At 44.4% G+C, this 241,872-nt stretch overlaps 14 protein-coding genes, 2 long non-coding RNA genes and 1 other non-coding gene across 29 annotated transcripts; 8 read left to right on the top strand and 9 right to left on the bottom strand.

The window, feature by feature from the left end:
• Positions 1–525: 525 nt before the first annotated feature.
• med4 (mediator complex subunit 4) lies at positions 526–3,826 on the bottom strand. The gene is made up of 7 exons (XM_023831758.2): positions 3,588–3,826; positions 3,184–3,250; positions 2,931–3,101; positions 2,491–2,548; positions 2,310–2,396; positions 2,018–2,149; positions 526–1,613 (listed from the first exon to the last, which is right to left on the bottom strand). Exons 1-7 carry the CDS (start codon positions 3,656–3,658, stop codon positions 1,441–1,443), a joined length of 759 nt encoding a protein of 252 aa, XP_023687526.1. The 5' UTR covers positions 3,659–3,826; the 3' UTR covers positions 526–1,440.
• Positions 3,827–15,870: 12,044 nt separating this feature from the next.
• Positions 15,871–25,588, bottom strand: itm2ba (integral membrane protein 2Ba). 2 transcript variants are annotated; one of them, XM_023831740.2, is made up of 6 exons: positions 25,346–25,588; positions 18,134–18,289; positions 17,837–18,034; positions 17,561–17,671; positions 17,121–17,271; positions 15,871–16,855 (listed from the first exon to the last, which is right to left on the bottom strand). In XM_023831740.2, exons 1-6 carry the CDS (start codon positions 25,433–25,435, stop codon positions 16,767–16,769), a joined length of 795 nt encoding a protein of 264 aa, XP_023687508.1. In that variant the 5' UTR covers positions 25,436–25,588; the 3' UTR covers positions 15,871–16,766. The 2 variants fall into 2 exon arrangements, with proteins under 2 accessions (XP_023687508.1, XP_023687509.1); XM_023831741.2 differs by having other exon boundaries at positions 18,158–18,289; positions 25,346–25,587.
• Positions 25,589–34,560: 8,972 nt separating this feature from the next.
• Positions 34,561–59,213, top strand: LOC111854114 (serine/threonine-protein kinase Nek5). 5 transcript variants are annotated; one of them, XM_072700133.1, is made up of 22 exons: positions 34,561–34,731; positions 36,021–36,093; positions 38,888–39,022; positions 39,738–39,834; positions 40,097–40,194; positions 41,023–41,106; positions 46,645–46,715; positions 47,386–47,472; positions 48,028–48,082; positions 48,301–48,501; positions 51,637–51,730; positions 52,163–52,290; positions 52,626–52,894; positions 53,157–53,235; positions 54,831–54,920; positions 56,059–56,106; positions 56,918–56,995; positions 57,078–57,197; positions 57,585–57,798; positions 58,061–58,177; positions 58,390–58,474; positions 58,569–59,213. In XM_072700133.1, the coding sequence occupies exons 2-22, from the start codon at positions 36,040–36,042 to the stop codon at positions 58,882–58,884; spliced, it is 2,520 nt and encodes an 839-aa protein (XP_072556234.1). In that variant the 5' UTR covers positions 34,561–34,731; positions 36,021–36,039; the 3' UTR covers positions 58,885–59,213. The 5 variants fall into 5 exon arrangements, with proteins under 5 accessions (XP_072556234.1, XP_072556233.1, XP_072556235.1 ...); XM_072700132.1 differs by lacking the exon at positions 34,561–34,731 and having other exon boundaries at positions 35,686–36,093; positions 56,059–56,139; XM_072700134.1 differs by lacking the exons at positions 34,561–34,731; positions 36,021–36,093 and adding an exon at positions 38,199–38,305 and having other exon boundaries at positions 38,834–39,022; positions 56,059–56,139.
• A 226-nt stretch (positions 59,214–59,439) lies between these two features.
• Positions 59,440–62,669, bottom strand: alg11 (ALG11 alpha-1,2-mannosyltransferase). Its single transcript, XM_023831734.2, has 4 exons — positions 62,598–62,669; positions 61,743–61,964; positions 60,423–61,372; positions 59,440–60,207 (listed from the first exon to the last, which is right to left on the bottom strand). Exons 1-4 carry the CDS (start codon positions 62,642–62,644, stop codon positions 59,924–59,926), a joined length of 1,503 nt encoding a protein of 500 aa, XP_023687502.2. The 5' UTR covers positions 62,645–62,669; the 3' UTR covers positions 59,440–59,923.
• Positions 62,670–64,420: 1,751 nt separating this feature from the next.
• On the top strand, positions 64,421–76,158 carry lcp1 (lymphocyte cytosolic protein 1 (L-plastin)). Its single transcript, XM_023831733.2, has 16 exons — positions 64,421–64,564; positions 67,492–67,575; positions 68,190–68,350; positions 68,737–68,860; positions 69,440–69,572; positions 70,862–70,943; positions 72,015–72,180; positions 72,291–72,433; positions 72,794–72,889; positions 73,334–73,529; positions 73,738–73,816; positions 74,029–74,143; positions 74,544–74,677; positions 74,868–74,988; positions 75,144–75,268; positions 75,606–76,158. The coding sequence occupies exons 2-16, from the start codon at positions 67,518–67,520 to the stop codon at positions 75,736–75,738; spliced, it is 1,866 nt and encodes a 621-aa protein (XP_023687501.2). The 5' UTR covers positions 64,421–64,564; positions 67,492–67,517; the 3' UTR covers positions 75,739–76,158.
• LOC111854117 (uncharacterized) lies at positions 64,472–66,644 on the bottom strand. 2 transcript variants are annotated; one of them, XR_002840613.2, is made up of 3 exons: positions 66,479–66,644; positions 65,329–65,395; positions 64,472–64,603 (listed from the first exon to the last, which is right to left on the bottom strand). It is a non-coding gene; the product is annotated as an uncharacterized lncRNA (long non-coding RNA). The 2 variants fall into 2 exon arrangements; XR_002840612.2 differs by lacking the exon at positions 66,479–66,644 and adding an exon at positions 65,829–66,012.
• A 22,437-nt stretch (positions 76,159–98,595) lies between the features above and the next one.
• trnar-ucg (transfer RNA arginine (anticodon UCG)) lies at positions 98,596–98,668 on the bottom strand. The gene has a single exon. It is a non-coding gene; the product is annotated as a tRNA-Arg (tRNA).
• A 1,080-nt stretch (positions 98,669–99,748) lies between these two features.
• On the top strand, positions 99,749–115,436 carry zc3h13 (zinc finger CCCH-type containing 13). Of its 4 annotated transcripts, none has more exons than XM_023831774.2 (21): positions 99,749–99,974; positions 100,666–100,809; positions 101,157–101,266; positions 101,558–101,675; positions 103,302–103,413; positions 103,782–103,915; positions 104,342–104,380; positions 104,498–104,646; positions 104,756–104,959; positions 105,468–105,626; positions 105,776–106,056; positions 106,500–106,892; positions 107,283–107,519; positions 108,718–109,192; positions 109,514–109,620; positions 109,853–111,067; positions 112,237–112,791; positions 113,242–113,394; positions 113,970–114,170; positions 114,449–114,612; positions 114,940–115,436. In XM_023831774.2, the coding sequence occupies exons 2-21, from the start codon at positions 100,675–100,677 to the stop codon at positions 115,126–115,128; spliced, it is 5,130 nt and encodes a 1,709-aa protein (XP_023687542.2). In that variant the 5' UTR covers positions 99,749–99,974; positions 100,666–100,674; the 3' UTR covers positions 115,129–115,436. The 4 variants fall into 4 exon arrangements, with proteins under 4 accessions (XP_023687542.2, XP_023687541.2, XP_023687544.2 ...); XM_023831773.2 differs by having other exon boundaries at positions 99,749–99,944; XM_023831776.2 differs by having other exon boundaries at positions 99,749–99,944; positions 101,561–101,675.
• Positions 115,437–116,192: 756 nt separating this feature from the next.
• Positions 116,193–120,648, bottom strand: cnot11 (CCR4-NOT transcription complex, subunit 11). Its single transcript, XM_023831783.2, has 7 exons — positions 119,913–120,648; positions 119,411–119,575; positions 118,825–118,977; positions 118,288–118,490; positions 117,370–117,572; positions 116,943–117,039; positions 116,193–116,547 (listed from the first exon to the last, which is right to left on the bottom strand). Exons 1-7 carry the CDS (start codon positions 120,229–120,231, stop codon positions 116,350–116,352), a joined length of 1,338 nt encoding a protein of 445 aa, XP_023687551.1. The 5' UTR covers positions 120,232–120,648; the 3' UTR covers positions 116,193–116,349.
• A 69-nt stretch (positions 120,649–120,717) lies between these two features.
• Positions 120,718–123,971, top strand: rpl31 (ribosomal protein L31). The gene is made up of 5 exons (XM_023831787.2): positions 120,718–120,855; positions 121,381–121,487; positions 122,482–122,607; positions 123,467–123,579; positions 123,898–123,971. The coding sequence occupies exons 2-5, from the start codon at positions 121,381–121,383 to the stop codon at positions 123,927–123,929; spliced, it is 378 nt and encodes a 125-aa protein (XP_023687555.1). The 5' UTR covers positions 120,718–120,855; the 3' UTR covers positions 123,930–123,971.
• A 1,201-nt stretch (positions 123,972–125,172) lies between these two features.
• LOC111854135 (TBC1 domain family member 8) lies at positions 125,173–154,670 on the bottom strand. Its single transcript, XM_023831779.2, has 20 exons — positions 154,273–154,670; positions 149,073–149,183; positions 148,283–148,401; positions 147,762–147,990; positions 146,740–146,980; positions 144,282–144,489; positions 143,419–143,589; positions 142,941–143,069; positions 142,177–142,327; positions 141,268–141,482; positions 139,565–139,682; positions 139,090–139,375; positions 138,184–138,298; positions 134,581–134,679; positions 134,099–134,167; positions 132,574–132,820; positions 132,265–132,330; positions 132,038–132,124; positions 131,452–131,546; positions 125,173–126,671 (listed from the first exon to the last, which is right to left on the bottom strand). Exons 1-20 carry the CDS (start codon positions 154,397–154,399, stop codon positions 126,351–126,353), a joined length of 3,204 nt encoding a protein of 1,067 aa, XP_023687547.2. The 5' UTR covers positions 154,400–154,670; the 3' UTR covers positions 125,173–126,350.
• LOC140578592 (E3 SUMO-protein ligase ZBED1-like) lies at positions 135,629–137,912 on the top strand. The gene is made up of 2 exons (XM_072700180.1): positions 135,629–136,728; positions 137,003–137,912. The coding sequence occupies exons 1-2, from the start codon at positions 135,629–135,631 to the stop codon at positions 137,646–137,648; spliced, it is 1,746 nt and encodes a 581-aa protein (XP_072556281.1). The 3' UTR covers positions 137,649–137,912.
• Positions 154,671–156,133: 1,463 nt separating the features above from the next.
• LOC111854139 (phosducin-like 3) lies at positions 156,134–159,569 on the top strand. Of its 2 annotated transcripts, XM_072700773.1 has the most exons (7): positions 156,134–156,153; positions 156,323–156,422; positions 156,584–156,701; positions 156,814–156,904; positions 157,331–157,474; positions 157,707–157,915; positions 158,606–159,569. In XM_072700773.1, the coding sequence occupies exons 2-7, from the start codon at positions 156,417–156,419 to the stop codon at positions 158,749–158,751; spliced, it is 714 nt and encodes a 237-aa protein (XP_072556874.1). In that variant the 5' UTR covers positions 156,134–156,153; positions 156,323–156,416; the 3' UTR covers positions 158,752–159,569. The 2 variants fall into 2 exon arrangements, with proteins under 2 accessions (XP_072556874.1, XP_023687554.1); XM_023831786.2 differs by lacking the exon at positions 156,134–156,153 and having other exon boundaries at positions 156,308–156,422.
• Positions 159,359–222,635, bottom strand: LOC140578809 (neuromedin-S-like). The gene is made up of 9 exons (XM_072700774.1): positions 222,588–222,635; positions 168,170–168,263; positions 167,218–167,267; positions 162,985–163,038; positions 162,865–162,891; positions 162,725–162,778; positions 161,155–161,229; positions 161,011–161,033; positions 159,359–159,522 (listed from the first exon to the last, which is right to left on the bottom strand). Exons 2-8 carry the CDS (start codon positions 168,243–168,245, stop codon positions 161,025–161,027), a joined length of 345 nt encoding a protein of 114 aa, XP_072556875.1. The 5' UTR covers positions 168,246–168,263; positions 222,588–222,635; the 3' UTR covers positions 159,359–159,522; positions 161,011–161,024.
• LOC140578807 (carbohydrate sulfotransferase 10-like) lies at positions 174,494–185,456 on the top strand. 3 transcript variants are annotated; one of them, XM_072700772.1, is made up of 6 exons: positions 174,494–174,633; positions 175,357–175,504; positions 181,641–181,747; positions 183,308–183,542; positions 183,657–183,762; positions 184,111–185,456. In XM_072700772.1, the coding sequence occupies exons 2-6, from the start codon at positions 175,405–175,407 to the stop codon at positions 184,655–184,657; spliced, it is 1,095 nt and encodes a 364-aa protein (XP_072556873.1). In that variant the 5' UTR covers positions 174,494–174,633; positions 175,357–175,404; the 3' UTR covers positions 184,658–185,456. The 3 variants fall into 3 exon arrangements, with proteins under 3 accessions (XP_072556873.1, XP_072556871.1, XP_072556872.1); XM_072700770.1 differs by lacking the exon at positions 174,494–174,633 and adding an exon at positions 174,852–174,969; XM_072700771.1 differs by lacking the exon at positions 174,494–174,633 and adding an exon at positions 174,860–174,964.
• Positions 195,666–197,617, bottom strand: LOC140578810 (uncharacterized). The gene is made up of 3 exons (XR_011983077.1): positions 197,402–197,617; positions 196,972–197,069; positions 195,666–196,848 (listed from the first exon to the last, which is right to left on the bottom strand). It is a non-coding gene; the product is annotated as an uncharacterized lncRNA (long non-coding RNA).
• An 82-nt stretch (positions 222,636–222,717) lies between the features above and the next one.
• lonrf2 (LON peptidase N-terminal domain and ring finger 2) lies at positions 222,718–236,534 on the top strand. Its single transcript, XM_072700769.1, has 12 exons — positions 222,718–224,541; positions 226,353–226,471; positions 228,763–228,885; positions 228,977–229,135; positions 229,861–230,017; positions 230,228–230,330; positions 230,442–230,556; positions 231,499–231,620; positions 232,936–233,094; positions 233,869–234,031; positions 234,162–234,311; positions 234,482–236,534. Exons 1-12 carry the CDS (start codon positions 223,746–223,748, stop codon positions 234,638–234,640), a joined length of 2,325 nt encoding a protein of 774 aa, XP_072556870.1. The 5' UTR covers positions 222,718–223,745; the 3' UTR covers positions 234,641–236,534.
• The last annotated feature ends 5,338 nt before the right edge of the window (positions 236,535–241,872 follow it).

Below are 241,872 nucleotides of genomic sequence, written 5' to 3' on the forward strand. Positions count from 1 at the left end.
CCTGGGCTTGTTCACAATGGTAAGGATTGAGGTGTCCACACTGGTCTAAGCACAGTCTTTTACTTTAAGTGTTTATGGAATAGAATAGAATAGAATAGACTTTATTCTATTTATTGTGGAAATTGTCTATATATCTATACTCTCCATGAGACACAGACAGGTGACACCAAGTTTTGTGTCACAGCACAAGGTTGGCCAGTGTCTGGCACATCTGGAATAGTTGCTGTTAGGGACCTTGTTCAAGGGCTTCTGATCAAAGACGCTGAGCCGTAACCCATTGAGTCACACACTCCCCCCATTTTTAAAGCATTTCACAGCAGCTGTCACATATATGTTGGTAAAATATTGCTAAAACAATGCAATGTCATGTAAAGTTTGACTATAAATGCAATCAAAGTTATGTAGTGTAATACATTTTAAAATGTGTAAACTTTCTATTTGCCTGCACAAGTTAGTGGTTTCTCAATTTAATTACACTTAATCAAAACATAAAAATCCTTAAAAACAAAGTCCAAAATTAACAAGTTTACTAAAGATTGTTCTTTATTTACAACATAGGAAGACTTATGTACAGTATTATTTACAGTTTAAGCAAAACATGACAGTCTGCCACTTCAATCACACCTTCTCTCCAGTTTACATGAACCCAGCTACAACATCCATAAATGACTCCTTTTTTATATTTTTATACATTTCCAATTACAAGCCAACCCAGCTGCAAGTGTAGTGAGCAGGAGGCCACCCGTTTAACCAAGAGGTTGAATGTCTAAAGTCCTGCTGTTATGAATATTCAGACAAATAATCCAATATAAAAGGAGCACAATTTAAAAATCTGCAAGGCCACTAAATACATAATCAATTTAATGTATTTCAAAATTCCACAGAATGCACCTGGTATGAGGACCACGCTCAGCAAAGATACTTCAAGGAGCCTGAGAAATGTACAAATGCCTGTTGAGTTTAGGCTACAGCACAACACTGCACCCATATTCCAGTCACATGGAACAGGACCAAACAGAGATGGACTGTATGGCGTAGTAAGTGGCTCTCTTCCTCAGCACTGACTATGAATGCAGGACCTCGGACCCTCAGGCAGTATCTGACGGATCTTTATTCTTTAAAATTCTTTGTAAGTTTAGAAGGTGCCGAGTGTACAGATCACCTGAAAAAATTGTGGCGGATGACAGTTTCCCCTGCTGGTAATATAATGAATATCTGTACTGCGAAGTACAGAACGATTTACAGCAGAGATTATTATGAAATTACCAGATGGCTATTTTATGGGGGATCATTTGTTTACCAATAGCAACACCCATACTTGTGATTACAATAATTAATATTCTAGGCTTTAATACTTTTTCCATGAATCGTGGAGTTGGGTTTGGCAGTCACAGACAGATTGGGTCATATTCTACTCAGGTAGCGCGCTGTGTGTCCCTCTCAGTCCGAGTCGCTGCTGCTGCTGGATGAATCTGTAGACATGGCCTCCACATCATCTTCGTTCTCCTTGTTGTGGCCTGGGGGCTCCAGAGCGAAGTCGTTGCCATGGTGCGGTGGTAGAATGCCCATGGACACGTCACTGGACTGCCAGGGGTACTGTGGCGTGAGCACATCTGGGAAAAGGGGTCAGAAGAGAAGCAGTCAGGGGGGAACGCAGCTGTGACGCATAGGACAGAGTAGGCCTGACAGACACTGCACTACTGCATGACGTAACTGTGCTGCAGTGAAGTCTCAATGACATCATGCAAGTTCTCACAAATATAAGGAAAAATTTAATGGACCTTATTCCCAGAGGAGACTTGAAAGCTTAGCTTGTAGAAGCAGTGTTTGTTTTGTTCTGTGGTCCGTGTTACTGGTTGAAAGTTAATTATACAAATGGTAATTTCCGAAGGCGAGAATAATGAGTCATCAACAAATATTACGAATCGCCTTGGAAAACAACTAACTGTTTTGAAAATCTGCTTCAATTCAAATTCAAAGCAATCTGCAAACAAACCAAAGCAGACAGGTGGCATACCTGGCAGTCTGCCCGCAGCCAGAGCGTCACCAGGAAGGTGCCCGTTCACACCATTGGAGGCCAGGTTGCTCATGTGACCCAGCATCCCACTGCGCATCTCGAGATCGGTGGGGTACGGCCTGCGTGGGTCACCTGTGGCCATCAACCAGAGAGCTTTAATCAGCAAATTAATACATGCTTGCTTGGAAGGGGAAAAAGCATCTAATTTTCTCATAATTTTTTATTTTTTACATAAAAAGTCCCAGGCCAACGCCCTTAACCACAGGGCCATCTTTTCTCCCTTCATACACACCTGGTACCCAGTTGAGAGGAGCACACACTGCATTGCTGGCACTGATTCTGTGGGCATACTTGATGATCTCCTCTGAAGAGATGCTTCCTTAAAAAAAAAAAATAAATAAATTTACAAACAAGAAGTCCCTTTCAAACACATATCAACAATTCCATTCTGTTGTCAGTCACAACTAACCAACCTTTTCTGGCCTTTTCGATGGATTTTAATTTTTCCTTTGCTTGGTATACAGCCGTTGCCTTGGAGAGAAAATATCATAATTAGAACCAGATCCAGACCAACTGACTGGAGCCGCACAGGGTACAAACCCCAGGTATATCTATGACAGGATGCCAGTTCACTGCAGGGCAGATACAAACAAATCCTAGAGGCAATTTACAGACACCAACTAAATAGACTGTGTGTATTTGGATTGCAGGAGGAATCTGGAGTATGCAGGGACTTAAGTTAAATGACTGCATCTTGAAACAGGCGGCAAGAAATTGTCTTTGTTTTGGTCAGAGAATGTAGCTTCCCTTTACTGCAGTTGTTTAGTATTAACATAACAAGAGAACATGCAGCAGAACATCTAAACTCCAATGGACTAAAATTGTTCAAAAAGCTCAGTGCATCCCAGCTCACCAGTGTGTGCTCTGCTTCCTTCAGCTGCTTCTGCAGTTGCTGGATGTCGCTGTCCCGTTTCTCCACCTCTTTCTCCAGGAGCTGCATTTCCTGGTGAACTTTTCCCTGCTTCTGTGCTACCTTCATTAGCTCCTGGAACTCCCCGTCCCTCTGCACAAGTAGCTCAAGGATCTGCGGAGGGATCAGGAGAAATCACACGGCGGCAGGGCGACAGGGGCTCGGACGTGACACATCAAACGACACATCCCCTTACCTGGGTGTCCTCGCCAGGCTGGGGCAGTTTCTGGCTCCTCGACAAGGCAAGGATTTCAATCAGCTCTCTGTGATGATCAGAGTTTGCTAATTACCAGTAATACAGCAACAGTAATAAAATAAACACAGGAAAACATATTTTGTGGAAAATGCATATTTGCTTCATTTCTAATCTTATGGACAGTCTCTACAACCAGACACACGACATCAAACATATGTACATTAGACAGCTGCTGAAATTTCATTTGATAAAAAAGAGGTACAAGAAAGTTAAACCATCTGGTCCCTAGTAAGTGTAAGAGGAAGTTTCAGCACAGCTCGTAAATCCCGCTATAGTATTTCCTAAATTAATTTCAGTAATAATCTGAGACTCTGTGCCGTGACGCAGCTTCACCAAATACGCACCTGGATAACACTTCCAGATCGTCTAAAACGGATAACAGCCGCTCCTTCGTGGACCTGCTGGGAACCGCCATTATTCCAGGTTATTGTTTGTACTGCGCATGTCAGGAAAGAGAGGAAAACGAAAGCTTTGTGCGTTTGCGTCCGCGGATAAAGCAGTTCGAAAAGCCTCTAGCGACGCCTACTGGACGGAGAGTGGAAACGTCTTCACCACGAAGGTGTCATTTCTGTTTCAATCGCTCAAACATAAAAATATTTTACCACAAAGCCGGGAACATCTGCAAGGAGCCCACCCACAACCACAGCATCTTCATTTCTCTGCCATTAGGCAGGCGCTACAGAGCCCTGTATGCCCACAAGACCAGGCTGAACAGCTTCTGCCTCAGAGCAATGATATTTACAAACACCACTGTATAACCACTGTGACGGGTTTTTATTATGGATTCTAAAGTCTTCAAGTGCATATCAATCCCCATGATTTCTTCTTTATTTGCCCACCTCCCTACTCCTCAAGTGCAATAATTTATTTATTCAACCCCCCCAGAGTGAAAAATTCTTTATCGTAATATCCCTCTAACCATGATATTTTTGCATCCAGTACTACATTTTATTCCGCACCAGAGCCACCAACAAAAGAGCGGGGGACACTGGGGCGTCCCCACTAAGCAGGGCAGAAAGAAGCTGCTCTGTGCTCTGGCTGTCGCTGGAGAAGGGGGGCTGGTTATAGGAGTCATTGGGAGTGATGTTCCCTGGCCAGGAGGAGCCCCCCTGGAAGGGCTACCAGATCCACCTAAGCCATGTAAAAAGAAGGGTTAGCGGCCCCCGTCAGCAGCAACGCCCTGCCAACACTCACGAGCATCGGGATCTGACAACCATCCGTCATTGGAGGTGACGCACCAGTAGCTGCCATTGGAGCCCTGGGACATGCTTCAGATCTGAGGTGGTGGGGGGGGCAGTGTAGCGCCGGTGGGATTAGCGTATCCCGGCATGCCATGCGAGCGCGTGTATATTGCCCCATGTACGTCATTGTAAATAGCCCTTGTTGTACTGTTGTTGTTGATGGTTGTATTTTCCTATTGTCCTACATGTGTTTGTCCATGTCTTGCACGAACCCTGTACGATCCTCGCGTGTCTTTAGTGTTGTATAACTTACCCACCATGTGTGAGCTTGACTGTCCGGTGTCTGACCTCCTTGCGTTTCCCCTTTATATTTGGGTTCAATGCTCATTGAGTGCCTGCTATAGTCCTGTTAAGGACTGCAATAAAAGACCATGTTCTTCCCGGCAAGCAAGTCTCCTCCTCCGCTGCTTTTGTGATGCTTCAGTCTGCCCTGCACTACAGTATCTTACCTGTACTTAGTCTATAGCAGTGTTTCCAACACGTTCCTCAGGGAATCACAGACGATCCATGTTTGGTGCCTGCACCAAATGACATCTTATTGTATTTGTACAGTGACCATAAATGTGTCTTACACTGAAGGTGCAGCTATGAAACTGCAGCTGGCAACTGGGGAAAGACAAGGGGGAAATTCCACAACAGGGCTGTTATGAGCTAACTACCCATTACAGTGGCTCCTTCACCTGCTAGTGAAGAGAAGTCGCCCATAATGGCTATGAAAAGTCAGAAAAGGCAAATGGCCCTTGAGACAGCAAGAGAAGAAGGTGACTTATCAGTTGACATAATGGTAACAGACACAGGAACAGAAATGACAATGAATTATATAATTAGGACAGGAACAACAACTGGTGTACACAAGCTCTGAACATGTAGTTGTGGCTAAGAACAGACCACAGCCAGATGAAATGCCTGAGCCATGTAAGATTGAGATCTCACATTGATCGGTATTTCCAGAGAGAAAGCTCAAGTCAGCCGAGTGAAGCTGAGCAGCAGGACACCAGCCACAGTCCATCAAGCATCAATGTCCCAGTTGAAGTGGAAGGTAATTCATCCATGACATCAGAGAACCTGGAACCAATCCAGACATAATGTGATGGAGAAGAAGATTCAACGATACAGGTCACATGTAAAAGTTGCCAAAGTCCCACAACTAAAAAAAGAGTAGTAAATTGTCAATGCAGTTCTAAGCAGGATCCTAGAAGATCTTAGAGGAACAGCAGAAAAGAAGCTGAAAGGATGACTAACCTGATTTATGAATATGGGGTAGTATGGTTTGGAGCAATAGGCCTAAGAAAGTTTAGAAGGCAACAAGAAATCAGGCACCTTTGTGAAAGGGCTGTTCAAAGACAAAGAGTGGAGCACTCCGGGTGTTAAAGTGGGAATATGAAGATATTTTGAAAACAACATACAAAGACAACCAGAGAAATTAATAGAGGTAAATACTTTCACTCGACTGACATGTCACCCATTCCTAAACCAGAACACCAGTGTGACGTCAGCTCTCCTGAATGGAGTGAAGTCAATAAAGCTGTGAGGAAGGTGAGGACAGTATCAACTCCAGGACCAAATGGAGATCCATACTGGCTGTATAAAATGCTCCAGATGTCCTGAGGTTTCCATGGAGAGTAATAAAAATGGTGTGGAAGAAGAAAAACTTTCCAAAAGCATCAAGAGCATTAAGAATACTAATCCCCAAAGATAAGAAGATAAGAATCCCTCAGAAACCAGCAAATAAATCTTCTGGATGTCGAAGGGAATATTTTCTTCCACATTGTTGCACAAAAGACAATTTGATTGACTACTTAGTGCAGTAAGATAGTATAACTGGTATTTCAGGATGCTTTGAATTAAACCATGGTTTGATTAAACCATGATATGGCACCAGATCCAGGCTGCAAAAAAGGAAGAAAGAGATCTTCATGTTGCATTCCTCGACCTGGCCAATGCTTTTAGATCCATCCCGCCTACTATCCTCAGGGCAGCCTTTAAATACATTTGTGTTCCAGTGACCATCACAAAAATATTTCCAAGATCTGAAGTTTTGCCTCACGACATCAGAATACACCACATCTGGGCAACTCCTGGAATTAGGAGAATGTCTGATGTAGTGCTGTCACAAACAATTTTTCTTTGAAAGATTAATCTAGCAATTATTTATTCTGATTATTCGACTAATCTAACAACTAATTTTTCAATTGATCTGATGATAAATTTATTGATAAGCAATTATTTTCAAGTTAGTCATTTATACAACAATTCACCCTCTCCCCCCCACACACAATTCTGAAATTCTCATTAACATTTCAATTTATTAAAATATTTCTTAAACATTATTAGCATTATTAACAAAAAAGGCAAATCTTAAGAGATCCAATAGGATTTCTATATCACACTGAAGTTAATAATCACTGCAATAGTTTTTACTTAATTATTTCAGTACACCAATTTGACTTTAATGTTGAAATACATGCTAAAATGATAACTAGACAAACATGTTTTAACAAACACTAGCAACGGTAGCTTATAGTTAAGCTTACTTCAGTGAGCAAGGAACGATTTAGGCTACAGTGTGTAAGAGTAGTCTTAAACGATAATGTCTCACTCTTACAAGACAGAATAAATAAACAGGAAATATAAAACGGTTGAAACAGCATCATTAACGTCAGCTACAGTAGAGGTTGCGAAAAGGTGTCATGACTAAAGTTTTCCCAAACACTGGAAGACCACGTGCCAGCCTTTTTTGCTGCGTGTTTACCCAGAGGCTCCCGAGCTTTGCTGGTAGACACAGCTTTGTTGCATCATGCGCAGAGGGGGGGGGAGCGAGGCAGGTATGGCAAGCCGTTTTAACATTTAATCACACTCCTATCCGTAATTACATTTTAGATATACACAATATCATTTCTCCTAGTCAAAATTATATTCCTACTAGTCAGAATGGCAATTACGGATATCCACAATTGTATTCTTACTAGTAGAAAATGTATTTCAAGATATCTTAAACTTTATTTCTCCTAGTCACAATTCTATTTAAGATATCTTTAAATCTTTACAAAGTATAAGTGGCTATTTTGACATTCAATTGCTAGACTGGATATGTATTGCAGATATCCGTAATTCAATTCTTCCTAGTCAAAAAGAGCATTTCAGATATCCACAATGACATTCTTCCTATCCACAATTGTCATTTCAGATATCCACATCGTCATTCTTCCTAGGAGAAATTACGTCACTTTTGCCATTCATGTCTATTGGGCTTTCAATTTCAGATATCCACAATTATATTTCAGATATCCAGAATGTTCATTCTGGATATCTGCAATTCAATTCTTACTAGGAAAAACTCCCATTTCAGATATCTACAATCCAATTGTTACTAGTCATAATTTTAATTTCAGATATCCGACAGGAAAAAGAACATTCCATATATATGTATACACTGCTCAAAAAAAATTAAAGGAACACTTTGAAAACACATCAGATCTCAATGGGAAAAAAATCATGCTGGATATCTATACTGATATGGACTAGATAATGTGTTAGGAATGAAAGGATGCCACGTTGTTTGATGGAAATGAAAATTATCAACCTACAAAGGGCTGAATTCAAAGACACCCCGAAAATCTAAGTGAAAAAATGATGCGGCAGGCTAGTCCATTTTGCCGAAATTTCATTGCAGCAACTCAAAATTGTACTCTGTAGTTTGTATGGCCCCCATGTGCTTGTATGCATGCCTAACAATGTCGGGGCATCCTCCTAATGAGATGATGGATGGTGTCCTGGGGGATCTCCTCCCAGATCTGGACCAGGGCATCACTGAGCTCCTGGATGGTCTAAGGTGCAACCTGGTGGCGTCGGATGGACCGAAACATAATGTCCCAGAGGTGTTCTATTGGATTTAGGTCAGGCGAGCGTGGGGGGCAGTCAATGGTATCAATTCCTTCATCCTACAGGAACTGCCTGCATACTCTCGCCACATGAGGCCGGGCATTGTCATGCACCAGGAGGAGCCCAGGACCCACTGCACCAGCGTAGGGTCTGACATTGGGTCCATGGATTTCATCCCGATACCCAATGGCAGTCAAGGTGCTGTTGTCTAGCCTGTAGGGGTCTGTGTGTTCCTCCATGGATATGCCTCCCCAGACCATCACTGACCCACCACCAAACCAGTCATGCTGAACAATGTTACATGCAGCATAACGTTCTCCACAACTTTTCAAACCCTTTCACATCTGTCACATGTTCTCAGTGTGAACCTGCTCACATCTGTAAAAAGCACAGGGTGCCGGTGGCAGATCAGCCAATTCTGGCATTCTACGGCAAATGCTAATCGAGGTCCACAGTGCCGGGCAGTGAGCACAGGGTTCACTAGAGGACGTCGGGCCCTCTAGCCACCCTCATGAAGTCTGTTTCTGATTGTTTGGTCAGAGACATTTGCACCAGTGGCCTGCTGGAGGTCATTTTGTAGGGCTCTGGCAGTGCTCCTCCTGTTCCTCCTTGCACAAAGGAGCAGATACTGGTCCTGCTGATGGGTTAAGGACCTTCTATGGCCCTGTCCAGCTCTCCTAGAGTAACTGCCTGTCTCCTGGAATCACCTCCATGCCCTTGAGACTGTTCTGGGAGACACAGCAAACCTTCTGGCAATTGGCATGTATTGATGCACCATCCTGGAGGAGTTGGACTGTGCTGTGCAACCTCTGTAGGGTGCAGGTATCACCTCATGCTACCAGTAGTGACACTGACTGTAGCCAAATGCAAAACTAGTGGAAAAAACAGTCAGAAACCTGTTACACCTGTTGTTAATTTCATTAACACCAAAGCAGCTGAAACCGATTAACAACCCCCTCTGCTACTTAACTGACCACATCAATATCCCAGAAGTTTAATTGACTTGATGCTATACTCTGATTAAAAAGTGTTCCTTTAATTTTTTTTGAGCAGTGTATATATATAATGTAATTTTGAATATCCAAAAATACATTGTGGATAGTAAAAATGTCATTACAGATATCCACAATTCATATTATGACTAGTAAAAATGCAATTGCAGATATCTACAATTAGAATTACGCCTAGGAACAATGCAATTGCAGATATCTACAATTGTATTGTGGTTATCTGTTGACGAGTAGATAGGACGCCGTTTTATCATAAAATGGGTCCATTGACTATCCACAATTAGCGTCACCTTACCGGAGCTGTACCAGACCAGCTCACACCCTGTGTCTGAAGCTTAACTGACCCAGAAATAAACCATTTCTACTTGAATGTGGATTTGACTGCTCATTTATTTTGATGCCGGGCTAAAGTTAAGGCTAAAACTTTCGTTCTTGGAGACAGCGGTGAGCGGATTCCTTGGAGCGAGATTAAAATTGACCCGAGAGGGGGGCGATAATGAGCGAAGCGGCTGTGAGTGGGGGGAGCTGGAGGAGCGTACAGGTCCGTGAGCAATGAGCTCCACTTACATGCTCAGATCAAAATTATGCATTTTGTGAATGAATGACCGTCCCATGCACTGACTGCGAACAGCTGACAGCCCCTCAACACGCCACTTGCGCTAGCTGTCTGTCAGCAGACCCTCTGGGTGACCAAATCAAAAATGAAACTGGAGCAAAACTAGTAAACCCGGCTAATACTGATTTAATTGCACTGGAGTCTGTATTTGTGCTGAACAGTGCAGATGAGTTAAACGTATCATGCTGATCACTTTCTTTTTTTTTTGTAATTCAGTATTTTTATTCGTTTTCAAAGTAGCATATAACATACATCGAACAAGAAAAAGTGTTAGACAATTGCTACCCCCCAACCCTCTCCCCACCCACCGCACTTCAGGAATTGTTACAGGTATATAAATAGAAAAACTACAATATTACAAAAGATAGTTTAAATGACCAAAATCTCTCTAACTGAATAGGTACAGTGCTTCCACATAGATAAAATGGCGGGCTTAGCCTGATTAGACCGTGTTGAAGACAGTTCCAAATATAATATCTCAAGTAAGGAATGTAACCAGTGCTTAACAGAAATGTCATGTGGAGGCTTCCATCGCTGAACTAAAAGTTTTTTTGCAGCAGTCAAGGCTGCTAACCAAAATTTCCAGTCCTTCTCCTTTAGATGAAATTGAGAATTGTCGTTCAACATGCTGATCACTTTCTGTTCTGCTGCATTAACAGCAAAAACTATATATTCACCAATGTGAGGCGAACGAAACAAAGAACGTTTTATATTTTACCGTGCAAGTTATTAGCTTTCTATTAAAACGTATGTAGTTATTAATTTATTTGTAATAAGGAGTTTATAGAGAACTGTCATAGCAACAGTATGGAAGGCATCAATAATTTAGCTGGCTTATATATTTTTATATATTTTTACCGGATGTACGTCGCACCGCCATTCTAGATATCTGAAATGACAATTGTGGATAGGAAGAATGTCAATGTGGATATCTGAAATGCTCTTTTTGACTAGGAAGAATTGAATTACGGATATCTGCAATACATATCCAGTCTAGCGATTAAATGTTAAAACGGCTTGCCATATATATATACACTCACCTAAAGGATTATTAGGAACACCATACTAATACGGTGTTTGACCCCCTTTCGCCTTCAGAACTGCCTTAATTCTACGTGGCATTGATTCAACAAGGTGCTGAAAGCATTCTTTAGAAATGTTGGCCCATATTGATAGGATAGCATCTTGCAGTTGATGGAGATTTGTGGGATGCACATCCAGGGCACGAAGCTCCCGTTCCACCACATCCCAAAGATACTCTATTGGGTTGAGATCTGGTGACTGTGGGGGCCATTTTAGTACAGTGAACTCATTGTCATGTTCAAGAAACCAATTTGAAATGATTCGAGCTTTGTGACATGGTGCATTATCCTGCTGGAAGTAGCCATCAGAGGATGGGTACATGGTGGTCATAAAGGGATGGACATGGTCAGAAACAATGCTCAGGTAGGCCGTGGCATTTAAACGATGCCCAATTGGCACTAAGCTGACACACGACTGCACACCAACCTACAGCTCCAATCACCTTGTGAAGTTTGCGGACGACACAACTCTGGTGGGGCTCATCACCAAGGGCAATGAGACTTGCTACAGGGAAGAGGTCGATCTTCTGACCACATGGTGCAAGAACAACAACCTCCTGCTGAATGTAAGCAAGACCAAGGAGATTGTTGTCAACTTCCAGAGAGACCACACCCAACATCTGCCACTGACCATCGACGGTGCTGCTGTGGAGAGAGTAAGGAGCACCAAATTCCTGGGGGTGCACATCAGTGAAGACCTCTCCTGGACCACCAACACTGCAACACTGGCAAAGAAAACCCAGCAGCGCCTCTACTTCCTGCGCAAACTCAAGAAGGCAAGAGCTCCACCACCCATCATGACCATCTTTTACAGAGGAACCATTGAGAGCGTCCTTTCCAGCTGCATCACTGTGTGGGGTGGGAGCTGCACTGAATACAACAGGAAAGCCCTACAGCGCATTGTGAGCACAGCTGAGAGGATCATTGGTGCACCACTCCCCTCCCTGAAAGATATATACACCACCCGCCTCACCCGAAAAGCCATCACAATTGTGAGCGATGCAAGCCACCCTGCACACGAACTGTTCAGCCCCCTGCCCTCTGGAAGGAGGTATAGGAGCCTCCGCTCCCGCACTACCAGACTCAGCAACAGCTTCATCCACCAGGCTGTGAGACTACTAAACTCTCTCCCCCGACTGAAACTACCTCTGAACTACCTCTGAAGTATACAAATTGCACAATCGGCTACTACTACTATTATTATTATTATTATTATTATTATTGTTGTATCATTATTATTACTATTACTATTACAGCTGCTATTACTATTACCAGCACTACTATTATTGAATTTCTCTGCACAGAAACACTTTTACAAAACTGGAAACACTTTATATATCTCTCTCAGTACCAACGGTAAATGCCTTAAGCTGCCTGCACTTTATACTTTATACACTTTATATACTGTTACTCAGTACTTAGGATGTGTTTTTTGTTGTGCTTGTGCACTTCACTGTTTGTCCTATCCTGTCATGTCTTTTGTCTTGTCTGCGCATGGGACAGTGAGAAACGCAATTTCGATTCCTTTGCATGTCCAGTGCATGAGAAGGAATTGACAATAAAGCTGACTTTGACTTTGACTAAAGTGTGCCAAGAAAACATCCCCCACACCATTACACCACCACCACCAGCCTGCACAGTGGTAACAAGGCATGATGGATCCATGTTCTCATTCTGTTTACGCCAAATTCTGACTCTACCATTTGAATGTCTCAACAGAAATCGAGACTCATCAGACCAGGCAACATTTTTCCAGTCTTCAACGGTCCAATTTTGGTGAGCTCGTGCAAATTGTAGCCTCTTTTTCCTATTTGTAGTGGAGATGAGTGGTACCCGGTGGGGTCTTCTGCTGTTGTAGCCCATCCGCCTCAAGGTTGTGCGTGTTGTGGCTTCACAAATGGTTTGCTGCATACCTCGGTTGTAACGAGTGGTTATTTACTGGATGTTTTTCCCTTTGCACACCATTCTTTGTAAACCCTAGAAATGGTTGTGCGTGAAAATCCCAGTAATTGAGCAGATTGTGAAATACTCAGACCAGCCCGTCTGGCACCAACAACCATGCCACGCTCAAAATTGCTTAAATCACCTTTCTTTCCCATTCTGACATTCAGTTTGGAGTTCAGGAGATTGTCCTGACCAGGACCACACCCCTAAATGCATTGAAGCAACAGCCATGTGATTGGTTGATTAGATAATTGCATTAATGAGAAATTGAACAGGTGTTCCTAATAATCGTTTAGGTGAGTGTATATATATAGTCAGGGCGGCAAATTTCCTTTTTTGCAGGGTGGTAGGAGATGTCTCATTAATATTTATGAGAGAAGTTTATGAGATCGGCCAGTGCATGCCTTACAAAATAGTGCGGCACTGCTGGAACCGGTGTTCTGTCGAGTTGAGCTACTTTGTCGAGTTAGGCTACCGTAGTGCTAATCGATAGCCCTAACCTTACTCTTACCCTAACCCCCCAAAACCCTTACTCTAACCCCTAAAACCTAACCCTAATCCCAAAACGGTGGAGCAGAAAGGCCCGATAGCCCGTCTCGATAGGTAGCTCAACTCGTCAGAACATCTGCAGATCACGCTCCACGTCACGTCAGCTGCAGACAGGCCTAAGCCCAAGTCGAACGCACCCATTGCTTCTATAAGGGAGGATGGGCAAAATTACACCGTCGTCGGTGATTGGCTGTTGTGCTGGCGTTCAGTAAACCCCTGCTCAATAGGTCATTGAGTTGTCTGTCTCAGCGCCTTCTCTAAAACAGTGCGAACTTGGTAGATCAAGCTTTATAGTCTGTATCATCGTGATCGTCCTCATTTTTTATCGATAAAAAAATCGAGATCGTTTTATCGCCCAGCACTAAGTGTAAGTAATATTCTAGCAGTCAAGAGCTTGGAAGAAATTATAGCAATATAACTTCCTGTGTATATGGGAGGGGCTTCTTATGGCCGGAGGGAGGGCCCTCTACGATCCAGGGTAGGGCGTAGAGCAGGGGTGGCCAATCTTATCCGCAAAGGACCGCTGTGTATGTGGGTTTTCGCTAGCAACTCCCTAATTAGATTACTAATTAGAGGACTGATTGGCTGAAGAGTCCTCACACCTGGGTTTGAACAGCTGACCTACCGGTTATGGCAAAAACCTGCATACACACCGGCCCTTTGCGGATACGATTGGTCACCCCTGGCGTAGCGGCTCCTATGATGACGTTTTGTTCATCCAGTTGAAAGTCGAAAACCGACGTGTTAAATAGCGAACTATAATTGAGTGTATAATTAATACGGCCAAATACCGTGATCATGCAGACACTGTCGCAATTTCAGCGGTGGTAATAATTGATCCAGATTGGAAACACTGTAGTCTTACAGCCAAATTTTCATGAAGACTCATTTTATCGTCTCCATAATCTATGTTAATTTCGGCAACGTAATGAGCACGAGTCGCAGGTTAGGATTCAAGAAAAATCCGTAAACGGACATGAATCTCATAATTTCGTTTAAAATTTGCAAGCCTGCATTTTTAACTGTCCACCCATATCTGACATTAGATGTAAATTCCTTTTCTGGGGCGCACTTGAAATCACTATGGGAATTGTATGAAAAGCACTACTCACAAAAGCAGTTCTTATAAGCATAACGACGTGTATCCACTCTGGATAAGAAGCGTGTGGCGTGTGTCTGCCTTCGGAAGGAAGAAGTGAGTAACACCGGTAGCAACCCAAGCATGATTGGTGCTGGAGAAGCAGCGTCTCCATCATACCTGATGGTTACACCCGATGCTCCAACACGAGCGGAACAAGAAAAAGCCAAGCCCTAGTCGTTGACTCCCAACTGATTCAGTTCATACATTGCTGTTTAAGTCGACATCGTAAGACATTTATTAAATATTAAATAAAAAATGTTTCAGTGAATTATGCTGAATACGGTGTTTATTAGACTAGTCACGCGATCGGTAATTCGTGGCAGACCACTTATACCGTTAATCCAGCACACCTACAGTTCCAAAGTGAGATGATGAAACCTTATATTCAAACAGACTGCTCCACGCCAGAAAGTTTGTTATATTATATCACCAGTCTATTATGCTCAGTGCTATTAAAATTTGCATGGAGTTTTAAGATTTAGACATTGATACATAAGAACATAAGAACTATACAAACGAGAGGAGGCCATTCGGCCCATCGAGCTCGCTTGGGGAGAACTTAACTAATAGCTCAGAGTTGTTAAAATCTTATCTAGCTCTGATTTAAAGGAACCCAAGGATTCAGCTTGCACTACGTTATCAGGAAGACTATTCCATACTCTGACTACACGCTGTGTAAAGAAGTGCTTCCTTAAATCCAGTTTGAAATGTTCTCCCGCTAATTTCCACCTATGGCCACGAGTTCTTGTATTTGAACTAATGCTGAAGTAACTATTCGGTTGAACAGCATCCAAACCTGTTAGAATCTTATAGACCTGGATCATGTCCCCCCTCAGTCTCCTTTGCTTGAGGCTGAACAGATTTAGCTCAAATAACCTTTCCTCGTATGACATTCCTCTAAGACCAGGAATCATTCTTGTGGCCCTACGCTGCACCTTTTCTAAGGCCGCTATGTCCTTTTTAAGATATGGTGACCAAACCTGTACACAATATTCTAGGTGAGGTCTCACCAAGGAATTGTATAATCTTAGCATTACCTCCCTTGACTTAAACTCCACACACCTGGAGATATACCCCAACATCCTATTGGCCTACACAAGCACAAAAATCGTGTGAGAGCTAAATCGCATCTTTTACCTCTAAAAACACACAAATCATAAGGTTAATTTTGAAGATTTATTCTTATATTGTCTCTTTTACATAGAGGTTATATACAAATTAGTACAAGTCTATCAGAAAGATCTGCAGTAAGTTAAGAGAAAATACAACAAAATAATATTTCTTTAAATGAATACATATAAATGTAAATCTTATACATTAATGGAAAACTCTCTTCCAGTCTTTCCAAATATTCTTGTTTCAAGATTTTTTCTTAAATTTAAATTAAAAAAAAAGATCTCGTACGAAAGTAAATGGAAAAAAATAACATCCTTATAATTACACCCCACATCTTTTACATTCTCATTTTAATATGAATAATCACATGGAAAAGCAAACTGCATGATATTTATATTGCAGTGTATTACGTAATACAGCAGATTATTAAAACAGGAAAATAAAAATGCACATATTCTAGGCATCCTAGCGTCATAGTGGTACAGAATTGTGTGGTCCTACAAAAAACTGAACATACTTTTTAAAGTTTAAGGTACATTTATTCCAATCTACAAATGAAACAAACTCTCTCTCATTAAACAGTGTGTATATCTATCCTAAAATCTACATTTGACCTGGATTTCATTTTCTATTAGTTCTCTGGTCTAAAAGACCAGCCTAAATGTAGGGGTAATCACATACAGAGCTTCCTACACAATCTAGAGCCCCATCACTTTATGTAAAAAGGATTCAGATTCACCAGATATCTTAGGAGAATGCTGATGCATCATATTGCTGGGAAACGTAGGAGAAAGCTGTTATTCAAGGGATAATCAGGGTGAGCACATTAAATGGAAACACAAACACCGCAAAAAGGAAAGATCAAAATGAATAAAAACTTCCACTGCACTAGAGTGATGCAAGAGAGGTGCAGAGAGGCCTGGCTGCTGGCCACAGGGAGACCTACTGCTCACAGATCTCAGTCTCCACCACAAACCTGTTCTCAAAATGGAAGATCTTGTGGCATGTGAGGGCTTCCCGTTTCTGCATACCTGCAAAGGGAAGCAACACAGTTATCTGCTATAACATGACTGCTCTAGAGGTGGAAGATGACCTATCTGTAGCGTGCCACCACTGGGCATACCCTGAACAGAGGCCACATTTACTTTACATTCGCTGTATGCTCACTTGCATATTCTTTCACAGGCTTTTGCATATCTGCTACACATCTACTCATGGCTACTGTATCATGTATTCAAGTGGCATGCAGCACAAGAGTGCATTTTGGAGGAAGTAGCATGTGGAAAACCAACTAACCAATAATGGTGTCCCTGCGCTCGAGTCTGTAGGTCTCCTTGCCACGGCAGAGACCGTAGATGAAGTACCCCAGCTGATCCACATTGTCCAATCGCTCAGTCACCATCATCTGCTCATGGATCAGGTATGACTGGGGCAGGTATGTCCCTGCCTGAGGGGAACACAAGAAGCACACATGGTTACACACATGGTTACCCACATGGTTACCACGTCCGCACACATGGTTACACACATGGTTACCATGCCCGCACACATGGTTACCACGCTCGCACACACCCTGACATGCACCAGGTCAGACATGCAGTAAGAAAGCTGCTTCCTATTACAGTAGAATAATAGCTCTTGGTATTTTCCATGTTTGTCATAAATAAAGGAGGAAAACCCTTTAGAGACCTGAGAGAAGAAAAAAACCTTGTTTATTTCAAAGATAAAATGCATACCTTGATTTTTACCAGCAGATCCACAAAGTTTCTGGGCGGCAGCACAATGGAGGTGTTGAGGGGAATGACATAGCACTTGTTAAGACTGAGATCCAGATATGCGGTCAGGTTCTACAAGGGGCAGAGGGGTGGCACACGTGACTGACTGAACTCCGGACACGGCTGCTCCGATACTAACGCCATTTAATGAAAAACACAGAGGCTTTGCACAAAAAAGAAATGAGGACAGGCCTATTTTTAAACCCCCTGCAGTCAGGAGAAAAGCTGCCTGCTTACCCTTCTGAAGTCATGGACGATGTCAGCGGGATCACTGTCGGTGAACTCAGGCACGGGAACATTAATGAACTCGACCTCGTCGTCCTCCAGCACGCGGATGCTCTCCTGGATCCAGCGCTGTGGGGGGATGGGCTCCTCGTCCTCGATCATGAAGTCCTTCTCGACGTAGCCTACCCCACACACGAAGACCTGTGGCTCCTGCAGGGCAGATAAAGCGTGTTACCACGCACCCCCACCCCATCCTGGTGTGTTCACATCCCCGAGAAAAACCCCAAAGAAGCCAATGGGACAGCTGACCATAGTGCTGTCTGTGCCACATGCCTGCATCAGGAACTCTCTGTACAGGTAGGCTCCTCCCACGACGACGCCGGCCAGCATGAGGGCCAGGCCCAGGCACAGGCACCAGCACCAGGCTTTGGACTGCTGTCGAACCCGCACGCCATTCTCCAAATCCTAGACACATATAAAAGGAACAAAAAGAGCAGACCAGTCAGCCCAGCTAACTATTACCGATGCTGTGACCTGAAATAAACAGGCATGACACAAACACAAGCGCAATGATCAGATTATATAAGCCGGTCCCACTCAATATCTGATCGTGTAAACACATGGAGTTCTTGTGAATAGAGGGACTGGACCTGTGACTGGGCGGAGACACAGCTGGGTTCAGCACTACAGTAGGGCTGCCCGGGTAGCAAGCCGGGCCTGGGGGAGGGTGATACCGCCTGCGCTAATGTTCCCTGGCAGCTCTCCTGCTACCATCATCCCGCCATGGCTTGTTTACTGCTCCTCAAAAATGGTGGCTTTGTCCGGAGCGGCCGAGGGGCCTCAACGCCACCCACCAGCCAAACATCTGCAGTGAGGATGAGTAGACGGTGAGCAGCACAAACATGGGGGCAGGGGGGTAGAATAAACCCAGTCCACCCTGACACATTGACATCAGCATTCCAGGCAGGGGGAACAGATTCCAAAATAACCTTTTCCCCTAAACAGCACAACACAACCATTTCAGGAAACAAGCAGAGAAGGGGGGGGGGCATTCTGCTTAGCCCATCTTTAGCTATTTATTACAAACTCAGGAGCCCAGTGCACATTGTTTGAAAGTCCATCACTTTTTTAATGGCCGCGTTTCCCGGTTAGCTCCCCCAGGGAGCAGCGCACCTCCATGAGGGCTTGGAAAGCATCTGGCTCCCATTTCTAAGAAGTAAAACTGCATTTATTTGTGTCCCTTGAGAAGGGTGGGGACCTCATTCAGCCGCACCTTTTAAATGGGCTGGCACACGTTACCCTGGAGACGGTGTGTCACCTGAACTCCGCTCAGGACTTTCAGAATCCCTGGAGGTCGCCCACGACTCGATCACCAGTGACACAGCGCGCTGGCTGGCTTAGCTCGCGTTTTAAAAACAGCAGGAGGAATTATTTGCAACTTCCTGTCTTTGCTCCAAATTAAAAAGCAACTATAGGATACTTTCCAGCTCCTGTATATTTTTTTTACAGCCACACAAAGAGCAAAACTGAAGGAGGATAAATGATATTCAGGACAAGTGGGATAAAGTATGCAAAGCAAGGACAGTTACAGAAAGGCATGCAAAATTGTACGTGCAGCTTTCACAGTAGAAACAGACAGACCAAAAGACCAGTGATCACTTCTACATTTAGCTTTTTACATCAACCAAGTTTAAACATCCTCTTTCAAGCTGACTTTCGGAATGAGAAAAAGTAGGAACTTATTACAGCACTTAAGCAGCAAATTTTGGACAAGCATGTCCTTATATTCAAAGCAATACCCATCCAGCCTGGAAAGAACATGGGACCGAAGGAAAGTTAACAGGCAACTAAATGGGCTTTAAAAAAAACTTTATTAAATGCCCAATTAGCTTGGAGACTAACTATTGAAGGAATATTCAAATATGCTTTTCAGGCAACGAGGCTCATCCAGATCTAGGTGCCCTTGATGGTCTGTCATCTTATTCGAGGCTACAAGGGGCTTCACCTCGATTCAACTCACAGGTGTCCTGGAGGACAGAACCGCTGAGGCTGCCGTGCAGAGAGCGTGAGGTGAGAGAAAACAGAGAGTGAGCGAGAAAGTGAAAATATAGGGAGAGAGAAATATGTTTTGACACACCCTTATTTTACCATTGAAGGGAAAGAGGGACCGAGACAGTGAAAGACTGAAAGGAGGGCTTGCTGGAGTCAGAACAAAAAAGGCATTGCATTTTTTACTGCCTGACAGAGCAGCTGGGAAATGACCAGCAACCGACATTACGGGTGGGAATAGGTAGCAACCTCATTATTAGATATTACATCAATATTTGTTTGCTGATTCAATATGTAGTGGGATTTTTTTAAGTGACATTGTGATTAATGTTTTTTTACTGCGGAGAAGTTATTCTTGCTTTAAAATGTTTGATGTATTTAACTTGACGCTGTTTGAACATTTTGGGTATATATTTAAAGTAAATACTGCATCATACACTGAAGAGCCTTCAATGAGCTATACTCAACAAGCAAACCTTCAAACAAAAAGATCATCAATAAACTTCAATACAAACGAGAACTTACAGCAGTAGCAGCTTATTGGCAATTAAGGGTTCAGAAGTAAAGATGACATGCACACCAAAATGACCACCTTTACAGTATACAGTATGTATGGCACTGAGAACAAGCAGGGTATATGAATTAAATACAAACTGACAATTTGGAAATGTGACCTGAAACACATCTTTCAGAATGTCTTTATTTTAAAAAAGCTAAAATAATGTGGAATTCCCTACAGAACATCAATGGCAATGGACTTCATCATCTGTTTAGCTTCATCTCTCCTGCTTCAGAGGATGTTAAAAGTTATGTCGAGGGTTCGTTGCCTTGGGCATGTAGCTGCAGAGATGCATGCAAATGTAGCGGTATTACCACATCATTTAACTCTAACATGGTAAACTTTGCAGACAGCTGTACTCATGCTTAGCTGTCCGTTTACTTCAGTTAGCCTGAGCTTTTGAGACAGTGCTTGAATTTAATATGAGATGGTGCTGGGAGTCTCAGTACACACTTACTTATTCATGATAGCACCATGCCAGACTCGCACACATCAGTCCCTTAACAAAATCGGCCTATGTGCAACTGGGCAAACACTAGAAGTAATAAATATGAACAGCATAATTACAGTAACCTACATTTCAATTAATATTTTTAAATATTTTTTCACTCTTATTGCCATCTAAATATTTCCGAACCAAAGAATTGCGCTTTGTAACTGAATCCAACTCCCACCTTGGAGTTGGACGCATTCAGTCACATCTTCACTGGACTTTGCACCTCAGCCGTATGAACCTGCTTCACCATAATGGTAAATGGATTGCATTTATATAGCGCTTTTCTACTCCTACGAATACTCAAAGCGCCACCATCTTCCCCACCGAGTGTCCATTCATCCCCATGGCCATTTGTTTCATGTCCACTTGACATAATTATTTTGTGGTTTCATGTGCACCTTTCCGAATGTTGCTCAGAAAACACACAAACGTTCCGCATTTGCCACATTCGTCTGTTACATATATGTACTAAACCAAAACACCCAAACCGAAAAATTTGGGTATGAATACGTGTACCGCTACACTCCTACTGATGGGTATGAGTGCATGGGTGAAAGGGGGGCCCATATCATTAAGTTGCTTTTGGATCTTTGTGGTTGTACTGTTATCTGACGACTGATGACAAACGAGGCTTTGTACTTCATAGCCCTGGCTGTCATAGTCACCAGACTTGTAGAGTAACCCAGGAAGAGAGAGAGCTCAGACCCACTGCTATGCCACACTAAGCACTACAAACAGAGACATTGCATTCCCGTCAATTGCTGCAGGTATTCATAACTTCATTCCCCCATTGTGTACGACGTAGCTGGCTCACACAGACAGCTAGACAGACCAACAGACACACACACACACACACACACACACACACTCCTGCCTTGATGCACTTGCCAAATGCTGTCTTTCTGCTCTGTATCACCACCCAGGTCTGCAAGCTCACACATGCATCCCTGGGCTGGCCCAAGGTGTGGTTCATGCCTAAACACAAATACATATTTCTGTGAATACATCATTTTTTGTACTCTTTTCCGCTAGGCGCTGAAAATAACTGTACAACCTGCGAGAGAGAAAATGTGATGTAGGTATGCAGTTAAAATATGATGCAGTATGATGCTGAACGAGTCTCCATAGCCCCAGAAAGGTGAGGTCAGTGGAACACACTGAGGCTGTGCGTTTTATTACTCCGGAGGCCCCTGAAGTAAATGATGCCAGAAAGAAGCAGCTGAGCAGCCGATAGCCCAGGCAGCACATCAATGTCCGCAACAGGCCACGGGGCAACCATTAGCAAGCCGATAATAATCGAGATAAAACTATTGTGCTGCATTTGGTTTCACAATGATGCTTCCGTTTTTGCCTGGTGTTATAAACCCAGAGCAGCCCATTCAGCACCATATTTGCTTCACAGTTGAATTACATTTATAGCTCAGGGAAGACCAGTGTTAAAAAGGTACATTTTAAAAGTTCAATAAAGCCATCATATATCCAAAGTCAACGAGTGATCATGTTAAATAATAGTGATTTCAGTATTGACCAAAATAATCTTGATTTTGATTTTTGCGATATTCGAGCTGCTCTATCCTGAAACTGACATTTGTAAAATTTACTTTTACAAAGATTCACACTTTATAGAACAGAAAACAATGCCTTTATTGTCATTGCACACAGTAGGTACAACTAAATAAATGTTGCTTGATGTAGTTTTAAAAACAAAATCTATTCTGCACATCTCAAAATAAGCATTACAAGCTCCCCCGATGAATGTGGGGAAACAAGCAAAAAAAACCACCCAACCAACCATCCCAACTTTATCCTAATATATTAAAGAGCACGGGTTCTCATTATTAATATTCAAAATAGTTTATAAATAAATCATTATATGGTACAACTAATACACACACACACACACACACAAATAAAATGAAAGTGAAGCTAATCATAATAGAATCAGTGATTTGTGAAACAAGTTCTCTAAGAGTGACATTATCCTAACCTGTGTCTTACAGTTTTTTTCCTACTGATAAAAAATGGAATATATTGCCATTTAGTTTCTGGTAGCTCGGAACTTTCTTTAGGTAACACAAACAAACTAAAACCTTCTGCATCCTGCACGCATTCAATAAAGTAAAAGTATCTCACCTCAGTTAGGACAAAACTATAGGCACTTGATACTTGTTTGATACTTATGTCCACTGCTACACTATTTATGAATTTTAAGAAAAAAATATCACATTATAACAATAGGGAGAGGTGTCAATAAATAAAAATTATACTAATGATGGTTAAGTTTAATAATTTGTATTGTGTTTTCTCTTAGCCCCAAAGGCTTTAGCAGAAGCCAACACTACAGAAGCTACAATTACACAGCCACAGTTCCTTGAATATCAAAACCCCACATTCAAAACCTTTATGCACCCCATTCCCCATTTATTTTAAAGTAAAATTCTTTAGTCCTTAAAGCTCCTTTTCAAAATGATATCCATTCCACTGCAAAATTAATTAATGGAAAAGAGCCAGTTGCCAGCAAAATATATTGGAAGTGCATGATTTTATCTAATGTATTTCATTCTCATCAGTGGACTAACATTATTACAGTACTAAAAATATACTTTGTAATGACAATGGGCTCTTGATTAATTTCAGAAACAGAATCTGACTTTTGACAAGTTTCTTGTTTAGTCATACTTACACACGACCAAAGTGCTAAGAGAGTCTAACAATGCAATTTCACAACCCAGGTTTTGGGGAAAGTTCACAGCCGTGCAATGAAACCTACTTAGTTTAAAAATACATATACAAAAAATAAGTGCCGTCGAGACATCCACAATTCAGTCTCCTAATCCAATTAAGAACTGCATTAATAACTTCACTGATTACGAGGTCGGCCGGAGCAGAGAGCAGCACAGGCGCACAGATGCATATAGAGTAGATCCTTCATGCGCAGTTGTTCAGATTAAAAGCTGCCATTTTATCGGCCGAGCCAGAGTGTGACTCAAAGCGAAAGCGAAGCGTCCCGTCTCGGATGTTGCTCTCACACTAGAAAGAATTGCCAACAACAAACCACAACATGAATCCCACGCATACCGTGATCAGTCTGTCTCCTAGAAAAAAAACTCCCCATTGAACTGATATGTTACCAGAAGACAACTGTAACAGTGCCCTTTTACTGATTATTTCTGAGTCACATACCTTAAACAGTACCTTTACCAAAATAACATGATCGTAGGAACTAATCTGCGGGGAAATGTCGTCTCGTTTTCTTGTCTTAGCTTTGTAGGTTAGCGGTGTAACGTGATCCAAGTGCTTTAATCGATTCAGTTTGTTTAATTGGCCGGATCTCCGCTGTGCTTCCCCTAATGTGTGTTTAAACATACGCTAGTTTTGGCAAACGTCAGATTCGATCAAAATGGAGGCGCACCTCAATCAGTGGTTAATAATTTGAAGCTCTCCAAGATGGTACTGCATAGCCAAAAGCAATAAAATGAAACAAAAAAAAGTTTGATTAAAAACATCGATCCTACTTCCACAGGGTAACGCGTTAAGTAGACAAACTGGAGCAAAGGCAGATTTATCTGTTGCATCGTCTTGTACTTTATCTAGAACAAGCAGTAAATGTTTTACAATATCGATGATAATCTATTTCCTTCATTCCAGGGGTATTTTTTTTGGTGTTAACCCCAATCATGCCGTAAATGCTCACATGTTACAGACAGTGCCATGTTTCCTCCCGGCGCCCGTCACCCGTCACAGGTGCTGGACAGACCCCGGCGCCACAGAGACAGACACAGGGAGCACAGCACAGTGTGCCCTTGTCACATACATGCGCATTATATTACATAACCACTGCCTGCGACACCTAATTCACCTATTACTGCGACAGACTACACAAGTTACTACCCAAAAGCACATTACGCGACAAAAAAAAAAAACTTAGTGCATCTTGTCAAGATGGCACTGCAGACGGCGTTTCCGGAAAATGCACGTCTGCTGAAAAACTTGGATGCGTCGCGCTATAAATAAAAGTAAAAAAAAGCAGAGCCTCCTAAACAAGGTTAGACGGTACTCTGTATGCGGCCGGTCAGCCATTTTTAAACCTATCCGATATCAAGCTGCAGGTTCAATGTCCACAAAGAGCCAAACCAAACATACACGTATACATACGCTACGCTCCAACATTTCCGTATTTTATTAACCATCTGCATCCTATACACACTATTCCAACTTCTTTTTAAAAACTTCAGGTCCAAAGAGGTTTTAAAAGAGCTCGTTTTACTTTACTGATAAATGTATTTACAGTTTATTACATAGCTTGCTACTTATAAAACAAAAATACGCATCTATAAATAGATTAAAGCTAATATAGTACAACTCCAAGTTGTTATTAAAACCAGTAAACAACCTTTACGAAATCAGGTCAACTCACCGTCTCGTCGGGAATTAAGGCTTCATTCTTGTCCTCCTCTTTTTTCGGATCTTTTTGACCCAAGGCTGAGTTGAAAGAAACCTTAACCATTGTTATTTCGTTTTATTCGTACGAGGTCGAACTTCTGCGTCGAAAGTAGGTAGGAAGCCCGGCGCTCTTCTGGAAGCCGCTCTTGGTTTTTCTTGTTCTACAGCTTCTCCTCCCCACTGACAACATCTATCAGTGACGCAGATACGCACCCAGCGCGAGCACAGCTACATTTCATCTAGCTGCAGAACTATACAGCGCATTGGCCCGGCTGCGCCGCAAGGGGGCGCGCTTTTTCATGTGAAACTAACAAGATAATAAATTATACTACAGACGCTCCTCTAATTACGACTGAGATACGAACGAACGTTCGTAACTTGAAATGTTCGTAAGTCGTTATTCAACACCATTTTAAGGGTTTACGCAAGTACTAAGAACAAGGATGCTGGGAGTACGCACGCTACGCTGCTGCGCGGCGGGAGTATCGGCCAGAAGTCGTGCTACCCGGAATTGGCGCTCAGAAAAAAAGGATGTTGTGGACAGGAAACGGGAGCCCAAGGAACACAATTTGGACTTACAGTCGTCTTCGTTAGTATGTCTGAATGTTCGTAAGTAGAGGAGCGTCTGTAAATTGCGCTGCTAAAATTAATAATCAGGGACGAGATGGATGTTCACCAAGCCTTAATTGACCTGCTTTCTGCGAGACGCGGTTAAATACACACTTTTGTTGTAGAAATTTAAGCCAGAGACTTGGTTCGTATTAAGAAAATGTTTTATTTTCTACTTTGGACTACGGTAATTCAGCGCTGCATGAAATCTCCCTGTAAGCCTAGCGATAAACGTTCTTAAAAACGTTTAAGTATTTTACTTAAGTATCTTAAGTATTTTAAATACACAGTCTCTCAATCTATTTTGTTTCAAATTAACCTACATCTGTTTTTTTCCGTCCAGCAAAATACAAATTACAAAATGCTCAAAAGGAAATGAATACGCATTTTTAATGCATTTAACAGAACGTGCCACTTCTTGACAGTATCGTCGTTCAAATTCATTCGATCGATGGACCTTAAACAAGTTTTCTGTAGCCTTCCGGCAGCTCTTCGGTCTCTTTGCCTTGATTTGTACGATCCGAAGGTATACAGAAGAAACTTAGATTCGGGATTTTCTTGCTGTTGTTGTCACTCGCACCCCGGTAAAATGGCCGTTTCTAACAGTACCTGAACATGGTCTCATCCATGACCTCTACAGCAGAGTTGAGAGATCAAGATGAGGCCCACATTGCATAGGATGCCCAGTGAGGATTTCATAAGGGGACAGCCCTGTGCTAGAATTGGGCCAAGGTCTGAGGTGCAGCAGGACCAGCGGAAGAGTTATCATCTTGTCCATGTCCATTTCAGCATTGCACTTTAGCTAATTTGTTCTTAATGGTGCCATTTACTCTCCCCATTGCTCCACCGCTCTGACAGGAGCAGTGACATCTCAGATCTACACATGGATTTTCACCCAGTTCACTTATTACAACAATTACGAAATGGATTCCATTGTCTGAAGATAATTTTTGTGGAATGCCCCATCGGGGTATCAGTTCCTAAATCAGACCCTTAGTTATAGATAGAATTGTGGTATGACAACAGGAGTAGGCCTCAACCCACCTGGAAGTGAGATCAGCAGTAGCGGGCAGAGCTAACCAAGAAGTTGACTTTGATAGCCACAAATCCGCTAACTCTAAAATTTAATTTGATAACACTAAACTGATGAACCACTAAAAATTTGTGGAAGTTAATAACTACTGACCTGTTATACTTTCTTTTTTACTGTCTTTTTCATTGTTGCTGCTGTTTCTAAAGAATTTCCCCATTGTGGGATTAATAAAGTCAATCTAATCTATATGACTTTAGCTTTGGTTTGGTATTTTGCTCTGAAACCCTTAAAACCTAACTAGAGAGCTACAATTTTAAGCTGTTTAACACTGAAGTCCCATCTGTCGGATGAGAGTGATTACCAGGGGATACTTAGGACTTCAGGACCCAACTTGATCACTGGATTCTGTAGAGCAGGGGTGTGCAGGTTTTATCCAGAAAGTACTGCAGTGTATGCAGGTTTTAGCTGCGACTCTTTAATTAGATTGCTAATTAGAGGGCTGATTGGCTGAAGAGTTCTCACACCTGGGTTTCAACAACTGACTTAAAGGTTATCCCAAAAACCTGCAAACACACTGGCCCTTTTGCAGATAAGATTGGCAACTCCTGCTGTAAAGTATCTGGAATAAATCTGCATTGAAATTTTCTTTCTATGGTATTCCATTTAAGAAATAGGGTTTCTCTGACAAAAATCCTTATTTTGCAGCTGGCTCATACTGACATTTTGCCCTCAGTGAAGCTGCTTGGGGACTAGAAACATGGCACTATTTACCCTGAACTTGGCTGGGGAGACTCAGCTCTTTATTGGTCTATAGCTCTGTCAATCAGAATCCAGAAATACGACCAGGGCCAATTTTCATTTTACAGGGTGGTTTGAGATAACTCATTTATATTCATGAGAGAAGTGCTACCTGATATGCCAGTGAATGCTGTAGACAGAATGCCAATAACCATGCTGGTCACTAACTACCTAGGAAACCATGTTAATCGCTAACTACCAGAACCCATAAGTCAAAATACTATTAGCCTATGATAAGGAAAACATTGTACTGTGATTGAGTTCAAATACTTAAAAATTACAGTCATACTTTGGATGAGCATCTTACACCAGATGGATTCCTTTTTTTATGATGACATCTTCACACTTTAATTCATGGAATAAGTTTTTTTTAGAAGATGAGTGAAAATGCACCAAATTTAATGTAGACTAAGCTATCATTGCAAACAATGACTTAAGAAAATTAATTTAAGGACTTTGGGTTGATAAAATGTCATGTTGTTTATGAATGGTTACATAAAGGTATTAAAGACTTATCTGTTTGGAGTCTGTAAGGAGTGTTAGGCGTCGAAACAGGTAGCACATGTTGATGAAAGCGTGTTCACTGGCCAATCAGGTAGCACATGTTGATTGGTGCATGTTTACCAACCAATCCGGTCGCAGTTCCCTGAATATAAATGAGTTTTCCCAAGCTACCCTATGAAATGAACATTCTCCAACTGGGGCCTGTATCACAAAGCAGAATTTCTTGCTTAGCTGGATAACTTGTCTGATTTAAGGTAGTCTGGGTTAAATGTAACTGAACAAAGATAAAGTCACTTTAAACTAGGGTACCATAAATCCGACACGTTATCCTGCTGAGCAAGAAATCCAGCTTTGTGATACATGCTCCTGTTCTCTGCTTAGTTCAAGGTGCCCCAGTTTAAATGGACTTCATCTTTGTTCACTTACATTTTGCCCAGACTACCTTAAATCTAATAAGTTATCAACCAGATAGACTGTTGCAGACACGCTCACAGCAGACAGGAACAAATGTGGATGATTGGACCCTCTGACACTGGAGATTTTCTCTGTGGAACATCCAAGCCTTTAGCTACATTGTTCCGTGAACACACCATGCATCTCTTACAATATTCTGCCACCTGAGTGCTTATCCTGAGTGTAAACCAAAACTTATCGTTTATCTTCAACATTTAGAGATTGCCTGCATGATCCATATGCTCTTATACAATTCCAGGGTTCGCCACTCTGGCAAAACGGGTTGTCAATCACTGGACTTCCGCACACAATCCTGCGCCCAACCACAGGCATTTAATTACCATCAGTTTTACTTCTCCTGTGGATCAGTTTCCTGCTGGAACAGAAGGACATCATTGATGGAGAGAGGTGAAGGAGCTTTATCCATCAGCAGGGGGCAGGTTGAAATGAGGGAGACTGGAGAAAGAGAATCGCTTCTTCTGGTACAGCGTCAGCCTGGGCGTTTCCTTGTGATCCTTTATCCAATTGCGCATACAGCTGGAGAGAGGCAGCTATCAGTTTTCTAGCATGTATGAGGAAACCTCAGCATTTACATAGAGCTCCGTGATCATGGCACATGTGTTTATGGCAGTTCTATAGTACGCTCAGGTTAGAGTCAACAGCTCATTGATCGTTTCCATTCCCACTACAGCATCTGATACAGATGGGCTTCCATCAGCCAGGCAGAGAGCATCCATGTACAGACAGAGTGAGATCATAGTCTTCCAGTGGGGTTTCTTTCAAATCAGCTCTAGGTTTCATCGCCGTCTTGATCACTCCGCAGCACTCATGAGGCTCCCCATCCTCTTCAGTAGGGAACCATGTCGCTGTATTAAGAGCAGAACACTATAGAAAAACATTCCCCGTAGTCATTCATACATTCTGGTCATGAATTAATCAAGCTATGGTTAAATGTGAGCTGTGGTTCAATGCAAGCTATGTTTAAATGAGAGGTCCTAGTCTTTGTAAGCATATACCGCAGTAGGTTCATGCATTGCTACACATGCCAAGTCCACACATGCCAAGACTGCTTCATTTGCTGCTAAAACTGCTTTCAGACAAGTTGGAAACACTGCTGCCACTGACTTGAAGTATTTCCAGTAATAATCTATAGGTCTATATTTATCCCCATGCTTCTGTGCCAGTACTGCTGACATAAATCCATTTTTCTCTCCCACAAAAAGCACAAAAGGCAAATTATGATTTGGAATGCCCAGTGAGGAAGCTCCCAAAAGTGCACATTTCAAGTCTGAAAACCTTGTCAGAGTCCTCAGTCCAGTCATCCGTCACATTTAGCCCCTTCCAATGCATCACTAGAAGGGGTTGAGCACTTGTTGCCAAATCTACGGGGTCTACAATTACCCACAGTTCCCATAAATGATAGCAATTGCTGTTTTTTTAAGTTTTAGGAATTTGTTTAATAGCTTCAATTTGTTTTTGATTTCTGCTTCTTCCCTCTGGAGTTTAAATGTGTCCTAAAGAGGTACTTCCTGTTTTACCAATTATAATTTTCCTTTTGTGGCCTTCTGGCTATTATTAGCTAAATAGATTAATAAATCTTCAGTATCTTGGACATAGGCTTCCTTCAGAGCAAAGTTTCTTTTTGGAATTAGGAACTCCAAATCCTTTAGCAGCTCTTGAGAAAAAACAGAGTGACACCCAGTTTATCCCTGGAGCATGCCCACCCAGGTCCATCGCTTACCCTAAAATGTAAACACAAACCAATGCTGCAAATCAGGATGAATGGGTATGCAGAAAAGTATACCAAGTTTGGAAGGTCATTGTCAGGAACCCATTTTGGGGCAGGTGAGATAGAAGAAAGGATAGTAGTAGAGTTAGGAACAATGGAAGTACGTGGGTATATTGCATCATTAACTTAACCTCTGGCTCTGCCTAAATGCAATGGCCCATTCACCTTCCTAACTGGTGAAATAGGAGGTTTTCAGGGAGAATATGTTATCACCTTAACAGACCCTCGCTGGACTCTCTCCCGACGCACAGATGAAATAAAATACTCTCTCTTATTAGGTCTGTAGGCACTTTTTTGGCAGAAAGGCTGTGCTGTAATAATAGTCCTAACAAAGTCAGTCTTCAATGCGGCCCACAAACAGTCCTGCACATCTGCCAGGAGGGCATCCACATCTGTGGTGGGGTAGGCCGTCTGTGTCGTGGGGCCTGAGAGAGGATTGGACAGAAAGGCAGATGAACACAGGAATCTCAATGATCCCTGTTGTAGGTGAGAAACAGTCATCCAGTCAGATACATTCTGAAAGATCAGCAGTCAAGGACCCATCATTTTCTAAACTGTAGAATTACACAAACCAGTAGAGTCTGTAGAATCACGGATCCATACAGCATTAGATTGCGGTAGTATCAGCCACTGGGTACCAGGCTGGATCTCCTGCTGTAGCCCCACGGAGTTCTGATGAGGTCAGCATCTTGTCCGGCATCCTCTCTGGCCACAAAGATTGCAGACACCAGATCCCACGGCCGGCCCTGACCACTCCCACTGCCATGTCCTCCGCTCTGTCTTCCCCAGTCACACTCAGCCTGCTAAATCTGGATGTTCATCCGATCCTCCTGTGGATGGTGAAACTTGCCCTCCTGCAGTCTTTAGAAAAGCGCGGGTCTGTGTGTGTGTGTGGGGTCTGTGTGTGTGTGTGTGTATGCCTTGGATTGTGCTTTCCCATGTCTTTACTCTCAGCTTAATGCTATACAGCTTTCCTTGTTTTTGCCCATAACTAAGCAATGCAAAGTGTGCATTTCTCCACATGCACATCCAATCTTGCTCACTTTCTAAATGATCTCACACTCTTTGCAACGGCTTTATATTCCATATGTCCCCCAGAGGGAACATCTCCCCTGTTCTCTTATTCCATAACTTGTTAGTTTTTCATCCCTTTCATCACCATATAGCTGTCTCACACATCCCATGGAACCTCCTAGCTGTTATGATTAGCAGGTTGCATTACCCATTGTAAATTTAACAAGCAAGTACTTCTTTATAATGCACAAGCAGGCTTTTCTACCTTTGAAGTCATACAGCAGTAATTCAACACATCCGCCTGAATCCCTTTTAATAACTACAAGAGGATGTGAACAAAATAAACACTTATCATTATTATAAAAACTCACAATCATTATAGTATATCATAAAAAGGAGTATGTTCTCAAGGGGATTTCTATGGAAAGTGCAGAAAGGACATGCATCATCATCATTTTTTTCGTATTGTTATCTTGAGATCATAACTTATTTTTACTCATGATGCTACAACATGTTTAGCAGCTTAGCTGACTATATACAGTGGTACCTCAGTTCTCGAACTCATTAGAACTCAAATTTCTTAAGTCGAACCAACCAGTTCGAAAAAAAATTACCTAGAGCTCGATCTGAATCTCAGAAGTCAAACCGTGAACGCCGACCTAAGATAAAACTTGTATGCGAGGGGAAATGAGTCACGCGGCACATTTAGACAATGATACAATAATTATTATATAATAAAAATATATGATTTCTTATTATTTTAAAGAAACCATTAATACGTTTAATTATAATAATATTGTTGTGCCGAGCAAGGACAGAACGGAGACAAAGGCGCAGACGTCAGGTTATCGGGGAATACGGGGTTTAATTACAGGTAAAGCAGGCAAAATGCAGACGGACAATACAATGACCAGACTGGGGAAACAAACCGAAACGCGGACGAAATACAGAGGGCTAATGAAAACAACCAGAAACAGCTGATCACACGGGGATTCCACACGGAGTTAACGAGGGGGCGTGGCACACGGAAGGAGCGGATGATCGGGGCAGGACACATTGTTTGGACACATTTATTTTCTTACTTTACAAATTACTGTTTTGATAAATGTGCTTAGATGTGTTTAGTACAATATATGCTCTTCTTGTTTTATCCGGTTCATTTTGTGTTTAAATGCTAAAAAAAAAAACACATTTAGGTGTAATTTTTTTAATTAATTGGTTTTCCATTATTTCTTATGGGGAAAATTCGATCACAACTCGAACTTTTTAGGATTCGATCCGGAGTTCTGAACGGATTAAATTCGAGTTCTGAGGTACCACTGTATATACATCATCATGAACCAACGCATTCAGTTTTACTTTGATCATGGACTGTCACAAGCAAAAAGAAATTTACAAACGAGAGGAGGCCATTCAGCCCGTCAAGCTTAGAGAACTTAACTAATAGTTCAGAGTTGTTAAAATCTGATCTAGCTCTGATTTAAAGGAACCCAGGGTTTGATCTTGCATTACACTAACAGGGAGACTATTCCATACTCTAACTATATGTGTAAAGAAGTGCTTAAACACTACAATAATCATATTAGTGTTCATCACTTTAAAAAGAAGACAACAGAATCACAGCTTTTAATTAATTTTCCAGTAAAAGTGAGCAGCACAATGAGATAATGTTGAGCTGTTAAAGAATTGTAACTTTTCATCCATAATCCAGAGGGTATAATTACAGATTGCGAGCTGATGATTAATACACACTAGATCTCTTCTATATAATTAATGGAAGTAAAGGACAATAACAATACATTTTGAGTGAGAGTGAGTAGCAACCTTCATTATAGGGTTCAAACAGGAGTTAGCAAAGTCACAGAATTCATATGCAGGTGCATTTATCAAAAGATATCACATTACCGCAATTTTCTATGAACTCAGCAACATGCCACTTACGTGAAGCACACTCTAGCATACAAGACGAGGAGAATATTCATTCACATGTTTAAGACAGATATTTAAATCACTCTTCTTCAAACATGTCAGGATTAGGGCCTACAACCCTTCCAGCTGGCTCAGTATTTTTGCAGGTCACTGCAGTGTCCGTTCCTTTGCTTTTAAATTAACTCATTTTGCCCAGTTATAAAAGATTCCAAAACTGCACAAAAAGACTGCAAAGCTGCAGAACTCGATACTATAACTATTTATGCATTCATTCATTTTATTTTACAGTACAACCAGGATCCCCTGCTTTCTTAGTAAGGGAAGGGACTCTAACCCAGTGTTGTTCTCTGAGACTCAAACCTAACATTTTTAATGTTAGGATCGGTCCCTGTCTTGTCCTGTTCTGCCCAATGTTTCCCTGTTTGGCCAGAGGGTGTCGCTGGTCATCCCGTTCTGTTCCCTGTGCTCCCCAAAGGTTTACCCCAGTTATACTCCTTTCCATTTTCCTTGGTCCCTGTGCCGCCACATGGCTGAATGGCCTGAGCATGCAGCTTTTAACCAAGCTTCCCATAGTCATAGTTTGACCCACTTTGGACATTTAGAGTTTTGTGTGTTTGGTTAACCCCATTTTTAATCATGTTCCTTGTGTTTATGTACCCTAGTTTAGTTCTTGCCTTTAGTATCTTGGTTCTTGGGTACCCTGCCTGTGCTTAGCTTTGTACCTTGGCCCTGTGTTCCTGGTATTTCCTGGTGTTTGAGGCCTAACGTTTGGTTGAGTGTTAATGGCCCACACATGTCCCTCCTTATCCATGTATATATGTGCCTGTCGCTGTTCCTCTGTCGATTACTGTATGCGTTGGATTGTGTTTTCCCATGTTGTTTATTAGTGCCCCTCACTGATAACACCCATTTTCTGGTATGTTACATGTCTTTGTATTCTCCAGCCTTTCAGTTCAGCCCTATAGCAATGTTTTGTTTACCTGCTTTTGTTTTGAAGTCTCAGGGTCCCTTTTAATTTGATGTCCTTTTTAAGTTAACTGTATAATAAAGTTCCTCTGTCTAAGCCAGCAAGTGCATCATCATTCCCTCATTCCCATCGTGACAGAATAACTGACAAAACAAGATGGTCTCACGCTGGTGCCTCCCACCTCCCTCTTCACCTCCCTCTCACCAGCTCCAGGACTTCTCAGTGTGTCTGAGCCTCCTGCCCACCCTCACGGGTGGCTCCTGGGTAAGCACTTCCCTGATCAGTGGAGGGATGATGACCTGAGGTGATCGGACGAAGCCCTAGCCTCTTGGTGTGGTCCCTCATGGTCCATGAGGCCAGAAATGACCTTAAATTGCCAGTGCCAATTAGGCAGGTGTATATATAAACATGCATAAACTGATCAGCCATAACATTAAAACCATTGACAGGTGAAGTGAATAACATTGATTATCTTGTTGTCAATGGTGCCATTAAAGATTAGGCCAGTGAACAGTCAGTTCTTGAACTTGATGTGTTGGAAGCAGGAAACTGCAGCAAACAGCAACTTTGACTGGTGGAAACAGGAAGAAAAAAGAAATTTCTCAGAATGTGAAGTTTCCAAAGTAGAGGAACGCCAAACCATTTTATTTGCTAGTATAGTACATCTGCCAGTGTGGCAAACAAAAAAATTGTCAAATGGCAGCATGTGACTGCCGCTGTTAATGTGGTCAGCTCAACAAGCCAGACAACTTAACATTCCCTTGAACTGGCGTTCCTCTTCTTTATGTGGTTTGTGGAATGGGGCTAATAACCAGCACTTAAGTGGGTAACCGCTGTCTCCTGCGAGCAGTGCATGTAAACATTAGTCAAAGGAAAACTTAAACAAAACAATGCTTTGGCATAGGCAAAGACACACCAGTATTTCATAGTGGATCCCTGGGGAAAAAATCCTGCTTGCTGATGAATCCAAGTTTGAGATTTATGGCAGTGAAGAAGGATTTATGTAAGAACGTGAACAGAAGAGAGACTGATACTACAGTGTATCAGTCATAATACATGGGAGTGGGATTGTACAAGCCTGCCGGTGTTTTGCCTGCTCTGGAGTTAGGATTGTTGCTGGTAATTAAGCCTGTAATTTATGGCTTTTCTGAGGTCCATTAGGGCTGGTACATGTGAGAAACATGATGGTATAATGTCATATAGTAACTAAACGTAAGTTGAGTTGAGCTCATAGGACTTGATTTTACAATCCAATGTTGTGATTGGCGATCCTTCCTTAAGTGGGGGTAGGGGGTAAATGCTTCACTAGGACCGTCAGGCACTCTCCTTCCTTGGTGTTTCGTTGATGAGCATTGTGTAGATGTTATGTGCCTAAGGGTGACATCTGCTGTCCCAGGTGCACCCAGGTGCTTTTACTCCACCTTCTGGCTGACGGTCATCTTGCAGTCCAGTTCTGCTCCTTTCTTTCCAGCCAGAGCCAGTTGTTGGTTCGCTCAGTAGCCGACCACCACGGGCACCATCGGTGTTTCCCAGGCCTTTTTGTTTTACTTCAGGTGCCAGGTTGGAGTACTTATGTTTATGCCTCCAGAAGTGGCGACCTTGGGTGAAGCTGGTCTTTGGTCTCTGGTGAGTATGTTCTGTTGGGTTATTGGTGTTTGGCAACAGAGACATAATGGGTCTTCCCCAAGCCATTGGTTCAGGTTCTTGGAATTGGGTAGAACAGCAATTCCCAACTTCCCATAGAGCCCGATATCACTGAGGCATCATGGGAATCTGAACCCTTTCTTGATGTATATACTGACTGTTCTCTCCAGCTTTGGTCATGGGGACCTCATACTGTAGATCATCTGAGGCCACATCAGACAGGGAAGCAGTCCAAACTGCGGGCACCAAGGTTTCAGTTTCCCTGGAAGCAGGTTCATGTCTATATTAACAAGGTCTTTGATGGTTTCTTCCTTCAGCTGCTTGCTCTGGCCTGATTTTTTTAAGGATTGAATTGTACCACCACCTTAAACTCTTGACTGGCATCTCAAATACCATTGGTATTGGTGTTCTGTCAATGAGCTGACCATTGATACTGGAGTAAGTCCTGGACTTGCAGGGTTAAAACTTCATCCATGCTCATGTTATGTTGGAATGAAGTTTTTCCAGGAGTCACTTTGTACATGCAATTGGTTGTGGTCAGAGTGGTCATATCATCCATACAGGCACGGATGGGAGGTACTTCTTTCCCAGACATCAGACTAGGGCTGGGATGATGGCGATTATATAAATGAGTCGACATGGAATTGTGTGTAAAACTACGTAAATGTTTTGTAACTGCAATGTACTAAGTGATAAGCTAAATGTATTGTATGGGAAAGTACTTTATCCCCTCGGGATCACGTTAACGCAGTCTGCTAATAACTGAACTTTACTGTCCACCTGATGATCTCTTCACCACTCGAGAGCTACAATATTTTATTTATTGCACCTGCGGCATGGTTTTCATTTACAATAAAAAGTTATTCCACTAATAAACTGGCTAGTTGTTTCACTGCTGGCACCGTTAAAACTATGTCAATTATAGAATGAATTCCGATATAGTTTTGTCTAATATTGCCGGTGTTCTGTCGATATATGCTGCCTTGTCGAAAAAGGCTACCGTAGTGCTAATCGATAGCCCTAACCCTAACCCCCCAAACCTCCCAAAACCCTTACCTTAACCCTAACCCCTAAAACCTAACCCTAATCCCAAGACGATGGAACTGCACATGCGCAGAAAGGCTCGATAGCACGTCTCCATAGGTAGTATTTTATGACAGAACACCGGTGTGTATGCGGGTTTTCGCTGCAATTCCCTAATTAGATTACTAATTAGAGGACTGATTGGCTGAAGAGTCCTCACACCTGGGTTTGAACAGCTGACTTACAGGTTATGCCAAAAACCTGAATACACACAAGTGTTCTGACCAGTTGAGCTACCTATCGAGACGTGCTATCGAGCCTTTTTTGCGCATGTGCAGTTCCACCATCTTGGGATTAGGGTTAGGTTTAGGGTTCAGGTAGGGGTTTTAGGGATTTTGGGGGGTTAGGGTAAGAGTTAGGGTTAGGGCTATCGATTAGTATAGCCTAGCTATCGATTAGGTAGCCTAACTCGACAAAGTAGCTCAACTCGACAGAACACCTGTCCCAAGCCCGGATTAATGGGGAGGATTGGCGTCAAGAAATAAAGAGGCTGTATCTTCACTGCATCACTGATGTCAAAATGTGGGAAATATGTGGTTGTATAAATAAATGCTTTAAAGTAGGTTAATGATTCTGTGCTGTCTAAATTGTATAAAAAGCTACATGACATTTGAATGGGCTATAACCCAGTTGCATGGACGCATTATGAGAATGAGAAAGACGGTGCGTGCACACTAATTAACCTATACCCTATTCACGTACACAATACACTGTAATTTTTGCAACAAAAAGGTATGAGATGGGCAGGCAGCTGGAGGTGGAATTTTTGTCCTTGGTAAAACTCTGACGGTCTCCACACTGGTAACAACGTTGTTTTCTAGGCATAGCCAAACAAATATCCTCCTGTCTGAAAAGGCGTAGAAAACGCCTTGTTACTGTGAGGGACAGTCGAATTCGCTCGTTAAGTTTTTTGTGTTCTTGCACACACACTTTAAAACTCGTTTCTGCGCCGCCACATATACGTGTGTGTGTGCGTGGGGGGGCGATCGATGTTGTCCCCCGAGGCCTTGTGTGCAGTTGTTCCGCCACTGCGTCATCATGAGCACTTATTGAGGAAAAAAATAAATGCTTTAAAATGTGCCTTTCGTAAAGTCAACACTTTTTTGTTCAGGTAAATGTAAATTTATCTTTCCATTACTTTTACATTGATCCCACAAACAGGATTATTGGAAATACGGTTCCCAGAATTCTCTGCTCACGCTTGTCCGCTTCACACTGACATTATGGTGATCTGCTGCGTATTAGTTAGGGAATAATTAGGGAAATTATTTTACATGTTTTAAAGTTTAATCTTCGCATTATACTGAACAACAGAAAATTGTATCTTACTGGTGACAAACTTTAAGGGACTTTTTGTTTTAAATCGAAACTAAGTACAGAACGATATTTGTTTACTTGTTGCCTTGGTAACGGAGGTGCAGTAAGTGACATTTTATTAACTTCATACTACAGTGTTACTGTTATATATTATGTATCCGATTATATTTAACAAAATACATGAAACTGTCTTCTTAGTGCGTTTGTAACTATGTCGGATCCAGACTTAAAGCCGTTCGATGTACGGTGTAAATATATGATAATCTCAATAACAATAGCGACTTTCTAAATGATACTTTGCTAATGTGAATTGCCCGTACAGGATAATGAATTTTTGAGAGCACGAAAATCTTCTGGCCCTATGCGCTTTTTCTAGACTGTCACTGACATGAACAACTATGAAGTTGTACGGAAAATTGGAGAAGGAGCGTTTGGAAAAGCTTTCTTAGTGAAAGCCAAAGACGGAGGCAGCGAAACGGAATGCGTGGTGAAGGAAATCAACCTGAGGAAGGTATACTAACTTTGTATACTTAATGTGCGTCCCATATTTGCTGAGTAACTAATCACTAATCATAAGTATAACCACTGGTGTTTTTCCCAATTTAAAAATGCTACCTTTTATGTTGCTATGTTACCTTTTAATATAACAGACTAAAATAACCAACGAAGGTGCGCTTAGGATTCACTGGTTTGTGGCAAAGAACCAGCTTATTGTCCTTCATCTAGCATGCTGTGCTATGATTAGCATAAAGACACAGATAGATTTGGATACAGAAGTATAACATCTCCTGCACCATGTCTCAGAATTTCCAACAATGGGCTTCGATTCCCAGATGCTTTAAAACAGCATGAACTCCAGGAATCTCAGTAACGTCATGCATAAGAAGCAAGTCAAGCTTTTTTTTTATTATATAAAAAATTTTAAAAGAGCAAGTCAAGCTGGGCTATTCAGTCACTAAGCACTCTCAACATCTTATCTTAGTGGCATGTCCCCCGAAAACTATAATACACACACACACACACACACACACACACAGAGAGACATCTTATGCCTTATCTTACTGAATGGTATTCTAGAAGGTACGCCTATTGTGGGTACTTGACCATGGTTGCTCGACTGCCTTGTCAGGTAAGTTGGAAGCTGCAATGAAGCACCCCAAGTGTAAAGAGAATATTACTGAATATTATATATTTCATGATGATTTCTGAAACATTGTTCTTTTCAGATGCCTGTCAAGGAAAAAGAAGCTTCCAGAAAGGAAGTGATCTTGCTCTCGAAGATGAAGCATCCAAATATTGTCATGTTTATAACATCATTTGAGGGTCTGTGCATGGCACATATACAATGTCATTATTACTACTAGCACTTTCGCAACATTTTAAACGTAACTATGGATTCTCTTATGTAAAGGAAACTTAGGCAAAGCTCTTCAGAAAGCATAGTTTTCTGGAACATCTCTGGTGGCTTTTCATGGAGAAAATGATTAACCTAAATCTTCATTAAAAACTGTTTGAAATATACTGGCAGTAGGAATAGGCGATGGAGTGAATCTGTTATCTTGACTTGGTCTTGCTTGTGATTTAGAGAAGACCAATCTATATATTGTAATGGAATACTGTGATGGAGGAGATTTGATGAAGAGGATCAATATGCAGAGAGGCGTCCTCTTTAGTGAAGACCAGGTACAGTACATGTATAGGGATGTATGCATGTCTGTTTTTGATTTGTTTAGCATATGGTTTTGTCCACAGCCTCCAAAGAATCTTAATGAGCTAAGATACTTCTGTTGAGTACAGGCTCTACTCTCAGCTCTTCAAGTAGATTAAGGTTGACATCTGAGTTGTGTTATTCAGTGATTATGACTGGAAAAATGAAAACTTCATGTCACTGTCCGGTCAATTAAAACAATAAATAATTGGGCAGGTTTCATGTCTGCCTTCTACAAATTGACTTCACTAACCTGTGAGATGCTGGATCCATAGGTAAGAATATCTGAGTTACAGTCCTGGATGCAACATAGTTTGGGGTCAATGGAATAAGACAGTTGAATAAGGCAAGAATATTAAACTTAAATGGTGCTTGCAGAACATAGTGCTTAAATGAACAATTTGCTACCCAAAGGAAAATTGCCATTTTATAGTAAAGGTGACCTGAGCAGATATGAACAGGACCTTTGCTAAACCTCAAACTGAGCTGCATTTCTGGACTCCGCATCTCCATATGCATTGTGTCACTGCAGTGAAAGTCAGTTCCACTGAACGATGTTGAACAAACATTGTCTTGCGGACATTGTGCCGGCCCACAGCTTCCTCTGAGGACACAGGCCAGGTGCACGCTGTGCTCACACACAGAGGGGGGCCCATGTCCCCTTGTCTGGTTAAGCAAACGTCAAATTTTTATTTCTAATTCAGCCTGTTTGAAGGAACATAATGCGATCAGGCATGGAGGATAGTACGTGTAGAATCTGTGTATTTTGGGAGCCTGTCCTGATGTTTTCCTGTCCTCCTCAGATAGTGGACTGGTTTGTACAGATCTGCCTAGGACTGAAGCACATTCACGACAGGAAGGTCCTACACCGGGATATCAAGGCTCAGGTACAGCGACTGCATGTTGTGGCAAAGGCTCATGCATACTTTGCCTGCCTCCAGCCTGCCTCTCTCAGTAATCAGCCGTGGCTCGGTGGCTGTGAAAGAGTGAGGAAGGCCTTAGATCAGTGGTTCTCAATCCTGTTCCTGGCGACCCACCTGGCAGAATGTTTTCATTCCAACCCTACCTTAATCAGGCTTATATGGTCCTTAATAGGCTAAAGCTGGTTACAGACCGAACGCGGCATGCGCTGTGCTCGCCGCAGAGTAGGCGTGGTTTTCAAAACTCTCTCCTGTCATTTTGGCTCGCGGTCAGTAGCGATGATGTATATTTCGCATTCAAAAAGATTCTACGCTTGTGTGATATAGCTCTGGGAACTCAGACATGGACACACAAGTTTTTCCTCCATTTCGTTTTCTGTGCCCGGTTCGGTGCCTTGTTTCTATTGATCGCGAGACAATGTGTCACAGCGCGCAGAGGTCAAAGTTCAACGAAGTTCATCTTTGACCACAGTGCTCGCACAAGCTCCGTGAGTGGCGCAGCATAGTGTATGCCACGTTCGGTCTGAAACTGGCTTTAGCCTATTAAGGACAATATAAGCCTGTGTTGTGTATTCGGAACAATGAATCTCTGTACTCGGGTAGTAGTTTTACAACTGTTTTTCTTTTCTTTAATCAACCCCTCTCTCCCCATACCTCTACATTATCTTGTAACAGCGACACCTGCTGACACGTATGTATTTCAAAACACCACATATCCCCTTTTTGTGAAAGAACGGAAACTTGCCTTACAAGCAAAATTAAACAAAGCACAGAACACCAGAAAACCACAATTCTGAATATTGCAACGTGTAATATTATGCCACTAAATATTCCACAATACATTGTTTTGTAAATCACATTATTATTTTTTTTAACTATTTCTCAAAAGTACTTGTATCGCCCTCCCTCGTTAAATTAAAGAGCATGTCTTTTTAAGTAACATAGTCCTTAGACCACACTGGAGAACGATGCACTCTATGAGTACGTCAGGCTTGAGGAAGAGAAATTATCATTTGAGGTGTTTGCGATGCTACAGGAGACATGAAGGAGTCTTCTGCTACAGAAGTTGTAGCAGGTGCGTTGACACAGGATGCAGCTGGAGCCAGATGCATAGCATTCCAAACTTTCCCGTCACAGAGGAGGTATGTTGCTGAGCCTCTCTGAGCGACAACCTTAAGAGGCTGTGTAAACTTGTACTGTCCTGTCTTGATGATCCCAGGCTTTCTAACACGCACAAATGTCCCAACTTCTATCTTCGGAGGTGTTGCACTGCGTCGCAGATCTGTATAGTCTTTCATTTTGTTTTGTGACCGTTGGATGATTTGTTTTAAATCCTTTTTATTCTTCGGTGGGGTCACGCATGGAAGACCACTCACATGTAATTTTGTCCTAATTTGTCGGCCATTCAAAAGTTCGGCAGGTGACAGTTTTGTCACAGCATGTGGAGTTGCCCTGTATGTATGCAAAAACTCTGTCACAAAAGCTTTCCACTCTTTACCTTCAATGCTAGCAGTCTGTAAACAGTCTTTGAACACTCTGTTAAAACGTTCAATCTTACCATTCGCTTGGGGGTAATAGACAGAGCTACGATAGTGTTTAATATCTCTGTCTGTAAGGAATGCCTCAAACTCAGCTGAAACGAATTGTGAACCATTGTCGGTCACAAGTTCAAGCGAATTTCCTTCACGACTGAATGTAGCAGATAGGAACTTTATACTAGCTGCAGAAGTAACATCAGGCGCGAACGCAATCTCTGGCCATTTGCTGTAGTAATCAATAAGTGTTATCGCAAAGCGACATCCTTGAGGGGCATTATTCAAGGGCCCAACTACATCAATAGCCAGTTTTTCCCAAGCGGTCGTTGGAGTAGGCACAGGACAGAGTGGAGCTACATGTGTAGTAGCAGTTTTATTCTGCTGGAGACAGGTAGCACAAGATTTGATGGCATTTTCCACTTGACAGTCCATGCCAGGCCACCAATACAATTCTCTCAGCCTCTGCTTTGTGCGCACCATTCCTTGATGTGTGGCATGAGCCAGTTGTATGAACTTTGGTTGTAATGTTTCTGGAATGATCACTCGATGTGTGCCCCGAATTATGTACCCATCGTATGCAGACAGCTCATTTCGAAGCCGATGATAAGGAGCAATAGCGGCGCATTTAGCTTTACAAGGCCATCCTTTTTCGATGCAACCCTTTACCTGCTGGAGAATAGGACAAGCGTCACATGCAGAATTAAGTTCCTCCACAGTAACAGCTGCAAACTCAGGAGACAGCACTGCAACCATCTCAAGTTCTTGCTCCTGACTATAATCGGTGACTGGGAGTGGAAGTCTGGACAAACAATCAGCTGTCACATTGTCTTGTCCAGGTTTGTACTTCATGCTGTAGTTAAAACACAGCAGACGTGCAGACCATCGGGCGATTCTCATGCCCGCGCGTCCAAGGCCCTTAGTCGAAAGCAGAGTGGACAAGGGACTGTGATCAGTGCAAAGAGTAAAGTGTCGGCCCCACTTTTCTGTTGCCCACACACATGCCAAGGCCTCTTTTTCTATTGTGGAGTACTTCCTCTCACAATCTGACAATGTTCTAGATGCAAAAGCAACAGTCCTTTCCGCAATGCCATGATGCTGGGTAAGCACTGCACCAATGCCATAATCTGAAGCATCTGTAGTAACTGTTGTTGGTAAAGAAGGATCGAACAATGCAAGGGCTGGGCTAGCAGTGATAAGATGTTTCAAACGGTCAAAATAATCCTGTGCTCCCTTTGTCCAGGAAAAGCTAGTAGACTTTCTGAGCACTGCACGGAGAGGTTCCACCAATGTCGCATAATTGGGAATGAATTTGGAATACCATCCAACAAGTCTAAGAAATAACATGGCCCAAAAATAGCAGCTCTGTTTTCCTGAAGTGGCACTTTTCTACATTAAGCTTTAAACCACTGTCTTGCAAACGCTGTAGTTCGGATTTAAGTCGTTTCTCATACACCTCTGGATTATCACCATAGACAATGATACCGTCTAAATAACACTGCACACCATCCTGACCTGCCAAAATCTGAGACGTCATCCTTTGAAATGCACTAGGTGCTGAGGCCAGCCCATAAGGGACCCTTGTAAAACGGCACAGTCCGTCATGTGTGATAAAAGCTGTCAGATCTCCACTATCCTGATGCAAAGTCACTTGGTGATATGCATGCTGGAGATCTATTGTAGAAAACGTAGAAGCACCACGCAATTCTGTAAAAACTTCTTCAATGTGTGGCAATGGGTGACTGTCGATGATTACAGCTTTGTTTGGCTCTCTTAAATCAACACAAAGTCGAATTCCCCCAGATTTCTTTTGAATGACAACTACTGGAGACACCCAGGGAGAGGAGTCTACTTTTTCTATGATCCCCTCAGATTCCAGCCTCTTTAACTCTTGCGAGACTGCATCTCTCACTGCAAATGGCAGCCTACGCAGTTTCTGCTGGGCCGGCGGCACATCTGAACGCACTTTTATTTTATGTACAAAGCCAGCAGCCAAACCCAAAGGCTTAGTGAAATTTACAGCAGCTTGGCTGTTTTCTGTAGAAGATGCAACAGATCCATTCCTTATGTCAAGATGCAAAGCAGTGAAGAGATCCATACTAAGTAATGGTGTTCCGCCAGATACGATGTAGAATGAAGCCTGCACACAGTGACACTTAAAGGTAACATCAAGGGACAAGCACCCTAAAACTGGAATAGTCTTTTTCAAATATGTCACTAAATTAACATTAGGTGCATTAAGGGAAATATCTGAAAAGTGCTGGCGGTACAGGTTCTCTGGGATAATGGAAACAGCTGATCCAGTATCTACAAGTAGTTCAGTGTCAACTGATTTGCCACTCTCCGTGTGCAAGGAAACAGTGCATGTCAGATATTGTTTCTGTTTCATTTGCAAAGGCGTATCAATGCTTAAGACCGTTAACTCAGGCACAGTAACTTCTTGTACATTGCAGGTGGGAGCTGAACTACGACAGACTCTTGCAAAATGTCCAAATTTACCACACTGTCTGCATTTTGACTGTCTAGCTGGACATTTAGGGTAATTTGCTAAGTGAGATGTAGTGCCACAACGGAAGCATGTTTTTGCATCCATTTTTCCTTGCGAGTCACGAAATGGCATCTGATGAGAAGCTGTGGACTTACGCGGTACAGATTTCTGACGCCACCACTGTTTTGTATCTTCACGTGGACCAGTATGCACCACTTTAACTAAAGTTTCAGTCCGCTCCATAGCTTTAGCCTCTGCTACTGCAGACTCAATTTGTCCCGCGATAGTAATCGCTTTTTGCAGTGAGGTCCGTTTCCAACAGCAGACGTTCCCGTATACGTGAAGTGCATGTCTTCTCTACAATCTGATCTCTAATCATATCGTCCGCGCCAAAGTCACAGTTCACAAGCAGCTCACGCAGAGCAGCCACATACTGCACGATAGGTTCACCGAGTCTCTGAGCACGTTGGCGAAATTTATTTCTCAGCAACCACGTTTACTTTCTGCACAAAAGATGCTCGTAAAGCAGTCAGCGCAGCCTCATATTTGTCATCAGACACTGTAAGTGTGTAAAAAATCCTCTGTCCCTCTGTACCTAAGCAATGAATTAGCAAAGCACGCTTTCTCTTCTCTGGAATTTCCACTTCACACAACGCCGTCACGCAGTTATCAAACATACGAATCCATGAATTAAACTGTATGTTCGGCTCACCGGGAGTTTCCAAAAAAGCAGGAGGGGGTGAGAGGGCAAGAAGAACCATCCTCGTCGCCAATATGTTGTGTATTCGGAACAATGAATCTCTGTACGTACTCGGGTAGTAGTTTTACAACTGTTTTTCTTTTCTTTAATCAACCCCTCTCTCCCCATACCTCTACATTATCTTGTAACAGCGACACCTGCTGACACGTATGTATTTCAAAACACCACAGCCTGATTAAGGTAGGGTTGGAACGAAAACATTCTGGCAGGTGGGTTGCCAGGAACAGGATTGAGAACCACTGCCCTAGATAGTCTCACTCTGGCATTGTGACAGATATGCAATCGTATAAATCAGGGTTTCCCAATCCGGTCCTCAGGGGCCCAGAGACAGTCCACATCAGTGGGTCCCTGTGGACTGTCTGGCAGGGAGCATGGAGGAAGCAAAAACATGAACCGACTGTGGGTCCCTGAAGACCAGAATGAGGAACTCTGCAATAAATGAACTGGATATCCTAATGGTGGGGGACTAGGAGCAGGGGCAGAATTTGGGGGGGCTGCTGATCCTCACGGATGATGTCCTCACGGGACCTGAATACAGTAACATCTATAAACAGGATAATGTTCAGGAGCAGAGTATAAGTTACTGTATGCGCGTCCTTCATCCAAGACCAAAGCAGCCTGGTTCTCATAAATCTGTTATCCTCCTGGAGCAGGGTGGGGTAGCTGCATAGTGTGTCATATAATCCCTTATACTCTGCTGCAACACGTGTCGTTCTCCCCCACAGAATATATTTCTCACTAACAATGGGATGAAAGCAAAGCTCGGCGACTTTGGAATTGCAAGAATGTTAAACAAGTGAGTTGCTGTAATCGCTATCTGTGTGAAGTGCAGGGATACACTGTGCCTAATCTGATGTTTTCTCAGCCATAAACACTGTTTATTGGGAGTATGTTTGGGGGGGCGGAGGCAAAATTGATGTTAATGTTTTTTTCTGTTATAAATAGCTGCATGAGTGAAGCAAACATTTCCAGCAGTTTTGTAAACAAAGCTGAAAAACCTGGCAAAGATGATCCTGTCTTTTATTTCTGTTTTCTGAGAAGCATAAAAGTTATTGTTCAAATCTACACTGAAAGCAGGAAAGTTTCCTGAAATCAAAGCATTTAATTACTGAATCTGCCTGTGCACCAGCAAGCTTTTCATTGTCATTCTAAAGTCCCATGCAGCATCACAGAAAAAGTCCCCAGGAAGCAACAGTGACTTGACCATTTGTTTTTGTCCACCTCAATCTATATATTCTCAGCAAATACATGGTTTGAAAACAGAATCCTCTGTAAGATGGACGCAAATGCATATCAGTTGTTAGCTGATAGTTAAAATACCGTATATAAGTCCCCCATCCATTGTATCCTTGTGTTATACTTAACAGCTTTGCTTATTCTATAATGATATATATCTTTGTAAATTATTTGTCAAATTACAATATGATGATTATTTGTATACATTTTAGTTGATTGTTTTATTTCAGCACCATGGAACTTGCCAGAACGTGTGTGGGGACGCCTTACTATCTCTCGCCAGAGATTTGTGAGAACAGACCCTACAATAATAAGACGTACGCATCCCCTGTCCCTTTCTGCAACACACTTCCTGTTTTTAGTCTCTTCAGAAAAGGGACATTGACTTCTCCCCCCTCATTTGTTTGGCACCACAGTCAAGTTACCCAGAATTCAGTTGGGGGAGGTAGGAAGCATAACAGCCATAGTGGAAAAAAAAGCACTTCCTAGCTTTAATGCTTTTCAGCATGTTGTGTAGGAAACAAGATTCCATCTCCTTTGTTACACACTCTGAAAGATGCTACAGTATGGGGGCCAGGAAAAGGCAGAACAGCCAGGTCATGAGGGCGATTGTTCTTTGAGCACCATATGCGTCCACATCCAGGCATATTAAACCAGGTGCATGTGAGTATTGAGATAGTGTGTGACGGCCAGCAAAGGCACCTGCTCCTCTAACTGATGGACCTCATCCAAGTATTTCTCTCAGGAACGAAAAAAAGAATGATTTTTATCCAGATCAGTAATAACTAGGGGCCACACCTAACCTCTGTGTTATGCCTAGATGAATGAATGCGCTGCAGTTCCTCAGTTAATGCTGTGCTCTGAATCCCCAGGGATATCTGGTCTTTGGGATGTGTTCTCTATGAGCTGTGTTCACTCAAACATGCCGTAAGTACTGATTCCAATGATATGTAAAAAAAGAATTGCTGTAAGTTCCATTAAAAAACAAACAGTCAAATTTATTTATTTGAAGGAGAAAAAAGCTGCATTTAAAATGGAATTTAATGTGTGTGATGCTCTCCAGTGTTCAGAATAACAGTGAAATAATAACACAGTATTAAACAGGTTGCAGTCTCTGTGCTAAGTGATTGTGTTGCTGATTGCAGTTTGAGGGCAGCAGCCTAAAACAGCTGGTGCTCAGGATCTGTAGGGGGAGCTTTAAACCCATCGCCTCCCGTTACTCATGCAACCTGCGCCTGCTGGTGACACAGCTGTTCAAGGTGAGCTCGCGGGACCGGCCCTCAGTCAACTCCGTCCTGAAGAGGCCCTTTCTGGAGAAACTCATCAGGAAACACCTGGATGCACAGGTGGGGCCCGACTTCACCTGCCAGTTTATACATCTGTGACTCTTGTCGTCTCTCGTCGCAGGTTCTGGGGCAGTTGTACTGGAAAATTGTTTTACTCATTATGCGCAGTGTCTCTTTCCATATACACACGTCAGTCAGTGCCTGTGATAAGAAGGTTTCCAGTTCAAATCCCACGGTTGGCAGAGTGATTTCACCATCGGGCACTTGAGCAAGACTCTTAACCCCGATATCTCTAGGGACTATCTAACCCTGCTTTTGCAATAAAAAATACATGTAGTTTTGGATAAAAGCAATTGCTAAATATGTGTAACCCTTCCCTGTTATATTAGCATTATCTCCAAACACCACCTATTTTCAGAAAAGGTTTATTTCTTTTTCTCATTTTTTAAATCTACAGTCCATGTTCTCACACCAGCATTATCAGCCATCTGTTTACCATTCCCTGGATGCGTATTTTTAGAGATTTGTTTATCAGACAGTTTTTGCATAATAGCCTAACCTCAATGTTCTCACATGAAAATATGAGCAGAATGCCCTCACTTTGCAGAACATATCTGACATATGTTTATATTCAGACCATAGGGACTGTAAAACTTTAGTGGTATCCAAATTAATGATATACTGACTTATCGTCATATAAAGTCTAAACGATAAGTAAATGACAAACTTCGATAAACTTTCGGTAAGGAACATTGCTTGATAGCACACGTCTGCCTATCACATCGCAGAAATTAACACTATTCCAACCAATCATATGGTAATAGGCAATTTTACCAGGGGTGAAATTGCACTCCCTACTGAGCAGGTGAAAATTCAGTTTCACCATAATAAGTTCAATAAACAGACAAATTAAGTACAAACTATATTATGAAATTATTTTTGAAAATGTGGCTTGTGATAGTCATATCAATGTGTAATAATAATGTTTAATGATTATGTTATTGAGCCCTGTGGGGAAATTCCCTTTTCACCCATCCCATAATGCTCTCCATGACACACACAGGCACATGCAGGTGAGAGCAGGCTTGGGGATCACAGTGCAGGATCAGCTGCCTTTTGAGACTCGAGCAGCTGGAGGTTAAGGACCTTGCTCAAGGGCCCACAGGCATGTGACTATTCTGCTCAGGCCAGGCATGAATCAGCAGCCTCCTCATCACATGCAAAGAGTGTTAATCAGCTGAGCCACGCACTGCCCCCCCCCCCCCGTTTGCTGTCAATGTATTCACCGTTTTTTTTTCTTTACAAATTTATATATCTAGATGAATGACTTTTTTGGCTCTCTCACCTCGCACCCGCTGGGAGAAAAACCTAGTGTCGCCTATGCATATGCATATGGTTGTCTTTTAAAAGCAGACCGCTTACACCCAGCAAACGCATTACAAGGTTGGTTGAGTTATCAGGACACATGGAAGAGATAAGCGCTCCCTCAGAAGAAGCTTCAAGTGTCGATTACGAAAGCAACAGCTCAGCAGCCACAGCATCTAAAAAAGGAGATATTGTGGATTAACAAGATCAAAAGATGTCAGTGGGAGTACTTTTTGCATTTTGATCTCTGACACATTTTAGACTGGCTCTGCATACTGTAAAATCTGCTGAAACTAAGTTGGAAATATTGTGAATTGAATTCACCACTTGAAGCATTGCCATCCAGCAGACCATACAGAATGCAAGCGCTTACAGTCAAAAACACCAGCAATTAGGGTTTCCATGCTCAGTGTGAAGAAATATGGTACAAATTGCATGCTGTATTGGTTAGATACAGGCCGTAGCATTATACTTCCTATTGGGTAATGGGTGACAACTGTACCAGCAATGTCAAACCAGTGTTGTGGAAAGAGCAGCAAGGCAGCCAATGAAAAAACCCAGAGACGAATCAGACCATCTGCATCTTCTAAAAAAAAACTTAAAAAAGGTTTTTTTTTTGTATGGTTTGTTTAATTTAGATTTCAATTTGCAGTCCATTATTTTTTTGCATTTTCCTGTTCTGAAATTGTTTAAGAGCAATTCTAAGAGAATTTTAAGCAAAAACGGAATCATGAAGTAAAGAAATTATGTGAATTACACCGTAATAATCATCAATATCGACGCATGTGAGAAACATAATCATGATAAAACATTTTGCCATAATGCCCAGCTCCAGTGGTGAGATTTAATTTTGCGTGAGTGTTAAGGTGGGTTGGTCAGGCATGGTATTCCAGTCTGCAGCATTTAAGCAAGGAAACTCTGAAACTCTGTTGGAAATGTTTAGTAGTACCTGGATAGTTGGGATAAAAGCAGACTGGAATAGGTCAGGTGACTACTCTTAAATATTCGTGGACAAATAAAAGAGAGTCCAAGGAGTGCAGCTATGACACAGTCACAACAGTACAGCTGAGTGTTAAATTAGGGAGGACGCTTTGAGCTAGAACAGGATTTTCAATTAAAAGGACCTGGATTTCACTTAAGCACTTGCTGTGTGCTGATTGGTCAGGCTCCTATAATCATGCATGTGTCCCTAATGTTGAAGTGAAACAGTTGGATGAGTCTATCAGTCAAGGAAACAAACCAGCAAAAGTAGAGCTGAATTATTTAGCCAAGCACCAGAGTCTTTCAGTAGTTTGTAGAACTTGAAGTAGCTTAAAGTGTCCTCCCTGACATAGATTATCTGGTTAAGTTAGCTGTTCATTTAGGTGATCGGTGGTCATTGTTGACACACCACAATGAAATGGGTCCTCTGCATTTAACCCATATGTGACATAGCAGGTGGCAGCTAATTCAGCACCCAGGGAGCAGTGCTTGGGTGCAGTATCTCACTTAGGGTACCTCAGTGGTGCCTTGCTGGTCAGGGATTCGAACCTGCAATCTTTCAATTACAAGTGTACTTCCCTAACCATTAAACCACCACTGCCCATAGTCACTGTGTCACCACACCAGTTAAGCAGGTATGTTCATGACATGTGATTTTCTGTGATTTCTTATGTATGTGTAGTGCTGGACATTGAATAAATAAAACATTAAGATACCATTAAACGTTTAAAGATTTTAAAAGAATTTTAAGAAGGCCATGGACTGCAAGGAGAACAAACAAGTGAATTCAAGCAGAATAGCAGCATGATTGAGGTCTGTCCCTGTCTTTCTGATGCTCCCCCATCCCAGATGATGGCAGAGGAGTTCAGCCACACTGTGCTGCACAGAAGGAGCCCCCCACGCCCCCACCCCCAGACACGGCCCAAGCCGAAACAGGCTGCAGGTACCAAGGGTGTGGAAGGGAGTGTCAGCTGAAGCATCTGGTTACTTAAGCAACTGCGAAAATGCCATAACATTTCAGTACCTGTCTGCATCCCCAGTGTATCCCCCCCCCCCCCCCATTCATCTGGACACAGAGCCAGACATATACATTCTGTCATGTCATCAGGGCGGCTACTCAGCAGCTGTAGTAGACTGTCGCTAAGCCCACAGTCATGCCAGTTATAGCAAATAAGAAAATGTACCACTTCCAATCACCCTAATGATGCCACATTAGATGATAAATCTGCTCCTGGGAAATATCATGAACTTACAGTTTCAATGAACAGAAGCAGAAATATTTTTCCCTGGATTAACCTTACCACTGCTCTGGAATTGAGTTGCAACATAACTGCAATCCAGTGAACTGGGTTTCTCTGCCCTGCCTGATTGACAGAGCTTGTCGCTAAGCCTAGAGCTGCAGAGAGGCCTGCTCCCTCTGCCAAGCCTGGGGGCTTGGCGAAAAAAACACCCCTCAGACGAGTGTGGAATCCCCCAGCCAATGTCTACACTCCAGAGTATCAAGTATTTCTCTCCGTTCTCCTGATTCATTTTTCCAGTTTTCCTGTATACTGCACAACATAATGCCTTGCAGGTCCTTGCAGGCAACATAAAGCAGCTGTACCTGAAGGCAACATGTTTTTTCAGAAGCATCTTCCCATGTATCTATGTAATTGCCATGATTTAGTGAAACATTTTTTTTTGTTGAACTACTTGATTTTTATCCACTTGAGGTGGATCTTAGTCAGATGAGTGTAGGTTAAGTGCCTTTTGTAGTTGGATGTATATTATAATAGGCTAGTTCTTCTTCCCCTCACTGGGAATACTAACTGTATTTAGTGCTTCTCTCTGCCCCTCAGCACCCGGTTAACCACAAAGCGGCACTGAAGGAGAAGATTCCGAACCAGGACCATTGGACCAATCACATGGTGAATCTGTATGACCAACCGCAGGGGCTCTATGTCCACTACCACGCCCAGTTAGATGCCATCCAGCAGAGACGCCAGGAGGAGACCCCTCCTCATCTTTATCCTCCTCCTCCTCCTCCTCCTCCGCCAGCAGCCATTCAGGAGAAAGGCAGAGATCCACAGAGTGACTGGGCACATTGTCCATATCAGCCATATCAGCTGTGAGTTTCTGGCACAGCACCAGCATGTGAACCGAGCATCAGTAATTCACTGAAATGCTGCTATCAGTATGAACTAACCAATGGGAACTGTAAAGTAGCTTTCGTGCTTATTGAATGTTTATGCGCATCTATGACTTATATATTGATAGATAATGGTGCCAACAATTGAGTCCAAAAGATCACATCATCCAATTAATTGCCGTTTGCTTTCTAGACTGAGTGAGTCTGCTAGTGTTAGTGTACAGATGTGCTGTTCCTCTAGGGTGGTGGCTGCGCGGGAAGAATATCTGCAGAGGAGACAAGAGGCCAATCAGAACAAGCTGAGGGCTGAGAAGCAGCTGGTGAGTTTCATACTGTACCCCAGTGAGACACAGCTGGTGAGTTTCATACTGTACCCCAGTGAGACACAGCTGGTGAGTTTCTCTCATACTGTACCCCAGTGAGACACAGCTGGTGAGTTTCATACTGTACCCCAGTGAGACACAGCTGGTGAGTTTCTCTCATACTGTACCCCAGTGAGACACAGCTGGTGAGTTTCATACTGTACCCCAGTGAGACACAGCTGGTGAGTTTCTCTCATACTGTACCCCAGTGAGACACAGCTGGTGAGTTTCTCTCATACTGTACCCCAGTGAGACACAGCTGGTGAGTTTCATACTGTACCCCAGTGAGACACAGCTGGTGAGTTTCTCTCATACTGTACCCCAGTGAGACACAGCTGGTGAGTGTCTATCATACGGTACCCCAGTGAGACACAGCTGGTGAGTTTCTCTCATACTGTACCCCAGTGAGACACAGCTGGTGAGTTTCTCTCATACTGTACCCCAGTGAGACACAGCTGGTGAGTGTCTCTCATACTGTACCCCAGTGAGACACAGCTGGTGAGTTTCTCTCATACTGTACCCCAGTGAGACACAGCTGGTGAGTTTCTCTCATACTGTACCCCAGTGAGACATAGCTGGTGAGTTTCTCTCATACTGTACCCCAGTGAGACACAGCTGGTGAGTTTCTCTCATACTGTACCCCAGTGAGATACAGCTGGTGAGTGTCTATCATACGGTACCCCAGTGAGACACAGCTGGTGAGTTTCTCTCATACTGTACCCCAGTGAGACACAGCTGGTGAGTGTCTCTCATACTGTACCCCAGTGAGACACAGCTGGTGAGTGTCTCTCATACTGTACTGGTGAGTGTCTATCATACGGTACCCCAGTGAGACACAGCTGGTGAGTTTCTCTCATACTGTACCCCAGTGAGACACAGCTGGTGAGTTTCTCTCATACTGTACCCCAGTGTGACACAGCTGGTGAGTTTCTCTCATACTGTACCCCAGTGTGACACAGCTGGTGAGTTTCTCTCATACTGTACCCCAGTGAGGCACAGCTGGTGAGTTTCTCTCATACTGTACCCCAGTGTGACACAGCTGGTGAGTTTCTCTCATACTGTACCCCAGTGAGGCACAGCTGGTGAGTTTCTCTCATACTGTACCCCAGTGAGACACAGCTGGTGAGTTTCTATTTGTCTGTAATTTCCATGAAAATTTCATGTATTGAGCCTATTTCTTTATGAAGGAAGCATTTATGTTATTATTATTGTTATTATTATTATCATTATTATTATTGTCATTAAGCTACAGGGTTCTGGGAGTTTCTGACAATGTAAAGTCACGTATCATTATCAGTTTATTGTTTTTCCGCATTGCAGTGTAAGTCTGTCCTCTACGATGACATGAGGACTATTATAACTTGGTGAGGCCTTACCATCGGTGCACTGACCCCAGGGTCAGTGTGGTTTCAGAGTGACTCTGTTGTCTCTGCCCTGTCCCCTTTCATACCCTCAGTCATCCCTGGACCCATATTCCATGTCTTCATTCCTCTCTTACTGCTCACTGTCTCTGTTCCTTGTCTCCTGTTCCTTATTCAATATACCTCCATCAGGGTCTCCGGCCCTCCACTGCAGACTCAAATCAGCCCAGGGGGCAAGAGGCCAAGCATAGAGGGGAACCCCCACCGGACCAGCACCAGGAGGTAGGAGGGGAGGAGGAGAGATGTGGGACATTAGAGAGGAGTGTGGAGGCACAGAGTGAAGGAGAGAAGGAAGCTGACATTTATCACATTCAGGGAGGGGCCATATCTTCAGTCTGCCAGCTTTGCTTGATTTTTTATTAGGCCTTTCATTTACCAGCACATTATTACAAGAACAGATTTAACATTACAATCAGAATAAATACATTTACAGATAATTTATCATTTATACTTTTCAAACATGATTAAATTGAAATTTCTTTTGCTCCTTCCCAGTTAGTACAGCATGTCACTGCAGATGATGAATCAGTCAGGCCCGAATTGCATCACATTGTTTAGATTAGTTAACCTTGCTGGCAGCTGGACTCTGAGGGTGTGGGATTTGCAGTGTCTGGGTGCGGTGCACATTGCATAAACATGACATGCACCTCAGGCAAGCTGCACTGTTTATTGACTTAATGCAGAATTACTGTGTCTCAGTTATATGCATTACATTGGCAGCCCAAAAATACATAAACTAACATAACATCATACCTTTCTTTCTAGGCCATATGATTTGTTCAAGCATTGCTCCAAAGGTGGAGATGTACTGTGTAGGAAAACATAATCACTGCTGTAACTCTCTAAATGAGAAAGTTTGACAAACAACAATGTAGAAACAATATAAGCCAATGAACTGTGGGTTTACTAGGGTTTACTGCTTGAGAATGGAAAGTTATTGATGGTAAAATTTAACATAAAGTCTGGTTCATTTTGGGGGAGGTGTGAATATTGGGAGAGTGTGAATGCTGAATTAATAGCATGTGTGAAATATAGGTGTGAGAACACAGAGCGTGCATCAATACTGTGAAAAATTCAAGTCAACAGCTTGAATTCTAGATGAACATCTTGAATACCAAGTGAATGTAATTCATTCTGATCCAGTATGAATTCTGTCTATGAATATTTCAGCAATACTGGGAGTAACAGTAAATGTTACTACTGTATACTACTGAGTGAGTGTTCATGGAGTATGAATATTGATTGTAAGAGTGATGGCAATACTGTAAATGATGAGTGAATACTGAATATAAACAATGATAGATTATGGCAGGTGGTCAACTAGTGAGGCATGATGTATAACCATGCTGTCTGTCTGCAGGAGTATCTGAAACAGCTGCAGGTGATCAGACAGCAGTATCACGAAGACGTAAGGGGGATCAGGATGAAGGCGGGAGTGCATGTATGAGTGTAACACGGAGTGCTGTAAAGCCATGACCAGTGGCAGACTGTAGAAATCAACAGGGTGCAATTGGGCTCCCAGCTCAAAGTCTGAACGGGACCATTGTTGCTTTCCAGAACAAAGAAGGAGATTTTGTAAAGCGGCCATTCTTAAGAGAAGTCGCCTGCTAGATACATCATAGCATCTGACTACATACATGGAGTTTTGAAAACACTGCAGGACACACAGTATTTCAGCATATTTTTTAAAGTGTTTCTGATCTTTAGCACTGTGGTTTAGTTTGAGTCTCAGAACACTTGTGTGCTAATTAATAGATGATAAATGGAATCTATTTAAAGTGTTTTTAACTGTCCAGTGTCACAATGATGCCACCTAGTGCAAACAAAAAGTAATTTAAATTATATTCAGTTACTTTTCAATTTTTTTTCTAAGAATGTCAATTGATCATAATAAAGCTCAATGTGATGGTAATATTGTAATCAATTGGATAATTTGTCATGTTGCTCTAACAGAAGTGCTGTAATCAACCTAAGGATAAGGCAGGGTGGTTCTCTCCTAAACCTGTAAGCAGATCAGGGACCAGAAGCAGGGCATTACCTTCTCAGTGACACTCACACACTGTGTCACACGCGTACCGGATTGTGTTCTCACACAATGATTATTCTGAAAACCAGATATCAGGCAGGGAGATAGGCAAGCTGCCCCCTGGGACGTTTTAAATGCATATGGGGGACAGGAGCTGAATTATATGCCCTCCCAATGTGATCCTCTCCCAAAGGACTCAGAGAGAGAAACTGAGAAGCTGGACAAGATGCAGCAAAATAAAGCGGCACTGCAGAGGAAGGACAAGTGGAAGGTGAAACACCAAGGCAAACAGACTTTTTAAGGATGAGTGAAGTTTTAAAAGTGACACGTGTTTTTTTTTTTATTGATTCCAGAAAGGAATCATGTTTGAGGTTCGCCTGAATGATGAAGCAATACAGACTGGGAGAAAAAGAGAAGGGAAAGAAGAGAAAGATCGGGGATATGATGAGGACAACGAAGAGGACGAGGAGGAGGTAGAGCTGAAAGGGAACATCATCACTGAGACACATAAAGCCAAACTCATCCTGTTTCAGGACAGATCTGACCTCATCACCCAGTCTGCACTAAACTGCAATAAAAACAAAACACTTTTCAACAAGGAGAGTGTGGTAAAGTGGAATGATATTGATCTGGCCTTCTGTATGTAAGAGTGTGATTAGAATAGGCAAAGGACTTAATGGAGTAACTAATGTTTGTCAGATTTAACCACAAGTTCTATATGACATCTATGGTTTATAACAATATGTACAATACTTATCTACTAAATATTAGTAAATATGCTTTGGGTGAAGACATCTGCAATATAACATGACAATACAGTATTTCTTCACCTTAGACGTTCCCTGCGTATCTAATTCCAGGAAATGGACCCATTAAACCAGACCCTAACATTCCAGGCTGGAGAGGAACTCAAGCACAGGGAGTGGATTGGTGTGGGGGCAAAACCAGTGGCAGAGGAGGACCCAGAGGCAGTCCGGAGGAAGGGCTGGGGTAAGGAGGCCCCCGGGACACTGCTCGGTGCCCTCGCCAACATGGAGGTGTCCTCCATCTGCACCACGTCTGCTCCTGCCCTGGGTGAGTCTAACTGCAGTGCCTCCATGACTGTACCTTCACACTGTCATCTCCCACAAACTCACAGTCTGCCTTTTTCTTAAGCCCCATCTCCAGTCTGGCTGCTGTCTGTTTGCTAAGAAAACTGCTGGAACACCAGGGCCACACTGTTCCCTAACCTGTGTCTAACATAAAAACAGCATTTTGCTGTTTATCAGCACGATCCTGTCATGACTGACATTCAGTTGAATCCGTTGTGTGTGGTGTCTCTCCACGACTTGCCAAGCAGAAGATGGGGGACCCTGGGAACAGAGGAGACTGTGGGCCGGGGGGGCACCAAACACTCTACTACAGGCCTTCGGGCAAGCAGCACTTACCTCTACTGTCACCTTCAAGCCCTCAGGTAAAAACTTGCTCCTCAGATGGGTTCAGAACCCTACAATGTTTCTCAATCCCCCCCTCAGTTAATGCTTACATTTTTCTCTAGATGCATATTTATATAAAGCCATTCTTTCATTGCAGATTCTTAGGTATTTTATCTCTCCTTCTGTTTATCAATCAATACCTTTCCTCTTTTTTAAATTGCCTTTCACACGGACACCCCTGACCCCATAGGAGAGGGAGAAGATGAGGATGATGAAGGCTCAGGCACAGACGTGGATGAAGAGCGACTGGAGCCCCGGTCAGACGACGACGACACGTACGCAGCTTCCCCGTCTCTGTTGCTCTGGAGCCGAACAGCACAGCACTGGTTTCAACGGCATTTCCCTTTTTTTTTTTACCCTGCTATCCAGAAACTTTGAGGAATCAGAAGATGAGCTGATGGGAGAGGTGATTGAATCCATGAAGAACTGTATCCCTCAGGAGGAGATGGAGGAGGAGAATGGAGAAGATGAAGCAAACAGAAAGCAGACAGAGGGCCAAAGGCTGGAGACCGGTGATGGGGAGACAGAACATGCCATGGCCACCACACAGAACACTCAAGCCAGGCGTCACAGCCAGACTCCAGAATGCACAAATTTGCAGATGCAGTCAGGAAATCCAGGTGTCGTAGACGGGGACCAGGCCGATGGTGGGGAAATCACCGCTGCCGAGCAGGGGCTAAGCTAGCAGAGACTCAGCATGACCAGCACCGTGAGGAAGCTCCCCAAGACAGCAGCACACAGTGACAGTCCATCTCAGGGATATGACAGGTCTCCGATCAGCTCGAACATCTCATTTGCAGGCCCATCATGCAGCTGCACTTTCTGGTCTCATTACTAGTTAAATGTTAAGGGGTCTCTCCCCAGTGTCCGTACAGGGGAGGTGGGTGATGAAGAGGGATATACTTCTGGTGCGTACATGGCACCTACTTACTGTACTGGGCTCCTGGTTACATCTCTAATAGAATGCAGCAAAATAGGCAATGGAATCAAATTAAGTCAAAAGAATTCAAAACAGAACACTGGAATGCAAAGCGATTTGGTGTGACGATATTTTGTTTCAAACTTTAAGTGTGGAAAAACTAACCAGGCCAGAAGCATTAGCAACAATTCCTGAACAATGTCAAAAACCCCAAACGATTTTCTAACAGAAACATTAAAATTTCAACTGAGAAAAAAAAATCATATGCCTCTTTTTCTCTGCACCAACCTCACCAGCAAAGTCTTAACATGGCATTGGATCTTTAGAATCTGATGTATAATTTATTAGCACGTAAAATGAAACTCCAAAAAATAAACCAACAAGTTCTTTCATCATATTGATCATTCTGAAGACGATAGCGTATTTACAGCAACTGGGGATGGGGGAGGGGCTGAGCTTGGTCCCACATGGGGCTACATCTCCTGCAACATGTCGCTTCGTCCGCCCCTGGTCTCAGTAACACGTACGGGAATTACGTGGAGAACACTGAGGAAAACGGGTGACTGACTGAGGGCATCCGTCCACTAGAGGCACCCTAACAGAAAGCTGTACGACACACCGAAGGGGAGAGAAAAAGGCTACAGTGTCTAAATCCAGTTACAGAGGGCTGAGTCACAATCATGGGTTAATAACTGAGGCCTCTGGCAAGCACAGGTGGCCCTGCAGACGGGTGGCAGAGGCCGGCTGGGGTAAAGCCACTGAGGGAAGCTGGGGGGAATGCCGAGCTCTGCGAGGCCCCCGTTCCTCACTGCGCCACCATTCCCATGACGGACTCGATGGCAGACAGAAAGGAGGCCTCAAACTCCTGGTCGGAAAAGCGGGCGACAGAGCGGCGGGCATTGCGACGAATCTCCAGGCGAGTGGCCGGGGTCATGGCCAGGATTCTCTCCATGGCATCTGTGTAAGTGGCCACGTCGTCTGCCAGGAAGCCTGTGGGGCTCCCCTCGTACGGTACCACAATGTCCAGCAAGGGGCCCCCCGACCTGTGGGCTAGGACTACTGCCCCAGCTGCCATACACTCTACCACACCTATTGAAGGAGAAAGAGGGTGAGGGCAAGGGAGGACAGATAAAGCATGAAAAGAGGAATAAGGTCAAAGACATTCATTTGTAAACTGAAGGTTTCCCCCCAAAAAAAGATCTAGAAAAAAAATGCTGGCATAAAATTACAACAGTAATAATAAATATATAATACAGGTGATTTGAAATATCACAAAAAAAAAAAACTAGGAGGAGTGTGTTTACCTATCCCGAAATGCTCATTCCACATGGTGTGCAGACCCACAGTAGCACCAGTGAGCTCCTTCTTCAGCTCCTCAAACTGAACATTTAGCTTGAACTCCACCCTGTCGGCCACATTCAGCTCCTGGCAAAGCCCCCGTAGCATCAGCACCCGGTCCTCGTCCTCCTGGTTTCGGCAGCCTCCAATCAGCACCAGCCTCAATGACTCGCGGCCCAGGCCAGCCGGCCGCCTGTCCAGCAGGGCCCGGAAGGCTCGGATCTGCAGACGGTGATCCTTCTCTGGGCGGAACTGGGCCACCGAGACCAGGGAGTGGCACTTCCTGCCAGAGCCCTGCTCTTCCTCCTGCTCCTCCAGAGGAGAGTTTAAAAATGTATGGACATCGCATGGAGGGTAAACAATGGCGGTTCGGTTGGGTACTCGCCACAGGGCCAGGATGTGCCCCAGTGTCCAGCTGGAGTTGACCATGACCATGTGGCTGCAGGAGCCCGCCAGCCCATAGAGCAGCGCAAAGGCGCAGTAATAGACCATCTTGATGGCGCTCAGCAGAGGGTTTCCAGCTATGTAGTCCGCATTGTTGAAACGCGCGTCCCGCTCACGGACCACGGACAGCATGTCAGTGCTCACAGTGGGGTAGTGCACGTAGCTGACCACGCGGCAGCCGCCCAGGTGGCGGAACAGGGGCAGCGTGAAGGCGTAGCCCATAGAGTCCACATAGACATCAGGGACGAACTCTGTGAGCGCCTCCCAGCCCAGGAAGACCGAGCCCACGCTCTGGCCCAGCAGGGTGAAGTGGGGATACAGACTAGCCTCCACGAGGAAGCGGTGCTTCAGGAACACAAACTTGACAGGCCGGGGCATGCGGATATTGAACCGCTGACGAGCTCCTTCGAGAATCTGCTCCCCGGTCACACCCAGATCTCCAGTGTACACCACAATGGAGACATCTTGGTATCTGAAAAACACATGGCGAGACCCCACACGTTCAACATCCCACTATTCAGCATGCTGTGATTTCAAGTGCCGATGACATACTAGAAACAGTGAGCTTAACTTTAAGACATTTTACAGACATTTTCTCTGTACCGAGTACAGAGCTGTCTACTGAACTTCTTGCCGGATTTAACTTCAATGACTCAAGACTTTCATATATGATATGCTGTCCAAAAAAGTGGATTAGTTTTAAACTTTATCACATAATTCTATGCAAAACATCAAGCTTTCCAAGGCTGTCCAATTCAGTAATGCTGGAATCCTTAATGGACTCAACTAATACAATCTGATGTGGGGTGCAAAACTCAAGAAAACCCCAGTACGTGTCCCACCTGTTCTGCAGAGCTCTGATGGCACACCAGAGAACCCTCTCCCCGCCCCCTCCGGCATTACAGTAGGGGTGAAAGAATGCGACGGACAGGGCTTTCTCCCGGGCCAGTCGGGCGCTCCGGCTCCGCTGCAGCCACATGCGGACCCCCAACATAAGAAAGGCTAGAATCGCCGACAGCACCACGCACAGATAGACGCATGGTAGAACGAGGGACCACAATAATCTGGAGGAGAATATTGATGCATTAGGTAATGATGAAATCAGTTGCGCAGCTTAGACTGTCTAAACCAGGGGTCTCCAACTCCGGTCCTGGAGAGCTACCGTCCAGTAGGTTTTCTATCATACCCGGCTTCTGATGAGCTACACCTGTTCTCAGGTAAATACCAAGAACAGGTGTGGCTCATCAGAAGCCAAGTGGGACAGAAAACCTACTGGATGGTAGCTCTCTAGGACCGGAGTTGGAGACCCCTGGTCTAAACAGAAAAGAACACAGTGAGCGACAAAACGAGACCACCAAACACTGCAATAATATTTTGCTGAGGTCTCCCTAAGCAGTAAGTGCGTAAAAAAATGAAACTATCTTACGTCCACTGGACGAAATCTAACAAACACCCTGATAAACGTTTTAATTACAGAACCATTCAGATACAATCTAACGAACGGAGTTCATTATTATAAAATAAATAAAACTGACCCCCTAAGGTTTCGGTCGTGGTTTATTTTATACTAAAGTATACAAATAAACTATCCTATATTAACCTCATTACATACCAACTACCGATAATCATTAGGTACAATATCTGCAAATTCTGGATGTTTAAACAGCGTATATAAATTATAATTTTTAAAAGAACACCTGATTACGTCGCATAAGCAGAGAGACAAGTGGTCGTGCGCAGCCATTTCTGACAGCACAACGTTACCTTTGACCCGGATGTTAATGTCAGAACCTTTCGCCGCGTAGCAATTCTGTGATTGGACACAAAACAAAGAATAGATCACGTGTTGGGTGAGGGAGCGTCTGGTTGGATCGTTCGCCTATTTGAATGTGCGGCCATCGATGTCAATTTTGTCTCGATTCATTCACTGGCAGGGTGAAGTTGTTGACTGGTGTATAATTAACTCTAAATACCTATGGCTGCAAGCGTAGTTCTGTGATTTGTTTTATACTTGCATGAATTAATGACGTAAAATCTCTTATGACCAGGACGTTAACACTGGGTGGTGTGGTTTCGCGGTGTTTTCACGGTGGCTGAGCAGCACTCCTGTCACACCCCTTCAGCATTGTCCCTGTTGTCTGTGTGTGGCTCCCCGTGTAGCGGGTTTCCTTCCACAAGCCAAAGACAGACGCTTGTGTGGTTTCCCAGCGTGTGTGTTCGTCTTGCGGTGGCGTGGCATCCCATCTTCGCCTTGTAATTTGAGTTTCTTGGGATGGACTCCAGACTTCCCATGACTCCGTACGTAAGCGGTTGGAAGCACGTCTATTATCGTTAACGAAAGCTAAAACTGTAAAAAAGCATTCTCAAAAACTTGACGTTTTTACGTATCGTGTTTTAGGATACTATATAGCAGAAGTAATGATCTGTGTATACGCCCCCCCCCCCCCCACCATGGCAATCATTTGAGGAAACGTAATCCAGTATATTGCGTTTAGTGACCGTTAATGATGTCTGAGACGTGTTTCCCATTTCGGAGGACATTAGTACATAATGTGCACCATATACTCATATAGGATGCTCTAAAGATCAGACACATAAAACAGATCTATAACTTTGTCTGTCGTTAGAAATAAAATTACTAAAACGTAAACTAAAATATATAAAAACTACACAGGAGTATATCTTTAAAAGGAAAGCTAATAAAAACGAATAAAACCACACAAAACTAAACCGGATTTCAAATGAAAATTGAAATTAATTATTTAAAAATCTAAAGTATAATAACACTGATTGGAAGATGGACGTTGAAACTCCCTTTTCCAACAGATGGCGATATTTTAAAGATTTTCTTAAATGAAACCTCTAACCACAGAAAACCTACGCAACATGTGAACTCCATATATATAACAATTGTAGGATTTGACCCATCAAACCTATTGGTATGTCAGACAACATGGCAAGTTGTGGTATTTAAATGGAAAACAAAGATGCAATATTTATCCTGAACAGTCATTTATACGGTTAGACAGAATTTATATCCAGATTTTAGCATGTTTTATAGTCTAACTTCCCCTGAACTTGCATCAAATCATGCACGATCATTTTTTATGTTAATATAATGGCGACTTAGAAAACGAATGGCAAATTGTTGGTTTAAGAACACATTAAAACATAACATTGAATATGAAACAAAGTGTGACATTTCTAGAGGAAGATTCAGATATAGTATGTCCTTTGATATCACATCCATTAAGCTAGATACGGATTTTAAGACACTGAGGAGCTGAACACAAGCTCTGGTGAAACTAGATATGACACATAGGCAATAGATCCTGTTCGTAACACATCAATGTGTCTGATGAAGCCCATTCTGTGCAGGTTCTTCCTCAATGTTATTAAAAACTGTATTTAAAAGGAGTTATGCGTATGAACATTATAGACACCCACAGATTATTTTCTTGCCTATTACCTTATAAAGAAAAGCATGACTACTTCCTGCTCTATGTCGCATTACACTTCCTTCCTCCTTTTTCTTTAAGAACATTCGCTGGCATTTGGCGGGTCTTGCAGTCTCCCATCATTCAAGGCACTCAGGCAAGAGTGACGGAACCTTCCCGTTGGCCTTTGAATCGCACCCAAAGCTTCTCAGACTCAAGTCCTCCAGGTAATTAATCGCCCTTCTCATAGGCTCCTCCATCATCACCTTAAGGGACAGAATGGACCGGATTGATCTTGTGCAGAAAGTTGCAGATTCAGTCTATGAGGGGTAGGGGCACAGATTGCACATGCTACTGTTGAGTGAGGTGGAATCAGGAAATGGCTGAATTGTTTGTAGAAATCCATAGATACTGTTTGAAGCTGTAAGATCTGTGAGATGATTTTGATTGATATATTTTCAAATGTAAAGAAATGAAAGGACAGAAAGCGTCCCACTGGGAACGGATGACTGCCACCTCTTATTGCTGCTATGCTATAACATGTAGCAATAAACAACAACATAATAGCATGTGGTTACTGGAGAATTACAATTTGATGTAAAGAACCAAACTCAGGCCTGCTTCTGGGTATGCAGGTGAGAGGAGGGGTGTTGTGACTTAAGCCTCATTTTGGTCACTGATTTAGTATCCTTCATTAGCATGCATGGTTGTACAAATACCAGAGCACAGTGTGTCCACCCCAGATCCCTCCATTACTCAGAGTTTGCCCGTTTGGTGTAACACCTCCGCACTTGTATCATGTGAATTAAGATCAGCCTCATAATGGACTCTTTCTGTTAGAATATGAAGCCACATCAGCAAAAGAATTATATACATAATCTAGAGAAGTAGATTTGATTATTTTGTTCTATGTTAGAAAATGTTCAGATTTTAAACTACCATTTGAGTGCATTTTTTCAACACTTGTGATAAATTTGCATATATAGCATACCAGCTTCAAAGGGAACAGCAGAACAGACAGGCAGTCCATGGAGGTGAAGAGCCATAAGATTCACTGGCTGTGAAGAAAAAAAAATACAAGACTTCCTCGGGTTAAAAAAAAAAATACTAACAAATAACTGAGACCCCAAACAATAATATGTGGCATCTATACTTCCAGAAGTTTATTACGACATTGGGTTCATTAAGACCCAGAGGCAGGGAATAGGGTGAGTTAAAATATATACGAGGGACAGTATTCTGTTTTTTCCAGTTAGGGGAAAAACTCACCAGTAATTCAACTATTTTAAATTAGACTCAAAATCTCCCAATGTACAGGACCCAAAGTAAGCCTTCTTCCTGACTCCAGAGCAACTTTTTCTAAGATTCATACATAATTAAAAGCATTTTATGCATTTATACTTTAATTGTAGATAATGGTGAAACGAAAGTATTCAGAAATGACAGTATGGTGCTCTGGTTATGGAAATTACTGCCATCGTAACGACTTACCTGCAAGCAACATAATAGTTACGAAACTGCAATACTATAGTACGAACCGAGTGCATAAATCAAAAAGAATATCTTAATATATAAAACAAAAGTAATAATTAATTTGGCATCAGTTCATAAAAATTCTACTAATGAACATCTGTACATCTTTCTATACAGTCAAGAATTACGTGTGCTAAATGGGGCAGTTTTTCAGTCGGAGGTCGTTGCAAAATCCTGCATACGATACATCCGGATTACAGCGGTGTAAATGTAGCAATGTATCTGTGCATCACTTGCGGTAATGACTGACAAATAAGCACAGTGTAAAACTGACGTATAAGGCAAAATATACTGGAGGCTAATGATTTCAGCACCCACACCCATGTTTGGTAACCGTTCTTGGGTACTCGGGCACGTGCTCTCAGTGTAGATGCAAACTTACTGTGGGATTAAACAGTAAATATCAAATGCATTTTAATATCAATGGTTCTGAGTTATGGATTACGATAGTCGAAAATATTCGACTGTCGGCAATTGAATTCGTTATACGTGCTTGCGTGAGCGTAGTGTTTGAAACAGGCTGTTAGCATTTCCACTTTTTGCTGCAAAAACCGCAACGCTGGCAGTTTCCTGTAAGCTGTTCCGTGAGCGAAGATCGCATCTCGCACCTTCATCTCGCCGAAGGAGTCGCGCTCCCTCCGAAGCGAAGAGGATATCCGCACCTGCCTGTCAGAGCATGCATGCAGCATGAAGAAACAGCACTCTCGTTTTTCAAAAATCTAATAAAGCGAAATAAAATAAAGTACTAGAACTTATAGTGTTGTCTTTGCAATAGCTGATTAAGGAAAAACAGAAGACTGACCGAGTAAGAGGAACCACTTTTTAGGGTAAACACGGACACTAATGACAGTTAGAGGAAATGTCATCACTAAGGAAAAATATAAAGGCAGAGCACTTTGCTTTCATGTTACCTACACTTGATGGTAGACATGAAATTTAAAGAGATTGCCTGGAATGTGTTGAAGGTAAACATTTGGATCATGGCAGTCCTTCATGTGTGAATTTAAGTAACGTAGCTGACACTTTTTATCCAGAGAAAAAAATTACTTAGGGTCCCTCCTCTGGTGTACCTTTCCATTGGCAAATGCATGAGGACATAATTAAAGGAACAACTGGTATCAGACAATGGATTAAGCAAATGTAGGCTGTTCTTTTTTGGTAATACCTTAAATATATGGCTGAAGGAATGAGATCTAAGTGTTGTAAAGTGAACTTGTGTGTTAGCTCATTGCCTTTTGCTGTTGCTGAACCCAATTTTGACCTTAAACGGACATTTTTCCACAGAGGCAGGAACAGGGAAGTATCTGGGGTTTCAGATCAGTAAAAAAGTCTCTGACTTAAAAGCAAAGGGAACTCAAGATGACATGGTCAATCAGGAAGAAATGACCAAAAGTTTGCTATGTAGTTGAAAAAAATTAGACATGGTTTTTCATAAACCACATGCTCAAATGTTGAAAATAGTTTAAGTCTGAATCCCTCTTGTGGGTACTTTTAATGGTTTTGTGGTTCTACCTGAACACAGAAACAGGACTTTCTTGTTTTAAGCCCTAAACCTTAAACAGCATCAATAGTGCCCTCGCTGCCTACATATAGACTGTGTTTGGTGTTGTCATGATTTCAGGTACCTGAAGCTCAGAGAGTTGCAAGATGGCACAAATATCGCAGGAAGAGATGGAGGACCTAAGGGAGGCCTTCTCCAAGTTTGGTGAGAGAAAGCATGTAATTTAACAGACCTTGATACTTCATGTAGCAGAGCATGATGAGATGGTATTGTGGAAGAAAACAGAAGTCTGAAAAATGTTAATTAAAACAGCTCTGCAAAGTTTTACACAATAGTATCTCTGAATTATGCAGAAATCTGACCCCTCCTGTAGGCTCTATGATCACCCTGGGAAATTGTTCATCTGTGCTCACTTCCTTGACACTTGTTGATGTGCATGTGTTCGCTGCTCCAGCTGTAAAGGGGAGATTGCATGGAGTGCTGATTTTCTGTAGTTTCTTACTATGAGTCTCTTCATATATGAATTAAGTCTCCGGCTGAAATCCACTTTGTGAATGATCACACAAGTGTTATCCTTGCATCTGTTTTCCATACCATCCATGCAGCTTAGTATCCTGGTGAGGTTGTGTCTTAGTAAGGCATTATATCAATCAAGATAATATTATAAAGATAATGCGATTATTTAATTACATTATATTTCACTGAATGCAAAGTGTAGCTCCATCCGTTGAAATTCAGCAACATGTAGTCTCAGTTACTGCGTTGATGTGTGATTTGACATTGTAGTTCTTTGTGACCTTTCAAACCCCCGCCGACAGACATGGGGGCTCAGGGCCACATCGCCACCGAAGAGCTCAATGACCTTTTCAAGGCAGCCAACCTGCCCCTGCCAGGATACAGAATCAGAGAAATCATCCAGGACCTGACCGCGACGGGGGCGCAGCATGACGGCAAGATCACCTTCGACGAGTTCATCAGCGTGAGTGTGGATGAGCTTTCAGACCGAAGGCCACCAAAGTGTTTGCCGTGCTACTACCATAAAATGTACTAGAATTTTTTTATTTTAAAGTACCATTATCTTAATCAATAGGTATTAATTAGTCAAAGAAACTAGTTTTACACCTTCTTTTGCAGCTGCTCTTGCCCTGACGAAAATCACTAAATTGTTTGGTTTTGCTACTTATATGATGATTCAATAAAGTTCCATATACCTACTAGTGAAAAAATCTAAGTACTAGTTACAGTATTAGTCAGCATTCAGATATCAAGCCATCATGTTTCCTGCTGTCAAACGTCATCTGGGTGTTCTGAGACGGCCGTGAAAGGCAGTGGAAATGAGCACTGATTCCCGCTCCTGTCCTCCAGGTGGTTCATGGCATAAAGAGTTCGGAGGTATCCAAAACGTTCCGGCAGGCCATCAACAAGAAAGAGGGCATCTGTGCCGTGGCCGGGACGTCGGAGCAGTCAGGGACCCAGCACTCCTACGCAGGTGAGAAGGCCAGCCTCTCGCTGACACTCCGGGGGCTCACGTCACCTCCTGACCATTACTATTTATAAATGTCCGTTTCAGCTATTTATTCAGCTAAAATGATTCAAGTACAGTGATGAAGGATACTAAATCAGAATAGGAATAGAAATAGAAAGCCTTTATTATCATTGCAAAGAATTACAGCGAAATTAGGACACTCCCTGTGACATTACCCAGCATGCTTCACATTACTAATTGTTGTTCATGACTATACTGCTGCTCACTAACCCAGCTAAATGTGGCATTTAGCACCTGCCGTTTTCGTTCACCGTTCCTGCTCACAAATATCACCGCATAGGACATCATGTGATTTACTGTCAAACAGTGATTTTTCAAAGTGACTGTTTGGTTCACACCTTTCAGCATTTGTAAGTCAGGAAGCTACTGGGTAGAGAAATATATCTTGGAGAAACAACACAACATCTGGCTTCTTGTTCTTTGGGCACCTTTCATCTGCCTCAGGCCATCTGGGTGCTTCTACTGTCCTTGGGAACATCTTTTGTCTCACGATTTTCTGGACGCTTCTCTTTGCTTCACCAGAGGAGGAGAAGGTTGCCTTTGTCAACTGGGTGAACAAAGCCCTGGAGAAAGATCCTGACTGCCAGCACGTCTTGCCCATGAACCCCAACAATGATGACCTATTTAAGGCTGTGGGAGACGGCATCCTGCTCTGGTACGTCCCCCATCGTCTGGCCTCTGACCTCCTCTGTTCTCCCTTCCTCCAGTTTCTCAAGAGAATTTAAACTCAGTGTTGATGGCTGTTGGATTAAATTATAACCACCATGCAAAAAAGACATGCACATGGTGGAAATGTACTACAAATGGTTGAGAGAATCTGCTTGTGGGAGTTTTACTTACACTAAAATGTTCTGAGGGCTGAACGATTGGTTCAGAGAGATACAACAACAACAAACAAATTTATTTTTGTATAGCGCATTATCACAACATTACATTGTCCCAAAGCGCTTTACAGCATCCCCACCCAAAGCCCCCAGTGAGTAAGCCATAGGCGACAGTGGCAAGGAAAAACTCCCTAGAAGGAAGAAACCTTGGGAGGGACCAGACTCAAAGGGGGAGCCCATCCTCCAGGGGCCGGCAGGGAGAGTCAAATACAGTTAAATCTGAAACACAAACGGGTAGCAGGGGGGGAAATGACAAGCCGGTGCCACCGCTCCCTCCAATCGCCAGGCAGCCAGAAGGCAGGGAGCGTTTCATACAAGGAAGATAACACTGGCAGAACGGCAAGCTGGATGCACGGACGTCATTGGTAGTGGCGACGTCACATGTTGCAGGGTGTGCTGGACATCTTGATAGATTGAGGGCTCCAGGCAGCTCCCCCCAGGAGAAGTAGGGGAAATAAATGCAATTAGTCAAAGTAAGGGAGACTATAGGCAGTGCTAAAAGGTAGATGAGTGCAATATGAACTTAAATGCTCCGGCAGATATGGCTATGGCAGCATAAGTAGGAGGGAGAGGCAGGTGGGAATGCAGGCATGGGGAGTCCCTGAAATGTCAGCACTCCAATCCCACAAGCCATTGTGAAGCTAGAGTGACAGCACTGTCAATTCAGTTTATCCAAAGCCAATGGCACCGATCCCCACCCAGCTCTACACCTCACACTATAGGTTTAACTGGGAGTGAGAAGTTAGCTAGAGCTAGAACTAGTGTCCCTATAAGCTAAACTAAATAGGTGTGTTTTTAGTCTAGACTTGAATATTGAGAGTGATAACCAATCATATTGTAGAGCAGGTGGGTCCAAGCAACTAGAGGAGGTGGGACCATGAATCTGATCATGAGCAAAGATTTTTTATGAAGCACCCCACTACTGTAATGTCAAAAGCAACAAAACTGGCACTCCTTTTACAGTTTTTGTCTATATGCAGTCATTTCTTTAGCCAATGACTTTAATAATGCAGCAGATGTCAGGTGTTGCTTCAATTTTTCTGTCCCTTTCATTTGTTAGCAAGATGATCAACCTCTCAGTGCCTGATACCATCGACGAAAGGACCATCAACAAGAAGAAGCTCACACCTTTCACTATTCAGGTACCACACCCACAATTCGATTTGGTTTATTTGGCAGTCACTTTTCTCCAAAGCAACATTCAAGTGATGCAGATACTATATAATAAGCGTAGTGCTGTCAAGGACACATGCTGCAGGCAAAGTTTCCAACAAGTGACCAGTAACTAGTGCAAGAAAATAGTGGGAACAAGAGCTTGTCAAAGACAGCTTAGAACATCACACCCAAGAAGCTAAAAAAATAAATATCATCCAAAGGAGAAGTCTATGTGTGACATACAAAGCAGAGCATCCAATAGTACACAAGCAAAGCACATGCCTACTGCATGTTGTACTCAAACTGAGCGTTATCTGTTACATCACACTGATCCTATGGCAGGATTTATTCCTTAATCCAGCATCCATTTCCATAACCACTTATCTAGTGTAGGGTTGTGGGGAGCCTGGAGCGTATTACAGCACACAAGGCAGGTGACAGCCTGGATGGGATACTCATCCATCACAGGGCAAAACACAGTCACACACTGTAGGCAAATTAGAGACACTAGTTCGCCTTTTTACATTATGAGAGAAAACACGGGGAGAACAAGCAAACTCCACACACAGATCTAGGGTCAGAACAAAATCCCCAAAGCTGGAGGTCTGATGCTTTACTTGGACTAACTGAGCTGCCACATCACCCTGACATGGCTGACAGTGGTGGCATGAGCCCTCCTTACATTCAGATCTGCAGTCTGTTGGTAACATTTTCTGTTTCCTTAACTGTCTCCTTGAATTCTGACATGTAAATTAAGAAATGGGTTTTCTCTGAGAAAAATACAAAATATACAATCATATATCCTTTTTAATTGTTGTTTTAAAGGTATAATTGTGGACCTATCCTGGACATTGAATCTGTTATCAGTAAGACTCACAGCTGTTGAGCTTTAGTTATTTTTTCAACTTTAAAATCGACACCAATCTGGGTAACAAGTATCAAAATACACTGCACTTCCTCTTTCTAGACCGACATGTGGTTTTTAATGCTTCCTGTTCATGTGGCACACCAGAAATCCCATAATTCCCTTCTGCGTTTTGCTGGATGTTCTTTAACAGGAGAACCTGAATCTGGCATTAAACTCGGCATCAGCCATCGGGTGTCATGTGGTCAACATTGGGGCGGTGGACCTGAAGGAAGGCCGACAGCACCTGGTGCTGGGTCTGCTCTGGCAGGTCATCAAGATCGGCCTGTTAGCTGACATCGAGATAAGCAGGAATGAGGGTACTGCCACCTGCTGGCCAACAGGCCACATAGCCATAAAACTATGTCCCGTGTCTAATCCTGTGTAATTTTAGGCATGCACTGACCGGCTCATTGTTTCACTCCTGCAGCCCTGATCGCCCTCTTGAGGGAGGGGGAAAGCCTGGAGGACCTGATGAAGTTGTCCCCTGAGGAGCTGCTGCTGCGCTGGGCAAACTACCATCTGGAGAAGGCTGGCTGTCCCAAGATCAACAACTTCAGCTCCGACATCAAGGTGTGCCTGGCACCTCTGGCTGTCTATACCAGCAACCTTTCAATCATAAGTGTACTTCCCTAACCATTAGGTCATCACTGGCCTAATCTCAGTGGGCTAAGCCTCTTGCCTGTGACCGGAAGGTTGCCAGTTTTTGAGCCTCAGCAGAACAGTCACATGTCCGTGGGCCCTTGAACAAGGCCCTTAGCCTATAGCTCCAGGGGCACCATACCCTCATTAATAAAGTATCACTATTCTGTTGTATTCTGCTTGTCTGACAAAAAGGTTAACTGGCTTTGTGTGATGTGTGTGATTTTTGGTTACAATCTTCAGTTCTCTAAGGTTTAAAAACGACACCATTTTGATCTTTCATGTCTACAGGATTCAAAGGCCTATTACAACATGCTAAACCAAGTGGCCCCCAAAGGTGACGAGGAGGGCATCCCACCTATTGCCATTGATATGACAGGAATAAGGGTGAGTTTGTATGTGTGTAAAACACCACACCTAATGTCACGCTGATCCATCCATCCTCCAAAGTTTATTCTGGGTAGTCTCACGGGGGGCTTAGAGCCTATCTTAGATTACTTTCATAGGTGGTTCTAGACCCTATTTAGGGGACCTCGGCCACCTCATCTTTTGTCTCACCCCCCCTGAAAAATTATTACTTCAAATCTGTTGAGTTATTTTGGTCTGCATTTCTTGGGGACTGAGCCCCCCCTACGGGTCAAATCCTAGAATCACCCCGGATTGCTTCCACATGTTTGTGTGAATCTGATCACCCCCATTCGCCAGATTGATTTTTATGTGCTGTTTATGGTTTTTCCCCATATCTCTGATGGGACTGGCCGCTGTTCTGTGGCCCAGTCTGTGTCCACTTGAGTCACTAAACCTCTGTATGTGTAATGGGGCTCCTCACAGGAGAAGGAGGACCTGAACAGAGCAGAGTGCATGCTGGAGCAGGCCGACCGCCTGGGATGCCGGCAGTTCGTCACAGCAACCGATGTTATCCGTGGCAACCCCAAGCTGAACCTGGCTTTTGTCGCTAACCTATTCCACAAGTACCCTGCCCTCAAGAAGCCCGAGAACCAAGACATCGACTGGAGCTCCATCGAGGGTGAGTTTGCAGTTATGGACCGATGGTGAACAGGAGGATGCTGTGGTTCTTTGAGCGCTACATAAAGCTCAACATCAATCCATGACAATGGTGCAAGTACACCCTGAGTGGTGTGCTGTCATGCAGGCTGCGATAACACTTTATATTAGAGGTTACATTTAGTGCCTGGTAAAGTAACGAATGCTGCCCGTCTCTGCCCTTGATGCAGGTGAGACCAGAGAGGAGCGGACATTCCGGAACTGGATGAACTCATTGGGTGTGAATCCACGCGTCAACCATCTCTATGTGTAAGGGCACAAAACGAGGACTGTAAAGCATCAGCTATGATTCTTTGCACACCCTCTGAAGGATAGAGGGGAACAGCTTAAATAGACTCAGCTGGTTTGGAAGCACTGCATGAAAACCATGTTAAATACATAACATGTACAGGTATGTTATTCTGTAGAATGTTCCTGGGACCAGTATAATTAAGATGCTGTTTTGCTGCTGTTTTCTGCAGAGACCTGGCTGATGCCCTGGTCATCTTCCAGCTCTATGAGAAGATCAAAGTGCCAGTGGACTGGAGCCATGTGAACAAGCCCCCCTACGCCAAACTGGGTGGCAACATGAAGAAGGTGAGTCAGTGCTGACTGCCTGCAGAACGGAACCTGAAAGCAGTGGAACAGGTCAAGGGGAAGCACTTAATATACAAAATGTCAGTGGAAGCATGGGTAATGCTGAAGTTATATGGGTTAAGGTTATAAGGTTCCTTTAGCCAAACTGATTGAAACCCTGTTTGAGTGTACTGTTCGAGCTTAACCAGCTGAATGGATTCAGTAAATATCTTGGTGTGGCAATAAGTGCAGTGTCATAGTGAGTGGTTGTGAGATTTATGAATAGAATGCATGTATAATGATTAAACTTAAAAATATGTAAGTTGGTTTGGATCGAGGTATTAGCCCAAGCAACAGAATATTATAATGTCCCTTGAAGTAGATGGATTTATAACTGTAACTGACACTCTGTACCCCACAGCTGGAGAACTGTAACTATGCCGTGGAGCTCGGGAGGAACCAAGCCAAGTTCTCATTGGTGGGCATCGCTGGACAGGACCTGCATGAGGGGAACCGCACGCTGACGCTGGCCCTGCTGTGGCAGCTGATGAGGAGGTAACCCCCAGAAACGCGCCCATGCAGATGCTTCCTGAAGCATTTGTGCCCTGCGCAGTCTGACAGATCTCAGCTGATATGATGCTTATCGTCATTGTGTGCTGATTCTCTCCCTGACTCGTAGTACCACCATTTGAGACTAATAACACTTCCTCACACTGGTCCACCCACCTTTCTCACCATCCCACAGGTACACTCTGAATATCCTGGAGGAACTGGGTGATGGGCAGAAGGTTACTGATGACACCATTGTTTCCTGGGTCAACAGTACACTGACAGCGGCTGGCAAAGCCACCATCTCTGGCTTTAAGGTGGGTGTGGCGTGATATATGCACCTTTGCAAAAGGATGAAGGCATCTGCTCAGCATTCTGCAAAATGCAGATTATATCTTACTGCTTACTTCTTTGAGTTTTTTTTTTTATATCGTGGATTAACTCTCTTACATGTCCATGTTTGGGTTTTCAGGATGCATCCATCAGCACCAGCATGCCTGTCTTGGATTTGATCGATGCCATCCAACCCGGCTGTATTGGCTATGACCTGTTGAAGATGGAGGGCCTGTCTGATGACGAGAAGCTCAACAATGCCAAGTACGAGACCCCCTCCTCCCCCCAGTTCCCAACCCAGTATAATATCAGCTCCCAAATGGCTGAGTCAGACCTTCTGTCGCTTATAATATGCCATCAATATTCAATCATATGATTCAGTGGTTCATCAGGAGTCTGTTGGTCCAGTTTCTAGTCCTGAAGAGTGTCAGATGTTTCTCCTCTGTCCTAAAATTACTCAAACTAGGTTAATATAAGTCAGGTCCCCTTTGTGATTTACATAGTTAAAAATAAACAGCTTACACACCTGATTTCACGTCAGTCTCAGACGAAATGATTGGCACTTTTTGATGCATGCTCTTTCTGGTGTTTTCTTTGCCAGGTATGCCATCTCTATGGCACGAAAGATTGGGGCACGGGTATACGCCCTGCCAGAGGACCTGGTGGAGGTCAAGCCCAAGATGGTGATGACTGTGTTTGCTTGTCTGATGGCCAGGGGGATGAAGAGGGCATGAGGAAAAATCCAAAAAGCTGTTTGTCAGCAGAATTTCACCAGCCACTCCTGGTTTAATCATCCACACACCCATCCATGCAAACATACAGTTACAAGGCTTCAGATTGATACTCCTCCGAACAATATGTTGACTTGTATATTTTTAGGGTCTTAAGAAATGGTGTTTTGAAGGAAAAGAACATTGCTAGCTTTCAGGTTGCATTGAGTTCCTTTCAGCTCATATTTGATTTGGGCAGTTGCCCTGAGGTTTGGCTTCATGCAATGTTTACAAAAGCTTTCTTTCATCATTTTCGTATTTACATAGAAACTCTTTTGCATTTCTGTATCCAGCAACTATGTTTCAAGATCAAATGAAATATGATTATGGCTTGACATTGAGGCAATGGAACCAAGCACTGAATAAACTTTTTCAGAAAAAGTACACTTGTCCTCTTCATTCTCTTGCAACATATACTGTATTTCCATGATTGGTAAGACTACTTGAGGGGGCACACATAATGTAGTAGTTCATGTTTAATGTATTAATTAACCAGAAACAAAGTGTTAGTTTCAGTCAACTCCAACTAATATAGATAATACTGTGGTGCCAGCATGGATTGGCATTCCAGGCATGATCGCAAGCATTTGTAATCTGCCTGACATTACATTTGTGTCAGAAGTGGGATGACGGAAGTGATCCCACTGGTGTGGCTGGAGCAGACACTCTACAACATCATCTGACTGGTCTCCTCCAGCCTGGTGGACCTCGAGGTGGCAAGGAAGCAGCAGTGTTTCTCAGACAAGAACGACTCAGCTTGTCTGCTGGTGCTGCAGGAGAGAAGGGCACTGGGCACACCACTGTCCAGAAGCCTGCACCAGAGCTGCCGGCAGACGAGCAGGGGACGCCGGAGCGAGGAAGGGTCCCTCTGCTCCACTGAAAACGCACTGGACTCACACGGCATGCCCTGAAACCGTTTGTGCCAGCTGTCGGAGACGGCGATGTCATCAAGTGAGGTCATTGAGTGCTCTTCACTCATCAGCTGTGAGGAGCCATAGAGCAACCCACCGGCTGCAAGCACGACCAGAAGAGGCAGGAGCTGGAGCAGCTGTGCAGGGAGGTGGCCAGCTGGGAGCAGGAGCAGGCGTGTCTGGCCGTGGCAGCGGAGGTGCATTACAGGGAGGCGAGACGGCGCTGCTAAGCTGGGAGGAGGCGTGTTGCGGCTTGGAAACCCAGCTGTTCCTGAAGCACCCTGACCTGTAGGAGGCGAAGGCCATGGTGCGGGACCCCAAGGAGGCGTGTCACACTCTGGAGGCCCAGCTGATGGCAGACCTCCACAAGCAGCAGCAGGAGGAGGCCCACTTTGCACGCCTGCGAGAGGCTTTTGTGCAGGAGCAGTTGTGCAGGGCCACCCGACCTTGCAAGCAGGAGGCCCCTTTGGAGAACCAGTCTGGTGGCCAGCAACAGACCCCCCCCCCCCCCCCCCATGGTCGTGGAAGAAAGGCTGAGGCCGGGGGTCCCCAGTTGCTCAGCATGGTGGCTGTCCCTAAAGAGAGGGGCCTGGCTGTGGGAGTCGTTGGGTGTGGTGCTCCCCAGTCAGGAGGACCCCCTGGAGGGTCTCCCTAAGGAGCTAAAGAGGAAGGATCAGTGCCCCAGGGCGCCTGCTGTGCCAGCAACCGCCAGCATCTGAACCTCATCATCGCCCGTGAGCTCAGGAGCTGCCGTTCCCTCCCCATTGTGGATGCACCAGCAGCTGCCACTGGACCTGTGGGACTTGTCCCAAAACTAAGGTGGGGACTGGGGGTGGTGGTCGCTGAGATGGTCAACCTTTGGGGGAGGGCAGTGTTGTATTGTTATAGTTAATACTTGTATTTCCCCATTGTGGCTTGTATGTTTGCCCAGGTCTCATGTGCACCCTGTCCTATCCTCGCATGTCCTTAGCTGTATATAAATCTCCCACCGTGTGTGTACCTTACAGTTCGGCGTCTGACCTCCTTGTGTTTCTGCTATTGTGATTGCTTTGGTGCTCGTTTGATGCCTGATATAGTCCTGCAATTAAAGAGCGTGTTCTGCCTGGCAAGCAAGTCTCCTTGTCCTTCACTGCTCTCACGATGCCTCAGTCTGCCCAGTGCTACAATACATGCAATGATTCTAATTTTCATCAAAAATTTGGAGAAACTGCTAACTATTCATTTAATAAAAATATTCCCGCAAAAGTGTTGTTTTTGGAATAGTGGTTTATTCTGTCAAAAACATATGTGGCAATATTATCAGCACCCCTAAGAATACTATAAATAAAACCAAAGGAATTTCTGTCTTTAGGGGAAAAATGTTTCTTGATATTACTTTTAGCATCTAGAAACTTTATTGTTGCGCTACAAAACACATTATCAAGAAAATAACATACAAGAAATAAACACTGAATTTAAGAAGAAAACGTCCCAGTGCTAGTGAAATTATTTGTTTATGCAGTAAGTTGCATAAACAAATTGTTATTGACAAGAATACTTGTTATTGTTATTGACAAGAATACTTAAATACTTAAATAAGTTGGCCCAAGTCCAGAAATGCACAGGCTCTGAGACGTGCTTTTTATGTACTCATGCCCCATGCCTCTGTGCCCACTGCACCAGGTGCTATAATTTCATATATAGCAGGTCTGTTGCCTTGTAGCATGAAAACAGAAGCTGTTCTTGGCCTTATTCCAGTACCTTATATGGCCAATTGTATGTGGATACCTCAATTATCCATCCATCCATCCATCCATCCATTAACTTCCGCTTATCCGAGGTCGGGTTGCGGGGGCAGCAGTCTCAGCAGGGAAACCCATACTTCCCTCTCCCCGGCCACTTCCTCCAGCTCCTCTGGGGGAATCCCAAGGCGTTCCCAGGCCAGCCGAGAGACATAGTCCCTCCAGCGTGTCCTGGGTCTTCTGGGGCAGGGATTTTAGGAACTGTGGCAGCTTGGATCAAAAACTGGCTAACTGACAGGAAACAGCGAGTAGTTATTAGAGGCACAATGTCACAGTGGGCCTGCGTTCATAGTGGGGTACCGCAGGGTTCAATTTTAGGACCACTATTGTTCCTAATTTACATTAATGATATTGACACAAATACATACAGTAAACTGGTTAAATTTGCAGACGACACCAAGGTGGGCGGTGTAGCAGATACTGATCTAGCAGCAGAGAGGCTTCAACGGGATCTGGATTTAATTAGCGAATGGGCTGATACTTGGCAGATGAAATTTAACACAGATAAATGTAAGGTAATCCATGCAGGGAGCAGAAATATAAAGTACAGATATTTTATGGGTTCCACTGAAATAAAGGTAGCTGATTACGAGAAAGATCTCGGTATGTATGTTGATGCTTCCATGTCCCACTCTCGCCAGTGTGGGGAAGCAATAAAAAAGGCGAACAAAATGTTGGGTTATATCTCTAGGTGTGTGGAGTTTAAGTTAAGGGAGGTGATGTTACACTTATATAATTCCTTGGTAAGACCCCACCTAGAATACTGTGTGCAGGTTTGGTCACCATACCTCAAGAAGGACATTGCTGCCTTAGAAAAGGTGCAACGAAGAGCTACGAGAATGATTCCTGGTCTTAGAGGAATGTCTTATGAGGAGAGGTTAGCGGAACTGAATCTGTTTAGCCTTGAGCAAAGGAGACTAAGGGGGGATATGATTCAGGTCTATAAGATTCAAACGGGTCTGGATGCTGTTCAGCCAAATGACTATTTCAATATTAGTCTAAATACTAGAACTCGTGGTCATAAATGGAAATTAGCGGGAGAACATTTTAAAACAAATTTGAGGAAGCACTTCTTTACACAGCGTGTAGTTAGAGTGTGGAATAGTCTTCCTGCTAGTGTAGTGGAAGCTAAAACCATGGGTTCCTTTAAATCAGAGCTAGATAAGATTTTAACAACTCTGAGCTATTAGTTAAGTTCTCCCCAAACGAGCTTGATGGGCCGAATGGCCTCCTCTCGTTTGTAAATTTCTTATGTTCTTATGTTCTTATGTTCCTCCCAGTAGGACTTGCCCGGAACACCTCATCAGGGAGGCGTCCAGGAGGCATCCTAAACAGATGCCCGAGCCACCTCATCTGGCCCCTCTCAATGCGGAGGAGCAGTAACTGTACTCTGAGTCCCTCCCGAATGACCAAGCTCCTCACCCTATCTCTAAGGGAGAGCCCAGCCACTCTGCAGAGAAAACTCATTTTGGCCGCTTGCACTCGCGATCTCGTTCTTTCGGTCACTACCCACAGCTCGTGACCATAGCTGAGGGTAGGAACATAGATCGACTGGTAAATCGAGAGCTTTGCCTTTTGGCTCAGCTCTTTCTTCACCATGACAGACTGATGCAGCGCCCGCATCACTGTGGATGCCGCACCAATCCGCCTGTCGATCTCCCGCTCCATCCTTCCCTCACTTGTGAACAAGACCCCGAGATACTTAAACTCCTCCACTTGGGGAAGGACCTCCTCCCCGACCTGGAGAGAGCACTCCACCCTTTTCCGGCTGAGGACCATGGTCTCGGATTTGGAGGTGCTGATTTTCATTCCAGCCGCTTCACACTTGGCTGTGAACTGTTCCAGTGAAAGTAGCTTCTTCAAAACACTCCAACAGATTTGTTAAACAGGATCTACCTCTCCTAAATCCATGCTGGCTATCCCTTAAAATGTTATTTGAGTCCAGGTAATCTACCATTTTCTCTTTGATTATAGCCTCCATAACTTTACCAGTTATACAAGTTAGACTGATTGGCCTATAGTTTGACAAATTACTTCTATTCCCTTTTTTGAAAATGGGCGATATGTTGGCATGCTTCCAATCAGAAGGTACCACACCTTCAGATAAGGATCTGAACAAACAAGAAACAAGAAACACAAACAAGAACAAACAAACAAACAAGAAACACGAACTAGTCAAACCACATTAAAAGCTTTATAAAATATTTTAGTACATTCATAGCGATATTCCTTTTTCAAGAGGTAAACAAACTACAAACAAACCAAAGACACTAACAAGTCTGGTAAAAAAACTCATATTGCATGCCTGGATACTGTTTACGGTCATGAAATGGTATTCTCTAAATCAAACACGTGCAATTACATTTATAACTATTAATACATTTAACATAATAAACATTTTTAAAGATTTATAAAATAGAATTACTGTTGTGTGTAAGCCACCATGTTGAAATTACGTCACAGGGGCAACTCGGACAACAAAATCTTGTCCGACAACAACGTCATGAAAGAGGCGTGTTTCCGACGGGAAGTGAAGTTTTTCGTGAGGTTTTCATCCGAGTTCCGACTTGGAAAGAAATAATCGAACGCACCATTACTGCCGGCAATGCGGACCAAGCTCTGACACCGGTTGTACCGGGACCAAACAGCCCTTATAAGGCAGTCCGGCACCCCATACTCCCGGAGCACTCCCCACAGGACTCCCAGAGGGACGCGGTCGAATGCCTTCTCCAAGTCCACAAAGCACATATAGACTGGTTGGGCAAACTCCCACGCACCCTCCAGGACCCTGCCGAGAGTGTGGCCGAAAACCACACTGTTCCACCTGAATCCGAGGTTCTACTATCCAACAGATCCTCCTCTCCAGCACCCCCGAATAGACCATACCAGGGAGGCTGAGGAGTGTGATCCCCCAATAGTTGGAACACACCCTCCGGCCCCCCTTCTTGAAGATGGGGACCACCACCCCGGTCTGCCAGTCCAGAGGCACTGCCCCCGATGTCCACGCGATGCCGCAGATGCGTGTCAACCAAGACAGCCTGCAACATCCAGAGCCTTGAGAAACTCCGGGCGGATCTCATTCACCCCCGGGGCCTGGCCACCGAGGAGCTTTTTAACCAGCTCAGCAACCTCTGGCCCAGAGATAGGTGATTCCACCCCAAAGTCCCCAGACTCTGCTTCCTCATTGGGAGACGTGTCGGTGGGATTGAAGAGGTCTTCGAAGTATTCCTTCCACCAACCCACAACGTCCCGAGTTGAGGTCAGCAGTGCACCATCACCACCATAAACAGTGTTGATGCTGCACCGCTTTCCCACCCTGAGACGCCGGATGGTGGACCAGAATCTCCTCGAAGCCGTCCGGAAGTCATTCTCCATGGCCTCGCCAAACTCCTCCCATACCCGAGTTTTTGCCTCAGTGACCGCCGAAGCCACGTTCCGCTTGGCCCGCCAGTGTCCACCAGCGGGTTCGGGGATTACCGCCGTGACAGGCACCGACCACCTTACGGCCACAGCTCCAGTCAGCCGCCTCCACAATGGAGGCGCGGAACATGGCCCATTCGGACTCGATGTCCCCCGCCTACCCCGGGACATGGATGAAGTTCTGCCGGAGGTAGGAGTTGAAACTCCCTCTGACAGGGGATTCCGCCAGACGTTCCCAGCAGACCCGCATTATACGCTTGGGTCTGCCAGGTCTGACCGGCTTCCTCCCCCACCAGTGGAGCCAACCCACCACCAGGTGGTGATCGGTTGACAGCTCCGCCCCTCTCCTCACCTGAGTGTCCAATACATGCAGCCGCAAGTCCGATGACACGACCACAAAGGCGGCCTAGGGTATCCTGGTGCTAAGTGCACATATGGACACCCTTATGCTTGAACATGGTGTTCATTATGGACAATCCGTGAGGAGCACAGAAATCCAACAACAAAACACCACTCAGGTTCAGATCGGGGGGGGGGGGCATTCCTCCCAATCAAACCCCTCCAGGTCTCACTGTCATTGCCCACGTGAGTATTGAAGTCCCTCAGCATAACAAGAGAGTCCCCGGGAGGAGCGCTCTCCAACACCCCTTCCAAGGACTCCAAAAAGGGTGGGTATTCTGAACTGCCGTTTGCCGCATAAGCGCAAACAACAGTCAGGACCCGTCCCCCCACTCGAAGGCGAAGGGAGGCTACCCTCTCGTCCACCGCGGTAAACCCCAATGTACAGGTGCCCAACCAGGGGGCAATAAGTATGCCCACCCCAGCTTGGCGCCTCTCCCTGTGAGCAACTCCAGAGTGGAGGAGGGTCCAACCCCCTTCGAGGAGACTGGTTCCAGAGCCCAAGCCGTGCGTTGAGGTGAGCCCGACTACATCTACACCTCGCGCACCAGCTCAGGCTCCTTCCCCACCAGAGAGGTGACATTCCATGTCCCTAGAGATAGCTTCTGCAGCCGAGGATCGGACCGCCAAGGTCCCCGCCTTCGGCCACTGCCCAACTCACACTGCACCCGACCCCTATGGCCCCTCCTACAGGTGGTGAGCCCATTGGAGAGGGGACCCACGTGCCTTGTTCGGGCTGTGCCCGACCAGGCCCCATGGGTGCAGGCCTGGCCACCAGGTGCTCGCCATCGAGCCCCACCCCCAGGCCTGCCTCCAGGGGGGGAGGCCCGGTGACCCGCATCCGGGCAAGGGAAATCGTGGATCAGTGATTATACTCATCATTAGGGGTCTTGTGAGCCGCACTTCGTCTGGTTCCTCACCCAGGACCTGTTTGCCTTGGGTGACCCTACCAGGGGCATAAAGCCCTGGGCAACTTAGCTCCTGGGATCATTGGAACATGCAAACCCCTCCACCACGATAAGGTGTCGGCTCCAGGAGAGGATACCTCAATTAATTACAGGAATTGTTTAATTAAACATAACTCATTGCTGACACAGGTATATAATTAAGCATACAGTCACACAATCTCCTGCAACAAACAATAGCAGCAGAATGGGTGGTTGTACAGATGAGGTTAGTGACTTTCAACTTGGCACCATCATAGGACGCCATCTTTCCAACAGGTCAGTTTGGCACATTTCTGCCCTGCTAGAACCGCACTGGTCAACTGCAAGTGAAGTGATTGCAAAGTGGAGGGCAGGTTCAGCTGTGGAGTGGTTGGCCACACAAGCTCACATGACAGGACCTGATCACCCGACATCAACACACAACCTGAATGGCTACAAATCCCTCCAACATCTAATGGAAAGTCTTCCCAGAACAGTAGATGTTATTGTAGAAACAAAGGGCTGACCAATATTAATACCCTTGATTCTGGAATGAGATGTTAGCCACAATGGTGTCCATATATGTGTCATGGATCGCTCTGGGGAAGCTCCTATGACATCACGCAGGGTTCTCCCGCCACGCCCCCAGGATTTCCCTAGACGGAATCAAGCAAGCGGCCGGAGCGCTTCTCCCACACCGATCCCGTGAACCGGCAAGACCGGTTACCGTATGCCCTCCTCCTCCAGCTGATACCAATCGGAGCGATTAAGAGGCTTTTTATTCACTTTTGGCTCGTCAGCCAAACGCGAGATCTTCTGCCTTGGTTGCGAATTTCGAGCGTTATTCCCTGCCTGTCTGTACCTCTGCCTGCCTGTATCCCTGACTTCTGTTCTGTTTTCTCGACCACCGATTCTTCGCCTAGCCCTCCTACTACCGACGCCGATCGCCTGACCTCCTGCCTGTCCCCGGATTTCGAGCCCTGTCTACTCCCCTGGATACCGACGCCGATCGCCTGACCTCCTGCCTGTCCCCGGATTTCGAGTCCTGTCTACTCCCCTGGATACCGACGCCGATCGCCTGACCTCCTGCCTGTCTCTGGATTCCGAGTCCTGCCTATTCCCAAGATTCTGACGCCGATCGCCATATCCCTGCCAGTTTTTTCCCATAACTTTTGGACAATAAAACTTTTCCCCTTGGGCAGATCCGCTTCCGCGTCCTCCTTACTTTTCCGTCTGCGCCCTACCTGACAGAAGATCTCGCCATCAGGATGGACCCTGCGGATCAGCCTGACATGCAGAATCTCACGGAAGCCCTGGGAAAGCAGGGCATCCTGCTTGGGCGACATGAAACTGCACTCGCCGCGATCAGCGACTCTCTGGAGTCTTTTAACGCCGGGCTGATGGATTTAGCAACCCAGGTACAACATTCTGTGTCGGTTCGTCCGATCAGCGAACCCCGATTGCCCCCGCCTCCGCAGTATAACGGTGACCCAGGAACCTGTCGCTCTTTTCTGTCGCAGTGTTCTCTTATTTTCGGGTTGCAGCCTTCTGCATTTCCTACGGATCGCGCCCGAGTCGCCTATATTATCACTCTGTTGACCGGACCCGCTCGCGAATGGGCGACTGCAGCGTGGGATGCCGGAGCGTCTTTTTGTACTACCCTGCAGGGTTTCACTGCCGAGATGAAGCGAGTGTTTGATCGGTCAACACAAGGCAGAGAGGCGGCACGCGAATTACTGCAGCTCCGTCAAGGCGACCGCTCGGTCTCTGATTTTGCCATCGCGTTCCAAACACTTGCGCTGTCCACGGGCTGGGATATGCAAGCTCAGTTCGATGCTTTTTATAATGGACTGTCTGAAAACATAAAAGACGAATTGGCATCCAGAGAGTTGCCGGCAACGATGGACGATTTAGTAAGCCTCGCAATTCGCGTGGACAACCGCTTCCGTCAGCGCCGCAGGGAACGTCACAGGCTGTTGGACCTGCCGGTCGTCCGAGAATCAGCTGGGGTGAGCTCTCCTGAGTCCCACGTCGAAGCCATGCAGGTGGACCGTACTCGGTTGTCCCCTGCGGAACGACAACGACGGCGGACTGCCAATGCCTGTCTTTACTGTGGGCAAGTAGGCCATTACATCTCTCGGTGCCCAGTAAAAGGACGCACCCACCAGTGAAGAGGAGGGTCCTGGTGGGTGTAGCTCCGATTTTTCCCTCCTCCATTCGACGCACGTTCCTACCTGTGCTGCTCTTCTATGGGGGCATCCAGCAGCCATTGGCTGCCCTGGTGGATTCAGGGGCGGATGATAATTTTATCGACAAGACGTTGGTCCGCCAGTGGGGTCTGCCTACCACACCGGTCCGGAAGCAGCTGACAGCACATGCTCTGGATGGACATCGTATGGCCACCATCACCCACGCTACGCCTCCGGTGAGTCTTGCTATCGGTGGTAATCATGTGGAGGAACTGTCTTTGTATTTAATTGATTCTCCCCAAGCACCTATAGTATTAGGCCACTCCTGGTTGGTCAAGCATAATCCTCACCTCGATTGGAAGAAGGGGTCTATTATGGGTTGGAGTCCTTTTTGCCATTCACAGTGTCTCCGTACAGCGCTCCCTTCTTTGGTTCCGGAGGAGAAAGAGGAGTTCCCCGACCTGTCTTCGGTCCCCGCGGCCTACTTGGACCTGAGACAGGTATTCAGTAAGGCCCGGGCATCCTCTCTTCCTCCTCATCGTCCTTCTGACTGCGCGATAGAATTATTCCCGGGTACCTCACCCCCTAGGGGACGCCTTTACTCCCTATCTGCCCCTGAAAGGAAGGCTATGGAAGATTACATTAGAACATAAGAACATAAGAACATAAGAACTATACAAACGAGAGGAGGCCATTCGGCCCATCGAGCTCGCTTGGGGAGAACTTAACTAATAGCTCAGAGTTGTTAAAATCTTATCTAGCTCTGATTTAAAGGAACCCAAGGATTCAGCTTGCACTACGTTATCAGGAAGACTATTCCATACTCTGACTACACGCTGTGTAAAGAAGTGCTTCCTTAAATCCAGTTTGAAATGTTCTCCCGCTAATTTCCACCTATGGCCACGAGTTCTTGTATTTGAACTAATGCTGAAGTAACTATTCGGTTGAACAGCATCCAAACCTGTTAGAATCTTATAGACCTGGATCATGTCCCCCCTCAGTCTCCTTTGCTTGAGGCTGAACAGATTTAGCTCAAATAACCTTTCCTCGTATGACATTCCTCTAAGACCAGGAATCATTCTTGTGGCCCTACGCTGCACCTTTTCTAAGGCCGCTATGTCCTTTTTAAGATATGGTGACCAAACCTGTACACAATATTCTAGGTGAGGTCTCACCAAGGAATTGTATAATCTTAGCATTACCTCCCTTGACTTAAACTCCACACACCTGGAGATGTACCCCAACATCCTATTGGCCTTTTTTATTGCTTCCCCACACTGGCGAGAATGAGACATGGAAGCATCAACATACACACCAAGGTCTTTCTCATAATCAGCTACCTTTATTTCAGTAGGTCCCATAAAATACCTGTACTTTATATTTCTGCTCCCTACATGGAGTACCTTACATTTGTCTATGTTAAATTTCATCTGCCAGGTGTCAGCCCAGTCACTAATTAAATTAAGATCCCGCTGTAGCTGCTGAGCCGCTAGTTCAGTATCTGCTACACCACCCACCTTGGTGTCATCTGCAAATTTCACCAGTTTACTGTATATATTGGTGTCTATATCATTTATGTAAATTAGGAACAAAAGTGGTCCTAAAATTGAACCCTGCGGTACCCCACTATGAACGCAGGCCCACTGTGACATCGAGCCTCTTATAACTACTCGCTGCTTCCTATCCGTTAACCAGTTATCAATCCAAGTCGCTACAGTTCCTAAAATACCTGTCGCTTTGAGTTTAAGTGAGAGCCTCTTGTGGGGAACAACATCAAAAGCCTTTTGGAAATCTAAATAGATGACATCATAGGCCTTCTTATCATCAACTTCCTGAGTAGCTTCCTCAAAAAACTCCAACAGATTTGTTAAACAGGATCTACCTCTCCTAAATCCATGCTGGCTATCCCTCAAAATGTTATTTGAGTCCAGGTAATCTACCATTTTCTCTTTGATTATAGCCTCCATAACTTTACCAGTTATACAAGTTAGACTGATTGGCCTATAGTTTGACAAATTACTTCTATCCCCTTTTTTGAAAATGGGCGTTATGTTGGCATGCTTCCAATCAGAAGGTACCACACCTTCAGATAAGGATTTTTGAAACAGTAATGTAAAGGGTCGGCAAATAATATCCCTCATCTCTTTTAACACTATAGGTAAGATGCCATCAGGGCCCTGTGATTTATTTATTTTGAGCTTAGCTAGGCTTTGCAAAACATCAGCTTCAGTTATATATATATTAGTTATAGACGATGTTGAATTAGTAATAAGAACTGGTAAGTTACTAGTGTCCTCGACAGTGAATACCCGTGCAAAACTATCATTGAACTCATTTACTATGTCAATGTCGTTTTCAATTATAAGACCCTTACTATCCTGCAGATTAGTAATTTCAGCTTTTAGAGCTCTTTTAGAGTTAAAATACTGGAAGAAACTTTTAACGTCATCCTTAGCCTCCAATGCGATCTTCCTTTCGACATTCCTTTTAGCTCGTCTAATGTCATTTTTTAATTCAGCCTGTAGATTTAGATACTCTTGCTTTATTATGTCATCATCAGTTATTTTCCATCTCTGGAACAAAGCCCTTTTCCTCCTTACTTTATACTTTATGTCCCTATTAAACCACCTAGGTTGCAATTTCCTAGATTTATTCTTGCTAGAAACAGGTATGAAGTCCTCTTGTACTTGCAATAATGTGCTTTTAAAAAATTCCCATGCCTCTTCAACAGTTTTGTTATTTAACTCCATCCAGTTCACGGTTTCTAGTTTTAATCTCATACAATTGAAGTTAGCCTTCCTAACATTATATATTTTTGATTTGGACTTTGCTCTTCGGGCACTAAACTTAACCTCAAATTTAACCATGTTATGATCGCTACTGTCAAGTGGTTCTAAAACATCTAATTTACCAATCCTGTCCTGGTTATTAGACAAAACAAGATCAAGAATGGCATCTCCCCTGGTAGGGGTGTTAACAAACTGAGTAAAAAAACAATCCTGTACTAATTCCACCATCTCAAGTTCATTTTCAGAAGAGCCAGCAACAATGTCCCACTGTATCCCCGGTAGATTAAAATCACCCATAACTACCACATCATTTTTATTGCTCATAATCCTAATATCACTGTATAACAATCTGCTTTCCTCAGCAGCTACATTGGGTGCTCTGTAACAAACACCGACAATTAGGCTATTTGAGTTTGTAGCATCTAATTTTACCCATATAGCTTCCGTACTTTTACTTATATCAGTAAGCTCCCTTGCCTGCAAGATTTCCTTTACATATACTGCAACACCACCTCCCTTCTTACCTATACGGTCTTTACGGAACAATGTGTAACCATCCATATTATATTCTTGTCCATCCTTATCACTCAACCACGTTTCAGTTATTGCTATAATATCATAAGAGTCCGATGAGATAAGAGCCTCTAAATCATGAATTTTATTCCTAATACTCCTGGCGTTTAAATACAGACAACAAAGGGTAGGCTTATTACAGTGCCTACTTATAATATGATTTTTTTGGGCTTTCCGTTTCCCCCCAGTTACATACTTAACTAACCTCCCTGCCCCCCCAGTCCCTAGTTTAAACATTCCTCAACTACTCTACAAATACGCCTTCCCAGTACACTGGTTCCCCTCCGGTTCAGATGCAACCCATCCGGCTTGAACAGGTCCCACCTGTTCCAGAAGGTCCTCCAGTGCCCCATAAACCTAAACCCCTCTTTCCTACACCATCCTTTTAGCCACGCATTTAATCTCCTTATCTCAGCTAACTTAGCCTCACTTGCGCGTGGCACGGGGAGTATTTCGGAAAATACCACCATGGACGTTCTGCTTCTAAGCTTATTGGCGACTTCTATAAATTTATCCTGCAGAACAGCCCTTCTACCCTTGCCTATGTCGTTGGTGCCAACATGCACCACAACAACTGGATCCACCCCAGCTGGGGCCAAAAGCTTGTCCACACGATCTGGAAGGTCTCCTACCTGGGCACCAGGCAGGCAAGACACCGTACGGGACCCTCTATCACGCGTGCACACATAACTGTCTACTCCCCTAATAATTGAATCCCCCACTACCACAACCTCCCTCTTTCTGGGGGGAGGGGGCTCCTCAGTGCCCAAGGGCCCACCTGCTTCCCCAGTCCCTTCCGGCTCTAAAGCTGGAAGCACCTGAAACCTGTTAGACACAGACACCTCAGGTGATGCCGCCTCTGTAACGTGTGTACGCCTTTTCCTGCGTCTACGACCTACGGTCACCCAGCTCTCTCGACCTCTCTGCTCTTCATTCTCCCTCCCCCCCGTTAGTGGCGTACACACCGTCTCCCTAAACGGCGTATCAACTAGCTCATCTAACTCACTGTTGCATTGGATGCGAGCCAGTTGCTCCTCAAGGTCGCGAACCTTGACCATGAGTGAGTCCACTAGCTTACATCGCTCGCAGATGAAGTCCGACTGGACACTAACGTCCAGAAGGGCAAACATCTTGCAAACGCAACACTGAGCTGGCCCCATAATTAACTAACTCACTATGACCCCGTACTCCCAGCCCAGTAAATTTATATAGTGTATTTAACTATAAAGATTAATTTGCGTAACAATAAATGCAGTAACGTGCGGAGTACACTAAAATAAGTTATTACTTGTGTTAAAACGGAACTTTATTATTATTTTATTAAAAATTTTAAACCTGATAAACTTACTACTACTTACCAGAAGAACTTCTGCCTGAACCAAGTATGAACTAAAAACAAGGCGAAATCGAAGTTGCTCTTGGGAGGTCGAAAAACCACAAAAACCCCCTCACAGCAGGCTACTGCCGGAGCGGGAAAAAAGTGGAAAATGTCCTCCCGGCCCCGACTGGCGACCGAGCAAAGCTCAGGAGCAACTGTCCTTTTCCGACGCTTGGTAGCGATACCGACGTTAGATGTTATTAGTTATAATCGCCCCGCGGGTGTTTGTTACGGAGTTTAAACGCGGACAGAAAAACGCCGCGCACGCGACACCCGCAGCTCTTCTGTCGGTAATAATCGCGCTGTTGATTAACAGACAGGACAGACAAGCACTCACGCTGACCGAAATAAGAACAATAAATAGAAATAAACAGCCACCCACGTAAACAGGTAAAGCACACAAACACTCAAAACACTCCAAAAAAACAATCCCAAACAATCGCTGCAGCTCAACACCACTCTCTCGCAGCAATCGCAGCAATCCCAGCAATTAATAGTGCTTTAGTGTCTGGTATAGTCCGGCCTTCGTCCTCTCCTGCAGGCGCAGGGTTCTTCTTCGTAGAGAAGAAGGATGGGTCCCTCCGGCCTTGCATTGACTACCGTGGGCTGAACCAGATCACCGTCAAGAACCGATATCCCTTGCCCCTGTTATCCTCAGTCCTTGATGTGCTTCAGGGGGCTAGCTGGTTCACTAAACTCGACCTACGGAGCGCCTATCATCTAGTTAGGATCCGTGAGGGGGATGAGTGGAAGACCGCTTTTAACACGCCCTCTGGACACTACGAGTATCTCGTTATGCCGTTTGGTTTGACTAACGCACCGGCCGTGTTCCAGGGATTGATTAACGATGTTCTACGAGATATGCTACACAAGTTTGTTTTTGTTTACCTGGACGACATTTTGATATTTTCCCGGTCCGAACAGGATCACGTTATACATGTGCGTGAGGTCCTCCAACGCTTATTGGTTAATAAGCTGTTTGTCAAGGCAGAGAAATGCGAGTTTCACCAGCAGTCGATCTCCTTCCTGGGGTTTATACTCGGGGAGGGTTCGATACAGATGGATCCGGAGAAGATCAGAGCCGTCGCAGAATGGCCTCGTCCCCTCAACCGGAAGGAGGTACAACGTTTTTTGGGTTTCGCTAATTTCTACAGACGTTTCATTAGAGGATACAGCACCGTTGTGGCTCCTCTTACGACTCTCACCTCCACCAAGGTCCACTTCCAGTGGTCCCCAGCAGCTGAGCAGGCATTCCTGACGCTACGCAGGAGTTTCACCTCTGCTCCTGTTCTCCAGATCCCCGATCCCACTCGACAGTTTGTGGTGGAGGTGGACGCATCCAGCACAGGAGTAGGTGCCATCCTTTCCCAGCGAGTTGCGACAGATAAGAAGATGCATCCTTGTGCTTTCTTTTCCCACAAGCTGACCCCCGCCGAAAAGAACTATGATATCGGTAATCGGGAGTTGCTGGCAGTCCGGCTGGCCTTGGAGGAGTGGCGGCAATGGCTAGAGGGCACCAGAGACCCTTTCCTGATCCTCACGGACCACAAGAACCTTGAATACCTTCAAACGGCGAAGCGACTCAATGCCCGCCAGGCTAGGTGGTCGCTGTTTTTCAATCGTTTTAATTTCCATATCACTTTTAGGCCAGGCGCCAAGAACCGCAAGCCTGACGCCCTGTCACGGCTGTATGGAGAAGAGGGCTCCCAAGAGTGTCCGGGACCTATTCTGCCGGAGAGCCGCTTCATCGGAGCAGTGTCCTGGGGGGTTGAGGAGGCCGTCCAGGCTGTCCAACAGTTCATCCAGTCACCGGGGGGTTGTCCGCCTAACCGGCTATTTGTCCCTGACTTCCTGCGTTCCCGGGTCCTCCAGTGGGGACATGACTCCCTCTTGGCCTGCCATCCTGGCGTACATCGCACCCGGGCACTTCTTGGACAGCGCTTCTGGTGGCCTTCCATGCTGCAGGACATCCGGGGGTATATCGCGGCCTGTCCAGTGTGCGCTCGCAATAAGACTCCTTCCCGGGCTCCAGCAGGTCTATTGCAGCCTCTTTCTGTTCCCCGACGCCCCTGGTCTCATATCTCATTAGATTTCGTAACAGGCCTTCCCCCTTCCAGGGGTTTCACTGGAGTTCTCATGATTGTGGACCGCTTCTCTAAGTCCGTACATTTTGTTCCAATTCCAAAGCTGCCTTCGGCCCTAGAGACGGCTAAGTTATTAGTGGACCACGTCTTCCGGTTGCATGGTCTACCTTCCGACATTGTCTCTGATAGGGGTCCACAGTTTGTTTCCAGATTCTGGAAGGAGTTCTGTAGGCTGCTTGGTGCCACCGCTAGTTTGTCCTCCGGATTCCACCCACAGTCCAATGGACAGACAGAGAGGGCCAACCAGGACCTGGAACGGATGTTACGTTGTATGGCCTCACACTCACCTGAATCCTGGAGTGGTTTCCTTTCCTGGGTGGAATACGCCCATAATTCCTTGCCTGTCTCCTCCACGGGTATGTCTCCATTCCAGTGTTGTGTTGGGTATCAACCTCCCTTGTTCCCGGCCCTGGAAGAGGAGGTTCTGGTCCCATCCGTCCACCGTTTTCTTCGTCGTTGTCAACGGACCTGGAACAGGGCCAGGTCCATCCTGCTATGTGCCCGTAAGCGCATGGAGGCTTATGCCAACCGCCGCAGGGCTCGGGCTCCTGCTTTCCGTGTGGGCCAGAGAGTTTGGTTGGACGCTAGGAACCTTCCTCTACGGGTTCCGTCTCGGAAGTTGGCTCCCCGGTTTGTTGGTCCCTTCCCCATCACCAAGGTTGTTGGTCCCTCGGCGTTTCGTCTTCGTCTTCCAGCGACCATGCGGCGAGTCCACCCGACCTTCCATGTCTCCCTTCTGAAGCCCCATGCGGTCAGTCCCCTGGCTTCTCCTGCTTTGCCTCCTCCTCCGCCCAGGTTAGTCGACGGCGGGGAAGTGTACACTGTCCGTCGCTTGCTGGACGTCCGGCGAAGGGGTCGTGGTCTTCAGTATCTGGTCGACTGGCAAGGGTACGGCCCCGAGGAACGGTCCTGGGTTCCGGCTCGGCACGTCCTGGATCCGTCTCTGATCTCCGACTTCGACCGTCGTCGTGCCGGTGGTCCTGTTCGCCCGCCAGGTGGCGGTCGTGGAGGGCGGGGTACTGTCATGGATCGCTCTGGGGAAGCTCCTATGACATCACGCAGGGTTCTCCCGCCACGCCCCCAGGATTTCCCTAGACGGAATCAAGCAAGCGGCCGGAGCGCTTCTCCCACACCGATCCCGTGAACCGGCAAGACCGGTTACCGTATGCCCTCCTCCTCCAGCTGATACCAATCGGAGCGATTAAGAGGCTTTTTATTCACTTTTGGCTCGTCAGCCAAACGCGAGATCTTCTGCCTTGGTTGCGAATTTCGAGCGTTATTCCCTGCCTGTCTGTACCTCTGCCTGCCTGTATCCCTGACTTCTGTTCTGTTTTCTCGACCACCGATTCTTCGCCTAGCCCTCCTACTACCGACGCCGATCGCCTGACCTCCTGCCTGTCCCCGGATTTCGAGCCCTGTCTACTCCCCTGGATACCGACGCCGATCGCCTGACCTCCTGCCTGTCCCCGGATTTCGAGTCCTGTCTACTCCCCTGGATACCGACGCCGATCGCCTGACCTCCTGCCTGTCTCTGGATTCCGAGTCCTGCCTATTCCCAAGATTCTGACGCCGATCGCCATATCCCTGCCAGTTTTTTCCCATAACTTTTGGACAATAAAACTTTTCCCCTTGGGCAGATCCGCTTCCGCGTCCTCCTTACTTTTCCGTCTGCGCCCTACCTGACAATATGTTTTTCCATATAGGGTCAGATAGATTTGTTCAAATGGTAATGATATACACTAACCTAAAGGATTATTAGGAACACCTGTTCAATTTCTCATTAATGCAATTATCTAATCAACCAATCACATGGCAGTTGCTTCAATGCATTTAGGGGTGTGGTCCTGGTCAAGACAATCTCCTGAACTCCGAACTGAATGTCAGAATGGGAAAGAAAGGTGATTTAAGCAATTTTGAGCGTGGCATGGTTGTTGGTGCCAGACGGGCCGGTCTGAGTATTTCACAATCTGCTCAGTTACTGGGATTTTCATGCACAACCATTTCTAGGGTTTACAAAGAATGGTGTAAAGGGAAAAACATCCAGTATGCGGCAGTCCTGTGGGCGAAAATGCCTTGTTGATGCTAGAGGTCAGAGGAGAATGGGCCGACTGATTCAAGCTGATAGAAGAGCAACTTTGACTGAAATAACCACTCGTTACAACCGAGGTATGCAGCAAAGCATTTGTGAAGCCACAACACACACAACCTTGAGCCGGATGGGCTACAACAGCAGAAGACCCCACCGGGTACCACTCATCTCCACTACAAATAGGAAAAAGAGGCTACAATTTGCACAAGCTCACCAAAATTGGACAGTTGAAGACTGGAAAAATGTTGCCTGGTCTGATGAGTCTCGATTTCTGTTGAGACATTCAAATGGTAGAGTCAGAATTTGGCGTAAACAGAATGAGAACATGGATCCATCATGCCTTGTTACCACTGTGCAGGCTGGTGGTGGTGGTGTAATGGTGAGGGGGATGTTTTCTTGGCACACTTTAGGCCCCTTAGTGCCAATTGGGCATCGTTTAAATGCCACGGCCTACCTGAGTTCACTGTACTACAATGGCCCCCACAGTCACCAGATCTCAACCCAATAGAGCATCTTTGGGATGTGGTGGAACGGGAGCTTCGTGCCCTGGATATGCATCCCACAAATCTCCATCAACTGTAAGATGCTATCCTATTAATATGGGCCAACATTTCTAAAGAATGCTTTCAGCACCTTGTTGAATCAATGCCACGTAGAATTAAGGCAGTTCTGAAGGCGAAAGGGGGTCAAACACCGTATTAGTATGGTGTTCCTAACAATCCTTTAGGTGAGTGTAGATTCAGCGCCCAAAAGTTTCATTTAACCACTGGTGTACCAGTACATCCAGTGCAGGTAGGTCATTACTTTCTGGTACACAGAACTGACCCCTCTTTGTTTTGTCTTCAGAATACCAGGAATATTTCTTATGTACTGACAGAAAATAATAAGGGGGAGGAGTATCAGCAACTGGTACTGGATAAAAAGGTGAGTTCCTGCACCTGGTACTGAATAATAACGGGAGAACCTGCACCTGGTACCGAATAACGAGGGGAGTACTGGCAGCTGGCACTGAAGAACAAGGGGAGAACTGACACCAGGTACTTAACAACAAGGTCAGTACCAGCACCTGGTACTGAATAATACGGGGAGAACCGGCACCTGATACTGAATAATACGGGGAGTACCGGCAGCTGGCACTGAAGAACAAGGGGAGAATCGGCACCTGGTACTGAATAACAAGGGGAGTACCGGCAGCTGGCACTGAAGAACAAGGGGAGAATCAGCACCAGGTACTGAATCACAAGAGGAGAACTGGCATCTGGTGTTGAATAATGAGGGGAGAACCAGCACCTGGTACTGAATAACGAGTGGAGAACCAGCACCTGTTTTTTCCACTTCAAGCACTGAGTACACCCAATGAAAGTTTTGAATCAAAAGCACACAAGAGGTTAAAGATTAGATTTTGCTCTTTTGGTATTTGTCAAAGTGCTCTTCTTTGGGGATTTAAGTTTAGTGCCCGAAGAGCAAAATCCAAATCAAAAATATATAATGTTAGGAAGGCTAACTTAAATTGTATGAGATTAAAACTAGAAACCGTGAACTGGATGGAGTTAACTAACAAAACTGTTGAAGAGGCATGGGAATTTTTTAAAAGCACATTATTGCAAGTGCAAGAGGACTTCATACCTGTTTCCAGCAAGAATAAATCTAGGAAATTGCAACCTAGGTGGTTTACTAGGGAAATAAAGTATAAAGTAAGGAGGAAAAGGGCTTTGTTCCAGAAATGGAAAATAACTGATGATGACAGAATAAAGCAAGAGTATCTAAATCTACAGGCTGAGTTAAAAAATGACATTAGACGAGCTAAAAGGAATGTTGAAAGGAAGATTGCATTGGAGGCTAAGGATGACGTTAAAAGTTTCTTCCAGTATTTTAACTCTAAAAGAGCTCTAAAAGCTGAAATTACTAATCTGCAGGATAGTAAGGGTCTTATAATTGAAAACGATATTGATATAGTAAATGAGTTCAATGATAGTTTTGCACGGGTATTCACTGTTGAGGACACTAGTAACTTACCAGTTCTTATTACTAATCCAGCATCGTCTATAACTAATATATATATATAACTGAAGCTGATGTTTTGCAAAGCCTAGCTAAGCTCAAAATAAATAAATCACAGGGCCCTGATGGCATCTTACCTATAGTGTTAAAAGAGATGAGGGATATTATTTGCCGAACCTTAACTTTACTGTTTCAAAAATCCTTATCTGAAGGTGTGGTACCTTCTGATTGGAAGCATGCCAACATAACGCCCATTTTCAAAAAAGGGGATAGAAGTAATTTGTCAAACTATAGGCCAATCAGTCTAACTTGTATAACTGAAAAAAAAAATTATATAGACACCAATATATACAGTAAACTGGTGAAATTTGCAGATGACACCAAGGTGGGTGGTGTAGCAGATACTGAACTAGCGGCCCAGCAGCTACAGCGGGATCTTGATTTAATTAGTGACTGGGCCGATACCTGGCAGATGAAATTTAACATAGACAAATGTAAGGTACTTCCTGTAGGGAGCAGAAATATAAAGTACAGGTATTTCATGGGACCTACTGAAATAAAGGTAGCTGACTATGAGAAAGACCTTGGTGTGTATGTTGATGCTTCCATGTCTCATTCTCGCCAGTGCGGGGAAGCAATAAAAAAGGCCAACAGGATGTTGGGGTATATCTCCAGGTGTGTGGAGTTTAAGTCAAGGGAGGTAATGCTAAGATTATACAATTCCTTGGTGAGACCTCACCTAGAATATTGTGTGCAGGTTTGGTCACCATATCTTAAAAAGGACATTGTGGCCTTAGAAAAAGTGCAGCGTAGGGCCACAAGAATGATTCCTGGTCTTAGAGGAATGTCATATGAGGAAAGGTTAGTTCAGCTAAATCTGTTCAGCCTCAAGCAAAGGAGACTGAGGGGGGACATGATCCAGGTCTATAAGATTCTAACAGGTTTGGATGCTGTTCAACCAAATAGTTACTTCAGCATTCATTCAAATACAAGAACTCATGACCATAGGTGGAAATTAGCGGGAGAACATTTCAAACTGGATTTAAGGAAGCACTTCTTTACACAGCGTGTAGTAAGAGTATGGAATAGTCTTCCTGATAACGTAGTGCAAGCTGAATCCTTGGGTTCCTTTAAATCAGAGCTAGATAAGATATTAACAACTCTGAGCTATTAGTTAAGTTCTGCCCAAGCGAGCTCGATGGGCCGAATGGCCTCCTCTCGTTTGTATAGCTCTTATGTTCTTAAGTAAGTTAGTGGTTCATTTATTGTTAGTTGCTGTAATGTTGCGCTGCTTTATTTGTTTAATCATCCAGTCTGTGAAGAGATTTTTTTAGGGTGGCACATGCCCCTGAGGCTATCCCATTTGTGCGCCCCTCCGCAATACCTCTGCGCCCCCTAGTTTGGGAACCACTGTGCTAGTTCATGGATATGCCACAAATCATTTCTCTTTGTCATCTTGACCAATCTAAAACATAACTGAGCTTATAAAATTGATAGGGGGAAAACCGTTCTGTTCTGAATAGAGTTGCCTTTCGTCCTACACGTTAGGGGGATCATCCCATATTGAAAAATAAAATACCGTTTCTCTTTTTGAAGCAATATGGGACATAATTTGTCCTGTATTTTCGGAATGGGCGATCGATTCCCTCTGACTCGGCTAGTTTTGTCTCGTATAGGTAATCTCATCCCCGTCACAAGTAGGTGCGGGGATCTATGACTGTCCTTCCTCCAGAGGAAATCATTAAAAAAATTAGAATAACTTTCACATAACAGCTGGGGATTTTCGGCTATTTCAAAAAAAATCTGGCCTGAAGTGTTACAGAGCCTGTGGTAACGGCGCGCAAGGATCGGACAGAGTTCACTTAAGAAGCAAGCTCAGACACACACAGCAATCGCGAACACACCAAGCGACACACAGGGGCCATTTACAATATCCCAGCTTTCTCCGGCGCTAAAATATTAACTTAAAATTTGTGCCAATATTATCTAGCAAAACATTTCCATACTTATTTGCCAGATACTTGGGACAGGTAAGCAGTGTTACAGTTGGCATTTCTTTTCTGCAGTCTATTTCCCAACTGTTTGTCCTGTACCACAAGCTATCCAGGGATCAATTTATACAGGATGCCAGTGCAAAGCATCACGTGCACAAACACACAATTATGCAGATATTCGCACGCCATTTTGCTAAATGCCAGAACTTTCCTGTCTGCTCAAAAGCCAACCACGAAGGGATTCGAACCCTCAATCTTCTGATCCGAAGTCAGACGCCTTATCCATTAGGCCACGTGGTCACAGAAAACAATCCCTTGATTGAAATAAATGCAGGGTAAATTATCTGTCATGTATTATTTAATCAGGGTTGATGTGCGTGGCAGATGTACTGCAGCTGCAACAAAAATGTCGGCGCATCTGCACCTTTTGCCAAAATTATTCAATGCGAACTTTAAGTGAACTTTAAAATTACTAAGTGACCATTTCTAAAACTTTGAGCACCTGCCCCTCAAAAAGTTTATCCACATTGTTCTTTGCTGCTGTATGGAAATGTATCCCTCCTGGGATCAACGAAGCATATGTTATCTTATATATTCTGGAAGTATTTCGTATTTCGACTGCGAAATTTCCTCAAAAAACAGAAAATTTAAGCGAGACTGCATGTGCAAAAGATGCATCTCAATCCCAAGATTACCATTAATAATGGCTCAATAATGTTCCTATCTAGAAAAGGGGGACCCTGCAGAGAAATTTGGGAACCACTGAACTAGCGAAACTCAATACATGTGAATCTTATGTAATGACAAACCAATCTTAGAACTCAAATAACAGGAACATAAACATAAGTTAATATAATACCTGTTTAACTTGCAAAAGCTAATGGGGAGAATTACCACGTGAGTCCTAAATAGTAAGAATACCATTAAAAATGAACACATATAATCATACACTTTATTTAATGTAAGGTTTCCAAACGTCATTATAACTAATTTTTTTACTTTCAAATTGACTAGAGTACAATTTCAAATAAAAGCGTCAGACTCGAAAAACAGGACATTGTCTATATAGTACCCATACGGGTGCACACATCGGTTACTCAAGTTCTGAAATTTCTCTCGATGGGTCACTGCCCTCTTGCTGTATCGTGAAGTGCAATTAGGAACGAAAAAATATAAGCAAGTATATATACATATACAAATATATCCATATGCATTGCATATATATATATGCATTGCAAGCGTAATCACAGAGTGCTAACGTAAGCATCAAACTGTACCCCTGAGGTACGAGCGGCCTCGTATTCTCAACGCATGCGCTGTGGGATCACTCTCTTCACACTCCACCACTACGCGCACCCGTTGATGTCACCCGTCAGGCTTCGGCGGGGCCATTTTCCCCACAATCCACCGCGCCCCATTCAAGCTGGGTTGGTGTTTCGGAGTGCTGGGAGTCCTGACGATGAACGCTCACCGGGATGTCTCCGATTTTGAAATGCAAGATTTCGTCTTATAATTTCATCTGCTCACTTCTCGAAAGCTGGTAAAACTGGACGCGGCCTCAAATTAATTATTTTGGGTGAGTCTCGGGGGCATTTCAGAGCTAGCGGTGAGTCCCGTGCAGGCTCGGTCGTGAGGAAGGCCGCGTCTTTTTGGCGACCGCGTAGCGTGAGACTGTGGCACTGTCTGTTTGTGCATTTGTTTGTATCTGAGGGGATGTTTTCGTGATGGCCGGAAACAAAACGTGCAGTTTGGATGTTTCGGTATTCGGTGATGCGTTTACACGTTGCGTAATAGAAGTGGCCTAACGACAGTGCGTCTTGATATGTAGCTAGTTGCAGGTCTAGTAATGTGTCTATTTCTCATTTGCAAGAAACATTCAGTACAATTCCTTTGTTGTCGATTCGGTTTAGATGCATATGTATTAGGTGTCTAGTTTGCAACTGTTATTCCTGCTGTAAGTATCTACAGAGGTAATAGTTTGATGTTCTTCGTTAGCGCTCTATGATTACACTTGACTACCGTTTAGTTTACCATGACCATCAGTTGTTATGGATCATTCTAGTAAACATTCAGTTAGTGTTGTAGCGGGTTTCTTTGTGCCGATCGTATTTAATGTCCTTGGTAACATGTTCTGTTATATTTATATGAAGTCTAGATAGATGACCACATGACTGTTTGGTATCATTACTGTCCAGTCGTGTTGGGATCCCAAGTTGGAATAGGGTATTGCTCTTTCTTACATGTCTAACGTGGTCGTGTTGATGGCAGGAGCTGAGACGTCAGTGTTGTGATTGCAGCCCTGCAGAATGTCCAAGATAAGGCGGAAGGTAACAGTGGAGAATTCGAAGACTATATCTGACAGCAGCGGCACCCCGACCCCCTCGCGCCGGCCCAGCGTGTTTGAAAGACTCGGCCCCAGCACAGGAAGTAATGCTGCTGAGGTAGGCAGGTGCCCGTCAGTAGCACTCCGTGCCGGCAGGCAGGCACCATGCGTGACGTGATGCGCTTTATGTCATGCAAGGAGCAAGCGGTCACTTCAGGGAATCCAGACTATAAAAGTACATGATGGAAATACGACACATTTCTCTAACTGTATAGGGTAATATAACACTTGTTTAACATTCTGTATTTCCTCTGGGTTTTTCTATGAGTTTTTGATGTATACATAGTTGACTGGTGGTCATATGAAGGTATTCTGTCACACTGTGTGGAAGAATAACCACAGGAAGTTTTTTTGCTTATAATTCAGTTGTGTTTCAGGTATTGCTCTTATTTTTACTGTTTTCAGACACACTGTAGAAATTGGCTGAAGACTGGGAATTGCAGTTACGGCAACACTTGTCGCTACACACATGGAACTCAGGCCAGGGGCAAAGGCTTCAGTGGAACATATCGAAGGTGGGTCTACATTGGGGGGCTTTTGAGGGCCCACCACTACGTCAGGACCTGAACCACATCAAGGGCTGTCCACAGTGTTCTCTAACATTTTAAAGTGCTTGGCAGTTGTACATAAACTAAGATTATTTTCATCAAAAGTACACTCTAAGTACACTTTTCATGTGTTGTAAATGCATTATATATGTGTAACTACATATATCATTATTTAAAAAAGGTCATTGTCTTGCAGTGTTGGCTGACTCATTCAGTAAAACCAGCTGTTGATCTTGTCGCCCTGTATGTCGTTGAAAGCAGGTCATCGGAGAGGCCCACTGGCGATCTCCGGGAGAGGATGAAGAACAAGAGGCAGGATGTGGAGCCTGATGCCCAGAAGAGAGATACAGAAGAGACAACGTCCCCTACAGCCAGAGTGAGTCGTTGGTGCCTCGCTGGGGGTGCCCCACATTTTAAGTGTTACATTCAGAAATAAGCGAGTTATTTGCAATGACGGATTCCGAAACACAGGATAAGATGTTACTACAAAGATAAGGTGTTTCTATCCTTTGTGCAAAGATGAGGTGTTTCCATCCTTTGTGCAAAGATGAGGTGTTTCCATCCTTTGTGCAAAGATGAGGTGTTTCTATTCTTTGTGCAAAGATGAGGTGTTTCTATCCGTTTGTGCACAGATGAGGTGTTACTATCCGTTGTGCACAGATGAGGTGTTACTATCCTTTTTGCAAAGATGAGGTGTTTCTATCCTTTGTGCAAAGATGAGGTGTTTCTATCCTTTGTGCACAGATGAGGTGTTTCTATCCTTTGTGCAAAGATGAGGTGTTTCTATCCGTTGTGCACAGATGAGGTGTTTCTATCCGTTGTGCACAGATGAGATGTTACTATCCGTTGTGCACAGATGAGGTGTTACTATCCTTTTTGCAAAGATGAGGTGTTTCTATCCTTTGTGCAAAGATGAGGTGTTTCTATCCTTTGTGCACAGATGAGGTGTTACTATCCTTTGTGCACAGATGAGGTGTTACTATCCTTTGTGCACAGATGAGGTGTTACTATCCGTTGTGCACAGATGAGGTGTTACTATCCGTTGTGCACAGATGAGGTGTTTCTATCCTTTGTGCACAGATGAGGTGTTTCTATCCTTTGTGCACAGATGAGGTGTTACTATCCGTTGTGCACAGATGAGGTGTTACTATCCGTTGTGCACAGATGAGGTGTTGCTATCCGTTGTGCACAGATGAGGTGTTGCTATCCGTTGTGCACAGATGAGGTGTTGCTATCCGTTGTGCACAGATGAGGTGTTACTATCCGTTGTGCACAGATGAGGTGTTACTATCCGTTGTGCACAGATGAGGTGTTACTATCCGTTGTGCACAGATGAGGTGTTTCTATCCGTTGTGCACAGATGAGGTGTTTCTGTCTGTTGTGCACAGATGAGGTGTTTCAATCCGTTGTGCACAGATGAGGTGTTTCAATCCGTTGTGCACAGATGAGGTGTTACTATCCGTTGTGCACAGATGAGGTGTTACTATCCGTTGTGCACAGATGAGGTGTTTCTATCCGTTGTGCACAGATGAGGTGTTTCTGTCTGTTGTGCACAGATGAGGTGTTTCAATCCGTTGTGCACAGATGAGGTGTTTCAATCCGTTGTGCACAGATGAGGTGTTACTATCCTTTGTGCACAGATGGGGTGTTTCTATCCATTGTGCACGTACAATAGGTTCACTGTTAAGCTTGTCAGTGGATGGCGAATATTAGACTTGGAGAAGTTTGGTGTAGGTTGAAAAATTTGGGTTGGATCATCAGTAGTGCTCCTCTGGCTCATGGGGTGTTTCCACCTTTCACATTATACACCCTCACCAGAGGCGGCCAGCTATAGGGTGATCAGCCCTAAGCTTGCGTTCCATGCCTCATTCTCCAGCTTGTACAACTGTGACTGCTGTCTTGAGAATGATCGTGTGAGAATCGAGTAAATCATGAATCTGACTGGGATTTTTATGGATTTTATCTTGTTTGACTAATGGCTCTTGCATTCTCGTGTGTGTAGCAGCGAGATTCCTCCCGAGGCCGACATCGGGAAAAGGAGGATATAAAGATAACAAAAGAGCGCACACCTGCCAGCGAGGAAGAGCAAGCAGAGTGGGAAGCTAACCGTGAAGGTGAGTGGAGATCGGGGGACTGACCCTGAAGGCGGCCAGGTCTGTGAAACTATGCAAAGTTAATCCACCTGAGAAATAAAACATTGAATGGAAATTTCATAATGAAGGTGACAAAGCAAATGATGCTGTTAAAGCATCGATAGAACACACATCAGTAATTTCCTTTAATAGTAATTGTTTTTATGGCATTCTACAAATCAGCGATTGCAGAGTGGCCCAGTAATTTCTAACTGTACTTCTGCATGTCACTTCCAAGCTCTTCATTTTTGGTGCATAGGTGCCAAAAATGGCAAGTGTGTGTTTAGCTGGCTCTGAATCTTTGCTGCACCTGATTGTCAGTAATTCTGCCGTTGCTGGTTACCTGTCAGACTCAGATAACGGCGACGGTGATTACGACTACGAGCTGTCTCTGGAGATGAAGAGGCAGAAGATCCAGCGGGAGCTGATGAAGCTGGAGCAGGAGAACATGGACAAGAGGGAGGAGATTGTTATCAAGAAAGAGGTGAGAAACGGCCCAGATGGTGATGTGTGCACACTGTCCCTAAATGCTGCTGCACCTGGGTCTTGCCTGTAGATGGGCTCAGCCAGTAACACTGGCTATTCAGAGTGCAGACTACCTCATATCTTTATAGCACTGTTCAGGTCTTGGCCACATCTCCAGCTGCTACGACTGTGGCTTCCATAGTGGTTTGTACTGAGCCTCACCAGTCACATGGAGTGGCTGTGCTAAAATTGCAGATATTCTGTGCAACTTTCAAGTTAATGTTCTGTTATGTTGTCTAACGCTCATTTTATGACATTCTTATTTATGGATTTGGTGTGAGTAATTTGCTTCTATTTCTGTTAAGCCAGAATGGTGGTATTTGTTGGGGGGCTGTGGCTAAGTGAGCTATATGAGTACTAAAACACTTTTTTTTTTTTCTTTCAGGAACCGATTAACAAGAGCCGGACCAGCAGCCTGTCGAAGGTACAGAGAGCAGTCACTTGAAAGTGTTCCGTTCCTGCAGCTGTTAACGCAGCAGGCCCAGACTGGAAGCCTGCTACTCTTTGTAATGATGTGCTTCCACCTCACCCCCCCTCGCAGGTTTCCCCTGAGCCCAGCAGTTCCAAAGGCTCCCCTTCCTCCCGGAAGTCCAGTGGGTCTCCGAAACGCAAGGCCCCTGCTAAAGCCGCAGGCTCCGGGAAGAAGGAGAAGGCATCTGTCATCTCCTCCCCCGTGTCGGACCAGAGCAGGTCAGGGGGGAACGAGACGACTTCTGCATTAAATTGATGCCATAAGTGCAGCGTAGCCGTGGTTAAAGGTCCCGGCCCCGTCCTCACACTACCCTAACCCTGCTCCCAGGCCCTCCAAGGCGGCTCACAACAAGAAGAAGGGCCCCCGCACTCCCAGCCCGCCCCCTCCCCCGGCCACGGCAGAGAGCCCCATGGTGGGCAAGAAGCACAAGGGCAAGCACAAGAACAAGGAGAAGCTGGAGGAGAAGCCCAAAGAGATCAAGGAGCGGGGCCGCGATGCAGAGAAGCACAAGGACAAGAAGGAGAAGCGCCGGTGAGTGCGGCCGCTGCCACCGTCACACACACACCAGGGAGGCTGCAGATAAGTGCCTGCGCAAGTGCCTTTTTAGCCAGTAGGCTGTACATTCAAATCCCACTGAGAATGACTTTTATCCTACTTTTTGAAGGCATTCAATTATATATAAAAACAGGAGCCCATCTATCTGAGACCTTAGTTTGTACCTCTAAACTAGGTGAAATTTCCAGCATCCAATCAGATGCTTATAATGTAAATAGGAAAGGATGTACTACTGTGGTTGCTGGTTCAAGACCCCTGATGTCTGTTTCTCTGATCAGAAAGCAAGTGGTTCAGCATGTGCACACATCCATTCGCATGGATACAGGTTATCCTTTCAAATACCGAGACAGGAGATACTTTGCTCCTGTAATTGGGTTGCTCTGTTCTGTGACCATTGCTATGTAATGAAGGTGAGTCACAGGGCTTTGTGCTCTCCGGCTCTGCTTCTGCCTCTCAGACCCGTGTCTGTGTCTCTGTGCCGCAGAGATCGCTCCGAGAGCTCCCACAAGCCCAAGAGGTCAGCCACCTCTGAGGAGAGATCGGCCAGCGCCTCCCCCCCACTCCGGGAGGTGTCCCCCAAGCAGCATTCGCCACGGCCATCTGCCCAGAAGCTCCCTGCCCCCGCATCCTCTCCCCCGCACCGGTAATGAGCAGCAGAGTCGTCTCTGCTTCCTTTGGTCTTGGTTCCCATTTTTTTCTCTGCTTTGTAGATATACCTGTTCAGTCATTCAGAGTGAAGGTTTTTTTTTTAGGTTTCTCTGTAATATTGCAGTAAGTCCTGTCTGACTGCAGGTCACCGAGCCCTCCACGCCGCCGCCGGAGCCCCTCCCCTGCCCGCCATCCCTCCCCCTCATCCCGCTCCGGCTCGTCAGCCACCCCGGCTTATCTGCGGGAGTCCGGCTCCCCGCCCCCAGGGCGGCGCTCTCGCTCACCGGCCCAGCGTGGCCCCGTCAGCACCACCACCTCATCGCCTCCTCCACGCCGGCTCAGTCCCGGGCGCAACCGCTCCCGGGGCCGCTCCGAGAGGGAGAGGAGTCCGGCCGCTCCTGACCGGCGCCACGAGCGCAGAGACGGTACCTCCTAGCTTCCTGCCACACAGCTCGTTCAGGACCTGGGTGGTTACTGGTGACTGCTCACCTGCAGATTAGTATCTAGTAAATTAAAGGCAGTAAATAGGGGCAGCTGATGATGGGTGACCACGGCACACAAACACATACCTGGGGAGATTCACTGCTGGTCATTTGGTCTTCCCACCTTTTTTAATGAGCATCATTTATACATAATAATTTACTTTGGCTTTTCCCAATCCAGTCCTTGGGGAGCCACAGACGGTCCACGTTTTTGCTTCCTCCAAGCTCCCTGCCAGACTCTCCGTGGACTCCCCGAGTACTGGCTTGGGTAACAGTTATCTACTGTAATCTTGTGGAACTCAGCTGTCATCTTAATGTCATGTGATTTCTTGTTTGTCATTCCTCTTTACGGTGTTTTTAAGAGGTCTCTCTGTTTTCCCTGTCAGAGTCCCGGGGCAAGCGGGAGAAAGACAGCCATGAGGAGCGTGGCTTCGAAGCGGAGCAGAGCGTGGTGCGTGAGGACCGCGAGGGCCGCGAGCGGCGGGAGGCCCGGGAGCGCAGGGAGACCCGCGCCGACGGCCGCTCCGGCAGAGACTCGCTGGAGTACAGGGACCGCGAGCGGGAGCGCGAGCGAGACCGCGAGAGGGAGCGCGAGAGGGAGCGTGACCGGGCGGACTCCAAGCGGAAGGAAGAGCCTGCCCTGGAGGAGCGAGGCTATGGGCGTGGCCACGCCCGCGAGGACAGCGGCCGCCCTGAGGCCAGGGTGGAGTCACGGGCAGAGTCCCGCTCAGAGAGGCCTGGAAGGGGGCGGGGCCGCGCTGCTGAGGCTGCCGACAAAGGTGGGGCTGGGATCGTATGTGGTGTTGTGACCGTTGGCACATTTATGTCCGGCGTAACCTGTGAATAATTGATTTGCTCACAAGTCCGTGGCCGGCGGCACTAAAAAAAAAAAGGCCCCCCTGCATCAGGAATCGTACTATGTACGTTACATTATATGTGTCATTTTGTCTAGACTCCATAAGCAGCCGAGTTCCTTCAAATTTGAGTGTGTAATGGGTGTTGGTTTTAAGGCAGGGAGCTGGGCTGGGGAGCTCCCAGGCAGAGTAATTGTCAAGCTACGTGTGTGTGTGTGTGTGTGTGTGTGTGTGTGTGTGTACACATGCTGTTTTCTAAAGCTCAGGGTGTGGCTCCTCTCACACTGGGGGGGGGGTCTCTACTGTGTCCTCTAGGGGTCCGCAGCTCCCGGGGCTCCCAGTTTGAAGGTGGCAATGGGGGAGGTTCCTTCCATGATAACTGGGAGTCGCGCAGCAGTGGGGGGGCCAGCAGCTACCCCGAGCGAAGCACGGATCGGGGTGGCACTGATCGGGAACGTGACCGCTATGACGGGGACCGGCGTGGGGAGCCAGCCAGGGACTCTTCGTACGACCGCCGGGGAGGCCACACGGAGCGCGAGCGCCGGGACAGAGGTGGGGCATCCGTGGCCGGGGCTCTCACTTTCCCCTCCATCTGAATTCCGAGCTGTGTCATGATTGGCTCACACATTACCCTCCTCCGAAATTGAGCTGCTTCATGATTGGCTCACATTTTCACTGTCTGCATCAATACGGAGTGCTCTTCCAGGGTGCTTACAGTCACAGTAACCTGTCAATGTGGAGCATTGATTAGCTGGAGGGGGGTGGCAGCATTCTGAGGTAGAGACCTGCGCGGTACACTCCCGCGGGAGTGCAGGTCTCTATTCTGAGGCTCTGCAGCCCGACATGGTTTGATGATACAGTGATCCCCCGCCTATCGCGGAAGTTACGTTCCAGACCCATCAGCGATAGGTGAAAATCCTTGATATAGAAATATACATTCATATAAATAAACATTTTTTTGTTATAGTTTAAGCCGTAAATCCTAGGGCTTAAAACAAAATGAAAATTTTACAAAACAATTTGCTCACAACAATCGGATTACAAGCAAGGTGCTCGATAAGCAGAGAACTATGATGCGTCAGGGAAAAACCCGCGATATAGCAGGGGTGCAATAACTGAACCGCGATATTGCGGGGGTGCAATAACTGAACCGCGATATTGCGGGGGTGCAATAGCTGAACCACGATATTGCGGGGGATCACTGTACAGGTACCCATACCTGAGTTCCCCCAGGAGAGCTGGGTGGCTGTAAAATGTGCCATTTTGATAGGGTGTGTCCTTGCTGCTTGGTTGGTTTGATGTTTACGCAGTCATCTAGCTGTGTGGGTTCTCACATGGCGTGTGGCAGCTGCAAAAGACCATTTTGAAGGTGCTAATCTTAGCAAGCTACCGTTGGCTGCTGGTGTTGGGTTATGCTCATTGGATGGATGTAACATGCCTGGCAGTATGGGTGGGGAGCCTTCTGCCAAAACCCTTTTGTGTTGATATGCTGTATGAATGTTTTGCCGGGTGCTTGTAGCAGAACCTGTAGCATCATGATTGCTTTACAGAGCTCTGCCTAAAAAGTGTACAGTGTCCTGGACACATTACAGGCCCTGCCAAAGACCTCATCACCATGGTAACATCTGAGATGCACTGAAGAGAGTGACAGGGATCTGTGGCAGCAGCATCTGTTAAGTGGAGTAGTGGGGCTCGCAAGATGACTGTTTTTTTTTTTTTTAAATTAAAATTTTTTTTTATCCCCTCCTAGTCTCTCCCCCTTCGAACAGGCACCGGGGCCGCAGCGAGGAGCCAGAGAGGGAGGAGCGACGGGACGAGCGGCGAGTGGACCGGACCGATGAGCGGAGGGAGGAGCGGGAGAGGCGAGAGCGGGAGCGTGAGAGGGAGAAGGAGCGAGAGAAGGAGAGGGAGAAGGAGCGGGAGAAGGAGCGTGCCCGGGAGCGTGAAGAGCGGGAGCGGGAGCGTGAAGAGCGGGAGCGAGAGCGTGAGAAAGAGCGGGAACGGGAGCGCGAGGAGCGTGAGCGTGAGAGGAAGGAACGAGAGCGTGAGCGGGAGGAGCGAGAGAAGGAGCGGGAGGAGCGTGAGCGTGAGAGGAAGGAGAGAGAGCGGGAACGCCAGCGTGACTGGGAAGAGAGAGAGAAGAGCCGTGAGGAGCGCCGTGAACGCCGGGATGACCCACGGGATGAGCGCTCTGTCAGGGACACCCACGAGGACCGGAAGAGCAGGTCAGCTCCACAGACTGGCCGATGCCTGGAACTGTCTTCTTTGTAGCTTCTGACTGGTTATTTAGTCTTTGCTCCTTGTTTTATGCCATTATTTGGCAGCTGATGTCACACTGCCAGTCAGTTGGCACAGTATGGGAGGGACAACTGCTGAATGGGCCCCGCCATCCTAACTATACTTTCCTGGCTGGTCAAAATTGCAGGCATCCATGCTGCACCCCTGTCAGTTTTCATTCCCTTGTAATCCCTGGTCACAGAGGGCGAATCTTGGCTCCTACTTTCACTGTGAAGTTAAATTTGCCTACCTGTTTGTTACCCATGCAGGAAAAGGCAGCGTATGCAAAGCACGTCCAGCCCCAGACCTTCCCCGAAGAGAGCCAGGGAGGCCAGCCCCCCTGACAGTGATGGCTACAACAGTGCAGAGGAGAAAGGTGAGTAGGTCCTAGCATCAGACCCACATACAGGCAGACCCGAGAATTGCTGAATGGCTATCTAAGAGCTTCCTTAAAATACTGTGTAGCACTCGGCCATATAGAGCTTATTGCTGATGTGTGATTTCATTCCCCCTGTGTGTGTGTGTGTGTGTGTGTGTGTGTGTGTGTGTGTGTGTGTGTGTGTGTGTGTGTGTGTGTGTGTGTGTGTGTGTGAACACTCTCCTTCCAGGCGGTGAGAAGCACAGGCTCCTAAGTCAGGTGGTGCGCCCGCAGGAGCCGCCCCGCTCTCCCCCCCGGGCCCTCATGGAGGAGAAGCCCAGCCGCTGGAGGGATGACGACCGCAAGGCCGATAAGCGAGAGACTGGTGGGGTCAGGGCCCGGCACGAAGAGCCACAGCCCCGGGGAGGGGACCGGCGTGGAGGGAACGACCACTTGGACAGCAAAGAGCCACAGGAGCTGCCCCCTCCGGCTGCCTCCGCCGCCTCTGGCCTCGAGGAAAAGGAGGCAGCAACAGCAGTGGGCCTCGATGAGGGCAAGAAGAAGACCAAGTCTCAGAAGAAGGGGCTGAAGAGGAACCGCAAGGAGGAGGATGGGGGCGCTCCCCCCGCTGAACGCTTCGGCTCCGACGCCCCCCCCTCCCAGGAGACCCCTGCTCCACTGCTGTCCCCCCGCAAGGTGCCCAAGAAGAAGGCGCTGGAGAAGAAGCGCAAGCACTCCCGGGGGGGCGAGTCTGACGTGTCTGACGAGGAGATGCACCACCACCACCACTCCAAGAGGAAGCGGGGACCCCGGACGCCGCCCCCAGCAGCCAAGGAGGACGGCCCCTCCACCGGCATCACCTCCCAGAAGCCCCCAGCCGCCGTGGACCAGCCCCCTGTCACCAGGACAGATGCCGCTTTTAGTGACTGGTCAGACGAGGACGTCCCAGAGCGCGGCGAGGTCCCAGCAAGTTCATCTGCCCCCCCAGAGAAGAAGGCGGCACCTGAGGCAGCTCGCAGAATGTCACGTGGCGCCCGTGAAAGACCAGAGCCTGCCATTGCACCACTACTCCCCCAGGAGCCGCCCGCCATTGCACCCCTCATGCAGCCCCAGCTGCCGCTGCAGCCCCTGATCCCGCAACACCTCCTACGCAAGCACCAGCGCAGCAGCAGCCTGGGCAGCAACCGCAGCCGATCATCCTCCCGGCGGGTGAGGTCACCCTCCAGCGAGTCGGCCCACCGCGGCGGCGATGAACAGCCAGGCCCGCACTCTAGGAGGGGGCGCCTCCAGGGTGCTGGGTCTCGTGACAGGGAGCGGGAGCAGGAGAGGGAGCGTGAAAGGGAGAGAGAGCGGGAGAGGGAGAGAGAGCGGGACAGAAGCATGGCTGTAGAGGCTAGCTCATCAGAGAGGAAATCCCGTATCGACCAGCTGAAGAGGGGTGAGCCCAGCCGCAGCACCTCCTCAGGTCAGTCTGCACCGCAGAACGTGTTTCTAACATGTGACTATTGCATGCTGACCAGCTGCAGCACCTTCTCAATTCACTGTGGTGACATGTACTCGCTGATAGACTCTTTGGCCTGACTTCCTTGTCACTCGCCTCTCTGAACAGCTTCTCTCACTTGTACTGTAGAAACTGCATTGACAAGCTGTCTGAAATGTCCCTGAACCAAAGGCCACTTCATGCTTCACTTTTCCACATGCGCTTTCGGGCTGCACTGTCATGTACGCCCGCGTGGCAGCTACTTTTGGTATTCTGCCAGACCAGGAGAGGGCAAATACTTTTGCTTGGGTGGTATTACGTGATATGGCATACTGCGGTATTTTGAAATTGTTACAACAGAATTAGCCTGCACAAGATTTCAAAATGTCGGAATAGTTTTGCTTTTTAAAATATTGTACACCTTGGTATCTGAACAGTATGAAAAATTAAATATGCGAGTACCTCCAACCCTCCTCATACGGCTGTCCATCATAACTACAACAACGACTATTCTTCTAATCTTTAATTATTGACCACTGATCTGTCCACGCTGACCACCTACTGCAAATATCAAATCAATTATCTTTTACATGAGTAGTTGTTGCACACAGATGCACTAGATTTTCACTAGACATAAAAATCTGGACTACGCGTGCAGTCGTCCATAGCTAACACCTGATGATAGTTCCCTTCCACTCACCCGCAACCGAAAGCGCACATGGAAGAGTGAACTATGAATTGGCCTTAAGTCATTACACGTTGGTCTATAAGCCTAACAGTCCATGTATGGTAACTCATACAGTTGATCAGTCTGCAGAAGCAGGGCAGTGCTTGGACCAGCCGTTTTATCAACCTTCTATCTAAGTAGATGCTGCCCATCGCAGTTACCTCCAGTGTTTAGGTCATTGAGTGTAAATGGTACTAAATGGTACTTCATATACTGTGTTAAGCTTATCGGCATCTCAGTGGGAGTAACAATTTACCTGCTGTCACTTTTTTTTTTTGCCTTTTATGTTTTTATCACTGTGTCCATAATGCCAGGCATTTGTGGGTGGAGCTGGGAACACCAGCTTACGGTCAGTCATGTGATCATGACAAACCTTGATATGTATGGTGAGGGTGTTTGGCTAACCTGACCCCCCCCTCTGCTCCAGATCGGCAGGATTCCCGCAGCCACAGCTCCCGGCGCAGCTCTCCGGAGTCGGAGCGGCAGGCGCGCTCCCGGGCGGGATCTTACGACAGCCGCGAGCGGGAGAAGGATCGTGACCGCGAACGAGAGCAGTTTGACCGAGACCGTGAGAGGAAGGACCCACGGCAGCAGCAGAGGGCCGACTGGGAGCGGCCCGAACCTGAAGCCCGCGACTGGGTCGGGCGGAACCGGGACCCTCCGCCAGTGATGATGCGTGGGGGTCGCGAGCCAATCAGAGAGCGGGACCTCAGGGAGCTGCGTAAGCGGGAAGTGGAGCTGGAGAGAGACAGGCACTTGGCCGAGGGGCTGCTGCTGCACGACCGTGACCGCGAGCGGGATCGTGACCATGACCGTGACCGACTGCTGCTGGGACTCCCCCTGCACGTGGAGGTGAAGCCGGACCGGGCCGAGTTTGAGCCCCTAGCCAGGGAGGGCGCCTCTGGCGAGGGAGAGAAAAGCACAGGCGGAGCACTCAGCCTGGAAGAGTCGTGTGAGGTGGAGAAGGCGGACAGTGCAGACGGTAAAGAGCCCTGCTATCGCATGCCAGAGTCATCAGTCGCCTGCTGGCCCAGCTGTCCTGTCCTGTCTGTCATAGAAACTGGCTGATGCCCTGCAACACGTAATAAATCCTTCCCTTTATAGAGCAAATATTTGCATTACAGATCAAATGGCTCTTCGCTATCAAACACATTTGAATGGAGGCAATCACTGTGGAGTTAAAATCAGTAGATGCAGATATGCTCAGAAGTTGTGCTGAATGTCTTCCTCATATCACTGGGGGAGGTCTTGTCTTGTTTTGTGTCCTTTTTAATAGTCATAGCTGAGGAGGCTCTTGCTAGCTGATACATTGGCTGTGCTGCATTGTTCCTGTTTTTCTGCTGGTCTCATATGTTCTTTTGTAAATATTAGCCTGGCTGTAAGCTGCGGTTCATTACACTTTTTTTTTCTTTCTCTCTGTTGCTGGGAGCAGATGAGGATGATGGGAAGGTGGGGGACACGCAGTCTGCGGCGTCTGGTGGGGAGGAGTACGAGCCCATCAGCGATGACGAGCTGGACGAGATTCTGGCCGACAGCACAGCACAGAAGAGAGAGGAGCAGCAGCAGGAGGAGGATAAGATCTCAGGTACGCCGGAGCAGCACTCTGCGGCAGTGCAGCCGTGTCCCGGCCCCGGTTCATGTGTGAACGATGCCAGCGTTCCTGCAGTTTCCTACCGTTAGCTATAATTTACCCTGATGGGTTCCCCTCTCCAAATCAAAGATCAGTTTTTTAAAAATGCAGAAGTTTCTGTGGGCGGAACGAAACTGCAGCAATGTCGGAAAGCCCAGGCTGTTAACACAGTCACAGGGTAAGGCAACTGACTGTGGTGTGAGAAGATTAAGGAAGCAGGGAGTCAGTGATCCTCGGGCTCCCTCTGCAGGTTTGTCATCTCACATGGGAGCTCCTGACAAGCCGTCAGCATACGGCAATGAGTCCGCAGCCAAATGTAGTATGAACACTAACTGCCGCGCACATGACAGCATAGCAGAGTGGCATCATGAGCTGGGATTCGTTGTTGGAGACAAGCCTGCTGCATCTCTGCATGATGTCACTGTACCTAAATCAGCTAATCGGTTCCGTGTTACTACCACATGAACCACAGTGCTTTAAATACCAAAACCTGGCTGAGCGCCGTGTGTGTGTTTGTGTGTGACCCTCAGGGCCTCGGGATGTGATCGACGTGGACTGGTCCAGTCTGATGCCCAAGCAGCCGTCGGAGCCCCGCACCCCAGGGGCAGCGCTGCTGCGCTTCACCCCGGGGGCCATGCTGCTGCGAGCTGGGGTCTCCCGCCGCCTGGCTGGCCCCCAGCTCATCGACAGGGTCCGCGAGGCCTGCCGGGGCGAGCTGGACGACCCCAAAGGTCGGTCAGTCTGTCTGTGCACTGTTGAGTTTGTTAGCAAACCCATACCAGTATGGAGTAAGATGTACATTCACTGGGGCAGTTATGGGAAGACTGGAGTATAACTGCAGGATGTGGGGGGATGTGAAAGTCAGGCCTAAGCTTTCAGCAGAGCCTCAGCTTTATGGAAGAGGTTAGCTATAATAGCCCAAGCTGGGCTACACTGAGCCTAAGACACAATGTTCAGAGGTCACAGTCGAACTGCTGTGTGAATCACCTGTGCTCTCCGTCTCTGTCAGATGCAGACAGATTATTTGAGCATGAACTGGGGGCTCTGAACATGGCCGCCCTCAACCGCAGGGAGGAGAGAGCAGGCCTGCTGCGGAACCTCGGGCCCTGCTGCAAGGCCCTGTGTGCCCGCAGGGACATCACCATCCGCAGGCAGCTACTCAAGAATGACAAGGTGACCCACCCGGATTACTTTGTAGGGCGAAGTGCTGATTGGTGGAGGTGAACACTCCTACCAATTGCAGATGATTATTGATGCACGCATATTAATGCCTCAGTTTTGATGTGGTCAGATGCAGCCAGGCAACAAATACTGACTGGTTTTTTTTTGTTGGTTTGAGATTTCTAGACAAGATCAATGAACTTTGACTTCAAATATTGGGCTAGTACTTAGAAAATACAATCTGCAGCATTAAAACACTGCTTTATCTAATGTTGCTGAAAGAGACCTGCTTTTCTTTGAACCCTCTGCGGTTTGCCCCTAACCCTACCCTGGTCTCAGGGCACAACCAGGCAGATCTACAGCGCCGCCCCGGTGGACAATGAAATACTGCGGCTCAGTGTGCGTCTGCTGAAGAGGAAAATGGCGACCTGTGGAAGCAGCGATGGCCCGGGGCAGGAGAGGTCTGAGGGGACACTAGAGGCTCCCCCACCTGCGACCCCACCTTTGCCTGAAGTCTGTGCTTCCTGATTGGCTGATCTAGAGCAGTGCCACCAATCCTGAACCTAAAATACTCTGACCATAAAGGAAAAAAGCAGGATTCTGTGTGGGACACGCTCCATAGAGACTGCTGTCCTCTGCAGCCTGTGGATCTCTGCTGTGATCGAGTTGCTTACAGATGGCAGAGGGAGAGGTAAACCTGAGCAGATTGTGTGGTCTCAATTGGTCTCAGAGCAGCATGTTCTTTTAAACATTTATTTTATAATGAACATTCTCTTCATACAGGTATGTTGTGCATCGGTTATTAAAACTGGGCATTAAAATTTGGTTCCCCTTAACTGAGTGGAATGTTTCTCTTGTAGGATTATTTTTTTTAACATGGAAATGCAGTCTGCTTCTTTGGTACATCGGTAACATTTAGTGAGACATGACTTTGTTCAAGGGTTTAGATGACTTGTACATTAATGCTGCATGCTAAAAGTTTTTAAAACAAGCTTTTTCAAATAAAATTTCCAAGAGGACCAAGATACCACCACCCTTAGCTTTTTGCCAAACTGTAACACCTTGACTATAAGCTTTCCTGGAAGCTGTAGGACATTAAGCAACAGTTCAGGCCTTATGACTGAGGACCTGGTATCTGGCTTGGGCTAATTTTGTTTGTTAAACAAAAGTTTAGTTTTTGCACTGTACAGAATGAACTGTGTGGGTTAATAAATTTGTGCGAACATCTGCAGAAAACTAGTAGGAACTGTGAAAGTAACCTTTTCCCTTATGCCCAAGCTGTAAACAATGCTTAAGTATTGCTAGTTAAGTGCTGCTGTATTAGCCTGTGTGGTCACTGTGTGTGCGCCGCAGTAAGCCAGCACATGGTTTGAAGTCAGTCAATTCCGGCAAAATCTAGCAGCACTGGGTTTTTAAACTAATATCGGATTTAGGAGTAAAAGGTTGCTGGTCATCTGGGCTGGGGAGATGCTGCTGTTACCAGTAGAAAGCAGAACTGGTAAGACGCTGAGTAAATACATATGAAATCTGAAATGACACAATGCCATACAGACTAAAAGACCACACTACAGTAATGTGAAGAAAACTCCATGCAGGCTTTGTAAAATTTTAATCAACAAAACAATGCATAACCGAAGTAATCCTAAACGAGCTGATTACTCCAGTAAACAGGAAAAAATGGAGAATAATTTGGGGGTGGGGGCAGGTCCGGTACCCCACTGGGTACAAAATCATTCAACTGAGGTGAAGTTACTTGGCGGATTTGGGCTCTGTGGGATTCTCGCCCGTATCCAGTGTCTTAAGTAGGCGGAAAAGGCCGGCGGCCTCCCGGATGCGGCTGAACTCTATGCAGAAGGCCTGCACCTCGATGAACAGGTCCTGCACGTTGATGATCTTGTTTCGGATCAGCGACTGAAGGAAGACGCACACCAGCCTGACGAGGCGATTCTACGGCCAGGAACAGGATGGCAACAAGGAGATCATTGAGCTCATCTTTGAACACTGGTTCTCTTTTAAGACATCAACTATATTAACCAGAAATGATCGGTTCAAAATCGCATCACTTACTGGGGAGAAAACTGTTCTGACTTAAAGCGCCTATGAAGACTTTTTTTTAACGTGTCTTGTTTTTCCAATTACTGTTAGATACTACAAATGCATTACAGAGGACCATCCTGGCCTCCTGTTGAGGGAGTGTGAAAGATTCACAGAGCAACAAATTTCTCCCCCCAAAAGGCTATTCAGGTTTGTTAAGCCTTACCAGCAGAGTAGGACCTGAGCTGGCAGCACTGCGCAAGACCCTGACTGGTGTGTCCATGGACACAGGTCTCCGTAGGACCTACCTGCATGTATTTGTCTTTGATCTGCTCGCAGGTAGAGATACAGTTGGAAATGTACAAGTGAATGAACTCTGGCGGAAGGTCAACTGCTGTTGTCAACCTGTGTTCATCGAGGGATGAAAACATAACGTTAGCATATTGCTTTTGCAGTTACTGATTTCAGCATCTTTCCTTTATTTCTCATGACAGCCGTTAATTATTTAAAGCAGTGTTTCCCAACCTGGTACTCGTAGACCCTCAGACAGTCCACATTTTTGATCCCTCCCAGCTCCCTGCCAGACAGTCAACAGGCAGCAAAAACATGGACTGTCTGGTTGGGAAACACTGGTTTAAAACATCTGCATGCTACAATTTGCACATTGGTCATTTCCACGGACTGGCAGTGGCCATGGACCTGTCACAGCACAGGTGAAGGTGCAGTAGTGGTTACCTGTTGACCACCTCCATGGAATGCAGGGACATGTCCATGTTGACCAGCACTGAAAAGTACTCTGTGATCTGACTGGACTGCATCAGCTTCAGCAGCATTTCTATGGCAACCAGAGGGTTATTCTCCACCAAGTCGGGCAGCTTGGCTGGTGACAGCCCAATGTGATACACCAGTTTAGGGTCCTTCTCTAGCTCACCCAGAAGCTGTGAACGAGACAAAGAATTTTTTAACATAAGGGACAGTCGGTTTTCTTCCCTCTGACCCACTCTGGCTCTGACCCACTGTTTCGTCACAGAAAATCAGAACTCTGTACTTTAAAGCAGGCTATTCAAAAAAACGATACAAGTTTGTTTTTCGTCATCAGTGTATTTTGTGTCTGATGACAAGCCATTGATTTTTGGGTAGATTTTAAAGCATAGGTTTTAATTCAGTTTAGCACTGTGACGTATTGACTAAAACGAAAGTTATATTACTATAGAACTGGAATGTAAAGCACTGTACCAAGATGTAATATAGACTGCATACTTTAAACGTAAAACATTTTAAGTTGTATCGTTATAAAGATCTGGTAAATATTTGTGCAGCATTTATAAATGTGAGCTTGGCCCAGCTATGTCAGGTTAATCTGAACATTACCTGCTAAATGACAGGTAAAATTAGAGGGGTCCCATTTAGCCTAGTTTGGCTACTATAATTAAGCCAAATTAGCCAGTCTAGTAACACAGACCAGACGCAGAGAAGCCTGTCTGGATTTCTGAAAAACTATCCTGGTATATTGGTCAGGGGAGAATGAAACATTTTGTATAAATGATGTAGTAACAGATTACCACACACTCAGTAAAGTGCCTCAGGATGACACTGCTGTGAAAGACACTATATAAAAAAAAAAACTGAACTGAATGCACGGCAGCCCCTCACCTGAGACTGCTGCTGCGCAGACAGTGGGCTCTTAAAGGCCTTTGACATGATGCGCTTGACCTCCACGCCGGTGCTGTTCCTCACGCACATGGAGCGATCCCACTGCACGCTGTGGTCCGGCTCTGATGGGCTCAACCACACCAGCTCATCCTCACAGACGTGCAGCGGGGGTGGCGGACGGATGAACTCTGGCCGGAAGTGGCCTAGATGGACACGTCAATGACACACGCCATAATGGGATTGCAAGTGGACAGCAAGCAAGCTGGGACAAAAAGGCTGAATAAAAGGCCCATGCAACAGAAAGACAAAATCTGACATATGACAGACCACATTTGCTGGGATTCTTTCCCCTGAACCCTTCTCTGCATAAGGACATTATGGCTTCTTATATCTCTTACCACTGCCCTACTACATTGGCACAGTTATCTTTTGTTTAAGTTTTTACTACAAAGTTCAGCTGTTCATGAAGTTACTTGTCTTTGGTACCCGTGTGCATAATTAAAACAGGAAGAAATCCTGGATTCTGGGATAACTCACTTTCCAAAGGTGGGCGTGGACCCGTGACCAGGGCCTCCGTAATCTGATTGGCCACAGAGCTGTCAAACCCGGAATTGGAGGAGTCTGGGTCAGGGTCATTCAAGACGCTAGGGAAGCTGGCCTTGCTCTGTGTGGGCAGCTCAGACTGACGCTCTGCAGGTGGGAGGAAAACAGGCCATGATCCCCTGAAGAGGAGCCCGCATACTCAGTGGTACTAACCAGGTGGTGTTCCTAAAATCCCAAGGATGATGTAGACTTGTGTTTCCCAAAACCAGTCCTTGGGGACCCCTAGATAGTCTACAGAAACGTGGCCCGTCTGGGGGTTCCCCGAAGACCGGTTTGGGAAACACTATTGTACACCACTCTTGACACTTAAGCAGTCAAACATTAAATTTATGTGATAAATCCAAACATAACTAAGGTAAGATGTACCATTTTTAAAGAAAACAGGAAGTAATTCATTGACTGCAAAGTACAGCATTCAAGTGTACATTGCTGAACTCATAAATGCATGTCGTTCCTGATGCCGGGTGTGAAAGTACGTGTGGAGAAGATGTACTGCTCTGAGACAGCACCAGTGAGCTACCTGCCAGGGCCAGCTGAAGCCCACTGATATCTATGGACTGGGGCGAGCTGCCCACATCCATGCAGGACACCTGTCGAGGTGTCTTCTTGAACAATTCTTTGGGTGGCGCCAGCATCAGCTGAGAGAGGAAGTACTTCTCTGGCAGGGTGATGGGTGGGAGGAATCCTGCAAATGGCAAAGGAGTCCAAACATTTGGCTAAAACTTAAGCATTGCTTTGTACTGGCATGATCCTTTTCTGAAACTGAAGGCACACATTACAGAATAATTTCCCATTTCCAAGTGACTTGTAACCTCTTCACCCAATTGACACCTTAAACGATACATGCTTTAAGGAACTGTAAAACTAAACGAGGCATAGCTTAACTTAGCAGTAAACATTACCAAAATTGCAAATTGCAGGAAGTTTTATGGCAAGATTGTGACCCCCTTACTCTTAACTCAACTCACCAGATATATACCATATAAAATGTTACGGCTTTAAGTCGGCCTCGATATGCTTACCACAGAGCGGCTTCTCCTGCTCCTCTCCGACAGGTGATGGGTTTAAAAGGTGAGCAAAGACCGCGGCGAAGGGGTTGGCCGCCAGCGGCTCGGTGCGGTACATTTCCCACAGGAGGTAAAGGGCCGTGAGGCGCTGCGGGGAGCTGGGCAGGAGGTCGGGCTGCTGCAGCAGCATCACCAACACGGAGCCCACCCGAAAGTGCTCCGCTTTCCCGAAGAAGTGGTGGAAGGCGTTGGACAGACTTTCGAATGTGTTGGTGCAGGCTTCTTCGGAGATGATTCCCAATAAATTGGAGAGCTCCTTCGGGGCCAAAGTCATTGTGTTTCCGTTTGCTGGTATACCTGGCTTACAAGTTCAAATGTAATGTCTTTGGCAGCCGATTTCTTCTTTCACAATGAGCGGTTCATCGCTTAGCCATCCCAGCTTGAAACCGATCAACTCGTTGCTTGCGAATCCGTCCCACCATTAGTTTTATGTCGTAAAGTAAAACAAATTTGATTAAGGGAGCACTTGACAATAAAATAAATGATGGAAGCGATTTTAAGTGTCTTCTTACTACAAAAGAGACTTCAATACATGCGTATCACAATATTACTATAAAGCTATCTGTCAAAACAACGAAGACAGTCCAGTTCATCTTCACACCTTCCAAACCTCTTACTGACTATTACGACACATCATTCGCTTTACGATCGACGAGTGCCTGACGGGAAATGTGGTTTTACTTTTTTCCTACAAAACATTTAGTTGATGACGAAACAGATTAATTGTGAATTCAATATCTTTCATGCTGCAACTAACAGTGCTAAATGAAACATACGATGTAATTATTTGTTATTTATTTCACTGTAATGGCCGGGGAACCCGGAAATAAAAGTTTTCATTGGGTTTAGCTTACCCAGAATTCCAAAGTACTTCCTTTCCGACATTTGCCTTGGCAAAGTAAGTATGTTTGAAGTATGTCTTCTGAAAGAATCCAAATTCATCCTTGCTTACTGTAGTTGCAATATCACACGTTGAACGCATATAAACATAAGACTATTTTTGACGATATAAGCAATGTTTATTTGAGAGTTTAGATTGTAAATTGTGGATGATACATACGGTCTGATTTGGTGCTACCTTGAACACGGAGTCAGCGGTGTGAAGAGGTCCGGGTGAATAGCTGCGTGTGTGATATTGCTAGTAAGATTTTGCAGTAGTGCATAGGTTGCATAAATCGTTTTGTTTTAGTTATTTGCTTTGTTTGGACATTGTAGTAACGTAGACGTTAGCTGTCCGTGTGGCGGTAGCCGGGTATAGTCTAGTTAAATCCATTTCTGTGGTTTTATAATGACGATATAATTTACCTGAGCTACATATATTTGTACTAAAAAGGAACGCAGTCTTCCATGTTGAAAGTTTGTCGGGGTTGACAAAGCTTTGGTAAATGCGTTTGCTCTGAAATGCAGTGTTTCTTTCTCTTAGATGGCTCCAATTAAGAAAGGCGGCGAGAAAAAGAAGGGACGCTCGGCTATCAACGAAGTGGTGACCAGGGAATACACGATCAACATCCACAAGCGCATCCATGGCATGTAAGTGCGACTCCCGGCCGGCGCCGGCCTGCTCCGCCGTCAGAGGGCGTCCCTGGCAACCTGACGCACTGCGTGTGCCGCCAGTGATTCACTGGAGTACACTGGAGAATGATGTTTAACGTGCTAAATCCTTTGAAAAGATTTCTATTTTGGGGAAGACATATAAAATTTACAAGATGTCAGTGCTTGAGAGAAGATATGGAGATATTTGGCACGTGTTTATACTTAATGTCCTGTTGGAAATCAATGGGATCATCAAAGCTGGGCATAAGGCCACTTAAAATTAATAAATTGTTTTACATGATTCAAACTTCTAAAATATTGATGAGTAGGGGATTTTATATTTTTAGCGAAAAGACGAACGGCAACAGAGATATACTAAAACTAGAAAAGTTCTCAAACAGCTCGCGAAAGGTAATATATATTACTCGGTATATTGATGCCCTGCCAAGATTTTAATACCGTGGGCCCACACACAATCTGACAAACGATAAAAACCATTGTCCGAGAAGCGTCAAATTGAAAAATCCGAGGCTGACATTCAAGATTTTTCACCCACAGTTTTTGAGGTGAAAAAAAACGGATTTTTTGAAAATTATAAAACATAAAAAAAATCGAGGCGGCACCAAAAAATTGAGGCGGGCGGCCATGTAAAACAATTTATTAATTTTAAGTGGCCTAATATGGAATATGGCTGCAATTAAACAGGGACCTAAACAGATTCATCATTTTGCTCAGAGCTTTTCTGCTGGAAGTCCTGCCTTTCATGTGTTAACCATTTTACATGATGCAATTGTCTCTCCTCAGATAAATGAATGTAGTTGTTTTAGACACCAGCAGAAATGGTACCATTAGCTTTAAGTTGCAGCTCAATTAAGTTGTAATGGTAAACTCATCATGAATTTTCAATGTTAATATGAGTACTGACTGTGTACATGTGACTGTCAGAAATGGTGGCGTGCAGAACTGGATGACCTCTGCTTTGTTCTTCCAGCGGTTTCAAGAGGCGGGCGCCACGTGCCATTAAGGAGATCCGCAAGTTTGCCATGAAGGAAATGGGAACCCCCGACGTCCGCATCGATACGCGCCTCAACAAGGCCGTGTGGACCAAAGGCGTGAGGTACAGGCCTAGCTGCACTCCTGCTCTCAGCATTTAAATGTCTCGGGGAGCTTGTTAGATGTCACATTAGGAGCACAGCCCATATGTTTTTTTGTGCAGCGTAAGGGAGCCGTAAACATGGATTTGGACTGTTTACATTTTATTAAGCAGACACTTGTTCAAAGTGATGTATAAATGAAGCAAACAACACAAATATACCTGTGTTAAGGAGCCGACTAGACAGAAGTACAGCTAGGCTGAGCTTCCAATGAATGCCCAGAAACAAGTGTAAGTAATATTAGAACAGGAGGTATGTAACATCTTCCAAACAAAGCAAGTATCCAATATTCCGTCAGCAGAAAATATTAAGAGCATTCAGGGAATGTGGAATGTTATAGGCTAGCAGAGGTGTTCCTGGAACCGATGGGTCATAAGGTGTTTGCGCAAACTTTTCACTTCGTAGAACCAAGTTCCCATAATTATGCAGTTTAGTGAGCTGGGAAAGGTACGCATGCTTTCTGGGCAGCTTGTGGATTATGCGATGTGTGCACCATCAGCCTGCGCCTAATGTTTATAATCACTAGCTCTGCACCACCGGGAGCATCTTGCTGTTGGCCTCTGGTTGGCTTTGTTTTGTGTCATCTGGTCTCCTGAATGCTTATCCCACAGTAGGTGCTGCTGCATTTGGACAAGTGAGTGACAACAGGTCACTCAGCTCTTCAGTATATCATCAGCTCACAGCACTCAGTTTATCCAGTCATACAAGCTGAATGTTGGAAGGGTTTTGTGTTACTTTCTCCCATAGATCGCTTTAGTCTTTCCGTGCTCAGTCCCAAGACAAGTTACTTAATGGCATTTGTGTGTGTGTGTGTGTGTGTAGGAACGTGCCGTACCGCATACGCGTTCGACTGTCCAGAAAGCGCAATGAAGATGAGGATTCTCCCAACAAGCTGTACACCCTCGTCACGTATGTCCCTGTCACAACATTCAAAGGTAAGCTCACAAGGACAATCTTCTGAACATCCAGTGATTCTCTGGTGCTTCTGATAAGTACATGTAAAGTGCCCCCTTTTTGCCTGTTTTTGTGAAATTGTCTTTTTGCCAACTGAGAATATAGTTACTTAAATTGCAGGCCTGTCTCTTTGGAACTGATGCAGCTTCTTATGAGTTACATTTCTTCTAAAATCTGTTGTAGCAACATAGATCTGAAACCCATTCTTCAGTGCATGTATTAGAATGTTTCTGCTATATTACCTTAGCAGTCCTGCTTTACTGTGTATAACTAATGACATATAAATGTTTTTTTTTCAGGCATGCAGACAGTCAATGTTGATGAGAATTAGAATGTTTCCCAGATGCTGGTAAAATAAATGGATGAAAAACCATTGGTTTGTTTTTGTATTCTTTCAGCAACTATTTTTAAACTCACAAAACACTACATTAGTGTTTCCAGGTTCCATAGGGAAAAGCATGTGACTGAGTTCAGTTGTACATGGTTTACCACTGTGGTGATGCCGGTAATTAGATGGATCTCAAAGCCACATTCATTTGTAGAATTCCCTTTTACAGAATTTGTACACATGGGTCTACTTTTAGGGAGAGTCTAACAATGTCTTGATTGTTGGGGCTAAAGTATTGTCAGCTGTGGGCTAGAAGATGTCACCCACCTTTTTGGGCAGTTTTAATACAGTGGTCTTCCTTATTATGCTGTGTTCCATTTGAATCTGGAAGTTGGGAATTTCAACTGGAATGTCCCCTGAAGTTAGAATTCCAACTCAAAGAATTCAAGATGGCTGCAGCCATCATCGACAGAAATGGCAGCTTTAGTTATATATTGTTTATTAGTATTTGCGTCTTGTTTGTAGCTCATTAAATTGATCTTGCACATAGTACTGTCCAACCGCTATCTACAGACATGTTGCTATTAAGTGCATGCTCAAAATGTGTGTTAACTGGTTTTAACTAACAATGAACCTGGCTAAACCAGGGGCCTGTTTCAGAAAGCAGGATTTCTTGCTGAGCCAGATAACTTGCCAGATTTAAGGTAATCTAAATGAAAGTGAACAATGATAAATGCCATTTATGCTGGAGTACCTTAAATCCAACAAGTTATCCAGCTAAGCCAAGAAGTACTGTTTTTTGAGACAGGTCCCTGGTATTGCCAAATGGCTTTCCGATTTGCTGTACTGGAACTCTTAACTTGAGTGTGTCTGGATGCCCGGCTCCAACTTCCAAGGTAAACGGAACACAGCACAATCCCCTCATTTTACAGCTACCTCTGAGGATAGGAGGAAGTTGCCCATGTCTGGTATAGACTAGAGCTGCAACGAGTGTAAAGGGAATTACCTAAACAACCTGTGATCCTCAGTTATTACCTCCAGCACTATCAGGAACACCCCATATGTTCCTAAGTCACACCAAAAAGCTGTTTAACAGCAATGAAGTCTACCCAGACATATCCACTCTCACATTTACGAACACTGGCTTTCTGGCAAGCTGGGGTTCTGGGTGTTTCAGTCCACTTAAAGATTTTTTTAGAGTGTATACAGATTGTTTTAAACCACAGCCAACACGCCTCGGGCAGTGTCAGGTTTAGAACACTTTAATAACCAGTTCAAACCAGCACATTGCCGGACTGTCTGAGGTCATGTGGCAGCCGCAGAGAGCACAGCTGCTGTGGTGCCCACACATCCACCCGTGATATGCTTGATAGATCAGCCTGCATGAAGCCTGAATGCAAACACCACCAGCAAGTCACAATGCAACACAGTCATTGACACATTGTGCTACATTTAATACATTCCAATAACACCAATGACTCCCCAGTTCTGTAAAATTAGGAATCTGATACTGGGGGTTCCCACATTGTGTTACGAAATATAAAAATCATATTGCTTTGGGGAAAAAAAGAATTAATTTATATGATTGCTTAAGCAAATCAATTCTTGGAACATTACTTGAACATGTAAACTCTTACAAACATAAGCTTCCAGAATCCTCAACCTCAGTCACTTATTCCACAAAAATGGTTTTTAATGAGACCCAGGTCACGGCCCCTTCAAGCCAGGACAATAGTACATCATAACTCATTCCTTAAGAAGGTAACCATGGCTACTGGACTGATTACAAAACACAGAAACCCTGTGTTGTAGCACTTCAATACCTGCTACATTAAAAAGCAAACTGCAGGGAAACAAGTTACACCACCCAAAGCTTTATGTTCAGTCCTGTCCTGGTGTAGGGGCTCAATGGCTCTGGAGGCTTTTATGTAACTTTGGGACTTGAACCAGCAATGTCCCTACAATTAATAACTTCCTGGTGTATCAGAGAGACCAAAATAAACAATTTGACTCATTCACAGTTTTATGTAGGTCACCAAAAATGACAAAGTATTTTTAACTGAAATTATAAAATAATTAAAATGATCCCACATACTATAGAGGTGTCGTGGTGCTTTGTGACAGAAGCAGTGAAAGCCTACAGATGTTACAAGGTGCATATTCCTCTTGAATCAGTTGAGCTCTCTTGTCTTTGAGCTCCACTTCATAAGCATAGGATTTTGATCCCTGAAGAAAATGTTTGTGCTCTTATAATCAGCATAAGGAAAAATCTGGTTCCAGTGAATAGCTCCCATCTGGACGAATATGGTCAATCAGAAGTCAAACCTGTGCCAAACTGCAGAGGAACTACAGGGAAGAACTGGATGGTTTTGGCCAAAGATAGCTTGCTCAATGAGCCCCCTGCTGGTCTGTCACAGAACCTCCTCATTCCAGGTGCTGCTTTGCCCTGGCATTACTGATCTTGGCCCCAAGATCTACAGACTTGTCAAAGAAGTTGACCAGGGCCTGCTCAGTAAGAAGGGAAGCCAGGATTTGGGCAAAGCTGACAGTCCACTCACTACTGGAGTCTGTGAGGGGCTGATCCTGCACCCCGTCGTTGCCGTCTGAGCTTTGGCTCCTGTGACCCGCTTCCCCGATCCGCAGCACCAGGCTGGTAACCGTGGCAATGGCCTGAAAGAGTTCGTTCTCCTGGGGGTCTCCATGAAACATGCTGTAGAACGTCTTGCAGAATTGGATGAACTCCCACTGCGAACACAGGGTGGCAGAGAGTACATTACATTACACTACATTGTACTGCTTTACCATTAATTTAGAAGTGTTTCCCAATCTGGCCCTCGTGGACCCTCATTCGGTCCATGTTTTTGCTCCCTCCGAGCTTCCTACAAGACAGTCAACATTTTTGCTCCCAGCTCTCTACCAAGGAGGGAGCAAAGACGTGGACTGTCTGTGGGTCCCCAAGGAACAGAATGGGAACCATTGATCTAGAGCACTGGTTCTCAGCCCTAGCAACAGGGTACAGCATTCCAGCCCCTCCAAGAGCAAATTTTCAAATTATCATTCTAATGAACCGAGACCTCACTGGCGTGTGAAACTGAAAGCTGTATAACAAGAAAACGCATATGAGAACAACTGCTGCTGTAAACAGCAATTCCTGTAGCTGCGAGTATATGCAGTACAAGACAGGGACACAACACGGTGATGCTGGCGATCACACAACATGAACGCTCCTGGTCCTAGCTAGTAGTGATGGCCAAATGAAGTTTCATGAACCGTTTGCTCTCTAGGTTGTGCTCTCTGTTCATAAAAGGGCTCAAAGCATGCCAAACATTCATCCATCCATTAACTGCCGCTTGTCCGGGGTTCGGGTCACGGGGGTAGTAGCTTCAGGAGAGATACCCAGACTTCCCTCTCCCCCAGCTACCTCTTCCAGCTCTTCGGGGAGGATGCCGAGGCGTTCCTTGGCCAGTCAAGAGATATAATCCCTCCATCATGTCCTGGGTCTGCCCGGGGGCCTCCTCCCTGTAGGACATGCACGGAAAACCTCTCCGGGTAGCCGCCCAGGAGGCATCCGCACCAGATGACCAAACGACCTCAACTGGCTCCTTTCAACGTGGAGAAGCAGTGGTTCTACTCTGTGACTCTCCCGGAAATCCAAACTTCTCACCCTATCCCTAAGGGAGAGCCCAGACACCCTGCGGAGAAACCTCATTTCGGCCACCTGTATTCGCGATCTCATTCTTTCGGTCATTACCCATAGCTCATGACCATAGGTGAGGGTAGGGACGAAGATGGACCAATAGATCGAGAGCTTTGCTGTCCGGCTCAGTTCTTTCTTAGCCACGATGAACCGGTTAAGCACCTGCAAAACTGTAGAAGCCGCTCCGATTCATCTGTCCAGCTCCCGATCTCGCCTACCATCACTCGTGAACAAGATCCCGAGATACTTGAACTCCTCCACTTAAGGCAGTACCTCTTCCCTGACCTGGAGAGGGCAATCCACCCGTTTCCGGCTAAGAACCATGGTCTCGGACTTGGAGGTGCTAATCCTCATCCCAGCCACTTCGCACTCGGCTGCAAACTACCCCAGAGCACACTGGAGATCCCCAGCAGATGAAGCCAACAGGACGACATCGTTCGCAAAAAGCAGCGAACAAACTGTGTGTACAAACTGGACACCCTCAACACCCAGGCTGCACCTAGAAATCCTGTCCATAAATATTATAAACAGGACCGATGACAAATGGCAGCCCTGGCGGAGCCCATCCCGCACTGGGAACACGTCCGACTTATTACCGGCAATGCAGACCAAGCTTCTGCTCCATTCATACAGGGACAAAATCGCCCACAACAGTGGACCCCGGACCCCATACTCCCGAAGCACCCCCCACAGCACCTCGGGGAACCCGGTCATAAGCCTTTTCCAAATCCACAAAACACATGTAGACTGGATAGGCAAACTCCCAGGCCCCCTCCAGTACCCTTGCAAGGGTATAAAGCTGGTCCAGTGTTCCACGGCCAGGACAAAAGCCGCATTGTTCCTCCTGAATTTGAGATTCGACTATCGATCTCACCCTCCTCTCCAGTACCTCGGAATAGACTTTCCCAGGAAGGCTGAGAAGTGTGATCCCCCTGTAGTTGGAACACACCCTCCGGTCCCCCTTCTTAAATAAGGGGACCACCACCCCGGTCTGCCAATCCAGCGGCACTGTCCCTGACCTCCACGCGCTGTTGAGAAGGCGTGTCAGCCATGACAGCCGCACAACATCCAGAGCCTTTAGGTACTCCGGGTGGATCTCGTTCACCCCCGGGGCCCGGCCACCACATAGTCCTTTAACCACCCTGGCCACCTCAGCCCCAGTGATGGGCAAGCCCCCCCCAGCACCCTCAGGCTCTGTGCCCTCAGATGTCTCAAAGGCAGTGCGCGTAGATGTATCTGAGGCAGGGTTGAGGAGGTCCTCAAAGTATTCCTTCCACCTCTGGGTGATGTCCCCAGGTGAGGTCAACAGCATCCCCTCCGCACTATAAATAGTAGGAACCAGGAGCTGCTTCCCCTCCTGATATTCTGGATGGTTTGGCAGAACCTTTTTGAGGCCGACCGAAAGTCACTTTCCATGGCCTCACCAAACTCCTCCCACGCCCGGGTTTTTGCTTCTGTGACCGCCCGAGCCGCATTCCGCCTGGTCTGCCGGTACCCATCCAGAGACCCCCGGGCTAATAATTCCCGGTAGGCCTCCTTCTTCAGCTTGACAGCCTCCCTCACCTCTGAGGTCCACCATCGGATACGAGGGTTACCGCCACGACTGGCACTGACCACCCTGCAGCCACAGCTCCGTACGGCCGCTTCCACAATGGAGGTCAAGAACAGTGTCCATTCAGACTCAATGTCCCCAACCTCCCCCGGTATGCAGTTGGAATTCTGCCGGAGGTGCGAGTTAAAGGTCCGGCGAACAGGAGCCTCTGCCAGACGTTCCGAGCAAGACCCTCACTATGCGGTTGGGGCCTACCAGGTCTGACTGGCTTCCTCCCCCGCCACCTGAGCCAACTCACCACCAGGTGGTGATCAGTTGACAGAAGGTCGCAGATCAGATGATACGATTATGAAATCAATCATCGACCTGTAGCCCCGGGCATGTTCGTACCATGTCCACTTATGGACACCCTTATGCTCAAACATGGTGTTCGTTACGGACAAACCATGCATTGCACAAAAGTCCAATAACAGAACACCACTCGGGTTCAGATCAGGAAGGCCGTTCCTTCCAATCACCCCCCTCCAGGCCACACTGTCATTGCCCACATGAGCATTGAAGTCCCCCAGCAAAACGATGGAATCCCCTCATGGTGCGCTAACCAGCATACCACTAAGGGAATCCAAGAAGGCCAGGTACTCTGAACTGTCATTCGGCACATAAGCGCAGATGACAGTCAGAGACCTATCCCCGACCCGAAGGCGCAGGGAGACAGCCCTCTCGTTCACCGGGGTAAACTCCGTTGTTAATGCACCGAACTGTGGGGCCACCAATAGCCCCACCGCAGCCCAGCGTCGCTCACCCACCGCAACTCCAGAAGAAAAGAGCATCCAGCCCCTCTCCAGGAGACTGGTTCCAGAACCCACGCTATGCGTTGAGGTGAGCCCGACTATATCTAGTCGATATATCTCTCAACCTCATGCACAAGCTCAGGCTCCTTCCCCACGAGAGAGGTGACATTCCATGTCCCGAAAGCCAGTTTTGTCAGCCGGGGATCGGACCGCCAGGGCCTCCCTTGGCCGCCACCCGATCCACAATGCACCGAACCCCTGACATTCCCCTTGCGGGTGGTGGGCCCACCTGAGGACAGTCACGGGCCACACGGGCCACACGGGCCAAGCCCCAGTCACCAGGCGCTCGCCAACAGGCCCTTCCCCCAGGCCTGGCTCCAGGGTGGGGCCCCGGTGACCCTAGTCCGGGCGAGGGAAACGAGACCTTGGTAGAGTTCTTTGTCATAGGGTTCTTTCGGATTGCTCTTTGTCTGGCCCCTCCCCCGGGACCTTTTTGCCTTGGGAAACCCTACCAGTGACTACTGCCCCCGACAACAAAGCCCCTAGGGTCACTGAGGCACGCAAACCCCTCCACCACGATAAGGTGACAATCCTCAACACAAACCAAGAACACCATCTAGTGGGGTGAAAAAATACAGCAAATGGTTCATGAAGCTTCATTTGGCCATCACCAAACCGGTATTAGTACCAGCCAGGTTTACCTAATAAAAACTGTCTACGGACTGCATATGAAAATACAAAATAGTTAGCACTCATCGTTGTTTTATTGCTTTGCTATACTGATTTCTTGTCTTGTTCTTGATGTGGAAACTGACAGAAAAGAGACCAGCAGCCTCCAGCAATGCGATCAAGGAAAAGCAAGGTACTGATCTCCCATATTCACTCTGAGCCTAATAGGACATATAAGCAATATAACAATATGATAATACCCACAATACTTCATAACACAAGATTGTGTATTTCACTAATTGGTTCCATAAATCAGTCTTTTTTTTAGGTATAAAGTTCTAGCTCTCGTACTGCACTCCTCCTTATGAGCTGAACTGCTTGAGAGGTCATCTTTGACTGTCTCGCTCTTCCTGCCACAGATGTTCAAGTGGAAACACTGGTCTGGCCACTACAGCACACTGTATTTGTATTTGTGCTCTAGCCCAGTATTCAGCCCAGACAGTCCACACTCTACAAGAGGGAAGAAAGGATCACCATATTCATATACTGAACACAGGCCACGATCTCCCGATGAGCCTGCACATGCAGTGGCATTAACCAGGTCATGCTCCTAGATTTCCAGTGATGATGTAGAGTAGTGCTTCCCAATCCAGCCCTCGGGGAAATGTGGACTGTATGGCAGGGAGCAAAAATGTGGACCATCTGGTGGTCCCCGAGGACCGGGCTGGAACACACTGCTGTAGGCTGTGCTGATACACCAGTTCGGATTGTCATGCAAACCGCAGTGGCTGAGCACCACAGCTCCAGTAAGCTGACCTGCTTCATCAGCGGCAGCGGCTCGTCCACATCCTTCTCCTTCTCCAGGTCCCTAAGCATTTTCTTCAGCTGCTCTTGAGTGTCTCCCATCTCCCCTGCAGACAGAAAGTGAGACACAAAGCTGAGCTTTACTGAAACGGGCATGAGTGCAAACCTAACATTACACTCATGTTAAAGTCAAGTAAACCATGTGCATTGCAGTCTATCACTGGCAGAGAGGCCTGAATGACAGCCAGGTCACAACCTCTAGCTGAGACGCATCATTCTGTGTACCCTTACACTGGCTAATTTCATGTTGCAGCGAGCTGACTGAACAAGGGTTCGTGGTTATATCATGTTTTAAATAACTTGCCCCGGCCCCACAACTTCCTTTCCATTGTAATGGTACTGATAGCTGCTCTCTTGTACAAAACCACCAAACAAGGCTCTAAGTCACAACTACAGTTACACAACTGTAGCCACTTTGAGTAGCATGTGCATGTTTTCACCTGTGGGGATGCTTTGGGGGAAATTTATATATATATATAGTATGTGTGTGTGTCTGAGTGTCAGAGAGAGAAAGTGAGAGAGAGAGATGGGGCTTTACCATTGGGAAGATTGACATACAGAGGCCTGGTGGTGGACAGCAAGGGGCTCTTTAAGGGGGACGTGACGTCTTCATTCTCACATAGGGCTAAGCACAAAGCATGGCCAGAAAAAGGAAGTCTTTAAATATAATACATTATGAAACATCAACCTACACTGAAGCTCCCCAACTGGTTATAATGCCCAAGCACAGAGCATGATGGGAAGGAGTCCTCCACACAAACTCACCTGGGGGAATGTGCAGGCAATACAGGTATCTGATCTTCTCATTGAGCTCTTCACAGTACATTTGGTCTGCAAAGGCGTGAGGTCATTGCATTACTACATTCATATTCACATTTAATTCCATTACAGAAACCAAACGCATCACCATGTTTAGTGCAATGTTTCCCATCCCGGTCCTCAGGGTCCCACAGATTGGCCACATTTTTGCTCCCTCCCAGCTCCCTTCCAGACAGTCCACGTTCTTGAGTCCCTCAGGACCGGACTTGGAAACACCAGTATAGTGAATGACTTTAGCTGTTCCTTGGCGCGTACCCAGCCACCGGGCAAACTCCCTGAAGTTGATGTAGAGGTCCTGGTCCTGGTCGAGCAGGGCGAAGGCGCGGCGGGCCACGGTGGCAGTGTGTGCTCCGCATGGCCAAGGGGTCAACAGCTGGTAGAGGCGCTGGAACTGCGGCCAGTCCAGGCGGTACTGCTCTGCATACGCCTGCGAGGGATCGTGGTGCCCCAGTGCGTCGTAGGCCTCATCAGCACCCCAGTACAGGGTGATAAAGTGTTCCCCCTAGGGGAAAGGGCACATGGAGCACATGGATACATAGTGTACATACTTAGTGGCTGCATCCCATTTGCCTCACCAGGTACACACTTACACATTACCACACTTGGCGGGAACATTCACGTGCTTAGCGAAAGTATCCAAGTATGTCCCATCTCAGAAATAAACCAAGTGCAGTGCACTTATTGCACACTGTATCTGCATTTCAGCAAATACTGCAGGGAAACAGTCTTTGACTAAGTATATAGACCACAATGCACTGCGTCAGTGACGACTAGTGTTTACATCAAACTCAAGGAAGTCCGTCAGCATATCAAAACCCAACATGTCTCCTAAGACGTTTCAGCTCAAGTGAGCAAAGTTGTATAACAAATGTTGACTTAGCTTAGGCTACAGTGAAGGACAACCCCAAACAGAATTAACACAAATGATAAAATAGTTGTAGGGTGTTTCGCACTGTGTGCATATTACAAACTTGTATAAAGTTTAACCACAGTGCAAATTAAAGAGCTCACACAATTCTAAGTGTGTATTCTGAGTGGATACTGTACACACTCAGCTGCTCCCAGGGTCTCTGCAGTAAAATCTCTGTACATCTTTTAAGTGGAGGGAAATTTCCAGAAAATATAAAAAGTTAAGGAGGTGTGGTCATATGGGAGGAGCGACTTTCGAATTGGCTTCCAAAGCCCAAAGAAAGACATCCATTGTTTTATCTTTGTCCAAAGCAATTTTATTACCGCACTCTAAATCTAATTTAATAGTTTGTTCCAGCTAATGTAAGATTTATTTTTCTCATGATTAATCAGAAGACATGCAGTATAGCTTTGTTTACAATGCCAGTTACAAACGCCCCATAAAATCCCGTTTTATGCTTAAAATTGCTTTCCTTCCTGTAATACTTTTGTAGGACACCAAGTTAAAGACTGAGAGAATGGTAATCAAGGTGACTAGCTTGGTTGATGGGATGAAATGACCCATTCTGGTAAGCAATTTGGACCAGAACTACACATTTAAATCACCATCATTACTGTGCATCTGTCTTATTGGATAGAAAAAAGGAAATGATTTTGATCACACTGCAGTTAAATGGTGAATAACTGTTCACGTCATCTTGTCAGTAAAACGTAAAAGCCTCAGATCTAGTTGTTGATTATTTGCACACGCATCTGATTTAAAGCGATGATACAGAAGTAGCTACGCAGCCTAGAGAGCATGTGCACAACTATCACTCAGGACAAAATGTACGCGCTCATAAAATGTCAATTCAACCCCCCCGCCCCGAACCTTGAAGAGGTCGTACGCATCACCCAGCTCCTCTGCAGAGATGGACACGTCTGGAGTCACAACCCTGAGCTGCAAGGAGAGACAGAGGACGTGAAGGAGTCAGAGGAGGAGAGAGAGAAAGGGGAGGAGATGAAGGAGGAGATGGTGGACGAGGAGGAGACCGGGGAGTAAATGGGATGAAAAGTAGACAGGAGAAGGAGGAGGAGAAGACGGAAGAGGAAATGGTGGATGAGGAGGAGAGAGAAGAAGACAGGATGGGGAAGAGACAGGGGGAGGAGGAAGAGACAGAGGATGAGGAGGAGACAGAGGTCAGCAGAATGTGGGGGTGAAGCTGGATGCTGTTATACCGCCACATGACATATTTACTAAAAGTCGTTTACTCAAACTGGGACCAAAACAATTAACTTAAATTCTTATTTACAGTTACAGGTGCTACAGTAGATGTGTGTGCGTGCGACTGTGTGCGTGTGTGATGCACTCACTGCGTTCTCTTTGGCAGTGTCCTCATGCACCTGCAGCACCTGGATCCTGTGCCTGCATCTCAGCTGCTGCACCTGCCGCACCGTCAGATCTCCAAATTTCTGCAGAGAGACACTGGGCTTGAGGCTCAGGCCTGAACAGGCGGCCAGCTCCCCAGCAGGGAGACGTATTGCCCTCCACATTCTCTATGACATTTGCATGGGCTGGTAGGAGCTAATCTTACACAATAAACACCCTGACAGTGTGGCTCGGTGGGGAGCATGGTGACGCCCCCCCCCCAAGGTTGTGGTTTTGATTGCCTTCCTGAGTCTTCCTGGGAACTCCGCATTCCTCCAAAAGTCTAAATATAATGTTTATTGAATATGGTGGCCCTTCAGTGTGTATCACTAATTTGCAGGATAGTAAGGGCAATTGATATAGTAAATGAGTTTAATCATTATTTTTCACAGGTGTTCACATTAGAGAACATGAGTAACTTACCACAATTTAGTACGAATACAGCGTCATCTATGACCAATATATGTATAACTGAGGCTGATGTGGTACTAAGCCTAGCTAAACTCAAAATAAATAAATCGCAGGGCATCTTACCTACAGTTTTAAGAGAGATGAGGGATATTATTAGCCAACCTTTAATTTTAATATTCCAGAAATCGTTATCTGTGGGTGCGGTACCTTCAGATTGGAAGCATGCTAATATAACTCCCATATTCAAAAAAGGGGATAGAAGTAATCCAGCAAACTATAGGCCAATCAGTTTAACTAGCATTACTGGAAAAATAATAATCCAAGTGAAAATGGTAGATTACCTGGATGCAAATAACATTCTGAGGGATAGCCAACATGGATTTAGGAGAGGTAGATCCTGTTTAATGAATCTACTTGAGTTCTTTGAGGAAGCTACAAGTGAAATTGATCACAAAAAGGCCTACGATGTGATCTACTTAGATTTACACATATTTTTGACGCAATTAACGCGCCCCGCCCCCCTATAGACATGTAACGTTACACTTTGTAGAACTGCAGCAAGCTAGTAACAAAACTAACAGGATGCAAAACGAAAAAGACGAAGAACTGCATGGCTGGCTAAAGGGCCATTTTAAGTACAAAAGAGATGCTAGTGGAGCCATTGATAAAACCAAAGTCATTTTCGTTGATAGGCAAATTCCTTGCAACAAACATCGAAGCAGTTCTAGTTTGAAATACCACCTGAACTCAAAGCATGTTTTAGCGAGCTCAGTAGTCACCTCACCTCCGGCTGCGACAGTCAGCAAGCTCCGCCAAACCACGCTGACTGAGACGAGTCACCGCAAATTAAGTAAGTCTACATCGCAATCATTAACAAATGCGATATCTAAATGGATTGCAATGGACTGTAGGCCAGTTAATGTTGTGGAAGACAAGGGGCTTATGGATGCATTTCGAATCGCTTCCTCCGACACAACCTACACACTACCGTCAAGAGGTACAGTACTTTCGAGAATAAATCAGCTGTATGACACAGAAAAAATATCAAAACGGGACAACTTAGCTCATGCTAACCATGTGGCCCTAACCGGAGATCACTGGACGTCGATCAGTAATCACAACTATCTAGGTGTTACTGCGCACATCATCGATTGTGATTGGAAACTTACGTCCTTCGCGTTAACTGTGCTGAAGTCAGTCACACGGCACTATTCTGATGCATGTGCCGAACAGTTTCTAACAGTGGCTGACGACTGGGGAATCCAGGAAAAGGTGACCACAGTCAGAACTGACAGCGCACGCAACATGGTCGCAGTGGCAAGAAAGCTTCCCTTTCATCACATGCCGTGCGCTGCCCATATATTACAGCGGACCATTACGGTTTGCCTCTCTGATAGTGGATTCGCGGATACAATGACAAAGTGTCGCAAAATTGTTGCACATTTTAAGCACAGCCCTGCTAATACAGAAGAACTTCATCAACAACAAATTTCACTAGGACAACAGAAAGAGCAACTGATACAAGACGTGTCAACGAGGTGGAACTCGTCACTCGATATGATCACCCGTCTCTTACGGAATGAAGAGGCTGTTAAGACTACTCTGGCCCAACAGAAACACAAGCTAGTCATGCTCACTGCATCTGAGTGGGACAAACTGCAGAACCTTCTTGAACCATGCAAGTAAGTTACATTACATTAGTACCATGTTATATTATTGTTGTTTTATGCATGTTGTCATAGACTGTGAAATGGAATATCATGCCTAAATGCTCTTACTGAGAATTACAACCCTAAAAATATTTTTTAAGATTAAGATGTCATAAAATGAACAAATAAAAAAAAAAGTATTTTCCAGTAAATCACCCATTGTAATTGATGCTAAATAAATTAACTTCTTTTGCCTAAACTAAATGCACTGAACCTTATTTATGGTTTGCATTATCTTCTACTTCAGGTATGTCACTGAACTCCTTGGGGGTGAGGCTTATGTCTCCTGCTCTGTAGTGCTTCCTGCATTCTGCCACCTTCACCATGTAATGAGAGTCTCTGATGAGGATCCAGCCTATGTGGCTAGGTTCAAGACTGCCTTCAGCAAGGATCTTGCCGAACACCAAGCTGACATGAATGGAGAATGGCTAAAACTAGCTTCAGGACTTGATCCACGTTTTAAGGACTTGAAGTGCCTATCAAGAGGAGAGAGAGAACAGGTGTGGTCTAGCCTTGAGAAAATACTGGAGGAAGGAGGACTCAGCGCAAATACTCCACAGCCTTGTGAGAAACATGAGCCAGCTAAGAAGAAGAGAATCCTCCTGCTGGGTTCAGACTCTGATTCAGAGGAAGAAAATCACCATAGCAATGCTTTACATCATTACAGAGCTGAGCCCAGTATTGCAATGGATCAGTGTCCTCTAGAGTGGTGGTCAGCTCATGCCACACTGTCTTCCTTTGCTCGCAAATATTTGGCCACCCCTGCAACCACAGTACCATGCGAAAGACTTTTCTCACTGGCTGGCACTGCTGTGCAGAATAAAAGGGCATCTTTAAACTCAGAAAATGTGAACAAGTTAGTCTGTCTTAGCAACTGGTTAAAAGAGAAATAAGAATTTAGACTAGTGTAGCATAAGTGACAATAACAACAATGTCCATTGCAATTTAGTTGATAGGCTTGTGTTCAGTAATAAACAAAATTGTCATGGTCGTTGTTACCTTAGACATTTGTAACCAACCATTTGTTTGTGTTCAATAAGTTACAACTGTCATATACTGTAACCTAATTCATAGGGTTGTGTTCAGTCAGTGATAAAAATGTCATGACCATTGTAGCCTAAGTTATAGGCTTGTATTCAATAATAAATGGTAAAAAACTGCTTCTTGTAATGCGTGTATGTATGTGCGATTAAACGCGATTAATTAGATTAATTAATCGCCACACCATGTAATTAATTAGATCAAAAATTTTAATCGCTTGACAGCACTAGTTACATCTCTAGGTGTGTGGAGTTTAAGTCAAGGCAGGTGAGGTCAAGGTACTGCTAGGTATTACATTAGGTACTGTTTCCTGTGGTAGAAAAATGTACTATAGGTCTAAAATGTACTGGTCCCTGCGAGTCTCGCCTGGTCATGAGGCGAGCTCACCTCGTAGGACTGCCGGATCAGCTCTGATATCTGCATGGTCCCGCCCTGCTGGCCATCTGCAGTCTCACATGGGCCCTTTATAGGGGGCTCACTGTCTCTCACCCCATCCAGGAAGCTGTTGGGAGGAGCAGAGCAGATGGGGTCGGGGCCCTTGAGAGACTTTTCACACAAACAGCAGAATCCCCACATAAGTCGCTCATCCTGCTTTCAAACACTAAGACAAGAGAAGTAATTCTTAGTCTTAGTCTTAGTGTACCAGGGTGCCCAACTATTTCCCCCCCGGGGGCCAAATTCCATCAGTAATTGAAAGCCAAGGTCCACTGTGGAGATGGGGGTGCAGGGGGGTCGGAATCAGTTGAATCTAGAATCAGTTGAATTTCGGTCCAGATGAGGAGATGCCAGTTAGTGACCACTGTTACAGCTGGCACTGGAATGTCCTAACTGCCAAACTCTAAATTGCACTAAATTCCTGCTGGGTGATAAGCCAACATGTGAACCACAAAATATGGATTTTAAGGAAAACTGAAAACATTGTAGCATGTAATTTATTACATCTATTTACAAAAGTGGCAACTGAGATGTACAGATCACTACTTTAAAGATATTCAATTATGACATTTTAGAAGCTGTAGAAGTTCATGTAAATTGTTAGACATTTTCAAAGGGTTCACAAACTGAATAATAAAAAAAAAAAAACGTTTTATGGCAGTTTAACCCACTGTAATTGTCATTGAACTTTTGAAACTGGTAAGTTATGGTTCCACTGCACTGTGTTCCCTTGCTAAATTACGATGGCAAGTGAAGCAAGACCTTCCTGTCCTGGGTAGCATCAGTGAGGGCTTCACTCGTAGGCATGCAGTTCCTCTGCAGAGAGGTTGTGGTGAGATTCTCCGCACTCCTGCCTACCTGGTGAGCACCATGAGGACCTGCCCATCGTCAGCAGTGGCGGCGAGCGCATCCGCATTGGCGTCTAGTACCGCCAGGCCCAGACGCAGCATGGCCGTCACGCCGTGCAGGAAGAAACAGTCGACGACTCGCACAGCGCAGGCGAAGGGCAGCGCGCTGACAAAGAGTGTCAGGAACCAGGAGAGCGACGCAGAGGACAGCACCGCCAGGTCACCCACGCGCTCCGCCAGCTCAGGAAGCCGCTCCCGGATCAGCTCCTCGAACACGGACTGGTCCACCTGTGCACCTGGGGGAGGGGCGGCGGGGGAAATCACCCGGGTAAGCAACGTGCGGACAGACATGAGACCAGAGGATCCAGGGTGAGACCCCTAACCATTTAACCAGGTTAAGACAGACTAGTATAAGGGAAACATGTGAGACACACAGGTGGCATGCAGGCAGACACAGACATCCAGAGCAAAATGGGACCACGTACCGATGACCCGGCGGTTGAAATAGTCGGGCAGCATCCTCTCACAGATGGCCACAAGCAGCCAGAAGGCCTCCTCCTCTTTGGTATAGAGTAGCATCACTGAGGCCAGAATATTCATGGACTGCATTCATGGAAGCATAGAAACACCAGAGATGCAGTGTATCAAAGGAATGGTCTGCTGGCATGTGGCCGTGCAGAGGTGCCCCAGATCGGTACTGCTACTGTACCTTTAAGTTAGGACTGCACGATATACAGTTTCAGCATCGTCATGGCAATGTGCGCATGCGCAATAACCACATCGCAGTGCGTGCAAAGTCAAGAAAGACATTAAATCAAACATGTCAAGCTTTTTTGCTGCTTGATACAAAAGGAAAACTTGCATGGTTTGACTTTTCCATGCCTGACCTGCAAGAGAAGTCTGTCTGATATATGGGCGATGTGTGAAATTAATATCGATACAGCATGTTATGTGCATGCAATTCTCATATTGCAAGGACTGAGATATCCGAGTTGAAATCTGGCTTTTTTATACCTTCCTACGTCCAGATACTGTACCGCAGTACGCAGTATTTTCAAAACAATGTTATTTTGCAGTACAGTTCTGGTATTTTGAAATCTTGGTGATAAGATTCGCAGAGTGCTGGAGGGTTTAAAAGTTTTGCTGAAGCATTTTTGCTTTGTCACAGGAAACAAAACTTAGCAACCACTGCAATTTTGTTTTTCCTGTTGAAGAATCTCTCTCTCTGCATGCGCTTTCTCAGCCAATCATAATGACTTTCTTCCTTGCTGTTAAAATCACTCAGATGGATTTGTGGGAAATTTATTTTGAACTCCATTTTTGCTTTATAAAATATTTATCACAAAAAATATCACATCACAATACATGAAATTGAGTTCTTTAGTGAAATTATGAAGTACCAGCTGAAAAACTAAACACATTTGCACACAGCCTACAGGAATGAGTGTTTTTTTTTCGAACAGGAACAAAGAATCCCAGCACATTTTTATCACCTGAGCCTCCCATTACCACCACTGCCTCTCTCTCTTTGTAACATAACATGCTGAGTACATCAGGCCTGCAGACCGCGAGCTGAAACCGCCAGACAGACGGGTGGATCAGGCCGGAATCAATCGGGATCCCGAAGACAGAGCCCATTAATCCCCGCAGCAGCGATCAGCCTGACACGCTTATGCAGCCCCACCACAGAGAAACCTCAGCTGGGCGGCAACAGAACTCCTCCAGACCGCCGGAGAGATGATACGCAGCAGTGTGGGGGTGGGGGCCTTGTTCACTCCCCACCCTATGAAAGTGATGTCATATTACATGCCTAACCAATTCCAATCGCTTTTCCTCTTCAGGTACATGGAGGCAGTGGCTAAGGGGCCAGACCGCAGGCGGGGTAAGGCACAGAGCGGGGTACACCCCAGAGAGAATGCCAGTGCGGATCACATTACATCATGTTATTTACTGATATAGTGCCGCCCTGTTCATACTCCACACCCAGACTAAAGTCAGATTCCATGCTGACACCAAGACAGCAGTTTTAGTGGGTTCAGCGATGCGGATGGGCCCACTCTGGCCTGCCTCTGACCCCGAGGAGGACTGTGTGTGTGGGGGGGGGGGGGTGCCATTATGACACAGGTGGTGAAGGTAGTAGGTGACGATATGAAGCGCAGCAGTGCAGGGAGTGGGTCGGCCGGCTGACCTGGCAGTATCCGATCTTAGGGTTGCGGTGGGCATAGGCGGTGAGCACACGGCGCAGCGCGGCGATGCCCGTGTCGTTCTGGAAGGCCGGGTGGTCGGGCAGCGATCGATGCAGGTCACGCTCGATCTCCTCTGTGGCCAAGCTGCTCACGCCCATGGAGGCCTTCAGCAGGCCTGCATACTGGTCCCTGTGGGCCGCCAGTTCCGACGAAGCACCTGCCCGCGTGGGGTGGAGAACAGGCACATCAGCAGGAGCCAAAGGGTCCTCGAGGATGGTCTCTCTGAGGAAACCGCTATCAGAGTGATGTGAATAGTGACCAATCATGGCAGCAGCACCCAATTAATGAGCCACTATCTGAATGGGAAGCACATTAGCTGTCGTTAGCATGTATACAATTTACAGACTGAGCCACATTCAGCTCAGTTCAATGAAGTCAAGGCACAGATATTTTATATGTAAATGATTACTTTACAGTATATTCAGGAGAACTGAATGCTCTATATAATACCCTGCAGATTCTGCAGCCTTCTTAGCACAAGGGCTTATATCACTGTTTAGATGTAGATTCTCACAAAGAGCCTATTATGGAGCAACTATTTGATCATCAAATTTTGGAACATTTCTGATATTTGTCTAGTCCCTACTCAGACAAGAGCTGCCCAGGGAGGTGGTTTGCACAGACGGGAGGGGGCATAAAGTCATTTTTATTGTGGAAAAAGCAGTGAAAAATACAGCCCACTTCTGCTTGACTCAATACGAGAACCCCAAAAAGAAGAAGTGAAAATGCCCAGGAGGGGAGCGTGATGAGAGTGCCCTTCTTCAGTTCTAATTTTACCATGACTTTTTTCAGCCCCCCCCCCCACCTCTTGCCTAGCACCTACACCTTCCTCCATGCCACCCCTAACCAACCTGAGAAGGTCAGCCAGAGCTCTCCCCGCAAGGATTCCGGGATCCCCATGGCAACCAGCTTCCAGGCATTCTCAGTGCGGAACATATGGATGCCGCGGCCGTAGTCGGAGAAATGCTCCTCCCACAAGCGCACCAGCCTCTCCTCTGTAGTCTGCACCATGCACAGACACAAGCTCATTAAAATCTTGCTGAGTGGAACACACAGATATTGCACACTAATGACTACCCAGCAAAAGTTATCATAGATAGTAACTTCTGACAAATCAACAGGCTTCAGTGCTCACAGGATCGACCAATGGAAAAAGACTATAATCACAAGAAATCATTAACAGGCTTCAGGTCTGGCTCTGGCTTTTGTTACAAAGCAGACATTGGGAGTCTGGTACTGCAAAAACTAAATTAAAAGCCTTTCGATACTCAATCTACATTCAAACACAAGAAAACTGAACAGGAATTAGGTCAGTGAATGGTACAACAGTGCAGGCTTATGCATCATGGTCCTCCTGTCTTGTAAACGTATACTTTATTTCTGTAATATTTTTGTATTGAGAAATAATTTGTATTTTTAGCAAAATGGAGCCCCAGAATTTCAGATGTCACCAAAAACTAGAGAAAAATACAAGCAAAGCACAGCCCTCCAGCACTATAATGAGTCAATCAAACTTGACCAATCATTAGCAAGCCTGACAGTCAGAGTAATCAATGCCTCCCAAACGTCAGTCAGTCAGTAACAGCTTGTGACGCTCAGTCACGCCGGTACTCACAGACGTGGCACTTTGGGCGGCCGGCTGCGAGCTGTGATAGGTGTCCATCAGGGCCTGATTGTTCACAAAGTCTTCAGGAGGCTCCGGCCTTTTAGCCTCAGACTCCAGGGTGTCACATTGGAAGCTGACCTGTTTCAAATGAAACAGAGACTCAGAAAGGATTTCATTATGTTAAACCCTAAATGTTGCCATTAAATGCAAACCTATGATTATTTTAAGTGAATTTTCGACATTAATTGTCATTACAAATATTAATGGGTTGACTTTATACATGTTCTATGAACTAGGACTCTGGGTATTCAGTGCACCAGGATCAACCTGTGTTTGACGGCCCTGGTTGTACCCATGTTCTCCAAGCCAGGTTCTATGAATTTCCCATTAACCAGATTCTAGAAGAGAGATGGACAGTCGAGGTTTTGCTGCTGCTGGAGCTCCATGTTCTATGTGGTGGTGAGCATGGCGTGATGGGGTGCAGTACCGTGGTTCTCTTGTGCTGGCCCCTCAGGCCGCGTACCCTCTCCTCCAGGCTGGCCACCAGCGTGTCCCGCTCTGGCAGCTCGATCAGCTGGAAGGCCCGCTGGCCGCGCACGCTCACAATGACGGGTGCAGGCAGCGCGCTGCTGGTCTCCGGCTTCTCCACGGACAGCACCTGGCATCATGGGGATGACAGGCTCACATAAACGATCTGCGCGTGTGAGAATGTCAGTCAGAAGAGCACGCCCTGACACTCCTCCCCTTTCGGAGCCACGCCCATCCCTCCCCTTTCGGAGCCACGCCCATCCCTCCCCTTTCGGAGCCACGCCCATCCCTCCCCTTTCGGAGCCACGCCCATCCCTCCCCTTTCGGAGCCACGCCCATCCCTCCCCTTTCGGAGCCACGCCCATCCCTCCCCTTTCGGAGCCACGCCCATCCCTCCCCTTTCGGAGCCACGCCCATCCCTCCCCTTTCGGAGCCACGCCCATCCCTCCCCTTTCGGAGCCACGCCCATCCCTCCCCTTTGACCCATGCCCATCCCTCCCCTTTCGGAGCCACGCCCATCCCTCCCCTTTGAGCCACGCCCATCCCTCCCCTTTCAGCCACGCCCATCCCTCCCCTTTCGGAGCCACGCCCATCCCTCCCCTTTCGGAGCCACGCCTATCCCTCCCCTTTCGGAGCCACGCCCATCCCTCCCCTTTCGGAGCCACGCCCATCCCTCCCCTTTCGGAGCCACGCCTATCCCTCCCCTTTCGGAGCCACGCCTATCCCTCCCCTTTCGGAGCCACGCCTATCCCTCCCCTTTCACCATATGCTCATCCTGACCCACAAAGAGCGTGACCTGCAGTTGACACCAAGCCCACGTGCCTCTGCCAGGGGGATGAGCAGGCTGCAGAGACCCTCCTCCCGGCTGACGAATCCCAGGTAGCGGTCAGTGGCGTAGAGCGTGCCGGCGGTGTGGCACCGGGCATGAGGAGTCCACAGGGAGCAGGTGGCCACGTCCCTCAAGGCCTCGCTGTAGGGGAGCCTGAACTGAGCCAGAACGTACTCCTTCAGGGCCTGCTGCTCCAGAACCCTAGAGACCCAGGAATCAAGGAGAACCAAGGCTTGAGCTTTTACATTTATATTTCTCACACTCTTTCATAACCAAATAGGGGGCTGTGTGCTGCTCAGGAGTTTGGGACCGTTTGCCTGTGATCGGAAGGTCACCAGTTCACATCCCTTGGTTGACAGAGTGATGTCAATGAATGTTTTTTAAAAAAATTGTAAATAGGATTAAGCAGTACTGGTTTAATTACATTTAATTACATTTGGTTCTTCATTCTCTAAACATGAAACAGTTTCTTGTTTGAATAAAATGAAGTGATCAAGATGGATGGCATATACAAGTATATCAACAGATGTGCAACCAGGATCCTCTAAGTTTAGAACGATGTAAACAGAAGTCTAGCTTAACACAGGAAATGACAGCTAATGCTCAGTCTCACAAGTGAGGCCATTTAGACGGTTATTTCCACCTGATGGACCACAGTGCAATTTCTCACAGCGACCTTGAGCAGTGCCCTGCAGCGCAGTGTTAATCTGTCACCCAGAGCAAACACGCCATGCTAAATCCTGCCCCTTAATCTCCACCGCTGGCAGTCGCTGACGTGATGGAGCGTTTGAAAGTCACTTGACGATAAGCTCGCTAGGACAGCCCGCAAAAGGACTCCTGGGCACATTGTGAGTAAGTGCAGGTGCACTGTGCAGCTCAGTAGCTTGGAGATTTGCAGCTGTGTTGTGGGTTTGAATCTCGTGGCCAGCAGAGTAACCATGTTGTTATCTGTGTAACACAACCTTTAAGCAAGACCCTCCCCCCGAATGCCGCCGGATGCTCCCTGACCCCAGCCTCTCCTCACTTTCCCGCCACTTTGGACAAAATGAATGGCTGGGTATCTGCACCGATTTCCTTAATCAATTCCGATTCACAAGGTCCCGAATCAATACGATTTTCCATTTGATTCAATTCAATATCGATTGGATTTCAGTTAAAATACCAATTCTGCTACAATAGGAAAGCAATTCTCAAAAAACTAATGCTGTAAATTGTACAAGGAACCCTCTAACTTGGTGCATTACTAAAAATATTAATATGTGCAGTTGATGAGCTTTGTTTCTTTCAGACTGCGCATCTGGATGATGTCTCGTTAAAAAGTTCCGGAGATTTATGGTGTTTCCACAATACCCTTCCATTTTGCACATCTTACATATGATTTGCTTTTGTCCAGCTCTTCACAGCTCCAGCATGCGTTTGTTTTATCTGTTTTTGTTGTAAGATCTCAGTCTTGCATGACCAGCCTCACAAAACAACATGGTTAAAGCGTCACACATCCACGAGAAAAGGCCATGGACTGTAAAAGGCATATATTAAAAAACAGAGCTCAGGATTTTATGAATCAATATCGAATTACGCATATGAAGGAAGTCGATTTTTTAAACCCAGTCCTATAAATAGCTGGATCAAATGTAAGCAGCTAAGTTCGTTTTTCTGGTTACAATTAAAACATGATAAGAGTCACGTAAGCAATATCCATGCGGAGGAAACAGCCAGCGGGGGTCCGCCGGTCTCTGCCCAGCCGGCCGCCGGATCAGGCCGCTCCCTAGTTGTGCAGTTGATGGCTGTTTGCCATCCTCAGGTTTAGCATCAACAACTCCCTCCTGTTTTATATTTATTACTCAAAGGCTACTTAAAGATAAAAATTCCCCCCTCTATTCCAAATTCCAGTTGTTTTGGGGCTTCAGGACACACCGAACCCTCCTGCTGTAGCCTGAGGCACACGGCAGCTTCACCCATTCAACTCCAGCCCAGACAGCTCATGTTCTGTGTGGACTTTCACACACTGACCACACAGACTCCTCACATTCCACCATATTAGAAGGGCATTCTTGCCACATTCAAGCAACACCCACTATCCCTGCAGAGATCCATCCATGTCAAGCTGGTCTGACTGCTTAAGGCCCCCCTTCTGAGGCTGACGTCTTGGTACTATGCCCCGGCTGCTTACGGCCACACCCCCCCAAACTGACCTCTTGGTACTATGCCCCAGCTGCTTAAGGCCACACCCCCCCCCCCCAGACTGACCTCTTGGTACTATGCCGCCGGCACCTTACGGCCCCACCCCCCCCCCGACTGACCTCTTGTTACTATGCCCTGGCTGCTTAAGGCCACACCCCCCCAAACTGACCTCCTGGTACTATGCCCTGGCTGCTTAAGGCCACACCCCCCCAAACTGACCTCCTGGTACTATGCACTGGCTGCTTAAGGCCACACCCCCCCCAAACTGACCTCTTGGTAATGTGCCCCGGTTGCTGCAGGCCCTGGTCCAGCTCAAAGGCCTCATTGTCCAGCAGCCTGCGCAGTGTGATGTTGGCCAGCTGTACCATGGTGCCAAATGCTTCCTCCACGCTGAGGAACATAGAGAAGTCCCGCTGCCGCCGATGGGTCGTCACACGGATGGTGTCCCTCAGGAGGCTGGTGGAGACCCGCTCCAGCCTGGTCACTTCCACCCAGGGAATCACCATTTTAACTGGGGGGCAGGAAAGGCACTGATTAGAACTAACTTATACTCTCAGAAGCACACACAGAAACACGGCTCAAGCTGCATGGGCACACACAGACCGCACACAGAGCATACACAGCACACAGACCGCACACAGAGCATACACAGCACACAGACCGCACACAGGGCATACACAGCACACAGACCGCACACAGGGCATACACAGCACACAGACCGCACACAGAGCATACACAGCACACAGACCGCACACAGAGCATACACAGCACACAGACCGCACACAGAGCATACACAGCACACAGACCGCACACAGAGGATACACAGCACACAGACCGCACACAGAGGATACACAGCACACAGACCGCACACAGAGCATACACAGCACACAGACCGCACACAGAGCATACACAGCACACAGACCGCACACAGAGGATACACAGCACACAGACCGCACACAGAGCATACACAGCACACAGACCGCACACAGAGCATACACAGCACACAGACCGCACACAGACCGCACACAGAGCATACACAGCACACAGACCGCACACAGAGCATACACAGCACACAGACCGCACACAGAGCATACACAGCACACAGACCGCACACAGAGCATACACAGCACACACCACACATAGGCTGCACACAGACCACAGACAGACCACAGACAGACCGCACACAGCACATACACAGCATACTACACTGTGCAGCCTGTGCGGTGTAACGGCACAGAAACAAATGCAGTGAACAAATGAATGTGAGCACATGCGGCTAGGTGACAGCAGACCTTCCTTTCCCAGAAGGAATGAGTAGAAGGCCATGTGGTTGGCGCTGAGGTACAGCCAGCCCTGCCGCGGCACGTGGCCCTTCCAGCAGCAGCAGGAGTAGAATGTCACCAGCTTCTCTGCAGTGGGCAGGGCGAAGCGCAGCTCGAACTTCAGCAGCGTCTCACGGAACTTCTCCGGGTCATCCTCCTGGGCGGCCTGGCTGCTCCGCGCCTCCTCTGCAATGAGCCCCTGAGACGGGAGGGAGGACAGACAAGGAGGAACGGAGGAGAAAAAGGAAATGGAAGAAGACAAAAATGGAAGCAAATGTGAAAAAGGGCATGATGGAAAGTGAAAAAGGAGAAGGAAGGAGGGAGCAAGAAAAAGAGAAAGAAACGTAGAATGAAAGACAGAAAGAGCGGGAGAAAGGGAGAGGTGGGGGTGAGGAAACAAGCAGGAGGTGACTAAGGTGCAAGGAGGTGCAACAGAAGGAAGCCGTGCGTGATTGAGTAAACAGGACTTGCCCCCCCAGTGGTGACAATACCTTCACTTTCCCTTTGACAAAGCTGGTGATGTCCTCCTTGTTCTCAAACACTGACAGAGAGTGCAGCAGGTTCTGGACCAGCCAGTCCCAGTGCATGTTCACCTCATCAGCCCCAGCTCCTGCTCAACAGCAAGCGATGGTCAGCGAGCCACGGCAAGAGGCAAAGTGGGACGTGTGGAGTGACAGAGCAGAACCTCTGTGTGGCAGGAGAGCCCTGGTCCTGAGTGACCACTATGTCCAACTAGCATAGTCTGGTTCGATTTAGGATTGTTTATTTATCACATAATGTTATGCAGTGAAATGTAATACCCAAGTCGCTCCTACACTGTGCAACTAAAAAGTAGAAGAAAAAGAAGAGAGCAATAAAGTTACAATTTTAAGTAATAGACTAAGGTAATGAAGAATGAAAAATATGTACAAGAAAATGGGGACAATGTACATGAGCAATAAAGCAACAGTGAACATTGTTCATTTTCAGTGTTTGCACTATGTACAAAGTGGCACTGAGCTTGACATGGTGGATCAGGTGTACAATTGACATTGAAGACTTTCTGCATTATATAAAGAGTGAGAAATCAAGAAAGGTGTGCAATTGGTTAGATAATTAAAATAGCAGCATAGCATTCATTTGAATCATACGATGCACAGGAGATGTGAAATAAATGTGACATGTAAGGATCCAGACTTTGGAAGAACAGAAGAAGAACCTTAGGCTTTGAATGCAGCGTATCAGAGGCTGAGCACTACCTGCAGAGCTCTGGTGGACGATGGAGGATTTCCGGGAGCTTACCACTAGCGATGACCCAGCTGACCTGAGAGCCGGGGGTCTGCAGGAGGATGCGGAATGGGGCCACCCGGGCGTTGGAATCCAGCACCGTATCCAAGGCCCCCACCAGCAGCCCTGCAGGCACGAGGCAGGACAGCAGACTGTCACCGTCAGCCAAACCCTGTGGCCCCAGCACCCTCAAACATATTCACAGGCAGATTTACACCTCAAAGTGAGCTTTCACTTAAGCCGTCAAGACCGGTTGCCATGAGTCAAGTCAGGAGTTTTATTTATCACATGCACACAGAGCACACGGAGAAATGTGCCTCTGTAAGCACAATGTGCAATTAAAAATGACAAAAAACGTATACGTACATATACATATAAACACACATATACATGCATACATATACACACATATATTATATACACAGACACACACACATTATAAACATAAAGTATGTATCTATTTGTATATATACGCATAAATATATATGCACATAATACGTATATATGTGTGTGTAACATATATAACATATTATATACGTATTGTGTAACATATATAGCATATAACATACAGTGACATACAGTGTTCGGCTGGTCCTGGAACATAAACACTTAATCTGGAGCCCAGACACCCAAACCAATCCTCCCCACCAACCATGAATCTGACCACCTGCCCAAAACCAAAGCATGGGTCCAGCCCCGCATGGCCTTAAAATACGCTTTCCTCTGGAATGGCCATAAACAGCTTGTTGTGCAAATTAAGCCCAGTAAACTTAACAGGCAGCAAGGTGATTATCCTCTGGTTCAGCTTTACTGCTCAGCACTCAGGGATAACAGGGGAAAAAAGAAAACAAATAAAGAGCTCATTTCAAAGCTGGCTGGGATTTTCAGCACCTGTCTGATCACATCCATGCCCAAATTCAGTAACATTTTCTCTGGAACCAACAGCATCCCTTGCTGTTCCACTCCCCATAAAAGCAACAGCCATTAAGCATCCATGTCATAATGGCAGCTTGAGGAACAGATAAAGCACTCTGTCAGCACTGAGCACTCATCCCACAGAAGGGCAAGCCTCAGCCTGCAAATGACATTATCTTCGGGGGGGCACTGCATGCTCAACAGCACAGCAGAGTACCAATGGCTGATTGAAGCAATCTGTGTTTCTCATAATGATGTCACTTCCTGCGGTGACACCATCTGTTTGGAGCTCGTTATCAGAGTCGGGCCCGTTTCCCACAGCCACTCCTCAGGGTTTCTCTCTCCTCATTTTAGTCGTGGATTTCTCACTCAGAGAGCTTGTCTTCCTCCTGAATGTCAATCTCAAGCAGGTACAAGAAGCATTTTCAGATTTTTGTTCACCAAATGGCAAGAAATTTTCCTGACCACAAGGCAGTAATGGAAAGAAAAATAAAGTGAATGAAAAATACCCAATTCTTTGCATGACATAACTTTTGAAACAAGATCAATTGTTCAATGATTACAGACAAGCCGTAGGTTACAAATAAGGTGCATTCCCTAAGTCTGTCCAAGTCTAATTTGTAGGTAAGTTGGAGAAAAAGGAATACAGTTAAAGGTTTTTGTACACCACAGGTTTTTAACACTTTAACTTTTCATTCTTTGTTTATGAAAAATGGAAAAGTTGAGTGAACAACTATAAATGAAATATAAGTAAAAGAATACAGGTTTTCTTTACAACACAGAAAGAGTAAGTAACAGTGCATGCCTGACATCCTATTAACTGGTTGTGTTGTGATGGCACAGTCAAATTCTAAGCTGTCCTTTAACTTTAAATGAACTAGTCAACCATTTCATCCCACGAGACAGAGCAGTATTTAATGTCCCTTGCGGAAAGAATACCTCAATTTTTCTCTGCTGTTATAACTGCTAGAGGAGGTTACTTTGATGAATCAAAGATATTACATTTCCTTGATAATAAAGATACTCAAATGGTGAACATACTGTAATATTTTTTGTTAGCAAAGAATATTGAGTATTTTTACAAAATGTTAAGTGAGTAATGTGCAAAAACTTTCGACTGGTAGTCAAATAATAATAATAATAATAATAATAATAATAATAATCATCATAAGTACCTACATGAACTGTACTGTCGGTCAAGCCAGCAAACCACTGAAGCCATGTTTTCACAAGCGTCATTAAGTAGAGTCCAATGAGACAGATTTCTTTTTGCCAGATCAAATAGCCATTGGCATAATAAAAGTGTCAATTTTCTCAAAATGCTGGTATTGTACCATTTTCAAAACTACCGTGTTTTTTTTTTCCCAGTACTGGTTTACGACGCAACCCAATTGCACGCACACACTGCTAGCAGCTGAAACCAAACCCACAGCCCCAGGTGCGAGGTCACAATGCTAACTATAGAGCCTCCGTATCAGTGATTACTGCTACAAACAGAAAATGAAAAAAAGAGCAAATCTGCCTGTAAATATTAACCCTTACAGAAATGTACTTACTACAGCATTAGCAAGAGTAAGTGAAAGAGAACAAACAGAAGCCACCATGAGTAACAGAGGTAAGCAGGCATTTATCACTTGCAGGAGTGAAATAAAGCAAGTCAGTTATACAGCCACAATCCTAGGCTGTCAGCCCTACATAAATAGCAGCATGGAGTGTCCATATTGATTAATTTACTTCTTTGCTAATCTAATCCCAAGAATGCAACACATCAACTCAGATTCATATTAACCATGAGCAACAAATTCAGTCCACAGTGTATCCCAGCAGGGCTGTGGAGTCGGAGTCGGAGACAATTTTGGGTATCTGGAGTCGGAGTCGGCAAAAAGTTAACCGACTCCGACTCCGACTCCGAATAAATTTAAATGGGAATTTAAAAAGTAAGTTGAAATGTCCCAATTCACAAACAGTCATAATGAACTACTTCTCTGCTGTAAGAATAAAGCCCAATGCATGCAGTGCATAATGTTACCACAAAACGAACATGTCAAGTAACCATGAAGCATGCTTTTCATTGACTGTATGCGTCACTATATGGGATGTAATGCACAGGTAAGGTGCGGCACCGCTTTCCATTGTGTCGTGTTTCACTGTTACAGGGAACTGTGAACCTAGCCTAAAGCCCCCCATACATTTACAGATGCACTGCCGATTTTTCGGCCGTTCAACGAGTCATCACGCGTCAAACACCTGAAAAATCATCTGGTGTGTTCTCAGCTCCGTCGGCTCCCCTTCGCTATGCGCTACCCTTGAAACCTTGTTTTCATTGTGTTTGTCTTTAATCTGGCATTATAGTAGAGTGTTGGCTTCCTAGCCAGTAGTTCTGTGGTGAAATGACATGTATGTTGCCTTCCTTTCCTTCAATGGATGTAGAAAATACATTAGCATAGTATATACATACAGAGGAGTCGGAGTCGGGGAGTCGGAAGATTTAGAAACTGAGGAGTCGGAGTCGGAGCATTTATCTACCGACTCCACAGCCCTGTATCCCAGCTCTGTACCCTATGCTGCCTATAACAGGCTCCCAGCCCTACCAAACGACCCAGACCATTAAAAGTCATTATAAGGTGACCGATTGAGCTATGAATGGATGGATGGAACACCTAATGCCATGGCAACAGGTGAACCAGCCCAGGGTCAGAGCAGCAACAGGGACAAATGACTGCACAAACTTAAATATCTAAATAAATCACGAATATCTTCAAGAAGGAAAAAAAAAAGTTCTCCGCCCCCCGGGCACACAACAAAAAATGGATTCGGCAGCTCCTTGATCTTGTTCCACAGTGTCGGACCTGGAGGGCCAGCCTGCCACAGTTTGCAGGTTTCCCTGCTCAAACATGCTTACTAAGCCTGGCAATTGGCTGGTGAGGCGAATAAGGTGTGTTTGAGCAAAGAAGTCTGCAAACTGTGGTGCAGAGTGGCCCTCCCGGACCGGAACAGGGGAACACTGGCTCTAAGTCTTAGAAATTTCCCCACAGCATTTTATAACAAAGAATTTTTTTAATGAGTTATCTGCATGAATCTTGCTGAGGGCTATCGCTTTGGAACCTTGTGACTGCATCATTGTACTCCTGGCTTATATACTGAGTACGTCTGGCTTTTCTGAGTTGGTGATATGAAGGAAAGAACAAAAGGAACATATTGTACACAACTTTATTTTACAATATTACTGCCTAGCTATTTATTAACTTTACATATAGTCATCTGTGCAAATCATGACCTGAAACCTATTTGTTTCCTTCTATTTGTTCCGTAAAGGCTGCTTGTGAAGGAGGAAGTGGAACATCCCTTTAAAAAAAATGTAAGAAAAGTCCTTGATTTTCAAGACGTATTCCCATTCTGGCATTGTGTCAAACGATGTTTCCTTTTTAGTTTTTTTTTTTGCTTTAAGAAAACTGATTTTGCCAGGAAATGGAGCAGAAAGGAAAAATAGATTTCTTGACTGACGATCTAATTGGTCGTTAATTCCAACCTATTACTTTATGAACCCCGTTTTTATTATGATAATACTATGCATAACCACCATTCCCACAACCGTAAGAAAGTTATGGAATACGGAAACGCTGGTTTGAAGCGGGGCATTGCAGTCCACGCGACAATCCACCAGTTTATCAATCAAAATCACGAAATCGTGAAACCTAATAGCAATCGATAGATCATTAGCGACAATCTTTTTTTTTTCTTTTTTCATTAGCGACAATCTTGAGACGGATGACCGAACGCAACTGACGCCAAGTAATATACAAAGACTGAGTCCAGTGTTTCGTTAATGACTTTTATTTAACTAAATTTATCTTAATTTATCTGTAAACCAGAAGTTTTATGTGCAAATCATTTAACATACTTATCATTGAAAGCTAAATTTATCCTAAAGCAAAGGTTCCAGGTTCAGAAACGAATTAATTCAGTTTTGCTTTTTCGTACTGTGAAACATAATATACTACAGATATGAAGAACATGATAAACAGGGAAATAATTAAAAATACATAATAACATAATGGCTACCTTCATCATAGTATCAATTAGTATATGTTTCCTTTATAGAAAGTATAAAAATAAGCAACTTCCTTACTGCACAGCACTAGCGAAGGAGCTCGGTTTCTGCCAAGTCTGTGCACAGCTGCGCATTTTCTCTATAAACTTTGAGCTGCTTCGTTTGTCCAGTTTGGGGCGCTTAGGCCGTATGTCACAGCCCCCAAAATGCGTGCGCCGCGGTCCCGCATCCAGAGCACGGCGGTCTTACCTGTTAATTTCCCCCCGGAATGGCCATGGCCCCTCCTGCGCTGCAGAAGGAAATAAGTGTTGGATTTCTCCGTTACCCACAGCTTGAGCGCGTTTTTCAGCAAAACCTCTTCGGGATTGAGCCACATTCTTCAGCGAAGATGGAAGGGAGGAAAAGAACCAGGGGGAAAACGCCGTTGTAGCACCATAAATGCTGAAGTGCGCCGGCTGTTTTAACGTCGATTCGTCAGGAAAGAGGCGAACTTCTCGGGATCATCCATGATTGAGCTGAACCGCTGCCCGGTATCTTGCGTTGTGTCAGATTTCATTAGTCCCTCTACCCACTAATGTAAATACAGACAGCGAAGCGCCTGAGCTCTTTCCTTCCTACAGTTCCGGTGAAAACAGAGGAAGTTTCATTTGAATATCCTTTTGTGATTGGCGATTCTTTCGGATATTTTTGTTGTTGGTTTTCCCCTCCCTTCGCATTATAAACAGCAACATGAAAAGAGACGTTAAAACACATCGAGGCCAGCTACATATAAAATCAAATTGCCAATGACATCTTATAAGGAAAAAGATGTTACACGGTCCATTATAATAGATCTTTAATATCTAGGAATTGTATAGCAAATAGTGCTGACATCGCAGTGCAATTTCCTTTTGGCGGCACGACGGCAGATAAATCTTTTGGATTATATATGCACCGTGCAATTGCTTTTTCAGTGTTCTGTTTTGGTTTATTTGTTGTAATGTAGAATCATTTAATTTGGTGTTTTAAGTGGTAAGTATAGGGAAAGCTGAACTAATGGCTTGAACAATGAATGGTTGTTGCACTTGTCACAAAGACTTGAGCTTTGACTGACTTTACATTGAATAAAAACAAGTGTAATGTCAGTTTTAAGAAATTATTGTCTATTATACGACATCCTAGGGAAGGATAAAATGTGAGATATTCAGATTTTGTCTTAGAGGGTTGAGAATGAATGACAGCTTTCTCATTAAGTTACTTAGTATACCACGGTATGGAGTGTCAGCTTTTACATCAGGAATGCTCTGCTAGGGCAAGTTAGGGGTCTTGTAAAATTCTCTGATGCATTTATTCTGTGCTACTACAAACAACATTAATATAGAACATTACCATTACATGCCATTGTAAGGGTGAAGGAAATTCATCTTCGATTCATCATTATTCTTGAGGACTTGCTCACGCGTTTTGTTTAACCTGTTGGCTGTGTTGCTAATAGCACTATGGTGAAATTTCCAAGCAGCGTAACAATAATAACTATATATAGTAGCCTCCAGAATTCCATGCTCAAAACTGCGGTCCATATTGAACAATGAATCAGCTCGGATTAATGAGGACCTGTGATTTATTTATTAAGAATAATAATCTATAACATTACATCTACAGTGTATCCAAACGTAAAATTAAAGCAAATATACTAATTAGTTCAGTGTATTTCATATACTGAGTTTTCATATATCCTATAATCATTACAATTACAACAGACATTTCGCTGAAATATGTATATCATGTGATAACAAAAGTAAAAAATCATAGAATAAATTACGTTAAGTATTTTTAGTAAAATAAAATAATTAATCCATTTGCTTATCTGTATTAGGATCACTGGGGGGTTGTATTTATAAAACATTTTCCTTTGAATAATTAAACGTAATAATATTTTTCATTTGGGAAAAAAAACAATAATACGTTTGGGTTTCAACAGATTCAAATGGGTTAAAATATACATATATTTTAAAAAGGAAAATAACATAATATGTATGTGTGTATATTTAGTTCATGTTCTTTTACTCACAGCTGCTACGATAAGAATGTGACGTTCCGTGTCCTTATTTGGACATGGAGTAGATCCTTGCTGGTGCAACGTGGATTAAGGTCCGGGCAATTCGTTTAACGTTTATACTTATATAGCTTAATAACATTACAGGCAATGAATTTATAATGCATATAATAAAATATTCTGATAACTCAATCTACATAATAATTTATCTTTTGTTCTCTCCTTTGACCTATACGAAATAATTATAAGTCTTTTTTTTTGTAGTTGACGGACTGTATCAAGAAGCACACCGCCCTTTTGCGTGGTTCATAAGGAAATAGGGAGGTCTTGAATTTAGCTGCAGTTCAGTATATCAAAAATGCAGGTATTTATCAAAATTTCTGACATGTTTTTAAATATCTTTTTAAAATATATGCTGTTACATAGTTTGGCCAACTACGCGAAGAGTAAACGGCAGCAATTAATGACCCTTGAATCGTTTTCTTGAATTCATATAGTTCACTGACTTGAAACGTGTTTCTCCAGGATCCAAATGAAGACACTGAATGGAACGACATTCTCAGGAAAAAAGGCATCCTTCCCCCCAAGGAAACGCCGAAAGAAGATGAGGAGGGAGAGCAAATCCTCCAGCAACAGTCAGTTGGTGAGTATTTGTGGTGTGGATTACACAACTGTATTATTTTAACATGTTACGGTGTGTGAAACACGTTATCCTCCCGTTACCACCCGTCATCTTCGTTTTTACAATGCATCAGTAAAAACCTACGAAGATATGACCCTGGAAGAACTTGAGGAAAATGAAGACGAGTTCAGCGAGGAGGACGAAGCGGCCATCGAGATGTACAGGTCCGTCCAGACTATAAAATGTAGGATGACCATATTTTGCTTTCGAAAAAGTGACGCCGGGGGCAGGGCGCAAAGAGAGGCGTCAAAGCAAAACAAATGTGCAAACAGACGGTATTCTGACTGTAGAAATTAAATTGCAATATGAAACAAAGCAAAATCCCGGACTTTTCTGGCATTTTTAAGTCACGAAAAATAGCACGTATGGTCACCCTAATAAACTTAACGTGGTGGCATAGGACTGATGAACTCCAGATGAATTTCAAAGGACTTTAAGTTTATAAAGTTTATGTGGTTAACTAAGCAAATTCTTATGGACTGGGTCTTGAGAGAATCTGTAGTGCAGTCCTTATGTAATAGGATAGTTTGTTGATTATTTAGTACTTATGGTCTTCATTTCCTGTTTAACTTTTGAATTCATACTTTCAGACAAAAAAGACTTGCAGAATGGAAAGTCAATCAGATGAAGAATATATTTGGTGAGGTGAAAGAGATATCGGGACAAGACTATGTACAGGAAGTGAACAAAGCAGGTCAGGGCATCTGGGTAGTGCTACACCTCTACAAACAGGGGTGAGTGCTTTCCATCCTGGTCCTGATCCTAGAGATCACACACGGATAGTGCTTCATTACTTTTGTGCCAGAGTTTTTATTACTGAAAACTTTTATTTCAGAAAAAAATTCCTTAAGACCTTCTTTTGCGTTTTGAGTAAAGAGGCCACTAAATAAATCTGTGTATGAGCATCGTTGTAGGTTATGGACTTGTCTCTCAGACACTAACTGGCCCTGGTTTCCTTCTTCCCAGAATCCCACTTTGCACACTGATAAACCAGCACCTCTCAGTCCTGGCCGGGAAGTTTCCCCAGACGAAGTTCCTTAAGTCCATCTCTAGCACCTGCATCCCCAACTACCCTGACAGGAATCTACCCACTATCTTCGTCTACTTTGAGGGTGACATGAAAGCACAGTTCATCGGGCCGCTGGTGTTTGGTGGCATGAATTTAAAAATTGAAGGTGAGAGTCTGTGCATATGGTACTTCTGCATGAGAAGCTACATTGTTCCTCACAAACACACATTCCCAGGTTGTAGGTACATGCGTCAGGAGATACACCATGGACTACACCTGAGAACAGCCCGTCGTTTAATGATTCCACTCCTGAAGTACTCTAATCCATAAGTTTTATGTTCGTAAAATGGGAATTTAGCCAGAGTTTACTGTACAAAATTTAGTTATCTTTACAACTGTGGAATATTTATAAATCTAATTAAATTTAATATTGTATGTTTTGCTTTCATGATATGCTCTAAATAATACGAGTAGTTCTACTTCCAGCTTATAGTGTAAGATACAAATACTTTCAAGTGAGGTAGCATTTGACTTGCTAACATTTTGTTACTGTTTTGGTAAAATCTTTAACATAACTTATCCATGCCCTTCGGCTGGGTAAGTACTTGGATGGATGGAGGAATGGATGATAATATAACTGATCTTTCTCAATGTTCATTCTGAGAGACCCTTTGGCTTTTCAGGGATCCTCAGTTACTTTTTCAAATGTCCGTCTGGTAATACTGCCCTGTCGACAGCATAATTGGTGCTTTTTCTGTTTTCTTTCTATGTCCATGATAAAATATTTCTTGTATATTATATATTAGTGAAGCATGATGCATTTTAATGTCGCACACTTTTCTCTTCACTAACACAGAGCTTGAGTGGAATCTTTCAAAGACTGGAGCTGTGAAGACAGATTTGGAGGAAAACCCAAGGAAACAGATAGAAGACAAGCTCATGTCGTCCATCCGGTGCTCCCTGCCCACAAAAAAGGACAGCGAGTCTGAGGATGAAGACTAGCAGCCTCTCGGGATGAACTCGGAACAGCCCTCACTGGCGGGGAGACCAGCTTCCAAGTTTTGCCACTGATGAAGTGGTACAAATTGTTCAGTGACCAAGAGATCTCTCTGCCGAGAGGCAGCAGTTCTCAAAAAACATGGCGAACCAACATCCTCATGATCATGATTCTTATCCACAGAGAAAACAGCTGATATCTGCCCAGCCTCTTCAGGAAAGTAGGGAAGTTACAGCAATATCCCACTGTTTTTTTTTTTTTTAACTACTACTGTTTGTTTCAGAAGCTTTTGTATAGTTTTAAAGAAACATCTTATTAAGTTTCTAATATATTAACGCTTTGTGCAATTACCTGTTAAAGTAAATATATTACTCTTCAAAAAATTTTTTTTAAAATTTTTTTTGGAAACATTAAGCTTCATGATGCTTGTGCCCCGAGAACATTTTCTTGCTTTTATACCCCATGCAAAGTTATGGCCTGCAGGCCTTGGTGAGTTTGACCAGCTCTGTAATATGTCTTCACAAAATGAGCCAGATGTGCAGAAGAACCTCCATTTAAACTTTGTCACTTTTCAACATGCTTTTATTTAGACTAATCAAATGTGAGGGTGCGATTCAGGATCACCATGGTTACTGCCTGACATTCAACACTATAGCTCCGTGTACCTCATATGCATAAGTCATTCTGTAGTGTACAATACAAAGTGCTGGGGTTCTTCTCCTTTTATGTACATGGTTCTATACACTGATGCTGTAGTCCTTCTGGAGTCTTCACATCTTCAGGGAGAGAGAGAGAATAAAGCATTGATGTGCTGAGTCCTCAACAGACATTGTTACCCATTATTGATCAGTATGGGGTCCTTCCTGTTCCTTGCTGCTGTTTTATACCCAACATGACCCCCTGGTGTGATTCTCCATGTTGGTATTAGATGTGTAATTGGTGTAGAAACATCCATAAGACCGATAGATGGTCATTGTAGGTATCTGGATGCATCAGATAAGTGTATTTCAGGTTATGGCAGAATAGTAAAGAAACGGTCAGGGTAATTTCCACTGATCCCAGGTCAGTTCCTGGCCATACAGTAAGCATATTCTCCTTCCTCGCCATGATTGTTTGTTCAATGCATTATATATGGCTCTCATAGTGATGAGATCTGGCTATTAATTTCTCAAGAACTGTGACACACCAACAAACCAGCTATTTACAGAGTTGCATGAAGTGCTTTGACATACAGCCCAACCATTTCATTTAGCAAAACATTGCATTAGTCAGCAGATATAAGTGATAGCAGGTTTATAGCCAAAACATTTTAGTATACTAAACCTGAAGGTTGAAAGCTAGAGGTTTATGAACTGTAATAATTACATATTGTTAGTACTTTTATTTTTGTTTGCAGTTGCTTACATTTTACTCATCTGTTGAAATATCTACATTACATATAAGTGCCCTGTTCAAGGATACAACAGCAATCTCTTTAACCTACCCACTAAACTGAAGCACCCCTTTGTTTTGAAGTGTATCTAAATAGATTTGCTGTTTACCACTCTATGGGTCCTGGCTGGCCTTTGATCTGACTTACGGGTTCACAACTTTGGTCCTGTAGCGGGGTCTGCATAACTTTTAAGATGTGAGATTCAAGTCAAAAAAGTCTGCATTGTTCATTTTTCAAGTAGAAAGCTGCTGTTGCACCCTTGAAAAAGATACTTAACCTGAACTGAGTAACACAGATGGGCAAATTTATGGATCTCTTGGGTTGAAAAAAATTATTCATTAATCATTGTGGGTAATGCTATTAATTAACCATCATGACACACCAAACCAGAAATACGGTGCTGAAATTTAGAATGATTCCAGCTGTTGTATCATCATCAATGGGAGCTCAAAACATAATTTAAAGGAATTCCATTAAGGCAGTTCTGGATTTCAATCGTATTTGGACTTAAATTATTGGATTGAATCTGGGTGACATTAGGATACATGGGATATGCATGTTTTGTGTAAAGTAATGCAGTTTGACCCCCCCTTAGGGTTTATATTAGATGCCTTTGTGTTGCTGTTGGGTTCAGGCAGGTGCCTAGGTGATTAGGTACAGAACAGCCACAAAACCGGAATTGGTAATTCTACCACTAAACAGTGAAAGAAGGACATAGAACATGAGACAACCCCCATAACATCAAAAGTGAAAAAGCAGCTTTCAGCTCTCCGTGGCCTAAGTTACTCCCATTGATGACAGATATAACCAACAATGGAAGATAACATCTTACCTGTACACGCCAACTCAGCTCCGCTAAGGATAAACAGAGGACATGCATGTTATTTTGAGCCATGAGGACAGTGAACACTTAATTAACAGTAATTTATAATTTATTAACAGTAGAGAAATACATCGCAGGTAAGTGCATTCCTACCCAAGGAGCAGGTTGCTTTCTTCTCTTCTGTGAGAGTTTGGGGTACAGACGCATCAAAGGGTGGACAGATTGGGACTACAATGGTAGACAAGACAATGGTTGTGGGATTGTACATCCCCTTTTTGAAACAGAATTTCCAAAGGTACAGTGGTACCTCGGTTCTCGAACTTAATCTGTTACGGACTCCGGATCAAATCCTAAAAAGTTTGAGTTCTGATCGTATTTTTCCCATAAGAAATAATGGAAAACCAATTAATTGGTTCCCGGCCCCCAAAATTACACCTAAATATGTTTTTATGAACAGGTTAAAACAAGAAGAGCATTTTTTTCTTAATGGCTTCCAAAACGATAAAGATCTTATCCCAACATTACCCCTGTCCTCCCCCGATCATCCGCTCCTTCCGTGTGCCACGCCCCCTCGTTAACCTCGTGTGGGATCCCCATGTGATCAGCTGTTTCTGGTTGTTGTCATTAGTCCTCTGCAGGGGCGCCGTAAGGGGGAGGAAAGCTAAGACGATGAGCAACAGGGGCCCTAAAAAATTAGGAAAATAACTGGATTGGTTTGGACTGGGGGGCCTGATATGATATGCTTTCATGGGGCCCAAAATCTCTAGCAATGCCCCTGGTCCTCTGTATTAAGTCCGCGTTTCAGTTTGTTTCCCCAGTCCGGTCATTGGGTGCGTTCGATTTGCTTACAGCGCTGGCTTAAAGCAACGCATTCTGATCCTGACGCAATGCATTATGGTTAGATGCATTGCGACCTCTCACCTGGCTGCACAAACTGGAACCGCCTCCGTGACGACACACCTTTGCCCTTATTGACTGAAGAGTTTAGTTACACGCAAGACGTATCCCGGGCAGTTCCGATGCGTAATCTGCTATTCCTCCCGAATATCACGTAAAGCAGTGAGAACTGGTTTTCAGTTAATTTACCTGGCAAAATAAAGTTTAAATAAATGACATAAATGCTCTAATAGTACACATAAGTTAGTGGTTTATTTATTGTTAGTTACTGTAATGTTGCGCTGCTTTATTTGGTTGATCGTCCAGTCTATGAAGAAGGCATTCAAGTAAGAATTGCATTGTAGTATGACTCATTTCCTGGCACGTACGATTTATATTAGGTCAGTGTTCATGGTTCGACTTCTGATATTCAGATCGAGTTCTAGGTCAAACTGGTTTGTTTGACTTTCAAGAAATTTGAGTTAGAGAACCGAGGAACGACTGTATGTATATTCATGGCAACATTTTTCATAGGCAAATATGAACCAACATGAAGCACAAAATACACAGAGCAAGTATGTATGGCTCAAAACATCCCTCAGTGCTGCAAGGCTGCCTGATTAATGGCTGAGCTGCCCTCGGACCCAAGCACTGCTCTTAGCTGTATATATATATGTGTCTATGTGTCAAAGGAGAGCAGGATGGGATATGTGATGCATTCCAATGTTCATGTACCGGTATTTGTGCATATGGCAAATAAGGGATCAGGATCATCATTGGTTCTCATAATGAAATTTAACCCATCACCACCCCCCCACCCCCATACACACACACACGTACCACCTACCTCCCGCTGCATGGACCGCAAAGAGTTTTGGGCTTTTGAATAATGAAACAAGAACTGAAAAAAGGAGAGAGTCTCCAATGAAGTTCATATGTATGGAAAAGAAGCTTTATGAATTATTTGATACAAATAATGCTACCTACTCGCTTATATACATCTTGAATTTTATCCTGGAATAAAAAAAAAAGTTGTCAGAATATGAGAACAGATTGTTGTCCACTGGATCTAAAAGCATCTTCTGCAAGAAAATGACAAACATTTACCTTTTCTTGATCTCTCCACACTAATCCACACATAGTTTTCTGTAACCCAGGAACCTGTGGTGGTTAAATGGGAATACAAACCTTTTTAAAAATGAATGTATTAGTTTGCATTAAGTGAGAACTGATGTTATTCTAACATGTCCATAGCTACTGCAGGTGGGCCAGGGTGGTCCTGGTCCCACCCAGAAGGTGAGCGATACAGTGCAATAAAACGATTGAGTCTGACAGCTATGTGTGTGTGTGGTTAAATCAATCAGAGGAGAACTGCTGCTGAGAGGCGAATAGATTTTTCTTGGTTTTTGTTCAAGTGATCTAGTAACGCCATAGGTCATTTAAAACTGGCAATATATACACTCACCTAAAGGATTATTAGGAACACCATACTAATACGGTGTTTGACCCCCTTTCGCCTTCAGAACTGCCTTAGTTCTACGTGGCATTGATTCAACAAGGTGCTGAAAGCATTCTTTAGAAATGTTGGCCCATATTGATAGGATAGCATCTTGCAGTTGATGGAGATTTGTGGGATGCACATCCAGGGCACGAAGCTCCCGTTCCACCACATCCCAAAGATGCTCTATTTGGTTGAGATCTGGTGACTGTGGGGGCCATTGTAGTACAGTGAACTCATTGTCATGTTCAAGAAACCAATTTGAAATGATTCGAGCTTTGTGACATGGTGCATTATCCTGCTGGAAGTAGCCATCAAAGGATGGGTACATGGTGGTCATAAAGGGATGGACATGGTCAGAAACAATGCTCAGGTAGGCCGTGGCATTTAAACGATGCCCAATTGGCACTAAGGGGCCTAAAGTGTGCCAAGAAAACATCCCCCACACCATTACACCACCACTACCAGCCTGCACAGTGGTAACAAGGCATGATGGATCCATGTTGTCATTCTGTTTACGCCAAATTCTGACTCTACCATTTGAATGTCTCAACAGAAATCGAGACTCATCAGACCAGGCAACATTTTTCCAGTCTTCAACTGTCCAATTTTGGTGAGCTTGTGCAAATTGTAGCCTCTTTTTCCTATTTGTAGTGGAGATGAGTGGTACCCGGTGGGTCTTCTGCTGTTGTAGCCCATCCGCCTCAAGGTTGTGCGTGTTGTGGCTTCACAAATGCTTTGCTGCATACCTCGGTTGTAACGAGTGGTTATTTCAGTCAAAGTTGCTCTTCTATCAGCTTGAATCAGTCGGCCCATTCTCCTCTGACCTCTAGCATCAACAAGGCATTTTCGCCCACAGGACTGCCGCATACTGGATGTTTTTCCCTTTGCACACCATTCTTTGTAAACCCTAGAAATGGTTGTGCGTGAAAATCCCAGTAACTGAGCAGATTGTGAAATACTCAGACCGGCCCGTCTGGCACCAACAACCATGCCACGCTCAAAATTGCTTAAATCACCTTTCTTTCCCATTCTGACATTCAGTTTGGAGTTCAGGAGATTGTCTTGACCAGGACCACACCCCTAAATGCATTGAAGCAACTGCCATGTGATTGGTTGATTAGATAATTGCATTAATGAGAAATTGAACAGGTGTTCCTAATAATCCTTTAGGTGAGTGTATATACACACACACACACACACACATATATAGTGAATTGTTATGGGTGAGCCCCATCTGATTTCGTGCCGCCCCACCCACACTATGATTTCTGGCTCCGCTGTGGGTCCCTGGAGCTGAATGCTGTCTTCTGTGTGCTGTCTATGGCAACATGTGGTCTAGCAGTTAAGGAACAGAAACAGGGGTGTAGGAAGCAAGGGGGATGGGGGGAGGGTAGGTATGTAACCCCCCCCCAGTATTTCATTTGGCTTCATTCATTTGTCCCCCTAATAAACAGACCTTTATATTAGAAATATTAAGTTATGTCCCCCAAATATCTAACCCTCTGATCAGCAGTACAACACAAATCATGTAGCTTTGGAAAAGGTCATATGCACAGGATAAGGATTAATTCACCAGCCTGAGCGCAGGTGCATTACTCAAGATGGTCAGAGGAGATAGTGTACAGCAGGAGTACTGCACAGTGCCACGCCACGCAGTATTATTATCACAGTCACAGTATTATTATCAGTTATGGTACTCGTCAGGGTGCAAGTCCACATAGGAATGGACTCGGTCTTGTCATGCACTTTGACTTGAACACCCCACACTGGAAAAATCTCCCCCGGTCTATAACGTACTGCTGGCGTGATTGATCTGCTGGAAGCGGAATACAGCCAGGAATTTTACAGGCAGCCATAACAACAATTATATGCATTGTAGGCACATTTTAATATATTATGGGAATGACTTAATAACATTAGTAAAACGTGCCCACGATTTATATAATTTTTATCATTATGTCATGAGTGGAGCTCTGCAAAATCATTAAGAACAATATAAAGCAGTATGCACATCATAAAGGGAATTGGTTAAGTTTGGGGATGGGTAATGTCCTGGTTAACAGCGTTTGGGGATGGGTAATGTATTGATGCTCAAGCGCCAAACTAACTATGGTGACCAGGGGGGTATTCCATGAAAGAAGCTAAAGAAAGCCAGACTTTCCCTTAATCCTGATACCCCCAAGATAATCCATGTCAGTGAGGACACTTCGAGCTGGAACAGGATTTGTAAACTACCATTTCAGTTAAAATGCCCTGGATTTCACTTAAGCTCTAACATCTTGCTATGTGCTGATTGGTCAGGCTCCTATAATTATATGCGTGTATCACTAATGTTCATTTTCATTTCATTTTTTATTTTATGTAAATGGAAAACAGTGGGATGAATCTTTCAACCAAGGAAACAAACCAGTCAAAGCGCAAGAAGAACTGAACTATTTAGCCAAGCACAAGAGCCTTTCAGTTTTAAGTAGTTTGTAAAACCTGGAGTAGCTCAATGTTCCTCCCTGACATGGATTATCTGGTCACCCTAAATTAACACAAGTGGATTTAAAAAAAGGTCTCTGTTATAAGGTGCCCAGTATTTATGATCATTTTATATGTATAATACGATGCATGTAATGAAATAGGCTAGTACGTTTGTGAGCCAATTAGGTAGTACTGTAAGAATTTCATTCACCCATCACCGTACCCGCTGAATCCCAACTGGTGTCGCGGGGGGTACCAGAGCCTATCCCGTGGAGAAATGGGCGCAGGCAGGAACCAATCCTGGGCAGTCGCCAACACACCGCAGGGCGGTGTAAAAATTCGAATCTTTTATTTTTTTATTTATATACTATAGTTTGTTTCTATTAGTCTTCGTTACATCTTTTTGATGTTTATGAATCGTATTTTATCATTATTTATTTGTATCGTTCCAAATGTCTTAAGAATGGCCGTTAGTTTCAAGTGGTGCTGTTTTTATTGGCAAGTTTTGTTAGCGGGAGAGGGGCGTATTAGCTCTATTGTGTGTATGTTTAGTAAAAGTCTGATACATAAAAAGTCTTTTTAAGGAAGTTTTTAAAGGAAGCTGCACAGGCACCCCCCCCCCCCCCCATCATGTCATATTTGCTTAGTCTTCAATTTGTTTTTAATTTAGATTCATAGTCTATAGCCTAATTGAACTTGTGGTCGATTTGTTGAAGATATGGTTTTGAGTCGGACTCGACTAAGGTGAACTCGAACGCAACACTGATTTTTATATATAGGCTACATATATTTTTTTCTTGATGACCATCATTATTTTAATTTTGAATGAGCATTGAATAGACAAATAAGAAATTATGCAATCTGTAAGTTATTCCAACTTGCAACAACGAAAAGCTAGGTAAGAACACCCAGACCCTAACATCATCATCGACTCCTCAGCCTGCGAAACAGAGCGTTGTCGTCTTTTGCAAAACTAGCTTACTCAATTTTCAGATATAGCAATTAAGTTACAGAGCTTAGTTGGCTTAACTGAAAATGGTCTGTTTTGTCAGAACGCTTAATACACGCTCTGAGAAATATTGTTTCTTAATCATCAGTGCACCTGACACATCGATGATATTTTCAGTAGCCTATAGTTATACGGCGTTATTGTGTAATGCACACAATGACATTCAAGCAATGATCAACAACCTGTCTATTTTTAAATCAAAAAGTGTGCAGCTTTCATAAGTCCTCATACCTTGTTCGCTCCTTCCTAAAGTTGCTCTCAGGCGGTCCGAGGCGGATGACAAGAGATGGACAAAAACTAGAACAAAAACCCGTCTCCCCAGCCAACACCTTACAGTTCACATATCAGAGTATCCGACACATACCTGCGTCAATGAAAAACCCTCCACACAACCAGGGAGCCATCTGGGAAAGCCTTCAAGGGAAAACAGAAGTTCAGGGCGTTGATCACTTCCAACCCAAAGCAGACCATAACGGTAACACTTCACCTAACGGGGCATAAACACTAAGTAATAACTTACTTACTGATGAAGTACAAATCATGGACAAATGTAGTCGCTACTTGAGATAAGAGCGTCACGATTCATTAATGACGAACAAACATTAGATCAGTATTTCATTTGTGTAATTCATCACTTGATCGTTCAGTCCTTTCAGTAGATCACAAAGGTTTACACAATTAACAGATATAGTAACAAATATACAAACTGCTTAGGATAAAAGTTCCATCATGATTCTTTAATGATGAACAAATATGAGATCAATATTAACGTATTATTCATGACTAATTCTGAACAGTAGTTCAGAAAGGTTTACAGAATTAACAAATATAGTAACATAGTAATTGCTTGAGATAAAACATGCGTCACGATTCATTAATGATGAATTAACATGAAATTAGTCTGAAACTAAGACTTAGTTTGTGGTTAATTAATACGTATAAGTAGCCTAATAGCATAATACTATATTATTTGTGCCCCGTCAAGTAGTGTTACCACCGTAATTTTTTCGAGAAAAAAATACTTCATTAATAAGCTTTTCCTAATTGCATAAATCCAATTTTCGCTTAGAACGGTACATTTTTTCTGTACTAAAAGTATTTTTCCTTTCTTTTGCACATATTGAAAGAAACATTTTAACGAATTATTGTATAATTGTCGTGCAATTTATAACCTATGTATGAATAAGAAATGTACAAACACTGTTAATTGATTTTGTAATGTACGATATATTTAAATTAGTTTTTATTACATAAGCAAGTATAATACTAAATAAGTAGGCCTAGTTTTAAATGCAATATAAACATTGAATTCTTACCCATAATTACGGGCAGACTGAGAAGGCAGTAAACCAAGAGAATGAAGTTGACTTGATGCGCAATTTTCCTCCTCATTGCAAGCTTTCCAGTGATCTGATGTAGAGAATTTAACGAGTGACACTGCGCGTGGCGCCGTATGAAGCAGGTACTCTCTGGGCGGTGTGACTGCTGCACCTTTATGTTGCTACTTTTTCATTTGAAACGATTGTTATGAAAAAACGACTCCCACACATATGTGACCAATCAAACCTCCCAGACACTCTCCTATAGTCCAGTCGCCTCCACCCTTGTCCAACAGTCAGAACGGACTGTTTTGGTAATTGGTCCACTTAGAATTCTCGTTATCTGAACCAGAATAACTTGAATATATTTCCTTTGCCCATGATTTCTGAGATTATAGTCCTAGGCGATTTAGAAACAGGAAATGTGGCTGAACTAAATATAATCAGACACCAGAAATGTCTGGAGGAACTTATAAAACATGACTAAAAACTGAAAAACTGCCTGTCTATCCATCTGATAATGATCTAGACCTCTCTGCCAGGATGGTACTGAGATTAAAAACTGGCCCTGAGCTTTGGGGTTCCCCAAGAAGAAATTTTGCCAGGTATGTGTATGTGTGTGTATGTGTGTGTGTGGGGGGGGGAATCTGCTGGCCTGCAAAACATTGGGATGAACCTGATCATGCTCAGTATGCCAGATGGCCAGTCCAGCCCTGCTCCCTGCTAAACTCAACCTTAGGTTTCTACACCCACAGGGGATTACATTGTCTAATGACTCCTTCTCACCTTTGTTCCTCATCAATGAGGAAACCATATCGTCCATCCCTGCCCTTCATGTCACTTCCCCACATAGCCAGCAGGTGTTGCTAGCCATTCTGTTCCCTCCTGGCTTTGTACTAGACCCTTGTGTGTTTTCCCTACTAGTTTCCTATTCTTTCCTAGTGTTAGCCCTCAGTGTTTGTCTCTACGCCAAATGATCCATTTTCAAGAAAATTGTGATAAAGTGGCAGAATCAGGCCATTTAAGTCCTGCCATGCCTGCCCACTGCACCACCCAGCTAGCTCTGGTGTCTCTAACTCCTCCGTCCACTAGAATCCCTCTCCCCAAAAGTCCCAGAGGAAGCAGCCTGGCTCTCCACCTGACAGGGAACCACATCTAAACTCCTAACACATAAGCATGTGTCCCATGCATGGATTACAGCTCTGCCATCAGTACTATTCATTTACACAAGCTGTTCAATGTAAACTCAGCCACGTGCCTCTGGATGATGGACGTCCTTACACACGACTTCCTGGAGCACCACAAGAAGATGTGTCCATTACTTCTCTCTCCATTCAGACTCACATTCCAGGACAGCTCTGTTAAAATCATAAATGCTGTCAATGACATGAAAGTGATAAATGCATTTAATAATATCCATTGGGTAATAGATAAAACTTTTAGCAATATAGACTGTGGTCCCTCCTGCTTTGAGATCATTAACAAGCTTCTGGGGTTAGCCTTCACTGTTCTTAAGATCATTAATGCCGCACGAGATGAGATCTTCCTTGGGGCCACAGACCAAGGGCGATCGACAGTTATTTTATCTTTTTGTCATTTGCGAAATAATTGCACCAACAGTTGACACTTTTCACCAAGCTGCTTGCTGATTGTCATGTAGCCCATTCCACCTTTGTGAAGGTCAACAATCTTGTCTCTGATGTCCTTAGACAGCTCTTTGGTATTTTCCATGGTGATAAGGTTGAAGATGTAGACAGGTAAGTGACCCAGGAATACTGTTTAACAAAGTAATACCATTAAATGTGGATGCTTGCTTGGTATCTGTTAATACTTAATTAAGTCCTACTTGTGTTGTGTTAGTGCACATGTACTTGACCTAATTTCTTGCTGACTTGTAGGGGATCAAATAATTATTTCCATAGATAAATGACAAATTGATTTTTACCTGTTACGTGATGATTTTTCTTGTTTGTTTTGTTGAAAATCTTCTGATGTTAAAATAAACCACTGAAATGATAGACTTCTCATTTCTTTACAAATGAACTAAGGAATTCAACAGGGGGTCAAATAATCATTTCCCTCACTGTAAGTGTTGGAAATCAGTTTCCTTCTTAGGGTGTCTGGGCTCAGCCTTAGAGACAGGGTGAGGAGCTCAGACATTCATGCCTCCCGGATGGCTCCCTGGGGAGGTGTTTTGGGCATGTCCAACTGTGAGGGGGCCATGGGGCTGACCCAGGACACGTTGGAGAGATTGTATGTCTCGGCTGGCCTGGGAACACCTTGGTATTCCTCTGGAGGAACCAGAGGAGGTGGTTGCCCCTGTGACCTGGACCTCGATAAATGATGGAGAATGGATGGATGGATGGATGGATGTCAGTTGTTCAGAATTAAGGTGAATAACAGGACCAGGTGTGGCTCGTCAGAAACCAGGTAGGGTAGAAAATCTACTGGAGCATAGCTCTCCAGGATTAGAATTGGAGCTCCTCAGCAAAACCATAACCTAATTCCTGTAGCTCCACAAGTAGAGAATTGTGCTAATAATGTGAAGGTTGTGGGTATAAATCCCTGGGAGTCCCACAAATAGTAGCCATATAATGAAGTCCTGCTTAAGCTGAGTTCATGCTAAATGATATTAGCCACGGTTTTCTACTTACCAAACAGTTTTTGGAGATCACAGACAAAAGCAAATCAGTGTTCAATCAGTGCTCAATCACTATGTGTGAACTGCCAGGTCACTAAAGACCCAAGTGATACTATTTCCTGAAAGTTCTGCATATACGACGGTTAATTTGCTGCGTGTTTGTAAATGTTGAGCATATGCGATTACAGTGTTTTAATGGTTTGTAGCGCTTTTACAGTACAATTGTGATTTGCCATTCTCTTCATTCTCTTGTGTGATTTCATGACAAAATGCAGTTTGGAGACCAGACGGACTCATCAGCAATTCCTCCTGGTGAAAGATCTTGTAGTTTGTGACCACCTGCCGCTGATCAGTCTTGTAGTGCGTAAACCACAACAACTTAAAGACTCCTGATTACAAGACGACAAGTTGTGTAGTGTGAACAGTACAGCAATCTGGTGTTATGGACAGTGCCCCCTCCATTTCCCATGTGCAATTCAGATTCAGTGCTTAGCCTTTCGGTTGACTAGCATGTATTAATATGCAAGTCAGTGGGATTAGCAGTATCTGTTTGGCTTTTGCTCATGAAAAAAGAATTCATTGAGGTTGACATACTTGCAAATTTCACTTGCTCATGGGAATTCTGGGTAGGCCTGGCCTCAGCATGGGTCATTATACGTTGTTATACCACAGGCTTTGTGTTACCTAATTGTTCTAATTTAGCGTATTGTTGCAGGAACTTTTAAATGGCCTCATACAAAATTTGATCTAGACTTTGACATAATCAACTTACTCCACTAAAGAGTCACAGAGCATGTGGTACAAATCACACCTGATTAACCTGGTTAGTGCAAAATAAAGCCTTAAAATATTTTTTTTCCATTATAGATATTAGTATCCTACTGTTTTAGAAGGCTTTGTTCATAATTTATTGCTTCTGTACTATTATTTATTATAGTAGACCACATACTGTAGGTGCCAAAGACATTTTGAGCTCAGGGTGCTGCAAGTCAGAGAGACCAGTGGGGGGTGGTGTGTGGTTCAGTGGTCTATGTCTTTGTGCCTGTGATCAAAATATCACTGGTTTAAGTTCCATCCTTGTCAGAACAGTCACATGTCCATGGGCCCTTGAGCAAGGCCCTTAACCCCCAGCTCTGGAGGTGCTGCATGTTAGCTGACCCCGCATTGTCACCCCCACGCTATGGAGAGCATGGTGTGGTAGGTGAAGAGAAGCATTCCAATGTATCTGTACTTGTGCAAATGGCAAATAAAGCATTTTTTTTTAGATTTTACTGAAATTCTTTTGTGTGTTGCAGTTGATATGAAGTATGTGTTTAATGCTGGCATCCTGTCTGGGCTTCCTTCTCTGGGATAGACTCTAGGATCTCTCATCACCCTAGTACTGGACGAACAGCTGGAAGATGGAGAGTATCTGCTTTTTTTTTTTAACCATGACTCACTGCTGCTGATGTCTCATGTCATTAAGGGAGTATTTAGCCCAACTATCAAACAAATGGAATTACCATTTGTAACTCTACACATATACACACTTGAGGGTATTCCTGATTTTTTTTTAAAGGGTACAATGACTTGCTTTTCTCTCTGGACCCAAACCATCATCCAAACTAATGGTGCCAATTACCACGAACAACCAGAACCCATTTTATTTATTTGCTACAAACAGCAGTGATGGGAGGAATGAGGCTTTGAAAGCCATAAAGGGTGGGATTACTGTGTACTGTCCGCTACTGAATTGTGCAACAGGAGGTGAGTCAATTTTTGGTGGCCCCAGCATAATCCCACACACTGAGCTTTCTGATACCTCATTCCTCCCATCACTAGAAAATAGTACCCGGTGGGCATGGGATTAGAAATGCCAGCTCATTGCTCCGTTAACAATTTATTGCATGAATTGTGAGATTGAGTCTGTCTGGGTGGGGGTGGGGTAATGACTTTACACACATCTGGTTGAATGTGCTGCGAGAAAATGGGAGGGGTTTTGTTGTATGAGGTATCCACAATGAGTCACAGTTAATTAAGGGAAGTATTTCCCCCAGAAACAAGGAACATTTTGTAAAAATGAAACTTGTTATTCCTGCTTGCACACTGTACTATATATATGCTCATGTGTCTATGCCCATGGAAAGCGCTGCGGGGCAACAATGTTAGGAATGAACGTGATTTGAACTGAATGTATGGTTTAGTTCCTATATATAATATACATATAATGTTATTTAGCATAACATATATAACAAAATACTTTGTTTTTTAATAAAATCCACTATTCAGAAATTTGTACGCAGTTTGCTATTTATTGTTTTGTTAATTTAAAGTTTCCCAGTCTGGTAATAATTAAAATACACTGCCTGATGACACAGTTGTTGGATAACTGTGATTGTGGTTTTAATCTTGTTTGAATATTTTTATATTTGCATTCTTGATTGTGAAGAGCCTTGGTCACTTTAGTGTTGTAAAGCACTATATAAATAAATGATTGATTGATTGATTAATTGATTAATTGATTGCAGTTTCTGTTGCATTGTTGTCTCAATTAGTCTGCGAGATGCATTAAAATTAAAAGCCTCATTATACTACGTACAGTATGTATGTCGGTAGACTTCAACTTTGAAACTTGTTGACGCGGTTGACATTTGACTAAAATCTAAAAGAACAAACAGTTGCGTTAACCCTGAGAAAATCAGTGCAAGGGGGTCACATGAACTTAGCTCAAGTTATTCAACCCCCCAAAAAACATTTTAACTTTCAAAAATGTCCAATCACAGCCGTTAATTTAGCTGGTGAGTACATGATCACATGTTCTCTCAAGACACCTATAATGAACGAATGTTTTCTGGTCCCGCAGGAGATCTGACTCCATGCTGCTTGTAAGTGCTAAACCGTAATGGGTACATCAGAGGTAACAAAACCAATTTCATAAAGCTGCTGTGTATGCGGAATTTAGATCAGTATTAAGATATTAAATACTTAACATCACCGTATACAATGCATATTTCATCAATATATTTTAAAATGAAAATGGTGAAGATTTCCAGCTATTTCCCCAACACTCATTTGTGTATTTCACAGTATACCTCACAGTCACTCACGGAGTTTTACTGAGCCGTTGACAAATTAATTTAACGAATGTAATACGAATACCAGGACAAATCTAGGTAGCAGTTCTTCATCATTGGCACCCAGGAAAATTCTGGTTGTTTAAAAGATTTCAGTAATTTTCAGTGCATAACATTGTACCTTCATTACTCTAATAGGCTACTTCCCAAAACCAAAATATTACATAATCACAATAGGCCTACAGGTAAATCCTAACGCAGAGACCATTAAATGCTCCTTGCCTCTCTCAATGCGGTGTGATAAATTAACATGTGGTAGCATATAAATCAAAGACACATCGCCGTGGACTATAGCGTATAATTGCCTAAAGCAATCCTGTACACTTCAGTATTAAATACATAATAGTAATTATATGTTATATTCATTAATGCAACAGGATTGTAACTGCTCAGTAAGTATAAAGAACTGTATTTGTATTAATAATTTATAATAACTTAATAAATTTAAAAAAAGGGTGATACAATAAGATATTCACTATTTTTATATTGTAATAATAATAACCAGTTAGCAGCCTCTCCCATCAATGCTATTTCAACATTCGGAGGCTTAATTCATTCAACGCCGGAGGGCGCTGTTGCTTTCTGTCGCATCTGTAGGAAATGATGGCTCTGTAGCAGGAGAAACCCGTGTCTATGGGAGAAGCCCTGGACGGTCCATGGAGGTGCGGGACTGAGTTGTCCGCAGTTGGGGTGTAATCGGCAAGTGGGTAGGTATGCTTTGCTGGCGGTTTGTGCGTTAGTACTAGCTATGCGCCGTTGTTTTTATCCTCCGCGACCGGCCGCAGCCATCCGGCCGCTGGTCTGGGTTTGTTACACACAGTCCTCGGCCTGGTCTGGCATTAAAACGAATATTAGATCCCCACCTCCAGTAAGGGTCTCTGTTTTATTAAAGCGGGCGTGTTGTTCTCATTCGCTAAATAGAAAACGCTATTTCAGTTTTGTAAACAGACTCAGCACTTAGCATGAAGCTTTTGACGTTTCCTGTGTTGCATGGACACATGCCTGCCAAGGATAGAGTGTCTATACACTCCAAAAAGGGTAGAGTGAGTATACATACCAAGAAAGTCATTTTGTAGATTGGTTACATGTAGTATTTGAAAGATTACCGATGTATGTTTAACGCTTGTTTTGTAATTATTTAGCTTTGTGCAAGATAAGTTCGGCATCCAAAAATGCGAATGTATTCCCCTACATACCTTAAGGGGACATAGTAAAGTCGTTTTACTGGACGGTGGATCATTCTGGGTCGAAGAGTGGCTAATCCTAATGACGAGTGCGATTATACAAAGGAGAGCTTGTATTGGAAATGGGCGTTGAAATGACTCGGGAACTGTTACTGTATTTCCACCATCAGAAAGTTCGTCTGAGACGTGTGATTAGCGCCTGTTAAGATGTTTTCTGCCTTGTCCGCCCCTTTTGCCGGATTCCAGCGCTTCCTGACGCAGGTGCCTCATGGCAGACGGCTGATATCCCAAACCATGAGGCAGCACTGGCTGCTTCTCGGAGCCTGCGGCTGGGTGCTGCTCATCCTCATGTTTGCCAGCAAGTTCATCAACTTGAACTTCAGGGTTCCTGAAGGTGAGGGTTCCGGGGCAGAATCAACAGGGGTATTGAGAGACGTACGTTAGAGGTACCGGCACCTCGGGGGTTTTAGTGCACCTTGGACTATGTGATGGCGATGTATGTGTACTGTGGCCGTAGTCATCCTAATTGTTGTATGCATGTCTGCTGAGGTGGTTTAAATTCTCCTCAGCCTGCATTCAGCACTTTATAAACAACCACATGTAAATTAAAACCCAAGAACATAACAGGTTTTCCCGTTCTGCTGACTCAAAAATCAAATGGAAGGAAAATGGCAAACATATTTCATGTATAACTACAGTGGTACCTCGGTTCTCGAACTTAATCCGTTCCAGACTCCGGATCGAATCCTAAAAAGTTCGAGTTCTGATCGTATTTTTCCCATAAGAAATAATGGAAAAGCAATTAATTGGTTCCCGGCCCCCCAAAATTACACCTAAATATGTTTTTTTAGCATTTAAACACAAAATGAACAGGTTAAAACAAGAAGAGCATTTTTTTCTTAATGGCTTCCAAAACGATAAAGATCTTATCCCAACATTACCCCTGTTCTGTCCCGATCGTCCGCTCCTTCCGTGTGCCACGCCCCCTCATTAACCTCGTGTGGGATCCCCATGTGATCAGCTGTTTCTGGTTGTTGTCATTAGTCCTCTGTATTAAGTCCACATTTCAGTTTGTTTACCTAGTCCGGTCATTGGGTGCGTTGGACTTGCTTACAGCGCTGGCTTAAAGCAACGCATTCTGATCCCGACGCGATGCATTACGGTTAGATGCATTGCGACCTCTCACACGGCTGCACAAACTGGAACCGCCTCCGTGAAGACACACCTTTGCCCTTATTGACTGAAAAGTTTAGTTTGTATCCCGGACCCAGGCAGTTCCGATGCGTAATCTGCTATTCCTCCCGAATATCACGTAAAGCAGTGAGAACTGGTTTTCAGTTAATTTACCTGGTAAAATAAAGTTTAAATAAATGACATAAATGCTCTAATAGTACACGTAAGTTAGTGGTTTATTTATTGTTAGTTACTGTAATGTTGCGCTGCTTTATTTGGTTAATCGTCCAGTCTGAAGAAGGCATTCAAGTAAGAATTGCATTGTAGTATGACTCATTTCCTGGCACGTACAATTTATATTAGGTCAGCGTTCACGGTTCGACTTCTGATATTCAGATCGATTTCTAGGTCAAACTGGTTTGTTCGACTTTCAAGAAATTCGAGTTCTAGTGAGTTCGAGAACCGAGGTACCACTGTACAGTATATCATATTGCCATTTAATCGCGATTCTATGGCGCTTGTGCAACAATCACGAGGACTTCAGATGACGGGTGTAAACATTCGTCCGGACGCCGGCTTTTCGCAACTATTTGGTGAACAGATTATTAGCAGACATAAAACGTTAGTGAGAGGCGTATTGTGACGCCGAAAAGTTAGTGATCTATCTAAATTCAGCGTATCTTTATGTTTAATAAACGTGTCGCACTTTAAACTGCAAAAAGTAGCACCGATATCCACAATATCTCCTCTTTCAAAAGATGATGTGGCTGTTGAGCTGCCCATTTCTTCACCGCCACTTCAGTGCTAATCGAATCCACAGTACTATGTGGCGTGCTCCGCTAACTGAATGTAATAAACAAGAGTATGCCGAATCTATACAGATTAAATTTTGGGTGTCACAATACACATCTGATCTGCTTAACATATTGTGGGCGTAAGTAAATGCCTGTATTGTACCCAAAACCCGGTGTCCGGAGAATTGTTTCGCCCGTCATCTGAATTCCTGGTGATTATTGCGCATGCACCATAATCGTGATGTGATACCTTCCAGCCAAGTTGGTTATTTCATTTTGTTTTGCTGCCTGTTTGTATTGTAATTAGATATAAATAGTTGACTCATGGTGTACTTACTATTGCTGGAAAGGAAAGCAATTCATTGCCATGCGGCCAATACTAGGTAGTGCTCATGTCTTGCCCTGGATGTTACACAATCTAGACCAGGATTGACTGTCCTCCAGCATTAAGAAAAACCCAGTACTTCCCTTTTGAAAATTAATATGTATTGGATTGATGCATTCCACAATGATGCATTAATTTAATGTACTGTAACGAATTCTCTGCCTAGTGTCTGATTCCATTGTTTTTGCCCTTAAAGCAATGAGCTAGACTGGAGGTGCTCTCTTTGGGAGGAAGGAGTTTATTCCCTGATGATGTTCTCTGGTGCAGTAGATGTTATGCACAGCCTTCTCAACCTTCTTCTCCAGATGTGTGAGATACCAGACCTTTTACAGTCTAAGACAATAGACCATGTTTGGTCACAGCCAGGCAAGAGCCAGAAGATGCTGATGAATGATTCAGTTCCTTAATCATCCTACCTTTTGGCAGCCTGATTGCTCAGTCTTTGTTAGCTGATTTGCATTGAATAGCACTGTGCCTTTTTATCTCAACAGGGAGTGAGGACAGGGTGCTTTTCTAAAAGGAGGTTACACAAGCTGAGATTCCTGTGTTATAAAGTAATAGAACAACCATGTAAGGTGAAGTGATTAGTCATTGTTGACATACCACGGCACACAGTGCACTACAATGAAATGTGTCCTCTGCATTTAACCCTTATTTGACATCGTGACATAGCAGGGGGCAGCTAATTCAGCGCCCGGGGAGCAGTGCTTGGGGGCGGTACCTTGCTGGTCGGGGATTCAAACCAGCAATCTTTTGATTACGAGTGCGCTTCCCTAACCATTAGTCCACCACTGCCCGGAAACTCCAGTAATGTGACAAGGTAACAAGTAAAATCCTGCAATTCCCCCTTTTGATAATTTGTGATCATAAAATAAAAGAAATTTTAAAAGTTCAAAAGTTCATGAAAGAAAAGAAAAGGTCGAGTTAAAAGGAACCCTGAAAACTATTGATTAATCTATCGACGATTGTACTGATTGGTCGATTAATCTAAATGATTCATTTTCCTTCAGAAAATAAACTTGATCGTTTAATTGAAGTTAATTTCATTTTGATGACAACAAATTGTATGCCGTTACAGGGCTTTAGATAATGTACACGGGCTTTTTGTGGGTACATTTACCCACAATGCAATAAGCAGATTAGTATGCCTAAAAATATTAATGAGATGCGTATTTTAATGCCCAAAACTTAGTAATCTGTATAAATTTGACGTATCCTCGTGCTTAATAAATTTGGGCAGCGGCGCGCGCCACACAAGCGATAAGAACTGAAGTCGTGATGAAGGAAGAGACAGATCAGCAGCCAAGAACATCTTTTAAAAGAGGAGATACTGTGGTTAAACAAGGTAAAAAGATGTTGGTGATATAGTGATACTTTTGCAGATTAAAGTCTGACACATTTTTTTTGTAAATATGGTCGTCATTTTAATTTCAGTTCACTAATTATTTCCTTTAATTTTGTGTGTTTTCGTTTCAGTTTTAGTTTACAATAACAACACTGGTCCCAACAAGTCCAAAACGTGTGAACACACACACTGGCACCATCAATCAGTGTAGAATAAGCCCAGATTTTAGCCTAAACATTTTCACAAACACGTATTCAATGGAGATTCTAATATAGCAGGCAGACAACTTTATGGATTTAATAATGAGTGTTTTTAGCAGCTACAAGTACATAAGATATTATAAAGCTCCCTGTACTAATGGTAATTTAAAAAACATGAATAGACAACATGGTGGTTTTCCAGTCTAGAATATCGCCTGTGTGTTTTCTCTTCAGGTGCTCATGCATGGCGCAGTATCACCCTGATATGCCGTCACACTTTGCACAGTGTAAAACCACCTTTTTCTTTTGTGATAATTTTTTTTAACTACTACTGATGCGTCAATTTAAAATATTGATGTCGACGCATTTTCCGCTTCGACTAATTGCGGCGGCCCTAGACTGTATGAATTATGTTGGTGTGGTTCTGTTATTCTGAGCTACTTGTGTTACAGAAGATGCACACAATTTTACACATTTTAAGAAGAGAATAGATCATCCAAATACAGCTACCATACTGTTGTTCATAGTGCTGATTCATGTTATTGTAAGGGCCATGATGATTATTATAAATGTCGTTTGCAAGGTGAGTGATTCGGTAGTGTAATTTGTTGTCCAGATGCTGGCTCCTTCAGTGGTCCTGTTGTGATGGAGTGGATGTGATTGAGCAGCTGGTTGTGCGGTGGGTGTCGTCAGGTTATCTGGGGGTACAGCGTTGGTCAGGAGCCATGCATTTTTCACCTGTCTTTCAGCACTCTGCACTGCCAGGCTGAGCTGCTCACAGAATCTGATCAGGCCATAAGATGTAACGTGGACGTCGGCTTTGGGCAGATCAATCATTCCCGGCAATGACATGGGCCTTGCTGTGATCTCTTCATAGGGCTTCAGTCTAGTTTCCATATGATGTGTTGCTTGTATGCTACAGAACACAACTGGCAGACCATCTGACCAAGGGAATCCCTCCTGATGTAATTTTGCTAAGCGTTCCTTGATATCGTGATTCATCATTTGTATGTCCTGATGCTTGTGGTCTATAGGCATAGTGTAGTGATCATTGTTTAATTTTGCTTTCTGAAGTATCACCTCTAGTTTCCCGATGGCTTAACAGTATTAAAAAGTGCTTGTTTCTTCTCTGGGCTAAGCTGTTAATCTTTTGTCCAGTTCATCATTATCTCTTCTTTAATCTCTGATCTTTTGCTAATGCTCGTGTACCCAGTGTCCAGGTTTATGGCAATACCGACACTTTCTCTTGTGTGGTTTATATAAATGTAGCCCCAATGCTGTCCCAATCTTCATGTCGGATTTTAAGGGCTTTAGTCACTTCAGCTTTAAGTCAATTGAGGAAGGCAGTTTGTACCTGTGTCCATATGGATATCAGTGCAATAATTCAGTCCAGAATGCGCCAGGTAAAATCTGCCTAAATCGTTCCTCATATTCTGCAACACTCTCCTGCGACTTGCAAGCATGAGGTAATTTTGGCCTAGTTTTACTTCCACATGTTTTAGTCCATAAAGAAATGCCCTCACAGCATCCCATCCTGCTTCAGCGTCTCAACAGCTTTTTTGGCCATTGAATCCAAAAAGTATGTGCTGTAACCTTGTTGTATTCTGTACCTTTTAAGCTTAATAAGACTTTCATTAACAGTACTAGTCAAAAATAACTGTACATTTCTATTTTTATTTATACATATATGCCTTAAACTACTCTGTTTACTTTAGAGCAGGTTTGTTCAGGAGAGAGCCGGAAGGTTTAACTCAAATACAGATTTTAGATGATGATAGCTTGCAAAAAAATGTTTCTTTGCAGATCGAATTCTTCTCAATCTACTGGCTAGCTGGCCAATTGTTAGGTTCTGTTGTTTTGCCCTTAAATCAATGAGCTAGGTACGCTTTTTGGGAGGAAGGAGTTTATTTCCAGATGTTCTCTGGTGCAGTAGATATTACGCACAGCCTTCTCAACCTTCCTCTCCAAACGTGTGTGATACCAGACTTTTTACAGAGTCTAAGACAGTAAATCAAGTTTGGTCACAGAAGCCACAAGATAAAAGGACAGGAACCATGACGACTTAGTACCTTGACGATCCTGCTTTTCCAGCCTGATTGCTCAGTCTTTGTTAGCTGATTTGCATTGAATAGCACCATGCCTTAAGGTCTCAGTTGGGAATGAGGGAAGGGTGATCTTCTATCAGGAGGCCACACAAGCTCAGCTCTGTTAAAGGTCATCTCCACCTTCTCGTGGTGCCAGACAGCATCCAAAGTAGGGGATTTCCAGATGGGGTGAAGTACGGTGGGGACTCTGTGTGCCCTGGTACCATCACAGTAGCCTTAAAGGCCCGTCTGGAGCTCTGATACAGAGCAGCTAATGGGGCTCTGGCATCCCACCCCAGCGTGGGTGACATCATAACTGGGTGCCAGTGTCTTAGGTGCCAGTCGTCCTGGTAATCACCTCACCACCTGATTACGTCTGGGGGGCTGAAGTGAGTGCTAGGCGAGTGTGCATGACTCTTCTCCTACCTAAAACAAATCCTTTGCACAAACTACTACTACACAAGCTAGGATTTCTGTGTTACACAGTAATAGAAGAATGAGTAATATAACAAAATTACACAGCAAAATCCTCCTCTGGCCATCTTGCAGACTATAAGGGCAAGCCGGCCCTGAGTTGGACAGCACCTTCCTGGAAAAACATCAGGCCTCCTGCTGCCCAAGGCACGGTGAAGAGGAAAGCTGTCCCTTCCAAGGAGGTAACGCTGTGCGTGGGGGGGGGGGGGGGGGGGGGGGGGGGGGGGGGGGGGGAGTGCCGGTGCCAGGGGTCCAGATGCATGCTGTTTGTGGGATTACAGCCACGGATCATAGACTGGTTCAAGTCGGCATGAGGTTTGGATTTTACAACAAAGCAAAAAAATGGCTGACCAGCCACCTTTCATACAGTATGTGTTCTCTTTGGACAACATAAAGTACTGCATGTTAATTCAGTGAATTATAATTAGTTATAGTAAAGACAATAAAGTTTGTGTGAAAATGTGTAGTGAAATACATTTAATGTAGTGGTGCATTGATACAGAAATTTCATGTGTTACCGAAAATGTAGATTTTTCTTTTTTTTTTGTTCGTATAATACGGATATGTTAACTAATATATTGTCCATCTCTGATTAAATGAGTTGAAGTCTGTTGTCTGGCTGAGATCCATGACAGTCATTTGCTTAATTTTAAGGTGGCTTCTAGTCAACTGGAAATTTTAGATGCACAATAGTAATATTAGAAGGTATATAATGACTTGCTTATGGTTACTGTCTTACTGGAGCTCATTTAGAAGTCTTGCTGTAAAAGACTATTTTGCATTCTTTGAATTCTGCAAGTGTGAGTGAAAGATTTGTTTGAAACCAAATGAAAGATCTGTGTTTACTCTGTGTATATACTAGGGGTGTAGCCAGTTCATGTTTTGGTGCAGCAGAGAGCTTGTTTTGAAATTATTAAACCTGCAAACAACCAGGAACAGTTGTAAACCAAACATAATGCAATGTGTCGCTCGATGTGTCTGAGTAATGAAACGTAAAGGGATGCTTATTTGCACATAGTAAAAATAGTGCCACTTTACAACAAGTCTAACCATATAAAGGGTTTATGGATGGTTTATAATCTGGTTATTTATTAGGTTGTAACACTTTGTAAATTATTAATAGACAATTTTAAACAAGTTATAACAGTTTTCTTTTTATTAATGAGTTACTACCATTTACAAGTGGCAAAAGGGAGCCTTATTGTAAAGTGATACCATAAAAATAAATACGTTCATTTACTACTAAGCATGGTTGCATATCTGTAGCCATAAACACCCCTATTGCTGCTATAAAATTTTTCTGCCTGGCCTGAAATTCCTGGCAAAAGAGCCTGAAATGCTATGAGGAGACTAACATGCAGAGCCTGTTTCTGCCTTGCTCTGGTCACTCATACTCATGTTGGATTTGTTTACAGCAACATATCTGAGGTCGGTATAACAGAGCCAACAGACAGTCTTGGTCTTATCGACTACTCTCTCTCCAGTGCTGGTGAAATTCTTCTGGGAAACAAAATTGTTGATTATGACTGACTGTAACCAGCATTAGCCTTAACCCTCTCACAAACACTGTTAGCTTTATGTTTTCCATGTTGAACATCTACTTGTGAATTTAGGTTCTGCCTCTGTCAAGCAAGGTATTCATTCGTTTCATTGTGCATACTGAACCGAAAATGATGTAACCAAACGGCATATGATGTATGTGTGTACTGTTACAGCCCTAGTATATTCTGTATGTGTCTCAGGGCTCGGTGGGGCCCTCCTCAGGTCAGCATGCAGACTGGAGCTCAGTGGAACGGAGACGGCAGGAGCTCCTGCAGAGTGTCTGCCAGAATTCCTCCATGAGGAACCTGACGCACACCCCGCTCAGCAAGTTTGTCCTGGATCGCATCTTTGTCTGTGACAAGCACAAGATCCTCTTCTGCCAGACGCCTAAGGTGGGCAACACCCAGTGGAAGAAGGTCTTCATTGTCCTCAATGGTGAGCAGTGTCTTGGTGTGACCTACTGTCGGTCTGGGCACGGATCATCACTCTTTGGTTGGTTAATCACTCTGTCATTTTTTATTTTTTGTTTGTCATTTTGCTGATGCACAGGAGCGTTCCCCTCTGTGGCAGAGATTCCAGAGAGCATTGTCCATGACCATGAGAAAAATGGCTTGCCTCGCCTCTCCTCTCTGACTGAAAAAGAAATAACTGAAAGGTCAGAGTTTTTGGTTATATTTGTTTCTCAAAATGTATCTGGTAAATTCCAGGTGAATAATGACAAAATTAAAGGTGTGACTTCATGAACAAGGTAGTTATTTTCTCTTTGCATTTTAGCCTTTTCCATTACTGCTGTGCTTCAAGGGTTGTCAGACTGGCTCAGGGAAAGAAAGCTCATTAGCCAGATTATGTGATGAAATGTTTTGGGTTTATGATCAACGCACAAAACTCAAGAACCAATGTATAAACTGAGGTTCTGCAGCTAACATTCCATATGTGAAGCTGGTTGGGGCTTTTTGTCGGTTTAGTTTCAGTGACCTTGGTCCACTTGGTCTCCTCTGTCCAGACTAAGCACCTATTTCAAGTTCTTCATTGTTCGAGATCCATTTGAGCGACTCATCTCAGCTTTCAAGGACAAGTTCCTGCAGAACCCACGATTCGAGCCGTGGTACAAACATAACATTGCGCCGGCCATCATCCGCAAATACCGCAAGGTTCACGGTGGCAGCACTGGTGCCCCCGGCCTGCGCTTTGAGGACTTCGTCCGTTACCTTGGTGACCCTGGGCGATGGCGCCTCGACCGCCAATTTGGCGACCATGTGATCCACTGGGTGACTTACGTGGAGCTGTGTGCACCTTGTGACATCGCCTACAGCGCAATTGGCCACCATGAGACCCTGGAGCATGACGCCCCTTCCATCCTCCAAGCCGCTGGCATCGACCAGCGCATCTCGTACCCTGACATCCCGCCGGGAATCACCCGCTACAACCGCACCAAGGTGGAGCAGTACTTCACCGGAATTAGCAAGCGCGACATCCGGCGCCTTTATGCCCGCTTCCAGGGGGACTTTCTGCTTTTTGGCTACGAGCGGCCGGACTTCTTATTGGACTAAATGGCCAGTACAGCCTGTGTGTTCTGGTGGGGGGTGGGGGTGGGGGTGGGGGGTGTCCCACAAGGCTCCCCCTGTCAGTCTGTGTCAATCTGGAAAGCTATAGCCAGGGATTGACACAACTGGTACGCATTCATGGTATAAGATAAAATGTTTGGCAACTTATACATATTTAATTTATATGCGTTTTCACTGTTGTGACATTACAAATTAAGAAATTCAGGCATAAGAAATTACTACACAGTTTAACCTATATACTCTGAATGCGTACCTGCATACCAGTTATGTTAATCCCCAGATATAGCTAATATTGGGCCACATTGTGTTTACTGGCTAGCCTCCATATCCAGTGCAACTACTGTGCCCTTAGTCCTATTTAACATACTACTGTGTAAGAATATTGACGATGAGAATGATAATTAATAATTTAAATTTTCTATAGAGGCTTGCTGTGAAGTTGACATCATTCCTGTAACGAGAGGTGTGCTGCTTGTAGATTAACTTAAGAACAGGAAGCATCTCCTCCTGCTCCTGGAAGGCTGGTCTGAGCCTTTGCGGCTGAATGTTTGGGTTCTCTCTCTCTCTCTCTCTTTTTTATTTTCATTGTATGGTTACTATTTCAGTGAGGCCCCGAATTGTGCACCCCTGCATCACAGTAACGGCTACTGGCTGTGGTGGCCCGTTTCGGCCATGTCAAATCGTCCACTTATCGTCTGCTTCTCAGGGGTTGGTCTGGACGCTGGGATCCATTGTTCAATCTTAATACACAAATAAATAACTCTCCTGGTTAGAGTTTTTAAAATGACGATTCAAACGAGCAGTGTCTTTGAAACAGGATCGCTGTGATTTGTGGTTGTGTGACTTTCTGGGTTAGGCAGTTGCAGGGCTTTGGATAATTGGTATAGCAGCATATCTACACCCAGCAAAGTCTGTCCAGATGCCGGCTTTTCAGTACTATATGGATATTTACTTACAGCCACATTTTGGTAATAAGATTAGTAATATACCAAATATATTAATGAGAGGTGTATTGTGATACCCAAAATCGGTGGTATTAGGATTTTGGAATGGAGCCTGCCACATGCTACTGTTTTGGTACATCATGTAAGTGATTAGCCCTGAAGTAGCGGTGAGGACAGAGTCAGGTTGGAGATTCCTTAATCATGTTTACTCAGTACAGACTTGTCTCTGTGTTCTTCTGTTGATCCCGTGAATTTTTTTGGCAGCATAACCAACATTCCCAAGCGTCACTCCCAAGTACAAAAATATCTTTAGAGTTTAGTGGGGTCTCTTGTGTCTTTGCCCCCTGCCACCCTCAACTCACTGTGGCAGGTTGTAGAGCAGAAATCTGCCACAGGGTGGCAGAGATGCAAGACAGCAAGCTTTTCCCAGGGTTAATAATACGGGAAACATGTTTTGCCCATTTTGAGGACATAATGTGCACTTTGTAGTCATGTAGGATTCCTTAAAGATCTGACACACAAACTTTTAGTCTGTCCCTAGAAATCAAATTACAACTTCAACTGAGACTAAAACATATGAAAAACTAAATAGAAATATATCTTTAAAATAAAACTAATAAAACCACACTGTAACCTAACTAAAACTAAATTGGATTTCAAATGAAAACTGAAAATAATGTAAAACAAAAACTAAACCCAAAACAGTGAAAGGAAAAAAAAAATGGAAATCCCAGAATCACAGTGACTACAAATTCACAAAACCAGGATACATGAAGGAGCTTTTTTCTGATTTCTCTGATTGTTTTTGAATCCGCTAAGCCAACCCTATAAAAGTCCTATCAGAAAAGCAGTCAAAATAAGACCAGCTGAGTTTTATAGCATGAGTTAACTTTAGGTACAACCCTAGTCCTGTCACCACAGGAACACAAAACATCACATAGCCTGGTGTCACCGTGAGACTCATTACTCACATTCACTCACATGCCACTTTATTAGATACAGCTGTTCAATGGCTTGTTGAAGCAAATATCAACCAATGAGGTGTCAGCAGCACAATGTATGAAATCATGCAGATGCAGATCTGGAGCTTCAGATACTGTTCACATCAAGCCAGAATGGGGAACCAAGGTGAATTATTTGACTTTGGACGTGGCATGGTTGTTGGGGCCAGACAGGCTGATATGAGCATTTCAGAAACTGCTGATCTACTGGGAGTTTCACGCAGAACCATCTCTAGGGTTTACAGAGAATGGGCCAAGAAAGAAAAAACCTTGAAGCAGATGGGCTACAGCAGCAGATGGGCTACAGCAGCAGCAGACCACAGCGGGTGCCTCTCCTGTCAGCTAAGACCAGGAAACTGAGGCTGCAGTGGCCACAGGGTAACCGAAGTTAGACAACGGAAGATGTTGCCTGGTCAGACTAGTATTGATTTCTGCAGCAACATTCAGATTGTAGGGTTAGAATTCGACGTAAACAGCATGGATCCATTCTGCCTTGTATCAACAATTCAGGCTGCTGCTGGTGGGGTAATGGTGTGGGGGATATTTTCTTAGGACACTTTGGGCCCCTTAGTATCGATTGAGCATCATTTAAATGCCAAAGCCTACCTCAGTATTGTTGCTTACTAGGTCCATCCTTTTATGACCACAGTGTACCCAGCTTCTGATGGCTACTTCCAGCAGGATAATGCTCCATATCACAAATCTGATATCATCTTAGACTGGTTTCATGAACGTGACAATGAGTTCTCTGTACTCAAATGGCCTCCACAGTCACCAGATCTTAACCTAATAGAGCACCTATAGGATGTGTTGGAACGGGAGAGTCATGAAGGTGCAACTGACAAATCCGCAGCACCTGCGTGATGCTATTATGTTAGCATGGATCGAAGTATCTGAGGAACGGTTCAAGTATTTTGTTGAATCTATTGCTGCGTTCCATTTATCTCAGAGGTCAGAACAGGGACTGATGACATCATACACAAGTTAAGTGTTCCAGTACAACAAGTTGGAAGCAATACCAGAGACCTGTTTCAAAAAGCAGGATATCTTGTTTAGCTAGATAACTTGTCAGATTTAATTTACCGCAGGTTAAATGGCCTTTATCTTTGTTCACTTTCAGACTACCTTAAATCTGACAAGTTATCCAGCTAAACGAGATATCCTGCTTTCTAAAACAGGCCCCAGTTCTAGCCCAGTAATTGTTAGCCATTGTTAGTAATATCAGTTGATTATGTGGTATTTTGTACATAAAAACACCATAGCAACACATCCACAGATAGCAGTTGAACAGCACTGTGCGTACTACCGATTTAATGAGCCACACATAAAACACAAGTGCTAATAAAAAGTATTAAACTACAGCTTTAACTTCGGTAGATAACAGGTGCCATCCTGAATTCAGAGGTCAGGGTTGGAGAGATTCCTCCAAGTCCGTGAGTTGAAATTCTGACTTCAGGGTTTCATTACATTTGAAATTTCTGAATAGGAACTCAGAATTTCTGAGTTACGAGTTCAAATGGAATGGAACTGACACTATTTTGCAAAAAGCTTAGTTCATTCTGACCAGTGCAGGTCTGTGTAGTGTAGAGTAACCAAGACCGTCTTCCAGGGGTTAGATGTACAATCAATGGGTTGCAGTACAGGTGGACTTAGTTTGGGTTATGAGACTACCTGTTAGATACCAGGAGCATCTCCATGGTAACCATATGCTGCAGAAGCACTAGGGTCATAAGACTTCCTGTGACTTTTTAGAGACCTGTTATGGGGAAGGATTAGTTTCACCAGTCACAATCACTGGTCAGTGCATCCTCAAAGTACGGATGAAGCAAATGATCAGGTAAGCAAAGTGATGAAAAAGACTCCTGGGTGGGTTACAAGGCAGAATACTGCGTGTTTCTTTCTCCTTGGCATTTGAAACACTGTTATGAAACCTTCATTAACCTCCATTATGACAAATACGTAGTGAAACTGCAGACTTATTAGCTTAGCGCATTAGCTTTCTTATCCTTGTAATTCACTGGCATTTCTTAGCTTTTATAATCTTTCTTCCCTTGCTAATCTAGTTAAATTACATGCATAATTCACACAACTGCTTTCTTCCTGACATCTGAGAATACTGTTTGCCAACTATCCACTATGTGTAGCGGTGTTGTGCGATCATTCCCACAAGCAGCTGCTGAAGGTCTGTAGTATGGGGTAGATGGTGACCCAATGGTAAGCTGTCCAAAGCCTTTCTAGAATCTCTGAAAATGGTTCTTCTTTTGCTAATGATGAGTTATATGTGTGATGTTGTGCCATTTCTGGGAGCCTATCACAGTTACTGCCATCTAACCATTTTTGACATTCTAGGGCAATATGCATTGCTTTAAAATCTTGGATTTTAAAATAAATGTAAAAGTTAAGGAATGTTAACAGTTTATTGGTGAAATATTGGCTGGTCTTCTGGGATTTGAATTTGGCATTTTCTTTTTATGAAAACTGATATAGCCAATAATCTGTAACACTTGGTGAGTTATAATAATGATCAAATTTGGCTTTCTGTTCCATGGACTGAAAACAGGCTAGACGTCTAGTGGCAGTCAGTGTGAATTACCCCTCCATAATTGGGGGGACCTGCCGAGATAGATGGATAGATGGATGGATAGATAGTCATTGTCATAAAACAACGAAATTGAAGTGCCTCTTCTGTACAATCCTCATACATTCATTCTGGCCCCCCCTCCTTTGCCCCCACACCCCTTTCTTTGATAACACCAGAAATAATATCATTTCATTTCAGCATTCACTAGCATAATTGCCTTAGGATAAAAACTGTTTTTTTAACTGGTTTATCCTTGTTTTTATTGCTCTAAATCTCCTGCCCGAGGGCAGCAGCTGAAACAGACAGTGTCCTGGATGTGTTGGGTCCTTAAGGATTTTTTTTTGCCTTTCAGAGCAGCGGGATACATGAAGTCCTTCTACAGTGGGGAGAGTACAACCAGTAGTTTTCTGAGCTGTAGTGACGACTCTCTGGAGCGCCGCCTTCTCTGCAACTGTGCAGCTGTCATACCACACACACATGCAGTAAGTTAGTATGCTTTCAATGGAGCAGCAATAGAAGGTTACCAGCAGCTTCTGGGAAAGGTGGCTCTTCCTAAGAAGTCTCAGGAAGGGGAGTCTCTGCTGTGCCTTTATCAGCTCCGTAGTGTTGGCGCTCCAGGTCAGGTCCCCTTCTATGACCGTTATGGTCCGCTACCGCGACAAATAGTCACCACCAGGATCAATGTTAAGACTGCAAGATGCGCTAGGGGTGTTTACTAACATGTATGTAACACACGGTCATGGTCTGGACATGCGACAAAATGAGAATCAATACAGAAAATCTCGTTATCCTTATGCCTATCCAAAAGAATTTGGTTTTGATAACTGCCAGGAATTATCCTAGATGAAGTATATTAGTAAAAGTAATAAGCCTATACAGTTACAAACAGCCTGGTCTGGTCCAGCAGTCTGCTGTTATTCCTGCCCTCTCAGTCCCCCCAGCTCCAACAGCCTTCAGAAATAAATATTTGCCTATTAGGCTAATATCTGTCTTGATGATACAATAGATCTTAAAGTACAGCCTAATTTCTAACTCACCTCTTGGTCCTGCGCGCTGCCCTCATCCTGCCATCTTCCTGCTGCCTGTCCTGCACACGTCCTCATCCTGCCATCTCCCTGCTGCCTGCTCCTGTGCCTCTCCTGCCTTCTGCTGACCACCATTTTCCTTCATACACATTAACAGTTTGCAAAACTGCACCTATACTTTTGGTGTGATGTTCTGTAGCTCAACACTAATATTTCCTACTTACTCTTCTTTTACCACCAAAAAAGTGTCTGATGCCTCTATCTTTCCTTTTCCTCATAGTGTCTGTGAATAAAATCTAATCTATATTTAACAAAACAGTATCTGGGCTACCAGATGAAGCTTCTAAAAATGTCTATAAATATGAAATTGTGGAATGCAGAATCAATACCAGGAAAATTCTAATAATAGGGCTTATTATTTGCTAGCTAGTTTTACGTTGCCCCTATAGGTTTCACTTATAGTAACGTTAGACCTTCTTATGCGTTAGCATTAGCCTAATAACAAACCACACAGGCTGAGTGGCCAATTAATTTCAGAAAGGCACAATTTATTCGTGATAAAATGAGAATAAAAACATAGGGAGTTCATCTCCTTGGAAAATGACCATGATCGATTTTACCTCACCAAATAAGCCTGGTTTAAATAGAGAACTTAATTAGCTCTCATAATTGCTAGTTAACGTAACTAACGTTGACTGTACCGGTGTTCTGTCGAGTTGAGCTACTTTGTCGAGGTAAGCTATGGTTAGGGCCATCGATTAGCACTACGGTAGCTTACCTCGACAAAGTAGCTCAACTCGACAGAACACCGGTCTCAGAAGGACAATGGTAAGTAATTCAACTTATAAAGACGTCAGCTTGCATTAGTAGATGAAACACTTAAACGAATAAATGAAGGTTGTAAAATAACACATTTTCAACAGGCTAGAATTCTGCTGGCTACTTACATTTACCAATGCACGACAAACAGTACCATGACCGACAAACACAATGAACAGGTCATTCAATGAGAATGAATGACGCAACCGACTGGCTGCGCCGAGGTGGTAAAAATGGTGCGGTCCACATTAGGGGTGTCTGAAATCGTTTTACATAAAATGTTTCTACAAGGTGAGGTTCTCTTTTTTTAAGTTTTGTTAAGACCCCCCAAACTGCTATTTTTGTCTCTTGGGTCTGGGTCTTGATCGGGGGGTACAGTACCCCCCGTAATTCGAACCATGGTGGCAGTTAGTCAGTGTAATTTGGGATTCACATGGGAAAATCCAGAGGCTCAGTTTGGTGATGGGTTTGCTAAACTTGGAGTTCTCGTAAAGTTGCCTGACCAGTGTACCAGACCCCTCCAGAATTATTGGCATCCTTGGTCATGATGAGTAAAATGTGTTATCCAACCTTTAACTGAAGTAAATTTATTCTAGGAATAAAAAGAAACCTCATGAAAAAATATTTAACACAACACGTGGCATGATTATTGGCACCCCAGTATTTAATATTTCATGCAACCTGCCAACAACAGTCTTCTCCTATAATGCTTGATGAGATGAATCAGAGGGAATCAGATGACCGTTCTTCGTTACAGAATCATTCCAAATATTTGAGAATCCTAAGTCCTCCTTTGTGGATGCTTCTCTTCATCTCACCCCCTGGTGTCCAATAGGATTTAGGTCAGGAGACTCAGATGGCCATGGCAGAAGCTCGACTCTGTGGTCACTGAATCATTTTTATATGGATTTGGGGGTATGTTTTGGATCACTGTCCTGCTGGAAGATCCAACCATGACCCAGTTTTAGTTCCTTAGCAGAGGCAGACGGATTTAATTTAAAATCTCCCAGTACTTTCTGGAGTCCACAATACCATGTTTCCTAACAAGGGTCCTAAGGCCTCTGGAGGAAAAACAACCCCACAACATCACAGAACCTCCACCATACTTAGCAGGGGGGATCAGGTTGTTTTCTGAATAACCAGCCTTCTTTTTAAACAAACCCCTCTTTAGTGTTTGGTGCCAAAAAACTCTATTTTTGTGTCATCTGACCATAAGAACCCAATTCCAGTCAACGTTCCAGTAGCGTCTAATAAACTCCAGGCACTTACATTTGTGGTATGATGACAGCAAAGGCTTTCATCCAGTATGCCTTCCAGATTGTTTGTTATCATGGAAGTGACAGCTAATTGTAGTTTACCCACGATAAATTACCCATCAGCCCACTACCGTTACCAAATACCCATCAGCCACCGGGAAAATGCCCAGCATACCCCAGATATATGTGCGTGTATTTCTGGAAGGAGAGCAAGAGGGGATATGGGAAAAGAAGCAATCCAATGTCCCTGACCTGTGCAAATGGCAAATAAGAAGGATTTTGTGATACAGCTGTTTTAAAATAATCCAGACTGCCATCTGGTGGCAGAAAAGAAACAGAGGCACATATCTGGAGTCCTTTGTCACAGAGATGTCCAAGTAATGTGATGAAAACACACCCCTGCTTTTCTATCATGCTGATGTGCAAAGGGTGAAGCATAGTGATCAACATGGAGCAAGAGAGAATGAATACTGCCAGAGATGTGGTCAGTTTCTAAATGATGCCTTGATCAGGGCAGTTAGTACCCACTAGACCTGCACATACTGCAGCCATCCCTGAACATCTCACAAAGACACATTCATGCAAATTTCACTGATTCCTCAAATGAACAAAATGTTCATAAATTGCTCTAAGAGTTAAGCTCATTCATGAGATTCCCCCTGACCCATTAATCCAGTTTTTCTGGCTCTTGACACTCTGTTGCATCTCTTATATCCAGCAAGCTGCTCACTAATCTTTCATTAATGGCAAGAGCTATTTAAAATATGTAAATGCTGCATAGTAGAACAAGAAATTACTAAAGGTGAATGTGCCATGAAATGCAAATTATTACATCCTGTATAGCTAAGCTGCATTCCTATCTAGGGCATGGTTTTCAGATACGTGGAGTTTACTGTAATACAACAGAGCCAAAGATGAAGAGCCTGTTCTCAAAGGTCACCACAGAGCGAAATGTACTTTCAGCTCATTGAATAGTTGTCTTATTAGGTTCTTGCTTTGTTTGGAAGTTGTTCCAGTACTACTTACACTCATATCTCGGCCTTCATTGGAAGCTCAGCCTAGCTGCACTTATGCCTAGCTGACTTCTTGACAGCCATATGTTTGTTATGTTCTGTTTGTCTGACTTGAAAGTCGCTTTAGACAAAACCATCTGCTACTGTACATAAAAGTAAAAATGGTAAGGAACAAGATGCTGTGAGAGAGCCCCTGATGAGAGTTCTGGACTCTCATAAACTTCAAAAAAGAACAAGCAATTGAGTAAATCGTAAACTCCAACCAGTGGATCTGAATAAAAATGAGGTAGGTGTTTGAATTCAGAAGACATTGATGCTAATTAATGCTGCACATCTATGTATCTGAACCAATGACTCTCAAAGCAGCCTTGAGGTCCCACTATCTGCGCTGCTTCTTGATTCGGCCAACATCATTAACAAATAAGGTTTCATTTGGCCAGATATATGAACCAGAGGGCAATCCACAAGCAAGAACTAAAACTGACCAAACAAAATAACATGCAGAAACAGTATGCAGAAGACACATGAACATGATCAAAACCAGGAGGTGCTGACCGTAGTGATCTGAAGTGATGATCGATTACCAGGGTATCTGTGCCCCGCCGACATATGATGGTCATCCTACACTGCCCCCCCCCCCCCCCCCCCCAAGAGAGTTGGACAGTAATCATTCACAAATTCCGGGATCCCAGTACTGTATATATGGGCCACTTAATATGAAAAATTATTTACATGCCTGGGAAACATTTATACACTTGGAGAACCACCATTCTGCGAAATGTCTCTTGGGGTACCCCCAACCCCCCCCCCCACGCTCCGCATATTCCGCAGGCCAAGCTGACATTTTGTCAAGAATTCCAGAATGTCTCACACCACCTCTGATGACCATACATACATCACAAGTCATTTCTGGATTGAATGTACAGATATTTTACTAATAAACACAGTATTATAAGTTGTATATGGCTGTGCAAATATATACAGTACCACTCAAAAGTCCATCTGCATGGAAAGCTGTACTCGTTTATTCGCTACATTTTAGAATAACTATAGACATCAAAAGTATAAGACAACATATATGGAATTATGCACTGACCAACACAAAAAAACAATAGGGGTGGCATCTCAGAAGGTTGGCAGTTCAAAATCTGTGGCACCAACCCATCACAGGGCACACTCACACACTATTCATTCACACATGCACACCTATGGGCAATCTGGAAACTCCAGTTAGGCTCAGCATATTTTTGGACTGGGGGGGGGGGAAACCAGGGTACCTGGAGGAAACTACACCATGCTGCCCTCTCCTCCAGAACCCATTGTACTAAGTTCAGGTCAGGTGGCCAGGTTATATGATGCATCACTATAACTCCACTTGAGGCAGTTGGTATGGTCAAACTATTGACTGATATTGTATATATAACTATTAAGTAGATCATGACTGATACTATATTTATTTATAGATTAAATAGTAAGGCCTATAATTTCCAGTTTTCATAATAGTGGGCTACAAAAAGAAAAAAAAAAACAGAAACTCGACTCAACAGCCAGTTTGAAAAACAGCAAACTGCATATTCTAGGTGAATTTCTTCACTGCTTGTTCACTAGCTGCAGGCCATGTATCTGGAGCTGCCAAACCGGTTTCCACATGTTTCGCATGAAACAGCATTATATCTGATGCACAGATGAGTGGTAAAAAACATATTGAATCATTAATAGATGCTTTTGGTCAATATCTGTCACATCTAGATTATGTGTTGAGTAAAAATCTGTGTGGTTAATATCTATGAAAAAGTGTGTTGCATCTCTTATTTTTGCAATGAGCTTAGAGTATGTTTTAAAAATGATTTGCTTTGTCATAGATTTAGGGTTTCAGTAAATGAAATACTCAGAAAATAGTATGCGTGTTCTCACCACTTTTAGAAAAAGACATTGTGATCTGTTGTCATAGCAACAGTAGTATACGTCGACCATCTCTCATTACTGTTTCCGTGAATAACTGTGGACGCAGGACCTGTTCGTGCAAATGCATGTATCTCTGAAATACGGCTCATTTGAAGCTACGGTTACAGCACAGAAATCACATTTTTGATTATTCTGCAACTAATGTCTTTATATAGCAGCCTAGACGTCTTAGCCCTTTAACGTTTTAACAAATCGCCGGAGTGTATAGGGAAACACCGCAGCACTCATCTGGGTTTTGTCTGTGTTTTTTTATTCCTCCAGCAAGTGAAACATGTTCACGTTTCCCCTCCAACATGTGCCAATAAGGGAGGCAGGACATAGAAAGGAGTGGGCATGTGTCCTCACACTGTTACAGCGGGGCAGGGTGAAGGGAAGGACGATCCACTGAGCAGCACCAGCAAAAAGGGATTTATTAACAAAACAGAATACAAATGAGAAACCAGAAAATAATGGGACTATAAGGGGTAAAACAAAAACTAGTAATACAAAACACCAAGTAAATGAATTACAAAGAAAACAAACACTAAAACTACAACTAGACAGGGAGCAATACCAGGAATAACAAAAAACATAAATAAATAGGAACACAGGGGAAAAAAAGCACATCTACAAACACGCAGAACAACTACAATGACTGACTAAAGAACAGAATGAGGGCAAGCACTTAAATATACACAATAAGAAGGGTCAACAAAGGGCAGGTGGGGACCATAACCAAAATCAACCAATCAGTTAAGGCACAGGGGAACAACAAGCAGGTGGAATAAATTACAAATAACAACCACTGGATAATAGGAAACATTAACAAACCCTGAGGGCTAAATACACTAGGAGAGAGAAGGAACATAAATATGAGGGGGGACATGATCCAGGTATATAAGATTCTAACGGGTCTGGATGCTGTTCAGCTAAATGGCTATTTCAATATTATTTTAAATACTAGAACTCGTGGCTATACGTGGAAATTAGCGGGAGAACATTTTTAAATGAATTTGAGGAAGCACTTCTTTACACAGCGTGTAGTTAGAGTATGGAATAGTCTTCCTGCTAGTGTAGCGGAAGCTAAAACCCTGCCCAGTGGGCACACACTCATGGAATCCACGTGGAAAAGATGTGTTTTCACCACGTGGAAAAGATGGGTAATTTAGGTGTAAAGACAAGTTGAATTCACGTGGATGTTGGCCCGTGGAAAATACATGTTGTGTTCAACGTAAATTCGACAAAGTTCAAAATGTCTACAAAGCAGACACAAATCACATAAAAGTTTTGTCATATTTTTATCAATTATTTAGTCATATTTCAAAACAAACAATACAAAATGCACATAAAAACTGGGTGTAGTGCATAATACTGACATAACTTATAAAAATGCCAATACTAATTAAGACTAATGAAACAAACAGAACAGCTAAGACAAGATAGACAACTGTCTAAAACACCAAAATAAACTAAAATACAATAACATTTACACTGTGTCCAGTCTTTCTTTCCTCTTAGGTGCATTTCTCAACCGGTTGGCAATGATGCTGAGGGCAAAGGCTTCTGTAACATCATGGGCCTTTACTACACTGTCTGTCAATCAAAGGACAAAAATGTTTAGTATAATTCAGATGCATGGACTTCAATGTATCAATACAATCATTATGTCGATATAAAAAAAGACACGACCACATAAGGCACTGTTCAATTACTTACCAGTTATTAATTTGCACAGCGCTGTCTTCTCAAATGATATTTTATCCCCTCGTGATCCCTTCATGTTTAGTTGACGCATAAGTGAATTGGTAAAGAATCTAGAAGAGAACAGAACTATTTCACATGATTAACAAAAGGCAAATAAGATCTACCTGGTATTCAAACTATGATCTAAGGAAATTATTGTATCAATTAATGTCTGACACAATTGTTGTAGATACAATACGAGTGTGATTTCATATTATAAGCAGATATTTTAGTGAGGGATACAAGATAACATCAAAATCACATCAGAATCGACCGAAATTGCTTATTTTTAAAATGTAATATTATGCGCTAGTCACTTTTATAAGTGATTTTAGCTGAAATTTAAAATGAGAAAATTCAATAAAAAACAGTCTTGAAAATTACTAAAATCTGAATTACTCACATGGGAAAACCTGATAATCGCGCAGGAGGTAACAGCAGACAGGAGAAACCAGCGCGAAAGACTACTTTCAGGGGTGCAGTTTGCGTACGTTAAAACCAGTTAATACCGTTTCAAAATTGGATGGCGTCAAACGTTTCCGACGCTTATACGACGAAATGTATAAGCCCCGCCCCCACCAGTCTCCTGCTTGTTAATGCTTACCGTTTGCCAGCTTAAGATGTCAATCCAAAAAAAAAAAACTGTTAAACAGTGATTAGAATATCAAATAAAAATAATTGAACTAAATGAATGTTTAATATGTATATTTAGTATTGTATTATATTGTTTGTATGATATTGCTTATATGTATTATTAACATAAAAAGAAATTCTATACATGTATTGGCACAATCTAAAAATTATAAAATGATAAAATAAGGTATTACTCTAAATATTAATTCATTCAAGAAGGAATGGGCAATGTGTTTAGATCACAACAGAAAAGGCAGAGAAGTTGCACTCTGATTCTTTACATTTACATATAGATTACAATTAGTATTCTTTATATAGGTCAGTATCTCTATAAGTTTTGAAAGTCCCCATTAGAATCACACACTGATGTTAAATATACTGCAAAATAATGAAAATTTGAGAAACAATTCTGACACATATTTGTACAACGATTAATATCTTGAAATGGATTTTCTCAATGTTATACCATTTTCTGGTATAAAAATGTAATTTTGGCATGCCCCTCGCACAGCTCTGTGAATGTCTATGAGTGCAATAACTTATTTAATAACAAAAAAAATTAAAATTAGCCTATTTGTCAATGTTCTTATGGTTCCTAACAAGCTGTTTAATAAACTTAAGAAACCAGCCCTGTATGTTTGCTTTATTACATTCGTGTGTATCAGAGCTGAAGGTGAATGTTCTCTGGACATTTTGGATGTTTTAATGTTAGTTGATGAACTCATTATTATTGTCATTTTTATGGAAAAAAACATAAAAATATGTATTCCTGTTTGAATTAAGATTGTATCTAAAATTAAATCAATCAATATGATGAGTAATAGTAGATAATGGTTTCTATTTCCCACATGACTTCCATGTTCAGAGGGTGCAGGAAATGGATCTAAATGGATTTCACGTGGATTGCACATGGATTCCACAAGAATTCCACGTTAATTTAGAACATGCTGCATGTCTAACATCACGTGGAATCTACGTGGATAAAATCACTTGGATCCGCCACTTCACCAAATATCCACCAAAAATCCACGGGTTGCCAGCTTGAGTTTAAGCTGTCCAGGGCAAGTAAAGCCTATCTGTATTATTTGTATTAGCACAAAAATACAAAAAGTTAAAAACTAGATATTTCAGATGTTAATATATTTTGCAAAAGAGGGGATGTGTTCTAGTCTTTTTTGGCTTTTAATACAACTTACTGAATTACATTATACAATCACACACACAAAACACACAAAATGTTTGACATTTATGAATTTTCTAATTCTCTGTTCTCTGATTTTCTTTTCACAGATTTACAATTAGGATTGAATGTGCAATTGCAATGGTAAATATTCTATAATTATACCCAAATACACAAGAAATGAATAGATGTATATGCAATTAATGCATCTATTAATACTTATGAACACTAAGTTTGCTTTATTCCATCAGTGTGCACCAGCTAGGGCTTAGTTTGGACAATTTTGGTAGTGAGATGTTTAATGTTTAATTAATGATTGCCACATTTATGTAAAACATACAAAAATTCTTGTTTGAACTGAGATTATACCACAAATTAGGTCAATCAACCATCAATAGGATGAGTACGAGAATGGTTCCTTATTTTCCACGTGATATCCACGTGACTTCCATGTACAGTGGAATGAGATGTAAAACTCCACATGTATTCCACGTTAATTTAGAACAGGTTTTCCACGTGCCTAAAATCACATGGAATCTACGTGGATATCAGGTGAAAACTGGTGGATCCACCACTTCACCAAATATCCACCAAAAATCTACACAGTAGAGAAACTGGGGAAAGACACATGGGACAGAGCCAGACAGGCACCGAGCCAGACACACAAAGGACACACATGCACGGGGTTGCTAACTTTGGTGAGCTGGCTGATGTGAGATTTTCAATCTGTGTGTCTGCAAACTCTTTTACATGCATGTAAGAGTGTTTCCCAGCTAACACGCCCTTGTGGGGCCAACATGGGTTTAAAGTGGGCTGGTCGGGTTCTATGTGGGCATAGGCTCTAAGTCGGCTAGTAAACGGGCTGATACTGGGGCCCTGTTCGGCTGCCTAGGAAAGTTTATAGTGGAATGTATGTGGGAAGCCCAGCAAACATGGTATGTATGTGTCACGCCCCGCTCCGTCCGCTCCTAATGTGTGCTACGCCCACCTCATTACCTCCTGTTTCTCCCTGATTGTTCTCACCTGTGGCTCGTTACCCGTAGCTTGTCTGTTGTATTTAGTCCTCGTCTGAGTCAGTCTTCCCCAGACTTGTCATTAATGTTACTCGTCGGTCTTCCCCGTCCTGTGGATTCTCCCTTAATAAACCCCGTTTGCCCTACTTCCCGGATCGCCTTCTGCCCGACCGTGACAGTATGGGGCACACATGGGCCCTCTGTGGGTTTATTTGGGTATACAAAGATTTTGTAATTTTGGCACAAATTTATCCAAAATATTCATTTATGTTGCTTTTACTATGCATACTGTACGTTTTAAAAATATATGGTTTTCCATTTTGCTTAGTGCATTTCACCATAAAAATAATTTTAAATTTTATTTTATTAGTGACATCATTTGTTTTGACAAAGTTATTTTTTTTTTGTACTTTCGAAATAAACATTTTGTTTTTAATCTGACATTCTATGAATGCCACATGTTCATAGTGAGTACTTTGGATGTTAGTGGGGCCCATTTGGGTTGCCCATTTAAACATAATGATTATGTGGGCATACCAGAAAATGTTAAACCTGCATCCTGCATTTACTGTGCTAAAGCTGATTCTAGCTGTTTATTTTATGTGCTTGAGCAAGGCCCTTAACCCCCCAGTTCCCTGGCCGCTACGCTATATGTAATTCCGTTCTTTTATTAATTTAAAATATATTAGCAAATTATCAACCGTTTAAATGTTTTTGTTCAGTAATATCCTGGAAAGTTCATTCGTTTTATACATTTGTTTAGAACTATCTGATGAGCTGCTGTCACCCCTCCCACTAGTTGTTTTGTCGTGTATTTTTTTTTGTTTGAGTAATATTACTCAATATGCATTTTTTGTCTTCTAAAGTGGGTATATTCATATTGGTTAATCTACGCTAGCAAGCTAGCCTCACTACGGAGGGCAGTAGAAATAGATTAATATGCTCGTGTTAAAGTAGTGTTACAGAGTGAATGTTTTTTAAAGACAAGTAAACAGCAAAACTGTAATGATACGTGTATCAGTGCATGTATATGTATATGTATATTCGCGTGCATGGATTATAAGCCGCAATGCTGGATAAGTCTAGCTGTCACTGTCTGCTGTGCCCTGAAAAACCAATGCCCAACTATGGTTTAAGTATAGAAACATTTGCAAGTACGGTTTCTAACGTTTTACATGATGCCTGGAAGGATCTGTATAAACTCGTTGTATATCGAGCCTGTGTCCTGCTTGCCGCTTATATTTTATTTTAAACATTACCAATAAGTTATATCCAATGACATTTTTGTGGTGTTCTTTTTCCATTCTTATAAACACCTACTGTAAATGGCTGGTGTGTTTTGGTAATGAAAATTAGTAACTTATAATTATTACTGATAAAGTTCCATAAAACGTTACATTTTTGTAGAGAAAAAAACACTGAATATGAAACATTAAGTTTGTTAACTAAATGTGTTTACGTCCGCGATACACTCAAAATGGCGAATGGGGGCGTGTCAGACAGTGCAGACACAGATACAGTTTTCATTAAAAAAAATACATGGTCTGATTGTCTCTTGAGTCACCACATGGCCAGCCTGAATGCATTTCAGATGCATCATCTTGTATCCGTGAAACATGCCATACTGTTCCAACTGATCCTGGAGAAACACTGCAATGTTCTGCAAATCAGAATGGGCTTTCCGTCTGAACAACTGCAAAACCTGCCCAAAGTCGACAAACTAATAACAATGCCATCTATGTTACTTAAAGCTGCGAGTATTTCCCAGTGTTTCTAACCCAGACCAAAATAAAACTGCATTAATCTAAGGTGTGATATTGTTGCAGTGAAATTGAGCTCTAAATAGGCGAAATGAGAGTTTTTGAGGTTAATTCAGAAAAACAGACCATGCATATATTTTTTTTTTTTTACATGAAAACCGTATCTTGTTAATTCAGAAAAACAGGACGTATTTTTTTTTAACATGAAAACCGTATCTCGTTAATTCAGAAAAACAGAGCAGAATTATTTAAGTGAACGCATTACGTTATAAGTTAATTATGTTATTTTTTAAATGCTTGAATAGTAAACATGACAAAAGGTGCCAATTACTAAGGTTTGGCATCATATTTTTTAAGAATTTGTCATGTCCTATGATGATATGCTTATTGTAAATTAGCACGCATGCTAACATAACTGTTGCTAAACGTTTGAATTTGTTAATTTGTCATGAATACTGGTGTTTGTGGCTGTTTAATAAACCGTACCACTTGGTATTTTAATGTACTTTAATTAGCTGTATAGCTAAAATAATGTTGTATATAGTTTAATGTATACTCCTCTATTTACGATTATTAAATAATAATCGCTTGGATGTTAACCATACTGTTCATTTACAAATGGCATTTGCCGTAGATTGATAGGTCTAGCTGTTATTTTCCCGCCTAAAGTTTGAGATCACATATGGAAACTAGGTGGTGGTATGCGGTGTGGAAAATATACATTTATGAAAATTAGTTGTCTTGTTAAGTTATGTGGAATATAATATTGCCTTCTATACTATACACAGAGACAGGGGTTTCTGTACATGTTTGCAGACCTACTAGTTGGAAAATTGACTTATTTTTTCTATGGTTCAATTCGTTTCTGATTGAAAACTACTTATTTGAATGCAGCCATATTAACTTGTATTTAGTAAAATACATAATGTATGTTTTTCAGACTAAAATGTATTTTGATGAAGGTTCTGTGAGGACTAACAGAAGAAAAATTTCTTCACGAGTTAATGAGCACATTCAAGCTATTGAGGCCAGCATTTCAAACACTGAGTCCAACACTGTTCCTTTAGAACATGAGGATGTTTTTGACTCTGCTGTGGATTTTATGGCAGAGGAATTACCTACTGAGGAAAATGTCAAAATGCATGATTCTGTTGAGATTTGGTCTGCCATTCCAGTTATACAGTCTGACAAAGTTAGTGACAGTACAGCATCAAGCCAGTGTGAAAGTGAAGATGGTGATTCCTGCATTTTTCCATCAAAAAATTATGCCCTTGCCAGAATGAAACTTCTTAAGGCTGAGATCTGCTCGGATCTACAGACAGATTCAGACAGGGCAGGAAAGAAAAGAAAAAGGAGGTATAGCACAATATTAACCATGTTATGTTGATCAGTTATGTGAGGGCTCACCTATAGAAGACCGGTCACTAGTTGTTATTCCACTGAAATAATCAGTCAGAAAAAACCCAGCACAGGTATAAAAACAACCACTGACCATCACTGTTTTATAAATGTATTTTTTTTATAAACAAATAAAATATAAAAAATAAATCCATTCACTAAATAAACAACCTACATGTTTTCAAACTTAGTAATATTACAAAACTTTACACTATTTTGTAGTTTATTTCACTAATCATTAAAAAAAATGTATTGGAGGCTAAGGATGATAATAAAAGTTGATATAGTAAATGAGTTAGGGCTGCAACTAACGATTATTTTGATAATCGATTAATCTGTCGATTACTTTTTCGATTAATCGATTAATCGGATGGGGGGGGGGGCAAAAAACAATTTGATTTCCAGCAATTTTTAATAACCCAGTCTGTCTTTGTACAAAAGTTGTTTCCAGCAACTCACATAAAAAACAAATGTATGCTACATTAAGAGTATACAAAAAAAAATAATAATTTGTAGCAGCTGAATCAACGTAATGAAATACACAAAATCTTGTTTTATAAAGTGCAACCAGCATGGTGCTTTAGATAATGTATTCAGTACTCCAGTTTTTCAATGTAAAAGCACAGACTACCGCTGCTGCTACTAAGAATATTATTAAATAATCGTCTAATGTTATTTAATGTTGATACACATATATGACAGGGGGAGAGAGCACGCCAGCGAGTCTGTCTGCATTTATTACGGACAAATAACGTAAACATTTATTGCGAAGAAAAAGCCTTTTCCGCATCTTACGCTAAAAATTACTGAGCAACGCAAATAAGACGATTGGTGACGAAAAACCCGTGAACGGCAGGCGGCAAATTTTGTTTTAAAACGTGTCCGGTTGTTTCAGCATACTACAGTGATGAACTGTAAATAAGATAAATAACATAAGGCTATTTAGTTTGTTTAATAAAAGGACAAGATATTGTAACGAACCTAAAATAGCGTTGGAGGGTGTAAGGGAGGAATAGACCACCACAAGATTTCTACTATAATTAGAACAAGTTTTATTCAATACAATTCATACAGCGACCGATCAGGTCGGATCTGGGTTCACAAAAGGGTCCGGATGCGCTATCTCCCCGTAGCAAACCAGTCTTTCCAAACGGGTGTTAATCCACGTTACCACACACACCACATCCCTGTCAGGGCACGGCACACCAATAGCACTGCAATACTCAGTGATCCCCACACTTCAGGCACAGGCAAGCGTCACGGAACCGGTACCCCGTCTATGGTCCCGCCCCGACTCCTAGCGGCTACGCTGCTTACTTTAAAACACAAACAAACATACACGGACAAGATTAAAACATAGCGTTCCCCCCGAGGCTCAAGACCCTCCCACGGGGAAAGAACATTAATTAGCACAGGTCCACAATCGAAGACACTACGCGGAAAGGGAATTCCCCAGCCGCTACGTCACATGGGGATGCCGCGATTCACCTCGACCCAACACTCTAAACTCAGCAGCGAACATGCACTCCTAACTCCCCCGTCCTAACTCTCCTCTCCCTACCACCCCGGAACCTATCCCTGCAACCCGCTATCTGGCTTCACCGCCGGCAGCCCTACACGGCATACGAACGGCACCTCCCTCCCAGAACCAACGAGTGCTGTGTCTAACACGCAATCTCTTATTCAGCGCGGCTCTCGAACCCTGTATTCTCCCTCTTTTAATCCCACACCCTAACAACCCAGGTGTGGCCACTTAATTAACTTGCCATGCCAATCCCTCCCCCCTCCACACACACACCTATCATTACACTCCCCCCACCCTTAGAACAGACTCGTCCTCGAGTCACATCATCTCATAGTCCTTAGCCCATGCTGGTGGCCTCCTCTGACGTCCCAGACGAATCTTCTGGACTGGAGCCCCCTCGTTCCGTTCTTGTTCCTTAGCCCGACACGTAGCAGCAGGCCCATCGCTGTACAGCTGTAAAGGGTCCTTACGGGCTCTGCTCCGCCATGTTCGGGCAGGCTGGTCCCCTTCCCTCTGCTGTCCTGGTCCAATTGCACTTGCCTCTTCTGACTGATTCGCTGCCATTGCCCCCACTTCTGCCCCTCGTACCACCGCCTCCATCTCACCACCCTTCCCCTCTGAGGGCAGTGTTTGCAGATAGCCACCACCAGGGGGGATAGCCCTTAACTCCGGCAGGGTACCAACAGGTACCACTCGTTCTCTATACTCCGGGTTGGGAGCCTCTGTTACAGTAGAGAGAAAAGGTTTAAGTCGATTAAAATGCACCACCACCTCATTCCCACCTTCCACTGGTACCACTTGATACAACACCTCTGTTATCCTTTCCACCACCTTATATGGGCCCTTAAACCTTCTCTGTAACTTTGGACATAAACCCCTTCTTCTAGCCTTCCCCCGGACCCATACCAACTCCCCCTCTGAATAATACTGGACTTGCGCTCTGACGTCATACGCTTCCTTCTGCTTACCAGAAGCCCTTGCCTGATGACATTTTACTGCTTCCACCACTGTGGCCAATGTGTCCCACAGTCTAGCCACATATTCAGTTACAGAGGAAAACCGTTCCCCGCCATTGAGATTCAACATAACATCCACTGGCAACACTATCTCTTGCCCAAAAATAACCTTATATGGTGTAAACCCAGTACTGGAGTGAATACTACTCCTATAAGCCATCATCACATAAGGTAACAGCAGATCCCAATTGGATTGGTTTTCCTCTACAAAGAGGGACAACATTGACAACAATGTCCTGTTAAACCTTTCAATCATCCCATCCGACTGGGGGTGGTAAGCTGATGTCCTAGTCTTTTGAATGTTCAACAATTGACACACTTCTTTGAAGAGATTTGATTCAAAATTTCGACCCTGATCTGTATGAATAGAGCGAGGGGCCCCAAAGCGACAGACCCACTGCTCCACCAAGACCTTGGCCACAGTTGAAGCTTCCTGATTAGGGAGAGGAAATGCCTCAGTCCATTTTGAGAAATAATCCCCAATGACCACAATGTACTTATGTACCCCTGAGGTTACTGGTAGCGGCCCTAAAATGTCTAACGCTACCCGTTCATATGGCCTAGCGGTTACCACAGACTGCAGTGGGGCACACCCCCGTTTCCCCACCACTTTCCGGGACCCACAATCCACACACTCCCGACACCAGCGCTTAACATCCCCAAACCACCCCAGCCAATAAAACCGATCTTTCACCTTGGCTTGCAACTTTTGTACTCCCAAATGACCCCCAGTAGTAGCATTATGCAACTGCCTCAAAATATCTGGCACCAAAGACTTGGGGATAACAACCTGAACTTGATTTGCTGCATCCGAATTTAAAGGTGGATATCGTACCAACCTAGAACCCTGCACCTGCAACTGATCCCACACTGGTGCATATTTCCGCAGCTCATCTGGAGGCTGACTACCTGCCCTCCCCTGCTTTTTTAGAGCAAAAATCTTTTGCAGCTCCGCATCTTCTTGCTGAGCCTGCCCCAACTCATCGCACTCCTCCTGACCTACCACAGCCTCTGGACACACCTCCTTCACAGCACATATCACCTCTCCCCCTTTTTTTTGGGTAACTGGTGGTGAATCTGAGGTTACTGGCAGAAAAGCAGGCAATCTAGAGAGGGCATCCGCATTAGCGTGCCCCCGACCGGGCCGGTGCACTATCTTGTACTGAAAGCTGGCTAGCTGCTCTACCCACCTAGCCAACTGCCCCTCTAAACCTTGGAAATTATGCAACCATCTTAATGAATTATGATCTGTCCGTAAGACAAATTCCTTACCCAGCAGGTAGTGTTTAAAATATTTTATGAATGTAACCATGCTTAACAACTCCTTCTTAGTTGTTGCATATTTCCTTTCTTGTTTAGTCAAAGCCCGACTAGCGTATGCTATCACACCTTCCCGTCCCTCCTCTACCTGGGACAGTACCGCCCCAATACCTGCATCACTCGCGTCCGTATCTAATATAAAGGTTTTATTTGGGTCAGGGTAAGACAGGACTGGTGCAGACATCAAACTAAGTTTGAGCTGTTCAAATGCTGTCTGACAAGCTTCCGTCCATTTAAACCGTCTGCCCTTCTCGGTCAGCTGATGCAGAGGCCGAGCAAGTTCAGCGAATCCCCGAATAAACCTCCTATAATAAGAGGCCAGACCCACAAAACTCCTCACCTCCGTCTGATTTTTAGGCACAGGCCACTGGCGCACAGCTTCCACTTTAGCCGGATCAGCTTTCACACCCCTAGCCGATATTATATGGCCCAAATACTGCACTTCTGTGGCAAACAAATTACACTTTGCTGGCTTAACCTTAAGATTAGCCTGACGCAATTTAGACAGAACCTCATCCACACGATCAAGATGTTCTTGGAACGTACGGCCAAAAATTATTATATCATCCAAGTACACCAAACAAGTAGTCCATTGAAGATCCGCCAGCACTAAATCCATGAGACGCTGAAACGTACTTGGACTATTACACAGGCCAAAACTCAACACGTTAAATTCGAAAAGGCCCTGACGAGTGATAAATGCGGTCTTATGTTTATCTTTTGGATCCAACTCAACTTGCCAGTACCCACTGGCTAAATCCAATGTTGAAAACCAACAAGCCTTACTCAAACTATCTAACGCATCATCAATTCGTGGTAAGGGATACGCATCTTTACGGGTGACATCATTCAATTTGCGATAATCCACGCAAAACCGAAGGCCACCATCTCGCTTACGTACCAGAACCACTGGCGCCGCCCAAGGGCTATTTGAGGGCTGAATGATGTTATTAGCCAGCATCTGCTTTAAATGACCAGATACTTCCTCCTGCAAATGGAGGGGGACACGGCGGGGTGGCAGCTTTACAGGCTTCGCCTCACCAGTATCAATTTTGTGCAACGTCCGGCGAGTTCTCCCCAAATCTCCCTCTCCAGCACTAAATACAGACAGATTCTTCTGCAACAAGGTATGAATGCCAGTCATATCAGATGAGGCAAAACCCCTCTGATGCAATCCAAAATATGTTACAAGTCTATCGACTGTCCATGGCACAACAGCATCCCCCTCATCCTCACCTAAGTCTACATGCTCTGCTTTCCGACTCACCTCAATACCCGTATGCAAGGTCCCTACCCTCATCCCCCCTTTTAAAGTGAGAGCATCTTTGGTTACATTAATAACGCTAATAGGCAACCTACCCTGCTCCACTTTACAAACAACCCGAGCTATCATTATATTGCACTGGTTAGATGCTGAATCCAAAGGCTCCACCATACCCTCAGAACAAACCCCAACGGTATCCTCCACCTTACCAGCAATGATTGCCTCACTACGGGGGGGAATTACGGTGTCTTCTGGAACTATGACGACCCGAGGCTTGTCCATGTCTGCTGGCACAATAAGAGGTAATAATTTACCCATTATCCGACACTCCTTTCTACCAAAGTCCAACATCACCCCATATTTACTTAAAAAGTCAAACCCCAAGAGAATATCCTGCGAAGGCACATCAGCTACCAAAAAGTCAGCAATTAATGCCAACGAATCAAACTGGCAGACTGTTTGCCATTTTCCCAAGATCCCCATTCCCCCACCATTGGCCGCAGAAACATCTCCATGATGTCCCGCCAAATCAGACCCCCCCTTAGTAATATCAAGCCAGATTTGCTTCGGGATAACTGATAAAGTCGCCCCACTATCCACTAATAAGAGTGAGTCTAACGCACCTACTTTCGCTGCGATGTACCCAGAACCACCATGGTTGCGTGCAGAGGCCACAGATGTACTAATACGCTTGGGGGCAGGCAGTAGGCCTACGGTACCTGCCCCCTGGCGTTTCCCTGCACATAAGGGCAATCACGCCGCATATGCCTATTACAACCACACTCCCAGCACCCAGACCCTCTCGCACTGTGATTTAAGGGGCCCTGTACTAAGGCACTAGCGTGGGGTAGATCTTGTTCAAACTCCCCAGGGGGCTTAATGGGGTTTGACCTTTTCATTCCCTCTTGCATCTTAGACACTGTCATACGAAGAGATTTTACCTCCTGCCTTAACTCCTCTACCACCCCCAACAACACCTCCATTTGTTCATCCCTTTTTAATTTCTGCTCCACCACTCCCCTCACTTTAGCGTCAGGTGTCAAAGAAGTCTGCTCCAAATTCCTCAGCAACTCCATTTCAGAAGCAAGTTCAATAGCATCTTCCAGCGTATTAGGCTTGGCACTACGCAGGCTAACCCGAAAATCACCTGTGGCAAAATGCGTAATAAACTGGTCTCTAGCCAGCATATCACATGTCCGATTATCAGCCGTGGGGTAAGCCCTAGCGGCTAATCTGCGTAAGGCATTACCAAATTCCCTTGCTGTCTCCCCATGCATACGGCGACGGGCAGTAAAACTAGCCCTACTCCAATCACTACTATCGCAAGGTTCAAAACACCTTGCCATAGCTGCTTTTAACACCACATAATTATTTTTAGCCTCACTCGGCAACCCACTATACATATCCCTAGCGCGGCCAGACAATAGCAAAGACATAAATTTAATCTTCAAAGACTCATTCCACCGATTTACATCAGCCGCCAAATCAAATTGCTCCGACCAGTCAGACCACTCACGACCTACACCAGTAAAAGTTTCCGGTATAAATATTGGGCGAGCAGGTGAAGCTACTGGGAGATTAAGAAAGCACTCTCTAGACGTGACAGGACAATCAGCACCCTCATAATCAGGGGATTGTACACTATCCTCCGCCTCCAACATTTTTAACGCCAATTCTAGATTTCTAAGGGGGAAAAAACAAGGAATCCCACCGCTGCCACCAGTGTAACGAACCTAAAATAGCGTTGGAGGGTGTAAGGGAGGAATAGACCACCACAAGATTTCTACTATAATTAGAACAAGTTTTATTCAATACAATTCATACAGCGACCGATCAGGTCGGATCTGGGTTCACAAAAGGGTCCGGATGCGCTATCTCCCCGTAGCAAACCAGTCTTTCCAAACGGGTGTTAATCCACGTTACCACACACACCACATCCCTGTCAGGGCACGGCACACCAATAGCACTGCAATACTCAGTGATCCCCACACTTCAGGCACAGGCAAGCGTCACGGAACCGGTACCCCGTCTATGGTCCCGCCCCGACTCCTAGCGGCTACGCTGCTTACTTTAAAACACAAACAAACATACACGGACAAGATTAAAACATAGCGTTCCCCCCGAGGCTCAAGACCCTCCCACGGGGAAAGAACATTAATTAGCACAGGTCCACAATCGAAGACACTACGCGGAAAGGGAATTCCCCAGCCGCTACGTCACATGGGGATGCCGCGATTCACCTCGACCCAACACTCTAAACTCAGCAGCGAACATGCACTCCTAACTCCCCCGTCCTAACTCTCCTCTCCCTACCACCCCGGAACCTATCCCTGCAACCCGCTATCTGGCTTCACCGCCGGCAGCCCTACACGGCATACGAACGGCACCTCCCTCCCAGAACCAACGAGTGCTGTGTCTAACACGCAATCTCTTATTCAGCGCGGCTCTCGAACCCTGTATTCTCCCTCTTTTAATCCCACACCCTAACAACCCAGGTGTGGCCACTTAATTAACTTGCCATGCCAATCCCTCCCCCCTCCACACACACACCTATCATTACAATATAAACCTGTTCTATCGGAAAGGTAGCCTTAAATGACTTCTGTTGCGATCTGGAGCTATATAGAAAATGAAATTAAATAAAATTAACTTGGGGCGCCCACCTAATAGAATGGTAGGGTAAACACGTTGTGGTATACTGTATGTAGCCGCATTTCTAGCCCCATAATAGCTGATTGTGTTGACAACCACGACTTCCCCTGCGTTCATTTAAACACATGTGCGTGTGTGAAGGGACGGGGCGGGTAACGCGGCCGGCAGTAACGCCATTGGTTGCAGTTATTAGTTATCCAATCCGACAGTAAACGGCTTATTAATAAGAATATTCTCAGAGTTATGGTCTCGAAATAAAATCCCGAGTCCTTGACAAGAACGAGTACAAATACGGCTGCTTCAAAGACAAGATCGAGACCTTCAAAAACTGGTCTTGAGTACTACAACATTTGATATTACTATAAATTTCTATCGTGAAGAAATGAAGCAGTGGTGTAGTGGTAACAAGAAATTTAAGGTGGGTAAACTATATGCACAGCAGTAAAAACGGTGGGTAACTATATCATTAACATTAGTGATCTTAAAAAAGGTGAGTAAAAGCTGTTTTGTAAATTTAAAAGGTGCGTAAATGGCGTTTATGTGCATTTACTTTTTTCTTTTATGGCGGTCGGCATCGGTTTATGTGCATTACTGCCACCGCGGCTTTGGTTAGCTTACTGCTCCCAAATTAGGAGGTTGCCACTGTACTTATGTGTATAATAACGTAGACCCAACTAATCGATTATTAAATTAGTTGGCAACTATTTTAATAATCGATTTTAATCGATTAAATCGATTTTAATCGATTAAATCGATTAGTTGTTGCAGCCCTAAAATGAGTTTAATGATCATTTTACACGGGTGTTCACAGTAGAGAACATGAGTATGCTGTCATTGACCAATATATGTATAACTGAGGCTGATGTGGTACAAAGCCTAGCTAAGCTCAAAATAAATAAATCGCAGGGCCCTGATGGCATCTTACCTATAGTTTTAAAAGAGATTATTATTAAAATATTAAAATATTATTAGCCAACCTTTACCATTAATATTCCAGAAATCGTTATCTGCTGGTGTGGTACCTTCTGATTGGAAGCATGCTAATATAACTCCCATATTCAAAAAAGGGGATAGAAGTAATCCAACAAACTATAGGCCAATCAGTTTAACTAGCATTACTGGAAAAATAATGGAAGCTATAATCCATGTGAAAATGGTAGATTACCTGGATGCAAATAACATTCTGAGGGATAGCCAACATGGATTTATGGGAGGTAGATCCTGTTTAACGAATCTACTTGAGTTCTTTGAGGAAACTACAAGTTTCAAGGTATAGCGTGTAGTTAGAGTATGGAATAGTCTTGGAATAGAGTGTGTAAATAGAATATGGAATAGTCTTCGTGCTAGTGTAGCGCAAGTTAAAACCCTGGGTTCCTTTAAATCTGAGCTAGATAAGATTTTAACAACTCTGAGCTATTAGTTAAGAATTTAGAATTAGAATTTGGTGATCAGTGGACATTGTTAACACACCACAGCACACAGTATGCAACGAAATGTGTCCTCTGCATTTAACCCATATGTGACTTTCGTGACATAGCAGGGGGCAGCTAATTCAGTGCCCGGGGAGCAGTGCTTGGGGGCGGTACCTTGCTCAGGGTACCTCAGTGGTGCCTTGAAGGTCAGGGATTCGAACCAGCAATCTTTTAATTACAAGTGCGCTTCCCTAACCATCAAGCCACCACTATCCAAAAAGAAAAAAAAAGAAAAATCAGGGGAGAGCGTGAATGCAGTTCCCCACTACCAGAAATTATGCAGTTGAGATTCCCACATTTGGGAACCCTCTAAAATGGCTTGTGAAATGTTTGTGTGCTGTATGCTCTCTCCTGGTTATAAAAGATATTAGACCTGATATATTGTAATGTAATTGTGCAATCCTACTAATTCCTAACATCAGCTCCAGGCTCCTCAGGGAATGCGCAGACCAGCTCTGTGAGGTTGTTCTGTTCATGTTCAACCTGAGTCTCAGTATGGAGAGAGTCCCGGCACTATCACATCCTAAGGAACTGAACCACTACAGACCTGTTGCCTTAACCTCCCACCTGATGAAAGCCATGGAGAGGACCGTCCTCAGCTACCTCCGAATTCAGGTGAGCTCAGCACTGGACCCGCTGCTGTTTGCCTATCGATCTGGCATCGGAGTGGATGATGCCATTATCTACCTGCTGCATCGGGCCCTGTCTCATCTGGAGGCCCCTGGGAACACTGTGAGGGTCATGTTTTTTGATTTGTCAAGTGCTTTTAACACTATTCAACCATCACTGTTGAGAGGGAAGTTGGAGACGGCAGGTGTGGACCAACATCTGGCTGCTTGGATTTTACACTACCTCACTGACAGGCTACAATTCGTCAGGTTGCGTGACTGTGTGTCTGAGGTGGTAGTCTGTAACACGGGGGCTCCTCAAGGGACGGTACTCTCCCCATTTTTGTTCACCATGTACACAGCTGATTTTAAGTACAGCTCCCATCACTGTCACCTGCAGAAGTTCTCAGACGACACTGCCATTGTAGGTTGTGTGTCCGGGGAGAATGAGCAGGAATACAGGGGGGTCATCACTGACTTTGTGAACTGGTGTGAGGAAAACCACTTGCTACTGAACACCAGTAAGACAAAGGAGCTGGTGCTCGACTTCAGAAGGAACGCTTCAGTGCATACACCTGTGAGCATGCACTGAGCATGGGGCCCATGATTCAGCCCGTCCATAAACCCACATGGGCCCCACATGGATATGTTAGCTGGGTTATTACCTGGTAAACAGTCTGTAGGGTTTGCAAACTACCCCAACGCTTTTGATGTAGGCAATTTTGGGTTTATAATGAACTAATACAGATTTGCCATCAGAAAGTGTGAGTGCCATGCCAGATGTGTGAGTGCCATGCCAGATGTGTGAGAGCTGGGAAACCTGCATACAGCTGTGGCTTGATGTGTGCACATCAGAAACCGTAATTCAGAAATTGCAACTGCTCATAGACATGAATTAAACGAACTTGAATGATTAAAATTATATTTCTTATGAAAAGTTTACCAAAATATTTCACATAATACAGGTCATATCAGCTTTCAATAGGTTGTATAATGTTTTCTGAACTAGGCCTACATTTTCCTGCAGGAAACTGGAATTAAATGGATTGCTGATGTTTACTGAGTTCTGTAGCCTTTTAATAAAACAATTCATCCCGTCCATGGACTTAATCATTATATTACCTTTAAATCGAGTGTAGGCTACGTTAATGTTTTAGTACTGTTTCATTAATGTAGTTCTGTTGTAGCCTACGTTGCCACGTTGCTTATATCCAAAGCCGATTACATTTCTCAAAAATGTAAAAATTGTACTGAAATATATAAAAAACTTTATTTAAAAAAAATGTAAGCAAAACGGGCTGTAATCAGGCCCTTGACGGTTAATGATATTTCATAACCACTATGCCATACGCTACACATTCGTTTTTAATGTTAATGACCTATATATATTTTTATTAACGACATGTTACCGTTTTCCTTTACTAGAAGGGCCGCGGTTTCACATTCGTTTTTAATCTGTGGACTGAACGATGGCATTAAAACAAACGGTTTTCTATTATTATTTGGACCTTTCAATTAAATAATCAGTTACAATCACATTTGCAGTCTGTAAATTCCTACTTGCATTCTAAAAAATCCTGCTTAATTGTGCTTGCCGTGAGATTATGCAACAGTATAACACAGTCTTGATTAGCACAGATTATACTGGCAGACCCAATTAGGATAAGCTTTAGTTCTTCGGGATACAGGCATTTACTAGTCCTTCGTGGCTGCTGCAATGTGCCATCTGGGAATTTTAAATCCAGCCACCAGAGTCTCACGTGTGGCCGTGTCACTCCTCCCTCTAGCGCTCAAGCAAGAGCACATAGGCGCTGCTCAGAATGGGTTTCTTACTGGAGATCGCAATAAGTGTACTTACTTGAAATAACTTCACACTTGCAAATCAGTTGTGGGTGGGCCTAACTGGATTCGTAGCTGGAATCAGTTGGAACGTCACATAAATTTGTTCTTCATGTTTTTGATTGATTCAGATGCAAATCGGCAAATATCTATCTCATATAGCAAATCTGCTTTTGAGGCCATTAATGGGGCTGCAATCAACCAGCTCTTGTGTAAGATGACCTGATAGACCAGGATCACGTGGAGGCGCGGCCACGCGCTCTGTGGTGCCGCATTACGTATCAGCGGTTGCGGCTGGAACAGCTAATTACCATATTTTTGTCAATTTTGCCGATACTCTATTATACTAAAGCAGGCTCGGGCCAGTAATCGCAATTGCCTTGTTAAAATAATTAAATGGTCAGACGTCAGTCCTGGCTGAATTAAATTATATAAACTTATAAGATTTAATTCCTCGAGTACCTCGAGTTGCCGAACACTCACGTAGGTTAATGAATTAATAAATCGCTCACGTGATATAAGAATTTCGTAGTTGTCCGACCATAATGATCTTAAAATTTCGCAAAAAGAAACGATATGAAACAATTAATTACATAACGAATGGATGGATTATTGCATTAAAGGTTTATTTTTTTCCCTTCCACGCTTCATCAAATAGAAAGAAAAAAATGCAAGACACTAGTCCTAATAAAATTATAAGAAAACAATTTTGAAAGTTACTCAACCAGTTAGAAATGCATTCTTTATTTTAAAAATACCCACAACCCTTAACATGTTGAAAGAACATGTTAATATGCCTTTCAAAGGCATCCTTACATTATGTATTTGAGAGAGAGAGAGAGAGAGAAAGAAATTCCAACACAAAACATGCAGTGATGAAAAGCGCTCAGATTTGCATAGTAAAATGAAGGAACTACAGTAGCTCTTACTAGAAATAACTTCATACTTGCAAATCAGTTGTGGGTGGGCCTAACTGTGTTGTTTTTATCTATTTATTGTAGATACTTTTCCATTCTGTCTGATATTATGAACCTTGAAAATGTCATTGTGTTCTTTAGTCCTGTGTTTCTTTTAAACTTTATTACAAACACCATTCTATTACTGGGTAGGACCCTTTTTTGCTCTCAGAATCATTAAGGTGCTGGAAACATTCCTTTGAGATCGTGGTCCATGTTAACATGGTTGCATCATTCAATTGCTACAGATTTGTTGGGCATACATTCATGCAGCAAATGTCATTACCCATAGGTGCTCCACTGGATTCTGATCTGGTGACTGGGGAGGCCATGAAGTACAGTGAACTCATTTTCTTATTCATGGAACCAGGCTGAGATGGATCTGTGACATGACATATTATCATGCTGCAAGTAGCCAAAAGAAGATGGGTAAGGTTAGGCCACAAAGGGATGCACAAAAACCACAATGAAACTCACATAGGCTGTGGCACTAACAATGCTCAATTGATATTAAGGGCCCAAATGTGTGCCCAACATCATTACACCACCATCACCAGCCTGACCTGCTGACATAAAGCAGGTTGGGTCTATGGATTCCTGCAAAATTCTGACCCTACCACCTGAATGTTGCAGCAGAAATCAAGAGCCATCAGAGCAGGTGACATTTTTCTAGTTTTCAACTGCCAGTTTGGTGAGCCTGCGCCCACTGTAGCCTCAGTACTCAGCTTGTGAGTACTGGTGTAGCACGCTGCCGTACCCACCACACCTTGCGATTCCGACTGATTAATCCTCCAGGCTGACACACAGCCCAGTCTCGCCCTCCGGCCATTTATCTGCCGCAGCTATGTGTTGCATGGGTATCCCCTTGGCCTGGTCCAGCCGCTTAGGTCCTCGGCAATGAGGATCCTACACGCCGGATCACCGTCAGAGAAACGTGCCACGTGGCTGTAGTGTCGTAACTGATGCTTCCTCACAATGCAGGTAATGTGCCTCATTCGGGACTCCTCTAGCAACCACGCGTTCAACACAAAGTTAAACCAGTGGTATCCAGAGATTCTCTGAAGAGATACAGTACCAAAGAGTCCGGTCTTCGTCTCAGCTCAATGGATAGCGTCCATGTCTCACAGCCATACAGGGAGCACCAGGACTCTACAGACTTAGACCTTTGTCCTCTTACAACGATTTGGGGAGCGCCACACACCCCTTTCCAGCAACCTCATGACCCCCTATGCTCTCACAATTTGTCTACTGACTTCATAGGAAAAGTCACCTGACACATGAGTGCGGCTGCCAAGGTAAGTGAACCTCTTAACGAGGTTCACATTCTCTCCACAGACAGACACACTGCTGATGGCTGGGTCCAAGAGGTCATTAAAGGCCTGGATATTGGTTTTTATCCAGGACACTCGCAAGCCCAGACACTCAGACTCTTTGCTCACTCCTTTGAGAGCCCAGATCAGAGCTTCCACTGATTCTGCGAAGATCACAGCATTGTCAGCAACGTCAAGATGAGTGAATCTTTCTTCACCAACAGATGCCCCACAGCTGCTGGACCTCATGATCCTGCCCAGCAGGATGAAACCATTGAACAGAGTAGGAGAAAGAACATATCCCTGATGAACCCCAGAATCAACTGGGAAGAACACAGAGGATCTGCTTCCACTCTGCACAGCACTCCAGCCATGATGTGCAGCAACTTTGGGGGGATGTCACGAAGTCTCAGGATGTCCCACAGGTCAGCTCGATCAACTGAGTTGAACACTTTATGAAAATTGAAAATGGCTGCAAATAAACTCTGCCGATATTTGCATTTGCACTCGATGAGAACCCTCACTGCCAGGACGCAGTCAATGGTAGACTTCTTAGGCTCCAGTCAGTAGTAGGCAAGCAAATGATCACGGATCCTGTAGAGCACGACCCTAGCAAGCACTGAGAGCAGTGTTATACCCTTGTAGTTACCGGAATCCAGGCGATCACCCTTCCCTCTCCAGATAGGGACAACAAGTGCCGTTTTCCACTCAGATGGGATGACGCCCATTTCCATCACCTGCCCTGACTGCAACTCTATAAAGAACATTCAGATGTACGTAATGTTTCGATTCCTCTGTAAGCAGGACATGGGTCGCTAGACCATAGATAGTGTGTCACTTGCTTACAGATTCCTCTAGCAAATGCCTTATTTTGGTGGTACTGCATCTTGTGTACGCGTTGCATTAACTCCTCGTGCAGATGCACCTACAACGCGTGGAATGAACGCAGAAAACGAATGGCGGCTATGAGGCGTACACGTATGCGTTGTGAGCATCAAGTATAAATCAGCCCTTATCTGCCCTCAGGGCCCTTGTAGCCGTCCTTCTCAGTTCTCAGTACAGACTGGAATTGCCATCTAGCCATGTACTGCGAGTTCTCTCGATAATATCCAGAGGGCCCTGCAAGATGAAACACCTTCTGGGAACACAAGTAACACCAACACAACCTTCAGCAACCTTCAGGGTCTTATCACGGAAGGTCTCCTACATCACATTAGAATCAGCAGTAGCACCCAAGTCTGCTCACAAACTGCTTGCAGACTCATTAGAAACAGCCTGATCTTGGAGTCTGGCCAGGCCCAGCCTCATTCTCCTAGTAGGTGGTAGCCTACTGGATAAGCTGAATCTTCAGAGTAGCAACAACAAGTTTGTGGTCAGAATTCACAAACTGGGCACTTCTGTAGACCCTGCACTTCTGTAGGAGACTCCAGCATCTGCCCACAAGAATGTGATCGATCTCCTTTACCACACCTCTAGTACCAAGCCAAACGATGCAGCTCAGGGCACTGGAACCAGGATCCAGTGACCTGCAGCCCCTGGCCTTTTGCAAAGTCACTGTTTTCATCTGAATACTCATTTAAGTTCAAAGACATACAGGTAAGCTAACTGGTATCTCTAAGCAGGCTTGGCTCCTGCTTTGACAAGTTGGATGGGCCTCAGGATTATCTAAAGATAAAGATGCTTTATTGTCATTGTACAAATACAATGAGATTTTGTTTGGAGCGCGCCAGCAGATACACAGTAAAAAAATTACAATAAAATCCAAATAATAAAATATGTACACACACACACACATATACACACATTCACAGTGATAAGGTGCTGGTAAATTAGTGCAATATAATCATACTCATGATTATAATCATACTTATGATTTCGTATAAAGTGCAGTGCATGAGCAATTTCGCAGAGGTAGAATTATAGTTATACAGCAGGTTTAAGTAGACAAATATTCAGAATGTTAGAGATGAGTGCTTTGAATTCAGAAGTGTGATAGCTGTAGGGTAGAAGCTGTTCCTCAGCTGGGTCGTGCGTATGTACAGGCATGGGCCAAGCTTCTTCCGGGATTCCGGAAGTGTTCTCACTAGTATGGCTGGAGCAGGCGCTGATTGACACCATCTAGCAAGTCGGCTCCAGCCTGGTGGACCTCGAGATGGCAGTGAAGCGGTGAAGCAGGAGAGTTGGCGGTTCCGGAGAGAAGATGGCCAGCTTGGGAAAGCCCGTCTGCTGGAGCTGTGGCAGGTAGGGGCACCAGGTACTGTATGCTATTGCCTGAAGGCCAGAGTTGCTGGCAAATGAGCACGGAGCGACGGAGCGAGGAGAATGCTGCTCCGTCCTTCTGGGGTAACCCTGACCCGTGCAGTGCGTCCTGAAGCTGGCCCACTGGAGCCCCGTTCTGCTGCAGTGCACCTGGAAGTCGCTGCTGCCAGCTGCCCTTGGCATCCCACCGAAACCCAGCCCTGCTGCAGCGTGCCCTGAAGCCACTCCTGCCATTCCATCAACTCCCCATCTGAGATGGCATTGGACCGGGGAAGGCGGGAGCTTCTTGACACTCTGCTTGTTCACCAGCCAACTAAGGCTCACTGCTCGCCAGCCGCAAGAAGCGGTGTAACCCTAGCTGCGAGCATGCCCACTGGAGGCAACAAGCTTAGGCTGCTCTGCTCAGTTGGGATGAGGCATGTTGGGGGCCCAGCTGGCTGAGAAGCAGCATGAATTGAACGAGCAGCGGCAGCAGAGTCAGCAGGAGTGGTGGGAGCTGGAGCCTAGTGCCTGCCAGCAGCTGAGCCTTGCCGTTGCCCGTGAGCTGACATCCCTCCCTCCCCTTCATTAGAGCCACTGGCAGCTGCCACAGGACCCCTGGGACTTTGCTTCAGAACTGAGGTGGGGATTGGGGGTGGTGGTCTGCAGGACAGTGGACCTTTGTTGGGGGGGGCAGTGTAGCGGTGGCGGGGGTCAGCATATCCCAGAATGCTCACGGGCAATGAAAATAGCCCATCTGTAATTGTACATAGCCCTTGAATTGTTGTTATAGTTATAGTTGCCTTGTATGTTTGCCCGTGTCTTGTGTGTACCCTGTCTGATCCTCACTGCACATTACAGTTTGATGTCTGACCACCTTGTGAGTTGAGAGTTTCCCTTCTGTTGTCATAAGTTGATATGCTGGTCATGGATCAATCATATGTTTTGCACAGTCATGTTTTGTTGTTTCCTTTTACATAAGAACATAAGAAATTTACAAACGAGAGGAAGCCATTCGGCCCATCACGCTCATTTGGGGAGAACTCAACTAATAGCTCAGAGTTGTTAAAATCTCATCTAGCTCTGAGCCCAAGGTTTTAGCTTGAACTACACTAGCAGGAAGACTATTCCAAACTCTAACTACACACTGTGTAAATAAGTGCTTTCTCAAATCCAGTTTAAAATGTTTTCCCGCTTATTTCCACTTATGGCCACAAGTCCTTTGCAGTTAAATGAGTGCAATAAACGTTTAAATTTAAGAGAAACAAAAAAATTGATACAAAGAATCGTGATCTCAATTCTAAGCAAATGAAATGCGATTCACATTTTTTTCCATAATCGTGCAGCCCTACTCTAAACTACCTATGACATATAACTGAGTGTGTATGTGCCCTGTGCTGGACTGGCATCCCATCCACATTGTGTGCCCTGTGCTTGACTGGCATCTCATCCACATTGTGTGCCCTGTGCTGGACTGGCATCCCATCCACATTGTGTGCCCTTGCTCCTTGGGATAGGTTCCAGGCCCTTGTTTTTCAGTTTGTAGCTCAGCAGATTAAAGATCTGTGTCCTTTTCTGGAAGATTATGGGTTTAACTGTCATGTCCAGCAAAGTATGATATCACCACTGGACCTACACAGAGGTCAACATATATAAGGAGAGTATGACCAGATCTTATTCACCAATTTGAGCGAATTCAGTGGATTACCCTAAATGTAACTATTTCATTATCCCTGGATTTTTCCCAGAATTAGGTTTCTTTAGATCTGAGGTCTCTATCATGTCGACTGAGTGGAAAGTTCAAGTTTTAACCTGTTTTCACGAGTGACAAGTTGGCTTTTGTCAGTGGTTTCCTGGGAGTGGCTGCCTGAAGGGACGCTTCTGTTAGCAGACTCTCCATGTCTGTGCGCCGGACTGCCCTCCCACACTTATATAATAGTCATGGTCACAATGGAAGGAAGCAAGCATGCTAGATATAATTTTTTTCATTCAAACTTGAATTTAAGCATATAAAAAGTATGTAATTCTGAATCTTGCAGGTGCAATATATGCCTAATTAGTGTGAAGTGGATAATATAAATACAACCAATAATTTATCATTTAGCAGAACATTGTCAAAACATCAGCTGAGTAAGGCTGTTTATCTGATTTAAATCCCGTAGCATATGAAGCCATGAATGCCAGAGTGGCCTGAAAATGAGTCTAAAAATTTTCCATTAAAAAATTAATAGAGAAAGGTATATTCTTAGAAATAAATTCCTGTGGGCAAAATCTACGGCACATAATTTCCTTTTTCTTCGTGGAGCTATGTGCTGAAAAGGTTGGAACAAAACTGAGAACTGGAAGCCATCTAGGGGACACAGTTTTCGCATATCCCATCTGGCACTCCATAAGACACCCATCAGGGCACAGGGCCCCTGAAGCAATTAGGTAATAGCCTTGCTCAAGGGCCCAGTGGTGGCTGGCCACAGGATTTGAACAATAAATCCTTCTGATCACAGGCAGGGTGCTACCCTGCGGAATCAAACTGAACAGCCTGACCTACAGACATACATTAAATGACCATAATACTAAATATTTGTGATGGAATGCCACTGGAATGTCTGGGAACCAACAGCCAGGAGTGTGGTTACTGGAAGATAATCCCAGGGGCAGCATCCCAGCTGTAACTCTATTCAGGCCCTCAGTTCAGGGTGAGCCTGAGGATCGAGGGCAAAGGACTGTCAACCTTGGGGCTGCTCCCATGGACACATGCGGCCTAGCCGTGAGCATGCTTAGATGCCGAGGCCCTGCATCATGACCTACTGCTGACTTTGAGTAGAGCGGATCCTTGTGTTTGGGGTTTTTCCTGTTGTCTTAATAAAGTGTTTCTCTGCTGGGCCCAATTCCCCTTTGCTACTAACCAGTCTTTCATCCCACCACAATATCATAAAAATCTTGTCTTATATTATGGGTAAATATCTTACGTAGGGTAATCAAATGTTATGTTTATCAATTTATGTAGATAAATGTTTTGTGTTTTACGTCTATATTTGATTAGTCAGAAGTGGAAATGTTTTTCTTTCTTTTTTTTTACAACAGATAAACAAAAATAATTTAGGTGTTTATATGAAAACATACTCAGTTAATCAGAAAAAAAAATATGATGATTTAGGTTTGACCAAACAAATTCCATTTCGGAACATTGGTATTGTAATGAGTATACTACAAACAACTGGGAGAAGCTCACTTATATAAAGTGTTACATAAGTAACTACTCCCGTTTTTAGGTTACTTCAAGCAACACAATATTCAAAGAACAATCACGACCCTCTCCTGTTCTATACTTTTGGAAAAAGGTGTATCTTTTTATAAGCACTTCAAAAATTATTTCCCCAAAGTTAAAATTATGATTTTGTAACAGACCTGATATAGAACGGTGAATCTTCCTGTTCTATTCCGACAGTCGCTGGTAAGTGGTTATACAACGTTTCGTGTAATTATATAAGCGGGCCACAAAGCGGACCAATAGGTTCATGACTCGGCAGTCACGTGTTGCCTTTGACAGACACACACAAACTACTTATACTTGGTACTTCACAAAGGAATTCCCGGAGTAGCAAGAAAATCAGTGGAAATGAAATATCCAGCAAACGCGCCTTTCTGTCTATGAAGTGTAGAGTCGGGGACGAGTTTATAAAATCGCCCTCGTGTATCTAAAGTAGTTTATTCAAACGGGAATTCGCAAATGTTGCCAGCTTCCTTTGTTAAAAACTAGATCTAAGATTATATTTGTCCCTAAGATACGTCAAAGCCGCGTACGATCTGCAGCAATGTTGGACTGGAAGTTACATCTGTCGCAAACCTCGTGTTTCTTGCATGACTGGCTCCCGGGTTTTGAATGAGTGAGTAACCCCGTGCTCGCCACGCCGAAACGCGGGGACACGTTGTTGAGGCTGTCGCTCGAAAGTGGACGCGAACAAACCGGAGAGGAAGACTGAGAAAGTCCGGTCGGGATCTTCGTCGCACCGGCTGTCACTCCCCCTCCGTTGTTTTATTACCTCATACCGTGAGAGGCGTGGAAAGGCACCGACAGACCGCCCTCTATGCTCCGTGAGAACTGGAAAGCACAAAACATTGTCTCCCAAACACGTCGGCTTGCCGCCTGCCCCCTTTAGGGCTTTTTTCTATTCTTGTTTCTTTTTCCGGTGGGGGAAAACAGCTGCGTTTTTTGACGTTTTTCCTCCTTTTTCCGCGTCCCTGGGATCCTATGGTTTTTTTATTTGGGTGTTTTTATTTTGGGAAGGATGGGGGGGTCTTATGTGAGGCTGGGAGCTCCTGTGTTCGGGATGAGGCCTAACTAGTGCCGTTTGCCCCACTTAGTTGTATTTCAAGGGGGGAGGAAAATGAAAGTCCCGGTACCAATGGGCAAACGATCGCGGAACCTTGATGGTCTATTATTTTGACAGGGAATTATTTTCCCCTGTTGTCTGTGTGTGTTTTTCTTTTTCTTTAAGGTATTAGGCTGTTTACAGTCGCTGGTTAGCCTCCTGGCTAACTAGGCACACTCCGTTTCCGATTAAAATGGAGACAGGAATCCAGCAGCACACAGAGCAGTTTGTCCATGACATCTCTAACCCGGGAGCTCCGGGTTTATGCCCAGAAATGCTGGAGGTGGCAGAGGAAGCCTGTCGAGCCGGAGATTTCGACCTGGCAGCAGAAATCTACGGTTCTCAGCTGGCCGATCTTCAGCAGCCCGATCGGGGGCTTTGTCTCCGAAGAGCGGACTCTTTGGTCCGAGCAGGACGGATAGCCGAGGCTCTCGACTCCTACTGCACCGCTGCTAATTTGAAGAAACTCCGGCCGGAGGAATTAGGACTTCTGGTAGAAAATATCGCCCGGACCCTGCGGGAGAAAGAGCTCCCTGCTTGGGGGAAGGAGAGCAGTCATCAAAGCGAACCGTCTAAAAACCCACAGAAGCCTGAGACCAAAGCAAGCTCCAAATCTTCCGGGAACGGGGGCACCGAGTGTGGCGGAGAAGCGCCAGAGGACGAGCAACCTCTGGACCTGTTTTCCTGTCACATTTGCAAATTGTTGCTGTCCGAACCCACAACCTTACTGTGCGGGCACACTTTCTGTAAGCGATGCTTGGAGGACGACGGCGTCAGTGAGTGCAAAAGCTGCAGGTACAAACTGAACAAAAAGGACGCACAGATCCAGCCCGTTGGCTTCAGGGTTAACGTGATTCTCAGCAGCCTGCTGGAGAAGTGGTTCGACTCGGAAAGTAAAGCCCGGCGATACTGGCTAGAGGGGGAAGCTATGTGGAGGGAAATGAGCTTAAAGGACGCGATGGACAAGTACAACAAGGCTGTAGAATTAAGTAAGTGAAGTTTTACTGTGTAGTATAATGTATATAACTCTTTTGGTATTTTCATCTCCATTTATGATTGGGGTGCGATGATACAATCACAGATCTTTGTGCTGAAATTGGAGTAGACTGAGTGACCTACTTTTATCGCTCTTACCCAGTTTCTGACGCCAGGGGGCAGTGTCGCACGTGTCCAGTGGCAGTGGCCTATTTAACTCCTGGAAAGTAGACAGCTAGCCTTTATATACCGGCCAATTAAAGACGGTACTTTATGTTCTGATGCCTGTGCACGGTTGTATTTCAAGTCACAACTGATGTGATATAATAATTTGAGTACCGTATATTTTGCCATTATAATCGGGTCAGTTACTTTCAAACGTCCCACCAAAAAAGAATGCCTTTTATCCAAACAGCTTTGATTGTCTGCTTTGAGTGATAGGACACAGTGGTTGACGATTCTGATTTAGGGGTCATTCTGTTGTCTTCAAACTAATGTAACCCTGGAAAAGATACTATCCACACCAGCTACATGTTCTTGCACTAATGGGGCTGCATTCTCTCCCGAGGCTTTACCTTTAGTGCTTTGTCTAAAGGTTTTCATTATCAAGACATTAGATTATGGTCAATCCTTGCTTGTTTTAGGTTGTCCCTTATATGCCTGATGTGGTGGATCTTGATGCTTGGGGGGCACACCAAAATGCTTATTTTAGCTCAAAATCTGTACTCTATTTTCAAATTTGATGTCAGCAAAATTGAATTTACTTAAATGTTTAATCCTGTGATGCATGACAAATAAAAGCTTTGTAACAACTAGGTCAGCAGCCCTTTGCTGGTGCTGATCAGCATAATGAAAGAGCACGGTACATGTCAGATGGATTGTGTGTGAATCCCCATCTGCCCTGATGCTTCCTCAAGGGGCCTCTGACCCACATACTGTACCAGCCTGTAGATCTGCTGGGCGGCTGGCTAAGACTCACCTGTGTTATGCGTTATAGGGGTAGGTCCACAGGCCCTTTCCCATAGAGCCCTTAATTAGGAGGAGGTGAAAAGTCCCTCCCATAAAGCAAATCCCCACCAAGACACGCGTGCCGACTCCCAGAAGCTTGTAATGACTCTGTAATGAAGGAGTTACTGACCTGTGTGTAAAACCTCAGAACTACTACCACCAACGAAGATGACATCATAATTAATAGTAAATGAATAAATAGTGTCGGGGGCATTTGGCATCAGTGCATAAAGGCAATGTTCATGATGGGAATGGCACAATTTAAAATGTGTTGAGTTCCCTATTGCCTTTGTCTGACACCCGGGACTTGGACAGACTCAAAGCACACAGCAGTGCGAATGGAAACGTTGGCGGTTCCCTTACAGCAGGCCGTGTGTGTTTGTTGCACACCTCCCACACAGGGATAGGCACTGTGGGCGACTAATTATGCCATGGTTATCTTCACATACGGTAAACAAATCTGTCTGAGCGACTGCAAGCATGCGTGCTGATTCATTCCCTCAGTGTGAAGGGAAAGAGAACCTGCCCCAGTCTGGCGATACGAGCAGTGCGCCACCACCGCCAACCCGTCTCTAGCACTAACCTCAACGCTGAAGGCGGAAGTAGGGCAGGAGCGAGTCATCTCAGGCCATCTGTGGCTTGTCAGTTACTTACTTGGGATTATTTACTGCAGGGTTTTGTGTCACAGCTTGGCAAATTTCTGTACTTCAATCATTATATTGGTATTTCAGGAGTATTAGTGAGAGCTCATACTTGTCATTACAAAATCTACTTTCAGACCCTCCTTACCTTAAGCTTTATTTTTTCACCCTCGCAGCACCAACTGATGTCATACTTCTTGGTCAGCGTGCCGAGCTCCATATGGAGATGCAGAACTTCACTCAGGCGCTCAAGGATGGCGACGCCATGTGCCGACTCCACCCTCACCTGGCCAAGGTACAGCCCCCTGAGTGCAGGGACTCCGCCTCTGTCTGCCTATGGTACAGCCCCCTGAGTGCAGGGACTCCGCCTCTGTCTGCCTATGGTACAGCCCCCTGAGTGCAGGGACTCCGCCTCTGTCTGCCTAAGGTACAGCCCCCTGAGTGCAGGGACTCTGCCTCTGTCTGCTTATGGTACAGCCCCCTGAGTGCAGGGACTCCGCCTTTGTCTGCCTATGGTACAGCCCCCTGAGTGCAGGGACTCCGCCTCTGTCTGCCTATGGTACAGCCCCCTGAGTGCAGGGACTCCGCCTCTGTCTGCCTATGGTACAGCCCCCTGAGTGCAGGGACTCCGCCTCTGTCTGCCTAAGGTACAGCCCCCTGAGTGCTGGGACTCCGCCTCTGTCTGCCTATGGTACAGCCCCCTGAGTGCAGGGACTCCGCCTCTGTCTGCCTATGGTGCAGCCCCCTGAGTGCAGGGACTCCGCCTCTGTCTGCCTATGGTACAGCCCCCTGAGTGCATGGACTCCGCCTCTGTCTGCCTAAGGTACAGCCCCCTGAGTGCAGGGACTCCGCCTCTGTCTGCTTATGGTACAGCCCCCTGAGTGCAGGGACTCCGCCTCTGTCTGCCTATGGTACAGCCCCCTGAGTGCAGGGACTCCGCCTCTGTCTGCCTATGGTACAGCCACCCTAGTCTAGGGACTCTGGGTGCGTTCGACTTGTCAGCTGCAGACAGACCTAAGCCTGTGACATGGAGCGAGATCTGCCGGTGGCTGCAGGGCTGGAGTATAAACTGACTGGTGTAAATAAATCTATACAAATATCACCTGCATCCACATTACTTCTTTTACAATGACCAACTCCTGATCCAAACTGTTAGCAGTGAAAAAGAATATTGTATATAGTGGCTCTGTGTAAAAAGATAGCTGCCAGGAAAAAGATCAAATACATTTACTTCAGGGATTCAAAGTTTTTATTGTCATGTACAGAGTACAATGCAATTCTTACTTGAATGCCTTCTTCACAGACTGGACGATTAAACAAATAAAGCAGCACAACATTACAGTACCTAACAATAAATAACTAACTTATGTGTAGAGCATTTATTTAATTTATTTAGACTTTATTTTACCAGGTAAATTAACTGAAAGCCAGTTCTCACTGCTTTACGTGCTTTTTGGGAGAAATAGCACATAATGCATCGGAACTGCCTGGGATACAAACGTCATGTGTGTGACTAAAATCTTCAGCCAATAAGGGCAAAGGTGTGTCGTCACGGAGGCGGTTCGATAGTGTGCAGCCGGCTGAGAGGTGCTGCACGATCTGTCAAGTCGTCTTGCTCTCGCGAGGTTTTTGTACCATGTGACATGGTGACGGGTGGGGACGTTTTGCAGCGTCAGCTGAAGCCGGACAAAAAAATCTAACCATGATGCATTGCGCCGGGACCAGAATACATTGCTTTAAGCCAGCACTGTAAGCGGCTGCATGAAGGTGAACGCACCCAATGTCTCTGTCTGCCAAAGGTACAGCCCTCCCTGAGTGTAGGGATTCTTCCTCTCTCTGGTTAAGGTGACCCCCCCCCCCCCCCGAGTATAGCAGGTTCCGCCTCTTTCTGGCCAAGGTACAACTGCTCGTCACATTGCCTGTAACTTGCTTAATTTTGTCACCTGAGAATTGCATTAAAAATGCAAATTGCTCACTCTTTCGTCCCATGTGTCTCTGCTTACTCTGATTGCATCCTGGTCAGGGCGCATTCTGTATGGGATGCACACTGGCAGTTGCTGACTGAGGGCTGCTTACAAGCAGTGTTACTCAAGCAGCATGCCTGTGCACGTGTAGGGATAAAGCAGAGTAGCTGTAGGGAAGCACATGGCCATGACGTGAGCACAAACAGGGCTGTATGCAGCCCCACATCACACTGACTCACTGCAGTGTGTGACGTTTCTGCCACAGGTATGTGGTCCAGTGTCATAATCCTAGCTTTAGGATGCAGGCCAGATAATCACCAAGTGCGGGGACAAGGGGATCGGTGATCACGCACATGCCGACGCGAGCATATGCATACGGCAGCATATGCTTGGCGGCGTAAGCGGATCAGCCGTCCGTGTGGCTGCCACCCTGCTCTTCCTGCCCGCTGGAGAGCTGGCCTTTGTCTTGGGTTGGATGAAGTTGCATGATGTCAGGACCCCCAGCTTCCACCTGGCGTCTGCACCTCATGTTCGCTCCCCCCATCCCCCCCCCGCGCTCGGCTTCACAGGCTGCCCGTCGTTGCCGTCCTGCGGCCTGTCTCACACCAGCCTGTGTCTGCAGGCTCACAGCATGAAGGCTGCGGCGCTGAGCAAGGCGGGGCGCCATGAGGAGGCCCTGCAGGAGTACCTGCTCTGCACGGCGCTCAAGCCCCACTGCATCTCCGTCAAGATGGAAGCACAGAAGGTACCATCATGCATTGGGGCACTCTCTGCCGTATGCTCTGCTCTTCTTTAGCTTCCTGTCAGGCTCAGTGAGCTCCCCATGTGTCCGGCAGATCCTCAGTGAGATGTTCTCCTCCGTGTTCGAGAGCGATGGCCTGCCCACACCGCTGCGGCCTCACCAGCCGGCCCGACTCAAGCCGCCACCCCTACTTTTCCTGGGCTCTGCCCAGCGCCTCCTCTGCAGTGAGAGCCAGGAGGCGGGCTCCTCAAAGGTAAGGGGGGCTATCCTCAGCAGTGAAAACTCTCCTTCTTTCTTCTCTCCCCTCCCCTCTCTGCCCTTCCTCTCTTGTCATATCCTCAACTCTCCTCTCTTCTATATGTATAGTTCCGTAGTTTCAGGGGAGGATCACCTGCTTTGTTATGCATAACTCATCTCCCCCGATGGTCACCTGTAACGAGAACCAGGAGGCCGGCTCCTGTCCCCTCTCCCTTTCCCTCTCCTCCTCTCTCCTCTCCTCTACTCTCCCCACCTCTCATCTCCTTTACATTTCTCTCCCCAGTTCTCCTTTCCCCTCCTTGCCCTTACACTCTCCATAACTCCTCTACTCTCCCCTTTTCTCCTCTCCTTACTCTCTCCTCCTCTCCTCTGGTCGTCTTATGCGGTATCCTCTGCAGAGAGAACCAGGATGCCGGCTCCTGTCCTCTTTCCCTTCTGCTCCCCTCTCGTCTCATCTTCCCATTCTCTTCCTCTCCACTCTTTTCCTCTCCTGTCCCCTCCTGTCTTCTACCCTCCTTTCTCCTCCTCCTCTCTTTCTTGCCCTTACTCTCCTCAACTTCTCTGCTCTTCCCTCCTCTCTTTTCTCCTCTCCTCCCCCTGCCTTTCCTCTCTCATCTCCTCTCCTCTTCTACATGTATAGTATAGGATCACTTGCTTTCTTATTCTTATGCTCCTCTCCTCTCCTGTGCCCCCCCTCCCCCACAACGTGCGTTTCCCCAGGACCCCCCATTCCTGCGGGGCGACAGCCCCATCAAGGTGCCCTTACAGCCATCACCAGGCAAGCATGATACCCTGACCTCTGTGCTCTCAGACCTCAAGAGGAAGGGGCCCAGCGACACTTCTGGCTTTGCCCCCCCCTGCAAGGTCCTCAGACAAGGTACAGCAGCGACCTGCTTGGGGTTCCTGCTTGTTGTGTAGCCTGAAAATATAAATGTGCAAATCACTAGTGTTTTGCTTCGTTGAATTGTTTACTTTGCTAGCGTTTGGTCATCGTAGCGGCTGTGCTGTTGTGTCACTGTTCCCATTAATGTGCCAGAGAGAATAATGAGTGAGTGTTGATGTCTGATCCTGTTTGTGTGCCGCTCAGAAGCCCCCTGCTCCTCTCAGAATGCCCCCGCCCCCCCGCGGTGCAGAACGGTGCCCCCACAGCTGCTGGAAAGTGCAGATATGGAGTGTTCCCTCTGTATGAGGTAAAGACTCAGCCTTACCTTATGATCAGATACTGTAATACTGTGTACTCTGTTTGCAGGTAGTTACTAGTTATTTACTGTTTAACTGACTGCAAATTCCTCACCCTGCAGGCTGTTTTATGAGCCAGTCGCCACGCCCTGCGGTCACACCTTCTGCCTCAAGTGCCTGGAACGGTGCCTGGACCACAATCCAAACTGCCCACTGTGCAAAGAGAACCTATCAGAGGTGAGCGCCCCCCCCGACACACACACACAAACACACACATACACCGTGAGCGCCCCCTGGCTGCTGTTCGGGGGATGGCACATAAGAGTCTGATCTGAAACGCTCAGATGTATTGAGGTACCAGCTGTACTCTGAAGCATAACTGCCAAGGCACCTTGTAACATAAAGAATCAGAATCAGGTTTATTGGCCAAGTGTGCTCACCCACGTGGAATGTGTACGTGGAATGTGTACGTGGAATGTGTTTCCCACTGTCAGTGGCTCTCATATAGCAGATACACAGTTAAGGCAACGGTCTCATACAGTGTGATTGGTATGTACAGCATGCATGTGTGGGTAATAAATGTACAAGAAGTGCACGAGTGCATGTTAGTGCAAGGAACACTGAAACAAATACAGCAAGTACAGTACAATGAGCAGAGTCAGTTATTTACAACAATGATGTATTGTGGTGAAGCCAGACTGTGAAGATGAGAGTAACCTCAGGGGTAAGATGTTAAAATATACAATTTCATGTTACCTAGAATAGCCTGTGGGTGGGGGTGAAGTTAAGAATGGGCAGCAACACACTTTTCTACTCTAATACATGTGAGTAATGGTTATACTCATTGTGCTTTTTTTACATCTGAATTTCTACTTTATGATGTTATGTAATCTCTATGTGAGCAGATAATGTGAGATAAATGTGTTGCTAAAATATATAGGTTTTTGTTAATACAGGAAAGACTATAGGTAAATGGATATTGTCATTTTAACCTTTACATTTTAACCTTTTTTATTCCTTTAGAAAGCCCATCGGTAAAATTTAATGAACTTGTTATTGAAAAATAAGGTGGCTGTTAAAATGACAGCATATTGCCTGTACTGATTTAGTTGTTGCTCAATTTTGTAACCTAAGAATTGCATTAAAAATGTAACAAAATGTTTTTGTGTGTAATTGCAGTACCTGGCCACCAGGGGGTACAAAAAGACCCTGCTGATGGAAGAGGTGCTGCGGCGTTACCTGTCAGAGGAGCTGGCTGAGAGGAAGAAGATCCACGAGGAGGAGCTGAAGGAGCTGTCAAAGTGAGTGTGGGGAGTTGCCGTGACTCTGCCTCATTTACTGTAATAGGGACCCTCCCCCATCACTTTGTGGGAAAGTGTCATCATGTCCAAATATGGCAGCCTGTGCTGATGGACAGTGTTCTGCTTCTCCCGCTATCTGTATGGCTGGCCTTTGCATTTATAGTTAAGCATACTCACAAAAATAGCTGCTTTGTTTTATAACGTTAAACTGCTCCATCCGTAACTGCTAACGTAACTGAACATGCAGTTGTGGCGGAGGTGGGTCGCTGTGTTGGATTTCTTTGGTGCTTCCTTCTGACAGTGTCAGACTATTTCATTAATTATGCCCCCCCCCCCCCCCCAAATTCCCTGCCGTGTTGTGCCTGGTGGGTAATGCACCTGCGTAGCAAAACAGATGAGGTCACGGAAACTAGTGGCTCAGGCAGCAGCCTCAGAACGTCTATTTGCAGGGCGTGGAGCGCACACCTGCCCGAAGTGCGGGACTGTTAGTCCACATCGGCTGGTACGCTGAGTGACAGGAACGGTGGACTTGCTCACATCAGGGTTTAGTGGTGCCTAAGGCTCCGGTTTCAGGCCGTCTCTGACCCGTGATGTCCTGCTGTACCATACAGTGCTGCTGTACCATACAGTGCTGCTGTACCATACAGTGCTGCTGTACCATACAGTGCTGCTCCCCACATTACTCTCCTGCAGGGTCCTCTTGTGGGTGGGTTGGGTTTTTACTATGATGTATTGTGATTTATCATGATTGGTGGAAGCACATTGTAAGTCACATTGAATGAAATGACACTATAGCTCTGTGTAGCTGGTACCAGAAAAGAGGCTAGTGGGCTTTCACCCTTTTAAATACAGCCCGTTTATTAAAGCAGGACACAGAGAACCTTTTGACACAAGTTGCCTAATAAACAAACGAGCACATGTGAACTAGAGTTACCCATCCTTCCTAATAGTTATCAGATATCCTTTTACTGATGTCAGTGACCCTTTGGGCAGTGTCTCATGATCATCTCGCAGATGGTGGAGCCCAATTCCAAAGAGACTAAAAACAGACAAGCTCAAAGTTTATCATTGGTCAAAGCCCATTTTCAGTTGAAGTGAAGCCAGTACTACAGCAGAACCATAAAATGACAATCCAGTCATTATGTCAAATGGCTTAAATGAATCAAATTTTTTTTTTTTAGTATATTTCTTAAAATGTTTTCTAGTTTTTCTGCTGGACATAGTAACATCATCCAATGCAGCATGGTTGGCAACCACACGGTGGCGTGCCTTTTGGGGTCCCCAATACAGGTCTGATGGTTCATTTTTTCCACAGCTTAAACCAGGAAGTGCCCATCTTTGTGTGTACCATGGCATTTCCCACAATCCCCTGCCCGCTGCACGTCTTCGAGCCACGCTACCGACTCATGATTCGCAGATCCATGGAGACAGGAACCCGGCAGTTTGGCATGTGCATCGCTGACGAGCTGAAGGGGTGAGCAGGACCCTGACAGTACCCACGCCGTACACACACATGCACGCACGCACACACACACACACACACACACACACATTTTTGCCATTTTTAGCTTTTTGATTGCAGTCACAGATTTTTATTAAATTGAGGTTATCCTTGCATGGACCAAAAAAAAAAGTCCCCACAATGTAAAAAGTTACAAGTTTTTATCACGTTGTGGGGAATCCTGGTCCCCACAATGTAATAATTGCTAAAATGCATGCACTGCCCACACAGATCCTATTTCTCGTGTCACTCCCTCCCTGCATGCCCATGATATATGTTTGTTTTTTAAATTCACATAATCTATTCCTAAAGTCCTGCTTCATAACATATTGAGCTAAAAGCATATTGACACCCGCAGTGAGATGGTGTTACAACTGAATGACCCATGTTACTCTGATCGCTGCAGTTGAAGGCTCTCATAGCTTTCGGGTATTCCTGAATAAACAGGAAGTGCAACACAGTGGTAGACTGTAGAGCCGGTTTATCTTATTGGCCTGTGATGGCCGGTTGCTCCCTCTGAGCACCGGAGTGCATGTAAGAACAGGTTTATCCTATCGACCTGCAATGGGCAGTGACTGTCCCCCTGAGGGACAGTCTGCATGTTAGAGCTGGTTTATCGTGCCAGCTTGCGATAGGCAGTGACTGTTCCCCGGAGCGATGGTCTGCATACTAGTGCTGGTTTATCCTATCGACCTGCAATGGGCAGTGACTATCCCTCTCAACGACGGTCTGCATATCACTGTGCAGGTTTGCAGACTACGGCTGCATGCTGGAGGTGAGGAACGTGAAGTTCTTCCCTGATGGACGGTCGGTCGTGGACACCATCGGAGTAGCACGCTTCAAAGTGCTGAGTCACGGCCAGAGGGATGGCTACAACACGGCCAAGATCGAGTACCTGGAGGACCGCAAGGTGTGTGTGTGTGTGTGTGTGTGTGTGTGTGTGTGTGTGTGTGTGTGTGCGTGTGTGTGCGCGTGCGTGATCTTCGGTTTCTGTGTGCATCTTTGCAGTAACTATGCTACCATCCTTTCCCACTTGTCAGGTGTTTGGGGAGGAGCTGGCTGAGCTGCTAAGGCTTCATGATTCTGTGTACGAGAGCGCCACCAGCTGGTTCACCTCGCTCAAGGACACCATGCGGAACCAGATCCTCAGCCATTTTGGCAATTTGCCAGCACGGGACCCCGACCCTCAGGTAGGGTACCCCCCCCATGTGACCCAGACAGCTCCATCCTGTGACTGTACTATCACTTGAAGCAAGCAGATCATTCCGCCTGAGTCATTTGGGCTTGAGGCTTGAAGGCTGCCTGTTCCCGTTTTTGCTTCGTTCCTTCACCCCGGTGGCCTGTATGTTCCGCCCCGCAGGGTTGCCCTCACGGTCCGGCTTGGTGCTGGTGGTTGCTGGCGGTCCTGCCTCTGGAGAATCGGGCCCAGCTCAGCATCCTGGCCATGACCTCGCTGAAGGACCGGCTGCTCGCCATCCGACGTGTCCTCATCTACGTGACCCGCAAAAGGGCACGGTGACGTCCCTGCCTGGCCCCGCCCCTAAGGGGCAGGGGTCACGCTGATACGGATTCCCAAAGATTAAGGGGGTCAGCCTGGGCTGTCTGATATGCCTCATACTAGCGCTCGCGTCCCACATGGGCTTAACTCTTAACCCTCTGCACTGCAATTTGAGCCCCCCCACCACAGATCCATCCGATTAACCCCCTCCCCCAGTCTCTGCTCTTTTACTCTCAGGTCTGGGCTGTATTCTGGGTTCTGACTGATCCATTTTTTTTTCTATGTCGTACATTTTGAAGAGAAAGAAACCAAATAATTAGTCAAACCTGAAAAGTAACTAGAATGTAGGCTTTTTGTTTTTGTGCTGCTATTCTGACTGCGGAATCCTAAAAGAGAGAACACGTGAGCCCTGAAAAATATGAATTGTTGAACGTCTGGTCTGTTACTTGGGGCTCCACTCGTTTCGTCTGAGATTTGGAGGTGTTTGTGACTTTTTGAAAGTGTTACCATTTTTGTGATTGTGCGATTTTATGTTCTGCCATTGTTGCACAATGTTGTATTTGAGTCTCTAAAAATGAAGTTGAACTGCAGTAGGCAGGGCTTTTGCATCACTCACAGATCTGGACCAATTAGCTTGGACCAGAAAGCAGTCGACCAACCTGAATGGCTGACCCAGCAATGTCTGGTCATGGCGGCCTGGTGCTGGAGCACCACTGAGACACCAGTGCTGTACACGTGTAAATGTAGCACCCTTCACCTCAAGTTTACATGCAAAGGCTGCTGCCGTTACGGTCCGAGGCTGTCTACGTTTTCGTAGACGTTAGAGGAATGCACTGCTCGACTGGGTTTGAGGCTTTGGAGGGATTGAAGATACAGGTGTGGTTGCCAGACTGCACCACGCCAAACTGCAGTGGCTGGCCTAACACTCTGTGGTTAAGCCAAACTCTTCCATCAGGCTGCATGCAGTCTGCTTTTGGAGTGTGTTTTGTGTCCTGTGTTTAATCTTGTTATAATTGTTGTCTTTTTTTTTTTTTTTTTGGAAATGTGTATCACTGGGTGTGTATTTTGTACGGTTGTGTTTACCTTTTTTATTCGGAGTCTCTGAATCTCCTCAGAGCTGGTGTGCTGTGGCTCTGTCAATGACAGCGTTAGTGCCGTCCCTGCTGTTTACGCTGGAGCTCGCTCTTAGACCAGGGGGATGGTGGTGGCTGAGGTCAGACTTGTACCCCTTACTGTGAAGCCTCTTTGGTTGTTTTTTGGTAGATGCAGGTACCTCCTGGCTGCCTTCAAACTTGCCAAGTGAGCGTCTTTTGTGAAATTCTCCTGGGTGGGACGCGGGGGGGGATTGTTACCGACTGAATACTTGGTGGTCAAGGGAACTGTGCTGAAATAGGTGGTTGTTGACTGTTTTGAAAGCACCTCCCTCGGTTTGGTAGTACGGGTTTATTTTTGGACCTGGATTCCTTTAAGTTTTGAGTAGCTTACTGGTAATTGGCTTTTAAGCTTGAATTTGCATTGATCCAGACCAGCCTCAAGTATGACTTTATAATTTTGAATGATCCAGTCAAAATGGTACACAGATAATTAGTTTGCAGTTAGCTTTGATAAATTACTGCAGTTTTGTGTTTTTATTATTATTTATTTATTTTTTTCAATGTCTGTACATGTACTTGACATTGTTGGTTTTTGTCTCATTGACCCAAGTGGATAATTTTACCATAATTGTTTCTGGAACAATGTACAATTTGAGGCCTTTACATGTTTTCTGTAAAATAGTCTTGTTACACATTTTATTTCTAACCTCTGCGTTTGCCATTTCCTATGTATATCACACAAAATGCTGCATTTATCGTAGTATTTGTACAGTAAAAAGATTTAATTTATTTTGTATTTCAATAAAACACCTGAGATATGATTTGTCTGTGATAATTAGTGGTGAAACTGCCATTCAATAATTACAGTAAGGACCCAAGAACTGACTTAACTGCAATTAAAAATTCTCCAGTTTCACTTGGGGTGGGTTGGGTTATTATCATTATTTATTATTAATAATAACTGATAACATTATTTAGTCGTCATTGTTTACATTTATTACATTGACAAATGATCAAGAATGTTGCTGCCACACTTAAAAGGGTTAAAAAAAATCACATGGTGCTCACCCAGTGAATTTCCCGATGTTTGATTTGATACGTGCAAAAGCATAACATTTTCTTTCATATGCTGATGACATAATTTGCACCTCACCATACGTATCTGCAATAATCCTAGTAAACAACTCTAAAGTTGAGATGTCTGCATGATAATTATCTTTTTCTAAACCGATAAAAAAACACCTTGTTACTAGGCAATAACCCCATTTTGTAATAATGCCCTTGTCATAATTACGTAACAAAATTTTCATTTTCGCCAAAATAGCTCACAATCTTGGTATAATTTTTGATTCTTCCCTATAGTTTAATTTTCATATTAACTCCCTGCAGATTCAAAATGCAGCATCAAGAATTTTAAGACTAAGTACAGAATCACACATTCAGGTGTCTTTCCACTGACTCTGTATACAAGGCACTGAAAGTTCAGGGTCCTGTTTACACCTAGAATGTACTCCCAAGGTCAGCATCCCTCCTGCAGCTCCTCACATAAAGAGTCTTGGTAATAAAGCCTTCAGCCACTGAGCTATCTAGCTGCAGACATAAAGATTTTCCTCCGCAGTCTCAGTATTTAGATCCAGGCTGAAGACCAAATTCTTGAGCCTAGTCTAGTTTGGGTTCTTCTCCATTATTGTCTTCTGGCTCTTATTCACTTTATCCATTTACACAGTTTTTACCATAAATAGTGGTATGTTAGGAAATGCTACTGTTGCAGTCTGTGTTACATAAAAATGAATTGAAAAGATGCTACATAAAAATGAATTCAATTGAATTCTTTCAAGTGCATTTCATTTTCACCTACATACTTTTTGTTGTGTGCTACAAATAGCTACAGCAACCTATTCACAGAGACCACGGGATGCAGGCCTTGAAAATCCTTGAATAGATCATCCTTGAATAGAGGCTCTATAAGACTTGACAACTGTTTACAGTCTTAAATCTTAAGTTTTATTGTAAAAACAGTTGGAACAATTATGGTAACATATTGGCTTTTTGCTTTGTTTGACAGACTTGGAGCAGAGTTTCAAAAGGGCATAAACTATCAATGTTACAATCTCAGGGATTTTTTTTTGAGAAAATACAAATAAAAACATCAACCATTCGTAGGCGTTCAGGACACTAAAAATACAGTTTTGAGTCACAGTTTTTTTTGGCGAGCCTTTCCTGAAATAGAACTAAATAGAGCTGCTCGTTTTTGCTTCTTCATGTTTCCATTTAGAGACATTGAGTGGGTGGTGACTTTCATTTCAGTAGCGAGACACTTATGCAAGGAATAAATAAATCATGCATGCGTGACTCCTGATAATTTTGAGCTGCCTACCTCATTCATCCTACTGCGCGTGCACACACACACACATACATGCACACACAGGTATTTTTTGCCTGATTATCCCATCTCATAATGTACACCATATAAAGCACCAGAGAGTGATTCAGGTTTGATTTCTCAAACCTGATATTCCACTTTTATATATTTTCACAGCAGATCCCCATTTAAATAGAAGGATATTAAAAAATTTTTAACAACTCTGCTTTAAGGGTAGAACAGAGGACTAAAGACAAGATCTTTATCAAGAAGGCCTGAGCTTCTTGTCTTCCAGCATAACGTACCAGTTGGTGTCAAGGACTCCTGTTCACTCCCCATCATACAAGAGCAACATAATAATTGGTTTTGTGTGCTTGGGACTTTGTTAATCTAGAATTCAGTTAAAGATTCAGTTAAGTTTAACCGGCTCAGACCATTTAGTACTGAGTGTGTGTGTGTGGGTTATGTATATATTACACATATATTACATGTGGGGACCAAATGTAAATTTTCTGGTCCTCAAAAGGGTAACCTCAATTTTATAAACATCTGTGAAGTTTGGCTTCTCATGGTAAAGGCTATCATAGCTAAGATTTGGATTACGACCATGTGTTTGTGTGGTCATGTATGTATTACATTGTGGGGACCACAATGTCCATAATGTCCCCATAATGTGATAAAAACCTGTTACGTTTTACCTTGTCTGGACATTTTTCTGGTACCCAAAAGGGTAACCTCAATTTGATAAAAATCTGTGAATGCAATAAAAAAACTAAAAGTGTTGTATTTTGTTTGGTTACTTATGGTTAAGATTAGGAATGAACGTTGTCATAGTTAGAATTAGGATTGTGTGTGTGTGTGTGAGAGAGAGAGATTTTTTATCTAAATTTAATTTGTAGTATATGTAGGACTCTGGGTAAGGCATGTTGGGAAATGCACTTTATAAAAATAAATTTCAGCTGAATTAAAATTTTAAAAATATAACTCTTAGCCCATCTGTGTGTGTGACATCTGTGTGTGTGACATCTGTGTGTGTGGCATCTGTGTGTGTGACATCTGTGTGTGTGGCATCTGTGTGTGTGACATCTGTGTGTGTGACATCTGTGTGCTGCACATTGGGTCTCCTGCCCAGGAGGTCCAGTGCCTTATTCCCTGTGCTGCATTTACATTTACATATTTGGGTGAGGCAGATAAATTCATCACAAGCATACAGCTTTAAGAAACCAGTCCTGCTCGGTTAACTTTCCGTATCAGAAATGCTATATAAATAAATAACAGCAACAAATAAATAACAACAAGAGAGCCTATGAGGAAGTTTATTGAAGTGCTAAGTGAAAAATTTAAACCGGACGGTCATCAAAGACAAGGAGCTGAAGAAGGTATTGGAGGTATCTGGTAGTGGAGGTATCTGGGTCTCATGATGTTTCTTGAAGGTGTGAGGACTCTGCAGGCTGCAAGTGATGTGCTATTTGAGCACTATTACATGGAAAGCTAGCATGAATACTAGAACAAAGGAACTGGATAATGTTCAAATATTACATATTGTCTCTTTCATTACCACAGTACATTTTACACACCTGACACTTTTAACCTTTTAACTGATGTGATGACAGAGTTTCCTACATGCTCAGTCAAGCCTAGTTAATTAAAAGCTAGTTGAATCCCAAGCCTGCATATCCATGGAGTCTCTGAGAAAAGGATTAACCTGCCATGTGCTAAAATTAGAGACATGCATTTGAGCTGGGGCAACCTCTTTGCCTGGTGAAATAGAGCCACCTAGTGGCTGTAGATGAAGTTAACATGCCCAGTCGGTTTGATAACACCTGCAGAGTCTGGGTTACATCGCGCACCTCTGTTTGGACTGTTGACACTGACAACCCACAAGATTCAATAAGCAAGAGATAATACGTTTATTTTTCCCCACCATGCTGATAGAGCTGCTACCTGTCCCATATGTTATGGGCAGAGGTGGGTAATTCAGGTCCAGAGAGTCCAGACCAAGATTTTGTTTCAACAAATCAGTTGAGAGTCATAGTCACTAACTGGTTAGTTGAAACAAAATCTTAGTCTGGCCTTTGACTCTCTGGACCTGAACTACCCACCTCTGGATATGAGATCTTCCTGTATTGAAAAATAAAAAGCTGTGTCCTGTTACGGGACGTGATTTGTCCCATATTTTTGTACCCATTTCGTGCCCCACCCTCAAGCTACAATTCTCCAAGTCTTTTGCTCATGCTTACCATCACTTTATATATTTAAAAAGCTATTTCATGTGTTCTTCAGCCATTAGTTACGCAAACATAAGTCTTTGCTATTGCGTGTGTGGCAGAGTGAGAGAATCCCAGCCATTTAGATTAATAAGCATCATTAAGAATCATTCTGGACCCTGCATGTTCAGCTTGTGTTTGGGTGTATACCATTTCACTCCCTCCATCGAAAGATATGCCCTGAATATACCATCTAATAACATAATAATATAATCTTACAATTCAATAATGTAATATAACAATATAATAATAACAGTGAAGACACAACAGAATAACAACAGAAAAGTTTGCTTTCCAAGTGGGGGGCATTCGTATCCCTGCTTAACAGTGCATTACTGCATGACCTGCTAAACACACATCCACATCCCTGTTTAATGCTTCTATAGTGCATGACCTGCCAAACACATACCCACATCCCTGCTTAACAGTGCTATAGTACAGGGCCTGCCAAAACACACATCCACATCCTTGTTTAACAGTGCTTTAGTGCACAGCCTGCCAAATACACATCCACATCGCTGCTTAAAAGTGCTATGTCGCATGACCTGCCAAACATATACCCACATCCCTGCTTAACAGTGCTATATTTATGACCTGCCAAACACACATCCACATCCCTGTTTAATGCTTCTATAGTGCATGACCTGCCAAACACACATCCACATCCCTGCTTAACAGTGCTATACCGCATGATCTGCCAAACACACATCCATATCCATGCTTAACAGTGCTATAGTGCACGGGCTGCCAAACACATACCCACATCCCTGCTTAACAGTGCTATAGTACAGGGCCTGCCAAAACACACATCCACATCCTTGTTTAACAGTGCTTTAGTGCACAGCCTGCCAAATACACATCCACATCGCTGCTTAACAGTGCTATGTCGCATGACCTGCCAAACATATACCCACATCCCTGCTTAACAATGCTATATTTATGACCTGCCAAACACACATCCACATCCCTGCTTAACAGTGCTATATTCATGACCTGCCAAACACACATCCACATCCCTGCTTAACAGTGCTATACTGGATGACCAGCCAAATACGCATCAACATACCTGCTTAACGGTGCAATACTGCATGACCTGCCAAACACACACTTACATCCCTGCTTAACAGTGCTATACCGCATGACCTGACAAACATACATCCACATCCCTGCTTAACAGTGTTATAGCGCACAGCCTGCCAAATACACATCCACATCGCTGCTTAACACTGCTATACCACATGACCTGCCAAACATGTACCCACATCCCTGCTTAACAGTGCTATACTGCATGATCTGCCAAAACACACTTCCACATCCCTACTTAACAGTGCTATACCACAAGACTTGCCAAACACACATCAACATACCTGCTTAACAGTGCTATACCGCAAGACCTGGCAAACACAAACCCACATCCCTGCTTAACAGCGCTATACTGTATGACCTGCCAAACACATACCCACATCCCTGTTCAACAGTGCTACACTGCATGACCTGCCAAACATATATCCACATCCCTGCTTAACAGTG

This window comes from Paramormyrops kingsleyae, chromosome 16, assembly GCF_048594095.1.
Source record: "Paramormyrops kingsleyae isolate MSU_618 chromosome 16, PKINGS_0.4, whole genome shotgun sequence".
In the NCBI taxonomy this organism is placed as follows: Eukaryota; Metazoa; Chordata; class Actinopteri; order Osteoglossiformes; family Mormyridae; genus Paramormyrops; species Paramormyrops kingsleyae.

What these genes read in the sequence shown, in the direction of transcription:
- med4 (XM_023831758.2), bottom strand. Translation starts at nt 3,658, where the DNA reads ATGGCGGTTCCCAGCAGGTCCACGAAGGAGCGGCTGTTATCCGTTTTA. An exon ending in AGCCTGGCGAGGACACCCAG is followed by an intron (nt 3,102 to 3,183) that starts GTAAGGGGATGT and finishes ATCCCTCCGCAG; the next exon opens with ATCCTTGAGCTACTTGTGCA. An exon ending in AGGAAGCAGAGCACACACTG is followed by an intron (nt 2,549 to 2,930) that starts GTGAGCTGGGAT and finishes TTTCTCTCCAAG; the next exon opens with GCAACGGCTGTATACCAAGC.
- itm2ba (XM_023831740.2), bottom strand. Translation starts at nt 25,435, where the DNA reads ATGGTTAAGGTTTCTTTCAACTCAGCCTTGGGTCAAAAAGATCCGAAA. An exon ending in CCTTAATTCCCGACGAGACG is followed by an intron (nt 18,290 to 25,345) that starts GTGAGTTGACCT and finishes ATATGTGTCTAG; the next exon opens with GATTTGGAGAATGGCGTGCG. An exon ending in GCGCAGGGACACCATTATTG is followed by an intron (nt 16,856 to 17,120) that starts GTTAGTTGGTTT and finishes TTCCCTTTGCAG; the next exon opens with GTATGCAGAAACGGGAAGCC.
- LOC111854114 (XM_072700132.1), top strand. Translation starts at nt 36,040, where the DNA reads ATGTTTATGCCTCCAGAAGTGGCGACCTTGGGTGAAGCTGGTCTTTGG. An exon ending in TGAGGGCTGAGAAGCAGCTG is followed by an intron (nt 53,236 to 54,830) that starts GTGAGTTTCATA and finishes TACCTCCATCAG; the next exon opens with GGTCTCCGGCCCTCCACTGC. An exon ending in AGAGGAAGGACAAGTGGAAG is followed by an intron (nt 56,996 to 57,077) that starts GTGAAACACCAA and finishes TATTGATTCCAG; the next exon opens with AAAGGAATCATGTTTGAGGT.
- alg11 (XM_023831734.2), bottom strand. Translation starts at nt 62,644, where the DNA reads ATGGCTGCGCACGACCACTTGTCTCTCTGCTTATGCGACGTAATCAG. An exon ending in ATCAGAGCTCTGCAGAACAG is followed by an intron (nt 61,373 to 61,742) that starts GTGGGACACGTA and finishes TGTGTTTTTCAG; the next exon opens with ATACCAAGATGTCTCCATTG. An exon ending in GAATGAGCATTTCGGGATAG is followed by an intron (nt 60,208 to 60,422) that starts GTAAACACACTC and finishes CTCCTTCAATAG; the next exon opens with GTGTGGTAGAGTGTATGGCA.
- lcp1 (XM_023831733.2), top strand. Translation starts at nt 67,518, where the DNA reads ATGGCACAAATATCGCAGGAAGAGATGGAGGACCTAAGGGAGGCCTTC. An exon ending in GACCCAGCACTCCTACGCAG is followed by an intron (nt 68,861 to 69,439) that starts GTGAGAAGGCCA and finishes TTGCTTCACCAG; the next exon opens with AGGAGGAGAAGGTTGCCTTT. An exon ending in CGACTGGAGCTCCATCGAGG is followed by an intron (nt 73,530 to 73,737) that starts GTGAGTTTGCAG and finishes CCCTTGATGCAG; the next exon opens with GTGAGACCAGAGAGGAGCGG.
- zc3h13 (XM_023831774.2), top strand. Translation starts at nt 100,675, where the DNA reads ATGTCCAAGATAAGGCGGAAGGTAACAGTGGAGAATTCGAAGACTATA. An exon ending in GGACCAGCAGCCTGTCGAAG is followed by an intron (nt 104,381 to 104,497) that starts GTACAGAGAGCA and finishes CCCCCCTCGCAG; the next exon opens with GTTTCCCCTGAGCCCAGCAG. An exon ending in CACGAGGACCGGAAGAGCAG is followed by an intron (nt 109,193 to 109,513) that starts GTCAGCTCCACA and finishes TTACCCATGCAG; the next exon opens with GAAAAGGCAGCGTATGCAAA.
- cnot11 (XM_023831783.2), bottom strand. Translation starts at nt 120,231, where the DNA reads ATGACTTTGGCCCCGAAGGAGCTCTCCAATTTATTGGGAATCATCTCC. An exon ending in TCCACGCCCACCTTTGGAAA is followed by an intron (nt 118,491 to 118,824) that starts GTGAGTTATCCC and finishes GTGTCCATCTAG; the next exon opens with GCCACTTCCGGCCAGAGTTC. An exon ending in TCCATGGAGGTGGTCAACAG is followed by an intron (nt 117,040 to 117,369) that starts GTAACCACTACT and finishes CGATGAACACAG; the next exon opens with GTTGACAACAGCAGTTGACC.
- rpl31 (XM_023831787.2), top strand. Translation starts at nt 121,381, where the DNA reads ATGGCTCCAATTAAGAAAGGCGGCGAGAAAAAGAAGGGACGCTCGGCT. An exon ending in CACAAGCGCATCCATGGCAT is followed by an intron (nt 121,488 to 122,481) that starts GTAAGTGCGACT and finishes TTGTTCTTCCAG; the next exon opens with CGGTTTCAAGAGGCGGGCGC. An exon ending in CCCTGTCACAACATTCAAAG is followed by an intron (nt 123,580 to 123,897) that starts GTAAGCTCACAA and finishes TTTTTTTTTCAG; the next exon opens with GCATGCAGACAGTCAATGTT.
- LOC140578592 (XM_072700180.1), top strand. Translation starts at nt 135,629, where the DNA reads ATGCAAAACGAAAAAGACGAAGAACTGCATGGCTGGCTAAAGGGCCAT. An exon ending in AACCTTCTTGAACCATGCAA is followed by an intron (nt 136,729 to 137,002) that starts GTAAGTTACATT and finishes CTTCTACTTCAG; the next exon opens with GTATGTCACTGAACTCCTTG.
- LOC111854135 (XM_023831779.2), bottom strand. Translation starts at nt 154,399, where the DNA reads ATGTGGCTCAATCCCGAAGAGGTTTTGCTGAAAAACGCGCTCAAGCTG. An exon ending in CCGGGGCACATTACCAAGAG is followed by an intron (nt 144,490 to 146,739) that starts GTCAGTTTGGGG and finishes CTGGGTCTCTAG; the next exon opens with GGTTCTGGAGCAGCAGGCCC. An exon ending in GTCCTCATGGTGCTCACCAG is followed by an intron (nt 138,299 to 139,089) that starts GTAGGCAGGAGT and finishes TCCTCCCAACAG; the next exon opens with CTTCCTGGATGGGGTGAGAG.
- LOC111854139 (XM_072700773.1), top strand. An exon ending in CTACACCTCTACAAACAGGG is followed by an intron (nt 157,475 to 157,706) that starts GTGAGTGCTTTC and finishes CCTTCTTCCCAG; the next exon opens with AATCCCACTTTGCACACTGA. An exon ending in CATGAATTTAAAAATTGAAG is followed by an intron (nt 157,916 to 158,605) that starts GTGAGAGTCTGT and finishes TCACTAACACAG; the next exon opens with AGCTTGAGTGGAATCTTTCA.
- LOC140578809 (XM_072700774.1), bottom strand. Translation starts at nt 168,245, where the DNA reads ATGAGGAGGAAAATTGCGCATCAAGTCAACTTCATTCTCTTGGTTTAC. An exon ending in CAGTCTGCCCGTAATTATGG is followed by an intron (nt 167,268 to 168,169) that starts GTAAGAATTCAA and finishes TTTCCCTTGAAG; the next exon opens with GCTTTCCCAGATGGCTCCCT. An exon ending in TGTGGAGAGATCAAGAAAAG is followed by an intron (nt 162,892 to 162,984) that starts GTAAATGTTTGT and finishes TTTTTATTCCAG; the next exon opens with GATAAAATTCAAGATGTATA.
- LOC140578807 (XM_072700770.1), top strand. Translation starts at nt 174,889, where the DNA reads ATGAAGCTTTTGACGTTTCCTGTGTTGCATGGACACATGCCTGCCAAG. An exon ending in TACACTCCAAAAAGGGTAGA is followed by an intron (nt 174,970 to 175,356) that starts GTGAGTATACAT and finishes GCCGGATTCCAG; the next exon opens with CGCTTCCTGACGCAGGTGCC. An exon ending in AAGCTGTCCCTTCCAAGGAG is followed by an intron (nt 181,748 to 183,307) that starts GTAACGCTGTGC and finishes TATGTGTCTCAG; the next exon opens with GGCTCGGTGGGGCCCTCCTC.
- lonrf2 (XM_072700769.1), top strand. Translation starts at nt 223,746, where the DNA reads ATGGAGACAGGAATCCAGCAGCACACAGAGCAGTTTGTCCATGACATC. An exon ending in AGGAGGCGGGCTCCTCAAAG is followed by an intron (nt 229,136 to 229,860) that starts GTAAGGGGGGCT and finishes GCGTTTCCCCAG; the next exon opens with GACCCCCCATTCCTGCGGGG. An exon ending in GAGTGTTCCCTCTGTATGAG is followed by an intron (nt 230,331 to 230,441) that starts GTAAAGACTCAG and finishes CTCACCCTGCAG; the next exon opens with GCTGTTTTATGAGCCAGTCG.